This window comes from Diadema antillarum, unplaced genomic scaffold (assembly GCF_040938485.1).
Source record: "Diadema antillarum isolate AM-2024a unplaced genomic scaffold, OU_Dant_1.0 seq00000764_RagTag, whole genome shotgun sequence".
NCBI classification, from domain to species: Eukaryota; Metazoa; Echinodermata; class Echinoidea; order Diadematoida; family Diadematidae; genus Diadema; species Diadema antillarum.
In genome coordinates this window covers 293,519-542,500 of record NW_027271654.1, presented here as the reverse complement: position 1 = coordinate 542,500, position 248,982 = coordinate 293,519, and the positions used below count along the sequence as shown (strand labels likewise).

At 38.9% G+C, this 248,982-nt stretch overlaps 6 protein-coding genes and 2 pseudogenes across 6 annotated transcripts; 1 reads left to right on the top strand and 7 right to left on the bottom strand.

Annotated features, from left to right (window-relative positions):
* The window catches only part of LOC139738670 (long-chain-fatty-acid--CoA ligase 5-like), a 60,489-nt pseudogene extending 20,262 nt beyond the window's left edge, over positions 1 to 40,227 (bottom strand).
* LOC139738671 (tubulin alpha-1 chain-like) lies at positions 2,433 to 7,053 on the bottom strand. The gene is made up of 4 exons (XM_071649284.1): positions 6,792 to 7,053; positions 4,965 to 5,187; positions 4,270 to 4,418; positions 2,433 to 3,541 (listed from the first exon to the last, which is right to left on the bottom strand). The coding sequence occupies exons 1-4, from the start codon at positions 6,792 to 6,794 to the stop codon at positions 2,558 to 2,560; spliced, it is 1,359 nt and encodes a 452-aa protein (XP_071505385.1). The 5' UTR covers positions 6,795 to 7,053; the 3' UTR covers positions 2,433 to 2,557.
* Positions 9,188 to 13,011, bottom strand: LOC139738672 (tubulin alpha-1D chain-like; annotated as a pseudogene).
* On the bottom strand, positions 17,554 to 27,563 carry LOC139738673 (tubulin alpha-1 chain-like). The gene is made up of 4 exons (XM_071649285.1): positions 27,511 to 27,563; positions 21,125 to 21,347; positions 20,652 to 20,800; positions 17,554 to 18,883 (listed from the first exon to the last, which is right to left on the bottom strand). The coding sequence occupies exons 1-4, from the start codon at positions 27,511 to 27,513 to the stop codon at positions 17,903 to 17,905; spliced, it is 1,356 nt and encodes a 451-aa protein (XP_071505386.1). The 5' UTR covers positions 27,514 to 27,563; the 3' UTR covers positions 17,554 to 17,902.
* Positions 40,228 to 64,683: 24,456 nt separating the features above from the next.
* LOC139738684 (dual specificity protein phosphatase 2-like) lies at positions 64,684 to 69,433 on the top strand. Its single transcript, XM_071649315.1, has 2 exons — positions 64,684 to 64,732; positions 68,053 to 69,433. The coding sequence occupies exon 2, from the start codon at positions 68,086 to 68,088 to the stop codon at positions 69,277 to 69,279; it is 1,194 nt and encodes a 397-aa protein (XP_071505416.1). The 5' UTR covers positions 64,684 to 64,732; positions 68,053 to 68,085; the 3' UTR covers positions 69,280 to 69,433.
* A 9,781-nt stretch (positions 69,434 to 79,214) lies between these two features.
* LOC139738683 (nucleoside diphosphate kinase homolog 5-like) lies at positions 79,215 to 85,725 on the bottom strand. The gene is made up of 5 exons (XM_071649314.1): positions 85,579 to 85,725; positions 81,905 to 82,110; positions 80,961 to 81,061; positions 80,111 to 80,229; positions 79,215 to 79,491 (listed from the first exon to the last, which is right to left on the bottom strand). The coding sequence occupies exons 1-5, from the start codon at positions 85,723 to 85,725 to the stop codon at positions 79,411 to 79,413; spliced, it is 654 nt and encodes a 217-aa protein (XP_071505415.1). The 3' UTR covers positions 79,215 to 79,410.
* A 6,765-nt stretch (positions 85,726 to 92,490) lies between these two features.
* LOC139738669 (disks large homolog 5-like) lies at positions 92,491 to 196,935 on the bottom strand. The gene is given in 24 exon segments (XM_071649282.1): positions 92,491 to 94,975; positions 95,583 to 95,664; positions 95,666 to 95,687; positions 96,603 to 96,715; positions 97,175 to 97,302; positions 98,915 to 99,016; positions 99,577 to 99,615; positions 100,445 to 100,638; positions 102,430 to 102,646; positions 103,303 to 103,405; positions 104,055 to 104,241; positions 104,994 to 105,129; positions 106,323 to 106,425; positions 107,029 to 107,197; positions 107,689 to 107,803; positions 108,364 to 110,887; positions 111,625 to 111,795; positions 112,561 to 112,666; positions 113,276 to 113,403; positions 114,023 to 114,152; positions 116,338 to 116,543; positions 116,913 to 118,249; positions 152,757 to 152,807; positions 196,177 to 196,935. Coding segments are annotated over 24 exon segments (6,762 nt in total). The 5' UTR covers positions 196,469 to 196,935; the 3' UTR covers positions 92,491 to 94,868.
* LOC139738682 (uncharacterized) lies at positions 124,017 to 125,465 on the bottom strand. The gene has a single exon (XM_071649313.1). It carries the CDS (start codon positions 124,947 to 124,949, stop codon positions 124,017 to 124,019), a length of 933 nt encoding a protein of 310 aa, XP_071505414.1. The 5' UTR covers positions 124,950 to 125,465.
* Positions 196,936 to 248,982: the final 52,047 nt, after the last annotated feature.

Here is a 248,982-nt window from a genome sequence, read left to right as displayed (position 1 = left end):
TCAAATTAATCACTCTTGTTTGGTTGTTTGTTTGTTTGTTTGTTTGTTTTTAATGGCAACAGATTGAAAAATTGTTCTACATCGAAGTAAATAGACACCTTATTAATCAGTGCTTTAGTATTAGCCATGATACATATCATGGGCATACATACTCGGGCTGGCACCTCCCTGCTCGAACCAACGACCTCCCGATTTCTAGAAAGGCGTCCTATCTGCTACACTATACCGAGCTTCCGAACGATAGCCATTGATGGTTCTGATCCCTTACTTGTAGCAGGGGGTACTGTGTAATATCATTATTCAACGTAGTGATTCTAGCGCTGAGTGGTTTTCATTGCAACTGATTTGACAAACTGCAGTCCATTGACTAAAATAAACACCGACTGTTCAGTGTTTTACACAGTATTTCCTGTCCTTTTCCCCTCTACGTCTTTTGCCATTTCTTGTTTCGTTGATGTTGTTGTTGCTGTTGTGGTAATTTTACATGTTCTAAATTGTGCTTGAGATTTGCCTTGTTCTGTTTCTGGGAACCTGAACTACACAAACTTTGCTACGGTAATGGGTTCTACATCCTTTTGATTTTTTTTTTCCTCAACACCATTATCCCTTTACAAAATATTGAGCAGAATTTACCCCCGAAGCTGTCAAATTATGTTACATCATTTCATACTGAAAGTTTTGCATTCCATCTGCATTCCTTTACATTTTTCCTCCACTGAATGGTGTCTTTATTAAGGAAAATGAGCAATTTTGGAAATAAATTGAAGTCCACAGTCTTTCTCTATATCCAGGCGATCCCCTTACAAACATTGCTCATCATCTAAGAACGGTCAGTGCTGGCATGTTTCCGAAATAGAATGCGTTAAATCAGCGGACAAATAGTAGGCCTATACTCACCCTTTTAATGGCTAGAGGGGTCAAGCAGAATTCAATAAGGTTTCTTTAGAACGGGCGGTGTTATGGAGTTTTTACTTTTTCGTCAATTTGCTCTCCCGCCGTGCATCCACAAAACCAGCACGGTAACTTCGCAGTTCATTGCGTTTCACACTCACAAGACGAGGACGATTACAGACATTCACCAGTATAGATTTAAGCGCTCTTTTATTTTGCCTTGCTTCGATATCTCTACACTCTAATCACGCTGGTATAAGCCTTGCAATTTTGAGTGTGACATGCACATCGACCGCTGTAACCACAGCCTTTCTCAATGGCTTAAATACTTAATTATCTACATGATAAACATATCCAGATTCTTTATCAGTCGACTCTACAAGTCCAGTGTTTCCATCTAAATACTTGAATTTAACATTATGCCTAGTTTGCCATAACTCGCGCGCATGTGCGATAATAGGGAGCTTTAGATTTTGACGCGCGGACGTTTGAGCCGACGCTTGCGCTAGACGTTCTCTTCTCCCTGCGTCGTGTGGAAAAGTAGCTTTAGATTACGCTGGGACGCAACGTATAAAAAATAGAATCGCGCCCCCATATGATCAGTGCATGAAGTAGCTCTCTACGTCGCAAACTGTGCGGACGTGAAAATAGCCCAGTACGCGTAGTAAACAACTCAGGCGACGCAAGCTAAAAATAGATTGACTTTACGCGCGCTACTGCGCAAGCTCAGATCATGTTTTTTTCCTTTGAACGTCCGCGCGTCTAAAATCTAAAGCTCCCTATTAACACAGAAACGGCAGATCCGCGTAGGGAACAACTACGCTTTGTAATATGTTTATGATGTAATATATGCTGAAGCACGGGAAGACAGGAACGTTGTCCGTCAGAGTTTACAGCTCGCTATACACAGAGTCAGATAGGACGACTTGCCTTGTGTGACTTGCCGAGAAAGGAACGGCAAAGAGAATGCTTTTGTAATATTTTTTTTACGCTTACTTTTGATCTCTCTCTCCATCCCCATCCCCCCCCCCCCTCTCTCTCTCTCTCAAAAAAAAAAATATATATATATAAACACGCACGAACACATACACACACACACAAATATAAATAAATAAATATATATATATATATATATATATATATATATATATACATCCATTTGTCTATCTATCTCTTTCCATCCCGTCCACACACTTGTTACTTTACACACGGAAGGATGATGCTCTAACAAAGACAATTCCTCGAAAACAGTATCAATAATGTTGGGTCTTTGTTTTGACATAATGTTCGTTCATGTAATTTCACTATGGAAAATTAAAGTTTACGACAAAAATCTCATTTACCATCAGAAGTTTCTACTGGAAGGCCATTTCAGCTTAAAGGCTTCATGGATAATCCAAAACTCAATAACAGATTTGTTATCCGACGTGTTAGACAGACAGATGTTTGAAATATTGCGACATACTCATTCGGGTGTTCATCCATGGATAAGAATTGCTAGGAGTGAGAGTACACCCAAAGGTGGCACAATGTATAAGCCTACGCCATTATCAATGATATGGACAATGATGACAGGGGACATCACTAAAGCTGAATTGAAAGTCCGGAAATGAGAGCATATTCCCGACAAATTAGTGTATTTCTACATGAATCCATGGACTTCTCTTTAATACTCGTCTCCTTCTTCGTCTTCGCCCTCTGCGTCGACAGAGTCGACACCGACCTCCTCGTAGTCCTTCTCCAGAGCAGCCAGATCCTCACGAGCCTCGGAGAACTCTCCTTCCTCCATACCCTCTCCCACGTACCAGTGGACGAAGGCACGCTTGGCGTACATCAGGTCGAACTTGTGGTCAAGACGGGCCCAGGCCTCAGCGATGGCCGTAGTGTTGCTCAGCATGCACACGGCGCGCTGCACCTTGGCCAGATCGCCGCCGGGCACAACGGTTGGTGGCTGGTAGTTGATACCGACCTTGAAACCAGTTGGACACCAGTCGACGAACTGGATGGTGCGCTTTGTCTTGATGGTAGCGATGGCGGCGTTCACATCCTTGGGGACGACATCACCACGGAACAATAGGCAGCAGGCCATGTACTTGCCGTGACGAGGATCGCACTTCACCATTTGGTTGGCAGGCTCGAAGCAGGCGTTGGTGATCTCGGCAACGGTCAGCTGCTCATGGTAAGCCTTCTCGGCAGAAATGACGGGAGCGTAGGTGGCCATGGGGAAATGGATTCTTGGGTATGGCACCAAGTTGGTCTGGAACTCCGTCAGATCGACGTTTAGAGCTCCATCGAACCGAAGAGAAGCGGTGATTGACGAGACAATCTGGCCGATGAGACGGTTCAGGTTGGTGTACGTCGGACGTTCGATGTCGAGGTTACGACGGCAGATGTCGTAGATGGCCTCGTTGTCGACCATAAAGGCACAGTCAGAGTGCTCCAGGGTGGTATGGGTGGTCAAAACTGAGTTGTAAGGCTCGACCACCGCCGTTGACACCTGAGGGGCTGGGTAGATGGCGAACTCAAGCTTGGATTTCTTGCCGTAGTCAACAGAGAGTCGCTCCATGAGGAGAGAAGAAAACCCAGAGCCGGTGCCACCACCGAAGCTGTGAAAGAGAAGGAAGCCCTGGAGACCAGTACACTGGTCCGCCTGGGAAAAAAAGAGAGGAAAAGGTAGGAATACTGAGCTTTTTCTTCACTAGGAAAACAGGATTAACCTTAACACTATAACTCTAAAGTACAAAATATTTTCCTACTATATAATTTTGAACAACTTATTCAATTTTATCTACATTTATCCACTTCTACACTTGAACATTCGACCAATGGCGGACACAATCGCACAAAAACTCCCAGTCTCGTCTTTCTACCAAACCATGTTCACAATGCTTGCACAATGTACTCGCTGGTAAAGAGAGAAACAGCCATTAAGTGCAAGCGGTAGTGAAAGGGCTGTCATTACTTAAACTGAACTCATTTCACTTTGTTGTTGCAAGCCGACGTTTACCACAAGATAACGCGTTTGATAAAATGATAATTCTTTTTCTGCTTTCTAGAGGATAAAAAGGTACGAAAGGGTTGAGGGAGCAAATCACAAGGGTCCAGGCCTATTCAGCAAACCATATACCACGAAACATATCAGGGATATGTTGAAGTCTACACTTTCAGTCTTTTTGTTCCACCTTCATCTTCCTTGTCTGTTCTACTTATACAGTTGCACATGATCAAGATTATCATAATTTTAATCATTAATGACAGGAATACCTAAAATAATTTCATAATCATCGTAATCGTCTTCACAGTCATCTCCATCAATACCATATGTATAAGTATCATTGTAACATAATTTTCAGAATCTCAGATTGCTAGTATACCTACCAGCTTTCTGATGCGGTCTAGAACTTGGTCGATGAGTTCCTTGCCCACCGTGTAGTGGCCACGGGCGTAGTTGTTGGCGGCATCCTCTTTGCCAGTGATCAGCTGCTCGGGGTGGAACAGCTGACGGTAGGTCCCCGTTCGAACCTCATCTGAAAAAGAAAAGGAAACCCAAATGCATTTTGTATCATGAAAACATGAAACATAAATGTTTGTGTGATTTTCTGTGTTACTACCACTGCTGCCAGCTACTAGCATTCCCAATTCAGCCTCTACATCATTGCAACTGCAAGTACTATACTGCTATCCTACCATGACCAAACAATAAAATACTATTTCATAAACCCCCTATTCTCCTTCGTCTACTATCCTAGCATCTCTTAAACCAACAATCACTGTTCCCAGAAGGTTCTATGGTCTGAAGAACATTTCATAGTATACTATTAAATGTTCTTAAGACCACAAGCGTTGAACATGCACTTTAACGGGATTATGGTATCAATAAAGAGCAAGTTCCTATTTTCATTGAGGAAAATATTATAGACTTTGGTACTTTAAAAGACATATTCGGTACTTTCCTTTACAATCATGGGCTTTATCTGGCTTTTATATTCTTTAAAAATGAATACGAAAAAAATCTGCAAAATTTGTTTGCATGAACACTAACAGTCATCATCTCGAAAATTATTCGCACTCACCGACCACGGATGGTTCGAGGTCGACGAACACGGCACGTGGAACGTGCTTGCCTGCTCCAGTCTCGCTAAAGAAGGTGTTGAAGGAGTCGTCACCTCCTCCGATGGTCTTGTCAGAAGGCATCTGGCCATCGGGCTGGATGCCGTGCTCAAGGCAGTACAACTCCCAGCATGCATTGCCGATCTGGACACCGGCTTGACCGATGTGGACTGAGATACATTCACGCTATTCAAAGAAGAAAAAACAGTGACGATCAGTAATCTTGGAATTCCTATTCACCAGTCACAATCAATATGACAAAGCATAATCAAACTATCAATTTGAGTATAAATAGCAAATATATCATGGAACAATAGCTTTCAACCCTGCCCCCATCTACTGTGATAGTAAAAGAGATTGACGAGAGTGTGATGAAAGTGATATAGGTATGACAACAGTCTTTTGTACGATTAAAATCCCAGTAAAGATTCCTCAGAAAGGGTTATATCAAGGTACCAAAAAAACCCCCAAAAACCAAACATCCAAACTAGAATCGTTGTTGCTGCATGATCCACTTGTATCTATTTTCGAGATTTGTAATGTTTGCTGACTAAATATCTAACCACTGTTATAACTACTATTGTTCGTCCTTTTATTGTATTTATTTTTTGTTGATTTTTTGCTTTTCACGTATGTCAGTCTACATTTTCCTCTCATCATCTACACCTCCTTTCACTTTTCCTTTTCTCCACTTTTTTGAAAAAAAAAAACAAGAAATTCCCTATCTGTTGTCCCTTAACCCATACGAAATCAATCTGGTTCTTATCGGGTTAACGTTGTATTTCTGGTCAGTCCAACTCTTGTTTTCTGAGAAGGCTTCTCAGCCAAAGAAAGTACAGATAATGATAAAGACACTGCTCGAAAAGTCGATTTAGTAGAGTGATACCTTGACAGGACCGCACTCTTTCTATAGATAATTTACGTCTTACACCAGAAATCACCGGCGCTAAAGACAAGATATCTAGATCGTTCCAGTCCCCGGCCGAGATGAAAAGAGAATTGCTGAAATCGCACAGTCGTCTTAGTTATAACCCAATTATATATTTATATTTATATATATATATACATACACACATACATATATGTATATATATATATATATTATATATATATATATATATATATATATATATGTATATATAAAGGAAAGATAGCTACTGAAGAACAAGAACGAGGTTTTTAATGCCTGTTAATAGTGCACAATAAACGTCTCTTTCTTTGACTTGGTGACTTAAACATATTAAGATCCCCCTAAAATAACAAACAGTCAAGCAAACAAACGAACAGCGAAACAAAAAACAAGACACTATGAAATTCCAATCATTCATATTAGCCCGACATGTGTCGTGCATTCAACAATGGCGTGTGTATTGAACGCCACTTGACGAGAACTCGAATTATAAGTTTACTATTACAGTCTTTTATTGAGACTCTGAATGCTATTTACTTATGAGCACCCCCTTTAACCCACTTGCTTTAATTCGGTAATACAATAAGTTTTTTTTTCGCTGTATCACTCGTCGCCTGCTAGGCGGGGAGCCTTGCACACCATTGTTATATTATAGGCAAGTATTAGGAGCCATTGAGACTTTTGCTGGTAGGTACTATCATAGCCCAAAGGTTTTGTACAGGGGGCATGTCTATCGCACAGGGTTTTATACTGATGTGGAAATTCGACTAGAATCGTCCATAAAGACAAACAAACATTACGTTTCATCTAAAAACAATGAATTAAGTGCTGGCATATGCTTCCGGAATAGAATGTGTTAGTTCAATGAACATATACTTACCATTTTGATGGCTAGAGGGAAGAGCTAATACGACTGCAATGTCTTAAGGTGAACCAGCAGACGTCACTATGATTTTCGAGAACGGGCGCTGGCGCTTTTAAAAGAGCTTCGTCGATTTGCTCACTTGCCATGCACGCACTGCCACGCCCAGCGCGGAAAGTTGCGGTTCAGTGCGTTCAGAAAGCTGCCCACCAAGTGTGCGGATTGTTGTACACAGACAGTCAGATAGGGAGCTGTGTGTGACTTGCCCAGAGAGGTAGGGCAAAGAGGGGTTTGCATCACGGTTCAGAGCTCTCCACTGATTTTCTTTGAACACTGACTTTTTTAAAAGTACTGGATATCGTTAAGATTTAAAAGATTCTGTCTTGCTTTAGACATAATGGCTGCTGCAAAGTCGTTCGAGTGTGTTACTCAAGGAATCTTTTAAGTTCCCTAAATGAAAGGTATGCATAAAATTCGCATGCTGAAGTAAAGTGGTCGATTTATTCGCGAGATTCTCGACCTGACAACGCTAGCGTGTCCACTTTATTATGTTGTGTAAACTCGAGGCGAGAAAACCCTGTGTTGTCAGAGTAAACCATGAGAAATACCACACTCATGAATCACTACTTCATGCTCACATAGGCATAACTACAGGTATGCGCGTCAATGGACATGACAAGGCTTGAGACCATGGCGTGAAAGAAGAAAGCCCTTGGTTTATCGACGAAGGACTAACTGTAGCAGCAGAACGTTCCCTATCCAACTGCACACCTAGCAGGGCTGACACCTAGGCAAGTCTATGGGAGCTGATAGCAGAGAGGAGATGAATATTGTATGCCAGTGGATAAAATGTCAACAAAAGAACTCACTTCCCACGGAATATGGCTCTGCAGTTGCCATAGTTGATAAACAAAGCTGTAAAATGCATAGCACTGTGAAATCAGGAGTAGAAGAAAGAGTACAGGAGCATGAATACTTTTGTTAGACCAGCTCTGTGTAGGATTGTAAATATTGATGAATGTAGATAGAAGAAGGCAGTTACATATTTGGAGATTAATCAAAGCACATTTGAATATACTTAATATAAATGATACTACAGGCAGGGAGGTGGGATCCTGTCCCACCTCTTGCTGCGGGTGTACACATTCAGAAACCATCTTAAGGAGCCTGTTCAGCAGAATATGCCTTGGTGATGCTACTTTACATAGAGCGTATAAGCAATAGCAAAGCGACAAACAATTTAAAAGTAAGGGATCCACACCAATTTTTTGTTAACGTTGGCAGCAGTTAAGTTTGTGGCATCAGGAGGAAATCCACTGTATTCAGACAAATCCTGTACAACGCCCACCATTACTGACAGTTGAAAGATATTCGTTACACGCTAATGCTCTGATGCATTAGGGCTGGCAAAATCTGATTACACCAAATTCAAATACAAGGAAGCAAATACTTCATATCGATCACATCACATTCTCTCCCTTACTCTCCTTCTCTCTCTCTCTCTCTCTCTTCCTTTCTCACTCACTCACTCTATCTATCTATCCATCTATCTATCTATCTATCTATCCATCTATCTATCTATGTATTTATCCATCTATCTATCTATCTATACATCTATCTATCTATCCATCCATCTATCTATCTAGCTAGCTATCTATCTATCTATCTATCTATGTGGATCTACATAATCTCTTTCACCCCTCCTCCCCACACACAAACAAAAAACCAACAACTAAAAACAGGAAAGAATACACCATATACACGTACAATTCCTCACAAACAATTAATTGCATGTTGGGAATGTATTTGAGAGCATAATATCTATGCTGGTTCATGTCATAAAACGAAACAACACAGTTCTAGACGTAAATAATATTTATTCGTTTATTTGTTTGTTTGTTCGTTTGCTTACTTACTTGATTGTTTTGGGAGGTTCAATCAAAGACATTTAATACTACGCTATGGGTAGTCCTATCTAAAAATAAAAGAAAACTTAACGGTAATCTTAAACTCTATGCTCGCTCAGTCAGGTTAACTGCTTACATGTATTTGCAATGGTCTCCTCCATTATGATGATATGATAAAACGTATATTCGCGTATACATGAAATCATAAGTAATACCTTTCTTTTAATCATCTCATATTTCGATGTGGACGTTGTTGATTTGTCATGATAATTTCCACAACTCCCAAATCTAAAACTGAAACTGAAATAACAGATTTATTATCACAAGTCTCAGACAGACAGATGCTCGAAATATTGCCACATTTTCATTTTGATGCTCATCCATGGATAAGAACTGCTAGATATGAGAGTTCACACACAGTGGGTATTGTTACCCATATCCCTATCGATGATATCAGACAAGCGGTACGCTTACGTCGTGAAAGCTGAGTTTAAAGTCTTGTGAGCACTATAAATGAGCACGTATTCCCAACAGATCATTGTGGAGGAGACGCGGTGCCATCTTAATACTCGTCTCCTTCTTCGTCTTCGCCCTCTCCGTCGACCGAGTCGACACCGACCTCCTCGTAGTCCTTCTCCAGAGCAGCCAGGTCCTCACGAGCCTCAGTGAACTCCCCCTCCTCCATGCCTTCTCCCACGTACCAGTGGACGAAGGCACGCTTGGCGTACATCAGGTCGAACTTGTGGTCAAGACGAGCCCAGGCCTCAGCAACGGCGGTAGTGTTGCTCAGCATACACACGGCGCGCTGCACCTTGGCCAGATCGCCGCCGGGCACAACGGTTGGTGGCTGGTAGTTGATACCGACCTTGAAACCAGTTGGGCACCAGTCGACGAATTGGATGGTGCGCTTGGTCTTGATCATAGCGATAGCGGCGTTGACATCCTTGGGGACGACATCACCACGGTACAGCAGACAGCAGGCCATGTACTTGCCATGACGTGGGTCGCACTTCACCATCTGGTTGGAAGGCTCGAAGCAGGCGTTGGTGATCTCGGCAACGGACAACTGCTCATGGTGAGCCTTCTCGGCAGAGATGACTGGAGCGTAGGTGGCCATGGGGAAATGAATTCTTGGATATGGCACCAAGTTGGTCTGGAACTCTGTCAAATCGACGTTCAGAGCTCCATCGAACCGAAGAGAAGCGGTGATCGACGAAACAATCTGGCCGATGAGACGGTTCAGGTTGGAGTACGTCGGACGCTCGATGTCGAGGTTACGACGGCAGATGTCGTAGATGGCCTCGTTGTCGACCATGAAAGCACAGTCGGAATGCTCCAGAGTGGTATGAGTTGTTAAAATTGCATTGTAGGGCTCGACGACAGCTGTTGACACTTGAGGAGCCGGGTAGATGGCGAACTCGAGCTTGGACTTCTTGCCGTAGTCGACGGAGAGACGCTCCATAAGGAGAGAAGAAAACCCAGAGCCGGTGCCACCACCGAAGCTGTGGAAGATGAGGAAACCCTGGAGACCAGTACACTGGTCTGCCTGTAGTAAAGATTGAAAATTAAAAAAACATGACTAGCATAGTCAATCCGCGTCAACAGAATTGTCCTTGTAGCCTATCATTCCCCAATTTAATAAATTTTATTTGGACACCTTTGCCCTATGAACTTGTATATTCCACATATTTCATTAAATATTATCAAGATAGTGACTACGACCTTTGATCCCTAACGTCCGACAAAATAATGACATCACCTGAAAGAAAAAATCAGGATATCGATTTATACAGAAAAAAAAAAGTTTCTGTGATGGTTAAGTGAGTTTTGATCTATTTATTGACCTTCGAGAAATTTAGAGCAGAGTCAATTATTGAAAATTGCTCCTTCCAAACTATACTAACATCATTTTCAATTGCACGTTGCCACAATTTGAGTGAGAATTTTTATGGTTGATTGGTAACATGCATGAGACAGCTGAAGGAGCAAAGCTTGCTCCTGGGTTTGCCACCTTTTACCACCATGGACATCAAAATCATACTGCATTGTATTCCACCGGATATCTCACTTTATCTCTGTTATCAAACTCACAAACTATCAAAGTTTCACACAATTGTACACAACGGCAAATCTAAAAATTTTAATCGATTGTACACAAGTGTAGACATTGGCAACATTGGTGTTTGTTGTTGTTGTTCCTGTTGTTGTTGCCGATGATGTTGGCAGTGGTGGTAGTTATGGAGGTGGTGTTTTGAAATAGCTGACCTGGGAGGTTTTTTCAAAGTTAACGTCACGCGACGGAAAATTTGCAAATTCGGGAAGATATCAAGACCACGCCCACTTGAAGGCTATTCCTCAACAATTATATCCACAACATGTAAATGACAACGGCAGGGGACGGCTGTGTGATATAAGCAGGGAGGTGGAAGAGAGATCTTCCACCTCCCTGCTATAAGGTAGTCTGTCGACTGTGACGCGTGACAACCGGAAATTGAATAGACCGTTATTTGCAGATCGTCTATACATACGACTGGTTTTTGTTCTTTTACGGCGTCATATAGGTAGTGCGCTTATTTCTTTATAACTGAAGCAACAAGCTGCTTTTGTTCAGACTCATTCACTCAATTTCCCCTAAAAAGCTTTGCAATTTGATTCAAATTTTTGTTTTGGTTTTGTTCTTTTACTTTTCTTTAGAATAGCGACCAAACCAAAATCAAACACGAAATCTAAATCACAACCGAAGACTAATACCAAATGAATCAATAGATCAGAAAACAAACTGCATGATTGAACAGAGCAAACAAAACTGTGTTAGCTTCAGATTTGGTCAATACACATGTGACTGTACTTTAATTGTTTAGCATCTATTCTATTCTATCATGGTTCAGTGTTTAAATAATGCCCCCATCCCCAACCCATCCCACTCAGAATCAGTCTCTGTTAATGAGCAAGGGAGTGTGACACGGGGAAGCAAATAACAACAGATCCGACGCACCCCTGTATACAGAGACACACCAGCCGAAAAAAAACCACGAGATTTAGAGGACATTCACGTAAAATCACGTGTGATTAGATTATTCCTGTCTCCTACTAGTCGTCCCTTGATTGTTGAGTGGCTATTTCGCTAGCTCTATAGACAATTTGTGTTTGTTATTTCGGTTTTGTTTTGTTCTTTGTTCTTGCTGTTTCATGATAACGTCTTTTCCCAAATTCGTGATGCTCAGAGTGTTTCAGAACGTAATCATGTATCATCTCGATCTCAACCATCTAACCTGCACCCTCTGTGCACTCATTACACTCCTTTCTTGTGGAACATTCCAGCCCAACTGAGTACGGCGTACACATACATTCTACCTATACTAGAACTATATAAATGTTCAGCTTCCCTATACCGATATAATCACTTATACACCTGCCTTGAAAGGGGCGTTATGAATTACATGTCATACTTAAACAAACAGGGTATCGAATATAATCATGCAAAACTTGACCATTAACTACAATTATGGTCAAACGTTTTCAAAACATCTCATTGCCTACCAGCTTTCTGATGCGATCCAGCACATTGTCAATATGCTCCTTGCCCACTGTGTAGTGGCCACGGGCGTAGTTGTTGGCGGCATCCTCCTTGCCAGTGATCAGCTGCTCGGGGTGGAACAGCTGACGATAGGTCCCGGTTCGTACCTCATCTGGAGTACATCACAATTGCATGACGTTTTATAATACTTTTGGTGCTGATATATTTTCAAGAGACCTTTTTGCACAATTATTGTAAATACATGGATGGGACCAGGATAATCATAATATTTCTTCTCCTGTCAATATCATAAAGTACAGCTACAAAAATAATGATGATGATCTTATCCAAGACAACTAGGTTAGAGACATCAAATCGGTATAAATTGATAATGATAATGTGATTGTTACAATCACTAAGCTATCTAAGTCATCAGCACCATTTCATATTTCTATGATTGCAACATACTATATTCAATTAAATTGTCATACTAAGTAGTCATAAAAATGTAAACAAACGTTAAATGGATAGAAAATATCGGAGACAGATGTGACTGACCATCAAGACAAGAAGAGGAAAGAAATACGTAAATTTACCGATTACGGATGGTTCGAGGTCGACGAACACGGCACGTGGAACGTGCTTGCCTGCTCCAGTCTCGCTGAAGAAGGTGTTGAAGGAGTCGTCACCTCCTCCGATGGTCTTGTCAGAAGGCATCTGACCATCGGGCTGGATGCCGTGCTCAAGGCAGTACAACTCCCAGCATGCGTTGCCGATCTGGACACCGGCCTGACCAACATGGACTGAGATACATTCGCGCTGTAAAACGGAAAAGGATAAGAATCAGCTCCTGTATTCAGTAGTTATATATAGTTCAATATTGGTTATTTTTACAAAATTTGGTGATCTGATACTACTGTATATAGTATACTCTTGTCATTGTACTGTGCAATAGTCGCTTATGCCTTCGCATTTTTATCTTTGCCGAATTGGCAGTAGAGTACTTTAAAATACAGCTGATATAAAACAAGGCATTCCATTGCAGCACACTATGCAATTATCGTCATGCTCCTTTGCTCAGATCAACGGGGGAAGAAAGAGATAACGAAAAGGTATCCTACAGCACAACCATATTGATGCGAAACAATATCTATCCCGAAAACACGCTATTTACCGGCTATTATAGCTATCCATACTTGGGTCCATTTTTATATTTGACTGAGCGGAATTCAGTGCATGTTGATGGCCATGAAGAACGATACAATCAAATTGGTGCTTGTGCACCTCGACAAGCTTTTGGTGTGTGTGTTTTTCCCGCTCATATTATGCATTTCAAGCGAACAAAGAGGGGATTTTTAATTGTGCTTTTTCGTAGTTGTTTGTTCATTTCCCTTATTTTCACGCTTTATTTTTCTTTTCTTTCTTTCGTTGTTTCTCTCTCTCTCTCTCTTTCTCTCTCTCTCTTTTATGGGGGCGGTGGTTCTGAACAATACCGTGACGAGTTCTTCTTTTTTTCGGTTTGCATGCACTGAACTGGAGACGAAACGTACCGTTATGTATTGTCTTCTGAGGGTATACTAAAGTGAATATAATATTATGTGCATGGTTTCAACAATATTATGACGTGGCAGTATAACTGTGTTATGAAAGATGTCTACACTAATCGCTACATCATGATATGACTTATCCTCGCACTTTTTGTCTACTAATGATCCAACTACAAGATAGGCATTCGATCATGCAACAAAACGCAAACTACAAGGGCGTATTGCTTAAACAAGCTAACAAAAGTGAAATGGATAATTTCTAAAACATTACCTGATATGTCTTGCTTCTTCTTTTTTCCTTTTTGGTCGATATGTAAATCCTATATACTGGCAAATTTTACTTCCCATATCATAATCTTTCTTAAGGGGCCTACTATTATACATTCAGATCATACGCAATCTCAATCTCAACGAGACTGCCTCAATCTCAATCTCAACGAGACTATCATTCGGCAATGTGAAACTGCTTATTACGTTCTATCATATACATTCACCCAAACCTTGATTTAGGGGGAACTTCCACGAAATGTGGCCATTATATCCCTTTTAATGATCAACACACAGCCCACAGAATAGAAAGCTATCAAGAGTGTACAATATGCACTGTAAAACACGAGAAAGATCACTATTCTTACAGAGTGTACATTATCTGCGATGCAATTCACACATGGAATAGGATTAGAAAAAAAAACCAATGGAAATTGTCATCAAAATCGGACATAAAGTAATATTGTATGATTATGGAATTTCAAAGTTTCCAATGTTTTCCCACATTAGGTTTACCAGATCACAGTCCCATTTGGAACTGTAATGAACGCTTCACTAAATTTCCAATTTGATAAGAAATCGATAACAAGAGTATCCTCTGCATGAAATTATTGTAGACTTGTAATAAACCAGCGACGATGGATTCCAGGGGAAAAAGGGTTGTTATTGCTACATCTTAGAAATTCGACCATACACGATATTGTTTTGTGTACTAGCCATTGGGACAATATTGAAAAGTCATTACATCATCGCCTCTTTGCTTGTATTAGCAGAAAGCATAATATTATGAAACTTTAAACAATTTCATAATGTTATGATATGCCCGATATTGACGAAACTCCCTCTTTACCCGATTTAGCTCTATATCAATTTGAACATGGTATAATAATATTGTATCTTTACACTGACCACGAAGAAAATTGAGTGAATACTCACCATTTTGAAGGTTGAGAAAGAAAATAAAAGATAACCTGAATGTCGCAAGGTGAAAGCAGCTCACGTTGTCGTTACGATATTCGACAGCGTTGCTCTTGAACTTCTGTGGAAGTGCGCGATTTGCATTCCTGTTTTAGTGTGAAGGACTGTTCATAAATGGGTACCGGCGCGTAGCGAAGCCAATCCGTCAATCATTTATCAGTGTAATAAAAAACAAAAAACAAAAACAAATCAGTGTACAGCTGTATATCGTCATTCCGCATACCTAGTGAACAACCTGTGCCACGCCCATCACGGTTGAATATCTCACTGAGCACAAGTGATGTCTTCTGCCTGACAGCCAGCTAATTGTGTTTTGTTCTGAATTGTACAAAATATAAATTGAAATTCAATTCCATTTAATTCAGTTAAGGTGCACGAAAAGAGCCCAAATCGTCGAGTCTTTGCTATTGTTTGTTTATTTGCTTGTCTGCTTGTTTGTTTGTTTGTTTGTTTTTTCCTGTGGGTCGTTTGTTGTTGTTATTTCGCTTAATTAGGGTATTTCATCACATGATTATCGTGCACTATTACTGCCGAAAATAATGCTGGTATACTTTCAATACATTAATGGTATTTGTACGTCGTGGCTGTCATAAATTTTACTAGTGCCTCATTACAATGTACAACGAACATAGGAGCTCCATATGGACTGTAGATAGTCGCAAATCATGATGGCGATACATCAGACATGATCCTTAGCGGATGAACTGAGATCAGCTGAGATTTGCCACTAAGCACATCAAGCACGTCTTTTTGATACGCGCCCGGTTTAAGACAGTTGTGTTCAGTGACCGTTTGTTATTCTTCTGACACTCACAGTACACCACACTACATAAACGTTACGAATCAACTTAATGATCATAGGTCACATGTTGTCTCTAAACAGCTGATTTACAGATAACCTTTAGTGCTTATACATATATTACCGCATTAACTATAATGCCTAATGATATTTCGATTTTCTAAAGCCCGACACGGAATGTACCATGTTTGTGAATAGACAATACAGGTATATGAATCTCCAGGGTGTTGAGAATGCAAATAGGAGTCTATTTTAGTCAACTAAGAAAATGCAGATTTAGACGTAATAATCACGTGATGACCATCATAAGCACATAAAACTGGGAATACAGTATAATTACATGTACATGTATATATACACAGTAGTTCGTGTAAACACTGCTTTGCAGAAGAGACTGCCGAGTGTGTAGAATAGCGTTGAACAACGCCCTCTATGTTGTGACAAGCTGCAGGTGCGTTAGCGAGACAAATGATTGAAAAATAAATATCTTTTAATCCTGTTATTGACATTTTTATTACTCTACGAAGCCATGAATCAATGAAAATGTTCGTGTGTTTTTTTAAAGTTATTATTAATGTTTTTGTTTGTGTGTGTGTTGTCTGTTTGTTTTTTGTTGTTGTTGCTTTTTTTTTTTGTCGAGGAATTTTATGAAAACGTTGTGTGATTTTCTGATATTTTGATGATTTACTTTGCGTCGCCGCTAGGGAAAGCACCAAATTTCTGCACTCGTGCAAAAACGTAGTCTTTGGTTAGGCCTCATGGCTTAGGTTTCTATTTCACGCTTACGCCACTTATTATGAGGCTAGTTTGTCACGGAGAACTGCCAGGTAAGGAATGAACGTTCGACCAACTAGCGTCAGCCAACCTGTGGGGAGCGCATACACTGTAATTATCTCTCACGCTTTTAACCCTAGCCTAGTGTGCATTATTTTCTCCTTTTATGTATAATCATCTGTACATAATTATATTCCGCATTACTATTTATGAATTGTACTTCTTTCAAATTGTTTACTAATGTGAATTGACGAATGTATATTCGGACTATGTATCAGGCCTACTTTTGTTTGATGGAAATATTGGTCTCGAATAAGACGTAAGGTGCCTTACATAAACACACACCTGTAAGGCCACTGGGCCTTCACTTGAGGGCTGACAACGGGACCGACGAATCTTAAAAGTTTCCGTTGCATGTCGGACTACGCATGAAGGATACAGCGCCTTACCTGCAGGGGTACGACAGCTGTTCAAAGGCGAGTTCCACGAACTGTACGCTCACCATGCGGGTTAAATGTGCATTGTACGTGTAGGAAACGAAGCCGACAAGACTATTTGTCTGGATGTGCGTACATGTACTTAGTGTCATTGTATTTATTCATTATCTTATTCACGTTTTCTTTAAAAAAAAATACAGGGCAAGTCTCGTTCAAGCCAGAGGCCTGCATTTCAAGAGAGCCAGATACATTTTGCATATTATGTATAATTACATTTTACTCCACCAACTTTCATGCGGTCACTTTATAATGTACATACGGTATGTAAGCCTATGTATGTATATATATATATATATATATATATATATATATATATATGTACAATTGAAGAAACACACACATGCGCGTGCACACACACACATACACACACGGATACAAATCGCCTTAACCAGTTTTCTTCATTTACGAGTAACGTCATCATTTTCACCAAGGCACACTACATAACGGCTGTACCATGTACACAAACATCACGTTGATGAATTAAGGTACCCGATTTATTTGTTATTTGGCAGTTTCCCTGACAATCATAAAAACAGTGCACGAATAAGAAAAGCTTACATTTTCTCTGTCGTTTGGACAGTTCTTTTCTTAGTGGTATGGGGAATTGTTTTTCTTCACATAAATACATTGTCATGTAAAAATGAGTTGATTCATGGGAAAATAAGAAATGAGCATATTTCAGAGTGAAAGTGGCTCAGTCCATTGGTAGCTTATAAGCACGTTTGAAGAAACAGCGACTCCCATCATTTTGAACGGCGAAGAATTCAGGCTTTTGTGCGGACCTCCGTCTGTCGAGTATGGTAACACCATAAAAAACTCCACGGAGGCGAGCTGACATAAATTTTAGTACTCATCGTCTTCTCCCTCTCCCTCATCTTCTGCGGAGTCGACACCGACCTCTTCGTAGTCCTTCTCCAGAGCAGCCAGATCCTCACGAGCCTCGGAGAACTCTCCTTCCTCCATACCCTCTCCCACGTACCAGTGGACGAAGGCACGCTTGGCGTACATCAGGTCGAACTTGTGGTCAAGACGAGCCCAAGCCTCAGCGATGGCCGTAGTGTTACTCAGCATACACACGGCGCGCTGCACCTTGGCCAGATCGCCGCCGGGCACAACGGTTGGTGGCTGGTAGTTGATACCGACTTTGAAACCAGTTGGACACCAGTCGACGAACTGGATGGTGCGCTTGGTCTTGATGGTAGCGATGGCGGCGTTCACGTCCTTGGGGACGACGTCACCACGGAACAATAGGCAGCAGGCCATGTACTTGCCGTGACGAGGATCGCACTTCACCATTTGGTTGGCAGGCTCGAAGCAGGCGTTGGTTACCTCGGCAACGGTGAGCTGCTCATGGTAAGCCTTCTCGGCAGAAATGACTGGAGCGTAGGTGGCCAGGGGGAAATGGATTCTTGGGTATGGCACCAAGTTGGTCTGAAACTCCGTCAGATCTACGTTCAGAGCTCCGTCAAACCGAAGAGAAGCTGTGATCGACGAGACGATCTGACCGATGAGTCGATTCAGGTTGGTGTACGTGGGACGCTCGATGTCGAGGTTACGACGGCAAATGTCGTAGATGGCCTCGTTGTCGACCATAAAGGCGCAGTCGGAATGCTCCAGAGTGGTATGTGTGGTCAAGATAGCGTTGTAGGGCTCGACAACTGCAGTGGCAATCTGGGGAGCTGGGTAGATGGCGAACTCGAGCTTGGACTTCTTGCCGTAGTCGACGGAGAGACGCTCCATGAGGAGAGAAGAAAATCCTGAGCCGGTGCCACCACCGAAGCTGTGGAAGATGAGGAAACCCTGGAGACCAGTACATTGGTCCGCCTGGGTAAAGGGGAGCAAGAAATTAAGGGCACACGATCATTAGAATGCTTTACCAAAGTCGTTAAATATCACGTAATAATTATCACAAATTGGATAATTGCATGAAAAACTGATGCAAAACAACCATGTAAACATCCGATATGACGATGGATCGGGCTTTGCTTCTGACTTCGTTCTGTTTTGTTCGGCTTTTTTTGTGTGTGTGTGTTTTGTTTTAGGAGGTGTCTATATGAACAGAACTGAATCTCAGAGCGTAGAGCTTAAAGATAATAAAAAGTTTTGATACCTCAAAAGCTTCCCTGAATTTCCTTGTCTTGGTTTGTGTTTCAGGTTAAAGTACGTTGTCTGTGAGAATTACTCGCCCCAAAGTGCTCTCATGTCTTAGTAATCATGCAATAATGGTTTCGTACCAGAGCCGACGCTGACCAGCGTCGATAAATAATGTACGAAACCACTGACTGCGACCAGCAGCCCCATACGCATAGCGTAATGGGGCTTCGCATTGTAGCATTCAGGATCATGACAGAATTAGTATCGCGGGTAAATGTCAACTTAAAATCCAAAAATTTCTTCGATTTGAAGACTTACCAATTAAGTTGAAGTATTGAAAACAGGCTTCGAACAACGTTTGGTTCTGCCAATAGTCCCTTTCTGTTCGAATTGATGACTGAATGTGACTCGGTCGAGAGGACCTTGGGAGAGCTACATACACTGGATACCATGGCCAGCGCATGCGCACACAAACATCTTATCCGTTCATGGATTTGAAATTTGTGTGCATGTGATGTGTTCGCATGCACTGGCTGTAGTATTCAGTGTACTGTATGTAGCTCTCCTAGGGTCCTGTCGACCGAGTCACATTCAGTCATCAATTCGAACAGAAAGGGACTATAGGCAGAACCAAACGTTGCCCGAAGCCTGTTTTCAATACTTCAAGTTAATTGGTAAGTCTTGAAATTGAAGAATTTATGGGATTTTAAGTTGACATTTACCCTGCGATACTAAATCTGTCATGATCCTGAATGCTACAATGCGAAGCCCGATTACGCTATGCGTATGGGACTGCTGGTCGCTATGCGTATGGGGCTGCTGATCGCAGTTAATTGCATGATTACTAAAACATGAGAGCACTTTGGGGCGAGTAAGTCTCACAGTGTTAGTTATATGAAAGGTACTTTAACCTGAAACACAAACTAAGACAAGGAAATTCAAGGACACTTTTGAGGTACCAAAACTTTTTGTTATCTTTAAACGCTGAGCTTGGCAAAAAGTTGAACTGGGCTAAAGCATTGTCAAAATACTTATATCCACTGCCCGCTTATGTATTGGCAACAGTCACAGGCATGGGTGAGAAAACAACCCCGAGGGCCTACATTATTATTGGATCATTAACAATTTTTTGCAAAGAGCTATCCGCCAACTAGACGTTTGGAGTTTTGAGAAAGCTGATACAAGTGTATACAAATCAGGTTTTTTTTTTGTTTCGCACATCTGAACAGTCATCTCATCAACGTCCGTGTTGAGTTGGATGAAAATATCGGGAATTCGCGTTCAAGTGCTCCAACCAGCTTTATGTTTGTCAATTTCAAGTTTACGGTAGCTCAATGTTTTTCTCTTTTGTTTCATAGTCTCTTTATATGCAGATACCTATACACAATGTGTTTCTCATAGATGTTCTTATCTTCTCCCCAAGCAATCCCTATCGTTGGAAAATGTTCGCAGCCGTGAATTTTCAGAATCTCAGATTGCTAGTACAATGTATACCTACCAGCTTTCTGATACGGTCTAGAACTTGGTCGATGAGTTCCTTGCCCACTGTGTAGTGGCCACGGGCGTAGTTGTTGGCGGCATCCTCCTTGCCAGTGATCAGCTGCTCGGGGTGGAACAGCTGACGGTAGGTCCCGGTTCGAACCTCATCTGAATTACATAATATGAGGGGGAAATAAGGCTTACTTTCTGCGATGTCTGTATTCAATAATGATGGAGTGTAAGTGTTATACGTCAATAGAAAATGAGCATCGTCTTAAACATAATTGCGAGATACATAATTGCAATTTCGCCTTGACAGAAGTATACATGTACATGTAGCACCAAATTAATGAATTCATAATAAAGGAGATTCATGAATGTTTCTACAGCATTCAACATTTGTCGTTCAATATATCATTATTTTATTCATTAGAAGTGTTCTTCGTGTCTCAAAAACCTGCCCTAGATATAATAGGAATCAAATCCACTCACCGACCACGGTTGGTTCGAGGTCGACGAACACAGCACGTGGAACGTGCTTGCCTGCTCCAGTCTCGCTGAAGAAGGTGTTGAAGGAGTCGTCACCTCCTCCGATGGTCTTGTCAGAAGGCATCTGACCATCGGGCTGGATGCCGTGCTCAAGGCAGTACAACTCCCAGCATGCATTGCCGATCTGGACACCGGCCTGGCCAACGTGGACTGAGATACATTCACGCTGTGAAATAATCGAAAACGCAAGTGGTTGGCTTTGTACTGCGGTATTCAAATGGAAGTGAAATGACCGGAGCTTCCTTTCTTTTAAAGGACAAGTTCACCTTCATAAACATAAGGATTGAGAAAATGCAACAATATTAGTAGAACACATCAGTGAAAGTTTGAAGAAAATTGGACAATCGGTGCAAAAGTTATGATTTTTTTAAATTTTTGAGTTGGAACCGCTGGATGAGGAGACTACTACAGCTTGTGAGTCATATGCGTACAACAGTATAAAGAAAATATAAAAGAAAATTCAACATATTTTCACTTTTTTCGCATAATAAAAGAGCAATTGACTTGCCTCTTTCTAAAGGCAGGGGGAATGATATTACCCATAACATTTATCGGTAACGAGTCAGGGGAATGTGTACTTTTTTCAAAAGATGGAATTTTGTGAAATTCTCTTTATATTTTCCTTATATTGTTGTACGCATGTGACATCTAAGTTATTCACACACTGCAGTAGTCTTCTCATCCAGCGGGTACTGCACAAAAACTTCAAAAATTCATAACTTTTGAACGGATTGTCTGATTTTCCTCAAACTTTCAATGATGTGTTCTACTAATATTGCTACATTCTCTCAATCCTTATGTTTATGAAGGTGAACTTGTCCTTTAATAACGTATCCGACGTGTACCAGGATCACGGTATTATATTGATGAGTTTAGGTTGAAAGCATTATGGCATGTAATATCGTCTATGAGAATTGGTAGATATTCTCCACTTTGAACAATATATATGGATTTAAAGGAAATATCAGAGCTGTTATGAAATATCACGTTTACTTGACGGTTATGAAGCCAGTTATATTAACCCACCCCTCCCCCAAATAAATAATAATGATAAATTGAAATAAAACCTTTGCGCTCTAATTTTCACATGTGAAAAACACTTTTTTTTTTCTACATTCCCACTGTGGTTGCTCGCCAAAAACCGTCAGGGCTCCAACGCCACAAGGACTTAAAATGACCTTCAATATTTCTATCACATTAGGGATTGCCGACTGCGAATCTAAAAACAAGTTTTTAAGTCCCGCCATAGTTTTCTAGCCACACACACACACATACAAGCACACACATTGATTTGTTATGCCCTAGTTTCTTTCGACACGAAATGTTTCGAGGCGGAATCAAAGTGCCTCCTGAAGACGAAAGATAAGATTAGTTGGCCATGTGCCCAAAAGTATTACATCAATAGTCACGCGATGATATTGTACATTATGCTGGTACCACATGCAGAACAGAAATATTCGATACATTGCAGTTTTTCTTGAAAAACCTTTTGGTTTAACGGGAAACCTCTGGGAGCAAGAAGGAAAAGGGTCAATCCATGTCAAATCATCCAGTGCTTGTCACCCGACCCCCTCCGATTTTCTTTAAAATCGCACCAAATGTTCCCCAAAGTGTCTGACGGAAAATCCCAAAATATTTTGCCCCAAGGTCAATTGGTTGCTAAGATACAGCCTCACATAGCAACCGGTGCGCATTCAGAAAAATTAGTTAAAAGAAAATTAGGCATTTTTAATTGATTGTGGTGGCATGGATATTTATGCAAAAGCGTTCATTTTCTGGAAATTGAGAGAACTTTGTAGTCTTTGCAAGAAAAACTGACTGTGACGCGAAATTGACTTTTCGTTAACGTGCAAGAGGTCACCGAAAATGGTGTTAAATGTTAATTTCCAAAATTTTGATGCATATTTAGAGGCTAATATCTTCCACATTTCATCACCTTAGGTTCTAATATATGATGCTGTTGAAGGCTTTGACTTGCTCAGTAATTTTGAAAAAAATCGGCGCATTCGTGCCCACCGTTTTTACGGAGAGCGCCCTCAAAGTTGACAAAAATGAAAAATGTGCCAAATTCAAGGTCACGGATCACCCTTCGTCCCACCTAGGAATGGCACCAATTTTTGTGTATTGATAGACATTTACCTATATTATCTTGGGTTACCAAAGAAATTTTGCTCCCGAAATGTTGAATGGTAAATTTACCCTACCGAAAATGGTCGTAAATGGCCAAATTCCCATGTAATATCACATATTGGGTTTAGAGGACATTTCAAATGTCCAGGCTTTCAAGATAAAAAGGCCTAGCCCTGTGATATTTGCAGTAGGGATAGTCTGTTATACATATTTTAGTAATATACACCACAAAATACTTTCATTACATAATAATGACCTTGAAATTTAATCCAAATTTTGATAAAAACAATAAATTGCTCCATTTTCCTCATTGCACTGCATACAATATTATGTAATACGTGTTTTGTAACACTTTTCACAGAGCAATATTTCAAGAATTATGAAAGCTGACAGCCTACCACATTAAGGTTCTAAAGTATTTGTGCTCTTCTTTCAGATTTTGTGTCAATTTGATCATGAATGTTATACCCTTGACCTTGAAGTGCTTCTAAAAATAGCTGTAAATTTGTTACCTACAAACCTACACACATGACGGGTGTATTATGGCATGCTATACTTGTGATTCTTTCACAAACACAAAAGCTTTTTATGGTGTAAATGTATATACTGGAATTAATCTGTACATGCTTGCAAGATATGTTACAATTAATTACTTTGTTCTGACAATGACCCTCAATTTCAATCAAAAATGGGGACAGTAATATTGTGTGATTTTGTGTGCATTTCCTATGGAAAATAGTGCTTTGTGGTGAAACTCATAAAAACTTGACCATTTTTACTATCTATCACTTTGATTGATTAATTCTATTGTAGTTATGTTAGAAAAGTCGGCTGTGACAATATCCAATAAAAAATAACATGGTTATGATGTGGAAAATAGAAAAACAAAGAAATACATAAGAAATTCCAAAAACAAGAAAATACATAAGAATTGAAATGATTTTGGAAGTTTTCATAAGGTACAGAACAAATCCCCCGAAAAAGAAGACTCTCAGTCCTTTAAATGTGCGTTTCACAGGCTAGAATAAGAGTCTTATTATGTTGGGCGCAATGTCCATAATTATCAACTATTATTACGTACTTAATACAGACGCCTTTATGGAGAGGAATAGGCATTTCTCATGATTTTGAAGGTCATAAATCGAGGGTCATTATCATAATAAAATAATTGATTGTAACATATCTTGCAAGCATGTATAGATTAATTCCAGTATATACATTTACACCATAAAAAGCTTTTGTGTTTGTGAAAGAATCACAAGTATAGCATGCCATAATACACCTGTCATGTGTGTAGGTTTGTAGTTAACAAATTTATAGCTATTTTTAGAAGCACTTCAAGGTCAAGGGTATAACATTCATGATCAAATTGACACAAAATCTGAAAGAAGAGCACAAATACTTTAGAACCTTAATGTGGTAGGCTGTCAGCTTTCATAATTCTTGAAATATTGCTCTGTGAAAAGTGTTACAAAACACGTATTACATAATATTGTATGCAGTGCAATGAGGAAAATGGAGCAATTTATTGTTATCAAAATTTGGATTAAATTTCAAGGTCATCATTATGTAATGAAAGTATTTTGTGGTGTATATTACTAAAATATGTATAACAGACTATCCCTACTGCAAATATCACAGGGCTAGGCCTTTTTATCTTGAAAGCCTGGACATTTGAAATGTCCTCTAAACCCAATATGTGATATTACATGGGAATTTGGCCATTTACGACCATTTTCGGTAGGGTAAATTTACCATTCAACATTTCGGGAGCAAAATTTCTTTGGTAACCCAAGATAATATAGGTAAATGTCTATCAATACACAAAAATTGGTGCCATTCCTAGGTGGGACGAAGGGTGATCTGTGACCTTGAATTTGGCACATTTTTCATTTTTGTCAACTTTGAGGGCGCTCTCCGTAAAAACGGTGGGCATGAATGCGCCAATTTTTTTCAAAATTACTGAGCAAGTCAAAGCCCTCAACAGCATAATATATTAGAACCTAAGGTGATGAAATGTGGGAGATATTAGCCTCTAAATATGCATCAAAATTTTGGAAATTAACATTTAACGCCATTTTCGGTGACCTCGTGCACGTTAACGAAAAGTCAATTTTGCGTCACAGTCAGTTTTTCTTGCAAAGACTATAAAGTTCCCTCAATTTCCAGAAAATGAACGCTTTTGCATAAATATCCATGCCACCACAATCAATCAAAAATGCCTAATTTTCTTTTAACTAATTTTTCTGAATGCGCACCGGTTGCTATGTGAGGCTGTATCTTAGCAACCAATTGACCTTGGGGCAAAATATTTTGGGATTTTCCGTCAGACACTTTGGGGAACATTTGGTGCGATTTTAAAGAAAATCGGAGGGGGTCGGGTGACAACTTCTCTGAAAATTGGATGATTTGACGTGGATTGACCCAAAAAACAGATTTTGATATACTGCCCTAAGAGCCGAAACAGAAACTTGTCGTAGTGGCGGCCCGTGCGTGGCTACACACTTCCTCCTTAACAAACGCTTCATCAGTTTTCCCGCGTAATTTATCTTGTTCAGCGAGGTGCTATTAACACTTCTTACAACATGTAATAAACACACGTGTATTAAACATTAGACTTCACGGTTTATCCCCTATATGATCAATGTAATCATCTTCTATTAAAATCGCAAACGTTTTGCAGCACGACCGCTGCACAACTGTACCCAAAAGTATGTTCTCAGGGTTGAATTTCTCTATACTTTTCCCTTCCTTTCGCTTCTCCTCCTCCTCCTTTGTCTCCCGTAGCTCAAGCGCTCTACAGAGGCTGGCGAAATGCTCTCTTTTTTGGTACGGTTCCCACGGAAACAAGTCGACCCACCTTTGTCAAATTTCGCAGCCTCTTTGTCCACGAATTCAATGCATTCTCACAAATCCGTCTTTGTGCACCCACAGGCATCACTGCGCATGACTGCACATGACTGCTTCCGTTAGTTTCCGTATAATATTCGTATTAGTCTTTAGTAGGTGTTTTCATAACCTTTTTCATTTTTTTTTTGGGGGGGGGGGGTTGCTCTATGTTTGCTCTGTAAGCTGTGAATCTATTCATTATTACATGGCGTTTACTGAGCTGTGCTAGGATCTCTTGGCGGTATAAATAGGCGTCCCTGAATTCAGCTGACTATGGAGACAGAGCCGCTAGAACTCTCGATCTGGTAAGAAGGCAAATTTTAAATATTTTCCCCCATAGATCTATACATTGTGCACTTTGTGGCCAACACGTGAAACAACAATAAGAAAGTATGAACACAGTGGCACATGGACAGAATCTCCTCTCAAACTACTGACAAACTAAGAGAGAGAGAGAGAGAGAGAGAAAGGAATCGGTAAAATTTTGATGGGAGGTGACCCATGGCCATGGCCATGCATGGCCATGAAGGGGGCTTGACACTGCAGTGGACTGTCATCTACAAGCACTGTCATCTACAAAGGATACTAAAATCAGCTTTTCCTACTTAAATGTAACTGTCCGGAGAAATATTTTTTTGTACTTTTTTCCCCTTCATTCTATTTATCTATCTTTTTTTAAAATACTTTTACGGCTATCCTCCGTCTCGGAAGGGATTCAGTGAAGCCAGTCTCCGCGGAAATTATCCCGGCCCAGATGACCAGATACAGACCGACCTTTTGGTCAACCCACACGCCTGCTTTTTGTCAGCACACGTTTGAATGCCAGCTATTGTCCTTGCTCCTCCATTCTCTACCAGTGTCTACTCTGTGAGTATAAAAACGCAGACTACTGGCTGCACTGCTGCAATAGTAGTGACAATTTTTTTAATCATTTTTTTTTTTTTTTTTAGCAATGTCAATGACGAATGTCACTTCGTAACAGCGACTATGCCCACAAAACTTCCGTGGGTAGTCGTATATTCTACCCTGCGGTCCCAATATGAACGATTATAACTCTGTCACGTGGCTCTCTGTCGGTCTGGGCAGGGAGGTGACTCACCTCCCTGGTCTGGGTTCACAGCACAATACGATATCAAACGCAACCACTGCCAGACGATACGGCATTTAGGCCTACATCATGGGGAAATCTTCGACGAAAATCGATTTTTTTTTTTTTAATTATAAGTGCCCCCTACATATTTAAAGTAGGACAATGTGTGTTAATTAAGTTATCTACAAGAAGATCCTGAAAGCAAAATATTAATACTCACCATTTTGAAGATTGATGGAGAGAGCGATGACAACTGCAATGTCGCAAGGTGAGCTAGCAGACGTCGTTCTGATTTCTCCTTGCTCCGATCGGGCTTTTGTCAGACTCGACGATTTGCGCTCGCCCGCTCTTTTCACTGCTTAGTCTCATTTCCCAAACTTCTTTTGAACTATTCTTGCACGCGACCTTTTTGCATACATCGCTGATAAGCGTGATTCAAACTTTGTTTATCAATCTATTGTCTATATTTCTTAGGCATAGTAACCGATTTATTCAATCGAACATCTGGAATCAAGAATATTCTTGGTGCCATTTTAGAAAATGCACAAACGTAACGGAGCAAGACTATGATCTCTAATCAACTAACCACCTGCCGCCTGAAATTTGCATAACGTATGCCAGCTTGCGAGCGGGAAGTGAGATTTTTGAAATTTGCATGAATGCTTTTGTCATTGTCGAGGTAGTTTGACCGCTCTCAGACAGTAAATTGCAATTCCAGATGATCTACTACTAGTCTTTACATGAGCGATCGCCTTGACAATGACACAGTCTCTTCACATGTCCTCGTCTTGTCATGTCTCCTGGCTGTAAAATCTTCGCAGAATTGAATACAATATACGACTACACATTCTTGAACGTAAAGTCTTTATCATTTGCTTAAAAACATCCGTTGTAAACACCCAATTAATATGATAGTAATGTTCATTAAGGATTATGATATCACATTGACAAGGAAAGACAGAAAAAGTAGATTTTTTTCATATCAGCGAAAAACGAATTTGAAAAAGAGATATCAATTTGGAAAAAGACAGAGCGAGAGACTGAATAGCTTATGACGTAATCTTCGTTTTTCACTATCTTTGTCATCACTATTAAATACTATTTTCATTTCCTCATGACTCACAGCGTCATCGCGAGTGCTAACCAGAGTATAGAAGCGCAAGTGCTAACACAAAATAGCGCAATGCCTTGTAAGTTTGTATGGCTGGATGTATGCGTGAGGTAAAACGCAAAAGGAAACGTGTCGCTCGAGTAAACATATATAAGTATTAGAAAGTGTTTCTTAAAATCTTCGTATTGCTTTATAAGCATCGCAGCAGAAAAACAAATGTGTGAACCCGGTAGAAATTCCAAAAGGAACATGCTATTTGACCATCAAAACCAATAGGCCTGTAGATTACAATAGGGAAAGTGGTATATTGGTCCAATGGAATACCAACAGATAATTTCTTTCTGGCCCAATACAAATTCAATAGAAATCCAACAGACACCAATAGAAAGTCATATAGGTCCTATAGAATATCAATACACAAATCTTTGTTGGTCTAACAGAAATCCAACAGAAAGTTATATTGAAATCTAGTGGGAACATTAAAAAATATTGCAAGACTAAATGATTATATCTATACCTGCAGCGGCATGCTTATTGAATCAGTTAGTTCTTTGCTATACCTATAACTCCTGTATTGTACATAAACAAATCATATTTATTTCATATTTCGGACTGCGTTTTACGTATTTACTGCAAATATCATTATAATCTAAAATGCACAAAAAAATGAACAAAACCGAATGAACTTTAACTGTATGTGTGTGGACTACCTTTTTCGTCTGCATATTGTTATCTTTACTCTTATTTTTAATATCATTGTTATTATTGTTGTAATTATTATCATTATTATTGTTAATATTCTTATTATTATTATTATTATTATTATTATTATTATTATCATTATTATTATTATCATCATCATCATCATCATCATCACCATCACCACCACCACCACCACCACCACCACCATCATCATCATCATCATCATCATCATCATCATCATCATCATCGTTATTGGCATAGAAGCTGCATAAGTAATGCCGAGAAGGTATCACACACCCCGGCCCTTGGTAATGCAGGTAATTATAATGATTGAAATGAATACAATTAGCCTGAAATATTTTTCTTCTCCGTAGTTTACCAGCAATGTGACTTTGCATGTTTCATGCTACTCATTAAGTATTTACAGGAGCTCCGTTCATCGGGAGAGGTGATGGGAGAGCGCTATCTCCCCAGTTCTATCCCGCTGGAAATGGAAAATGTCTGTGTCGATAGACTAAAGGACAGAGTGGGCCAGATTGGGGCGTTGGCCCAATCGACAGAGTGAAATCTGGTGTGTGTGTCTCGTTATAAAGGGTGGTGGAAAGAGACGTCCACCTCCCTGCTTATCACGATACACACAATCATAAGTAGGTAGGGAGTGTACAGACTCTACCCATAGCCTCCACGTGGCATCATCACTTCTTTGTCCACTGTTATATTTCTACGTACCCTTTCAGTGGAAAACCAGCACATGCAAACTCAGCAGCAAGAGCGACGAATGAGTCACGGGCACTGACGGGCATAGCGTGGGAGTATCTACTGAATATTTTAAAATAAATTTAGACACAGTCATATGCAACTAAGCACAAGAACTACATATGCTTGATAAATGGCGAATTAGAAATATACATGTAGATGTATTCATCAATATGACAATATAATTTCCTACAAACTCACACATAATATATTTCATTCTCTCCCTCTCTCTCAACTAGTCTTTCTCTCGTTATAAATATAGGCATATATATTTTCAAGATTATATACCATGTATGTATATATTGTGTATATATTTTCATCTATATCGAACTACATTTTGACCAATCCATCCATCTATCCTTCTATTTATGATCCATATAGGCCTTACATATATGAATGTGTATATGCAAATTCAATTCAATGGATTTCAATTATTTTTCAACGTCACATAAAAATTCTTACAAACACAATGACAATAGTCAAAAATTAAATGTAATATAAACCAACCATTGTGAACATAAAGCGGGAAAAAAGATAAGCTAGTGAAATAAGCAAATGCATTGTCTTACAAAAATGCAGAATAAATGATAATAATGATATTGATAATAGTAACATGTACATATAGGCCTATATTATCTACTATGATTATCAAATATATAAGGGCCTACATACACACACTATATAGGAGGCCTATGCACATGTTGTGTGTATGTAAGTGTACTAAAGCACATAAATAGTGGAAATATAAGAAAAGCAACATCGATCAGGAACGAACGTAATAATGGCAAACTGTATACAAAGATCGCTTTAGACAGGTCAAGGAGACTCATCCTTGGACAGGTTCACCACAATGGTTCTTGTTCTCACTCGTTATTCTGCACAGGCCGGGTGCTATACATAATACACTGTACTACAAGCAGGGATGTGAGAAGAGAACCCCACCTCCCCGCTACAAGAAAGAACAGGTAGGGCCTACCTGTATAGTGGAAGGGAGGCGAGCTGTACATCTGAAATTATATGTATGATGTTAGTTTCGAAGAAACATGCTGGTAGTATTATCCAGTGTTGGTTCAAAATGGTGGTAGTGGCTATAATACCAATATTCAGTACTCGCGCGTTTATATTTTGATGGCATAGGACCTAATTTACCATTTGCATATGAACGTACAAAAACTGCTTCAAAATAGTTCTAAAATGTGAGTTAGGGATCTAGAAACAACCAATGTAAAGATTTGAATCTAATCCATGTTAAGTATTGTTAAATATACAAAAATGTGAACACTAGTTACAATAAACATGTTTCCGTCTATACAGCTATGGTTTACTGAGAAAAACAGTGATATCTCCTTATATTCTAGGCTTAATCATTGCAAAATGTTCATATGGTAAGCTGTTTTGTGATACAACTGACCTACATTATATGCATCAAAATAATGTGTGATATCTTGAACATTTTGTCACTGCTCCCATAGGTAAACAGATGCTAGTAGTTAATGTAACTGATGGTATCGAACAATCAGTACATTTGTACATGTATTGGAGTAACATAATTAAGCCTCCTATAATTTAGGATGACTACCTGCAAAGGCTTTAGACCTAGGCTATAGTAGTTTAGTGGTGATATAAAGCTACTAAAATAGTAGAGGTGATAGAAGCAGCTTCAAGTTATATTATTTGATAAAGTTCAAATGTGGAGAGGCAGTCGTTTAATGATTAAAGTGGTCATAAGAGTGAAAATTACAGTTACATCCATTGTACCATTACCACTGTCAGAAGGCACACCAACGAACCGTGGCGCCCAAAATCCAAAAGTCGCGTTATTCTATGGCCTGTGAATTATAAGCTTCTGTCAATTATAGTTTCATCATTCCCACCTTTGACCTTCAATTTGTTTTTGTTTCTTTTTTCTAGTCTCTCTTTTTCGGGGGGGGGGGAAGCATACGATTATGCGAAACATGGTTCGACTTCTATTATTCCAATTAGGGTGACTGCATGCACGGAGTGAACGAATGGCGCAGTGTTATTGTTTGTACCCGTGACTCAGTGAATGACGTCATCATTCTGCTCGTACCCATTTCTGTATGTTTATGTATGATTTACAACCCAGTGTACAGGGAGGTCTCAACTCCCTGATTTCACACAGCGAACCTCCGCTGCGCTCACAGTGGCTGCACTGATGATGGCAGCAGTTTCATCGTACTTCGCAGAGCAGGAGAGCATAGGATTAATCTATACATCACCTCAGAATGAACGATAGAACCATTTTATTCAATAAGAATACTTCCATTTCATCAGTTGGAAATGCATATTGTTTATAAACAAAGGCTGCTACACAAGATTATACTATAAAGTAACTAATTGCATTAGAAGAAACAATATAGGAGTGTCAATCCAGTCTTAGGCACTGACTGACCATTTCCGTGTATATGATTCAACAATTTGGTACCATTATTATGTGCAAAAACTGAGAGATAGCAATAAAGCGGCAGGATGAAATAAAAAATGGACTCATGCTTTACAGACAAAACGAATAAGTACATAAATGAGATTGTAAAACGAATTTTGAAATATAGAAGTTGGTGCTGTCTTCCATAAAAAAAAAATCGAAATGGTTGTTATAATTTTATGTTCTCATATAGGCTACCCCTGTGTATTATCACGGTGCCAAAATCGCTGCATGATTTAACAGTGCCCTTTAAAGGTCACGCCCCGTTATGGGCTCAACAGAGTTAAATTCCGTAATAAATCGCCACACCGTCATTGCCCAATTAACCCTTTCAGGCTCATCATTTCAAGTGTTACGAACATTTCCTATAGAAAGTCTGCTAGCAGCACTGGACCACGTCTACACGCTTTCCATCAATATTGCAGAATGGAAAAAAAAAAGTCGGGAGCCGTGTTATTCCGCGCGATCGAATTGACGTGTGTAATAATGTAATTGAACTCGTTCAAGTTCACTGCTGCATAATGCAGTGATGTGATGTGTGCTTCACAAGCAAGCCGCAGAGAAATCCCACTGCACTGGGCAGTATAGAAATTGCATAGCTAGAGTGAGATCTCTCCATAGAGATGTCTTTGCAGCTTTCCCACCTACCAGACTCAACGGTACCAGATGACGCTCGCTGCGGTGAAATTCGTGGATATTTATTTCTCCTGCTATCCGCGTGTTAGCCCCTGAAGTTAACTGCTACTTTATGTTCCCTCGCAATTATAGATTTTCCTGTTCCCCTACTTCAATACTAGAATTCAGCATTAGGTCACTCGTAATGAGTTATGTGATATAATATCTGGGCATTCGACAGTATGATATAAATCAGTTCAGTTCATTTTGTTTCATTCATTATAAAATACATAAAAATACAAAGGCATGTACATCTACAAACTTAAAGAATATGTTTCATGTGAATGGGGATCAACAAAAAGAACTTTAAAGTCTTATAACACGTTAACCCTGGTAGTACAAAATATTACATTAAGAAGGACACAAAACACAAACACAACCTATGATCATATACATGAAAGTAAATAACGTTACAAAAGTAACATAAAAAATCAGCAACGGGAAGAATACAACTCACAAGATGATCATTATATGCACGTTTGAACCATTAAGGAATGGAATATTTTTGAAGAACAAGCGGTGAACTATTTAAAAAAGATAGTGTATCTATACGCATTTGTTCGGACTAAAGGAAGGTAAAGTTCGTGTGCATGTGTGTATGTGTATGTGTGTTTGTGGTGCAGTTATTAATTGTGGTACTAAATGGTGAAGATTTTGAAAATTATAATGATAGTAATAACAGCAACAAGAGTACCAACAATACCAATCATCATCATCATCATCATCATCATCATCATTATCATCATCATCCTCATCATCATCATTATCATCATCGTAACAATAAGAAACAAATAATTTTCAGTGTAACACATGAGTCATGTGAGTCAAACATAAATTATGGACACCATTGACACATGGAGAGCTACACAATTACTTTTCCACTGATAACGTAGAACCTCCTTATACGTTTGGTATTAAGTGCCACGTACTGATGAGCGACAGCCAGAATGTTACCATCAAGACAGAGTACTCAAGTACACTGAGTGTTGTCGCCAGCTACGTTCACTAGCTGTACAGTCAACCTCTCTAACACTCAGTATGTGTAGGGAGGTAGGATCACCTCCCTGGTCTGTGACCTAGCTTGAAACTTCCACTCATTTATACTTCTTTATGCCGATGACCTGAGTCATTGCTTTGGGGGCACTGATTTGCTTCTCCGCGGGACACTCTCTAAACTTTCAGTCTCCACCACGAAATGGACTAAAGTTCAGTGAAATTCCTTTTCAAGAAACACTCTCCAGTGAGGTGGAACAGAGATGCCTTCCACCTTCCTGCTTTAACTGGCTCTCGGCGTTTTCAGCAAAGTATCATGATCGTGATGACACAAGTTGTTGAATTCGTCAGCTAGGCCTTCTTCTTTCGTTCTTGTTTTGTTTTTGCGATTTCTTCCATCCTTACCACATGGGATAGAAAAGACTTCGCTTTACTCATTCTCTCCTGTCTTTAACCCTGACCCTAGCAAACTCTTCCCGTGATGGAGCTAGAATATGACTATCTCCGTGGTGGAACACGAGATATATACTGTACATGACCCCTGTATTCTTTTGTTATAGGGCTCACACGGGTAAATATTTCCCCATAGAGACGTGTTTTAAAATTCAAAATTCAAAAAATTCTGTAAAATAGCTGAGAGAAATAAAATGTTTCATCTTCGGTAACCTGAAAAAGTGAGGTATACCCTTTCATCCATCAAATTTCCAAGGGGGGTTCTTCGGCTCAAACTCTGTCCAAGGGTTCGCAAGGCCAGACTACGAGTTCTTTTTACTAAAAAAAAATGAATAATCACATCTTTTCTGCACATGCATCCAATCACATATAGTTCCTTCAAATTCCATATTGAAAAGCTTTCATCTTCCAACCAAAATGCAGTTTGTAGAGGAATATCTGCAGCTATTCAGTTTCTGCCAAACTGCCTTTTCTGATTTTTTTCTTCATTTATTTTAGTATCTTTGGTACGATTTTGTGATGCGGTCTGGAATATTCCATTCAGGTGTGAGCCCTGTATGGATCTCTTCGCTGGGAACATACAGAGAAACGGACTCTCGTACCACCGCCCTCTATCGGCAATGTTATGAAAGCCTATCTGCGGTGGATGTAGTCAATTTCCGAACATTAGTCATTCATGACATCATCACCGCTAATATCACGAGTGCAGTCAATTTGTCATCATCACCACACCAGCATAATCATAATCATCATCAAAGTCATTATCAACAAAGTTAGCATTGATTTTGTAATATTTCACTTTGTAACAACTGCAAAGTACCAAAACACGAATCAGAATAGTGGAGTAAATGATTTTCGTCTAGGCGAGAAATGAGGTGAAATTACAATGCAAGAAAGACTCACTTTTGTTGACGATATATTTGCAAGATTCCCATCCGAGACTGTTGTACAGAGGGACGGACACCATGGAATACTGGACACAGGTAAGGTCACTTATTGTCCACTGTCGGGGTAAACAGTAGAGTGCAAATACAAAGTCAAGGGTTTTCGGGCCCAAGCAATCAGCTTTCCATAAAATGCAATACAATACAATACAATACAATACAATACAATACAATACAATACAATACAATACAATACAACACAATAAATACAATACAATATAATGCAATACAATATGATACGATACGATACAATACAATACATTACAATACAATACAATACAATACAATACACTACAATACAATACAATACAATACAATACAATACAATACAATACAATACAATACATACAATATCATATGAGTACTTGTATAGCGCTCTGACAATGACCGGAGTAATGTCTGTTACCTTCTTTAATATTCCATAGTTATGAATTCATAAACATTTCCGGAAATTCATATTGAAATTGAAATACTTATACACTGTACTACTCAAAGTCTGAATTCGTTTCATTATTAAATACGCCACTTTAAACTGTTTTCAAAACTTTGGAATTTGGCGGTGAACTAGTAAATACTGTACATGTACTTGCTATAGCAAGATTTGCGTATTTTCTCTCATTAAATCGCAAGCTTCTTCGTTGTTCAAAGATCAATATATGAATATTTTTCGATTAAATGAATTGGAAAATAAGATGGCTTTGCTTCTGATCGTTATTTAGGATTTCTATAGAAAAAAAAAAAACCGGTTTGCCCAGATTAAAGTAATGATTCATGTAGCATATAAACTTACCTCAGACGGTTTTCTGTGCGTATATATTGTCTTTGTATATCCAGTCTGTGAAGATTAAACTCTGATTGGCTGATGTCTGACTAATGTCTGATTTTCTGACTTAGTTTTGAGTGCAGCTTTTTATGCAACATATATAGCTCTGATGATCACATAAATCAAACTTATACATACCTCGGGTCTGTTTTGTGAGAAGATTCCAATGCAGGTGCTTCCGCCGGGCTTCTCACCCATAGCAATCAATCCCGAACCAAAGAGTCGACACCTCTCGTCAACCTTTTATTTTTTAGGGGAAAACAAAGCAACAAGATTGACATGAAAAAGATATTGCTTGTTATCAGGTGATGTATCATAAACATCCAGATGATCACAATAGTAACATCATAGTGATATGAAATCGAATTTCAATTCTCAATAGACAAACACGCAGCTCAAAATCACAAACTTGCCAGTTGTGCAGTGCAATTTTCAACCAGTGCACTCAATCAAGAATGAATGCCGATTATTTGACCTGTGATGTAACTCTATCGTCAACAGGTAGTTGTCTATAGTACGTCTAAATCATGTAATTACATACGTGTAGGTGCGTACATGTTAAGAAAGTAAAAATCTTTTAAGATTCGGTAGCGACAGAGACATCATTTATAGGTGAGTAATACGTCTATAACACGCACCTCGGAAAACGACATCCACTCGTAGCGGCCGTTTGGTCCAGTTCGGGCGCCGAGAAAGGGACCATCGTCTGCGATCAGATTCGAAGGAGGGAGAGTTATCTATAATTATGTTCAAACTTTTCTGTCGAATGTGCCCAAATTTCCCACACAAACATATGGACAGGTATATATTGATGTGGCACGCAGAGAGTTAACAGCAGTGCCATAATGCGCCCTAAGCTGTTAGTCATCAAACACAGTTTTTTTTTTGATGGATGATATGAGTCATGAGAATTTATCGATAATTTAAAAACTGAATTCACGAAAGTGTCATCCTGAGTGCAATCAATCCTGAGTGCAATTCTCCAATCGTGTAATACAATTGTACATTGTCCCATACGCTCTGTGAAGTACATAATCAGGGGCGGATCCAGGAATTCCGTAAAGAGGGAGCGCGTTTACAAAATTAGAGGGGGGCGCACGCACCCCTCCCCCATTTTTTTCTTTTTATTTTTTTTGTTTCAAAAAAAAATAAGGGGGGGGGGCATGCGCCGGTTGCGGTCCTCCCTGGATCCGCCCCTGATAATTACACAGATGGAGAGCAATGGTTAGATTTACCAGAATGACATTTCATCAAGTCGTCTTATTCGTTTTTGTTGTTCAAAAAGCAGTTGATGACGGACGATTCAGAGATTAAATAAGTCGAGAATTCAAAAGACACTTTATTTTCAAAATTTTGAAGTGTCAAAGTATTACAACCAAAACGAGGGGAACAGACTTTATTCGATATCTCTCTAGCCCAATAGTACGAGCACATAAATATCATTTTAATCATCAATTGTTACACTCGTTACAAACATGTTATCACAGTTGTCGTCACATGAAATAATAGGGAGCTTTAGATTTGCGACGCGGATGTTTAAGACGACGATTGCATAGGTCAGTCTCCTCTCTCCCTGCGTACTGTTGCAAAGTAGCATTAGATTACGCGAGGACGCTAAAAAGGTCAGTGCATCAAGTAGCTCTCTGCGTCGTGAATTTGAGCGGACGCAAAAGCCGCGCAAACTCAGACGAGACACCCGTTGCTAGAAAGGCAACTTGCAACTTGCAACTGATTGTCACTGGCCAATCAAAATCATTGTTGCATGCATGTCTTCTTAATAGGGCAGACCCTGAGCCAATCAGAATGGTTGTTTCAAAATTAGCAATTATTTGCAATTGATTGCAACTTTCTTGCAACGGGGCCCTGGTTGATTTTTATAAGCGAAATTAATGTGTGCATGCGCAGAACATTTTTCCTCTGAACATCCGCGTCGTGACAATCTAACTAAAGCTTCCTATAGCAAGCTTTAGATTTTAATGTTTATGACGCGCATCCTCCATGACTGGAAAATAGGAACAGGGGGACATTTCATGAAGCATTTTGGTCGGATATTTTTCTGACAAACTGTTACAAGCTATTGAAATCCTTGCATCTGATTGGCTGAGAGCCCAATTTGTCCGACAACTTGTCGGACAAAATGCTTCATGAAATGCCCCCCTGGTGTCTTGCGCATGTACAAAACGATTATTATCGTCGTTATAATTATTTTATCTTTTTGCCTAATAGCGGCTTCGTAGGATTAGCGTGGCAGATGTAGAGCTCGCTAATGACCCCTGTTGTGCATATCTTTAAACTTTCAAGCGTAATCAATGAATTCACAAGCATTATCATCGCTGTCATTGATGTTATTGACACTCCCGTATCATCGACAGATTCATATCGTCATTCTCATGCTCTGTGGCTTCTGACACGTGTTCTTACTTGAAACTCTCTGGCCTCTCTTAAAAGCCTCGTACACAGTGGTCGCGTCGCTGTAAAAACTGCCCCGACCTATAGCGTGATTCGTTGACGTAAGCACTCACTCGGATTCTTTCAGGCCCCTGTATATTGTAGCATTAATCATGAACAGTGCACTACAGTAAGAATACATTCAAAGTGGAAACGTAATATGCTGAAGAAAAAACAGCAACAACATTTAAACAACAAACGAAGATACAGACATGTTTATTGGTATTTAACTATTTGAACTGTCGTAAACTGTGCGGCCTTTCTCCGTCGCCGATGATACATGCTTCCACAACTGCTGTCCTATGCTTATACTTTCAAAAAAAAAAATTTCAAAATATAAGAGCACCTCAGAAGCTTGAACTATTTCCGCTTACAGGCGAACAGGCTCACCATCAATTTGAGAAATATGATATTTCTACAAGAGAATATATTATTTACCTATTTCAATTCAATTTCAATTCAAATGAATTTATTAGGAATTTTCTGCGTTGAATACATATTACAAATGAAATACAGTTATTTCTTTTTATTTTCAAGACAATACATGATCATGCAGTGTGTACATCCAAACATAATTGAGATATATGCGTATACAGATTGAAGAAAAGAGTTAGAAAACACGTCAACTGGGAACCACTCGGGATATGATGAATCAAATGATCTGACTGAATTATGGCGCATATTTTGGGAGTGTGAATGCAAAAGACTGTCGTCAAATAAGCATATAGCTTGAAGATACGACACCCTTAAAAGGGATGAAAAAAAAAGAAAATGGGCAAAACAAACATCATGTATACTTATCGAAAACAAAACAAAAGAAAAAAACAGAGTCATCCTGGAATCACATTGCGACAACAAAAATTGGATAGACACTTATTATGTACAAAGAATGAGGTGAGTGCTGGTGCAAACGAATGGCTGTTCGACATGACTGTTCGACAGCCATAAAATGGCTGTTCAACATAAAGTTAAACACTCGAGGATCACTGAAACATAAATGCGACTTTCATTTCCAAATATTCAAACACTGAGAGAATGTGTGATCAGTAGCTTGACAATACATCCAAACAACATTTCTTCAGCAAACCGGCATTCCAAACCCTTTGAGGAAGTGAATGAGAACTGAACGATATTTTATTTTCAAACACGACCATGTGATATTATGTTACAAGAATATACCATCATTTTGACGTTTGTGTTATCCATGTATATTGTTTGGAAATGACAATAAAAAGGGAAGGAATGAATGAATGAATGAACGACATAAAAACTGTAGACCCCCCCCCCCCTTCTCCATAGTTAAACAACACAAAAAGGAGAATCAAATTCAGCCGATGCTTGAACAGACAGCGATTCTCAATAACAAAATTAATGAGTAAAAACTTGTAATGCGCTAAGCAATATTACCGGTAAAAGTATGCTTTGCTGTCGGATGTCGACGCCCCTCCTGACGGTGTCCGGTTCGTAGTTGACCGCGGTCACGCCACTGGATGAGGACAAAGACGCTGCGAGTACCCGCAGCTTGGTGATACGGTCAGACACTGCTGCGGTAAACAGCTTACCACTTCTTACCGCGGTGAGCATTCTGGCCGATCTTGGCAGATCTTACGGTAGAAATTAAAATCTTCTCAGTGCTTGGACAAGCCGTTTCTCTGTGAAATAAGTGGAGAAATGGGTACAGGAATGTTAGATGGTATATAACATTATGTCATAAGGAAAGGAAATCTTGATTTGTTACGAGTAAAATCAAAGTGAGTTTATATAATTAACATTAATTTTTCGATTGTGATAAAGAAGGTATAATTATTTAATTGTACACTCAGCAAAAAAAGAAAGTAAACACTTTTTCAAGTTTATATTTCTCATAGAATATTTGGCTGAAAATTAATGTATTATATACCATATGAAAGGTAATTTAATTGGCTATCAACCTGGTAGGTCAACAAAAATTGAAACTTTACGCATGAGTGAACACCTTTGTTTTTCTCTTCCGGGGCACAAAAGTAAAAATTGCAAAACTGAATAAGTTGTCATTCATGCATATGTGCTTTTCCATAGAACATTAAGAACAAACAACAAATTTCATACAAAACGAAACATCAATTAAGTTGTAAAAATGAACCTATGATCTCTATATGATATCTTTAAAGCCCAAAAGATCAATGAAGGATAAAACTAATGGAGGAAAATAAAGAATTTTATGTCAAATCTAAATTCAAATGAAATAAGAGAAGTAATAATCAAGAAAAATGGTAGAAATTTGAGCTTTTTTTCAAATTAGGAAATCGTAAATAATGTTCGGTTCTTGAATTTGTCTCATTAATTCTTAAATTGCTAGATTAAAAGAAATAAATAAAGCAATTCTGTTTATGTAATCATCTTTATGCTCATAATTCCCTATGTCATTTGAAGTTTGACTTGAATTCTTATTTTCCCCCTTTAGTTTCCCATTTTGCTTTTCTTAGAGGTTATAAAGAAATAAAGAGAACGAAAACTTATTTTTGCTATTTCATTCATGCCTCTCATTGTCTTAAACTGCATGGTCTTTTGTTGTCAATGTTATCGTGAAGGCATTTGCAAATGAAAGAGAACATGTCAATTTTTGCAATTTTCACTTTTCTACCTTGGAGGACAAAACAAATGTGCTCACTCATGCGTAAAGTTTTCTTTTAAATTAACCTAATAGCTTAATAGCTAATTAAATAACCTTTAATATGGTATATAATACATTGATTTTCATCAAAATCTATGAAAAATATGAACTCAAGAAAGTGTTTACATTCTTTTTTTGCTAAGTGTATGTCTAAATACATGCGCAAACACGTTGAAAGAAGTCACACACAAACGCACACAGATATACAAAAATCTTTTGAAAGAAATCCTAAAGTAAGCATTGAACTTTCGAAGTAGGAGTAGGAAGACACACAGTCGACGCTTTTTAATGCTTTTGCTTCTCTGATGTAACTAAGGCATGTTTGCTCGGCAGATAACATTGCATGTTAGTTTAGCCGATAAAATAGCGTTTGGTCGACATTGAGATCTTTGGGCAAGTGTCAAGGACATTTTACTAAACATAACATGCATTATTTTTTTTTTTGTCTTTGTCTTTTTTTTTAATTTTCGTTCACCGGTGAATCTAATAAAATAATCTAACAGAGAAATTGGTGCCTCCATTGAATATCATTCAACAGGCATTGGCAGGGGTTTCCATAGTTTGACGAGATCAGGGAGGTGACCTCCCTGACGAGATATGTGTCGTGGGCGTCGGCGTAATCTTCTTGCGATTGCAACGCGATGTAATTCTTGGGGTTATAACGGAAATAAACAATACTAGTATCTTCCATAACCCGCGTTCATGCATAGTGATGGCACATGCTGAATTATTCTTCTCTATCTCTCTTGTATGCAACCGTTCCAATTGTATACTGGACTCCATTATCGTGCCGTGGTACAATAGCTATTCTATATGCTTCAATGTGCATCATTGTGCTCTCTCTCTCTCCCTCCCTCCCTCTCTCTCTCTCTCTCTCTCTTGTATGATGTCGTGTCCTTTGTGTGAATGTTTTTATGATACGTGCATGCGTATGTGTGTATGAATGTAGTGTATGCACATGTACGTATTAGTTATTTTGTGACGTCTCTTCCGGGTACAGACGGCTCAATTCATGCAGGGAGGTGTGAGTGAGAGCTCTCTCACACCTCCCTGATTCATGTGTCTGTATAGCTTGTATAACACTATAATTTTTGTCAGTGTCTTAATTTGTAAATTGTAATTTGCACTTTTTGTATTCGAAAATAGCTATTGTTTATCATCATAATCAATACATATAACCAAAAACATCTTAATGATGTTTTTGAGTTATATATGAATTAATTCCGGATGATATTTAGTATAAATCAATAACGTCTCAAGTGCTCACGTTATACAAGCCCTGTTTTCAGTGGGCCACTTTTTTTGTTTGTTTAATGAAATTGTATGTATATTTCATTATACTTCATGATATTTTATTATGTATTTTGTAAAAAAAAATCGCCTCGTCACTGTAAAGGCATGCTAACCTGGAAACATTAAACTGCACATTACTTGAATATGAAACCATTCTGAAGCAAATAATTCTCACACAACAATAGATATATAATATACTCTTAAATGAATCCCACAAGGATGGGAACAATCATCCTCCAGCTTTCCCACTGATTCCCACTTATCAGTTCCTAGCCATCCCTTAAAACTTATGCGAATAAATAAAACTCATAAGGAAATAGAAGAAAAATTCATCATTTCCTGCAACTGGCAAAAAAAAGAGAGTAATTGATGCATTATACATGACGAGTGGTATATGATGCTGATATGTGTAAACATGTATTATAACCATACGCTTTTGTCATCTTGGGAACGTAATGCCATCATGACAAATGGTGACAAGGGACTTACGTCGTATATGATGTCGCGTATCATTTCATACTGTACTAACCATTATCAACGGCGACGTACCCGAACTTTTTGCCATTGACCGTTTGTATGCTTATTCTGTTTGCTAATAGGGACACGTGATTGGCCAATGTAAACAGTGCAACTCGTTCGTTATTTCCTCTTGAAGTGTATGATAGGCCTACACTTACGATAACGCTACGGGACCTTGTTGTCCAGCGTGAAGGACGGCGAATCATTGACCATCGCTGTCAATGAGGTAAATAACTATGATGGCTGTATAGTATCGTTGACATATCTCATTGATAATCCTTTCCGAACATAGCACTGAAGTCCGACTACAACGCTATGTAAACAGATTATGTGGATTATCATGCATACTTAGATCATTATTATACATTCACAATCAAAACGTCAAAATAATGGAGCAGACCGCACACTGAAAGCCTACGCTTGAAATAATGATGGCGGCACACACATGGGGAAAGGAATCTTGAAGACAGGAATTGAGTATTGCAGACAGTGGAAACTTCGTAAATAGGCTTCCCTCCCTGCCCCCCCCCTCCCCGTTAATCCATCTACATGTATTCATTTATCTATATGTCACATAATGTACAGGATGGTGGCAATACTGACTGGAAACAAGGTACGGGGCGAACCTCGTATACTTGAACTATACTCCCATGCTATCCGTCTCCAACTTCCTCTCAAATTCCTCATGGCTATAATATTCTGTGACAGTGAAGCTTTGCTTCCATCAAAGTAAACCATGGAGTCTGAAGGTTTGTCGCGTTCATAAATTTCTGCAGAAGGGGAAGGGTAGACAATGATTGAATGTGTTAATTACCATGGGAGGAATCTGTCGTTATCTGCTAGTGCTAATATTGTATAAAATCATACCACACTTATATGCTTGCAGATGTGTGATAATCACCCTGATGATAATAGAGGAGCCCTATACTACAGGGGCATGATAACACACAACATTGCCCAGGAATTCGAACCCGCGCCGAACCGTACCAATCACGAACCTGTGCATTCGATTGAAAGGGAGATACGCTTTGACTGAGCTACCTTGCCGCCCTCGATGACTATGAAAACTACAATAATCATCACTGCAGATGGGTCTTAATAACGTAGAATTGGCCTAGGCCTATGTATAATTTCTTACCACTAGCAAATATCCTTTGAATGTGCCTTTCCACCCCTCCCCGACTCCCCCCCACCCCCCCAAAAAAAAATCAAGACAAAACAAAACAAAACAAATCGTGTTCCTATCTATATACTGTAGTTGCAATACTAGTATATTCAAATTCCCTTGGAGTGACAAATCAAGTATAGGATAAAGATGAAGTCACATTTATGGAAAGCGGGGAACGATGGAAATTGTTGCAGTGTAGTATAACTGTAACCCATGAAAGGAGGTACTTGCATAATATCTCCTTGAAATGACTAGAGAATCATAACGACGATACACACTGGCCGTCCCGTATAGACGAATGAGCTGTTTGAAGGTCACCTTGACACGTGTTGGTATGTTTGCGGGAATATGGGAGCCTTCGGTTTGAGATAATTATGTCACAGGTTCAATTCAGTGTAGGCCTACATGACACGCAGACAGGACAACACCAGCAAGGAGATGCGCATGATATCTTTTTAAACGGAAAGTCAGGATTATGCAAATATAAACACACGCGAGATATATTTGGAAGTACTCGAAGAGATTGTGTGCACTGAGATAATCTCAGTTTTTATTAGTAATACAAATCAAAAGACAGCTACATTCTTGTACACATTTTCGTGGGTGTGTTTAAAGAGGCAGACGGTGGCACATATCGCCATAAATAGCAATTCAAGTAGATCGACGTCTTATTTTTATAGGGCTAACTATTATCAAGAGCCCTCCGGAGATAAACGTTTATTTTTATGATCTCATCTCGTTTAGATAAGTGCTCAAAACTGACTGGCGGATACTTGAAATCGGATTCCTTATTGCGACTTATATTTCATTACTTGTTATCATTATCATTTTGTTCCTATTCTGGTCAAAGTTACAGTGCACTTCAATCACAAAGGGAAGCTGGGCTGTAGTGTATGCGTTGTTGAGGTTGCCCATAACATTATAGAATTTCCATGATATTTACACTATGGAGCATCACATGCTTTAGGCCTATACATAGATAATCATACTCTGCTGTTCAGATTTATTACAATCAAATGCAATGACAGCGCATTACGTTCTGAATATTTAAAGAAAACAAAGGTCCCAATATAAACGTGGATTGAGTGAAAGTAGCAATATTAGTATAATGCATAAGTGCAAAGTTTGAGGAAAATCGGACAATCCTTTCAAAAGTTATGAATTTTTAAAGTTTCCGTGCCGTACAGCTGGATAACGAGACTACCTCGCTTCATGACGTCATTATTGACAACAATATAAAGATATAAGGATAATTGAAAAGTACACATTCCTTCAAATTGTTACTAGTATTGGTTGAGGTGAAAATATTTAGCTTTCAACTTTTTGTGAGATACTTAGAAGCGACTTTATGAAACGTTAAAGAGCATACAATTCATAAGAGGAATTCAAATTGATTTGATGAAAATCGGTTCTGAGCTATGGCTGAGATATAAAAAAAACAAAGAAAAACAGAACAATCCTAATAAAAAATGAGTCCCACCTTTTATTATGATCGCTTTGTTTTGGATATACCAGCCATTTCAAAACCAATTTCCATCAAGAACTTTGAATTCCTCTTAGAATTACATGCTCTTTCGTATTTCATAATTACAAGTGTATGAGGTTTCTCATAATCATGGAATTATCATCTAGAACGTTGGAAACCTGAAGCTCCATCTCAACCAAAACTGTGTACCCATCCCTTTTATGGTACTTCCGCTTGCTTTCTAAAAGAGATGTCAGTTGCTCGCTTGTTATGCTAGAAAAGAGAAAATGTGTTAAATTTTCTTTTTTTTATTAATTGTTGACCAGAATGACGTCATCAAGTGTGTAGCCTCCTTTTATCCAGCGATGACGGCATAGAAACTTTACAAATTCATAACTTTTCATGATGTGTTCTACTAATATTACTGCTTTCATTCAATCAACTCATTAAGGGTTTATTATTAGGGTTTTGGTTTCGTTTCATTGCGTCTGTTGCTGCCTTAAACAAATTAAAATTATATGTTGATTAAGATTTACTGATATGCAACATCAGTTGTTGCTTGATAAGGCAAGTCTGCCTGATCAGGCATGTGCGCCATTTAAGTTTTCCTCTCACCTCCCTGACTATACCAATCAGCTAGTGCGGGCCACCTGCCTACATGATATTCACACTGTTGTCCGAAAATGATCAAATTCGAACACATTGATCCATCCATCAAGATTTAATGATTGCTTTTGATCAGCCGTGGTGATTTATCATACGATCATCGTCAGCAGCTAAGAACAGTTCCTTCGACTTGACAAGTAGGTTCAATCAGGTTCGAACCACAAGAAGGATATAGGCGAGCTACGTTTGCACTGCATGCATGCTACAACCAAAGCCATTTTGTGTTTAAAGGACAAGTCCACCTTCATATACATAAGGATTGAGGGAATGCAGCGATATTAGTAGAACACATCAGTGAAAGTTTGAGGAAAATTGGACAATCTGTTCAAAAGTTATGAATATTTTAAGTATCTGCGCAGTCACTGCTGGAAGAGAAGACTACTACAGTGTATGATGTCACATGCGTACAACTATATAAGGAAAATAAAAAGAGAATTTCACAAAATTCTACTTTTTGAATAAAGTGCACATTTCTTCGACTTGCTACTGACGTATGTTAAGGGTAACATTATTTCCCCTGCCTTCTGAAAGAGAGAAGTCAAGTGTTCTTTTGTTATGCGAGAAAAATGGAAATATGTTGAATTTTCTTTATTCTTTCTTTATATCGTTGTACTCATGTGACATCACAAGTTATAGTAGTCTTTTCATCCAGCCGTGACTGAGCAGAAACTTCAAAAATTCATAACTTTCGAACGGATTGTCCGATTTTGCTCAAACTCTCACTGATGTGTTCTAGTTCTACAATATTGCTGCATTCACTCAACCCACATGTCTATGAAGGTGAACTTGTCCTTTAACAAAAGGTTTCATAAGTACTTTGTATATGCACCACGAAGCGAAGCAGGCCTTCTGAACGAGCTCATTTATCAAAAGTTCGTGTGTAGACCTACTTCCATAATGTGACATATTTTTACTCCACGCTATACGCGCTATAGCTCCTATACTTTTATAGCTCTTATTTCGACTGACGCAGATTAAGATCCTTCAGTTTGTATGGCAGGTATCTGTATATTTGCATCGATATGTATAGGCCTACCGGCTTAGGTGGTGGTAACACCTGAATTGAAACTAAACCTTGTGACATCATACTAGACGGGTATAACTCAATAATAACAACTATTCATCGATTCATTCATCGATAACAATGACATGTCACATAATTATATAGCAAGCGTGTCATACAAAAGGATCATCGAAGCCACCCAGAGCCATGATATAGCGCACACTACGAATACCTTGTATGTGACTGATTTCACACGTAACTCCACCCTTTTCTTATTTAAAAACAAAGGAACAAACTCAAAACAATCGCTCTCACCAAGACTTTCCCCACCTGCTCGCGCCTTGCGGCTGCCAAACGGGCTCCTTATGGATTCACCTGGAAAATGGTGGATAAAATTTTAATACGCCAAACGTAGATTTTGCGTTGGCCGTATCCGTCTGCCTTGAACAACGTTCATCAGAGTTGAGACGAGTTAATACGCAGCATCTGTCTGTGTCTATCAATGGCGAATATTGATTTCAACTGCAAATTCTGGCGTGAGATGAAGACACGCGGAGTGGAGGGGATGTGACACTCTTCGAATTCAACTTCAAGACTGAGGTGTCTGGTGTTGGTATACGCTACACGAGTAGATGCAGCTGCAATAACCTCCTACCGAGCATAGCGGCGAAGGTCGTGTGGAGAATCCACGTGCGAGGTCGCTAAACATCAACAAACGAGCATGATACTCGTACACCAGCATTGCTTTGCGTATTATGTGTATGCCTGCATGTTCTATATAGGGATCGCGCTGCTCGCGGGCTGTTAGACGATCAGGAAGCGTCTGTCACCTCCCTGGTTGGGTCACACCTCCTTGATTCGGTGACTTGGTTGGATGGATGATAAGTCGAGCCCCTAGCAAAACCCCCATTTCCGAATAGTCTTTTTACTATACAGTTTGACCCACTTTCGTCTCTGGATAATATATTCAAATGCAGCTTCATAACAGGCATTCTTTGTCGATACAATGTATTTCTATCAATGTTTCTCTATTTTGGTGTGATATGGGCATTACTCTATTCATTACCCACTCATTTTGACTTCTTCGTGATTGGAGGCATATATACTGCACATCAAGTAAAGAAAAAAAGGCTAAGAACTAGAAACTAGAAACGTCTGATTTTGAGGATAGATTTCAAGTGTCAAAGAAAGTGTTACTGAGTAAACACGTGTGTAACCAAGGAGGTACTGGGCACCTCCTTGGTGTAACCTCGAATATTGTTCCATGTGATGCTAATGGTATTCCCTTCCCTGCTATGACAAATTATCTAAGTACTTAGCCGTGAGAGTTTCTCGTAAATATGGGCAGAGGCGATCCCAAAACGGTATACTGACTATTCAATGAGGGGCGCAGCTCCGACATGTCCGAAGTGAATTATCACTGACGGCACAGAAACTCGAAATTAAGAGTATACCTGTTCAACATTAGTGAACACAGGCTGACAGGAACGGAGAATTGACGCTAGAAATCGTGTGGTGGATGCGATATTGTGGGAGGATCTACAGGGACAGTATAAAGTAGGCCAGGGCGCAATGTCAGAATTGCTCTGTAATGCCACAATTATTGCTTTGTGACATTATTTTCACATAGCGACTGTGAAGAATCAGTGTGCGATGTCCTGACTTTTCATAAGCGAGGTCACTGTACGATAGCAGAGCGCTATGTATTGTGTCAGAATTGCTTTGTGACATTAATAAAGTGACACTGTCGACTTAAATGAAAACATCGAATCGTTCTTGAATGGCATGCAGAATTGTCGGGTTTTGGTGTAAAATGTAGACAGAAGCAGAAGGAATAAGAAAGGTGTGATCTAACCATGTAATAACAGGATTTCAGTGACAGGGGCCAATAAAAAACAAGAAAAATGGGAACGATTAGCCAAAAAGCCTCGCCGGAAGTATACGTACCACATGAGAGCTTACCGATCGTGGCTGCTACTGATGTTTCATATTTGATTACATCTCGATTACAACATCGATCGGGGTTATAGCGGTATCCACGACGCCCCCGCGAGAGTAAATTGCCTCCAGCGTGTATAACTACATGCAATTAATTCAGTACTTCTCCTTTGGACACAATTCGATCATGTAATTTTTACGTACTATGATAGCAGCCTCATAACATGCTAGTACCCACTACTGAAGCAGAGTGCAATGTCAGAATTGCTTTGTGACATAAATTCAAATCAATTCAAATTCATTTTCATTTGAATTGAACAATAAAATTTGAAAACACGCAAACAATGCATATAATTAGCTCCGTAATGTGCTAAAATAAATGTCGGTTGTTTGCTTTTACATTTGAAAATGATTAACGGTAAAACATTCGACTCCGTAAGGTGTTAAAATACTTGTAAATGTTGCATGATTGCTTTTACAATCAGAAATGAATAACGGTAACTTTCGGCTCTTTACAGTGCCAAAACAAATGCCGGGTGTTTACAAATGTCTGCAAATGCTCCCACTTTATCATTTCAAACGTAAGTTTTGACCACCTAAATAAGCATCAACTTTTATGATAATCTATAAGCCTATTTGCTAAATCTTAGAACTCAGAATAGCGGGAAGATGATTGGATTTTCTATTCATTTATTTTAGACATGGGTACCTGTATCACTTCAGTAATACTTGATATTTATTTTCTATGTTTAGTAGGACCGATTTAGTTTTTCTTATGTTTTTCTTGATTTTTTTCGGGCCACCAGATTTTCTACTTTCGAGCCACCCAAAAATGAAAATCAATGATTTTGGTGGCCCGATCGGGCCACCAAAAATAAAAGTTAGTGTAGAGCCCTGCATTATGTAAAGGTTTCAGCAAAATTCTCTTCCACCTCCGGTTTCAGCCGTCTCACAAGAGAATTTCACAAGCACGCCCTCTCCAGCATCGAAAATGCAGTGTGTAAAGATCAACCACAGCGTCCCTACCGCAACGCTCGGCTTGGTGGGAGCTTGTTAGCAACGCACCGGATCTCGGTCCCCGCCGCAGCGCGTCATGCAGGGGTACGGTGCCATAAAGCCAATGCCAGGGATCGGGATCCTGTATTGTATTACTAGATGTAACGTGGTGTGGTGTCGTTTCCGCGTACTTGATCTCTTGTACCAGAATTTTAGTAATGCTCCTGCAACTGTTCTCCTGCACCGAAGTCCATGCCATTCGACGTCTCTGTCCGTCACTGTGGCGAATTGTATGATACTGTGAGTGTTTGGATTCGTTCTTGCCTATTCTTGCGGCATGTTCTTGTTTATCCACCCACACCTTACAGAGTGACACATACAGCCTTCTTTGATTGCGTTTACCCGTAGTCGAGTCCCATATTCATCACATTGACGTTACAAGTGTACGTACTGGTAGTATGCAGTAGTATCATCTAGAAATTGGCCCCAAGGCCCCACAGGCTACAGTAAAACTGCAGTGTAGGTACAAATAGATTGAATAGACCTGCTAAGTAGTAGTTATACTAGTCAATATTCAGATCATATATATGGTAATGGCCTGATTGTATATATATAAATATATGATATATGATATGATAAATATATGTTCAGTATTCTATTTGTAATCTGTGTGTTGGTTGGATGATATCAATATTACGTTATACAACAGAATGTCAATACCAACAGTTTATTTAATGAACACACAAATTTTCGGGCACCCTACCATGCCATAGCCCATTGGTTAGTCAAGTGAATTTTATTCTGAGAGAACAATAACAGGTCATAGGTAAATGAACGATATACTACTGACACATTTGACACCAAGGATGCGCACTTAAATGCATACATGTAGATGCTGGGCATTGTAGCATCCAGCGTGCATCGTGGTGGCAGGGTTTACAGGTATGTCACATTACAAGGATAATGAGTATGCAACTCGGCTGGTAAGGAGCACACTTCTAATGCTGATGGACTGATTGCTATATGTATAAATATATATATATATATAAAATATGTGTGTGTGTGTGTATACACATGTATATATATGTATGTATGTATATATATATATATATAGTGAAAACTGAGCAAAGAAAATGGGTTTTCATCGGGATTCGAACCCGAGACCTCTGGATTACTAGACCGCTTTTCACTATTCATCATTTGTTTCTGTTCAGTTTTCCCTTTCTTTGTTTCAATATATATATATGTATATATATATGGGTGAAAACGTTGAACGATGTACAATTGGGCAAATCAGGGGTCAAAATTAAAACATGTGACTCATTGATATAGATACATCTCAGTGAAATGTCATTATTGTCAGCTTTCTTGTAAACCCAATTATACTGGGATATCTCCAAGGGTGTTGTTTTTATTCAAGGTTAAATAGAACTGTGACATAATGGCGAACGTCTCTGACTAAAATAAACATCGTTTTAGTGAAAATTCAAATGAAGGGTGAAAAAACATTCAAATGAAGATAGTTTAATCTTGTTCATACTTTCGAAGACTGTGTTAATTTGTTCCTAAAATATTGTTTGCCTCCTGTGAAGTTTACAATAAGCTAATACACATGGAAGTTAAAGACAAAGTGGAGTTTTTGTCATTTAAGCAGAGATTTTCATATTCTTATCTTCACTTTCATCTCATTTGAACAAAACATGTAGCAGGGGTCTCATTTGTTTAAATGTTAATGTTCAGTAGATACTAATAATGAATTAGTGCATTTCGTTTGATCAAATCACCATAAAAGCCCTATACAGACGCTGGAAGTAAGCCATGTTTTGATCAGAGACGTTCTGGTTTCACTCATAGACGTTCCTCAGACATAGGCAATACAAATGATGTCCTTTGATCCCTATTTAAGAGTTTTGTGAGCAAACAACATTTTCCTTTATTAAACACATGTCTTTTAATCTTTTGTCAACAATTCAGAATGGTAATTTCACCTTGAATTATTTTTCATACTAATTGATTATAACTACGAATCTCCAAATTGTAAGAGGAATTTCGATTTCTGCACCAAAAATCAACAACAAGCCTGTTCTTGATATATCATTCAGATCTTACAACACCTTTTAATGACAGACAACAAAATTACCTGAAAAATTTGCAATTTCAACTACTTTACCTAATTACTCATTTATATCAGAGACATTTGCTTTTCCATCAGGGACGTTTCGGCTGTAAGTTATCACTAAAATTAAACATCAAACTCCCTATTTTAAAAGATGCTCGCAACTGGACATTCCACATTCATTGAGAAATCATTTACCTAGGCCTAAATGTCGAGAATTGTTTTTGTTTATGATGACCACTACTTTGCATTTTACCTTCAGGTGTATATGCAGGTGTGCCCACACGCTATTAATTTTGTATATGTTTGCTTTCAATTGTAGTCCAAATCTATAACAAAGGTAAACACAAATTTATTGATACTAATTTAATTTGACCCCTTAGTCTAAAATATAATTGTATGAGTATAAGCCAGTTTGTATTTTCATTAGGGACCTTACCTGGGCCACTGTTATGATGTCGTCTCAGAAAGCTGTAATTAACCTTTGCTTATCCTAGAAGCATCAAATTTCGCTACGCTTTTTTTGATACTATGGCAGATATAAATTGTAAACAATGTAATGCACTTGCCACAACACCAAACTCAAAAGAATATCGACAGTATGGTATAGCAACTGTTTGTTGACGAAAAGTGAACTGAAAACCTCTTTCAAGAGGTTGACAATGATAACATAACGATATCACATTTTATCTGTCACATCGTTAGGGGATTATTAATCCTTCCTTCAACTCAAAGGCGATGCATTATAGTGTTCATAGTGGAAACTAGGTAAGGGACATTCTTAATAGACGTTTTCTTGTTTCATCACAGACGTTAGTATTTTTCCTTTTCTCCTGTATTTGGCTTACAAACCTCAAAAATATCACTAGAATATTTCACCTTACTTCCAAAGGAAAAAGCTTCATTCAAGGGGAAATTCAGCCCAAATGTATAAATTTATTCGCTGATAAGAAAGAAAATCATACGGGCTCCACAAAAATGAGAAGGTTGTGACATTTTGAAGTTTCGCTAGTTCTTCAGTAAACAGTTTTTGAATGGTCATTATGAATCTGCAAATGGCAAAATGAGCATGTCATCCCCTCACAACTTGCCATAACATTTGAACATAATATTTTGAAATTTCCAGTTTTTCATTCAAACATAATTATGCCCCAGGCTTAAATCCGGGTATATATGTAACTGAACACTATTCCGAAGGTATATAATCGACCACGAATAGCATTATGTTTCAGATTTCAATGCCAGAAACATTAAATTTTCGTTATTTTTTGTACACGATCAATGGAAAATGGAGAGGTTATGACATGGTTAGCTCACTCATTTGCATATTCTTATCCACTGTACAAAAACCTTATTGCAGAAATTGGCAAAAATTCAAAAAGGCAGTTAAGTAAGGGTGCAATTAAACATAATTAAGGGTTCAAGTGTGTCCTGCCATTGTTTCAAATTGGGTGCAAATTATTTGAACCTTTACTTCTTAGCGTATAAGCCTCAAATTTCACAGGCTCAAAAGCAAACGTAGTGACATGCATTAAAAACGGAGTCGGCATTATAACATTGAACTGAATTTCTCCTTCATTTGGTATTCAATGTCCTCAATCAGTGCATAGTATCGACTGTGTCGCTTGCGACACCTGAAACTGGGGTTGGGAAAGTCATTATTGTGTAAACAGATGGCACCTCCAATCAGATATCCGTCCGGTCTTGCCAGTACCACGGCCGTGGTCTGGAACTTGTAGGCTCCATGAACATGACTGAGACTAAAGATCCTAAACAGGATATTCGGAGTGTTTACAATCCATCCGGTCTTCCCATCTTGCTGTAAGAAAAAAAAAATAGAGTAAAAATGATATTAAAGTTAACTTACCATGCACTGGAGCAATGTACGCACAAAATGAACGTCTCTGATCAAAATTATAAAATCAACATTGTTTCTAGATTGCGCAAATTACCTAGAACAATGTATGTATACGAGGGCCATCTAGTGTGGAATAATGAAAGATCGATTCCCCATTGTAGTAGTTGAAATTATGTAAAACGTCCCGTATAACGTCTCTGACGTAAACATCTTTGCTTATCAGTATTTAATGGGTTTGATTTTTACAAGACATTAGCATTATATTTGGATTGAGGAACCTATGTGCTATGTCATCCCCTCACTACTTGCCATAACATTTGAACATAATATTTTGAAATTTCCAGTTTTTCATTCAAACATGATTATGCCCCAGGCTTAAATCCGGGTATATATGTAACTGAACACTATTCCGAAGGTATATAATCGACCACGAATAGCATTATGTTTCAGATTTCAATGCCAGAAACATTAAATTTTCGTTATTTTTTGTACACGATCAATGGAAAATGGAGAGGTTATGACATGGTTAGCTCACTCATTTGCATATTCTTATCCACTGTACAAAAACCTTATTTGCAGAAATTGGCAAAAATTCAAAAAGGCAGTTAAGTAAGGGTGCAATTAAACATAATTAAGGGTTCAAGTGTGTCCTGCCATTGTTTCAAATTGGGTGCAAATTATTTGAACCTTTACTTCTTAGCGTATAAGCCTCAAATTTCACAGGCTCAAAAGCAAACGTAGTGACGTGCATTAAAAACGGAGTCGGCATTATAACATTGAACTGAATTTCTCCTTCATTTGGTATTCAATGTCCTCAATCAGTGCATAGTATCGACTGTGTCGCTTGCGACACCTGAAACCGGGGTTGGGAAAGTCATTATTGTGTAAACAGATGGCACCTCCAATCAGATATCCGTCCGGTCTTGCCAGTACCACGGCCGTGGTCTGGAACTTGTAGGCTCCATGAACATGACTGAGACTAAAGATCCTAAACAGGATATTCGGAGTGTTTACAATCCATCCGGTCTTCCCATCTTGCTGTAAGAAAAAAAAAATAGAGTAAAAATGATATTAAAGTTAACTTACCATGCACTGGAGCAATGTACGCACAAAATGAACGTCTCTGATCAAAATTATAAAATCAACATTGTTTCTAGATTGCGCAAATTACCTAGAACAATGTATGTATACGAGGGCCATCTACTGTGGAATAATGAAAGATCAATTCCCAATTGTAGTAGTTGAAAATATGTAAAACGTCCCGTATAACGTCTCTGACGTAAACATCTTTGCTTATCAGTATTTAATGAGTTTGATTTTTACAAGACATTAGCATTAAAGTGTATATTTGGATTGAGGAACCTATGTGCTATGTCATCCCCTCACTACTTGCCATAACATTTGAACATGATATTTTGAAATTTCTAGTTTTTCATTCAAACATAATTATGCCCCAGGCTTAAATCCGGGTATATATGTAACTGAACACTATTCCGAAGGTAAAATCGACCACGAATAGCATTATGTTTCAGATTTCAATGCCAGAAACATTAAATTTTCGTTATTTTTTGTACACGATCAATGGAAAATGGAGAGGTTATGACATGGTTAGCTCACTCATTTGCATATTCTTATCCACTGTACAAAAACCTTATTTGCAGAAATTGGCAAAAATTCAAAAAGGCAGTTAAGTAAGGGTGCAATTAAACATAATTAAGGGTTCAAGTGTGTCCTGCCATTGTTTCAAATTGGGTGCAAATTATTTGAACCTTTACTTCTTAGCGTATAAGCCTCAAATTTCACAGGCTCAAAAGCAAACGTAGTGACGTGCATTAAAAACGGAGTCGGCATTATAACATTGAACTGAATTTCTCCTTCATTTGGTATTCAATGTCCTCAATCAGTGCATAGTATCGACTGTGTCGCTTGCGACACCTGAAACCGGGGTTGGGAAAGTCATTATTGTGTAAACAGATGGCACCTCCAATCAGATATCCGTCCGGTCTTGCCAGTACCACGGCCGTGGTCTGGAACTTGTAGGCTCCATGAACATGACTGAGACTAAAGATCCTAAACAGGATATTCGGAGTGTTTACAATCCATCCGGTCTTCCCATCTTGCTGTAAGAAAAAAAAAATAGAGTAAAAATGATATTAAAGTTAACTTACCATGCACTGGAGCAATGTACGCACAAAATGAACGTCTCTGATCAAAATTATAAAATCAACATTGTTTCTAGATTGCGCAAATTACCTAGAACAATGTATGTATACGAGGGCCATCTAGTGTGGAATAATGAAAGATCGATTCCCAATTGTAGTAGTTGAAATTATGTAAAACGTCCCGTATAACGTCTCTGACGTAAACATCTTTGCTTATCAGTATTTAATGGGTTTGATTTTTACAAGACATTAGCATTATATTTGGATTGAGGAACCTATGTGCTATGTCATCCCCTCACTACTTGCCATAACATTTGAACATAATATTTTGAAATTTCCAGTTTTTCATTCAAACATGATTATGCCCCAGGCTTAAATCCGGGTATATATGTAACTGAACACTATTCCGAAGGTATATAATCGACCACGAATAGCATTATGTTTCAGATTTCAATGCCAGAAACATTAAATTTTCGTTATTTTTTGTACACGATCAATGGAAAATGGAGAGGTTATGACATGGTTAGCTCACTCATTTGCATATTCTTATCCACTGTACAAAAACCTTATTTGCAGAAATTGGCAAAAATTCAAAAAGGCAGTTAAGTAAGGGTGCAATTAAACATAATTAAGGGTTCAAGTGTGTCCTGCCATTGTTTCAAATTGGGTGCAAATTATTTGAACCTTTACTTCTTAGCGTATAAGCCTCAAATTTCACAGGCTCAAAAGCAAACGTAGTGACATGCATTAAAAACGGAGTCGGCATTATAACATTGAACTGAATTTCTCCTTCATTTGGTATTCAATGTCCTCAATCAGTGCATAGTATCGACTGTGTCGCTTGCGACACCTGAAACCGGGGTTGGGAAAGTCATTATTGTGTAAACAGATGGCACCTCCAATCAGATATCCGTCTGGTCTTGCCAGTACCACGGCCGTGGTCTGGAACTTGTAGGCTCCATGAACATGACTGAGACTAAAGATCCTAAACAGGATATTCGGAGTGTTTACAATCCATCCGGTCTTCCCATCTTGCTGTAAGAAAAAAAAAAATAGAGTAAAAATGATATTAAAGTTAACTTACCATGCACTGGAGCAATGTACGCACAAAATGAACGTCTCTGATCAAAATTATAAAATCAACATTGTTTCTAGATTGCGCAAATTACCTAGAACAATGTATGTATACGAGGGCCATCTACTGTGGAATAATGAAAGATCGATTCCCAATTGTAGTAGTTGAAAATATGTAAAACGTCCCGTATAACGTCTCTGACGTAAACATCTTTGCTTATCAGTATTTAATGGGTTTGATTTTTACAAGACATTAGCATTAAAGTGTATATTTGGATTGAGGAACCTATGTGCTATGTCATCCCCTCACTACTTGCCATAACATTTGAACATGATATTTTGAAATTTCCAGTTTTTCATTCAAACATAATTATGCCCCAGGCTTAAATCCGGGTATATATGTAACTGAACACTATTCCGAAGGTAAAATCGACCACGAATAGCAATTATGTTTCAGATTTCAATGCCAGAAACATTAAATTTTCGTTATTTTTTGTACACGATCAATGGAAAATGGAGAGGTTATGACATGGTTAGCTCACTCATTTGCATATTCTTATCCACTGTACAAAAACCTTATTTGCAGAAATTGGCAAAAATTCAAAAAGGCAGTTAAGTAAGGGTGCAATTAAACATAATTAAGGGTTCAAGTGTGTCCTGCCATTGTTTCAAATTGGGTGCAAATTATTTGAACCTTTACTTCTTAGCGTATAAGCCTCAAATTTCACAGGCTCAAAAGCAAACGTAGTGACGTGCATTAAAAACGGAGTCGGCATTATAACATTGAACTGAATTTCTCCTTCATTTGGTATTCAATGTCCTCAATCAGTGCATAGTATCGACTGTGTCGCTTGCGACACCTGAAACCGGGGTTGGGAAAGTCATTATTGTGTAAACAGATGGCACCTCCAATCAGATATCCGTCCGGTCTTGCCAGTACCACGGCCGTGGTCTGGAACTTGTAGGCTCCATGAACATGACTGAGACTAAAGATCCTAAACAGGATATTCGGAGTGTTTACAATCCATCCGGTCTTCCCATCTTGCTGTAAGAAAAAAAAAATAGAGTAAAAATGATATTAAAGTTAACTTACCATGCACTGGAGCAATGTACGCACAAAATGAACGTCTCTGATCAAAATTATAAAATCAACATTGTTTCTAGATTGCGCAAATTACCTAGAACAATGTATGTATACGAGGGCCATCTACTGTGGAATAATGAAAGATCGACTCCCAATTGTAGTAGTTGAAAATATGTAAAACGTCCCGTATAACGTCTCTGACGTAAACATCTTTGCTTATCAGTATTTAATGGGTTTGATTTTTACAAAACATTTGCATTAAAGTGTATATTTGGATTGAGGAACCTATGTGCTATGTCATCCCCTCACTACTTGCCATAACATTTGAACATAATATTTTGAAATTTCCAGTTTTTCATTCAAACATAATTATGCCCCAGGCTTAAATCCGGGTATATATGTAACTGAACACTATTCCGAAGGTATATAATCGACCACGAATAGCATTATGTTTCAGATTTCAATGCCAGAAACATTAAATTTTCGTTATTTTTTGTACACGATCAATGGAAAATGGAGAGGTTATGACATGGTTAGCTCACTCATTTGCATATTCTTATCCACTGTACAAAAACCTTATTTGCAGAAATTGGCAAAAATTCAAAAAGGCAGTTAAGTAAGGGTGCAATTAAACATAATTAAGGGTTCAAGTGTGTCCTGCCATTGTTTCAAATTGGGTGCAAATTATTTGAACCTTTACTTCTTAGCGTATAAGCCTCAAATTTCACAGGCTCAAAAGCAAACGTAGTGACGTGCATTAAAAACGGAGTCGGCATTATAACATTGAACTGAATTTCTCCTTCATTTGGTATTCAATGTCCTCAATCAGTGCATAGTATCGACTGTGTCGCTTGCGACACCTGAAACCGGGGTTGGGAAAGTCATTATTGTGTAAACAGATGGCACCTCCAATCAGATATCCGTCCGGTCTTGCCAGTACCACGGCCGTGGTCTGGAACTTGTAGGCTCCATGAACATGACTGAGACTAAAGATCCTAAACAGGATATTCGGAGTGTTTACAATCCATCCGGTCTTCCCATCTTGCTGTAAGAAAAAAAAAATAGAGTAAAAATGATATTAAAGTTAACTTACCATGCACTGGAGCAATGTACGCACAAAATGAACGTCTCTGATCAAAATTATAAAATCAACATTGTTTCTAGATTGCGCAAATTTCCTAGAACAATGTATGTATACGAGGGCCATCTACTGTGGAATAATGAAAGATCGACTCCCAATTGTAGTTGTTGAAAATATGTAAAACGTCCCGTATAACGTCTCTGACGTAAACATCTTTGCTTATCAGTACTTAATGGGTTTGATTTTTACAAGATATTAGCATTATATTTGGATTGAGGAACCTATGTGCTTCACACGTAGGCACCAATTCGCCATGATGGGTCATTAATATTGGTTTGAGAACAGATCTTATTTGTTCAGAGAACGTCCCTGACCTAATCCTGTTTTTCTTACATTTCTGCTTCTCTCACAAAAAAATACGTAATTCAAAGTGACTATTTCATTATAATTATAGACTACTGACCTATTACTAGTCATAAAACACAGTTTCTGTCTAGGCAATGTGTTTAAACTTGCTCAATCAACAGAAAACCTTAAATTTGAAACTCTTCTACATATTTTCAACATCTTTCAGGAAGCTTCATTTTTCATAATATTATGACACGCCCGTGTAAACTTTGTTCTTCTTGTTCCTATAATACTAACCGCACCCATCCAGACCTAATTTTACTTTAATGTTCTCATAATTTGTAGAATGGATGTCTTTATTTCATGAAACAGTAATTATCAGAGACGTTTTTCATTTTGCTCAGAGACGTGCGGTCTTTGATCTTCATGTAGAATCTTACATATTTACTGTCCATCCTTCTTTAATTTATTTATAATCCAAAGGTTAAAATACATAATTTCACAGATGATACTAATTGGCAAATCTACGGAATGATAACTGTTATAAATCGACACAAACACCAGGAAAGTTTTTGTTATTACTCACATTTTCAGGATTTGTGGGCATTTCCGTTGTTGAATTATGCCGACTCGATTCCAAGATGGCGCGTCAGTGCGTACTATAAGCGCGCAAATAAAGTATCATGCAGTGTGTACGTGTCAGATGAGGGAATATCCCTTTAGAGATTTTCAATCAGAGACATTCGCTTTGATCAGAGACGTTTGCCAATTTGGATTTTCAACCAGAACTCGTTTTTATGGACAGTATGTTGCTCTTGTTGCCAATCATCATAATCGCCTGGCTCACACTGACGTACTGATCACCAGTTTTTATCTCAAGCATAATCAACTTTCATTAATGACACCATTAACCAATCGAACATCTCTGATGGTTATTCAGTATAATTTGCTTTAATGAGCCACCACGCGATTACTTTGTACAGCTCACTCACAAATTTTGATGGAATGGTAGTATGGATAATACGCTAAATAAATATGGCCTTACATGTTTTCATATTCATCCTGGAGTTTTTGCGTCAAGGAAAAGATAATTCATTCAGAGACGTTCTTTTTCAGACATGAGTGAATTCAAAAGTTCCTGATAAGATGAATAATAAACACGTTCATGGCAGAAGTACTTGATTAAATAGTTGGAGCATGTGGGCTTACTCACAAGAAAAAACAAAGCTGTAGAATTGGATAAGAACAAAAATTGAGACGTCTGATTCTGGGATTTTTTCATAAAATATGTATTTTTGTCAATTTGTTCAGCTTTAAGGCATTATTTTTTAAGGAAATGCGGTAACAACAATACAAAGTGTATATTTTCTGAAAGGCACAACCCTCCCCTACCAAATGATACATAAAACTATGAAAAACACCCACAGGTGACAATTTTACAAGGGTTTGAATATCGCAAAGCCCGAAAATGGCCAATTGTACATCGTTCAACGTTTTCATCCATATATATATATATATATATATATATACACACTTGGTGATTCTATCCTTCTATGAAGAGTGCTCGATATCCTCAAAGGAAGAGCTTTAGACAGAAGTATTGGAACAAGTTCACGCGGTTGACTGCAGGTTCATCCGTATTTATTGCAATAAATACGGATGAACCTGCAGTCAACCGCGTGAACTTGTTCCAATACTTCTATATATATATATATATATAGAGTGCAAGAAGGTTTCTCGACCATGTACAGAACCAGTGTAGCTCCTTCATTGTTTATTCAGTGCGAGAGTCATTTTATGTATCTCTTCACAGCCCTGATGAAGGTCTTAAAAAGACCGAAAGCTTGGAAATAAACTACATACCGGTACAAAGTACGTTGATCTAGCTACAATATGTACGTCCGTGAATGCCCTTATCTTCTGGCACTATATATTATATATGTATTTGATAGCAACATGACTATAAATAATTTTGTACAAAAAACATGCCATGTTAATAATCTTATTGTCACCTTTGTAGCATCAGCAAACACCACCCCGATATTTACAGTGTATGTGAAGATTATCAATTTTAACCAGAATGGAAGTTTATGTGTATAAACTTTGTAGGAATTTCCAAGGGAGTATGCTTCTCAAACAAATTTTACATCACAATTGTCCTTTGAATCAGAGTGGCATACAGCATATTCAGAAGAATTAGTACTACAGCTGTATGTGTTATATTATATAATGCCAAGGTGATTATAATGTATATAATGCATGATCCTTCCTTGATGTATTACACTGTAGTCCCACTAATGTGTTGAACTGATGTGTCTCTGTTTTTATGTTTATACTTTGTAAATCAGAGAAACATGAAGGTATAGATCTAGAGATTTATGAGTTGAATTGGCTCCAAAGTGACATCCATATGGCTGCACTGCATTTCTCATGCAGTGGCGGATCCAGAGGGGGCGCACCAGGCGCGCACCCACCCCCTCTTTATTTTTTGTTAAAACAAAAGAAATCAAAAGAAAAAAATTGGGGGGGGGGCGAGTGCACCCCCTTTAATTTTGTAAAGGCACCTCCCCTTCACGGAATTCCTGGATCCTCCCCTGTTATGTGTTAATGGGAAATCACTCGACAACACAGAGCCCAGAGAACATGTTGGCATACAGTATTTCAAAATTTTCAACATTATGCGCTGAACTTAGCATCATACCAGCAACGAGATTGCATCTAAGTGACATGGAAATGAAAAAGGATTAACCAAAAGAGACTTGACTTGGCAACAGACCTAGCGAAACAGCATCTATTATATCAGATGCATTGTCTATTTGAGAGACACCAAATGAAAAAGCATACTGCGTATTGCATTGTAGTGCTCATAGAATTGCCTGGCGAACACATGCATTTTAAATCGTGAGAAACAAACCAATATAGTTAGAAGTAAAAAAGTTTTGGTAGGACCTACAATTTGTACAATGTATTGTTTGTTTGTTTACAATTCATACCAGAGGACTTGAACAAACTGTCCAGAATCACGACCCTTGTTAGAAATCATCATCATCATCATCATTTATTACTGTAGCTGATTTAGATAAAGACAAAGAATTTTAAAAAATCCCCCACACTCCAGTTTTACTATTTGCAGGTTTTGAAACAGGCAGATATTTGATACCATCACACATACGCATGCACGTGTTGATTGGCAGGCCTCAGTCATTACCACCATATATTTAGTCAAGCATTACCAGTACATTGATGTTGTTGTTGTTGTTTTTTAAATATTCCTTTTGAGAATTGAAAATACTGTACTCATGTATTGTACATGTCAACTTACGCAAGACAATTAGCACAAGATTTCTACAGTTGGAACAAAAAAAAGAGGTCATGTCGACATTTGCAATTTTTCTACTTGTAAATGTTGACTTGCAACTGTACATGTATCCCCCCCCCAAAAAAAAAAAAAAAAAATCAAAAAATCTAATGAGTATATAACGTTTATAAGCATATCAATGAATACTTTTTGAATGTGTTGACTTTACATACTGTGGACTTTTGTATGCGAGGTTTACTCTATCATTGTTCAGGTTAGTCCATGAGCATCCATGCTACTAGGAGTCGGCACTATTCTTGTACCAGAGCCATTTATGCGATGTGTGCTGTCATTTCTGTTTTGATTGTGAAAGTTAATACTAATATGTCTTCTCTGCAAGATGAATGTAAGATTATGAAGTTTATAATAGGTGCATGGTTCATGAGCAGGTTGAAAAATAGCCTCTGATGTAAATTTTATTTTGCCAAGTGATGTATTTGGATGTGAAATCATTATTTTGTATGCGATAGACAAGCAAGCAAGTGTATTTGTCAAGCTGTGTATTTGCACCAGTTGACATTTTGTTACTATGATCAAAAGTTGACGTTGTAAAATATTGTCAGCCACATGAAAGAGTAAATGGTATAATTTCAAATATGAGAATCTGAAAGCTCAGTTGAATTCCAGTCATGTTTTGCATGTGAAGAGCCTGTCTGTAGATTTATATCCATATTTATGCACAAGGATAAATAGAAATGTGTAATTGTGACAGCCATGATACAGTGCACTCCCATGATAACAAACACAGTTAAAACAAAACTCTCGTTACAACAAAGTAAAAATTCAGACCCCAAAATTAACGCTTGTTTATCCTTTCTATACTTATTGTTGGGCTTTAAAGAAATTTCAATATAGCAAAAGAAAACTGCCAGTCCCGAGGACTTTGTTATAACAGGAGTTGCCTGCAGAATCATGTAATGTTCAAAGAGCTCATTGCATTCAAGTTTCAGTTGTAAGAGGGAACCCCATATCTTCCAATATTGCTTTTTGTCCATCTCTTCCACTTCATCTTTCCTCTGTAATTTTGTTTTACTGGCTAGTTTGTAGCCTTTGCATATCCACATGCACTTGCCATGTAATACAATATATCTCTCTTTTCCTTCATCCCTCTTTGCAATATCTCCGCAATATCGAGTTCTGCATCACATTTTTTTTTCAGGTGCTGTATACACTTTTCTGGATTTCTGTGTCACAAGTGAGTCACTCCCTACAGGGACAACAGACCAGAGGATCTTTGGAAGAGTCCATCGCCATGGCAACCACCACGCACTCTTGACAGGATTGCTTAGCAGCGCATAATAGTTACCTGGTATGATTGCTGTCAAAGAGCTTCACTGTGTGTACAAGTGATAAAGAGATTAATGTTGTCACTATCTGGGTTGAATTGCTTTCTAGTGAGTAGTGTGACTTGTAAGTGGCAGAGATAATTTTGGTGCCATATAATTCCCCGCTGGTTGCTACAGATACTGGGGCACAGGTGTGCTTCACGCAAAGGTGCATATAATTATGCTAATCGAGAATGGGTATAAGCAGGTACAAAATATGAGACATTTTCTGAGTACCAGTATGCGTTGTGTGTCTAAGGGTGCGTTTATCAACTTTCCCCAGTTTAAACGACTTTCGAAAGCCCTTTCCATAGCCCTTTCCATAGCCCTTTCCATAGCCCTTTTGAAAGCCCTTTCCATAGCCTTTTCGAAAGCCCTGTCCACTCCCTGTACTATTGATGTGCTGCTTGTTTTCGTCGGCTGCGTTTATCAACTTTCGATAACCCTTTCGATAGCCCTTTCCATAGCCCTTTCGAGAGCCCTTTCCAAAGCCCTGACTGCCTGTACTATTAATGTGCCGCTTGTTTTCTAAGAAGGGACGGCGAAAAGCAATTACCATCATAAAGACATATCTTCCTTTGAGAGTGACGAGTCATGATACAATGGCACATGAATCAATTGTCTTCCTATCTGTGAGGCAGCTCCAGTTTAGCACATACTTCAAATATTTCTGAGTGGCGGCATGAGACATGGGATCAAAGGGAATGAGACTGTTGTTACTCTATTTCTCAAACCTTGTTGGTGAAAGAAACACCTCCTTGTTCCAAGCATATGCGTGCATTACACACAGCTGTATGTATACACCTGTGTACACGTACTCGTGTGCACTTTACGTGGCGCGCGTCTTTTCAGAAACTGGAAACGCATGGTTGCGTAACCGCAGTAGGGCGACCTAAAGGGCTTTCAAAACAGCTTTGCGTTTATCAACTTCGAAAGGCTTTTACAAACAGGTTTCTGATAACCTGTTTAGGAAACCTGTTTGGATCGTCACAAATTTCGTGCTTTCGAAAAGGCTTTCCTAAAGGGCTTTCAAAACAGCTTTGCGTTTATCAACTCGTGAAAATTCCTTGAAAGCTGTTTGGATAACCTGTTTCTGCCGAGAAAGGAGAGTTGATAAACGCACCCTTTCGTAAAAGGCTTTCCTAAAGGGCTTTCAAAACAGCTTTGCGTTTATCAACTCATAAAAATTCCTTGAAAGCTGTTTGGATAACCTGTTTCTGCCGAGAAAAGGAGTTGATAAACACAGCCTAAGATAGCAGCAGCAAATAATTAGTTGCCCGGGCTACATTTGATTACTTGGGAATCAATTACTTGTGATCTAGGAGTGGTGGTTGAGTTATGGCAGCTTTTATGAGTCGTTGAAGCCTCGTTGTGTGAGTAAATGTTATTTTGTAGTTTTATTTTTGGGGTTTTTAATGCCTCCGCCACAAAGTGGTGCCGGAGGCATTATGTTTTTGGGTTGTCCGTCCATCTGTCCATCCGTCCGTAATCAATTTTGTGGACAGCATAACTAAAAAACTGTTTGAGGTATCCTAACGAAACTTGGCATGTATATTTATGGGGGGCAAAGTTGTGCCTGCGGGATTTTTCTTGAAACTTGATATATACATGTATATATTGCCCAACAGAATTTCTGTGGAAAGTTTCTTGCCAAAAGGTGAAAGGTCAAAGATCAAGTGAAAGTGCTAAATTTCACTTCTTCCTCCATATCAAGGTATCATCATGAAACTTGGTACTTATTTATGCATGTTCTACCTGACAGTGATTCTCTTGGGAACTTTAGGGTCATAAGGTCCAAGGTCAAGGGGCAAAGGCCAGGTTTAAATGCTAATATCTTACCACTTAATACTGAAATTACACTTTCTCTCCATATCTTGAAAATTACTCAATGCATAAACTTATGAAAGGGTCAAAAGTCAAGTGAAAATCCTAAAATCCCCAAATTCATGCACTCTTAGACAATTTAGCCATTCATCCAGTTAAACCTATTTCAAGGAAAGTGAACATTCAGCACATTTGTGACAAATCTGCCATTTTGATATTTTGCCAATTATGTGAAACTGTCACCACACATTGTCAAGACATTGAGACTTATTAGGAGAACCATGCATTATGGCGAAGGCATACCAGTCGCCATAGTGACATTTCTAGTTTTTTTTTTTTTTGAGCAACGTGACTAATCTTATATGGGTCTGTACCTTCAGCTTTGTGATCAGATTTGGTGCAGCATAGGGATAGAAATATGTATGTTTTTAAAATTACTTGCATTTTCTATTGCATAGATTGGTGCAAAAACTAGACATGGTATTAAAGTTGATAAAAAGAATTTGTGTAGGGTATCTTGACCCTTACTGTGCTTTGGAAACACGAAGCTCTTGGTCAGATCTGTCATTGTTTCTAGATTTTTTTTAATCAACCCATGGAAGTCACTATTTCTTTTAAAGGGACTGTACAGTACTGGTTGAGGTGGGGATTCATGTTTTGGACATTCTTAAGTGAGATAATGAGAAACCTCTTATGAAATATGAAAGAGCATGTAATTTTAAGAAGGATTCAACATTTATTTGATGAAAATTGGTTTTCAAATGGCTGAGATATCCAAAAAAGTGATAATGATAAAAGGCGACATGCCACAACTTTATTAGGATCTCTTTGTTTCACCTTGTTTTTGGATATCTCAGCCATTTCAAAACCGATTTTCATCAAATAAACTTTTGATACCCCTTAGAATCGCATGCTCTTTGACATCTCATAGAGTGGTTTCTGAATATCTCGCAAAACGTAAAAAGCTAAATCCTCACCTCGACCAGAACTGTACACACCCTTTAACATGATAAATTTAGCTTAGTTTACCACTAGTGAGTGATAAGAAATTTGATCTATATTTCCCAGTAAGTGCACAGACATCAACACTTTGAAGCTTTGTGCCGAGCATGCTGTTCTGCTTTCATGTTTGCCTGACAATTGTTATAAAGATGGACATGTAACAATATGTTTTGAAAACATAATGCTATTTTCACTATCAGCCCTCTTAAGCTGGTTTATTAATTTCTTTTATGATTACTAGTAATGGATCAATGTTGTAAGAGGATGAATATTTAATATGTGTTACTTCAAAACAGCTGAAATATAACTCTGAATTCTAGCCACTTGTGTTTCAATTCTGTCACCTTGCCTCAATCTCTCAAAACAAGATTTGACAACATAACTTTCCAATGACTAACACCTATCATTAATCCTGACTATGGATGGTGTGTTTTCATGTATAATTGTCACTTACAACCACTTTTTTTTTCCCCTGCAGGATATCGCTGTGGTGATTCTGTTTCCTCTCTTCATGGGTTGCATGCACAGTAGGCCCGGAGTCAGTGCAGGGGTCCATCCAGTGGACAGTATCCCAGTCAACAACAACAACAACTCTGTCAATCATCATCTCAAAGATGAGCCCATTCTAGAAAAACATTCTGCTCTCCCTGTGCAGAAAGAAGTCAACGGAAACCGGACAAACAATTCAGTTGAGTCTGTCTCAGATACTGCCATGGCAGAGAGTGGGAAGGCCCAAAGTGCAACTCCTCCTCAGAGGATTCTACCTGTGCTGGAGAAGGATGATGCAGGACATCTCATACAACAACCAGTTCCTTGCCCTGAGGAAGTTGAAGGCTTCATGTCGGTCCAGGAGGTGTACAACTCTATGAACGATGGGCAGCGGTCACCGTACCTGCACGACCCATGTTACATGCTCATCCTGGACTGTAGAGATAGGGAAGCTTTCAATGAGCTGCACATCACGACAGCTAGACACAGCAGTGCTGTAGACACCGAGTATGATTGCCTGTTGGCCCAGGGTAGACTGGAGAAGTTCATGATGGTTGTCGTGTACGACGATGCCAGCACCACGCAGAAAGTCGAGCCCGGGCTGGCTGACTTTGTTCAGAGGTTGAAGGGAGCGAACGTGGATGTGCAGATCCTGCGTGGTGGCTTCTGCAGTTTTCACAAACTATACCCCTTTCTGTGCAACAACCTCACCATTCGCTCAGAGCAAGATAGAATGCGGCTGTTCAAGTCCTATCCCTCCATGGTGCTGGATGGGGTCCTCTGTCAGGGAAACGTCAAGCACTCCTTGGATGAGGCCATTCTTAAGAACCTGGGCATCACACATGTCCTCAATGTCTCCACGGAATGCAAGAATGCTTTTCCCAAGAGCTTTGCGTACCTCCAAGTTGCCGTGGAGGATGAGACGTCGGCACAGCTGGAACCGAGACTCCAGAGCGCCACAAACTTTGTGGCCGAGGCTATCGCTGGTGGAGGTCGGGTCTTTGTGCACTGCGTCCAGGGGAAGAGTCGTAGCTCCACATGCACCATTGCCTTCCTGATGTCAAACATGGGATGGACACTGAAAGACTCTCACGACTACCTCAAGGATCGGCGCTCAATCGCAGCACCCAACAGAGGATTTCTTCTTCAGTTGTCAAAGTTTGAGAAAGCCATCTTTGGGAAGATTCTGTCATCAGTGGATGATCTGTATTTCTGATGTACGTTAGAATTACATGAGAATTAATACTGTAAAACTGGAAACATTCATGGCATGAAACTTTTGCATATTGGAGCTGACGGCCTTTTTTGGGGCATGAAATTTTTGTGATTTGCCCACTGACGAAAATTATGAGTATACCATGTGTGCTAGTAGTACAGAGATATGTTGAAATTTGCTTGCATTTTACTTTAAATCACAAATCTTGGCTTCTTGCAAAATTTGCAAAAGTTTCATTTACACAAATATTTCTGGTTTTACAGTACTGTATTGTATATATGGTATATTCAGTGGCACTTGTATTTTCATGCAATTCGCATGATTAGCAACTTACAAAACTATTGCCTCTCAAGAGAAAAATGCACTGTATGGGAATCCAAGGTGGAAAATGATGGGAGTTTTTATCTGGAAAGGAATGATTCTTAGCATTCTTTCACTCTTGTTCTTGATCACGTAAATGTGCTGTAAAATTTAGAATTGCTGTAGTCTTACCATCCATGAACAAATCCATGAAATAGGTAATAAGTTTACAACTCCATGTGTATTTGATATCAAGAATGAAGTGTATGTATACATACAGTAAGATGTGAAGAGCATGTATAGTTTTGATAAAAGATATCCCACATTTGAATACTCGGTATAGTCTCGTAAAGTTTCATATGTGAATGGAATGCAGCATCATGATAACTGTAAAGTCTTGATTGATAAGCTTGTGTTCTAATTTCTTGCTTTAATTTTCTGCAGTTAAAGATATGGCCTAATGTGGTACATGTGTATTGAGAGAAAGAAAAATGAAATTATAAGATTTTGATGAATATACACATACACATCTCAGTTGTGAGAAAGATATGGCATATGTTTTCACGATTAGCCAAGGCATATAATTGTCAGCTGTAGTGAGCTCTTTCTGCATGAAACTCACAATGATGTCTTCAGGTGAGAGTTACATGTACCCCCTGAAATAATTAGTTACAAAGACACTAAATGTGTCATGAATGTATGCATGCACTTCCTATTTTATGTGTATGAATGTGTGGGTCAGTTTCTGTATAAGTATAGCTATGCCTCCAAATGTGGATTTTGTACATATTTTGTACCAAAATCCACATTTGAAGGCATGATTGTCAGTGAAGATGGTAGCTATTCAGAACTGAAGATGCCAAGAGTACCTACATGAGTGCACTATGCAGAGGATTACAGAGAAAAGCATTTGAAATAGATATCCACATATAGTATGTAGAGATGTGGGCTGGTCACTGTGTGAATGAACTATACATAATATGAAAGTGTAAGTGGCCTAGATCTATATGTGTGCATGTTTGTGTATGTTTGTATGCGTGTGTACGTTCTTGTGTGTGTGTGTTTGTGTGTAAGTGCACTAGGCAATATACATGGCACCTTGTCCATTGTGGCATTTTTAGTGACAATTGCTGTGTTTTAATTCTTTTCTACTTAAAAATCAGGAAAGCCAAATTTGAAGTAAGTTTTAATTTTTCCCCTTTGGACAATACATTGCTGAAGCAAACTTTCATCATCTGTATGGGTTGTACCCTTTGCTGTGAATATGCTATTTTGCTATTCAATGGCTCAGGTGCTCTTTTATGCTTGAGGAGATACATATATCCTAGTGTGATTTATCCAGACATGATAAACCGTGTAGTTGACATTCACTGGATAGGAAAATTGTGTTGACTAATTATCAATCTTTAATGCATAAATCGACAAAACATAAATGTACGGATTATGCGATACCTCATCGTGAAAGTCATATAATGTCAGGGAAAGTTTTTTTTTTGTGTGTGTGTGTGTGTATTTGGCAGATCATGAATTGGTCAGATGCTAAAAGCCTTGAATTTATGTATAATTTACTATACTTCATTCCAAGGAAAATATTTCCAAAAAGAATTAAAGAATCCATAGACAACTGTACAGGTTACATTGCCAACGAAAGATTTGCACATTTTTTTTTTCTTTCTTTCATAATCTCCAACTTTATATGGGTAACAGGATGACACACAAATGTAGATGTGATTTAATTGCGCATCTTGAGTCATCTTTACCTGTGAGATGAACAGGTGTGTGGAAGTACAATGTAGGATGATATGAAATTGACTGCCAATGTGGTAAACTTTAAGGGTGTATTAATCTTTTAACTTTTTAACACTTGTCAGAGACCTGAAATGAAAACAAACGGAAAGTTCAGTCATGAATCCCACAGTATAGATGATCCATTAAAGTATTCACAGGTTTGAAATGTTAATACTACGTTATTACTATAGTAATCTATCAGCTATGTTAATCAGCTTTTGTACATCCTGAGCTGAACATGCGATCAATTTACTTCAACCATAAACTTTCTCCATGTCAACAATGTCAACTATAATTGTTGGTTTTGCTGACACAGTAATGAGAAACATGGAGAATACAAGAGTGATTCTAGGGGTCATTTCCCCTATGCTACAATTGACTACAGGTTTTCAGACAGCCACCTGACAGAGTAACACATGTCAAAGAGCGCTACTTGGGTACACACTCACATATTATACACACACACACACCTACAGTGCAAGTCGACACTTGAGAAGTTTTATCGGACTGTCTAAACTGCATTGCATGTCTCGACATGTTCTGATCCAAGCAAAAATATATGTTAACTTAATATGCAGTAAGTTGTCTTTTTGTCCCCGCCGAACGAGTTCGAGCAGGGGACTATGAAACGGGCTCCGTACGTGTGTGTGTCCGTGTGTCCGTCCGTCCGTCCGTCCGTCCGTCCGTCCGTGTGTCCGTGTGTCCGTGTGTGCGTCCGTGTGTGATCAAAATCTTCAATTTGCTACTTCTCTGTCATTTATGAGCGAATTTTGATTCTGTTTGCTTTATATGATAACACTACATGGGAGCTTTGAAACTTGTACACAGAATTTCAGTCATGACCTTTGACCTTGACCTTTGACCTATATTGTACATTTTGCTACAAAATGCTACTCCTTCGCCATTTCTAACCCGATTTCGATTCCGTTTGCTTTATGTGATGGCACTAGGTGAGGGCTTCAAAACTTCTACACAGAATTTTGACCTTTGACTTCTTTGACCTTTGACCTTGATTTTTGACCTGTATTGTACATTTTGCTACAAAATGCTACTCCTTCGCCATTTCTAACCCGATTTCGATTCCGTTTGCTTTATGTGATGGCACTAGGTGAGGGCTTCAAAACTTCTACACAGAATTTTGACCTTTGACCTTGTTTGACCTTTGACCTTGATTTTTTGACCTATATTGTACATTTTGCTACAAAATGCTACTCCTTCGCCATTTCTAACCCGATTTCGATTCCGTTTGCTTTATGTGATGGCACTAGGTGAGGGCTTCAACACTTCTACACAGAATTTTGACCTTTGACTTCTTTGACCTTTGACCTTGATTTTTGACCTGTATTGTACATTTTGCTACAAAATGCTACTCCTTCGCCATTTCTAACCCGATTTCGATTCCGTTTGCTTTATGTGATGGCACTAGGTGAGGGCTTCAAAACTTCTACACAGAATTTTGACCTTTGACTTCTTTGACCTTTGACCTTGATTTTTGACCTATATTGTACATTGGCTACAAAATGCTACTCCTTCGCCATTTCTAACCCGATTTCGATTCCGTTTGCTTTATGTGATGGCACTAGGTGAGGGCTTCAAAACTGCTACACAGAATGTTGACCTTTGACTTCTTTGACCTTTGACCTTGATCTTTTGACCTATATAGTACATTTTGATACTAAATGCTACTTCCGGCGGGGACATATTTTACGCACCGCGTAATTTCTACTTTTCCTTGTTTATTTTGTGAATGGACCATTAAATCGTATTGATGTTGGCAATTCATTAACTTATGAATGGCAAAGTACATGAAGAATTTTTAATCAAATGACATTAGGGAAACAAGATGCCTTGATCTCATTGACTTATGCTTGGTCAGTATGTGATCAAGATGTTTTAACATAACTTTTAGCTTTTTGTTGTGTAGTTTGTTTTCCATGCACATATTATTACCTGCATTTTGCTTTCTCTAGCCCATATTCTAAAGTATGATAAGTGCTTATGTGAAAAAGATAAGATTAGCCTTAACTGGTGTTTTTATGCCTCCGCCAAGAAGTGGTGCCGGAGGCATTATGTTTTCGGGTTGTCCGTCCGTCCGTCCGTCCGTCCGTCCGTCCGTCCGTCCTTCCGTCCGTCCGTCCTTCCGTCCGTCCGTAATGAATTTTGTGGACAAGGTAACTATCAAAACCTCTTGAGGTATCCTAGTGAAACTTGGCATGTATATGTATTAGGGGGTGAAGTTGTGCCTATCAACTTTTGGGTGCACGTGCTCAAGGTCAAAGGTCAAAAGGTCAAGGTCAAATACCTAAAATGTCACTATTTCCACCATATCTATTGAATGCCAGAAGAGATTTTCTTGAAACTTAGTGTATACATGTATTACCCAACTAAGATTCTCTGGTGAAAGTTTGGGTCATGAGGTCAAAGTTCAAAGGTCAAAAGGTCAAGTAAAAATATTAAAACTTCTTTGTTTTCTCCGTACCTTGGAAAATTGTTCAAGGTATCTTCATGGAACATAGTATATACATGTACTGACTGGAAGTGATTATCTAGAGAATGTAGGGTTCATGGGGTCAAAGGTCAGGGGGTCAAAGGTCAAGTGCAACACTTCAAAATTTTGCTATTTCCCTCATATTTATGCAATGCCAGCAGGGGTATTTTTTTTTTACACTTGGTGTATGCATGTGTAACCTAATAGAAATTCTCTGGAAAGTTTTTTTTTTCTTCTTTTTTTTTTGCCTCAAAGGTCAAAAGGTCAAAGATCAAGTGAAAGTGCTGAACTTTTTCCTCCATATCTCGGAAGTGGCTCATGTTATCTTGAAACTAAGTACATATTATGCATGTTCTACCTGAAAGTGATTATCTTATGAATTTTAGGGTCAAAGGCCAGATGAAAATGGTAACAATTTACTATTCAATTCAGAAATTGCACTTTTTCTCCATACCGGTACCTTGAAAATTACTCAATGCATAAATGTATGAATGGGTCAAAGTCAAGTTAAAGTCCTTAAATCCCCAAATACATGCTCTCCTATTCATCCAATTAAACCTCAGTCAAGGAAGGTGAACATCGAACACATTTGTGACAAACTTGTCATTTCAATATTTTGCCAATTTTGTGAAAATGTAATCACACATTGTCCACATGTACTATCTAGACCTATTGGGAAAATCATGCATTATGGCGGAGGCATACCAGTCGCCGAAGCGACATTTCTAGTTGTATTTGAAATCACCTACAATAAAATTACTGTCAGTTGTATCTTTCATTCCATCAGTTTGTGTTTTCCTACAACAAATGTCTTTCACAAATTTCAGTGCTATTTTAAGTTGGTGCAAAGGACTAGTAAACAGATTGTGCTAGTATTTTTGTTATATGATTAAGGTTGTCAATTTCTTCATTATTATCAAAGTGTATAGAGTAACTATGCATTGTTATGACATCAAGTGCATGTGAAAAATCAGTGTGTCTGTATAATGACTTCATAGTAGATATCACATTTGCAAATCAAGCTATGCTCACTTGTAATTATGTGATACATCTCCCACAGATTGTAGTGAATATAATTGTTTTTGTTCTTGTGCACATGTTTTTATGTAGCACAAGGGGGTGAATGGTAGGGAACATTTGTCAAGTGCTGTCAAGAAAATGGTGTCTCTAAAAGTCATGTCAGGAATGAAAGGAAATAGTATGAGAATTATACCAACCTCTAGTTGTGCTTTGATTGTTTTTTGCTTTCTGCTTCAGTATAATTGATTGAATCTGAGCAAAACGAAAATGCAGAATTGAGCATGATAATGTAGGAAGGTTACTTAATTTTAAGCTCGACAGGTGAATTTGTAATTGATTATGAAACTGAAGATTCAGAAAAAGGAAGACACAATAAACCCATTACCTTTCTTATTATTTCATTCATTTAAAGTCTAAAAATGGGTAAAAAGTAATTGCATTCATTCTATTTTAGTGCCTTAATGACTGTCTCAACATGGCGAATAGTTGTCAATAGTGTGAATTTAACACCTGTATATGTATCATGTGCACAAGGCTAATTGTAGGTGCGATGTACTCTGTAAGCTTAGAACCACCGAAATAATCACCATCTTCCTGCGCAGTTTATTATCTATTTGCAAAAGTTGAGGAATATTTCACTAAGAAATGCAAATAAATGTATTGTGAACTTTGTTCAGTCCGTTTACCTACCACTGATACAATAATATAGTATCTAACTTTGTAGACTGAATTACTTCCATGATACACATATGTGCAGTTTCCTTCACAAGTGATGTACATAGAAATGATAAATTGTACCCACAAGTTACTATTAAGTGTAGATACATATGAATTCTTAAATATGAAAACAAATTAATGTTGGTATCAAGGATAATGCTTAGTCAAATGTTTTGTGTGGATTGTGTAATAAAGATATCAAGTTGTGTAGTCAGGGAAACATACCCATCTTTCAATACTAAATGACATAACTTTTAAAAAGATGTCAATTCTACAGATTTTTCTTGCATAGTTAATTCCCATCTGTTTTGAAATTTAGTGTGCTAGCTGCAAGCCCCACAATATCCAGGAGGTTTGCTTTTCAAATCTTCACCCCTGATGACAGTTCAATCATGCAATTATGCATGTACTACACAATTCATCATGAAATCATGTGAAAGACAATCTTAGCCTGTGTGTCAGTGTATCAGTAATATTATCAATGCTACAACGTGAGGAAAATCATGAAAATACAGTGAGATCATACAGTAAGGATTTTTTAATGTGATGTTACATGCTCATTGTTTGTGGTAAAACATTTCAGTAATTGGATTTTATCAATCATGTGTTTACTGTACAGCCAGCAATTTTACTGTGTCTAGTGTACTTACATGTTTGCTGTATATGCATCAATAAGAATAATTCTAGCAAATCCATCAGTTATATTTTCATAGAGGAAGGGGGAGGAGATGTTGGGGTTCTTTGTGCATTCATGGTGTGTCTTTAGTTTCAATCCATGTCATTTGTTCTGTCTTTCCCAACCTTCTCTCTGTTGAACATGTATAATTATGTTATTAGTATGAACATTACCATTCCTGCCTCCATTTCTTTGGGCATGGTGTGATAGGCTTCACAACCGAGTATTTATACTTCTCTTTACAGTTCACTTATTTTTACAGTTCACTTCATGTTAGTTCTTGTGTATTGTCACCCAAACTTACAGTACAGGTGTGTTGTTTGTTTGTTTGTTTTTTTTAAATTCCAATACCATTTGACGTTACTGGTGACACAACATTTGCTCCTGCAACAATTGATCTGGTCTTATTTTTCCCCAAATTAAAAGGGTTGTGAAGGGGTTTTATGTTTAGTTTGATGTGAGGATTAGGATTAGAGTTAGGGTTATGTTTGTGCTTAGGTTTTATATTTTTCTCAGCATGGAACCAACTTTAGTATCTCTCCACCGTCCCATTTTGATATACACATTGTTAAACTTGGAGTCATCTACAGTATATTCAAATGCGCTTTACATTTTGATATCCTTATGAGAGTGTATGTGTTTATAAGAGTGCTTCATTGAATTAACATTAACGCACACTGAAATTGTGAGACAACTGTATTTAGTCAATAAATTTTACGCTAACAATTCACTCAAAAGTTTCTTGCTATATTTTTATCGGTATTAAAGAATCCCCCCCCCCCCAATCCTGAGAGAATAAGGCAGTTAAGTCATTAGCAGCATTTGTCTTATTTGAATGTCATGAACTGTATGCAGTGTTGCTAATAATTCTATGCCTTATTCCCTTGGAATGGAGGGGGTGTTAGTGGCCGTATATGGCAGGTGGCCACTATAGACGGGCTTGCCTGTATACTGTAAAAGTGGAAATTTTCGCGGTGTTGAAATTTTCGCGCATTTCGTGCTACCAGAAACTAGTGCGAAAAATAAAAGCATTCAAATATTTTTGCTTGCCATATGTTCCAGTAGTTGATATCTTGAATCTGTGGAATTAAAAACACGTGAAACTCTTCTTGTCCGGCTGAGCGCAAAAAATTAGTCGCGCGAAGATATCCACTTTTACGGTATTATTGTGTTTGGTATATAAACGTATAGCTATCTATCTATCTATCTATCTAGTCATTATCTGTGTTTGCGACAGGATTCTTATTTGCAGAAGGAGGAATTTCATTCATTGATAAAACAGCTAAAGAGCATTGAGTGTGCTTAGTCCCTTTTAGAACAAAAGCGGGAGTTACTCTCAAGTGTTATGGGTAGTGAGAGTACTCTCGCACCTAATTCAGCCTTTTCATCAACGAATGAAATGGCCCCTGCCACAAGTAGGCACACTGTTGCAAACAGGGATGATTATCCATCATGTGCAAATATTGATGTGTGAGGTTTTCAACTTGCATCCAAAATTCATTGTGAGATTGATATTATTACAATGGTATTGTAGAAATTCAACCTTTGTGCAAGTAATGTAGTTAAATATAGGATCAATTACAACACAGCAAAAAATATAACATTCTGAAAATTTAGATGTGGGCCTTTATTTACAATTCGACTATATACATACATACATGTGCCATTTATGTAACATGAAGATAAAAGAAGTTAGATACATGTACTTCATAATTTAGACAACACAATGCACTTTTGAAACAGACATTTCAATGGCCAGCAAAATGAACTTATTTACGTCGTAGGTTTCAGAATTAATTGTGCAATTAAGACTGAAAAAAAAATGGTAATTGAGATGAACTTCATATGAATTTTGAATGTCATGGCATGCCATGAAACTCTCACCATGGCGTTCAAATTCTCAAATACTTTATACACGTATGTCATGAATAAGACTTATAAAAACATGTAGTACAAACTGTATAAACTTCATGAATCATCAAAGACATGGCAAATTGAGTGCACATAAATGAAAGAATGAAGGGAAATCTCCTCTAAATCCTTTAGAGCCAGACAGAGAGAGTCAAACTAATACAAAATTTCTCTGAACAAGTATGTCATCTATTAGACCTGCATAACAAATGACTTGATATTCTGTGTTTCCAATATCTATATCAAAGCTGATTATGTAAAAGCCTGGAGGAGAAATTGAACGGCATGACAGCATATATGAAATTTCTGTGATTTTATTGTCTGTATCAAGGGACATATACACACACATACACTCTATAGCATAATGTTTCTATGGATCTTTGAATCTTCAGCAATAAAATAAATGCTGTCATTGGAGTACCAAACACTTCCATCAATTGAGAGGTGAGAAAGGGTGTTAGCTCTACAGATGTTCCACCGCATTACTTCCCTTCTGGCTCTTAACAGACACAGGTCACTGCTCAATATAAATACACCTCTCTGTCCATCAAAACGATTATATGACTTCACTGCAGGATTTACTAAGAATGTGTTGAGGAAATGGCTATTAAAAAAAAAAAAAAAAGTATAGTAAACCTCATGAAAGTTGTTATGTGTGAGACTGGTGAAAATTTGTCTACTTGATGTGAAACTCAACAAAATAATAAACAACAGACAAATTATGGACTTTTTCATTGTCAACTTGTGCAATGTCGACTTTCATGAGGGTTACTGTAATTTGATGAATACCAGTGTATTACTTTCTTTTGTACATAGGTCTTTCTTTCTGTCAATAAGCCACTGGGCTTTAAACAGTTTTGACCAACAGTGAGAACACTATACAGTTGTGTCTGAAATGTAGTACATTAATATTTTGCCTTCCCTTACGATAGAGTACCATGACATAATGATCAAGACACTCAAATATCTATGTGGGCAAATCATATTTAAGATATAGATATATATGTATACGTGTCCATCCAAAAAGGATTAAGTACAGCACCCAATCAGATCACTTCAGACTGGAAAACTTCTGAATATCTCTGCTTGCTCCACAACCTTGGTTTCATTCCTCAACTTGGCATTCCAGGGGGACACTGATGGATTAAACTGTCAAGGTCATGATGAGGTGGCAGTTAGCTCTGAAAAAGTCTCTGTCTCTAACAGCTGTACATCCTTGGTAAGAGAAAGTCTATGGCTCCTCAACAACATATGGCTCGTTAACAGTGGGTTTGTTAGGGTTGTTCACAAGCAGCCAGTCAGCCAGCCAGATCTGCACAGATAGTGACAACAGCAGTGCATACATTCCAGTGAGAATTCAGTCATGCATAGAAATGCGTCTTCCTGACAAGTTTGTGCAAACCCAGATAATCACCATACACATGCATTGCACAGTGGTAGCTACAGTTCTTATAAATACCCTCCTAATGTCAACAAAATCCACTGTCCATGGAAATTAACATCCACATAACAGTCATCTTATTTAACTGCATGACTCATTACTTGGCCATGCAATTACAGGTAGTGTTAACTTGCCAAGCATTTTTTTTTTTAAATTGCCATTAAATAACTTCTCTTTCCCATCCCCTTAACAGAAAGAAAACAAAGTACCAGTAGGGAGAAGATGATGAACAACAGAAATATATGTATACAGATATGTACATGGTAATTGCAAGTTGGATAAATAAAACAAAGCTTCCAGTGTCAAAATGCCACAAGAAGACCACCATGTTAACGCACATACGGCTTATTTTAATAGAAAGATTACATCATTATTCTACACTGATAGTGTCATCCACACTCATATACATGTAAAAAAAAGCACAGCCGAGGAATGCACTGGTCTGCATGGAACGCACAGAAAGGTTTTGAAAAGGATGGTGTTCACTTACCACTGGATCCTTGGGCTTCTTCTTGCAGAGTTCTGTGAGTCCCTTGAGTAGTGTTGGGTTCACCACCTTGGCCAGATAGTCTTTGGCCGCTTGACCAGCGGGTATGGGCTCAATCACACCTGAATAATATGATAAAGACGGGGTGTTATGGATGGAATTCGAGTCCAAACACTGTTAGTTACAATATCTTACATTCATACCTGTCCTGCACATTCATGTAAACTGACACGAGTACATTCCATATTTTACTCCCTTTTATGTTTTCACCTTCTTAACTTTCACAATTCCCTCCTCCATCCAATTTTAGATAGCTCCTTATAGTTCTTAAATCACTACTTACCTTTTTAGCCTGAGTATAAAACAAACAAACAAACAAACAAACAGCTTGCCATGATAATTGCTTGATGATTTCTGTTTGGTTGTCATGGTGTATATTTTACAGTTCTCCTTTCTCAGAAAATAGAAATAAATTCTCAAATTGAAAGCAGAAAGAACAAACTGCATGTGGTAGATATCAAAATGCTCAACTGTTTGCTTGAACTTGAAAATACAACAGAAAAACATCACATTTGCTGACTTCCATCATCATGTTTTACACTGAAAAGGAGAAACCAATCTATGAATGCTTATCCCAAATATTAGCATACTCAGAATATCATGGCGATTGCTGTGACAAGATACTATTTGCACTTACATGTATAGGATATCGTTAGTTCCATTTCTTCATGAGTTAGTGATTGCCTGAATTTATCAGTAATTGATTATCAACAAATAACCACTACCTAAAGACATTTCAATATCATTATCGCTTTAAGTGAATGCATTCAATTTAATTGGCTGCTATACTTACTGTCTGGAAACATGAATCGGATTTCCCTCTCTGCACTGTGGTAGCCATCACTGCCATGGACTGCATTTTGCTGGTCATCCACACCATACACCGCTCGGATACTGGAAATCATTGATTGAACAGAGTTGGACTACATTGTGTAACTTGTTCACACCTCCCTGCACACACACACACACACACACACACACACACACACACACACACACACACACACACACACACAAAGTACTGAAACTGCCAGTATGTCATAACCATGTACAACATTGTCAAAACTTGTACAGGGGTCATGGTAAGACAGACTTGTTGTGGATTCTCTTAAACAACCACTTCCCCCCCCCCCCCCCCCAAAAAAAAAAAAAAAAAAAAAAAAAGAAAGAATAGGGACACTTCGTGATAATTTCATATAGCTTGAGAACGAAACAAAACCTGATAACTCATCTATGCAAATTACTGAAACTTCTGATTCTTTGAGTAAATGCATTACAACAAAACAGCAAAGAGACTTGCAAATACACAAATCTTTGAACAAATTACTCATGCAATTATGATGGGATGTTGTACATACACTGTATATGTTACCATTATGACAAACAGATACTTATGTAAGTGATTAGATTACTAGTATTCTACTGTGATTTCTATTAAAGAGATTCTGCACCCATTCTCTGCAAGATCTAAAGTTCTCCACAGGAAAGAGCAATGAATTATGAATGAAGTCGAATTTATCATCTCATTATTATGGAATAGGCACTATCTACTTCTGCAAGATATTGTTATTACAACTATTCTTTTTCTCGTTTGACATCATATTTTGGTGGGGGCTAGTCTATTCTAATTAAAGGGTACCTATGAACATTTCTGGCTTACAGAATGCACAGACAAAGAAATAAAAAGCAAATCACACAAATAAACAAAAAAAAAACACAACAACTTTGAATACAGACCTGTCTGGATGTGTTTCTCTGGCCTTGATACTGTTTGTTGGTCCACATAGCTCCCTCCAGTACCCAATAGCATTCTCTCTGGCCAGGACCATTGTAATGATTGGACCACTGCTCATGTATGCCACCAGACTTGGGAAGAACATCTTTCCAAAGTGCTCAGCATAGAAATCACTCATCTGTTCTGGTGTTAAATGGACCCTCCTTTTCTGCAGATTGAAAGACCAATATTTCAAAGGTAAGACTCTGAGTAATGAGCGCAGTAATATATGAATGTTATAGGATGCACTGTTTCTGAGGGCAAACACCAAGACAGGCAATTGTAATACTATATAAACTCAACTCAACTCCAAAGTCTGGCAATGAGACATATTTTTCAAGTATCCGGGAGCTGAGAATCAAAGTGCACATGATTAATGGCACATTGAATGAAGTCTGTTGATAAACTCAGTCCCTAGAATGCACAGGCAGACAGACAGACAGACAGACACACACAGTGACACACAATTCCTGACTACGGGTCACTAGCTCCTGGTTACTGCTACTAGCACATGAAAGACACATAGACGGCTAACTTCAGTATGAGATTGTGCAAGCTACGTAGCTACAAATCTACAATCACGAATTACATAAATTTGTATTTAGAGTAAAACCACCAGTTTTCAGACACTTGAGCTTTTCTACAATATTTGTTCAACTCAAGTAATACATACAAAATTACATCTACAACGATGTATGTCGATATATCTACTGTAGTTATTGGTAAACTCGGTCTAGTGGGTAAACTCAGCCCCAGCGCACGCATTACAGCCAAGTTGTAGTGCGTGCGCTGGGGGCCGAGTTTACCCACAAGGCCGAGATTACCCATAACTACAATGTACGGTATATGTAGACTCTATATATACATTTCGTCGCTGGGGTGACAAGACCTCGTATCTAAAAAATGACACATGTTCAGGAGAGCAAAAAACATGGCGGCCAAAGCACTGTAGTGAATGGGAAAGCCTTTCCTTTGACATGTCATGGTGGCTTCATTTTTGGAGTAAGACAGTTGGGATTTGGCCAAGACATCACTTGACCCATTATTTGACCATTAAGCCGAAAATTTTTTTTTTGACATTTTTGAGATACGAGGTCTTGTCACCCCATCGACGATTTATAGATCTAGATTCATATAGTTTTCATACACTTAAGCTTTTCTGCGATATTCGTTCAACTCAAATCAATATATACAAAATTATATCTAAAACAATGTGTGTTGATATAGATCTACATTGTACTGTATATCAAATTACTTTCATCTAAATGTTGATTTTGTTACATACATCATAAAATTTCACAAAATCCCCCCAAATTATAACCTTGATAATCCAACAGAATCCGGACATGAGCTATGCACATTCAGTGTAAATGTGCGTACAAGGCTGCTGAAAATGTGCCGCGCCATTAAGGCATAGGGTCTACCCTGTTGGTGCAAGGTTGCATCGGGGATGTTGTGACGCGCGTTGGTGTCCAAATTCTGGCGAGTCGGCACTTGCATTCAACCCCTGTACATTTTTAGTCACTGCATCAGCACATAGAGATTTTGTTTTTCTTTTGTGTTTTTGAGGATACCACGGCATCATACTCTGAGCTTTCGATAAGTGAAAAAATCTTGCAACAGAATGGCATAATTCTCAATTTTTAGCGCTTTTTCGGTGACCCGATTCTTAATGTTGGCCTAAATTTGTGCGCGCTTTGGAAAAGTTGCGCTGATTTTGCATTTTGATGGCAAAAAAAATTCTGGATTTTATATGGATATTTGGAAGTGACTAGTAGAATTCTACGTTAGTAAATAGTAGTAGATTTAACGTTAGATGATAGATCTAACTCATAGGCCCAAATTCACGAAGGTGGTACAAATGAAACCATGGTTTAAACCATGGACAAAAACCATGGAGCGCCAGGTGTCGGACGGAATATTTTGTGATGAAATCAGTCATTTCGTCAATGAATTGATTATTTTGTAACAAAATGACAACATTTTGTAACTAAATAAACATTTCGCCCATGAAACACGTGTTTTAATGGGCGCTCTGCATCGGTTGATTAAAACTCGATTTTTGAAAAAAAAAACAGATAGGATTTTTTCTTCTTTTCATCATGGATAGTGGACATGTGTGTGTAACAAAAAATCACCGTGCAAAGTTGTGACAATTTATACGTCAGATGTGAGATGAATAGAAATGATTAGGGGGGCCTCATGAGGCGTTCCCCCCGGGCCTCATGAGGCATGGGGGCGGTCCTCATGAGGCGTGGGGGCGGTCCTCATGAGGCGGGGCAGTCCTCGTACGCGGGAGCGGTCCTCATGAGCGGGTTTCCCGGACTGAGAAGCACTATCCTGATGTGAACGACTAGAGTAAAATATCCCGTTTGCGGCAGTTTAAGCATTGTTAACGGTTTTTCCAACTTGTAAACAAATCAGGCAAATTATTTTCAGCCATTTCAGATATCATAGACAAGATTATTCATTAATGCAATTGTTTTTATAAAATAAATTTACCATTGACCAACGCAATTTTCATGATTTACCAGGGCAAAACCCGGCACAATTTTCGCCGATAAGGGCGATATGCGACGTAGTATTTCTGCTTGCGGCACGATGTACAATCCCTATGCAATACGCGCGTGCTCCGCGATCTTTAGCTGAACGCCTTCACATGTCTCGCGAACACTGCGTAAGCGCCAATTCCCATTGCGAAAGCACGTGAAAATAGCGGGCGCACATGCATTGGCCGCAAACAAGATCGCAATTCTGGTGGTGTAGTTGATGTCTTTCTCGTGTTTTTCTCATCTTTTTTCGATGGTAACATCCACTTTCCGAAAAAAATGGCGGCCCACATCGGCTCGCGAAAGTTCTATTTTACGTGAGGATATGTTTTCAAAATCCATGAACATCGAGAAAACGACAAAAAATCAAGTTTCTTGGACCATTGTTTCTTAACTGTTATGTTAAGAAGTACCGAAAATTTCATTTTGGATGCGATATGTTGTCATTTAGGTGAGAAAATTTCACTTACGTCAGAGATCGTGCCCAATTTATCGGTTGGTTTTTGTTGATTGCTAGTGAGTTAGTATATGTGTAGTGTGCATGTAACAGTGCAATGCAGTGTTTAGCGGTATATTACCGTGTGTGTTGTACCTGCCGCGAACGGCTGCACGGCCGCTTACGGACGCAGTTACTCTATGCAAGTAGAAATGTGAAATGATGTCATATGCATGCGTTAAGTGACAGTAGAATTTGCTGACTTGCGATAAGTGATATGATAAGTGTCCGGATTCTGGAGGCCGGCCGAAAACTGGGGGCTTTATTATAACGTATGGCCTACTCAATCTTAGAACATAAAACTAAAAGGCTCACAAACAATGGAGGGGTTGTTTTGATTGAGCGACAACATGAATAATTGAAAGTCAATGCTGATATCAGTGCTTTCCAATACTATACACGCACTAACAGAATTGGTTCAAATTCACACGAGTAGGCCCTAATAAAAAATAGACAAGTTATTAAGGATTTCCTGCAATATTGTCTCTACATTGGCCCTACTAGACCACTTTCTTGTTCTTAACACAAATGATTAACACGTTACCCAATGCATGGGACTGAAGGGGCAGCAGCTCTACGTGACGTTACAAACCTGTAATATTGTGAAGCCGGACTGTAGTATAATTTCTTCGATTTCTTCCGCTTTGTCGATTGCATCTGGCTTTACAATCGCAAGAGTTCTTTCTACATATATCTGTGGTGGTTCCATCATTCTGTTTTCGATGTCGTTCTGCGGCATTTTGCTGAACTTTTTCTGCTACAATCGGAGAGAATTGCTCAACACGTACGGGGAATGGTAATTATGATCTGTGGTAGTGTTGTTGCCAAGTAACACTTTGCCTAAGCCTGATAGGTATACCGCCCCTTACGGCTGACAGTAGCACAACATTACCTTGGGTGAGGGGATATTGCGCTCATCGCTCTATGTAGGCCTGTAACAATTAACTCGTCTTTTATCAACCACTTAGCAGAGAATGTGGACTTCTCTGTTTTAGAGCTGAATTTTATTCTGTATGCCTGGAGGAATTTCCTTTCCTTTTTTTCTAAATGAATTCTCTCTTATGTGGCACACATCAGCAGAAGAAAAACTACTTTCCGCTCTCCCTCTTTCTCTCCCCCTCCCTCTTTTTCTGCCCTTCGCCATTTTATCTCCAATCATCCAACAGGTGAATATTTTACACTGGGCAATACATGTCTTCAATAACAAAGAGAAATCTGCAGGGCAGCTCTGTTAGAAAACATTAATGATAGCCTCGAAGTCAGAGTTGCAAAAAACTACCTCTCGCGAAAATGTCTGTGACCTCCTCATTTGCAAAAATACATCTGCATGCGAAAACAATAGTTTTGACAGTGATGGATTGGCACTATGTAGAGAGACAGATAGACGCAGGGGGTAGATAGATAGATAGATAGATAGATAGATAGATAGATAGATAGATAGATAGATAGATAGATAGATAGATAGATAGATAGATAGATAGACAGACACACAGATAGATGGACTAACAGATAAATAGATAGATAGACAGATAGATATACTATTAGATACATAGACAGATGGATAGATAGACTAATAGATAGACAGATAGATGAACTCATAGAGAGACAGACAGATAGATAGATGGACTATTAAATAGATAGATATAATATAGAAAGATGGATAGATAGACACACTGATAGATGGTTAGATAGATAGATAGATAGATAGAAAGATAGATAGACTGATAGACAGGTGGATAGACAGATACTTTGATTTGCAAGTTGATTAATATATGCCAATTGGTAAATCGCTGTATCAAATTAATTAGTCAAAAGTGTTAATGAATGTGAATACCTACACATTACGGAAATACAGTTTATTCCAAAATCGGATAGCCAGGAGTTAACCAGGAGTACCACTTTAACATGAAAATATTTCAGCAATATTCTAAAGGCATGCTATATACAGCAATGACAGATTTCAGCAGAAATTCATGCAGAATAGGGAACATATATCATATTTCAAGGAAGAAAATTTGATACATTTAAAACCAAGTGTAGGCATCTAATGAAGGGGCTGAGTAATAACAAGAGACACAGGGGTCTCGAGCACACCTGAGTATTGCAAGTTGTTACCTTCTATGCATTCTTGCAGACTCTTCAAATAGAGTTTATAGAATTAACTTAGCTCTATCACTTCTGGTTCTAGAGAAGATTTTGAAAGATTCTTTTTTTCGGGGGGGGGGGGGGGGGGGGGTGGGTCACCCTGCGGGTCACCCTGGGGAGCATGCTGCCTATTAGTATTTGAACACACTGAGATTCTATTCCCCTTGGAATGCTACATGCTAAGTTTGGTGAAAATCCGTCATGTGTTTTGTTTGTTTGTTTTTCAAGATGAAAATGTAAAATTTAGGCCCCGATTTGGACCCCTCCCTTGGGTGCTTCCCCTCCCTCCTTGTAGAGGGGGGGGGGGGGGGGGGGGAGGAGGGAGAGCACACTAGATCTGCCATGAACAAACTTGAAACTACAGTCATCAATGTAGGCACCTATTTACCCATAGTATAAACAATGGATATGGTGCCCATTTGAACAAATAGAGATCCTTTCGCCCTAGGGATGCTACCTGCCAAGTTTGGTGAAAATCCATCATGGGTTTAACTTTTAAGAAGAAGATGAAAATGTAAAAATATTACACACGATGCACAATGCACGACGGACACCAGACAAGGAGCGATTGCAATACATGTAGCTCACTTGAACCTTTGGCTCAAGTGAGCTAAAAACTCTGCTTTCAATTCAGGTTGATCAAAATTAGAATTGGCAGTCACAACTCGCATAAAAACTTGTCTGCATCACAAGCATAGATGTTTGTTAGTGGCATCAATTGTTTTGGGGTTTTTTTTAATTCATGGTGTGGTGCACATGCCCATGTATTGAACGTATAGCACATGGATGACTCAATCCAGTGGACTCCCGTTATAACAAAGTTCTCGGGACCGGCAATCTTATTTTGTTTTATCAAAATTTTGCATAACCAAACAAATAAAAAAAAAAAAAAATAGACATAGAGCGGATGATGTTGTGGCTTGAATTTGTACTTTGTTGTAACCAGAATTTTGTTATAACCGTGTTCACTATAATGGGAGTGCACTGTATCTTCAATTTGGGACAGTTGCTTAATTGTGACACTGGTCCTAATCCCTAGTCATCCTGATTAAGTGATGACAACTGTATATTCCATGCAAAACGCACAGCAAATCATAAAACGCCATCGACTTGAAATAGTGTTTATTGTGCACAATATGCCAGGTGTATCTTACTACCGACTTTCTTTTGCTCTGTTTTGTGCAACTGAAGTGATGAGGAAGTAAATATCATGGAAGGACAGTTGATACTTTAAAACTGATGCTGCACTAACAACACACTAGGCATTCCACACACAAAGTGACAAGCATGAGCAGTTTAGTGCAACTGCATCATTAAAGGGATTGTATAGTAATGGTTGAGATGGGGTTTCACATTTCTGACTTTTTTTTTTTGCGAGATAATAAGAAACCTCGTATGAAATATGAAAGAGCATACAATTCTGAGAGGAATTTATAGTTTATTTGATAAAAATTGGTTTTGAAATGGCTGAGATATCTCAAAACAAAAAGGCCCTAATTAAAGGTTGTTAGGACCACTTTATTTCACTTATTTTACCATGGATATCTCAGTCAGTTCAAAACCAATTTTCATCGAATAAACTCTGAATTTCTCTTTTAAGGCCACCGCACACTATACGACTTTTGGTTGCACAACTGACCGACTTTGGATCTGAAATAAACAAGCATGTTTATTCTGAGGCTATTGTGATTTATTTCAGATCCAAAGTCAGTCAGTCATGCAAAAGTCATAGAGTATGCAGTGGACTTAAGAATTGCAAGGTCTTTCATACATGTATTTCATAAGTGGCATTTAATCATCTTGCACAAAGTTAAAATATGAACTCTCCATCTCAACCAAAACAATTATAGCATCCCTTTAAATGTGGAATACAGCTGCCCAAGCACATACACACCCAAGTAAATAGAGGGTTAAAACAGAAGATGACAACTATAAGAAAAATAAAACCACCTTTTTTTTCAGTCAGCATGATTTATTCGCAGCAAAAAACAAAAACAAAAACAAAAAACAATCATTCTTCAACTGCACACAGACCCTTTTTCTGCAAGAATTTCTAGCCTATACATATTAAATTTTGCACAGAAATGTACATATCTATAATTTAGTTCTCACTTTGAACAAGAGATAACATACTTTACACCCTTCTATTTGCAAACAATATAGGATGGAGCTTGGCAAATACAAAAAAAAAAAAACATTTCCGTTTTCTCATTCAACCATGCTATACTACTAGCTGGAAAAGCAACAATAAAAATGAAATTACTGAGGCAAACTACTACATGGTCATAATCTTTCAGCAAAGGAAATTTCTTTTGTCATGATATTCTTTATTTTTGACACATTTTAAAACAAATTTGTCTTTCCTGTGTGCTCTCATATATATTTCAAATATGGCTAACTTTTCTTTTCATGTCTTCCCTTTACACCCTACAAAAATGTCTACAAGCATTTAATAAGTGCCAAGAAAACAAAAGCAGAAAAGAAATCTTGTCATGAAAACATACACAAGTAACTAGACACACTACAGACAGTGCTCTTTGGTAGGTACAACATGATTTCATAAGGCAAGTTACGTATCTCGGGAAGAAAACATCATTTCTCTGGCAGTGGAAAAAAAAGAAGAAGAGAAGTATGTAAGGATGTAAATTAGGGATGCTTGCTTTTAGGTCCGAAGTAACACACATGCGCATATGTGTGCACGCACACACACACACATGCACAGACTCACGCACGCACACACACAAACACGCACACAAATAAGAGTACAGGTTCAAAGCACAAAAAACAGGAATTACATGCAAATGCATTAGCATCATGATGTGAACCTAAAGCCGAGTATTTCGTAAATCTGCCTTGCTATATTGTAAAGTTGTAAAAGATATGAAATGCACTGAAGAGAATTCAAATGTATCAGTGACACACGCAGTGATCCTGAACTTATGAATTTGAAAAAGCACATAATTGAAAGAGTATTTGCACCTTTATAGGGGACTTTTGAAGAAAAATGACACACATCAAAACTTGAATATTTTCACCTTTCTATATACATGATGTCATTTTGCAACGTTAATACGCCGTTTTTCAGAGAAATATATGCTCATGTCAGTCAAAAATCTACACGGAGCCAATGCATACTAAATATACAGATCAATACCCTATATCTGTCACTTACGTGTAACTTAATCATATTAAAGTAAATTTTTGTCTCATTATATACTGCATAAAAGCAGAAGAGGTCATGAAAATAGAGTCTCAGATCTAAGTTATGTATATATCTTCTCTTTACTTTCTCTTCTCTCTCAACTACAAAACCTTAAGGCAAGCATATCTTTAGTTAGGTTATGATACAATCAATAAATGTATTCATAACAACATTTGGATCTCAGTGCTAAATCAAGTTCTGTTTCGCAACAACGTACACCTCGAGAAATGACAGATCCTTTCTCACCTATTGACTTTCAGTCTATGGCACTTTACAGTTGTTTGTTCTTTCATTGTCAGCTAGACAGGTTAGTCTCTAGTCAAGCCAGAAAGAGTAATATTTGCTGTTGACACAGTGTGAGTCTTATCAAAGGCAACTGTCTACTGCTGAAGTAAATGTTGGTAAGTCTTGCACATTCCATCCTCTCAACTGGCCTTTTTATCATGCAGGAATAAAAATCCAAATAAAATGAGCTAGCTCAATAGAGGATGAACTGCATGAATTTTGATGCTTCTAACACATAAAAAAAAAACCAGATAAAGTGTGTTCCATAGGTTGCATATTAAAACCTCTGACTGAAAGAAGTACTTGACAACCACATAATTTTGAAAAGAGAGATATGGAAAATAAAGAGAAATCTATTACATCATAAAAAAATCTGAGTGCAGAAGGAAAACATATGCACCAAACACTTTATATGGTATGATTGTCTGTACTTAAACCTAATGCTTACACAAAACTTACATTTCAGTACATGGCTATAATGTATTGTATTGTATTGTATTGATGGCCCCCTTTTGTGTGCTTGGCCTTTTCACTTTTCATTCACACTGCTATATATGTGACCCTGCATAAAAAAAAAAGAAAAAAGTTGCACAGCATGATTTCATGCGAGGACTCAAAATAGGTGAAAAAGGTTAACCTAGGTCAATCCTGAGTTTTTCATATGTTCTGAAAGAGCGATTCTTCTTCTTCTTCATTATTCTTAAGTTTTGGATCACTAAAATGAATGGGAGACTGTGTTTCTATTAGTTTTTTTAGAACACATTTTCTATTTTAAATAGAATAGTGTGATTAAGGTGTGTCTTAGATGCCAATTTTCACTACTTAAATACACTCTTCATCTTATATTCTAATAACATCTGAAAGGATACTCCTACTGCTGTGACAGTTGTTTTTAGTCATGGATAGGATATGTTAATAGAGCACACCAAATTTTAGTTTAATACATTCATCCCTTCACTGTTATTGCTATGGAGTTTTACAACCTGTTTTTGTTCCATTTATTGCAACGAGCAATGCTTGGTAAAATTAAGCACTTGAATAGACCCAATAAACGTCATAGCCTCTTTTCTCAGTGCACACTTTTCCAGAATGTGTGCTTTCTTTCCAATATTACAATAGGTTTGATAGGAGAGTCTACTCGAATTGAGTTATACATCATTGTAAAGCTCTAAGTCTGCTCTTTCTGAATCTGCCCTGAACTAAAAATCCATGTCTGGCAACTTTGGGCTGGTTTTGTGATGCAGGGTCACAAATGATGTCAGTATAGCCTCATCAGCAGAAAGATCTCACGTGCAAATGAATGAGCTCGAAGGAAAACCAGAATAATTCAAAAGGCATATCCTTTTCAATTTTCAGACCAAACTCTGAAACGTGCCCATGGAAAATAAAAGAAGTATTTCCCAACAGAATCCAGTTCAGTCTTTAACTGGTAGACAATTAAGCAAGTCATCTAAGAATGTCTGAACATTTACTTTGTCTAAACATCACTACTTCTATATCATGCTTAGCCAGTTGAATGCTAGATCTCCTGTTAAAAAAAAAAATACATACATAAATAAAATTTTTTTAAAAATGCTTATCTATTCAATGAGTGCCTTGGAATGATTGATATCTTCCTGAAACTCTGGGAGCAGACAGACACATTTCAGATCGCTGTGATCAAAAGCTGTGATCAAAAGTATGAAGAGCTTCTTGTGGTCAGATTGCTCAATAACATAAAAACTCTCACTCTCTGGTTACTCTGAGGCAAACATCTCTTCCCCCCCCCCCCTCCCCACAAAAAAAAAAAAATAAATTCATTGATTTAAAAAAACTAAATAAAATGAATATATAAGAAATAAATAAAAATTGTAAGAACAAAAAGTGGCAAGTAAATAGCTATTCTTTCACTAAAATATCACAAGGTATCTCAAAAGGCTAGGAGAAAAATGACACGAAAAACATTACAACTACAAATTTAGATGGAAGTACAAACTTTCACTCCTCATTACTTGCAAAAACTTGCAATAATTCTGAATACACTAACACTGTGTGAAGCTGAATACAATTCACTGACTTTATGTGTATTGATATCTTCTGAATACTAGGGAAATCTCTTACATATTGAAGTTTAGATGGCAATGTGAATGTCTGAATACCATACTGAGAGGCAGAAGTGCCATCTTTGGACTGATCTTGCACTTAAAATATGAAAACTTAAGACAAAGCATACCTGAATACATGTCAGCATGACTTTTACTTCATGGTTTACCGTCATTAATTACAACATGGGTTTTATGACTACCAGAATACAAGCCATTATGAAAGCCCAACTGATGGTGATGTTGTGTCATCTCAACTGCAAATATCCTAAACCCTTGATTATATCAGCCATGGATATGAATCTGACAGGACAATTTGATGCATCACTTTGATACAGGTTCCTTGAGTCATTCTAACCTTTTGGAATCATCTGTAGTAATGCAAGTACAGAAAAGGTTACATGCTTTGAAAACCTTCTATTCCCAGAATAATAAGATACTCAGCAAACTAGTGGAGTGTATCACAATACATTTTTTCTTTTTTTTTTTCACAGCAGATATGTCGCTAAGTGTCCTTAAACCATGTGGTTACAATTTTTTTAAACTCCTAAACGATTATGGCAATCACGATATCTTCAATAATCTTGTGAATGGAAAAAAAGTGGTTCAAAAATGTTGGCAGTATTCCATAACCATAGCAACAATCAGAGGTTTACACTTTTCATTACACAACGGCTGTATAATATAGCGACATGATGATTTGAGAGAACTTACTAAGACTACATCATAGCTTCTCTGGTGGCCGAAAAATGTATTGTACATTCAAATCAAGGGTAAAGGTTAAAGGTAGTCATCCATCGCAGGAAGTGGTTTCTTGCATACTCCTCTGCATCTCTGTGCCATGGCTTACAATGATGGTAGGTGACTATGGATCGTGATGCTTGTTTATTGGGGGTGACATGGAAACAAAAAGACACGCTTATCGCACACGAACACAAACAACTAACTCTAGCTCCCGTAGTGATCGATTGCATGATAAATGGTCTTGTGTCGCGATACTATGCAACGTTGTAGGAACCCAGTATCTAAGTGGGTTTGAAACATATGTCATCTGCAGTTCATTCCACTCTAAATACTTCCCACATATCACAATGAAATAATGATGACAGCAAATAATTCATGAATCTGTGCAATAAATTAAGAAATCTATTCATTCAAATAATTACCATTCTTCTTTTGCTTTTTTCTTTTCTTTTCTTTCCATTTTTTTTTTTACAAAGGAGTGATTATATCACATCTTGTGTATTAAAAATATCATGATTCCATGCACTCTCAGACATATTGTTGCTTAGCTACACTCAAAAGTGCCTACACTCAAAAGTGCATACACACACACACACACACACACACACACACACACACATACACTCAAATTCAAACACACATCAATTTTCCTGGGTTACAGAAAAACCATGATTGCCACTGAATTTATCTTGTGTAAGTTCATGCTACTGTCACTTTCTTGTGAAGACACGTTCTAGAAAATAAACGACAAGATTTACAACAATGTTCTTTTACATGTGAGAGAGGCAAATGTAAACTTTGCAAGTTTACGCTACAATGACGAACACAAGTGGCCAGTCTTGGACTGCAGTTCTTTCACACATGGGATGAAAAGAGGAGGCTTAGTTGCTCTCCTCCTAACTACAAGTGAGAGATGAAAAGTTCTTTAATAGCTGTCCTGTGCTTGGAGATCACAAGGTACCACCAGGATCTCTCCCTTTCTCTTTCGATGTCTGTGCAACGGACGTGATCGGTTTCAGGCAAGTGTTTTCTTCCAAGCAAACGTCCTTGAGTGTATATGGCAGAGTTATTCATTGTCTACGTCGGCAATGACTGAATAGAATTAATGATATCCTGGGTATGTCCATCTGATCATCCCCAGGCTGCATGCTGGCTTGGAAAACATCAGCAACTCGTCACCAAATGATAAAAAGATATGCCAAAAACAACGAGACCCTGCATTGCTGCTGGGCAGGTGGTCAGAGGGTGATCGTTTCCAGTGTCTAAGAATAGTTCACACAAATTGCACTAAAGTGCTACAGTCTCCACATGATCAGAAACCGAATCATCATGCTCCTGTCCGGAGCGTAAACGCACTGGGCACACAGCACAGGGTGGTCATCGGTCAGTCAGGACTGGCTGATGGAATGACCGCTGCTACCAGGGCTACAGCATCTGACTGGATGGGATCCAGATTGGTCTTCGCTGCTCAATGTCAATAGTCTTCTTGACGTGGTTGGAGATGCTGGCCAGGTTTCCCCCATGAATGATTTCTGCAGAGACAAGTCAACCACATATCACATTTAGTCATGACGCTATTGTCAATGCCTTCCATAAATAATAACTGACTCAACATCAAATTAATTTAGCACAGTTTTCTTTTCTTTTCTTTAACACACTTCAATACTGCTTCTGAAACCAATGACATAATAAGGCATTCTGCTGATTTTGCATGGACCACATTCGTCACCCCTTTCATTCATAATCGTACATTGCACAAAATACCATAAAGTGATACAAATAAAAATAAACCCATGAAAATAGAAAATTATAAACAAGAAAACAAAAAAAAGCACGATTTTAGCAGCATTATATTGTAGACAATTGGACTGCCAATCAAATGTAAGAAGTGTAGATATCTAGAACTATTTGAAGTATGAATACTTTGGAATTACATTTTACTCAAAGTTCATCATTTTTTCAAAATTGTCTTCAGCCATATAAGCCACAAAAATATAAGAACCACAGTTTCTTCTGACATATCTCAGTGCACAGACTTTTCAGCAATTTCTTTTTCTTTTATTTTTTGGGTAATGGGGGGGGGGGGGGGGGGGGGGGGGGAGAGGGAGGGGGACTACAGCTGGGTGACCGTGGGCTCACCTGTGAAGATTGACTTGTATTCCTGCTCAATCTTGCTGGCCATCTCAAACATCTCCTTGGCCTGTTTGTGGGTGACACGCTCACCGAAGGAAGTGAGGATCTTCTCTGCTCCCTGAGGACCAATTCAATTCAATTCAATTCAATTCAATTCAATTCAATTCAATTCAATTCAATTCAATTCAAAGCATTCCAACAATATAAACTGAGCACAGAGAGAATAAGCATACTAAAAAAGGCACAAAACCAAAATGATGAAAGTTACTGACAATATCAAAGGAACGTGGAGAGAACGGAACATACTAAACAGACAAACATACCATTTGATCAAAGGTTGTTGTGTTTTTTTTCCCTATCCATTAATTAATTTTTTTCTGTTCCTATAAATATGAATGGAATTCAACTTGCTGGTCATTCATGCAGCTTTATTCTTTTTTTCTGGCCGACATGATTTGAAAGCAGATTGCATACAAGAATGCATGAATTAAACAGATTGCATACAAGAATGCATGAATTAAACAGATTGCATACAAGAATGCATGAATTAAACAGATTGCATACAAGAATGCATGAATTAAACAGATTGCATATGAGAATGCCTGACACACAACTACTGTAGATGCGATACATAATCAAAATCTAAGGCACTCCAAAAAAATGATCAGAAAACCATTTATGACACTCCCTCCAAATCTGTTATTATTCACACAACAACAAAATAAACATTTAAAAACAAACAAACGAACGACCCCGGTAATTTCTCTTCTCTGCAAATTTTATACACGTACATATGTACTCCTATCCCCTAGAATGTCACACTTCTGTTTCTGTATCTCATATAAAACATTGCATGACCACACATTTCAAATTTCCCGTAACATCACACGCAAGCAATATGTGAATGGGAAAACTTGAGAGAAGGAGAACGAAACAACAGCTAAAGTACACATAAACAAATGAAACTACTTGTAAGAAACAACAAAATGCCAATGTCAGCCCCCAAAACAAAAAAGTATAACTTACTTGATGCTCTTGATGGACTTAAACTTGACAAAAATGACAATGGGGTGGAGCTGAAGGCTCTTCAGTCTCTCGGCTACGGCCGGGTTGACATTGTCCATCATACAGTGACATCCCTACAGGAAAGGCATGTACAGAGATAGGATTATACCGAGGCTAATAAAGCTGGAATGCAGAAGAGTTGGAAGAGTTGCCTGGTCAGGTACTTGATTCCCCGTGTACAAGTTATTGGTACACTCATCAATTCCAACACAGATAAAAACAATGTTTACACCATCATAATCATCAATCTGTGACAGATGCTGTGATGGAACTGTTGGTGCTTTATCTCCCTCTTTCTACTGAAAAAAAAAAAAATGATTATGAAATGATTCCTGTAATACATAATGCTTTCAATGCACCAAAACAAATACAAAACACAATGTTGAATCATGATGAATTCTTGCTATTTTTCACCTAAAGTAGCATCTGCACTTGGAAAATGATGGCAAGTTATTCTCAGTCTCTTGCAGCTGTCTCCTTCCAAAGTCCTTGTACAAGAGAGAGTAGTGCTTAAAGAAAGAAGCAACACTCACCTTCTTGCAGATGTCCTTGATTGTGGCTGTGTAGATGACCTCAAACATGTTTTCCTTGCGCTGGAAGTCGACAATCAACCCACTCTCGATGTCTTTCTCAAGCAGTTGGTGGGGCGACTGGTCCATTTCTGATCACAAAGTAAATACACAGGTAATTGTTAATTTTATGACCAACAGATAACAAATGTACCCTAACCGGATTAGTAGTGTAAATGAAAGACAACACAATCTACAATGTTTAAGAAAAATGCATGAAGGGAGCATAGTTTGAATTCTACATGCAGGTGTAGAACATGAGGTGAGGCAAAAATTTCTCCTTTCCGCATGGTTTGATATGATTCAAAGTTTATAAAGACACTCTCCCTCATTACTTCACAAGGAAAGATACAAGCATTGATTTAAAAAAAGGTGAAACTTGAGCAATTAACTTGATAAAACATTTCTTTTTTCCGTAGCTAGCCACTGACATATTTTCCTGCTAGAGACCATGTGTGATAGCCATAAATAATGCACCTCAATGCTGCACAAAACGAAAATTGATACGTTCAAATCTACATTAATGCAGTTTGCAGAGCCACACTGTAGAGTTTGATTTGATAACTGGAATTCGTTAGCAGTCTTTATACCTACAATGTTGGAGAAAGGCCTAGTATGTCATAGATATTGGTATCATGATTAATCCTGTATTAGAATGAATAGTGTTGACAGGCCAGCCCTTGAATGAAGTTTACTGCAACTTATTCAGTCTTTCTAATTCACACGCTCATAGCAGGAAAGCATGCATACAATATCCTTGAGTTCTCTGACATGAAAGATAGGGTTCTTGCGTCAAATTTAGACAGTATAAAGATTGGAAAGACAGCCGTTGTTTGTGCTCCTTTTTGCGTGACTGCAAACACTGTAAGCCAGCCCTCTTTCAGGGACTCACAAGGGGTGTGACACGACCTCTACCAAGTTTGCTTCATTCAACTGAGTGCACAATGAAATCTCATGCACAGGTTTTGGCTAAAAACAAGGAAATTACACAGAGCGAGTCCAAGGTGTTGCGGGGAAAAAAGGACTCTGAAGAATATATATATATATACATTTTTTTAACAAACCATTTCTTTTGCTTCCACAAATTGATTGCTGTAAGTACAAAGCTGAGAAAGTAGAATGCATTTACACATGACATTTCTAAAACCTGATTAATGCAAGCTTTTTTTTAAAGGAAGACTAGATTGTCATTTGACTGCTACTGCCCATGTATTCATACATGAAACCATAATTTACAGATTATCAAAGGGACCTTCATAACTTCTGTATGACTTCTTTAGATATAACAACATCACCTTATTTGACACAATTCATCATGTCATATATGACATCATAGCAAGAAAGAACATGTTGGTAATTTCTGATACCAAACATGTATTGTCCTGGATAAAAGACATGACACTTGGAGTATGTGACCATGCCACGCATTAGGAGGTGCACATAATAGAAGTCACAGAATACCCATTACCAAAATGCAATGTTGCACGCAGGTCCAATATCTCCTAACTTTCCTAACGACATCAAGAATGACTTGGAGCCGACAGCCTTTTTCGTGGCATGAAATTTTCACGAATTGCCACTGGCGTTCAATGCACATAGTATAAACAAGAAATTTCGCATGCATTTTAATTTCGCGAACCTTGGCGCTCGCGAAATTCGCGAAATTAAAATGCATGCGAACATTCCTCGTTTTACAGTACTCACTGGAGTGGACCCGGGTGTAGAGATTTGGCGACTCGTCCATGATCTTCAGCGAAACTTTCTCCACCAACGGTCCAAGAAGTATAACTGGCCGCTTGATGTGCACTGGTAGGTGGTAAAACAGAAAGCGCTATGTTTAGAATGATCTATGCCAAAGGTTGTCACTTCCTAAACTGGCAACACAAATGCTACATTCAATGCATGCTACCAGCAGTCTTGAAATCTACCTAAAAACCACTAAGAAAACTTTGCCTGCAAAGATTCAGCGGAATATTGACATTGAAGGCATGAATCTTCTCTTTGTAAACCTGTCACTGTATTACATCACATGTGTCTATAAGCGTAGTCATGTCTTGGAATGGGCTTTACCAAGCTGTACTAAGCTGTACTAGACTTGCATAATTTCCTGTTTCATTTGTATGACAGCTTTGCTTGAGAGGAAGAATTCCAGACTAAAGAATAATTCAAGAAATATGCAAATGTATGCAGCACTACGACTGCAGATGTTTCTCCGTGACAGCTTAATTTCCATGAAGAAATATGGTGCTCGTACATTCATGGAAAGTCAATATCTGTATACTGGTTACAGCATCAGTGATATTTTTATTCCCATAGTGCATATTTACAAACATTCCAATCATACAGTGATATGAACATTGACTTACTGTCTAGCCGCTCCACACGTTGATAGGTCATGATGGTTTCTGCCGTGATGAAAAGTGAACACAATGAGAAGTTTATTACTTCTTTGTTTCAACACTGCATATTTCTAAGATATCGTTTTTACACTGCATTCTGGTGACATACGCATTCACATTGATAATTTTACACTTTTAACTTTCACTAATCAAACAAAAGAGGTAGGAAAAAGTGGGGGGGGGGGGTGTGGTCGGAATAAGACAGAGGTAGAGGAAGGGGAAGGAAGAAGTAGGGGTTGGACAAGAGAGTAGGTGAGGCAAGGGGAGGTGGGATGATACATCAGTTCGAAGTTCCACTATGTGCAGGGGGTAGAAAATGCTCATTAATGGTAGCAGACATGACCAGATTTTAAATTCACAGTGACAAGCATATTATGTCATGATTATTCATGATGAAATCCATACAACTGGCACTTGCCAGGACGACCACCTGACAGCAACGAAGTGCTTATTAAAGCCTAGCACTTGACAATATCAATAGAAAAGGTTTGTTAATTGCATTCAATGTAAAACCCTGAAATGGATGCTTCCCCATGTGTAAATTGACGGGCCATTCTAGTCACCTGGTCTACACAGGTTCATTCTTTCTTTGAATATGAACTGTTACCTCGAGAACCATAATGTCACTTTGAGGAGTTAAGTGCCTAGCCAACTGAGAAAAAAGAAAGGTCCTTTGTTCAAATGTGCACACGAGCCAATTACGAACTGGCTTGCAGGGATAGAAGTAGGTGTTGGACAGGGGTTCATGCCAGGGAAGGACAGAGGGAAGGAGTAAGGGTGAAGTGGGGTCGGAGTAAGGCTAAGGGTAGAGCCAAGTGAAGGCTGGGGACCTTACCCTCTAGGATAGGCACATTGCTCATGGACCCCTCGCTGAGCTCCCGGCTGTCCTTGGAGTTGTTGTGCTGGTGCTTGGGCTTCTTGCGCTTGAGGAAGCTGCGGCGGGCGCTGCCAGAGATCCGGCCGTACTTCAGCTCCTCCTCCTGGTTGCTCTCGGAGCGCAGACGCCGCGTCATCATCTCACGTTGCATGCTGGAATGAACAAAATAACAAAACAAACCATGATGAATACAGTCTTATGGATCAAGGACAGCTCTCAAAAATATGTTAGTCCTATGATTTCAGACAGCATTGTTTGGTAAAATCACGTCAAAGCAACCACCACAATTTCTTTTCCCCCATTATCTTTCCAAATGTATAAATATCTAACTAAAGAATATTCATTCCTTACACTACAATTCCAGTGAGGCCAGTAGACATATTTCCACGCTGTTCCACTATGATACAAAGAGGAGCATACCAGTCTCACTGGCAATACTAAATCACTCCATATCAGAAAGCTATCATGTTGGAGCAGGACAGTACAGCAAGAACACAGGACTACAGCATTTCCCACTGAGACAACACTTTCGTAGTCTCCTCTGAATTCTCACCAGCAAGTCTGAGTAGAAGCATCTTAATTGAGCTCTTATTTAACTAGCTGAGCAACGTTAAATTCAATCGCTATACAGCAATACCAGTTTGTACACTCTTCGTGCAAAAGAAGAAGAAAAAAACCTTTCAACTTCAGTGTTCCACCCTCAACTTTCCCAATCAATGTGCTCACTCCCTCCCACACAAGCCATATGTGCTACTCAAAAGGGATTTTAAAAAAAAAATAGGGGGGGGGGATGGAGATCGATGTGCTTATTTGCGTAGGGGCATCACACTGAAAAAGGCCATTGTGTGAAAATAATGAGTGAGATGGAAGCATAAAGGGTAAATCCAAATAGAGTCAGGTGAATAACAATGCAATCAGTCATAGAGGGAAGAATGAATCAATCAGTGTGACATTGTGCACTCAGGTACTTGACTAATTTAGGGAAGAGCCAGCATTGTTTTGGTTTGGGGTTTTTAACACACAAAAGTGCACAAGAGCCTACTCTCCTTATACAGTGATCAAGATGACACAGGCAATTAGGAATGGTAGATTTTGCCATGATCTAAATTACTGAATTTGCAGAAGTGTGATACATGCCAAAGAAATTTCTGGCTCAAATAACTTGAAAAAGAAAACACTTGTGTTGGTGGAATATATTACTTTTTATCTGAATATTCAGTTTTAGTAGTCCTTGCCTGATGACAGTATTTCAATGTTTGTTTTTCTTGTCTTTTGCACTCTTTGGGAAAAATAGACCCACAATTCGTCCACCACAGTCAGCCCGAACAAAACATGAAACTCAAGCTGTCAAATTACCTGAGAGCTACAGCTTGAGGGGTTCACGGGCTGCTATAAATGGACAATGACATTTTGATTCTGAGTGGCTTGCCAGTTTCATCATTGACAATGCGATACATGATGAACAAGCTTTGTACGACAGTTTCAACATAGGAGCTGTATGTTGACTCAGATTTTCAGTGTGAAGCTACATCTCATGTCAAGTTTAAGTTCTTTGGATTCTTACAAAAAGACTCTTGTTTTGTTTGTTTTATTAACCAAACAGGCAGTAATCATTCAGGTGACTGTAACTAGAAACTGTCTATATTAATATACATGGTATACAGAATATGCACATAACATTAATAACTCAAGAAAATAGTTAAGAATCTTCAAAGTACAACAAATCAAGGAAAATATCTTTACAATTCATACTTATTTTCATTATGCATGAATCTAAAAACCAAGAGTCAAAATTCAATTTTTCCTTCTCCAACACACATTTATCAAAGCAAAAGATGAATTGTAATGTTATATTCCTGCCATATCACACAAAATCGCATCCACCAACCAAAAAACTAAAATGCAGCCGTGTCTTAGTGTGAGCAAACGTAAAGGACACTTACGCCGATTTGCTGGGAATCTGGCAACACTTCTTCTTGTGCCCCTCCTGGTCGATGAGCCAGACATTGTACGTGCCAATCACACCCTTGTACATGGTGTCATCCACCAGCATGATATCGTCCCGCTTGAAGCTGAAGTGGCCATCCTTGTCACTCGGATTGTCAATGAGGGCCTTGATAAAAAGCTTGTCGGGGTGGCGGCTTTGAATCCTGTTGAACTCTGCATTGCATGTCAAGGAGATTTGCAATGGATGAGGTTAAGTTTCCGCACCGTCAGAGGTTTCAAATATCAACATTTACACTGTTCCAGTGTAAGAAGAAAAGGTCATGTTAATAATAATAGTAATTATAATAACAATAATACCTGAAACATGCTGTGGACAGGTTTCGTCCAGGACAAGAGACCCATGGGCATGGCACCAAGCTAAGCAGAATTCACTCTGCCTCAAGCAAAATATCAAAAAATCTGAAGATTTGGGAATTGCTGTAGGTCCCTCTGGCAACACCCTCCTAATGTTGGGGTATTTGGCCCTGCCATAGGGGCCCTGGGGGGCACCCCTGCCATTTGTACAAACTATGATTCCCCTTGATGATTCTTGCTTTGTATGGTCAAAATCCAGCAAGAATTTGTCCTTCCCAAAAAGAATAGTCTGTTTACTGCTACTCCTGTAACATAAGAACTGTCACGACATGGCAACCTAAATCACAGAAAAGGGTATCGCTGGTAGACGGACATCAGTATTTACATAAAATGACAAATAGCATGTAGGTATCTGACAGATATTACAATTATTTTGTTTGTGTACTTGTCTTTTTCAGGTGTGCCTGTGGCAGCACCTCCAAGTTATCCTTGCTTGCTATGAAAGCATCATGTACCTCCAATGTTGTACTGCACCAGGATCGAGATTTCCTCTGCCGGTTTCTGTAGCTCCATGGTTGCCTGCTCTGCAGTGGCATTCCTCAGGTTCACTCCATTGTACTGCAGTAGACAAGGCGGGACCAGATGTAAGCACACACCAAATGATATCGGAATATCAGTCAACACAGGACATTCATAGTTTAAAACAGAACAGATCACCTAGATGCATTTTAAGGTTTTCATGATAAATCAACTTTCCACAAAAATTTACTGCTTGTGCGACAATGGGGGTAGGGAAGAAAGGTTCTTGATTCAAGTCTCTGAAGCAGCAGTGCTTGTGTCCCTTGGTAAGGGACTTTATAAAATGGGTTCGAGAATGTAGCCAATCAGAAGTGCTGAAATTAGTCTTTGTGCGCTTTTGATTTTCTTGCTGACATGTTCAGCTGTGCAAAAAGAGTGCAACAAAGAAGTATAACAGCATGGTGTGTTATCCTATAGGATATTACATAGAAAGCCTAACTGCACGGTCACTGACTTCACAATGTCTACACCAGCAGTGCACACTCAATCCGTTGTTATAAGCATGTCACACAGTACTATACGCGCTCTCAATCTTGTAAACAACTTCTAGATCGGGCCGCCTGCCGGCCTTGTGCATGAGCGTCATGCCTTACTTTAGTGTACGAAGTGTATGCATTTTACATATGTGACACATTTACACAAGTATGCAGGATGGAGGTGAAAGAAGAGAAGGGAATAGGAGTCCTACCTCAAGGATTTGGTCCCCCACCCTGAGACCATCCGGCTTGTTGGCGATGCTTATGTCTCCAATCTCAGAGACAAAGATCCCAACGGCATTTCCGCCGTAGATACGCAGGCCCAGGCTCGCACCGGACTTCTTCAGGAACACAAACCTGGGCTTGCCTGCCTCTAGGTAAGAGTCCGCTGATAGCATGCTGGTAGGATAGAGTGGAGAACAGAATTCACGTGATGATTGGTTCTGGAACAGAACTTGGAAGATGATTGGTTTCGGCAAAGGAAAACCATGTGCCATGTCATCTTCTGTCACATACCTTCTGGGCTAGCTCCCCTAAAACAAACCCAAACTGCTGTGACTCAAATTAAGAAAAAGACTGTCGAAGATGGCAAACTGAGCTAGGTTATAATGTTCAAAGAGGTGCAACACTGTGGTCACAACTGGGTGCATGCAGGGGCCAGTGATATATTGCCCTGTGTTACATCCACTGCATCACGTGATGTATCATTGCAGACCATCAACGTGGTAAAAGATTTCACAACTTTTATCCTTTTCTGGAGTTGGTACAAATTTCGAGGTGAAAATAGTTGTGGTATATCTTTACAGAGGTGTATCTGTCATAAAGGATAAACAAAGTCCTTGCCTGGCTGTACCCCTTAATGTTCTGTTAGCTAATTTCATCACTGATTTTATCCAAACTCCTTTACTTTCTTGTTTTCAAGCAAGCAAATTTGGCATGAATCTGTTTTACTCTTGCATGATTTTAACACAATGTGATTTCCAAAATACCTGAGACACCTGAAAATCATGACAAATACCAGTCTTGGCTTCTGTCAGGCATGTAGTTTCTCTCACTCACTCTCTCTCTCTGCACTTCACTTATCATTCACACAGAACCAGAGGAGATTTAACTTGGAAGAAAACTGGGGAAACTTAATATGTATTATGTACCTCTGGGTGCGACTGGCCCGGGGGGTGGGCGGAGTTATGGTGGGTGTGGGTGAGTTGGTCCTGGTACTGGTCTGAGATGCAATTGGGGTAGACTGTGTGCTGGAGCACATGGAGTCACGTTGACGATCACCAATTTCTGCAACGAAATCAGTAAAATACATGTTTTTTTCACATCCATAAAACTAGGTGGATGACAAGCAAATACTTTAGTCCTACCTGTACTATTGATTATCATCCCATCCCCACCCCCCTCACAAAAAAAAAAGATAAATAAAAATAAACACATAAATCAAATAAAGAATTGAAAGAAACAGCATCAGAATTATTGAATATGAACCTTTGTGTGTCTAGCACTAAGCTTAACTTGATAAGCTTTTTCACCAGCAATCCATCGTCAAACAAGACTTGACATAGTTTAGCTCACTCTGGTGTAGCAATGTGCCTCAGTATAACATCCTGGGGCCCATTTCATCAAACTTGTTATCAGTGACAACTGCCACATTTCTATGACAAATTTGCTCTCAGCCAATCAGATGCAAGGATTTCAGTAGCTTGTCACATCTATGACAACTTGTCACTGATGACAAATTTAATGAAACGGGCCCCAGGTCACAATAGAGATTAGGAGGCTAAAGTCATCTCTATTCATGGACAATCCGTTTCAAGATATCTGTGCCATATGGCAAACAGAGCACAGGAAAGGTGAAAGCAGATTTTGGTGCCTCAGATTAATGCATAATTTACCATTTGCAGATGAAACAAAAACCTTGCATTAGTGCTTTAAAATAGTTCTAAAATGTGAGTGAGGGACAGAAACAACCGCTGTAAAAATTCGAATCCGTATAATCGATGTTAAGTATTGTTAAATACACAAAATGTGAACAATAGTTATAATAAAAATGTTTTCAGACTAATGCATCAACAGTTATGGTTTATTGAGATATATCTCCTTATATTCAAGGTTTTATTGCCAAAAAAAAAAATTATATGGGAGGATGTTTTGTGATACAACAGACCTACACATATCCATTAAAAGTGACATCTTGAACATTTCTTAAATCACTGCTCCCAAAGGTAAACAGGACCTTTAAGGTCACTAGGGGGCTGTTTCATTACAACATCATCACATAAAAGTCTTTACATAAATCTTGGACTGTCCTAAGTCACTCATATGTAGCTAAGTGTATGAGAGACTTTCAAATCCATTTCATGAAGTCTCTCACAAGGGTGTCTTATGAGTGAGAAGTCTCTCATAAGACTTTCATGTAAACAGACCCCTGGATGCTGGCCATTTTGTGGCAGTTCACTGCTGGCGCCTTTCACACTCACTGTTTCTGTTGTACTGCGCCATGATACTGATGCTGTTGCCAGGACGAGTCAGTATCTGCACAGCCAACTCGTAAGTAGCTCGACGTAAGTTGATTCCATTGAACTGTATTGGCATGAGAAAAATAGATGGTTATTTATCATCACATATGTGGGCTGCCGTGTAAGGTATCCCAAGTCACATGGAACTTGAAAGATGTCAGACTGGAACGATTGAGACATAAATGGAGGGTGTGTCTCTCTCTCTCAAACAACAATGTATTTGATTGTTAACTTTTTTTCTGTGCATAGCTACCCACATCAATTTTACAAAATAAACAGTTTACCCTATCAACACACAGCAGACACTGTATTACACCCATAACATGAGCTAGCATTGTAGAATGTTATCACTTTTGTCACATGGATTGTGCTGATACCACAACATTAGCTTTTGCCTCAACAGATAATAGATCTGATCCTATTCATCATGGCCCAAAATGTTCTGCAAATAAAGGCTACTATCTTCAAAGCAACAATTTGCACAAATTTTCATTTCGTCAGACCAACAACCAATAACAGCAGTAACTACACCAATGAATAAACACGTATTTGAACGTCAGCAGTCTGGTACATTGGGCTGTATTAGAGAAAGAGAAGGAGGAAGAGACAATACACGAAAGATTGAAGGGAGGAAGGTCAAACGGAATGTTGGTGGGGGTTATCTCACCTCCAGTATCTGGTCTCCGTACTGCAGCCCGCTGCGTGCAGCTAGGCTATTCTCAGTGACAGTATTGACAAAGATCCCACCGCGCGGTCCCTCCTTGATAGTGAATCCCAACGTCTCCAGTGTCTCCACCGTCTTCTCAATCACAATGTGTCGAGGATCATTGCGCCCCCTACAGGTGATTCCAAGAACAGGGCAACATGTGACTTTGATTGCAAAAAACGACATGGGAACTAGACACTTTTCATTTCTGCCACTTTCCTTCAGAGCAAGTACAATACTTTACACTGTCGGCTTAACGAGATCTGCGATGATGACATCCTCAATACTGAATTTCAATTGATTTTATTTCCAACAGAAATCTAATGAAGAATTTCATGTCACTTAGGTGCAACAAGAATCCACATGACATCATAGTTTTAGCAGAATAGGAAAAAAACAATGATGTTGAAGGCAGAGGCAAGGTCCTTCATAACAAAATGTTAAAGGTAATGAGTACATTGATAACTCACGACTAGCATCGCAGTATAAATACCGTATCATTGACCTGGGCCCCATCTCATTAAACAAGCTTGCCAATTGTCAAATATAATAGATGCAGCCATCACTGAAAAACTTCAGTGCCCACAAGTGATTGGATGAGAAGAGCTTGAGAAGCTGTACCTGTTAGGGGGACCAATGGTGATAATGGGTTCCAGGGAGCCACTGGACTGATACTGTGAGTCATCCTGGAGACTGGAGGACGTGGGACTGCTGTTCCCAGAGTTGCTCAGGGAAGCTGTGTCAAGGAGTCAAAGTGAGTCAAGTAAGTGATACCATTGAATTCTAATGACAACCAAAATTTGATGCAATGTTTACTTTCACTTTATTATGCATATAAAAACAAACAAAAGCAAAACAAACAGAATGCTTATTGGGAGTTGTACTGGAAAAAAATTGAGCATTATACAATCCTGGAGGTAATAACTTAGATAGATAGATGGATAGACAGATAGATAGATAGATAGAAAGATAGATGACGTATTGATAAATTGATAGGTAAATAGACAGATGGACAGACAGACAGTTATACAGATAGACAAATAGAATGATGAATAGATAGATGGTCAGCAGCAAGACTGATAAATGATTAGATCAATAATGACTTTCACATTACCTTCTAGCCATATAATAATACTTCTGATGACTTTACTGCAATATCTATCAACAAGAAAAATTCAACGAATCAGATAAATCAGTGACAAATTGTGCATTCATTACAGCTGAAGTACATAAACACTAAGAGAGTAAAAGGGGATCACAAGGAAGCTCCAGAAAAAATTTTTGAATTGAACTTACTAATGTCAGAGGAGCTAGACGGCCCAGGGCTTGGTCGACATGGGTAACCTGGAAGATGTATCCTGTCAAACTTGTTTGGCAGAGACATATACCCAGAAGACCTGTGTTGGATGGTGTACGCATCCAGGTGCAGATCAGAGTTTGTGCTCAGACTTGAGCTCTGGTGCTGTGGTCGGTACTCCGGCAGTGATGTTTGTGATGGGGCCTTTTCTGGGTAGATGTGCTGGACGGGGAAGTTAAGGTGGTCGGGTGACACCCGAGACAGCTTGTAACTTGAAGAAATGTAGCTGGGAACGATATTGTTTGGCTGGACAATTATCTGGGCAGGAGTGGGCTTTGACTGCTGATACCAGGAGTACTGCCAGCCATTAATCATGCTTGGGGTGCTTGGCTCAGAACCACCAGGCATTGGGAAAGGGGGAACGGTATTGACGGGAGTTGCGTGGAAAGTCTGGAGGGAGTCCTGGGCTCGTCTGGGGAATAATGTGGCGGGCAAGGAAGCCTGGAGCTGCCCTTCCCTAGTAGGCACTATTGCACTTTCACAGCTCAGTGTGTTGTTCACTGGAGGCACAGCTGAAACCGATACCGGCTTGAAGGCAGGGGCTGTGATGTCGTGGAATTCAACGTTGGTTATGGAGAGATGCTTGCTGTTCCTGTCACGCCGAGAGTAATCTGTAAAGCCCGACTCCATGCTCGCTGCTCCTTCCGTCATGTTTGACGTGTCCGGTATGCTGCTCTGAGAATTCATCAGAGGGCTAAGAGGTGTAACTGTGACAGTCGTGCTCTGAGCTGGCAATGATACATGTGATCCTTGGGTCCTGATACCAGTCCCTGCGGAGGGGGGAGACTGCCACCGACATTCTGAACCAGAGGACGACTCTGATAATGAAGGGTGGTGCCGCTGTGATGCCTTGAAAGATGACACACGTTCTGGAGGTTTCGGTTTGGCAATCTCTGGCTCATCAACGAAAGGGGGGTCTGGCCAAGAGTCCTTGTTTGGGAGTGGATTTCGTTTGCGCCTCTTGTGACCTTCTTTCAAAGCATCTGGTGGAACTCGAGTGGGCCAAGTACTGTGGTCAGGAAAGGGACTGCTGTGCTTCTGGCTCTTTGTAGGCACTGTTTTGTTATCAGAAAAATCCTGCAAGAGGTTGTCATTAGTGTCACAATTCGCATCCCATTCCCCAGAGAAATCAGTGTTGCAGTGGGGCTTAGCGGACTGCCAATCCCTCCCGCTACTGTTAGACAGGCTGCGGTAATGATGCGGCGACTTCTGCTGCTGTGAGCTGCTGTCAAAGGATCTGTGGGGACCGTGGGGGGACGATGGGTGAGCTTCCCTGTACGAAAAGTCCTGTGATCTGGGCCTCACTTGTTGCACATTCCCATTAACATGATTTGGCGCTTTCAGCGCTACACTAGGTACACTTCTATTGTTGCACTCATCCCAATTTGATTGGCTTGACTTGTTACTTTGTCCTTGATGGGGCATGGGTGACGAATATGGTGGTCTGTTTTGAGGACCCATCCTGTAAACATGCCCAGGATGCCGTGGGTTCATGCCCCGCATAACATCCCTGCTACGGAGACTCTCGCGCCGAGGATCATTTCTGGTAAATTGCCCTGAAGGGAGATTTTGAAAATCCTCTATTGATAGCGGCACATCTCTCTGGGAGTGACCATGAGTATCACCATTGGTGAGAGGGTAGGCATCACTACCACCATCATTAGAGTGCATGCTGAGCCGGTGGGCATCTTCTCTTGACAGGGATACCCTGGAGGCGTCGCTGCCATGACTGGATTTGGCACCAGGGTAGACATCATCAAATGCTTGCCTCTCATTCATGGTGTCATGACTATGGAAGCTCCGGCGCTGTGGCAATGGCTTGGCATTCATAACAGACAGCATCTTGTGCTCGTACTCATACTGGCTATTAGACTTTCTTGGCTGGTGCGGGGACTTCACAGACAATTCTTGATTATCGTGTACCACGTAGGACCTCCGGCTGCTGCGGTGCTGTGAGTCCTCCCGTTTCAGGGAATTCTGAGAATACTCTGTCCCATTGACCCCCCTCGTCTCACGATTGGTATCATGCATGTGGATCGGTTCTCTGACAGAGTTCTGCCTTGACAGGGCCACAGGGGTGTGCTCTCCACTGACGGCAGAGCAGCTCTCTCGGCTGCTCTCCCGCGAGTGTCCACTCCCCTGATGCTGCAGGTAATCCTCTCGCTGCGCACTTTGTATTTTCTCAGTCTGAGCGCTGGTGTGCTTGCTGCTTGGATGAGGGTTCCCGTTCTGATCTGCAGTCTGGCCCAGCATCTCCATTGGCAATGGGAACATGGGAGTGGTCAGGCTGGACTTGGAGGATGATGTCTCCTGGCTCTTAATGGACTCCACAGTGGGACTGGTGCTGGATGACGTTGGCATCCCAGTTATCCTGATGATACTCAGCATCACAGACTCACAGCTTGACGACAACATCTTCTCCACCTCTGGCACAGACTTATCTTCTACCAGGTTGCCGTCAACCTGTGGAAAAGAAATACAAAATGTGTTTTACCCTAATAATCCATTCAATGCCACACTTTGAATTCAAGTGACCCAATAATACAATGAAATTAAGCTTTTAAAACAAAACATTGCAATCACTTTAACTGTATATAATCCACTCTTACATTTTTCAGGAAATCTATAGTTTGAACAAAAACATCAGCTAGTTTTCCTAATTTTTATGCTTGCTAAGCCCCATCCCTGAAAAAAGAAAAAGAAAAAGAAAAATAAATTGTGGGCATGGTTTGAGACATATGATTTCATGGTTGGAGGACATGCTTACTTTGGGCCATACAGTTGTGTAGTCAAGTCATAAATACGGGATGATAATTCACGTTTGTATTACATTTACATTTTCAGATGTCGTATTGAGAGTCAAAGTCATAGAATAATTAACTTTGTATCAATCTGGCAAAGATTGCACAAATATTGTCCTTTTGTGAAGTCAGTATGAATCACTGAGATCACAGTAGCTGTGATATCATGTTCATGAGTGGTGTATCGGTCATATAGTAAACACAAAGTACTTGCCTGGTGGTATCTCTTAAAACCAGCATTTTGTCCCCCCAAAAACCTGAAATTCATAAAATTGTTCTCAAGCATCAACTTGTTTGACTTCATATACTCTGGCAGCAGGAATGGAAAATGAATGTTCATATTCACTTGCGTAGAGTATTCTCAGCAAGAATGGAAAATGAATGTTGACATCCACTTACGTAGAGTATTCTATCTCCTGGAAGAAGGCTTCCCTCACTGGCAGCAGCAGAGCCAGGAACTATCCTGCTGATGAAGATACCCGTGTCAAGCACGAGACCATGCTCCTTGCCTCCGTAGAACAACTTGACTGGATGATGGCGAATCCCAGAGGGGCGTCGCCGCTTGACAACCTAAAGAGAAAGCAAAAAGGGGGTGGAGGGGACACTTTTTCTCAGTTGGAGACACCATAAACTGTTTTTGCAGGCCTTCAGACTTAGCAATATCTACTTTAAAGTTGTGATTAATTTTGGTTCATAATGTCAACCTTATCAGGGCCCTGTTTCATAAAGCTGTTCATAAAGTTACGAATGACTTACGAGCGACTGGTAATCAGTTCTTGTGCTGAATTATTGAAATAAGTATTGATGTGCTGTATAAGTATAGCACATCAGAACTGATCACCAGTCGCTCGTAAGTTGTTCGTAACTTTACGAATAGCTTTATGAAACACCCCCCAGTTCTGTTTGTGAATGACAGCTATTGTTCACAAATGCTGACTTAGCATAGGAAACAAGATGTGTGGGAGTATGATTTTTAGAATAATTGTGCTAAAAACGTCACTGTTCTCTTATTTGGTATCGCTCCCCTTTCACAGCTCAAACAAAAATGTCCTTCCATGGGAAAATAAAGAGAAATGGGCAAGCATGTCAAATGGTCTACTACCACAAGATCATGCTTACCTAATATCTCTGCAGTTTGACCATTCAGTTGTTCACTACATAAAATTATATCATCACATGACCATGCTTTGTGAACCATCCTTACCATGTCAATATGATGATATACTTTTATGTAGCAAACAGCTGAATGGTAAAGATGAGGATGTTTAGGAGGGTAAGAGGCAAAGGGAAGGGGATGGGGGGTAGGAGCCAAGACAGAAAGGTCAGAGTCTGTACCATGTTCAGAACTCCTCTGCTGTTCTTCACAGCCTGCGCAGCGATATTGCAGTCACCCCCGTTGGTCAGATCGACATCGTTGACTCGCACAACACAGTCATTCACCCTGCAGATGGCAGAAATTCACGAAACAGACAAAACTTTCAACTACGTATCAGCCATTTATGCTACGAAATGAATCAAATATGAGCCACAAATTATTCTGCTTGCCGTGGTTTTTCAAGCAATTGTGTTAATTACAGTCTTCGAATTCATTTATGGCAATTACTGATGTGCAAAGAAAGCACTTAACAAACTTCATACACTCTTCTTGGGAAATAGTACATTTGATAATACCGTATCAATGCCTTGAAAAGTCTTTGAATGCTCTGCAACTAAGGGGTCTGTAATAAAATGATGGGAGTAATCATTTCATTGTTTACATTCTGAGGGAGAATACATTCATGCTCTTGAGCTGCCTAGCAAAAACTAGAATCTGTTTTGGAGGAAATTCTATGAAATACACATTTAAATACATTCCAGGCTTTATTCATTAATCACACAGCTGCATAAACTGCCAAACAATCACTCTTTGAGCATTTAGTTCCTCAGGCATTAGAAATACTGACCATCATTTGTCATCTAGGACAAAGGGTGACTTACAGGAAAGTCTCATAGTACATACTCTGCATGAACCGTTTGTGAGAAGTTGAATAGACAGTAAAGTAGAACTGACCTCAGACGGCCATCGGCCACACTACCCTTGTCCACCTTGGTGACCACCACGGAGCAGTCGTCAGGAAACTGGTGGTCCTTGTTGCAGTTGCCCATGTCAAAGCCGAGCATGGACATGTCACCGTCATCCTGGCAGGTGAGGTTGGGGTAGAGCATGGATGTATTATAATCATCACATAACATTAAAGACACTCATATTCTGACAAGAGGGTATTATTGCGTCTATTATTGAACTGCAGCACTAATATTGACCAATATTCTTGTTTGATCTCTCTCCCCTTCTCTCTCTTTCTTCTCTTTCTCTCTCTCTCTCTCTCTCTCTCTCTATTATTTATCTACCAATTTATCTTTTTCTCTATCTTATACATCTTTGTCATATACACAAGCTAAAATACAAACATTCAAACATGTACCGAAGTCTGAAGTTCCATGATCTTCTAAGGAAGGTAGAGGAAGAGTATGGTTAGTAAAAGAGAAAGAATACTTAGAAAGAAGGAGATGGGGAAGAGGATACACAGGATACAAGAAAATATGGAAAGGAGCAAAAGAAACTCATATTAATACTACACCAAAAAAGTCACAATATGAAAATGGAAGGGAGACAGATAGGACTAAAGTCAAGAATGAAGATGGTAGGAGCAGGAAGGAGAGTTTAACTCTGTTGCTGCCATTGGCAACTTTGCTGTATACAATGTCAATGCCATTTTAAAAGAGAGCGGCCCTCAGCGGGTTAACATAAAGTACGTACCATGACTGTTCCCAGCTCGACGCGCTCCATCTGCCACTCCTGAGAATCAGCGTCGATGGCCGAGTCCCTGCTATGGGCGATCAGCTGACGCATTCTGGCCCCTTCTTCTTCCTGCTGCATCACATTTTGCCTGCAATTTTCAAAGGGCAAAATCACCACAAAAATATAAAAATATATCACAAGTTTAGATTTTCTCATCCCCATCCACCTTCCCCTCTCTTGCTTCTACTTATAAGGTCCTTAAAATTGTTCTCTGATACTGTAAACATGGAAATATTTGCAGTACATCAATTTTCTCATATTTCACGCTTTTTTTGGCTAGCACACATTCTATAATAACCTGTGAAAGTATCTTCACAATTTTCTCTACACATTTTGAACAGGTTGAATGATGTACTTTGTCGGTGGTGCCTCCCTGGTACGAGCATGTGTGTGTGTACATGTGTCCTAGAACTATTAGTAGTTTCCATTTGAGCGCATGTGCGTATGCAGTTATTTCAGAGAAGGCTGTAGATTCAAATGGATCGGCAGTGCACCACAAATTAAAAAACCTGTGAATATATCTTTCAGCTGTAAAGTGCAAAAAATCAATCATGCGAAAATATCGACATTTACAGTAGATTGATCTTGTGCAACCATTTTTGGCCTGATGACAATGAGTACAAATACTGTAAAACGCATAATGTTTGTGTGCATTTCAATTTTGCGAATTTCGTGAGAGCCAAGATTCGCAAAATTAAAATGCACGCAAAAGTTCTTGTCTACACTATATGCACTGAATGTTGAGGCAACTCGCAAAAAATGTCATGCCGCAAAAGAGGTCGTTGGCTCCAATTCGCGAAAATTTCATGCCATGAAAACTTTGTGTTTTACAGTATGACAACATGGAAGTAGAGGAGGTACCTACTTGCTGATAGTACAGGATGTCAATAGACAAAATCTTCTCTACAAGAAATACACTGTGTCTTGACCCTACAGAGTTCAGTGGACTCACAACCATGGTTTGTGTGTGTGTGTGTGTGTGTGTGTGCCTGTGAAGCTGAGTGAAAGAGAAGTTTTCTTACTCAGCAAATCTGACAGTTATTAAGAACATTATTGGCATCATGATAAACAAACATGACTTCTGTGTGTGTGTGTGTGTGTGTGTGTCTGTGTGTGTGTGTGCGGCAGAATCATTGCACAAGTAATAAATTTTCTTTCCCTTTCTCTTTTGGGAAAAAAAATAGAATACTGGTTACTGTTATCATGTTGAACAAAAAATTTCTGTGACATGGCACATTGAAGTTTTGTGAGCTACATTGCAATAAAACAAAAATCAAGCTACTAAATATAAACGCAATAAAAACTGTCCATCCTTGCATCTAATTCAGACAGGAAAGAGAATTATATCTTGGAGGCAAATGTCTGTAGGAAGAGCACTGTCATAAATGTTAATTTAGCATGGTGGCTGCATTTACCAGGTACCGGCACTGCAGGAAATGAACTCCTTTCATATACTAACAAGGTGCATATGATAACCAGTTTTTAAGCGCATCTGATGTGATGCACCCTGACAACACATCCAAGGCTGCATTAAATGTCAATTAACACAGCTGACTTGCAGCCAGGCCAGTGTGTGGCAGCACTGACGATCAGTCAATATCACGGCCAACGCCATCATTAATTGAGCACAAACCACACCACCACGGAAGACGCAATGTTACAAGCTTTTCTGTCCATGACACAAACAAGCATGCAGGCCTCTGAAACTTGACCCACAGAGGACGGGCTGATTTTGCTGCAACACACATTTCCCATAGACCCTTGGCCGAATATATTCAGGACTCGTCCTGACGGGCCTACTGCACTTTACCAGCACAATGCCTCTACACCTCACCTCAAAGTCCGTACTTGAAAATAAAGAATAATGGACGAAAAACTATTACCCTAGCATGCACAACTGAACACCATTCTTCCCCTCCTTTTTTAACTCCAGAGTATTACATTTCCAAAGTGGTGTGGATTGATTTAAGACTGAGATAGTTGTCCACTGTCTGCAAGCAGAAATAATTCAAAGCAGTCTAGTACTTAAAACATAAATATTTCCATAATTGCGTGAATCATGCTGTAAACAAAACAAAAAATCACATCAATCTTTTTTAAAGGTGTGAATGGTCTACAATACTTGGATGATTGTCTTATCAATGAATGAAAAATGTGGTAACAATTGCAGATTGCAAACTACTCATCTTATCAAGCAAGACCTACTTAATGCGAAAACACAGGACAAACTTGTTTTATTGCATCAAAGTTCTCTTACACAATGGCCGACTTACATGACTTGGTTCAGTTCTTTGGTGACTTCGTTCTTTTTCCTCTCCACATCATCTGTCTTCCGCAATGCTTCGGCATAATCGCTAACGGCACGGTCACGCTCTCGTCGTAACTTATCGCAGAGGGTGCGTATACTCTCTCGCTCCTGAACAATCTTGTTCCTTTCACTGAAGGCCCGGTCACGCAAAATCTTTGCATCTTCTTTTTGCTGCAATACAGGGGGTAAAAAAGAAGAGCAGTTAGAATATTAAGTTGGAACAATGCTGCTTAAATTCTTAGAAACAGAATTTCAATTCAAAATACTTCATTAATTCTCACCTTATTCTCATGAATAACAGGCGCTTTCATCCACACACGTATATGTTGACTCCATGGGAAATAAATTCCAATGAGAATTCTAATGATAAAGTCTCTCCCATTTTACATAGGGTTATTGGTAAACCAATATATGACAGGATCATGACTCTTAACCCGTTGAGGATGGGCTGATTTTGCTACAACACACATTTCCCATAAACACCTGCCGGAGTATACTCGGGGACTCGGTCCTCAACGGGTTAATGGTTAAATATCTCACCTTGATAGCTTCCTTGTAATCCCTCTGCAGGGTGTCCACTGTACGTCTCAAGGCCTCCACCTCCTTGCTGACCTCCTTACACTCATTGTGGGTCATCTCCTGCTGTTGCATGGCCTTGTAGTTCTCCTGCACCTTCTCTTCCAGTTGGTCCAGGGCCTGCTTACGCTCCCGCCGCGCAACTGCGACTTGCTGTTCGTATTTTTGGAGCTCCTGGAGGATTCTCTCCCGCTCTTTCTTTGCCATCATGGTGTTGTTGATCAGTTCCCGGTAGCGCTCGGAGTACTCACTGATTTGCTTCACTGCTTGGTCATGGCTTTGCCCAGTTTCAAGGAGCTTCTGATGTAAGCGATTGTTCTCAGCTTGAAGGCTGTTCAGTCTCTCTTCTGCCTTCTTTCTCTTGGTGATCTCCATTTGAACCTCGTCCTGCACTTTTTCATTCTCCTTGAGGACTTCAGCACGTTCGCTCATGACTAGACGGTGCTCCCTCACTGCTAGGTCACGTTCTTCCTGGGCCTTTTTCAGAAGTTTGACATCATGAAGTGCCTTGAAGCGTTGTTGCCTGAATTCATCATGCTCCCTTCTGCACTTGTCAAACTCCCTCTTGGTAGAGGTATACTGCTGGCGCAGCAAGTCATACTCCTTGAGGATTGACTCTCGGTCACTTCTCAAACTGTCAATCTGGTGCTGCATGTCCTCCTGCAGTCTGTCCATCTTGTTCATGCTTGTTCCATGGGTACCTTTCAACTCGGCATAAAGCTTCTGCATTGCATCATAGTCCCGCTTCAGTGTTTCATATCGGTCCATGGCCTTGTCATACATCCGTTTCACATCTGGCTGTCCCATCATGCCAACTACCTCGCGGCTCTGTGCTCTCAGGTCGTTGAGCTCCTTGATGTCATTATCGTGCATCTGCCTGATGTCGTTCATCTCCAGCTGCACCTGGTTGCGTTCAGCCATGAGTTGCCTGTATTCCTGCTGCAGAGTCTGGAGCTCGTTCCGCAGCTGGTCCCCGTTGCTGGTAGCCGCTTGGTACTGCTTGCAATAGTAATCTGCCTCCTTCCGTGCCTGGTCGCATTCCTTGGTCAGTTTTTCCAGCTTGAGCATCGCCTTGTGGCAGTTCTCCTGCAGCGTCTCATAGTCCCGGTGGGGAATCCCCCTATCAGACCGCTCCAAGGAGCGGTCGGATGGCATGCTCATCCTCTTGGGGATTCTGTATGGCTCGTCGATATCACTATCCAGGCTGCTCTGCTTAGATGCCCCTGTCTCCCCCGGCCTCCTGCCCACTGAGGCAGGGATGTTCCTGTTCATGGGTGGAGGAGGTATCATCATCCTGGGGCCTGTAAGGAAAGAGAAACAAAGTCATAAAAATGTATTTCGTTACCAGAATGTCATGCCTTTTCAGCAAACAAATTCACTGGAGAATTCAATTGACACATGCTACAACTAGAGAAGCACTCTGAGAGCGCAGACCTCCGCCAAGCATGCAGCTCATTTCCATTACTGATCTTGTTCTTCCATATATATATCAGTGATTTCCACCCATACGTACTATAGCATGCTGAAAGTGTTTATAATACTAGTAGTGTGCTGAAAGTCTCCCGATTTCCTAATATAGAAGCCTTTGTTACGTCATAAACCCTCAGCTGCACAGTGCGCCTCATCCCAGCAGAAACTAGAGCACGCACTTTAGTGCGCGCATGCAAGCCTCAAATACATGCACCCTGAACTCCCAAGTTCACTGACCCTCCCTGCCAAAATATCAAAAATCCTTCATAAATTCCCCCAAAATTCTCGGATCACTACCAAAAGTTAATCGTTTGTTACTCGTGTCATTCTCAACCTTCCCTGCAAGTTTCATCCTAATCCGTTGTCTACTTTTTGAGTTATTTTGCGCAAAGACAAACGAACGAATGAACGTACAAACGAACGAACGAACGAACAAACCAACGGTAACGAAAACATAACCTCCTCCCTTGGCGGAGGTAATGATTAGAAAACTTCACATTATTTAGAATTCTGAAGTGCTTTGGCTTTTCCTTTAATATCAAAATGACACTTTCTCATTTGGTTATACCTTGCTCAAACCTATCAAAATATCATTCTATTTCTTGTGAGGTGGGGGGGGGGGGGGGAGGAGGGGTGAAGGAAGAGGGGAAAGAAATGCTAAGGTAGAATCTGAAATACAATAATCTTGTTCACTGCCTGATCCTATTCAAATTTTGATGTACTCAACTGAATGCAATTTTCATCAATCAAAGAATTTGTAAGAAAAACAGACAGACAAATGAGAAAAAAAAATGGCAAAACCAGTTTCATTGTGACCTTGCATGATTGAGACAAAAATGGTTGAATTTGTTAGTTTTGCTTTGGATATAGTTTTCCCTTTTTTTGTGGGGGGGGGGGGGAGGGTGGCTTCCCACTCCAGAGCACTCCTCATGATGAAACATGGCACATTGACAGTGATAGCTTTTCCAAATGCTGGCCCGAGTTTGGGCAAACCTGCCACATCTTGTATCAGATCTCCCGATCCCTAATTGCCATCTCCTGCCTTGCTACGTGAGCACAATATCAAGTGACAGTTGAACTGGTTACCACACATCACAAGCTAGCACGCCATGTCTCATTATGTATTCATGATCGCAGTAGTGGCTATTCGATCAAATAGACTTGCAGCAGATGCAATGCGAATCTCCAGCTTCACATTCAATTTATGTGGGGGGGGGGGGGGGTTTCGAAAGAAAGTAATTATATCCTAAGCATTTGCCTGCTTCTGTCTACAGTGAGTGTTCAGTATATAATCTTGAACATTTGATTGAAATCAATAAAAAAGAAACTCTCTGCAGCACATTCATTTCATGTTCCCTTCCCATGTTTACAATGTGATGAATTCATATATCATACTCTATGTTGGACACAAATACACAAATATGAAAAAACAAAAGTCTATGATTATACTGACTTGTCATACTGTGTATGGGAAAATGTATAATGACATCAGCTCCTACACTCAATAAAATTCTGTTTTAATCCAATTGTGGTGCTTGAGACCCTTATATTAATCATCTTGACGAGCCTCACACTTAAGGACTCGGAGAACGCACAAATATCCCCTGTGTCTGTTCACTCTTTTTCCCACATCATGCAAGACCAGCAAGTATGTGTTGCAAGATGGTTTTACTTGTAATGCATAACATCCCCAGTGGCTGTGCACGCACATCACATTAAAACATACTCAGCTTTGCATCATCTATGACAATATATTGGCTACCATTTTCCTTGAATTTAATACGTTGTGTTATGAGGAAATTGAAAATGAGGAATAGGTAAGATCATATACCAATAAATCAATATATGCAGAGTGACTGCATGCAGAGAGCACAGTAATTAAAACTGTCTCTGCACATCTAATTAGTTGGAGCTGTTTAATGGGTAACCACACAACATATAATGTGGTATATTTGCTGTCATAGTGCTACTGCTCTGCGCATACATGATTGATTCTCTTGCACGCACCCTCACCCTTTCCCTAGCAATCTCTCCCTCTCTCTTTCTCTCTTTCTCTCTATAACTCTGTACATATATTTCACTATGTATGTATGTATATATATATATATATATATATATATCCTCATCTTTCTCTCTCTCCCTCCATTTATCTACCTCAAAATTTCTCAATCTAGCCTTATCTCTCTCTATATATCTATTATCCCTTTCCCTATTTTTTTTTCCACACACATACGTGAGTGTATGGGTAATATAATGTATCACGAACAAATCCCACCTTCCCAGGTCTGAATCAAACAGGAGTGGCTCACATAAGCCAGGTGTAATTGTGCTATGGCCACTGACATCCCCGATGATTATCCGAATCCTGTTAACTCCCAACTGGGGGTTGCTCGTGCTAATGAATGACCTTCTAACTGATAGTAGCTTCATCGTCATCCTCCATTCGTTGTCGTTTTATTTTGTTATGGCAAAAAGAGGAAATGAGATTGAGTTTTACCAAACCCATGAATAAATGACATCCAAACCTGTGACTCTATGTGGATAAAAGACATGTGAACTATTACTAATATGTGTGTTGTATTGGACAGTGGTGATACCTACAATTGACTTGTGGCTGGCATAGGTTCAACAGCTCTTGACATCTGCGAGTTTACATTTTTCGATACTTGACTGACATGACACTAAAAAACAAAGAGAGACATATTCAAATTTTGCACAAGAAGCTGATATTTCTAAATATAGTATCAATACATAAATTTGAAGTATGATAGGGTTGCCACTTCAGTTAATTGAGCATGGATACATATAATAGATACAGATATGAATAAAGTAATGTCTAAAGTTCCTTGTGTCATGTACCTCTGTATCTACAACACAATACCACTGCAATTAAATAAAGAATAAGTACTACAAATCATTGCACTGTTGCTCATTTCCACATGAAGCAATGTTATAAAGAGCTTTCATTTTTCTGCACCAGGAATGTCACTGTGTGACAGACACAGCACACTAAAAGACTCCATCATTACTATTATTATTATTAATGACAAATCTAGTATCATTAGGTACTCCAAATTTACAGTACCTGTATCCTGGGGAACAACTCAAGATTTTGTCAAAAAGTAATACTGCTTGCAATGTCTGAATTATTTGAACAAAGCAGAGCAACAGAGGCGGATAGAAAGTCCGACAAATTGACATTCAGCCCATGTATGCAATATACTGGCTGTCTGCTAGTTTGTATGTAAAACTCATACTGCTGGCTGCACTAATCTGTTCAGGGCTAATCAAGCACATCATAAGGCTGACTGCGTGTGATAAGAATATTCATTATGAATTCAAGGCACCACAAATAAAAGATAAGAATCTGGTTTCTGTGAGGCAATACAGAGAGACAGAGAATATAACCTACATTTGTGGAATCTTTGCAATCACTTCATCCTCAGTTAAACAGTGGTTTGTTGTAGTAATTCAACTGCATACTTGCCAACCCTAAAATTCAGTAGATGGGAATAGGCTTAAACTATGGCCAAAAAAAAAAAAAAAAAAATATGAATGTTCACCCATCTTCAGTACGTCATTATCAGCAGAGGGTGTTGAAAAAAATAGGAACACAAAGTTGAATGAAGCTTTTTTTTACCTAAAAAAACAGAAAAGTTCCTATCAAATGGATACAGTTGACAGGCATGCAATTGTGATTTATAAGAAAGTTATCCATGTATTCCATAGAAACTTGGAGGCATACCGAAAAAGACACTGCCCTGCCCGGCTAAGTTCTGGATAATGTCAACATTGACGGCACTCTGCTGCATTTCATACAATGCAAAATCTTCTCCACTCAACAAAATCAAGTTGGAAATCATTTCCCTCTTTTCCAATTTTGGCAAGTCCTCTGTCTTCATTTGTTTTCTCTCTGTTAGACTAAGCCAAAAGCCAATAACTGATCCAATCAAGACAAATGATCTAAGCAGCATAGATATTATCAAGCCTTGAGGCTCTACAAAATCCCTACTTCCATTTGAGCCAGCAGCTGGTGACTGGTTTCTTCTTCCTCTCCAGCCAACTAGTCTACAGACCATGAACTTTATAAACAAACATTAACCCTCACAGTGCCACATCCTAATATCTTAAATAAACATACTGAAAATAAAAACATAAAATATTGTATTGCATATTTTTGTGGAAGATATATAATACTTCTAATAGGAACTACAGAAAGTGATGGTTTTCCTTTTTCAAAGTAGCCAAGTATGCTGACAGACCGAATATGATTTGAGAATGCTGATCGACAAAAGAGGAAAAATTAATATAACATTACGAAACTAGAAATGTCGCTACAGCGACTGGTTATACCCCCGCCAAACAACATTTCATAAGCTTTGGTCAAAACAACATTTCATAAGCTTTGGTCAAAAAACTGAGGAAGTAGTTAAATCCGCAAGATCTTTCCTTGATCTTCTGCCATTAATATGCCGTTACCATGGCAACGTACTTTCGGGTACTGTCGAAAAATGCGTCTTGCACATCTACAACCAAAGGCACACATCTGTACCAAGTTTCATGGAAATTGGGCAAAAACTGAGGAAGTAGTTTGCAACACAAAATTTTCCATAATTTTGGCTCATAATATGTGAGCTGTTACCATGGCAACATACTTTTTGTCACTGTCAAGAAATGTGTCATGCTGACCTATATATATCCTAAGACAAACATTCAATATGAATTCCATGAGAATTGGAAGAACACTGATGAAGCAGTTTTGCCATGAAGCATTTTGCCCTATATTTTACCAATAACATGCCGCTACCATGGCAACGCACTTTTTGCCACTGCGGAAATATGTGTCTTGCACATTAACATATTCAGATGAACATCTGTACCTAATTTCATAAAAATTGATCAAAAACTGTGGGAGGAGTTCGCGACGCAAGATTTGTACCCATTTTTGCCCATAATATGCCGTTACCATGGCAACGTACTTTTGAGTACTGTCAAAAAATACGTCTTGCACATCTACAACCCAAGGCACACATCTGTGCCAAGTTTTATGGGAATCGGTTGAAAACTGAGGAAGTAGTTCGCGACGCAAGATTTGCAACGGACCGACCGCCCGACCGCCCGCCCGCCCGCCCGCCCACCCGCCCGACCGACCGCCCGACCGTCCGCTGATTCCTATATACCCCCTTCAAACTTCGTTTGGCGGGGGTATAATAACCAATGGGCTGAGACTATGACCTGGCTCACTGAGCAGGCTGGTATTACAAGAAGTTAACAAATGATGTTATATCAACTTAAACAATTGAAACTACTTAATACCTCCATGTAAAAAAGATTACCTTTCACTGTCTCAAACCAAAGGTATGTAACAGTCTCAATACAAGGCACATCCAATTCTTATCAGATATGAGGGAAACTGAAGCTTTGACTCATACAAATTTGCCATCAAAGGAAAATGGCAATAGCTATATAAGAGAGAGAAGAAAAATGACTGCTTGCAAAGTGTCAAGGAAAACTAATTCCCTGACACTTGTAAATGTCTTGTGGGAGATCTAGTGAGAGACCACAAAATACAGACATAACCAGATGACAGTGTGGTAACTAATACCTACTTGGAACTTTCCCATCCTGTCCAGCCATCTCCAGGAAGTAGAAGGGCTGATTGCGACGAAGACAGAGTTTCATGAAGTTGAGTCGCTTTCTCTGACAGAGGGATGCGAGGGGCTGTGACCCACAAGAATACAACAGGGATGCCGCACCAGCATTGAAGTTCTCGTCAAATTTCCATCTCTCTAAAACGATGGAAGGGTTTGCCTCGCTGTCAAAGCTTGCAGTACCATTGACGCATATTTCAGCCTTGTTAGCATTGTCTGGGAGAGGCTGATTGTCAATGGCTGTATGACATTGATCAGAAAGCAAGTTTTTATTGGTGGTGTTGATGTCACTGTTACAGTAATTATTTTGTAGCCATCTTGTCACAGAAAGGGCCCCAGTGGGGTGGAATGCACTGGTTCCATTCTGTCTAAAGTCAGCATGGTACTCCAGGTGTTCTAATTTCTTTTTAATGACAGCAGCATCGTTACATAACGACTGTTCAAAGTTTGAGAACTGATGTGTATTGGAAAGTGGGCTGGTGTTGTTGGACTGGGCTGCAAATTGATGCTTGCTGCACTCACTCACACTGCTCTCCACACCACAGCCCCTGTCGGAAAGCCGTCGAACCGTCGACTGCTTCGCTTCCAGATGGAAATCGCCAATGCTGTGAAACACCAACTCAGCATCGCTTTCCTCGCCGACAGAAGACCTCTCCAGCCGCTGGCGACCCCTGCTTTCATGCAGGCGCCATGTGCCCATGAGCGGGATGCGCTTGCTGGGGTTGTGCTGCACCACTCCAAAATTTGGGGCAATGACGGAGTGCCCAATCCCGTCCTGAGGAGAGCTGTCCCCACTCGTGGACACCTGGTCAGAATCGGAGTCCAGCATATCTGAACGTCGCTTGAGGACAAAAGCACTCTTACATGCACTTTGGGCCATCACAATGACCTGACTAATTCTCCTTGAATTTGCCGCTACAAATTGAATACAACCATATTTAGACGCACACCATTCACATCATTAGTAAGGATGCACCGGCAATCTTCACAGTTTCTTGATTTTGGCTGCAGAGTGCACTTCATTAACTCATCAGCTGTCACAATACGCTTCTGCAAACTACGACCGCTAAATGGCGCATCCCTCAGGCTATCAGCACGTCGCGGTTGATTTCCAACAAACACTGACACATGTCTCAAATGGCCACATTATTAGCTCCCTCTCGGACAATACTCGCATCTGTGTTTCTCATCCCTGCGTCAGTGCGACGGGGTACAAGCACTCTTGAATCCCCAGATAACCACTTTTATCAGTCAAGGTGGATAAAGAGTCAATTTACAGCAAGATTGCTTTTGTTCCACAAATAGAACACATCACTTCTTTCCAATCCAACTCCCGTCTGTTCAATCAGAAAAGAGGACACTAAATTGAAGGCAGGAGATATTGCCTCATTTTTCTTTCCCTCACTTACTTGACAGTTAGATCTCTGTTTGTAACTGTAATTGTCACTTTACCAATTCCTGCAGAGGTGATGATCAAAGCGGGATAGAAAAACACATGACCTTCTTCTATAATGCTGATGGCATTGTCCATTTTTCCCACGTATAAAGGGCTGCAAATAGATTTCTTTTATTGGTTTTATTATTGCTGTTTACAAACCGCCTCTACATCTCTTCCTAAACCTGCTGTCTCCCCAGTCGTGAAGGGCAATCAATTCTCGAGAAGGCAGTCGTCACACTTTAACACCACATGACTGATGTCACTGGCAATACTCCTCTGCACCATCCATGGGTTTCCTCCAACATCTCGAGAAAGGAGAAAAACATTCAGCGACAGAGCAGTCTCTGCTCGTTCCGAATTTTGTCTGCGCCCTTGAAGGAAATTCATTTCACACATGCCTGCATCCTGGAATTACACTACGCTGCAGTGGCTCCGCTCTGAAGCATCAACTTATTGCCTCCTCGAGTGAAAAATTACATCCAGAAAAGAACATGGATATCTTCATATAAAAGGTATATTGCGATCCAAAGGCACTTCTTTGCATTAAACTGTGTTATTACTTGTATCCTAAATGCATTCCAAGAACAAGACAAACGGTGACAAAAAGTAATTTGGATAGGTTCTCGTAAGCAAAAATATATCAACACTGCATATGCATTGTGCTTTCCTGGAGGTGTTACTGTTCTTATTGATATCTCCTATGTACTACACTCAATTCCTCCTTAGACTGCACATATGCATTATTTCTCAACACTGATGATGCATATGAAATGACAATGATGATGTTTACAGATGGGACAAAAATGGCCTTCTGCTTCGCTTCCTGAAAAGAAAAACTAAAAATTCCATGCTGTTTCTCTCTACAGGTGCATAGCGATTACTGCTGCTCATTCCAGTGTGGTGGTGACTTTTCCTTCCTCTCAATCTGGAGTAATTAGTCCCTCGGACCACAATTGGTACGCTCCTCTGGGCGAGATTCTGTGTGGAAGATTGCAAAATGCAATCACCGGCCACCAGCAGAGAAATATGAAGCTCCTATCATTGTCAGCTCGCTGATGAGAATTTCATCAGAGGGGGGTCTCTCCTGCGTCTCTCCCGCTCGCATCTCGACGTCAGAGAATCACCGAGCTTCGAAATGATGCCTGGTAGGATGCTCTATGCAGCTCAGAGCTCAACTCTCCCTCTCTCCTCCGTGTGTCTATGTGATGAGTTTGGCACTGAGGCCGACCTGCCCGTTTCTGACTGCTAGTGCACACCTTTCTCTGATTTCATCTCCCTCATCGTTGTGACATAATCATCATATATCATCCTCTCGGCGACTCCTATACTTCCCTTCCTTCGGCGTCCTTCTGTCATGCACTCTCAAATGCTGCCGCATCAACGTCCACATTCATTCCTCCGCGACAAAAGCCTCTCAACTCTGCGCAAACGGGGGGTAAAAAAAAAAGTCGAGATGTTGTTTGATCTCTCCCTCGTGACGAGTGCTGGTGCAGCTGAGTGGCTATGATGAGGTAACATGTGGAATTTTGCATGCCGCCCACCTCTCGACGTGGTTGTCGGGCAAAAATACTTGCATAACATTTTAGGTGCCTTCATACGAAAACGGTCAATACAAAACGATCATGGACAGGTGGCCACTCCTCTGGAAGGTGTGCCAGGAAAACATGCAGAGACTTGTTTTACTGAACAGACAACAGCACAAACAAGACAAATACAAACAAACTTCTTACAAGTTACTTCACTCATTGTCTGTTCATGGCAGATATTTGACACAGCGAGTGACTGAGACACACAAAACTGCTATGTACTTGGGAGGCCATAACTCACTATCACATGGAAAGGTGTGATAATATTCATTTCACTAGATTGCCACAAAACCTGCATAAAATTGACCATCCCAAAAAAATAAAAGACAAAAAAAAAAAAACCTCAGATTCTCATTACTCGGAAATTCAGAAGGAAAATAAGAACATGCGAATATGTTTGCTTGCTTAACTTTCCAGTAGTTGATGTCTTAATTCCGCGGAATTAAAAAAACATGCAAGACTAATCTTACCCAGCCGACCGATAAAAATTACTAACACGAAAATATCCACTTTTACAGTACACAAGATGTACACTTGCTCTCTTTGTACATCCCTGCTCTTTCAGTCTAAACTCTAAAGCTATGAGTTATTCTTTTTTCCTGGTAAGGTTTGTAAGTCTATTTTATGAATCAACTCATTAAACAATGACACAAAGTAAAAGAAGACAAGATATATTTACCCCATATTGGCATATCTGTCTTTATATGTCTCTGAATAAAAGAGAAAGTGTAAAAACCAGTCCACCTCTGTACTCGCAGTGAAAAAAGACTAAGTGTTGCTTGTGACAGAGAACTATCACTCAGATAACACGCCATGCTAATCACTTCCAATGTGGCCACAGTTGTGGGTGGAGCTGGGATATTTCACCCCTCAATCCACTAATATCTGGGACAATCATAGATTTATACTCACGAGGGCACACAATCATAGCTGCCATCAGAAGCAAGTTCCCCAATGAAAAAAACAACAATGAAAGCTGACTCACATTAACAACGATAAAGATTAGGGTGGAAACGTTAAGATTTATTGAGATCTAGTCAGTGACACTGACTGTCACCAGGGACGGAAAAGATTCAACACTGACCAGAAAAGTTATTTCAGAGATTATCCCTCACAAGAGCTGGAGTGAATCATGCAGTGTTCTTGGTTTATACTCCCATGATAGAGGGGAACAAAAATACGAAGTGGCTGGCGGCGGAGGCTGGTCTCCCACACCAAAAGGGCTGTCGTCGCCGTCGTCGCATTAATCTTGGCAAGGCTATTTTGGGAAAACTTGAGGACAGACGATTCCATGAAAAGAGGCCACTAAATTGCTGCAATGATCGTCACTGTTTAGATCGGATTGACTTTATTTTTGACGATTGCAGAGCTAATCTTGGTGTCATTCAGCAAATCAACTCAAAGGCAAACAAATGTAATCTGCCTTGTTATGACAGTAAAGGCCTCATCAGAAATGTTGTCATTGTCGAAAGCAGAATTCTAAAGAGAGAGAGAGCTTGAGCTTGGAAGTGGAATATGACTCTGCAAAATCGCCTCATTAATTTCTAGCTGATCACAAATTGACACATTTATCTTTATCACATACATATTCATACAGCACCATAGAAAACACTTTTGTTGTTGTTGCCCCCATTTGTTTGATTGCTGCATATTGTGCCACTACAAATGATTCTCAGTATAGTCACTCCACTCCAGTACAACCTTGCCCATGTTAAGCTGCATCTTTTCATCACCTTCTCAACCCATTGAAGACTAGTCCCGAGCACTGTATACTCAGGCAAGTGTCTATGGGAAATGCGTGTAGCAGCAAAATCAGCCTGTCCTCAATGGGTTAAGGAGTGTACTGTAAAACGAGAAATGTTCGCGTGCATTTTAATTTCGCGAATTTCGCGAGCGCCAAGATTCGCGAAATTAAAATGCACGCGAAGTGTCTTATCTACACTATATGCATTGAACGCAAGAGGCAATTCGCGAAAATTTCTTGCCACGAAAAAGGCCGTCGGCTCCAATTCGCGAAAATTTTGTGCCGCGAATATATCATGTTTTACAGTATACACATCAACAGAAGAGATTGACTTCAGATCCCAACAGTTATACTGCTCAGAAATTTGATTCATAAAGGCTTACATTTCATACCTGTATAATGTATGTGTAAATGGGTCAAACTCATGTCTATGAGAAGTCTAGCCAAGTCGACATCTAATGCTGATGGTACACTGTGAGAATGACTCCTTAACAGTACAGACAAGACTTCATGATCACATATAAGCTTTGTGGTCTTTAAAACCTCTCACTTGTCCTTTTCATTTATAGTGTCAACATCCATTTTTTTTTTGTCCTGTCAGCAGTTAATCATGTTAAGTACTTTACCACTTTTCCAGCTCTTTTTTTTGGTTGTTGTTGTTGAAGATTAAACTGAATAAGAAATGGGGATATAGGGGGTTGTGTCTCAATGAACCAAGGGGCTTCGGCTTGCTATCAAGATATTGCTCGCCGGGTTATTAAAAATCACCCTAAAAATTGACCTACTGAGGAGGTCGTGGCAAAAAGCTTTTTAGATGGAAATGAGGCGTCTATTGTGGTTTCAAATTCCAGTCAGTACCCGCAGAAGACGGGAACTGCACCACAAGGGAGCTTTCCGCTCTCTGGGCCCAGTGAAATGGCTTGTATTCTAGAATCTCAAGTCACGCCATCATATTTCAAGACAACAAGTTTCTCTCACTATTTTTTTTTTTTTTTTTTTGGGGGGGGGGGGCAAAAATGAAGAAGCATCACTGCAAAATGAGCATGAATTCCTACACCAACTGGGAGTTCCCCTAGGTCTAGTATTTCACTTAATGAATATCGTAACCATGCTTAGTCATATTCTTTTTTTTTTCTTCTTCTTCTTCTTCTTCCTAGGGTAAATTCAGTTATAGACCAGGGTGGACATGCACGAGTATACACAAACGCATACTGGCTATCTTTTCATTTTACTGTTGTATATGTTACACTATTCACTTGCTTTGACCGAATTACTCGTTTTATTTGATTACTCCTCAAATTTGAAAGAACTGGTCAGATTCTCCTTACGTGTCCTCCATCCAATCCCATTTCTTGCTTGTTTTCTTCACCATTCTTCATCCCATCCATCCATCCATCCATCTCTCTCTCTATCTCTTTCATCATCGGTGAATTACACCATGAGTGAAGAGCGAGAAATGAATGAAGGGATGAGCTACAAGATACCCCATAGGGGAAGAATTTAGATTCCAACGCCCAAGTTTAGCGGCTTCTTCTTTTTTTCTTTCTTTTTTTTTAGGCAAGAGGCAAACGAAAGGCATATCAGCATACTGGATAAGAGGCAAGTGGAATCATGCCTTCACTACGACACACTTAACTGAATCAGGCAGGCACCTGTAATAGCAGCACTGATTTCTTATTCAATTTATGTGCCCCTGGGTTGAACAGTGTGTGAAAGCCAAGCTCAGTTACACCATATAGGATTTCTTCTCCTGTATATCTACCAAGAATTCATAGGTTTTTTTTTCCTAATCCGGTGGCGAGTGATCAAATACATCCAAAATAGATACAGGAGAGACAGCAAGAGCGCATCATTGACTTTGTACACATGAAACTTCACCCATTCTTTTCTCAGGTAGTGGGCAAGCCATGATGCAAATTCCAAAGATCCATTGCAGTGAACTGGCAGTTTTTCAAGGCATAAAACTGATTCTTTTCTTTGTATGCTCATCCAGATTTGTTCTTGTTGCAAAATGCATAATACATCTGATATGTCAAAACAACTACACTGTCTGGGAGTAAACACAGCACACAAACTTGCAGTCACATTCTCTTCCTTTTTTCCACACTAATCTCTCATCTGTCATTTCATCTTAGTGATAAACTATCCACAATATCTAACTAGATGATTTCCGAAAATGCTCTGGGAAATTCCTAACAGAGATTTCCTAACAGGAAATGGACAGTCTAAGCACTAAACATTTGGGATTTCTTACAGTCAATTCTGCCTTCTCCATAATTTTTTTTTCTTCCACTTCACCACTTCCAAACTTTCTCGCCCTCTCTCTTCCAACTCCTGTATCTGTACATTTTATTTTTACCCTCTCTCCCTCTCATACACTTTCCCTCTGCCCACATGCTCCATCACTGATTACTGCTTGTTTCCTACAATTTGTCTCGCATTCACTCTATTTGTAACACTCCCTGTTTACAAGGTGGTGAAGTGCCTTTCTCACTGGACGATTGATCCTTTGCATTTTCTCTCTTTCCTCTTTCTACCATCCATACACCACTTTCCTCTGATATTTGTGTCCATTCATCACCCTCTTTTTTTTTCTTTTTTTTTCTTTTTTTTTGGGGGGGGTCCTCCCTCCTATTTCCTTTCTTGTATCAATCTATACTGTCAATACAATATCCCTACATTATATCGTCCTACAAAATTATCTGGTATTATGGCATCATCTTAGTCCTTTTGCTATCCTGGAGTTTATGGCCATTTGGGGGATTATAAATTACATGGATTAACAGTATGTCGGAAGTTCTATGATTATCATATTCTTCCTGGACAACTTACAGAGAAGAAAAGGATACTCCCCAGTCCCCTAGACAAAATGCAGCCTCTTTTCATTTTCTTTTTGAAGAAGAATTGTGGCAGCTAATGGAGGAGAATATGTCAACTGGGAGTCTAGAATACAGACTATCATCTTCCCCCCCCCCCCCCATTCCCCATACCCAAAGTATGATCCATGCCCAATTACTGCAAAGCAAAATTCTTAACAAGCTTTCATCTTGAACCATTAGGATATTGCTTCAAATGCCAAGTGGGGATAAGCTCGGTCAGAGGAGAGAGAGAACAAAAACACTTTCAATATTCTCTTTTTAATCCCTCTTAATTCAATCTTCATAATCACTCTCTCTCCATCTCTGCTCAGAGTTCGCTTGCCCCTCCATATCGCAGTTCCTCCGAGAGTTGTGGTGGGGTGATCATGAACAGAATCAATCACAATCTACTTATCCCTTGGCTGACAACTGCAACCCTTTGAGATTCTACTGTAGGAAAAATAGTGAGTGTACAATCAATACACAAGCAATCCTTTCCTCGGGGGAAAACAAAAGAGTAGTTAGATGTTTTCAGTCTCCAATTCTGGGTGGGAGGCAAGAAATGACCTCTACCTTCCAATTTGTAAACAGTTTGACTCATTCCTAATTACTGTATACACCGAATATTTTCTGAGGTTTTTATTTTCGCGAATTTCGCGAGTTGGGCGCTTTTCGTGAATTTAAAGACACGCAAAAATATCAACTCTGATCCTCACGTGAAACTAATATGCATGCATACATTCTCCCTTTAGTCCTGTAGTCTATAATCACAAATCTAACCACTCTCGAAATTGTGGGGAAGTCCTGATTTGCAAAAAAAAAAAAAAAAACTAGAAATGTCGCTATGGCGACTGGTATGCCTCCGCCATAATGCATGATTCTCCTAATAGGTCTATAGTACATGTGGACAATGTGTGATTACATTTTCACAAAATTGGCAAAATATTAAAATTACATGTTTGTCACAAATGTATCGAATGTTTACCTTCCTTGACCTATGTTTAATTGGATGAATAGGAGAGCATGTACTTTAACTTCGACTTTGACCCTTTCATAAGTTCACGCACTTTAGTAATTTTCAAGGTATGGCGCAAGAAAAGGTGCAATTTCTGTATTGAACAGTAAATTGTTATCATTTTCATCTGGTCTTTGATTCATAAGAGAATCACTGTCAGGCAGAACATACATAAATATGTACTAAGTTTAAAGATTACTTGAGCCGCTTCCGAGATATGGAGAAAGTAGTAAGTTCAGCACTTTCACTTGATCTTTGACCTTTTGACCTTTGACCTTCTTGGCAAAAAGAAAAATCCCAGAGAATCTCTAGTGGGTAATATACATGCATACATTAAGTAAAAAAAAAAATAATCCTGCTGGCATTGCATAAATATAAGGAAAATAGTAAAATTTCGAAGTATTGCCCTTGACCTTTGACCCCTGACCTTTGACCCCACGAACCCCCAATTCCCTAGCTAACTACTGCCAGTCAGTACATGCATGTATACTTTGTTCCATAAAGATACTTTGAACAATTTCCAAGATACAGAGAAAAAAGTGAAATTTTAACATTTTACTTGACCTTTTGACCTTTGACCTTTTGACCTCATGACCCCAAACTTTCACCAAAGAATCTTAATTGGGTAATACATGTATACACTAAGTTTCAAGAAAATATCTTCAGGCAATGCATAGATATGGGGGAAATAGTGCAATTTTAAGCATTTGACCTTGACCTTTTGACCTTTAACCTTGAGCATGTGCACCCAAAAGTTGATAGGCACAACTTCACCCCCTAGTACACATACATGCCAAGTTTCATTAGGATACCTCAAAAGGTTTTGATAGTTACCCTGTCCACAAAATTCATTACGGACGGACGGAAGGACGGACGGACGGAAGGACGGACGGACGGACAACCCGAAAACATAATGCCTCCGGCACCACTTCGTGGCGGAGGCATAAAAAAGACTTGCTAAATATATGGCGTATAGGGTAGATGATAAGCTATTAGCATATTACCCATAGCTTAACTTTTTTTTTTTTGCTTGTCAGTCATTTAAAATGTGGAAAATGCACACACCGATTCACTGATGGAAGGGTATTGAATCTTGACTGGGAATATCATCTCAAACATTCAACCTGTTCAGGACAGGAGAAGTTGTTGTAAATGGACATTTGTATAAAAAACAAAATTCAAAAATATTCAAAGGGCTTCATGTCTTCAAAGAAGAATAACTTAATTACTTTGCAATAACATATTCACAAAAGATGGCAAAATATTAAGAATTCTGGTGTACTGCAATCCATTTTAAAGGTGAATGACACGTAAATATCATTATGGGATAAGCTCAAGACTTCAGGCATGAGAAGAAAGATTATTACATTAGCATCCAACTACAAATGCCCGAGGACATGTCAAAAGCAGCCTCACACTGTTATGAATATGTGGGACTGAAACGACATCTCAAATTTGCTCCTCCCAAGACAGGCAAAAAAACAACAACCCCAGAACATGAATTTTAATGCCTTATAAATGTAATGTCATACTACGAAGCAGAATTCATTATATTCAGCTCCTACTAGCCATACATTTCCTCGAAATCAAAGCATACATTGGAGATAAAAGGGCACTTCAAGCCCCTCAGGAGGCAGAGGAACCCTGCGCTTGTATTCTGTGTGCGCCAGCCACATACATACATACATCCATCAACTGGTGTAGAATTTCACGCACGCAGCAGAACACTGGTGGCATGTATTAATCTCACAGCTCATATTCTCTGCCACTGGCATTGAATCACATTTTCTGTATCCCACAAAAGTGAGCCAAGTACACTCACTTTCTTTTTTTTTCAAAGCAGTATAAACAGTTATCATATGTTTTGTCTTCTTGATTTTTGTTATTGCTGTTACTGTATGATTGAAAAGAGCATTTGAGCAAAGAAAGAAGTAAAATATATACCAATTGCCTAATCAGATTTTCTAGATTTTTTTCGAAAAATAATCTTAGGAACTCACATTTGTTGATAACTCTAAAGTTGATTCCCTCATTTTCATTTTGTTTTCATTATTTTACTGCAATCCTGTACTTGTTTTGCAACATAGTGGAAGAACCATGGATGAGAAAAAACTTACTCTGCCACCTACGCAATCTCATCACTCGGAGCCTTATAATCAATAGCCCAATTACGATTACACCGCGAACCCCTCCGGCCAGTAAACACATCTTGGTGCCCTTCTTCCACACAGCTTTCCATGTCAGTATACTTGGCTTTAGCATCCATGCCAGCTTTCTATCATGATCCTAGCAGAACTAGCATCGTACACACAAACACACACAGAGCAGTGAGCATCAGGGGGGGCATTTCATGAAGCGTTTTGTCTGACAAATTTGCTCTCAGCCAATCAGATGCAAGGATTTCAGTAGCTTAAAACACTATGCCAGAACAAATTATCAGGCAAAAGGCTTCATGAAATGCCCCTCCCCCAGAACTCTTAATATTGTACTATTTTGTGTGTGTGTTTGTGTTTGTGTGTGTGTGTGTGTGTGTGTGTGTGTGTGTGTGTGTGTGTGTATAACAGGAACATTACTGAAATCTACTTCAAGATGACCAATGAAATATCTGGAAATTTGTTACATCATCACTCTTCCATTCACCACTGGTGTCGGTATTGGTAATAGTAATGTGTTGTCAGAATGGAAGACTGTGAAACATCGCGCGTAAAATATTATGGGGTAAAATGACAAGTGTCTAGACGGCAGACTCTTGGCTTGGGGCAACAGACTGTTAGGTGGAAATTATCACAACTCTCCCATCTTCATTTCAGCCTTGATGCATGAATCTTTCATTCGGAAGGAAGTAAAATGCATCATGTAAGGCATGGAAACATCAATGAAAGGACAGCCAAACACCATTCTAACAGTGACAAAGATGAAACGAGGCAAAAAGCAGGTGCAGATAACATTGTATATCGCATTAGCTGTGTGTATGTGCGTGTGTGGTTTATCATGATCAGAAAATTCAACACTATAGCTTACGTGTTTTAGACATATGATGTATAATGTACACCTTGGGCTGATAGCACACACACACTTTTGTTCTCTGACATGAATGCGCATTCGATGAATAAATAATGATCTGGACAGCTGTAATTAGTGCAAAGGAACTAAATCTACACTTACATCGGAAGAATGTGTTCATCACACGGCAACACTATCACCATCTGCCTCCCTTTAGTTTATGTAATATGCATCAGAATCCCTAAACTAGCCTTCCTTCTTTTTTTTTAGTGGGGAGGAGGGAAGAATACATATAACAGATCAGGGAGGTGTGACTTTTTCCGATCTCCCAGAACACACAGTAATTGGTACATTTATAACTGACTCCATACTATGACTCCAATCAGTATTTGTGGCTTTCTGGTAATTTAAAAATCTTAGAAATCACTTTTTCACTTTGAGGCAGCTACGGTATGCTTTCAGCATCAACAGAAAAACAAAGAGAATTCAAGGAAATTTTTCCAAGTCTTGTCTTCAATCTATGGAATGTACTGAATTTGCAATTTGACACCGGCTATTCATTTGCAAACTGGCCTCAAGCAGATGAAAAGTGTCATAGATACTAAGATGGCTAGCCAGCAGGAAATGGCCATGGCGCAACATGGTGAAAAGAAAGAGGCCCAACGGGCTTGTATGTTTAAATAATGCATTACCCCAACAGTCCCAAGATGCATATGATACCTTAACGCCACAAACTCATCATGAACAAGGTACCACGGACCGAGGCATTCCAATTACCAACAAATGCTACACGGGACAAGCAATTGCAGGTGAGGATCAATACCAAGCGTAATGTAAACACAGTTCTGTTGGACAGTGAGGTATATGGGTTACACAGTGACACAGCCAACAGAAGTACTGCATTGATTGGGTGTGTAATGGCCATAGAATCCAGTAGACAACCATACAGCGACCTTCATTGGTAGCTAAACCAGGGTTGCACACTAAGCTATTTTTTTGTACTGGTCTTACCTGTCTGTTGGACCAGCAGGTACCCAGTTTTTCCATTTTTTACTGATCTAATCTTGAAAAAGTTACGGTCTGACAGTGATTTTTACTGGTCAGGGACCGTCCTACCACTGCCAGTGTGCAACATTGGCTACATCATCAGCATTGATGATAAAATGTCATTGTAAAAAGAAGGAAATAAAGTTTGGTGACTGTATAAAAAAAGCAGTATTTTTCTTCACATAATTGTTTACATTTGCATAAATGCTTAAAAACCTTCAAAAATCCTTCACAAAACAAAAGACATTTCTATTGTCCCATCTAGCATGCTCACTTGTTTGAGGAAATCTAAATCTTAGTATCATCCTCCAATAAACTATGAACAGCTTGTCAGATATAACACTCTGGCAGCCTTGTTTCACATCAAGATAAGATAACCTTATGCCTCTAAGGAAAGAGCAAATTATTCTGTCTTGCCAATTTCATTCCTTATTTTATCACACAAAGTTTCCTGGATAAAGTAAAGAAAGCTCGAGACAGATCTATCGCTGGCTGAAAAAGCATTAGCTCATTTAACTACATCATTGGTATACTATAGCCTTTTTTATGCTGCTTCTGTAATCAAAGTATTGTGGACAAGTCGAAAACTGAGAGAACTGCATTTCATAGCTATTAAACTTAGATGTATTTGAGGGCAAATGAGTTTACTTTTACAGTCAGGCCATTGAATTACTGATCAATGCTGACATTCTTGGTTATACGAAGGAGTCCAAATTATAGATCTGTTTAGTTTGGGTGCTGTTAGACACTGGTCATGGAACCCGAAATAGAAAGTAACATTACTTGCTGAAAGGAATTCTTGGCTACTGTGTTTGCATGACATCGATAGTAATACATTACTCATGATAAAAATATGACAGGTAGATTGAGATCACCACTTTTCTCAGATTAAAAATTGCCTTCTACAGGATGCTGTGAGTAAGCACCAACAGTCAAAATGATTTCGATGAGAAACCTCAGAAGTCACTTACCTTTTCCACACAGGTATCACAAGGCACAATGAAGGAATTGTCCATTAACTTTCCTTTCCAACAAATTCTCATGTCATTCCACATTGACACAGATAATAATTGTGGTCTTGCAATGCAAGCAACAGCAAACAATATGAATGTGAAGAAACAAGCATTCACAGTGAACACACACAAGACATGGTACACATTAACACATGAAGGCACCTATCAATTTCCAAATCGAATGTTACCTCTGCCATGCTCTGGTCCTTTTAATATACAGAAGGAAAAAAAAACACAGTTTGGAGCTGTTGCACCAGCACTGACAGGCACGGGCAAAGAGCGAGACGAGAAAAACCTGGGAGATTCTGGAGCACCATTAGAGACTCTGATCTACTGAGGACAGAAAGTCATCAAGCCAGCGGGGTGAAATATTAATGAAACGCTGGCTGTCGAGAATTAACCCCACATTGTCTTTAGGAAGAAGCTGGATGTTGCTGTCGACGGCAACCGTCTCCACTGAATCCTCCTGCATTTTTCATTCACGCGCTGGAGTGGTATGTCTACTGAAGCATATCCTGGTATCCTGGAAGTTGTGTATACGCTTTCGAGGGGGACGGAGGTCTAGCTGCCTCAATTAGGTATTCATTTATTCGCGACGTCAGGGATGAGGGGGGATCAATACACGGAGCAACCCTCTGCAACCATAGCCAGACCCCGAGGGGTGGAGCCTTCATGAATGATTCATAGTGACGCAATAAAACCTCATGCATATTCATGACGAGTGTTCACACTGCCCTCAATGCAGGCATTATGTTGCTGATGGTCTGGAGGTACATACACCGTGGGGGAGGTGTGGATAAAATCATGTATTTATCTGTGAATTTGTGTATGTGTGCATAGTGTGTCTGCGTGTTTGTGTGTGCATTACTAGAGTCATCTCACACACACACACACACACACACACACAAGCACACACTAGATTATCATCATGGCTGCCACATTACCTGCTCAATGAATTCAATGCATAGTAACAGTTCTACAGTACTTTCTACCAGAGAGCACAAAGCTCACATCTGTCTCTATTGCATGCATGTCTAGCTATATGCATATCTAAACGGCATTTATCATTAATAAAAATGCCACTTATGCTCAGCATTTTGATTCAAGATTTATACTTATCCATTTATCTTCCAATATGACCCCCTTGCTGCAATGCGCAGTGAGTTTGGCTCACACATACAATGGAGCCAGAGGCAAAATAAAACCACTCTCATCTCCCCCCCCCCCCATACCAAACCCCTTCCCATGGTATTCTGCCCAGGACAGCATCGCGTAGCGTCGGCACCCATTTGACAATGATTGGTGGTGAGTGGCGATAACCCAGCCCCACTCTCTCCCGAGTAACCCTATCCTCTCCCCACCATGAGTCATCCTAAAAACACAATACATCCCCCCCCCCTGAAAAAAAAATAGAAGAGAGAGAGTAGTATGCTTGATATCCGAATACTCACATTTATCTTCTCTCTCCCTCATCACCACCACCCTTCAGTCTCGACCAGAAAATGATTAATCTCTTCTTTATATTTCAATAAATCTTACTTGGCCGAAGCCATTCCTTGTGTGCATGTATTGCAATGTTATCATCTTTTAACAGCTAGCTTCTGGCTTTTTAAAAGAAGCCCTCTGGTGGCGCTCTCTTGGCACCTGAACCCAAGTGCGTCACTTTGCACGGCCACGAGGATGCATGGAAAATTAATGCTGGTGATATCTGCGTCAGGGGAAATTATGCTACATACCCTGAATAAACAGCACCGTCTCTGCTCCCCCCAAAACTCCCCTACAGGGGCCCTGTGCATTGTATTCGGTGAGCATGCACTGCTCTGCACACTAAACCAGCAGAAGCCAAGAGGTAGACAAATACAGAATGCTTATTCGAATCCGGACAGGCGAGAGTCTCGTCCAATTTGTACATACTTCACCATGCACATAATTTCATGATTTCGTCTGTGTTTACACTACTCATCCCGCGGTACGCCCAAGAAAGCTTATTTGCCAAGGTGCCTGTGTGACACGAGTGGCAATTTGCTGAATTAAAATGTGCAAAACATTTCTGATTTCTACTGAAGACGGGAGATGCCATCCCTTTGGTAACCGCCCTCCAATAATCATTCTGGTATGAAATGTGACTCATCTAATATTTCCACTAGGCTGAAGTGAAAATCATCACAAAGTGGAATGGCCTCCCTTTGTAATTAGTTTGTGAAAGCTGTCCAAAATATATCAGCATACAACTGACATGTTTAGAATTCAGGTATAAGTCATCTACCCACAAGTCACATGATAAGCCATCTTACTTTGGAATCATTAAGAAGAACCACATTTCAAGTCACTTTAATCAGATCTACATTGTATCCAAACCTACAATGGCCATCAAGGAAGCTGAAATTCAATTTCTTCTCAATCATTCGACGAGCTGAGTTTTCATTTATATCAAACAGCGGTATAATCGGGGCAACACCCAAACTCAATGTGGGTCTCTCACATTATTGCCATTAGGAGGATAAATATGCCATAGTTCTTGATTCAATCAATTGAGTCCACTGAAATCCTTTTCTGAAACAAATCAAAACAAATCAGTGGAGTGGTATTTCTGATAACTCCGCACTTTTAAGTTATTACATGCATTAAAGCCACATCATCTTTGAAAAAGTAAATCACTAGCGATTTGCTCTGAAATTGAGACAAAAAAAAAAAAGACTCTTAAGGAGACACAATCAGGAAAACCTCAAGTAGCTGAGCATTGTTCAAGCCACTGCGAAAGTTTTTCCATTGATTTCATTACCATTATGCCCTCCACAAAACGTACTTGGTATAATCCAATTAGCCACCAATCAATGTCTCTACCCTACAGCGACTGGAATGGCTAGGGACCAAACTAATATGTGCTCATTAATAATGATGGTGAAAGGGCATGCTACAATGGGGAGGGGGGGGGGGGTAGTATTGATATTGTGCTAGATTGACCAACTATGCATTCTTCCATAGAGATTTGTAGCTCACTGACCGAAACATGTGTACCAGAGTGGAATGGCCAGGGGAAATCTTGGTTAGATTCGAACACATTTTCTGTCAGGCTGCCTATAAACATTTTCTTGTATATAAAGTCAAAAGTTGGAAGGCTTAATTTCTTTCTCGATGAATTGATATGTGAAAGGAATCCTATAAAAATGATACCTTGCTTATGAAAGCAACTTTGTGAAAAATGATTTCTTAGATAAAGGCAGTATCATATGGCATAATAATGACATACAATAAGAAACAACTTGAGATTCCACCAAAACTTGGTCAAATTAAAAATAAGACTATGCACAATGTGGAAAGTACCTAGAAGACAGTGATTATGACAGAAGTAATCTGTATGCAAAAGGTCATTACATTGTATATCAAACATCCTACCAAATGTAGTCACAAATTATCATTATTTTTGCAAAATATCTACCCTTTAACTGGACTTCTCACTTGGCTAGTCTTTCCACACAGCAAAAATTTGCTGGATGTAAATTCACGATTAAGGCAGTTGACGAAAGAATCCTCTCCTGATTTCATACCAGCCACTAAAAGAAACTTGACAAGTTACAGATACAGGGAAATACTGCCACAAATTACAGCCTCACAAATTCTCTCTCGAAAAAATATCCACCACATTGGAAGTAGAGCTTTCCATCTTACTTTAATCTCTCACTCTCTCACTGGGGAAATTAGGATTGTTTGGTATTGTAGAGTGATGCATTATGACGACAATCACACAAAGGTTTCTCACAGTTGCATTTTCATATTGCAATCTGTCGCCACTGTCCCCATAGTTCAATGCCCCCCCCCCCCAAATCAGTATACAGTATCCTTGGTAACAGCCAAGCAAAATATTATCACACCTACATCCAACATCAAGATCACACTAACTATCCATAAGCAATATGAGTGTCTCTATTGATGTCACTTGGAGGAGGATGCTATTTCACCCCAGCCCCCAACAACACCCTGCATCCGTATCCAATGGCAACCGCATCCCACGACAGGGTCGCGCACTCTTACACCTCTCTGTCATCATATCGTCCTAAATGGAACATTAGTGCACAGCGATGACTCATCCAGTTTTCATAACTGGGTGGATTAAAGAAGCAAAAGCTCTCCCCACGAACTAATAAGATTGTGCTTCCCTGATGGTCCTTAAGTAATTTGTTTTCTTTTTTGAAGGAGATGCTGAACTGACTCAAAACATAGAATATGCAAATCAGAAATGGAAGAGCTCTCTTAATGCACTCAAGTTTTTATTTCATTGTATAGTAGTTGCCTGAGAGCTGACGTCAAATGAAATCAGAGTATAACAATCTACTTGAGGTAAAAGTCCTCAAAACAGAAGGGCCAGACAGGCTTACTACGGGAGACGTCTAGTCACATGACCAAAGAGGATACTTATGGAGCCATTTGAAATGATACACTAATATGTACAAAAGGTCAAATCTTGCGATATTTTTTTGTTTTGTCTGATGTGATAGCATGAATTTCTCTGCTCTCATGCTCACTATATCCCTGTTCTCACTTCCAATAACTTTTAGTCTTTGTGACAAATCCAACTTAAATCTTCCTCACTAGAGAAAAACTTGAAGATGTCCACAACCATGACGTATGCATCTACACAATAGGTAACATATATTGTTCCTCCTGACATCTTAAGCTAACTAAGTAAAAAACAACAACCGGTATTTTTCTTACTCCTTTCGACTTTAGAAGCCATCTTGGGCAGTGAAAAAAGATGCTGCCAGTGATTAACTGCCATCTTTGATGCTAAATTCACAGCACGCCATGGCAAGAATTGAATCATTAGCAATTTGGATGGTGACTCACTGGCCTGCTGGTAAGAAGCTCAAGACTATTGCCTTGCGAGTGGAGCCAGACAAAGATCCAACCATCCCATGGTTAATAGTCTTTAACATTAATCTCCCCAAAGTGTCTTCTTCTGGCCACTCTATCTCAGGGATAAATACAGCCCCAGATGGATGTCATGTGTCGTTTATAGGCAAACAACTTCTTTCTTGTTGTTCTTTTCTTTTTCCTCCCTGTCTTCTTTTTCTCTTTCTTCTCATTCTTTCTCTCCACCTTCTTTATAATCTTTTCCTTTATCATCACTATTTTTATCTTTCACTTTTTCTCTTCCTTCTTTTAGTGTATTCTACTTCCTTGCAATAACAGCAAAGAACAATAACATATTCTTTATCAATAGTGACACCATTTCACGTAAATATTTGAGATACACTAAGACAACAAACAAGACCAAATTTAAATAAATCACACTTAATCAAGTTTAATCTGAAGCTATCTAATTATCTGAATCTGATTACATTGAATAACTTTTCACGACAATAAAAAAAGGAAAAATAAGCGATACCAAAGCATTCCCAGCACTTAGAATTAAAAAAAAAAAAAAAAAACCAGGCAAGTTCTTTTGATGAATTACACTGACAAAATATGCGACAATGTGTTAACAACGCATGAATATCATTTTTGCAGACTCCGGTAGGAAGTCGTGCATCGGTATCACATTCCCAAATGATGGGCCACTCTATATCATGTCCCTGTTCTACCAGACACTGTCACTATTGTCTGCATTGGAAGGGAGAGAAAACTGCTTTCTCCATCAACCCAGCACACAACGATGACATCATCCTCACCTTCAAGCTGCGACTGATGTTTTCAGACGCGCATGCTATGAATTAAAAGCGGGTCTCTCCAATCTATTAAGCATCAATCCGTCGGGAGAGTTTTTTTGTCTTGAGGTGTACTCTCCACACTAATAATGGATAGCCACGGGAAGATCTGCAGGCATTTTTAACACCCGTTAAACCCCAGGGAAATGAAGAAACCACCAATGATAACCACAGCAAATCAATTATGTATCTCTCAGCATCTTAAGGGTTAACATCTCTTTAGCTTTCTCTCTAATTCTTCCTCTTTTCTTTTCTTTATATTTTTTTCTCTTCCTCTCCTACTCCTTCAGTGCAACATCCTATTTTATTATATCTTCATATTTCTAATTTTCTAAACTTACTGAGCTTATATGTCACTCAATCTTCTATTACTTTCCTCTGACAATAACATTTTAACTAAACATCTTATCACATCGTTCAAATGATTTTGTTCCTATTTTCTTTGTCACTAGAAAGTAATTTCACAGGTGAATTATGTTCAGGGTTTCTAAGATTGCAAAGACAAGATTCTAGCACTAACATTTGCCTAGTGCAAACTGTACGGAAGCATAGATTTTTTTTTCCAGAGTGTATCCATGATGAAAGGTTGGCAATCATGAGGTGCATGCAACAGAATCTGATTATGTTTGACAATCAGGGATTCAAACAACCTGGCTTCTCTGATTCACTTTCAGTTATCCAGGATGGAGGTTTTGGTTTTGTTTTGTTTTCTGACAGCATATGGTGTCTTAAAATCCCTTCTTTATCTCCTTTCAACAATACATACAGCACAGGCATGAACTGAATAAACCTATTCAAGTGTTGCACATGATGGACACAAAAACAGTCAGCAATTGATATCATATCATGCAAAAAGTTCAAAACTACTACAACTGGCATTCACTTATTAGAAACAAATCCTTTGGCATCAAGGAACCAACAAAGTTTTGGCAGCAGAAGCATATTGTAACACCCTGAGGACAGCACTGCTTGAAATGACACATTACCACAAATCACTACCTAACATACATGTACCACCATTTAACCCTTAATAACTGAAGATTCTGTACATAATGGCCTATTTTCCCCCAGAAGGTACAGCAACATCACTCACATTTCGACAACTTTCCAAGTTATGTACAATAGCTCACTGCATGGTTAATTTTGTCTATATATAAGTTATGTTTATTTGAAAGCCTATCAAGAGTTTACCAAGAGAATGGTGTGTCACATAAGTAATTCTGACATACTTTTGTTGACCTTTGATCTCTTTAAAACTATGCAATTATATGGACTTTATGAAAACAATTAAAATGGTAAAGCATAAAACTATAAAAAAGCAAATTGGTGGTTTTGGGCATTTTAAGGAGTAATAAGACGGGTAGTTTTGGGCGGTTCAGTTACCAATGGGTTTTCAAGCATGAGCCAATGACTAGTGTAATCACATTACCGATGACATGGGTTTTCATGCCATATTTGCTTATACCATGCCTAATGGGGAGGGGGGGGGAATGCCTTTGAGATTGTTCAGAGCTCAATAAACATTGCTTCACCATCCTCCTCTGGTGAATTTCAGCACAAAGAGCTAAAAGAGGAACCATTATGTATGAATTCTTGGAATCAGGAGAAATAGAATAGCATGACAAAACAGAATACAAAAATAGTCATGTTGCCATGTAGATTGTCAATGCAGAGTCGCACAATAAAATGCCTTTATGACATCACTGACATATGTTTGCTCAAAGGTGAAGGAGTAAAAGCACACAATGCATATGATTGCACTTCAACATGCTAGCAAGCACGGATGGTATATTTTCTGTCCACAGGGGGAAAAAAAGAAGACGGCACAACATATCTCGTAATATTCTATACTGTCAATGATGGAATGGCAGAGAAGTCTCGCAGCTTGATAATGGATAAATCAGGTGTACATTTAAATAACATCCAAGGATAACACTGCAGACATACTGAAAGCACCACATTTCATGGTGGGCTTTATCTTATCAAATTTCACAGGTAAAGACTGATATTCAAAGCATTAACAACATACCAAAATACCATCTCCCACAAGACAAATTTATATAATCTCAAAGATAGGAAATTGCTAATTTTGCTTCTCAAAAAGGGTTTAACACCTATGTCTCATGTTTTTTTCACTGTAGCCCTAATTTGCAAATTTAGCCATTCCCACAGTGGCCTTACACATGCTAATTCAAACAATCATTATGTTGGTGAAATATATGGCAGAAATACGACATTTTTATTATCATTTTGAAGGAGCCACAACCTCCATCACTACAAAAGAAAAATAACTTTGGATAGAAATGCATGCTTAAGAGACAGCTTTTCCACAGGCCTTGATTTAAAAGTAATGTTAGTCTAGTCGTCTGCAAATACACGTGTAGCCTGTGTTTTTCAAACTTAAATTTCGATGTTGAAAACACCACGGGAGATCCAAAATTTTTAGGAAATAAATTCTTTAATAGCAGCTAGGGATTCATATTTAGTGACACTGGTGATATTTCAGTGTCATCTTCAGCCTGAAGAGAAAAAAAAAGCACATATAAAACCTCATCCAGTCACCATCTGTCAGTCAGAAATGATATGCATGATTTCATAAATCAATGAGACTCAACACAAATATATCTCCACAGAGATAAGACAAATTGGACCTGTCAGGCACATCAAATGAAGACCAATAAAAAACCAAAAAAAAAAAACCTCTGGAGAAAATGGGAAAATACCCCCCCCCCCCCCCCCCCATGGTGGTATGAGTCACACAAAATAATTCCATCTTGTCTAGTTCTCATGAGATATGAATATTGGAGCGGCCCGCAGAGCAACGCCGAGTGTGAACCAACGGGATCAATTGCATCTTCAAGAAAGAGGAGTGTGGGCATGGGCCCGAGAAAAATGGATGCGGATCGGGTTACCAGGGGCGACGCTACCATGGGGACCGATCGCAGGAAGGAGAAACTTTGTCTACCAACAATCTACCACATTTTTTTTTAAAGATAATAATTCAATATCACAAATAGCTCTGGCATGACGACTTGGATTCCACCTTTCTTTAGTTTTGAATACATCTGTGTATGTGTATGAGTGAGTGTGTGTGTATGTGTGTGCACAACAAAGGCTGAACAATGCTATGACTCACTGATTCTAGTCTTAACAAAAAACAAAACAAAAAAACTCTTGTGAGTTGGAAACTTTCAAGTTTTCAGGGAATATTGCAATTATTCCTGTTATATATTGTCATGTGTGATCTCATACAATTTGATTAAATACTGTTTCACCAATAAATTAAAAGCTAGTTAAGATGATCATGCTAATTCACAATAGAAACATTATATCAGATGGAAAATGTTTAAGTTTTTAAAAAATGTAATGCACTAGACAACAATGCCTTCTTCATGATATTGCCAGATTCAGAAAGATTTTGATGGTCTGTCTGTAAATTTCATTTTTGGCTAATATTGGATGAAAATACTGTCCAAACTCTGCTGGTCCCTGACCCGAAGTTCTGTCTATCACAGAAACATACATCAAAATAATCCTTGCTCTGTCAGAAAATGCCAGAAAAAAATAATACTGCTGTTTGCTTTTAAATCAGACTCTTAATTATCACTGGAGAGGAGATAAGCATAGATGGATTTTTACAATAATCTTCTTTGGAAGACAAACTTCTATTTGCATCTTGTTCAGCAAACTTTTCACGAGAGAGTTTAAATAGATGACACTGTATGCATACTCCATAAACATCTTTTGAACAAAAAGCCAATAAAAAGGTTTACAAAGTCTTTTAAACAAAAAAGGTGGAAAAATGATTCAGTTGGTGAGAAAATCAAGGAGTACTGCACCACTAATCATGCACTTGAAGCAAACAAAGAGGTCAAGGTTCATAGATACCACAACAACGCAAATAAACAAAAAGGAGAGCTGTAAAACTTCTATGATCACAATGACAACAAAGAAAACAAAAACTATTCTTAAATTTTAAGAATTGAAAAGATGACCCCGTCCCTCTGAGAAACATCTCCTCCCAAAACTCAAACAGTAGTTCAATTAGTAGGGCAAATAATCATGTTAATGATGCTTCCATTTCTTTACCATATAACATTCATTATCTCATACTTGGTACACACATAATGTGCTTTGATGACATTCTGAATCATTCTCAGAGAGATTATTATGGTATAGTTAAAACTCTAATGTCCATCAATCTAATCCAAGGCCCCACCTTAATTAGCAATCCCATTAAACAGACAAGGCCACAATTTAGGGGGGAAAAGAAAACCAAATGAAATAATCATCACCAAACCAGCAGCTTGAGCAAATTGCAGGCAACATGTCTCACAATGGAACACTGCCCTCTTCAGTTCATTGTTGGATAACTTTTGTGAGTGTGTCCTTATCACTGTACTACAGGAATTATACCCTGACGTGTGTCTGTCAAACATTCCGAAATAATATACTGTAGATGCCACATATTTTGCGATTATGATATTTTCGTGAATCAGGAGTTACAAGACAACTGTTTGGGTGGTTGAATTTGCTATCAGGAATGATAGCGAATTGCATGCAATCGGCATACAGGCACACATGTGCATATAGTAGGCTAGTCATCTGTGTTTAGCTGCTGCCTGCTCATGTTGCACATACATACATCAATCCATACTTAGTACAACGTAACAGGGAGGCAATATTTTCATGGTTTGTTTAATTTACAATTTTTCTTGACTCGCAAACTTAAATAATGAAATAACCCCCCCAAAAAAAAAAAAATAATAATAAATAAATAAAAAATAATAATAAATTAAAAATTCAGTGCTTCAGACAAAATACAGTGCAGCTCTACTAATGGTAAGGAGGAAATGTGCAAAATTAACCTCAAAACAGGTAAAATCTTCCAGTAATTCAACGTTGGCAATCAAAGTGGACTATTTTTCTCACCTCTTTGTCTAGTTTGCTAAAAAGTCTTTCACACTGCATGACTGCTTAGTAATTGGTACTGTCTTTGATTCAGTTAACCATGACCTCTGCATTCTGTGATATTATGGTGGCACACTAAAACTCGGAAAAGAAGGTCTTTGTTTGAGAAGTATCAAAGTACCGATGTATACAAAGGGTGTTTTCCACCTAGCATTGGCAGACACATCTGGTTGAGCTGCCCTGTGAACGTGACGGTCTGCTTCACAGCACACACACACACACACACACCCCAATGGCTGCAACCAAGCAAAAAATTTACAGAACAACAGCACCCTCTCTTGTCAAAGAGAGGTACAGCCCATATTCATGGCTGAGCAGAGCTAGAGCCCTGTTTTCTGTATTGTGACAGCATTTCACAGCCAGACATTTCCCTTCTCTTTGCCAAGAAAAACAGTGACAATTGCCAAGCCAGGAATGAAGTTGTCAAAAGCAGAGGTTACAGCATATTCATTGACATGAAAGTTGTGCAGATGCATGATACAGCAATGACTCAATACGGATACCTAAAGCCTGATTCTCCAGATCCATTACTAAAGCTAAACAAGACGGTCTCTCTCCTGAGCATCATGTGTTGTTCCACACAAATGTTGTTCATCAGTTCTAAATGCTGATATACATTGTATAAGCACAACTAATAACAGAAAGTCATAAAGCTATCTAGGTTTGTATTTGTCCTGATGCATGTATAGGTAAGGTTTGATCATATTATCCATCAATTCAAACTCTGTTCACAGAAGTCAAAGGCACCTTGGCTACAACTTCACATTGAATAACAGTGATATCCTGGGTCTTGAGATGACAGCTACAATGTAACCTCACAGAACCAGCACAGCATAGATCTCAAGGCAACAAGCATCACTTGTTTTCAGATAAGAACCGCACATGTGAGAAATGTATCATGTTTTTAAAGAACAGTCAACATCGTGCACCTTGACGATTGGCCTTATTGTACCTGACGAAGCTCAGCAGTAGCGAGCGAAACGTCATACACCTTACTACGATTTTCTTCGCCAGACAAGTGATTAATTTGGTCCCCAATCGTCATAGTATTCACAGTGATGGTCAACATCTTCACAAGAATTGTGCACCTTGCTCTATAAATCAACTTCCAGTGACAGAAGAGGATCACATCCTAATTTCCAACTTGAATATTGTAACTAGATCCTGATGCTACTAGTGATCATAATTATTTATCAATCAACACTGGACACAAAATGGGGGAAAAACTGCAAACTTGTCTCGATACTTCAACAGCGATACAATGCACTTTCTGATTTAACTGCTCATATTCCTAAATAAGGATCATTCCAACATTTTTCAGGACTCCACACTTCACATTGCTAAGCAAAAGCATTGATGTTACATGATAGCACAAAGAACATGTCGACTGCAGTCAGGGATCATCTGTCTTGAGAAACTGAACTCTTGGTCTAGCTTGGCTGTTCCCTTACTGCACTGTGGAATATCTGCTAATGCAAAGATCATGTAAAGAGGACTACTGGAGGGGGTGGGGGGGGGGGGACCAGAAAGAGCTCTGAAATGTTGCTGCTTCCGTGCGAGGGAGGGCCCCTGCACTCCATTTGGAGGCAGCTAGCAGGCGGCGATACGTCCCTCGCACAAAGAAAGGATTCATGGGACGCTTCCCACTCCTTTTCACGCCAGCGGTCTGGATCATCAACCAAATCTCCTCTCCTAATGCATGTACTGTGTGGGCAGTCACTTGTAGAGCAGTGCTGGTGTTGACTTAAGGGTACATTCGCCACCCCACCCCCTTTCAAAATTACTTTAACACATTAGCATGTGCAGGTTATGCTTACTTGATGTTGAAATGACTTACAACTGTCGTATGAGTATATGTAGCATGTATGTTTATTACACTCTTATCTCCTATTTCAGTAAAGAAGTATAACTAGCTTCTCTTCATGAATGCCTCACAAATCAATACCACACCTTAATCATTTCATACTTTTGGTACGACATGTCTATTACAACTTTATTATAGACATTTCACCTTCAAGAAGGTGACCAGCTTAATCATACATAACTTGAAGTTTAGTAGGAGACTTTAATTAGGTTTACATGATGTTCTTATATTACTCTGCAAAGATTAACTGAAAGTTTTAAAGCTCATAGTTTAGACCAGACACACTCAAAAGTTATCAACCTAAAAGATTACTAGACAATTAGAACTACAACATTTCTTAGGATTTACATTATATCCACAAGCTGTAGGGGACCCCCACTTGTAGTTCAGCCTCATGTGGTCACAATAATCAATAAATTTGAAAATTAGCGTGACCAGGTTATCGTTAGCACGGTGTGCAGTACTTCTGGTTCTGTAGTTTATTTATCAGGTGGGATTTTCCTCAAAAGTTTAATCTTATAGATGAGGTGTCGTGTGGACAAGCGTCTTAAGTTACGTTCAGACGAGAAGCCTTAACCTCGAGGTTAGGAAACCTCGAGGTTAGAGCTTGTAGTTAGGGACCGTGAAGACGCACTCGTAGTTAGCTAACCTCGAGGTTAGCTCGGATGTTATGAACCACGAGAAATCTTATGGTTAGCGCTCTAACCACGAGCCGCGGGGGTCCCCACTCGTAGTTAAGCACCGTGTGGACACAAAAATCAACGCACTCAAAGGGGCAGGAATTTAACCTCGAGGTTTTGTAACCTCGAGGTTACGATACGTCGTGTGTCCACACGTCGAAGTTAGGGGGCAAGAGCTTAACCTCGAGGTTAGGGCTTGTAGTCTGAACATAACTTGAGTTTTAAAGTACAAGCTAATCATCGAAGACACTTCCAAGATAACAAACGTCATGTGAACCTTTCTTTTAAGATGGAAATAGAATTCGTCACTAATTGTCGTCTCTTCATGAAATCCTTATGGCAATTCGTCACGCCTGTAGTTCCTACACGATACATTTTTTTTGGTGTGTGTGTATGTGTGAAATATTTTCCCTCATCATGAGATGTGTCAAATGAATTTGTAAGCCCCTTTCTACTCCTTCCCATCTACAGCTCCCTGTGAGTTGTTTCTCTTGATCCGTCCCTACTCGGGTTACGCAGAGGAAATCATTAAGTTCTTGGCAGAACCTAAATTTAGAAACAGAAAGTAGCGTTCTCTCACTTTGAGGCATACCCTCCTTGGAAGGTCTGCATTAGACGTGTAATTCCAGATGGGCATCCGACAGGAGTGCGAACTCTGATTGCTTTGTTGGCTCAAAATATCTATATTTTGTTCCTTCTCACTTCTCTACCTCCCCCTTCCGCTGGAAGAGAATAATCCCAGGTCATGTTCTCCAGGTAGTGATGCACATCTGCTGCTGAGATTCATTTACTGTATATCTAAGCTCTTATTTTCACAAGAATTTAATTTTCACGAATATCGCGAATCACTGTTGGACCACGAATTTAACAACACATAAAAATGTCGCCCACGCACTGGTGCAATAGTGCACTTACGACAGCTTCTGTGTCAATTCACGAAAACAACATCTTGCGAAAATGTCCATGACCTCCTCACTTTTGTAAATATCTGTGCGTGAAAATAACAGGTTGTACAGTAGTTCTCTCTAAGATATGTGTTCCTGATTGATTTTGTATGATAAAAATTTAGTTTTATTTTCTCTGTGCTTTAGAACAAACCTTAAATACATGTCTGTGCACATATTGGCATCGAAGCAGACTTTAGGTGCCGAGATCTGGAGTGAAATTATTTTTACTGAAATGTTGTACTAATGAATGTATGTGAATGAGAATGGTTGATTCCGATGATGATAATTGATAGCAGTAGTATCAATGATTGTTTGTTGAGAGCAAACAATCATAATCACTCACAAAAGATCAGGGATTTATCGCCCCTCATTTATCTTTTCTTCTCCTTTAATTTATCTTGTCTTTTGCTCATCTGCACACAAAGGAGACTTTACCCTGTGTCTGAGCGTTTGTTGACATTTTCATGCTCACATTTTATGCTGCATGTTGTGTTTTTGCCTCACTGCACCAAGTGTCTCGACCTTCTCAGTTTGACTCACAGCTGCCAGTTTGCACATCATTTGCATTACAATGCCAACAAACTCTGGGAGTTTTTTTTTTTTTTTCTTTCTTTTTAAATGACAACCATGACATCGCTTTGCCTGACCACCATGACTCAGTCCCACACACAGGTGTTCATGTGTGCAAATTACATAAGGAATTAAAAGATGCTTATGCAGCTATCATGTGAACTATAAATGAATCTCAGCACATGCACAAAAGGAAGAGGGTGGAGATGGAAGAAGGGAGGAGTAAGATAAGGGATGTATCCTTACCATGTTCTTCTAGGTCTGATTCTGATGTTGACACTGTAGACCGAGATGAACCTGTGTTTGAATGATACAGACAAAAGAAACAAAGATAGAGACTCGTTATTGCAATGGTAAAATAAACCATTTGAATATATCTTTGATGTAATTGCATGAGCAACTGACAAATGAAGATATTTCACATTTTTGAATGATGGGGTAGACAGATAAACGCGGCCCACCCCCAGAATAGTGTTCTCACCACGTTTGCAATCACCATTCCAAAAGCGTTTTGAAACTTGATTATCTCTCTCTACAAAGTTAGATAAACGCAGCCTTTAATAGACTCAGACACTGACGCTGCAAGTTAAAAATATGGTACATTTTGTCAATTTTGATTTCACTTTCTCTCATATCGTGCCATAGGATCCTTCATTAACTGGCAGGTTAGTAATACAAATGTAGTCCATCCCAAGTGAGTTACATCCATTCATGATATATATTTATAATTGTATAGATAGAAATAAAATAATAATCTCTAATCATTACCATTTATTTTTAATATTACAACTATTTCATCACCTGAAACTAAATATCAAAATCTCTCATGGGATGACTTTGTAGATAATATCATTATTTGATGTTGTTATTCCATATCAATATTAAATGGAAGGACAAGGCTTAGTAACATGTCTACAATAAGTTTTCTTAGATTTATATAGCAAATTCACAACTGGCAGCAAGCAATTGTGATGGAGATCAAAACTGTATGCCTGAGAAATTGATGGTATATCATCTTTCAACATAAATGTCTCTGGATATATCGTCTTCACCCCTATGAAGTACTAGAACATGATTGCACAAACTGGAGGGGGCGCCATTCAACTAAACATACCCCATGCAGCAGACAATGGTTTCCAACTGTCCTTTGACCTCTAAGAGACTACAACATGCGAGGTCATGATGAATCACCTACATGTATGTTCCAATGTTTGCTCTGGTGCAGGACCGTGTGATATCCCTCCGATGGAGGGTGGCAAATCTAATCCAATGCAAGAAAGAAGTGAGCAGGCAACCACTGCTCTCATTTGTCAGCCCATTCTTAACCCCAATACATAAAAATTTTAAAGTGAAGATTGAGCTTATGAGTTTTTGTGGCTGAGAAAGAAAAAAACAAAGCATCTCACTTGACACAAGGAGCCATAAAATTGAGGACCATTTTTGTAATTGATATTATTTCTTTCTTCTTCTTTTTTGGTGGGGGGGGGGGGGGGGGCAAATGTGGAAATGTAATTTTAGTTATCATTTTCCCATCTCTGTAGAACTGTAGTCAGTCACTTCAAAATAGACTTCGGATTACTGCTGTAACTAGACATCTTTTGGTATCTGTATGCTGAAAGACACATCTTACCAAGTGAACACCAGACAATATTTACAGGGCACGTCAGTATGCTAACAAATATGGTGTAACATACAAGTGTCAATTTGCAGTCAATCATGTAGGCAGTCCCTTTGTATGAGATTTGACTCTCTTTGCCTCACTCCTTGCTCTTGACCCTGAACAAATGTTTTGTAATTAATTTACACTAGCATCACAAGGTAAAGTCAAACCATAATCAACTTCTGTCATCCTGTATCTGATCAAATATAAATATATCAGGCAAGCTGATGGCAGTATCTTCATAATCAAATGTTACTAATATGTATCTACAGCAGCGTGCTGTTCATCACGTACTGTAATCTAATCTACCCCCCAAAATAACTGTAACTCCAAAACTACAATTCAATCATCCAAATCACCCAAAACTTTGCATCCATTCTCGACATCAACAAAACAAAATAACATTGCAGACATCACAGAACTTCAGCTTGTGGAACTTTAAAGCACATAAGATGTGCATATAAAAATAGATATTGAATGAATGATTTCAAATCACCAAAGTTATCATCAAGGAATAAGAGTAGAAATTACCTCACAGTAGCTCTTTGTCTCATACTGGAGATGACTATGTTTCGTTGAATCACTCCATAAAAATTCTTATTCAATCACAAGGCACATATCCACCTCACCAAAGATCCATGACATAGTACACTGAGGGAATTTGGCTGTTGATGCTAAACCATACTGCAGCAAGCTTCATTGTCCAATACTGCATATGAACCCGCTCCTAGCTCCCCAGCATAGCTTACTGCAATAAGCTCGGTTAGTCCAACACTGCATATGAATCTGCCTCTAGCTTCTCAGTATAGCTGCTCTATCAACTACCCACTCACATACTCCCCTATAAGCTCTTTTTTTTTTCTTGTAATCACATTTATTACATTTAATTACCCTTCAAAGATAAGCCTTCTGAGCGCATAAATATAGGGTGAAGCGTAACCTGCTTAATAACAACATCAATCTCTAAATCGACTGACACAACCCAAAACCCTATGTAATCCAAGTTAGATCTTTCTGAGCTTCTAATAATCTTTTAATCCTGTGGAAATCCAAGCTTCTCCAAGCTCCTACAAAAAAAAAAAAAAAAAAGGTTAAAAAAAATGCAATCTGAGCATATCTCTCGCATACACAGTCAGATAGCTTGCACATTTACACCCTATGCACTGACTCTTTGATGACAACATCACATTGGATTATACATGTCTTTTATCACTGGGTCAAACCTCTGGTTAAAGAGAAAAGTGTCTCTTTGCAGAAGGGGTAAAAACTGTGAGTCATATCTTTAAATGCCAGGCAAAGCAGCAAGGATGAATGTCGTCTATGAGGATATGAAAAGGGTTTGAAAATAGAGACTACACGGGTGGCCTACACATCTCTCCCTAGATCCACGTCTCCCTGTCACATGGTTTTTCAGCCCGGGCCTGACGAGGCTCTGAGTAATATCTCTGCCAACCATGAACTGATGAAGTTTCAGGCAATTAAGCATCGCTTCCTCAATCTTGCTGGTGCGTCACCTCTGCAGACGGCTGTTACAGACGACGCGCATCCCCGCAAGTGATGCCAAGACGTGAGGCCCGCTAGTGCTAACTGGAGTGCAGAAGTCCACAATCCTACGACAACTGGCAAATAATGGACATCCCACAAACAGTTGTTCCACTTTACAGCCATCTCCAAAATGTCAATCATCTCTCAATTTCTGTGCATGTGGAATGCATGTTTTCACAGAATCTTTACGAGTTTTGAAAGTACATCCCTGTACCTAAGTTCTGACTCACTTCAGACGAAAGCAATTTCAAAATGTATATTCGTCATGATAAATGCCTACTTTAAAAATGCTCTGAAAAACATGATGGACCAGAAAGAGGAAAAATATGAATTTGTGTTTTGCATTGCAAATCTTCATCCAGCTTTGCATGCTGAGTTTAGAGATCACCTTGAAAGATTTTTCTTCTCATCACTGTTTGTTGTTGTTTGTTTTTCTTCTTGTTACATTGGAGAAACTTTTTGCACACATGTTAGATAGAGGTCAAGGAAATCTGCTCCAGAAAACCTACATCCACTAGTTTTAGAAGTAAGAAGTATGTTGAAGATTACTGTGGAACATTAATGAAGACACACATGACATACAATACCCTTGGAATAAAGGGGACTACATAGTGAATCATCCTCCAAGGTATTGAGCTACAGACATCTCACTAAAACCATGACATGATTTGACATTGTATGTGCTACAAACTGTGCAGTTTGAAAAGTTTTATGTTCCACAAAATGATGATATTTTTCACAATGAAATGTGTGTCTGTGTAGAAAAAATATATCAGATAGAAAGAGAAGAGAGATATTGAAAAATTGATAGACAGATAAATAGATAGATAGGTTTGTAGATACAAAGATAAATATTGGGAGAGGTGGTTATACGTTAGGCTTTTTGTTTTTTGCTCTTTACAGCAAAGCTGGCCCATTTTTATGGTGTCAGATGCTTTGAAAGTACTGTTTTGCCATAACAGGAATGCAGCATAAGTTTCAGTGTTCATGATCGAAACATTCTGAACTCACAGGTAGATTTACCTTGAAGCACAAGTGTCATAAGTATCAGGCTATTTTCATTTCAGTTGACCCCTTCCACTACCATCACCTTTGCATGGGCTAAGACTCTCCTGCCCTCTTAATGACCCGCCCAATCTATTAAACCCTTTCACAAAGTGGTGTCAATGTCCGACTCCTTTTCGTGAGCTTTTCCTCTTGGCTCTTGCAACTGCACCCAGATGGGTTGGGACATCCCTCCTATTCTTTAGTCTCTTTGGGGGAGCTTTTCAATTATAGAGGGGGAATGGAAGGGTAATAATGGCGCACCCATTGTGCGGCGACGGCATTGTCGCCCAGACACCAAGAGATGATCAAAGGATGGCTGAAGCTCTGGCTGTTAGCCGATCAGAACTTAATAGCAAAATGCCGGTGCGCAGGCACAGGGGTGACCTTGCCTTAAAGGGACAATGCCTGCTGGATAGGTGCCGGACAGGGTGTTTGCTTACACGGAAGATCAATGCATCGATTACCCTGTCCTTCAAAGGGACCGAGCCACATTAGTCTGGGGGGAAACACCTTCAGCTGGGTGCATGCTGAATAAACCATTTGTGTTGGGAGGAAATGTATCCCCACCACATTCTGTTGTCTATTCTTTGAGCGGTAAATGTCACCAATATATGGTTTCATCAGTGTATTATGATCCAGTTGGATAATACAAACACCAGATCATGGAGTATGCATTCCTGAAAGAAATGACAAATATAATCTATTGAATTTCAACTACAAATGTATTCAGGATCCCCCCTTTTTTTTAAATAGGAAAGCATATCTTATGGAATGGGGACTTTTGAAAATAAGGATGCTGTAAAATGGCTGTTTTAAATCCTGTTTTTAAATAGTTTTGGTTGAGACCTAATTTTAGGTTTCTAACATTTTTTGGTGAGATAATGAGAAACCTCTTCTGAAATATGAAAGTGCATGTAATTCTGAGGAATCCAACATTTATTTGATGAAAATTGGTTTTGAAATGGCTGAGATATCCAAAAAAGAGTGATTCTAATAAAGTGTGGGACCCATACTTTATTATGATCGCTTTGTCTTACTTTGTTTTTGGATGTTTCAGTCATTCCGAACCCGATTTTCATCAAATAAACTTTGAATTCCTCTTAAAATGGTATGCTCTGTACTATATCATAAGTGTTTTCTTGGTATCTCGCAAAAAGTTAAAAGCCCAATTCTCATCTCCACCAATACTGTACCATCCCTTTAAGACTGATTTTTATCCTGGGCATTATTTACTGCTTTCACTTTTAACCTAGTGCCATGAGCTATTCATGAATGTTTGTATGAATGGCCACTATTCAATTAAAATATCGACCATTCTCTTCACCTGCCTGGTGTCGTAAGCTATTCATGAATGTATGTATGAATGGCCACTATTCAATTAAAATATTGACCATTTTCTTTATGTTAGTCACAATTAACATATGTTAATACATCAGAATGTAGGACAAAATAATTAATGAAGGAAATATAATACAAATAGTTTAATAGCCCATCGAATGAAATGGCAGCTCATACATACATGACCCACAATAGAAATAATTGCCAAGTAAAGTCAGACGCTGTTGAACTTTTAAAAAGCTTGGTGTCACACCATGATTTCAAGTCCCAATACAACATGAAGGTATCCTCATGTTAACCTTATAAAGCCCGGGGGGGGGGGGGGGGCACATTGTGCCCCCTACCAGATTTTCATTTGCCACTCCTTAACCCTTTATCCAATTTCAACCAAGTTTGGTGACTTTTCCTAAAATCTTATTGCGAACATTTTGATATATAATTTAGCTATATTTAGTATTGCTGGTTACCATGGCAACAATAAAATGACAACCATGTCAGTCAGATTTTGCATATTTTTCTGTTCCGATTTCAATTAACAATTTTATAGTGTATGAAATGGGCGTTTCATGGCTGAAATTTGATGAAGAAGCAAAATGTGAAGTAACTATGGCACCGAAATGTTTTTCCTATTATTTCCTTTGTTTTTATGTGACAAAGACATAAAACAATTGATACAAGAGAGATTACTGAAAACAACAGTATTTTCCAAAGATTGCCCTTCTAAATGTAATTTTGTGTCATTTTGATTCCTTCACCCAAGTTATGTCTGTAATATAATTTGTTTATCATTTTATCAATCTGCAAACTTAAAATTGCAATATAATGGAAATATGAAATGTGATAACTATACACGTACCTATCCCAAACAATGCATCGCAGGTCTAATGTATTTCTTTATATTGTTATAAATAATTTCAACCATAACAAATACGGTAATGAGATTCGACTTGTACTTCATTTGTGGCAAATATGAAAATGATTGATCTATAATAAGACATACATACTGGAGATAAAGAAATTATACAGAAAAAACATGTTTTTAGCATATTTCCTATGTATTTCTTTATATGTTGGTAAATAGCGCCCTCTATGGGTGACCTTGAAAAAATTTAAATAAGCGGTCATGTAGTGAGTTGCTCTACCCATGTGCCAAATATGACAATGATACATCAAACAATAACAGTAAAAGTTATATGGGGGGGGGGGGCACAATGTGCCCCCCTTGGGCCTGGGAAGGGTCAAATTAGCTTGGGCTTTATAGGGTTAAGCGGACTGTCATTCATCATATACACCATGCTGGATAAACAGTTTCTCACATCCCATTTCTCCATACATGTAGGCTGTTTTCATACTAATCAAGAAACGTTACTGGAATGCTGAATTACAATTACGTATGCAATTATTATTAATTTGAATTATCATCCGTACACATGAGCAAGAAAGGCTTCATGAATTCTGTGGTTTTTAATTTCAGAGCAAGGAGGGGAGGTGCGGCTTCTTTCTGAGTTCCCATTAATCACTCTTGAGTGATAAGTAGTTTGTACTTTGACTGCACTGCGAGCATTTGAGGAGCACGTTTTTTTTTTTCATGGAAGTAGTTGAAAGGTCACCATAAGCTCCACCCCAAAAACACAATTTTGAGGTGAATTCCTACACACAAGCGTTTTGTTCTATAAATCTGGCCAATCATGATTGGAAGACACCTCCGGACAGTCATTTGAAACATGACTGGAATTTTGATTCCAATCATCCTCCACGATTCCAGTTTGCATTCACACAGCAAAAATTGTGTCATTTGAATCATGATTCCAGTGATGCATCATTACCATCCTGTTTCAAATTATGTACACTCAGTATGTGTGAAAGCACTCATAGTTACCCAGCCTACCTCCTGATATTTACTGTAAACAGTTCAGCTAGCTCCCATACCCTCACAATATTTTCAGAATCACCCAATCAGTGGAGACTACCTGAAGCTTTAGGGGTACAGTCACGACCACCTGCTTGCAGTAAGTAAGCATTACTGCACAAGTTGCCTAAAATATGACAGCTGACTGCAACAGAAAAGTTTTCTCTTTTTCCACAAAGAATGACCAGCCTCAGAGGGTAATCAGAATTGAGTGACTGCATGAGTCTGGTGACCACTATGTGGTCAATAACACAGGCTTCTTGATTGTACTTTACCTTCATCTGTACATGCTACACCACACAGATTTCATTTTACACTGAAAACTATATCTAATTTCATTCACTATATAGGTCTGTACCAAGAAATCTCTGTTCAATCTGATGTGGGCCTTTCAAAGAAGAATACCATGAAGAGTGATTTTGACAGGAATGGTCTTTGTGCACATATAGACCATTTTCCCCCTACATCTTTTTGAGTCGACATTTTCTTTAGTCAACATTTCCACTGACTAGAATTAATGTCTATATAATCCATTTGTAAGGTTTCCACAATAAAGGAAGCATTTGGATCTAATATTGATTGATACTAATGGCCATGGAGAGGTTCTTGCAAGTCTGCTACCCATATAACCAAGGATATTTAGTCTCCAGTGAAGTCCCTTTTTCTTTTTCTTTTTGGCAAACCTAATACATGTATAGCATGACTGCCACCAGTGTCTGCAGTAGCTTGACACACAGTCATGTATTCTTGCTTTTGCCGAGACAAATCAAATCAAAATGCTCGGCATTAAAGGAAGGAACACAGAGTTTGGTCAAATTGTATCTTTGAATTTACTTTGCACTGAAAGGAAGTAAAATCTCAAACCTAGAAAAATTACTTAATGCAAATATATACTACATTCTATTACAGAATTGGCTAGATTTGTTTTCATTGCTCATATACTTGTACATTACCTGCTGGAAGGCATGTTCACATCAAAATCTTCAACACAATAACTTATCCAAAATCAATCATTAGCAGACATTTCCTATCAAATCTGTTCAGTACATGGTTACAAAATCAAAGAAATTTCAAAAGTCATTGTACAGTGCATGCATGGCTCACTCAAATACTAGCAAGTAGCATTTGCAATTTTAGAATCCATGTTTTGACTTGCTCAGCAGTTGGTAAAAGGTCCTGAAAAAAAAATCAACAAGCCTTCGAGAGAGACTAGATGTGGACTAGGGGTAAAAGGGCAATGTCCTTAGAGGGAGAGACATACACAATGGCTGTGAGGCAAGAAGAATAGACATGGAATAATACCCTGGCATAGGCTATGTCCACATCAAGCCTATTTCTGCAATTGATGTGGCATAAAAGACCACAGGTTTCCTGTGATAGGGTCTGGGAAAGCCATGCTCTGGGTAGGATTAGTGCACAGGAAAATCCTACAAGAAAACACACACGTGGTACTCCAGTGATTGTGCTAAATATATATAGGCCTATCATATAAACATTCACGAATACTGACTTCCGTTCCTCTGCCACACAGTGTGAAGATGACCTTTAAGTTACAGAAAGACTTCATCTAGCAGACAAACTGTGGTAGAATGTGGCAGACATACGTAAATTGACTGTAAAACTAGAAACATTTGCAGCATGAAACTTTGCGTATTGGAGCCGAAGGCCTTCTTCGCAGCATGACATTTTTGCGAAGCATTGACTGGCATTCAACGCTATGAGTAGAAAACATTTTCACATGCATTTTATATTGCACTTTCACAAATCCTGGCTTCTCGCAAAATTCACAAAAGTTTCCTGCACGCAAATATTTCTAGTTTTACTGTAATGTGCAATGAAAATCTTTGCCCAAAGAAACTCTAAGGAATAGGGAAGGGGGACAAAAAGGGGTCTTCTCTCATTCTCAATGCAAGAACATTTCTGATCATCTTCTTCTGTTAAAATCATATGCCATGAGAAGATTGCATAGACAGTGCTCATCGAACAAGTCCAATTACCAATTGGATTCACATCTTCAACTCCACCCCCTTCTCCCTCTTTCCCACTCAGTGCACTCTAACCCGTCTCTCAGCCAAGAAACAGACCCTCCCGACATCATGTCAACTCCACTGAATAGAAGACCAGCACTGAGCCATGGGAAGTGATGAATTGATGAATTCACATCACCTGCAGAGTTAATGGCATCTCACCTTTTTCATCTTTCTCATCAAACTTCCACCTCACAGCCAACCCCTCCCCCACATCCATCCCTCTCATCCCAACTTTAAAATGTCAGTTTCTACACATACACTGCAGGTTCCAATGAGCCATGGCACTGTGGTCGTCGAATCCCTCTAACACGTACACACTTTTCAGTGTGTCCGTCGTCATAGAAGGCATACATGTTCAAACAATTCCCACGTGCACAACACACTATTGGCAGGATCTTCTACACCCGCACACTGACACAGTTTATTCAGTTTTCATTGTTATTCCCTGCCCTGCTAACTTCTGGGTTTCCCACGCACAATCCAGCACACATAACCAGGATCTACAAACACAAATGAGACTTGACAACAGAGATGAAGCGACAGGGGAGAAAACAAGAATAACAGGAACAAAGGGAAGAAGAGGAGAAAAACAAGAAAGAAGCAATACTTGATAGGGCGTCATCACAGGACATCAAAGGACATCACATTGATCACTAAATTTGGGCACCTAATGACTGAACAGTGTCTAACACATGATCCTGTGTTTCATTTGTCCACAACGGCACACATGATAGAATGACAAAGTGACTTTCCATATGCCCTTCTCCGTGTATATTGAGAGAAGTATAAATAGTTTGTAACAGAGATTCTGTCAAAAGGGTGTGTGTTTATCAACTTACTTCTGGTGCAGAATTAAGGTTTCCTAACAACTTTCAGGGAGTTGGGGGCAGTTGATAAATAACGCAAAGCAATTTTAATGATGGGGATAGAAACGTGTTTCTGAAATGCCCCCCCCCCCAAAAAAAAAAAGAAGAAGTAAAAGTAAAATGTAAAAGGCTGCCAACAAAGTCATGAGACTTTCCCTCCCCAATACCAACTTTGGCTCAAACTTGCTGGAAATGATGGCCAAAAAAAAAAAAAAAAATTAATAAAAAATAATGGTACAGAGACTGTAAAACCAAAAATTGTCATGTGCGTGAAATACCCATTCAAACAGTGGGCGGGTTGCAGATTATCCTCAACAGCGGTTTCTTGTCCGTTTATCCTGCGCAGACTGGTTTTGCCCTAGGCAGGCCCGACTGGTTCTGTTCCCATGGTAACCAAGTTTCCCTCTAAAAAATGGCACATGCTTCTGAATTTCTTACATAACTGCAAGTGTGATTGAGCATGAAAGTGTGCAAGTTGTGCGGCCTTTATCAGCAGTGGTTGGTCACGATGGCTGGTTTGTTTACGTTACCAAATTCAAGATACTGTAAGAGTACATTTGAATGTCAATGAAAATAAAAATCAATATCATAAGCATTTTGTATCAAATGATAGCTTTGGTGATGAATGTATGTCAGAGAGACTGCTAACAAATAACTATTACATGAATCACATGGACCACCCACATCTCAGTTTACAGAAAACTAATTGAAGACCAGTTATAATGGTATGAACACTGTTACAAATGCACAGGATATGCATTCCCAACACTATCACGGAATGGAGAATAAAAAAAATTAACATAGAAGGGCTTGCCTATTCTTTGTCTTTGCACCCCATGTTGCTCATGTAAGACGCAAAAATGAGACATTGTGATATTCTTTGTTTCCACAAACTTGACGCATCGTATGCAAGTGACTACAAGGTCATTTGTAGCATCTTGATAATCTAATTTCTTTACTTTTATATTATAATAAGCAACTGAATAAAATATTCCTATAAATTTATATAAATTCTATTACAGGCATTTCCATTCATTTCACTTGATACAACAGAAAAGCGTAAGAAGTAGGAACATAGATTGTTGCATGTCACATAAATCTATCTTTTGCATCTTCCTTTTGCTCATACACATATCGTATGGCCATTTCAAGCTCCCCTCATTCACGTTTCAAATCACGAGGTCCAACATTGAGATAGTGACTCATTATTTAATTAGTAAAACAAATGTAAATATCAGTCAAACTAGGACAAGTACTTTGCAGACAGGCGCAGGCCTGACCAATTTCGCACGCCAGAAAGCGGCCATGCCATCAACTCTCTTCATTTTAGGACCCTCTTATCGCCTCTTTACCAATACCCCATTTCAAATGAAAAAGAATTAAAGCAAATACATTATGACCAGATTTTTTTCTGATCTGCTTGCCTATACCACATCAATCAGAAACTACACTTCACTGCCAGCACAGAATATGGATCACATATCTCAAATGCAAATCATGTTTTTAATCATTATGCACATTCATATCAGTGCTCTGTTTCAAACCATTATAGAAAGAGTTGTACTCGGCAGTATTTCATACATGAAAATTATTGTCAGGGTTTCTCTACATGGCTGGCTGAATGTATACAAAGGCAGTCATGATCAACTTTTTTTTTTTCTGTCTTTTTCACTACCCCCTGAATCCAGTAGTTGCATGAAACAAGTTTACATTCATTATCTGGTCTCATGCTGTTATGTTTTTTTTTCCTTTGAAACCACAATAGTTTTCCTCAAGGAGATACTATCATTCTACCATATGTTCTAAAATCATACAGCTGTTCAAGTACGTAGTTCATTCAAATGTTTCAAAGTGGGTTCAATGAGCCAGAGAGTTATACCAACATTGGCGATCATGACATCATGAATAAATCTACAAAAATTTGGCCACATGATAGGTCATGCCAATGAACAAATGCAATGAAATTCATCCACCGTTGTTCTTTCCTGTGAAACTTGAATGTAAGAATCAAACTTTCTCACAAAATCAACTATTGTACGGAAATTGGAGTCTCAATGATGAGATCGTGTTGCTCCTTAAATTGGGTTGAATGAGTATCAAATTCCAAAATGGTACATAATCACTGCATATCTGAAAGTCAAAGATTCTCATGGGTTATCAGTACCTAACGCTGAAGTCAAAACATCATGTGTATATATCTGCACATGTGTATGTTGCACAGTGCCCACATCATCAATGAGAACCAGAAGGGCACTGCCGTGTTCAAAGATTTGAGCTTGAATAAAAATGAAACAATCCATTTTCAAGAAATATAAAAGTTTATTTAATCAAGAGTGGGTGGATTTAGAAGCATTGTTCAAAATATAGGATAAAACAGTACACTTGTGGTTTTAGTTTAACAATTTACTGAAAATAGAAATAATTCAAAATTGACACAATAATGTAGAGGAGATAAAGTTGTGCAACATGATACCAATAACTCATAAGTGCCAATAAATGCCTGACACTTTGTTTTCTTGTGTTTTGCTTGTTTTATTTGTTTCTCTGTTATTACTTGTATTGTTTTGCTATTGCTGAATAAATAATAATATAATAATGATAAATAAAAATAATAATAATAATGATAATAATACCCCCAAAATTGTGATAAAGGCCTTCTAGTTCTCAGCAGACAATGTGCAAGTTTCTCTGAGCAACCTATCGATCCCCTCACTGTTTCTAACATATTTTCCACCATACTTTTGATTGATTCCCACTAAAATAAAACACAACACAAATCCCTAAATTTTTGCTTCAAGGCCTTTAGTGGACGTCAACATTCACTGCTTTCTCGCAATATTCGGTTGGACAAAACTTCACTAAAATGACACTCGGTCATCTTTGACCGTGACTGTACCACAACATAGGAAGTTCTTAACCAGAGGAAGACCCTCAGCCAGGTGAGGGACTGGGATCTCAGGAGAGGGATTGGGATTACCAGGGAGGAGGGAAGAAGACCGCCCCTTTCAAGCAATGGGGTTCACTCCATCAATACAAGCAATTGATTCTTATCACTCAACATGGGGGAGAAGTCTGACAACACCAATTATGGGTATGAATATATTATGTATACGTATATAATTGTATGTATCTTGTATGTATGTTTGTATTTGAGTAATATATTTTTCATTGTTTATATGTCACCACTCTGAAAATCAAATTTTGGTCTCAACGAATGAATAGACACACACAAAACAAACAAAAAAAACTCACATCATCATCTTATCACGGTGGGCCAACCTGGCAATATCCTTATCAAACCTTTACTCATAAATACCCACCCATGATTACATCCTTCATTCATGGAAACGTAATTGAATGACAATTTATACACAGCTCAAAGCTTATCCCTGAGCTCTCAGCTTTTTGATGAATAGAAAAAAGAAAATACCCGTTTTCGTTCCCTTTGGCTTTACAACAATCACTCCAAGTACATTAATTTGATAGACTCATAGTATCGAATGGGGAAGGGTAAATCCTGCCTACTGCAAAATCACGATCAATATTCTATAGAAAATTTATATTTATAAGGAAACAAGATGAAAAAAAAAAAATGGGGGGAAAAAGTGGTCACTCTCAATGAGGGCATTGTACATTTTATATCCCATGACTTGTGATCTACATGAAAAAATTTGAATGTACTAAACACTGGACTGGACAAAAAAAAATGACTCTACACAATAAGATCTATTGAATTTCTGAGATGGCCTATGGTCCTAGATGATGACAAGAGTCGATGGAAGGCATATCTCTGTTGTTGTCCTTCAATTCAAGTTTCTCACTTCCATTTTCCATGATATATTGAAATGAAAACCCCTCAGAGGCGTATATACACAACAACTATTCTAGTAGTTGTTGTTTTCTTCTCAAGTATATACATATGATTTTATAGTAACTCTTCTTCTGTGACCCCTAATTTTTTTATGAGCTAAATTTTAGAAGGCAAAAAGGAAATATTACATCCAGTCAAGCTCCCTCTTTGAGATGTCTAAGAATATATATACTTTTTTTATTTTGATTTTTCATCTTTCCATCTTTCCATCTTCATCTGCTATTTCTTTGGATAACTATGCATTACTCTTGAACTAGGAATAAACTGACCATGACTATGAAAGTAAATTGATTATTGTCTTATGCATACTTAAAGGGATCGTGCAGTTTTGGTTGAGACCTAATTTCAGGTTTCTAACATTTTTTTGGTGAGATAATGAGAAACCTCTTATGAAATATGAAAGAGCATGTAATTCTATGAGGAATTCAACGTTTATTTGATGAAAATTGGTTTTGAAATGGCTGAGATATCCAAAAAAGAGCGATTCTAATCAAGTGTGGGACCCACAATTTATTACGATCTCTTTGTTTTACTTTGTTTTTGGATGTTTCAGTCATTCCAAACCCGATTTTCATCAAATAAACTTTGAACTCCTCTAATAATGGTATGCTCTGTACTTTATCACGAGTGTTTTCTTGGTATCTCGCAAAAAGTTAAAAGCCCAATTCTCATCTCCACCAATACTGTACCATCCCTTTAAAGGACATGTTCACCTAAATATACATAAGGATTGAGGGAATGCAGCAATATCAGAAGAACACATCAGTGAAAGTTTGAGGAAAATCAACCAATTCAAAAGTTATGAATTTTGTGAAGACTGCTACAGCTTGTGATGCGACATGTGTAGAACAATATAAAGAAAATCAAACATGTTTTCACTTTTCTTGCATAATAAAAAAGCACTTGACTTGTCTGTTTCAAAAGGCTGGGAGAATAATATTTCCTATAACATACATCAGTAACAAGTACAGGGAATGTGCACTTTTTTAAAAATGAAAATTTGTGGAAATCTTTTCATATTTTCCCTATATCGTTCTATGTATGTGACATCGCAAACTGCATAGTCTTCTCACCCAGCAGTGACTGCACAGAAACTTTAAAAATTCACAACTTTTGAACTGACTGTCCATTTTCATCAAACTTTCACTGATGTGTTTTGCTGATATTCCCACATTAACTCAATTAACATGTATATTAAGGTGAACATGTCCTTTACCTAGCAGACTTACTAGATGTTATGCTAGCTAGCATGATTTTTTTTTTCCATTTGAAATCATCACTGTGAGTAAAGATAAATTCCTGGGCATTCACATAAAACTAAAAGAGCACAAAACATTTTGATATTCCACTGCATAAGTCACAGGTATTAGATCAATCATTTAGTATCTATTCTGGTGCTCTTAACCATAAATGCTATTTTTTAACACCCCCTCAAAATATTAAGTGAAAATAAGTGAAATGAAAAAAGAAAACTTTACAGATAAGAACGACAAACTAGGTTTCCCAAAGTTCCCCAAGCACACAATGACAACCATGGGGTCTGGTCAATGGAGACTAGCCATTTGTAAGTCTTGCATGGAGGTGACCTTGTACATTGGTTGTGTACCATGGTGATGGCTATGGATCGGATCTGTGGCTCCTAGCTAGCCAAGGTTCGCCTGCTGCACAAGTCTTTGTCGTTCACTGCACCACAGTGAACTTGGCTTGCAGGCACAAAGTAGAAAGAATACTGTGTGTATATAGAGCACAGAGAAGAGAAAGAGAAACTAAGACAAACAAAGAGAGAGACAGAAAGACAGACAGAGAGAGAGAGAGAAAGAAAGAGAGAAGGAACTGTCCCACATAGAGGGAATATACCCAGTAACATATCAACCAGTCCCTACCCCCACCGGCCAGGGCAGTATAATGGTTCTTGGAGCCCAGAGTACTGTACACCGATCATGGCTCACTCTGTAGGGGACCATGTAAGGGGGAGACCCAGTGTCTAGCCAATGCGACTTTTTCTTGTGATCAGAGTTGTGTGACATTTTCACCTCAAAATCCAGAACAAAGACCAAATTTGATCAATGTCCCCAAACACCTGGTTGACAAAATGATGCTCTACTTCTAAAAACAGAAACTCAAGTTAAAAAAATATTATCAATTAATAATTATTCCACATATTAACATAGTTATCTCACAAAAACAACTAACTGTATATACACTGCACATAATATAGAAGATCACAAGCAATGATATTCATGCTTTGAAAAATGTGCCACCGACAAAAATTCTAAAATATGCCCAATTTTCTGTTCTACCATTAGGCTACTTTTCTCATTTGACTTTGTTTTGCATGTAAGTAACAAAGTAAAAAAAAGTTAACAGAACTAGCACATTTCTACTACTAGAGACAAACAGCAGAAAACACGCCTTGGAAAACAGAAGTACTGTTGCAGTAAATTTGGCAATTATAAAGTGATTGACAAAGAAGGGCGTAATGGTACACTTTTTATCTGGTCCCACTGGACGAAGATTTCCAGTGATCACATGATGACTAATGGACACCCATTTAGCTGACACCCATGACATCTGTGTACACTCTTTTTGTTTTGCATGCTGCCACCACTGGCAGTGTTGTTGTTGTCTTGGCGTCACTGGGGCGATTACAATGGGGGGTCAGGATTTTCTTTGACGGTCACACCTTGGGAGTCAACCAAGTCCCATAATGGGCATCAAACTGCCCCTAATAAGGGGTAAAATACAAGTAGAACATGTTTCAGTGAGGCCCACCACCAGGAGAGATTATACGGCAGACATCCAACTGAGTTTTCTGACACAAAGTCTTGTACTTTGTTAGAAAGTCAAAGGAGTCTCGATACAGAACGATGAGTCAACGTTGATATAGTAATTCAGGGACATTCATTTAACTGCTCCAGTTGCATTGATAGAGTAAATTTGCCAGGTGCACAGTGTAATGTCTGACATTAATTTCATGTGACTTTTAGACATTGTAGCACAGTAAAAACTAAACAAGCAAACATTCATGATGAAACACACAAGGCCCCTATGCAAAATTCTAACAATTAACTTACCGACAAGGTACAATCTTTTTTTTTTAATGTTCTTCCCCTTTCCATCATTTGGCAATTAAAAATCACATACTGTGCCAATTTTCGCCTCCATTTTAGCATACATGACACCCATAATGAAATAAAAGACAATTCCACTGACAGCTTTCATCAATATAAACACTTTCACCTTTTTCCCCAAGTGACACACGGAAAACTATACAAAAATAACTTCCTGCAGAGAGTCATTAAATCACCAATTCAAGGAATTTCGTTACGCAGAGGCACTGCACATGAACAGAGCCGCATTACAAAATTTGGTCTGATCATATCAGTCATGAGTCAGCCTTGCTTTAATCATCTTCCATATCCCTGGATGTCAACACACACAGAAAGAAGACCAAGAAAAAAAAAATACAGCTAGGCACCTGTTGTACAACCATGTCATAATCTCATGATCCTCTCCTGTAATCACAGCGCTGCCAAAATATGACGCATATTACTAGATTATTAAGAGAAGTCGGTTGCATATGCTCCTCTCCTAGACATCTTCCTCCACAGAAAATACCAGATGCACAGGAATTTGTTAGTTTTCAAACATAAAATCTGACTAGATCCTACACTCTCTACACATATTTATAAATGCCATGGCAATCAGTATTGCATTGAAGCACATGACAGTAAAATGGCATGACACAGAATGTTACGAAAATGGTCATAAACTCTGAAAATGTTTGGCTTGCAAATGTTCTAAATGACATTGGAGTTCCCAATATTTTAAGTGAACATTATAAAATCACTCAGTAATAATTTTGATAAACATACATTCAAGCTTTGTAATGTACAAACACTACTTTACTCCAAGCATTATGTTTTTGATCCGCTGATTTCTTTATATGTCAAACATTACTTAGTTAAAATATCTGAAATTTGTTTGAAATTTTGTTCAGTGCACTTGCATATGTGGTCACAACCAATATCACCTCTTTGTTTGTTTGATTATGCTCTTTAAACACAATCAACTTCGACATGTTCAACTGTTTATTGTTCAGAATCTCTACCTGTAGACTTTACACAATTTTACCCTAATCAATAGATATGGCCATATTTAAATTTTGGGAACTCTGACATTAAATGTTGAACCTAGATTCTCGACAGAATGGATTCTCTCGATTCCGAGTCCCTTTAGCACAGCAAAGGCTTCTGAGTGGGTCTGCTAAGCACCGTCAACTTATATCAAATCGAGCACAGCTCCATGCTAAATTGAAGATATTTGTTTCTCTTGTTCAAGGTAATCCCTCTATAACACATTTATCTTCACATTTTCCCAGAAAACTTGGAAGGTGACTTTAGAATGTTCATACCATCAATGAATGCATAAGATGACAGATTGTACATTGTAGAAGAAATCACATGCACTCAATGTACAGTTGATAAAGGGATATTTCAATGGCTACCTACATGTATAACTCATAATCTCCATCAAACTTATTCTGCCATGCTGGTAATATCTTGTATTATGAGAGCTCAATTTCTACATGTGTACCACTCCTAGTCCCCAAATTACCCCAAGATGAAATTGGAAACAATTATATCAGGAGAGACAATCAAAGCATTTTCTTTGAAACAGTGCACTTCCTGCCCTGTGCACAGAGTTAACAACAGTATTCTTGGTATCAAATGTCATCATCTATCACACGGAGAAGTACAAGTCACCCATCACACGGAGAAGTACAAGTCACCCGTCTTCTTTTCTCTGAGTAGTAATGTTACCATCTCTCTGGGTCATTCCCCCCCCCCCCCCAAGTCACATGCTCTCAATATTTTGCCTACAGCTGTACAGTGAGTATTATGCTACAGTGTATCAATTCAGTCATATATCTACATGTATATCATTTAGGATACTGGTAACACAACATACAGTATGCCTAGAGAATACCAAGAAAGGGAAGACTTTCTCATCTCTCCTTCCCATGAACAGACACAGTAGGATCTCAGATTCAACCATTGCTTAAGAGCCATACATGAATGTTTCACCAGAAAGTATCAATAGGAAATAACAGATTCTTATCTCTGGAACTTCTGTCTCTACACTGTCTCAGCTGTAATTAGTGTAATAATCGCATGCTTTTAGAGCTTATTGAAGCGCAGTCAAGTTGCTTTTGCTCACCTGAACGAGTTCTCAGCACACTCTGCTTGACAACGCTCAACCGCATCCTCCCCGCCATCTTCCCTGATGGAAGAAGAACAGTCGCAATGCGGACGCTGTCTTCCTTTCAACCCTGCCACTGTCACCTGATACACGCCATGTCATGTGACTAAATCATTGTGTCGTGTGGGCTAATTAGGTATCACACTTTCACCCTCCCGTCAAAGCGGGGACGACTCCAGCCGCGGTTGAGTCACAATAACCCCTGTTCCCACATTGACAGGCCCGTCGAGGAGCCCTATTTATAGTGTCGATTCTGAAATTTACAAAACTTTGCCTTTCCACCTTCAGCTGTCCATGTGGTGTTGTGAGGAAGTGAAGCTCACCCTGGGAGCACAAGCTGTGCATTTCTTGGCACGGCTAACAGAACGGCTACCCCGGGGATCGCCGCGAAAGCCATGTCAGGAGTGATTGCTTCAGAAGCCTGGTTAGTGAGGTGTCTTTCCAGATGAATGTAGTCTCGGAGATTTAATCCAACCTACGCAAAGGCTGGAACAGTTGTTAAGGTTACTCTGGCACGCTATACATCAACTAACTTTTATCCTTTACCCCAACATGAATTGCTCATACCATGTGACCTTTGCCAGATCTGATCCAGGCAGCATCATTCTTATATGTCTTACAGCATCCAGTACTGATCAGTTTCTTTTCTTTCTTTCTTTTTTCCATTCATTTCCTCCCTGGTTTGACAATGTAGCATTCAAATGAAGAAATCATTCTTCTCTGTATTCCTTCAATATATTTTTGGTCCTGCTTAGAAACACAACAATTTAATTTGGATATGCCAAATACATACAAGAAATCAATATAAATTTATAGTCATACAAGATACAAATTGCAATGACCTTGATATTCTGTTCAAGTAGCTAAGAAGTAACATATAATTGAACTGAGTTGAATTAATTGAGTCCCTTTTGATAAATGTTTGCATAAAAATACTTACATTTTTACTACATGTTTCCAGACTCTCCTCAAGGAGGAACTTTCTAACTACAATGACCTAACCATTTTCATCAACCCCTGTATCCTCTCCTGTTCCATCCCAGTCCCACCCCTTCATCTAGCCATCTCCTTCAGGAGATTACCACATTAACAAGTACACATGGCTGGTAGACAAATTCACTGCCAATGATACTTTGGCATCCTAACAGCAACAACGTACTCCTGTAATGCATCCAGGTGACTGGTAGCTACAGGAGGCAGTCTATTCGATTTCACATCCTATCCAACTTATCCAGGACAGCTAGTCTCTGTTTCAGATACCACAAATTCTCTACATGTGGTATCTCGCTATTAGTCTCTGAACAAGGGTGGAGAAGTTCAAGAAAAAAATGTATAATACAGACAATCTGTACAGACATCATGCTACATACTTTCCCGGAATGTCTTACAGCACCCAAATACCTGGTACACCGAATCCTCAACTCTAGATTCAAAACAGCATCCCGCATACACTGGAAGTCATAGACACTGGTGTAAGTCTTTTCTCTGTCGAGAGTGTCATATTATCAGGTCACTGCACATGATCTGTGTTTATATGGAAATGAATATTACTCTGCACTCCTCCCCTGCTTCAGGGAAGCTGAGTTCAATCAGGCGGCTAGGGTTACACCGTGCTTGAATGCAAAATTACAGTGTAAATTACACTATTTCAAGCACTGGCAAGCCCGACACTTCAAACCAGTTTCAAGTACAAGGTTAACTGAATAACGCTTACTAATTTCCCGGCCAGGTTCTCTCCTGCCAAGAGAAATCAGATCAACTCTGTCTGGGTGTTGCCGTCAGTCCTCTCCCTGACACTTTGTTCTGTCTGCCTACTTCAGCAGTAAACTGGAACTGTCAACTTTCTATTCAATACCTTCTGAAAGATTGCATAAATATCTTTCATGGTATCTAAATCAATTTTGAATAAAACTCACCACCACGAAATCAAGCAGCCTACACATTTGGAAGGGGACACAATGAAGGGGGGAAATCACTCCTTTATGCAATATCATTTTAAAACTTCAAAATGTAAAATTTCCCTGTATACCATCATAAGCACCCCCAACTTTTTTTCTCTTTCACATTATAAGTGCAAGCATGTAGACATTTAAAACACACAGTCAATAAATAAATGTATGAAAACTTGATTGAAAATATACAGATTACAATTCTTCCAACTGGGTTTCTTCTGCCTTATCATACTCCATGACTCAGCAAAACTGAAGTTGAAAGAAGGTTACTGCTTTTGAGTCCTTGCCTGTGCCATCTGAAATAATGCTATTGATCGAGTACAGATGATTCACTATGCACATTTACACTGAATACACAAAATGTCCGAAAATTTATGGGGATGTTACATTTTGGGTTTACCTTCTGGGTTGGGCCACAACATTCACACATATCCAGAGAGCAGAAGAACATGAAAATTAGTAATTTTGTGCATACACATATAGAATTAGAAATACACTTATAGTATACGGATGCAGACTATAGGTCAAGAATATCCACAACTTTTCATTTTGCTATTCAGTAATATTAGAAAAGGATATATGTTTATATGGAATGACCATTGTTAATTTTTGTTGTTCAAGATGTTACTTCTAAAGGTAATAAAAAGATGCAGCACATTTTATTTTGATGGTGTGACAATGATTTTCTCTATCTTCACTAGATTGTGTTCCAGCTGGTAACATGGGTAGACATGCTACATGGATATAAGCATCCACACGTTCAATTTCAGCATCCTCCAAGATCCAGAGACATCACCTACATGTAAATCAAACTTCCAAAGCTAGCTGAAAAAGCTTACTCGAAGGTAAAAATACAAGGGTGCTCCACAGCACATTGAGATCATTATGTCTTGGAAAAGGCACATCAATTTTGCATGGCTGCAAATGAGCAGTCTGCGCACAGCTGCCATGATGGAAACACTCAATGTCCATCATTATCCCACCATGAGGTTCACCCCGGCAACGGCTCGTTTCCTGGTGTTAAGTGCGACATCAACTTGAGGGAGACAGTAGGAAGAAGCGGCGGAAGATGCCTCGACAGTTTTCTCCCGGAACGAATCTCATCATCCCACACCAGGGACAAATCCTGGAAACTGAATTATCTGCCTTAAAATGAGCCAAGACACACTGGTGTATTGGTGAGACATACAGATGGTGATGCAAAACTATGCTCCTACAATACTGCACAGAGTCATGTCACCAAGTATTCTCGGTTCAATATTAATCAAAAATTTAAGTTTTTGACTGATTTCTGCTTTTAATATGTTAGGACATAATTGTCTCTATGTTATCTCCTGATAGCTATAGCTGTAGGCCTAAGTGAATGGTCCCATTCATAGTATCCCAATACCTTGTGGGAACTGTAAAGCCCACATTTTGAGAACTTTGAGATCGTATTGCATGGTAACAGGCTGCAGTTGTATAAACTACATATAACTTTCTCATATTCAACTATGATCGTAGAAAAAAAGAAAACAATAAAATGGTATCAATAGTATCTTGCACAAAATAATTTCAAACATTTTGATATCCAACATTCATAGTTTAAACTACAGTATATTGTTTAGCTAGTTTGCTAATTCTTCACCATAGAATATTGCGGCAGAATTTTTATTGTTAACATTGTGTCATAATAGACAGTTTTGGTAAACGCCTGATTGTATGGTATACATTACTTTATGTCATCTGCTTGCAATTTGGAGGGTTTCCAATGCTGAATGTACCATTCTCATTTATTTTGAAAGACTCCAGATTGACAAGAACTTCATGCTTTAATGAAGACTGATGTTTTATAACAGTTTGACATGAAAATAGCTGGGGAAAAAAAAATCTTTAAAGAACATTGCAGCAGCATTGAAAAAATAAGAAGTTGGAAATGTGCCCATTGCCACCCTACAGTCCTTGGTGGTTTGGTTACCACCAAGCAGAATCTTTAATCCGAGCAGGTGACGTGGCAACCCAATCTCCCCCGACTTAAAAATCAGTTCTATAACAACAAGAAAAACATTGCTTGCCCGCTGCACTTGGCACACTTTTCTCTGGCAGGTCTGTGATATGCCAGACTATTGATCACTTCCATTAGGGCAAATATCCAATAACAGATGCATGTCCACTCATTTCAGAGCCAAGCCATAGAGTGGTAATAAAAACCGGGCGTGCAGCTTGCTTACAGTCACTAGACATAGGAAATATTTGTTGGTACCAAAAAAGACAGATATAATATGAATAAATTGTGTTTGCTTGGGAGGGGGAGGGCAGAGGGGGAGGGAAGAGGAGATGGGGACAGGAGTAAGAAGGGAAAGATATCTGGTGCTCTAAATGCAAAACAAAAATTACCGGTTTCCTCCTGCACTGGGCTCAGCTGTATCTGACAGGTTCCCGATAAGCGGCAAAACTGTTCCGTCCTCATGGAACAAACACATGTCACAGATGGGATACTTCTCATTATTACGTCTTCATACAACTAGAAGTGTATAATGGCAAATGTCATACTGAAGAACTTGGAAGATTGGTACTAGGGTATTACACGGCTGACAACATAAACTAACATATTGTTCTCTGATTTTGTGGTTGATTTGTTGTTGTTGACTTTGGGCACACCCTTGCATGAAAGGAGGTTTCATCATATTGGGTATGCAAGCAGCAATCCCTGCTACAGCTTCCAGCAGTGTTCTGAGAGTAGTAATTGTTTTGGTTACACTACATTAATTTGATGGCGACTTGGTTAATTGAAGAGGATTTAGAAGTTTGATCCTACAATCAAAATGTGGCTTAATGGATGCACTATATCTTTCCAACACATATCAGTTTAACAGGATTTTAACAACAGGATTTCATAATGATGTTATGATAATTCTTGAAAAAGAGATGGTTCTTTAATGTACATCAGTCACAGGAAATGTTGCATTGTTTTGGGGTTTTTTTAATCACATACCACTATTCAATTCTTGGTATCTTGAGGTGAGGTAAATCTGGTAGGCCTCTAGGCTTATATATAATGGGTCTGATTGTAATTTGTAACCCTGTAGCAGGATTTGACAGACAAAATTCTAATTTTAATGTCAGAGTAGTACTAAAGCATTACAGTCAGCAATGGTGCATTTATGGCAGAAGTCCGTGAAATTGATTAAATCGTACCTGCGCACTGAAGTAAGCAGCCCAAAACTGTTCTGCTCAAGACAGACCGAGTGGGAGAGAGGATGGGCAAAATGGACATGGCCCACACAATGCCAAAGTGCATTTGCAGCAATATGTCCTTGCTCTCAGACACACAGTCTACACATGGACGCCAATATCAATGATGCATACATCTATCGGGCAACGGCTATGGTAACCCTTCTGGTCAAAAACTCGACTTTTCCATGATTGCCCCTACTGCAATAATACTCTGTCTTCTCCCTGTGATGACACTCTCGATTTTCTCAGTGCTGGTTTTCCTTTGGATGCACAGATACTGTATACATACGCCATATATTTAGTGAGTCTAATTTTTTTGTGAATTAGGACTTTCAGACAATTCGCGAATGGTTAAAATTTGCGATTGTGGAGTACAGCGCAGAATGGAGAAATTATGTATGCATGAACTTCACATTCATGTCAGGATCAGAGTAATATTTTCGATTGTTTTTGAATTCGCAAACAGCAACCGACTTGAGAAAATAAAAACCTCACAAAAAATTTGGCATAGGCCTACAAAAGTGTATACAATAACAATAGGAACAAAGTCTCCTGGCATTTTGTGAAAGGCATCATGGGTGAGAGGACAAAAGAGTAAGTACGCTATGGGCGTGTTCAAAATGGTTTGTGGATATATTATGCTCCCTTAACAAGCTGATAGTATGCAGTTTTTGCAACACAATTTCTATAAATGGGTAACATGTTTCACCTTATTGCACATTAACAAAAAATATATGACTCATCATGTCAAGTTCATATATATCAGAAAGCTGGAGCTTTGATCACTTGAAAAATAGTGAGAGACTGTCAGATCTCACAGATTCTCAGCTGTTTTGTTGCATAAGTACACAGAGCAAATGAGTAGGATCAACGGGCAACAGACAACCTTGGTGTACATACAAGAATAAGTGAGCTTTGACCCCTACAAATGCCCCAGGCTTCAAAGTTCAGTGATTGCTGATGGTCAACAGCAAAACACCTGCATCGTGTTCGATAATATCTGAATGTACAGCAACACTTGCCATGCCCATGTCATATGACCACTGCGCTTACAGCATGTGTCATACCTTCTAACACTGAGAACAGGTGAACTTCTGCCAAGGGTGTGACTCATGCACTTGCAGGGTCTACCTATCAAAGCCAGAATCACATTTGAATAATATATTGGTTGCATTATATCTATCCTTCCTTCTTCATGTTGTTGTTGTAGTTGTTGTTGTTGTTGTTGTTGTTGTTGTTGTTGTTTTTGGGGGGTGGAGATGTTTTGATCCACTTCTCTTGGCTCATCCACAATCACACATACAAAAAAGGTAGACACCATCACCACATATAAGGTTGTAAGGCTCTACTGCTCTCTTCCTACTTACTGTAAAAAAAAAAATCAGACATTTTTGGGTGCATTTTAATTTTGCGATAACCAAAATTAGCAAAATTAAAATGCACGCAAAACTTCTTGGTACACCAGATGCACTGAATGCCGGTAGCAATTCAAGAAAATTTCATGCCGCGAAAAAAGGCTATCGGCTCCAATTTGCAAAAATTTCATGCGATTTATAATATCTTGCTATACAGTACACCTGGGAACTGTAAATCACTCACCAAACATTTTATTGTGGCCATGCAACGCACCCATCACTGAGCACTTTCTCTACTGTAGAATGAGGAATGTTCGCATGCATTTTAATTTCACGAATTTCGCGAGAGCTAAGATTCACGAAATTAAAATGTACACGAAAGTTCTTGTCTACACTATATACATCAAATGGCAGTGACAATTTGCGAAAATTTCATGCCGCTAAAAGAGGCTGTCGGCTCCAATTCGCAAAAATTTCATGCCGAGGAAATATCTTGCTCTACAGTACCTGGGAACTGCAAATCACTCACCAAGCACATGTATCTGTGCGACACATCCGATGAGCATTTTATGTACCTCCACCATAAATGATTTGGGCAAATTTGATCTCATTCCTTAAACCATGTCATTTGATTCTTATTCTTCCCTCCCCCTTCCCCCCCCCCCCAAAAAAAAATGCTTCTGCTTATATAATAATTCCAATTCAAAATGGTAAATCAAGATTTCATAAATCCAGTCCTGTCCCTCCTGCTCACAAACAAACAAACAAACAAACAACAAAAAAGCTATGGGACCCTGATCCAGATATCAACTGGTTGAGGCCAACAGTTGACATAAAATCCCCTCATTACCTACAAATAGGTTGACCCTCCTCCCCATAGGCTTGGTGCACTGGAGAGATCAAGTGCTAAGGCCACCAGCAGTCATGAAAAAATCAGTAAAGGTCATTGCAATAATATGAAAACACTCTCAATCAACACGTCCACTCCATCGCCTGATAGGGCACTATCCCCACAGCTCCTTCCTTGTGTCGCTAGGGCACGTAACCAGTTCAAAGATAACACTTGATCATATTTCCCTCTCTCGCATTAAGTCATTTGATACTTCATCAGATCTGGCCTTCCCATAAACTCTACCTGAAGATACTCTGTGACAGATTAGGATACGGATTCGGCATGGCCGTGAAGTGGGGCTGCCCTGTTCTACATTCTACTTGCTTTACAGTATGGATTCTGATGTGCATGTATATCCTCACTAATCGCTTCAAACATACTGAGCCACTGCACCACAACAACTTCCAGGTACTAGCACTTTTCAATAAATGCTGCAGTAATGAAAGTAATATTCATTTTTCCTACTTTGCATTTGGAATCAAATTACACACCCTTTCCACCTGACACACTCCCTCCTATGTAGAAGGCCCTCAGAAGAAGACTGAAAGATGAAATATATTATATGAAATGTATAAACATACAATTGCTTCACTTGTTCATAACTTGTGTAGTCCACAACATCATATTTCATGTGACAACATTATTTTACTAATCATTTCTGCTAGCTCACCACAAATGTTGATTACAAACTATACAGTTAAAATCTTATTCTTATGCAGAAACTTCTGAGTGGCATCAGAGTGTATGTTAACAAAACTACAGCACTTATCCATCTCTCCCACCCCCCCCCCCCCAAAAAAAAAAAAAACAGAAACAAATTTTCTTTGCCTCCACTGAAAAATCTTATCTGGAGAACCGGGACAAAGTTCTCAATGTCAAAGTCTAGATCAGATTCTATGTGTCTGCGTCCCCTGAGGAGACTTACAATGCATTTCTGAATAAAAGCAATTACGTGTAATGCAAAGGGCAAACACAATCATGTTGAATGTCACTTCAAAGAAAGGGGGAAAAAATGCATCTACAGCGAATTAGACCAGGACTGTTGCAGTCCTCAGGTGACGTAGTCAGGTAAAGCTGTGTCTCTTCCTATGGCCAGCCAAGTTTCCACCTCACTAAAAGAAATCTCCAGATGTTGGTGAAGTCATTACTTTTCAACTGATATTTGAACCAGAAACACCTAGAACAATAAGCATGTTCTATTTATTGGCACCACATGAGTTGCCGAAGACTTCAAAAGGCTTTACGTGAAGAGAACAGAGTGTTGTATACCTAGAATGTTTGATTGCATACTTTAGTAAGCTCTATTAGTATAACTAGCATATCTGCTGCATACAATGCTAATAACATTGGAAAGTATTGAAGTATGTATCCAGAGACAGGTCACGAAGGAGTAGTCTTTGTTAGGTAGGAATCGTGATCAGCTGAAGCATTTACTTGACCCTAATTGATCATTCAAATAAAAGTAGTATTGCTTTGCTCATTTTGATGCACTATTCCCAAACAAAAATACTGAAATACCCAATTATGCAGACAACATTGACAGAACATTTCATATCCTAAAAGATGGACAAAAATGCCCTGCATTCTAATAAATGTGAGTTAGTTGTCACCAACTGTTTTCTCTCCTGTATTGTATAGTTTGCAGCAATTCATCACTCTTTGAAAGACAAAAAGAGAAAGTATGTACGACTTCGTGAAATGCAATGCAGTCTACACTTGCACATGTTTCAATATAAATTCATATATTTGATGATAAATTCTGCTTCATAAGTACAACCCTTCCACATGTACAGGTGCAACTAATATTTTCCTCGTATACCTCATGAATTCTTGATAAGTCCAGACAGGAAAAAACAGTTTTCTTCCACAGCATGACAGCCATTAAAGCAGCAGTTTGTGAATATTTTCCCCAGGCTGGCTGGCCTGGAAGCACTTTACCATCCATTACCGCTCTCTCAAAAGTGTGCTGACAATCAATCGTCTCTGCCATTTGAACTTCGCTCTCCAGATACACTCATACAGTTGTATAAAAATGTATTGAGGGCTCATGTCATTAAAGTTTTCATTTTCAATAGATTAGAAAAAAAAAAAAAAACTTGCCCCACACCCTCTTCTTGGTTTCCCTACACCATGCTGTGTGCTGAATACTCAAGAGGCCAATCCATTAGTCGGCATCGTTGTCGTTGTTTTCCCAACAACTTCAGCTAGATTCGCCAAGCCCCAATCCTGAAACTTTTCCAATAATATGCAAACACCTGCTCGGAGGGAGAAAATTTATCAATGAAACTATTGAACTTATCACAGTGAACATTGCACCAACACACAACACTGTTGACATTGCCTGCACATGAACGTGCAGGGACAGAATCTAGAGACCTAGCATAGAGCGCAGCGCGCAGCAAGATTGTGCTGCGACAAAACGCTCCAGACGTGTGCACTTGCGTGCAACACACTTGCACGTAAACAAATGTGGGGAAGGACAAACTAATGCTTTGTCTGTTACTCTGCCCTCCTTGAGCAGCCTTGAGTACAAAATGAAGAATTAGGGAGTATGCAAACAATCCTAATTTGTTCTTTGGTTGCCAGCTCCCCTTTTCCCTTTCGCATTTATGTTTACATTGACATACACACACTGCACATGATAACATACAGAGATAATGGACAATATCTACATTTTCCCTCTTTGTCACAACTGCTATCATCTTCCAACTTTATCACAGAACAATCAGATATAAGTGAAGCCATCAAAAGTTGTCTCATTTGTGTTTTGCTCCTGTTTTATTTCCGTATCTCTGAAATACAGAATAGCATATAAAATAGGATATCCTGGGGACTGGACTTGTTTATGTCACCAAATGCTTCAATAATTTTCCCTTTGCGTGTAATTTACAATGGGCATATTCATAATTTGACATTACATTGCCATGCCATCATTCATATTATAAAAATGTTACATACAATGAACTACTTTTACAGTGGTTGTTTCTATTCCAAACTCACATTTTAGAATTTTACGAAGTGCATTAATGCTAGGGTTTTGTTTCATCTGCAAATGGTAAATTATGCCTTTAAAATCATGAAGAATTATCTCTATCTTCAAACTACTATAGTTTTGTAGATTTTTCTCAGCAATCATTACGTGCTGGAAAAAGAGATATCAAGTTAAGTTCTGAAAATGCATTTCTATTGTGCAGTGACAATGTTTTAGTCATGATGAAAAAGGAAAAATTAGATGTGGTTACCCCTCAGATGTTTTACCGTGTCTGCTGCAGTGTACTCAGCATTAATAAAAGTGCACAAGTGAACACCAAAAATATGACCCTGCTTGACCTCCATGTGCTGCTCGTGGGTGTGCAAAATCACATCATTCATTTACATGTAGCGTACGGCCAGCGTATGGACCTGACTAGTGACGAAATGTTGACATTTATTTGCGATAGGGAGAATTTGGTAAAACACCGAACAGGAGATGGTGTTGGGAGCCTGGCTACATGTAACAAAGCCTTGGCACTCCCAATGGAAAATATTATTCCTGAGCAAAGGCAGTTAAAATGACACTCAGCTAATATAAACACTGTAAGGGGAGGAAGTTGGAAGTTTTATTCAGAATATAAGATGCACTTCTTTTCCCATGAGACTTTTGTCACGTTTTCCAGTAGGGCATATTGCGAACAGCTGCCCTCACTGACAAGTCTTCTCAATTTTGCGACAACAGACTATGTCAGCTTGATATGATATACATGTACCGTGCTCATTAATGTTTCTTTGAGACTATGTTTCAAATTCTTGTGTCACATACTGTATATCGAAGACTGGCTGTGAATTTAGCTTACCGTGAGCTTTATGTTGTCTCTACACCTATCATGCCTTCCACAAGTATGCTTTTACGGCGTACCAAGGAGTACGCACATAAAGGAAAAAGACATATTTTGGGGGTGTTTTTTTGAACGAAAGTGATATCTACCTGTCTCAACCAGCAACCATCAGGCCAGCTTCCCTGATTGTCATGAAAAGATTTATCACAGTGATCTTCTTTTTGTGAACAGATACATTTTGGCAACGGTTTGTCTTTCTTTTCTTTTTTTTTCTTTTTTTTTTTTGCAAACCTCAGTGGAGGAGTAAAAAATAAAGTTTTGCTAACTTTACAATTCACAAAGTTCTCCCAACCCAATCATCATAAACTTTTTATGAACGCCCACACAGCAAACACAACCACACAAATAGGTATAGTTAATCATACGTGCGCAAAAGGAACTGAGATACACTCCACTTTAATACACCACTCCACAGGGAATACCATAAGAGTTGGTGTGGCACTCACTGGAACATTCATTTCTAACCACCCCCCCCCCCAAATAAAAAAAAGTCATATGTCTTAGAGTTTTGTAAGTCACAGTATCGTTGGCACATCTTAAGTCTTGAAGGAAACATAATTGTCATAAAAAATGAAGAAAAAAATAAGAATATCTTACAGGAGAAACTAAAAAAAAAATGCATCCAATATCAAGAGTCATATGACCACAAAAAGTTTGTCGACATCCATATTGAATGCTATGTCACATGGTGTACTCACCTTGAAGTGGTAAGAGCTTTCTCTATCTTCCTCATTGTTTGAAAATGTTCAAGCTTTGGAAACTTGCTGCTTCTGTTTCATAACATCCATACAATATGGATCTCTAATGGTAAAAAGTTTCCTTTCAAATATATATAATAAAACATGCTGAAAACGGATGTGGTGTGCTACACAGTGAATGAATTGTTTACATAGCCACTAAGTCAAAGTAGATGATGTACAAACAGCCCAGTGAGCTACTCAAAGAGCTCCAGATTGCTTGGTAACCACAGGAAATAGAAAACTGCTTGACTTGCTGCTCATTAATTTCTTAAAGTTTTTCACTGCATGAATACTTCCATGACATTCTTACTGTCAATGTAGTATAGTACATTGAATAAACTTCTCATGGGAAAAAAAAGAAGATTTGTACAGTACATGGTAATTGTCATGCTAACACTCGTATCTCATTTAATAAATCTTTGCCAGAGTTATAACTGTTGAAGAAAGGTAAATTTAATACTGTAACAGCCTTCCCATGATTCTTTTATACTACACTGCCATGTGACTTCTAGAGGTCAGACAGAGTAAAGTAACAAGTCTGATATAAGTTAGGTTCACACGCTGTTCCTAAACTTTAAGTTTAGGTAGAAAACTTGACTTTCGATGATTAGCTTGTAGTTTAGCACCGTGTGGACGCACTCAAAAGTTAGCAGTCTTAAAGTTTAGTCGATGATTAGAACCACGTGACATCTTAGGGTTTACGCTCTATCCACGAGCCACGGGAGGTCCCAACTCATAGTTTTGTTCCGTGTGGACGCAATAATCAACGAGCTTGTGAGTTAGCATGAACCTCGCTTCTCGTTTGCATCCGGGTCATTTTTACCAATCATAACACTCTGCACTTCATTAAGTACATGTAGCTCATGTACTGGAGGCAGTAAAAAAATTCAAGCTTCTGCTTCTTCAGATCACCAGTCATTGGTACACTTTTAAAGTTTCCTAAATGTTATTATTATTATTATTATTATTATTATTATTATTATTATTATTATTATTGTCATTATTATTATCATTATTATTATTATTATTATTATTATTATTATTATTATTATTATTATTATTATTATTATTATTATTATTATTATTATTATTATTATTATTATATCATTGTCATTTTGGGCTACACTGACATCACACCAGCATGAATACAACTTCTAATCAAATTACCTTCCCTCTGCACCCTTAATATCTTACTCTAAACTAATAGTTCGGGTGATTTTTAGAAATCTATGACTCACCTAGTAACTTTAATGTGAACACACCTAATCTTTTTTTTTTTTTTGTCCTTACCAATACTACCCTGCAAAACAGAATTAACTACTATTTAGTGTATAAAGGCTGACTCACCACTTATACATATTGGGAAACTTGCTTTTGTCCCAGACCTACAATGAAAACCGGATGAGGGGTTCCGCTAGGAGGTGGAGACAATAACCTTTGGCCCAAACATCACAATATGTCAAAGTCTCCTGACTACAATTTCATACCTATCATTCTGAATGATAAGAGACACCGCAAGATGAACAGGTTTCCACATGTAATAGGCTTATATTCTATGTCATTGAAACATTTGTTAGTATTCTATGATGTATGGACTTTGACATAATTATGAAGAGATCTCGTGCATGTGTTCTGTTCTGTTAATGTCTACAATGACCAACACATAGCATTTTGCTTGACTGATAGGGCTACATGAAAGGACATGGATGTGATAGCAATGAGTGCACTGAATGTAGAACACATATCAAACTTGCTCTCTGGAAGGAAAATTCCAGACCTCTTTAAAGTATGAATAAAAAGAAAGAGTACCTAAAAATTCTATTCGTACAACAGTGCAAATCTGATCAAAATTTCATAAAGATTAGGAGAGTTGAGAAGTTGTGAAGTTTTGCTAATTTTTGCAAAACAGTTCTTGAACAGTTGGCACGATAGAATGCAAAAATAACTGAGCTATGATGTCATCATCTCGCAATTTTCTATTGATTGCGTAAAAAAAATGACATAAATCCAATTTTTCTGCTATAGAAGTGTAAAACATCTTATTCCTAGCTGAATAACAACAAAATAATGATCAATCAAGTATATACATTCTTGAGATTGGGCATTATTGTTTGAACCAAAAAAAAAGAAGCAAATTTCAATATTTTGTTTACAAACTACAAGGAAAGTTGTGGGGCAGTGATATCAGCACCTCACTCATTTGCATACTCATATTCATATTGACTGTTCATGAACTTTCACCTGAGTGTACATGAAGGAATGGAAGCATTCTGGTGCTGACTTTCGTCCTCCTGCTATTACGCTCAAAGTGGGTCAGGTCTAGCTCTTCAGACTGCTGGCCTCATTTTTGCATAGCATACTTCTAGGGTGTGGCTGCAGAGAAAAATGAGCTTTTGATGCTCCAGCCCTTGAACCTTGCATCTTGGGGTCAGGTCAAGCTTTTTGAACCCTTTGATTCTTCTCACACAAATATGACTGTCCCAGAGATAAACAGTACAGCCTTAAATGTTGTTTTTTTTTGTACACTGTCTATCTCATGTATTAGCAGTTTTGTGTGTCACGCCCAAATTGCAGTGAATTATGGTTTCACCTGTAAACATGTTTCCCTCATAGATCCACCTGTGGCATAGGTCTTTTGGACATCTAGGCCCCATTTCCTATTAAAGGATGATAAGATAGCAACTCTTGCTAGAATAGCAACTTCCCCTAGCAACAGCCAATCAGAAGGTGGATTCTTGTCGTTACCATGGCAATTGCCATTCCAGCAAGAGTTGCTATCACAGCAACATTTTATGAAATACAGCCCAGATGTATTTAAACATGTTGATAATATTGATGCTTCAACAGACCACATCCTTTCTTTCTCTTCTTTTCGTTAGACAAAAATCATTTGTCATACCAGATGTCATACCATATGTCATATCAGATGATATGCAAATATTTCAAAATGAGATAAGTTATTGTATATTTTGTAATAGCTCACCATTACCTTGTCGACTGCTCATTATCTTGATTCTGACTTTTACAATGAAGCAATCTACTCAGTTTGGTCTACTTCATAACTGTACTAAATAGTACAGTGCAAAGAGCTTTATGTACACTTATCAATTGATAAGTAAAACAGGCATGTAAGCCAAGATACAATGTATTTAGTAAGTTTCCACTCTCTTGAACCAGCTACATAGTTCATGTTTAGAAGTAGTTTTTTTTTTTTTTCTGATTCTAAATACACTAGAAATGACTTTGCGAGAAACTCCGCCACCATTCTTTCTTACACTGAAAACATTCCGGATTTCACTGATTCATAGGGAACTGATGTGAAAAGGTGTCAAGTGTTACAAAGCAATGGAATTGTGTGACAAAAAAAGTTTACTTGCAAATACTAGACGAGAAGTAATTATGTACTGCCTACTCCACAATCCATCCTGACTGAAGTTTGCTATCAAACATCCATGCATGTGGATACAATGTAACACCAGTTCCTGCTATGTCAGGCAAATCATGCAATGACAACAATACCAAAAAAAAAAAAAAAAAAATAGCATAGTTTTTTATGGCTGATAAAGGCAAGGTTTCAGGAGATTCACCAGTCACCTACTGTTATTGGATACTGAAGACAAGGCTGATACACATCACAAAGCCTGTCTGTAAACTTATACCCTGGAACTTGATGACAGCAACATCCCATAGAAATGATCACGTACAGCAAGATTCACTTTTTTGTGTGTGCTCCTAACGTTGATAAATTTGTTGTTGCTTTTACAATAATTTCTCACCTTTTTTAAACTACAATCTAAATGCATATACAGACATCCTCTTTTTCCTGACAGAGTACCTTTATAACAAAACTACATTTTCATAAAGAAACAGGGACATTTGTTGTTTAAGAAATTGATGGAAGAGGTCCAAAGACAACAGAGCAAGAGAGTGCGTCACTTCGGAAGTGGAATTTACCGCGCACCAATTGACTCTCTCATCACCAATAAACCTATCTAATGGGATAACCTCCATGGCACATCTGAGATCCAAAGTGGAAGCTGATAAAAATGCTCACAAATGTTCAAGCCCCCGTTCCACTATCACGATTTGGACCCCGATCTGTCCCGATCTAGCAGATCGGGAGAGAGCGGCAAAAGCGTACGGGGATCGGAAGCATCGTAGCAGCAGCGTGTGGAGGTCGGGGTTGGAGCGGGCAGTTTTTCAGATCGGGAAGAAATTTTGAACCGGTTCAAAATTTCTTCCCGATCTCCCCGATCAAAATTGACATATTTTTAATCGTACGGCAAGCGGGGAGAGCGTAGTGACAGCGTAAACGCAGCGGGGAGAGCGTAATGACGGCATAAACGCAGCGGGATGAGCGTAACAAGGTCTTTCTGAGCGTAGTAACATCGGCACAAGAACGGGAAGTAATTTTAGCTATAATTTTCGAAGAAGAAGAAGAGATGAAGAAAAAGAAGAGAAGAAAGCAGCGAAGCAGCTACCCAAAAGGCGAAGAAAGAGAGACTGCACGTGATGCTGAAAGAGGAGGAAGAGGACATAGCAGAATTTTGAAGAATATGAAATCATCTACAACTGGAGGAAGACGGACTATAAAAGCAAGGACATCAAGAAAAATCCTTTGAAAAATCAGCACGTCTTTGTTTATACAATGCATTGCTGCAAAAGAACCGTGAGTTGAGGAGGCTCTTCAAGTTCAAGTTCAAGTTGATTTATTTCACTTCCAACAAACAAATAATAAAAAATACAAAGAAAAGCTCATATACACAGACGTCATGAAATCAGTACTACAATGCGATGAACAGAATAACATTGTAAAAGAGATGCAGGCAAATTATCAACAGAGATACAAATAACAGTTACGTCACTGTGGTAAATGCATACAAAATATTGCTGGAAATGGAGGGGACTGCTAAAAAGCAGAGCTTGTAGTATTAGAATGCAGTCCCCTCATAGAGAAAAATATATAATTGCAAAAAACAACAACAACAAATTTCCCTAAGCGGTAGCAAAAAAAAAAAAAAAAAAGACAGACAGAGTAATACACACATACATGCACACATACGGACGCACATTAACAAACACATGGCGGCTCTCTTGTAAAGAAAAAATTGATGAGAGGATAGAAAGATATAGTAGTGAAGAAGGTAGTAAGTCCGAGGTGGACAAGGGGGGGGGGGGGGGGGGAGGGGAGAGGAGAGGAGAGGGAAATGGTGGGTCATAACCTGGACACTGGAGGCACAGAAGCACGGGCTCGCTGATGAAGAAAGAGTAGTGAGAATAACGAAGCAACAACAACTTTGAAAATCAAAAGTAAAAAAAAAAAAGAATGAATCTTCGAAGTCCACAGTATATTTCTTCGGTTCTGCATGCTAATAAGTTGACTGACTGCTGACCCACAGTCGAATCGGGGTACATCGGGGCACATCGGGCACTTTTCAGCTCTCTGAACGGGGGTAACAGCGTGATAAGATCGTATAGATCGTTCAGAGCGTAGATACAGCGTGCATTGATCGGATAACATCGGCAACATCACACTAACAGCGTAGCTACATCGTTTTAAAGCGTACCGGCAGCGGCAGAGATCGCAATGTCTAATTCCCGATCATCGTAGTAAGAGCGTAGCAAGCACTTGGTAGTCGTAACTGCAGCGTACTCAGAGCGTTCTATCATCGTACTGTGTCCAGATCGGCTCAGGTTTTACCCGATCCTTCCCGACCTGAGAAAATTGTCAAATCGTAGCGAGAACGGCATAGTGGAACGGGGGCTTCACTTTCAAAGCAATATTTGTTGTTTTTATTTTCCAGGGGAACAGGATACAAGAGGAATGACATTGACATAACTATTTACAATCAGTAGACATATATGTGTTCTTGAGAACAAGCAAATGTCTCTCCCCTTGGAAAATTATTTATGAAGTTGTTTAAACATGCAATTTGCAGTCATACACTGTTGCAAACATTTTCTTTTATTGACTGTTTGTGTGTTTTTGTTTGTATAGTCTATGGTCACAAATGCAAAATTAATTGTACTTCATATCATTTTCACTGAAAAAAAAAAATAAAAGATACCATTACTGGGTGAGACTTTTGCTACTGGAATATAACTTTTTTTCTTCCTTGAGCACAGAAAATGAAATGTGATAATTCACAATGTGCAATTTTCAAACACTGAAAAAGCTTAGAACTATCAACATAATGGTTGATGAACAATGAAGGTCTCTGTAAGAATCAATAACAAACCAACCCAAGACTTTCTTAAGCATCTTGCAATACGTCAGGCAAGCCACACACTACAACTGACAACTACATGCACGCAAACCGGATGTACAAAAGAGCTGTCACTGTTGCGGCTTACTTACTTCAAATTCAACTACATTACAGAAAGGATTTCATACCAGAGAATCTTAAACGATATGAACAGTATCCTGCCTACATTTCTAGAAATGAACAAGACTTGATCAGGCCTCAAATTACCCAGGAAGCAAAAGGCAATTTGCCGCAATGCCCTATCTACTTGCCGCAATGCCTTTCTCAAAATTACCATGCTTACTGCAACTTTTCCCTTGCTGCCCTTAAAAAATGTTGAGAGAGAGTGCCCCTAAAACCAAAAATTGCCTGTCCCTAAAACTGGCGAAATTCGAGGCCTGCTTGATGCTAGGTATACTGTATCACTAAAATCCATTACCCCTGTTATGGTGTATTTAATCTGACATCACATGTGAAAAAAAGTGTGTATGCCTAATGGTATTGTTATATTGCCATACTTGTTTATGTATAGTGTAGATGAGCTCTTTATCAATAGTCACTATTCACACACTTACTGCACTAATATCTTCTCCTCATTATTCATATCGCAACTGGGGAAGGTATAGAATGGTATCTATCATTCTACTGAACATATCACAACAGAGTACAATACAAGTGCTCGTGTATCATGACATTCCGCAGAACAATAATAGAAGCTCCCTTGTCCGAGTATAAGGGCAAAGGCATATATACGGCCTGACCCAAAGGCAAGATAATTGCACAACATACACATGGTACAGGTATCACATCTGATCTCCTAGTTATATTGTGTATGTCCATTACGGAAGGGGAAAGATTGCACAGTGTGACCACAGACCAGACCAGAGCTGGCGGTCCTGTGAACAGGCTCACAACAGCATGTCAAGATCAATCACATCTCCCAGAGTCATCTTGCGGTCAGAGCGTGTCATTAGCATGGCGGGTTCTCAGGGGTTTGGTGAGGGGCACGGCCAGCTTTTCCCTTTTAATAGCACCATCCTCATGCTTCAACAACTGGAGTTAAAGTGCAACTGAGATGGGGAGATACACCACAGTGCTACGGAACTGAACTTGTGCACAGATATGCTTACCTATTCCTCTAGCCCTCTCTGTTTACCGGTACTTCAGTTTCGATGACATGAATAACATGCAGCACTATCCTTGAGAATGTACACTAAAGGTTATGACAAACTCGGTCACTACTTAAAATAATACTGGAGGGCCACTGGCTGAAAAGCACAAGCTTTGGAATGGTACACACTCCAACCAACACCAAACACCATGTATGGGACTATGAATGTCTTGCAAAGTTTGTCTTTTCTAGATCAAGTCAAAGGAAATGCATGTTCATAATGGTACTTTCCTTGACAAGTTCACAACAGTTTTTAAAGCCACCTGGGTTAATATTTAGCATAAAGCTAGTTGTTGTTCCCTTTCTTTTAATAGTATTTAGCCTAACAGATCTATACCCTGCTCAGGTTGTAAGACAGTATTTGTACATTGTACAGTTAATAAATCAGTCTCAGTTATGAAAAAAATAATTATGATAAATAATCTGAGACAAGTGTCAAAATATTGTCAAATGCAACAGAATAAGAAAAAAGTATGAGAGTTTGGAGGATGGCAGGATTTAATAATCTACGTCTATGCAGGAAATATAATGAAATCATTTTTTGCAAATAGTTCCTTACTTCGATCATTATAATCTATTCACTCAGTCATAGAAAAAAAGAAGAAGTAAAAGGCCAATTGCAAGACCCTGATGGTTTATTTGGCAGTCCTTATGTCAATGAGTAAAATAAACAGAAAAGAAAAGGTACAAAACTGTGTCAACCAAGTTTTTAAAGCCCGCAAATTACTGTATCAGTGACAAGTTATCACCCGTACTTCCTCCATCAAGCTCAAATAAACTTGATATGTTTCTCTTTTCTGCTTCTTCACAATCGTCCTCTTGAATGAAAATACTGCAAAGCTAAAAATACAATGACAAAATTGAATCTGCATCTCTGAGGGAAAGAAGGAATCAAGAGACAGGTCAACAATGAGTTGCAAAAACTGGTGATCTGCCAAGAACACATATTTTTGCTGTTTGATTTAAATAGGTGTTGATATAGTATATATGATCCCAGGACAGGACCACAATCATCTTGAGAGGCTATTTCCTCCACTTTGATCCGGGCTTCCTGTAAGGCTTGCTGCTGATCAGCGATAGCCATTTTGTCAGGACACAAACACTGCTGCCTGTTTATAAACAAAGGACAAAAATAGACTGAGCATGATGTCCATCTCACGGATATTCCCTACAGCCTTTCCCTTATGATCTTCAAACCCCGTTACCCAACCCACCCCCCCCCCCTCCACTTCACTCAAAAACTTTTTGGAACAGAAACACAGTCTTCTACACTTAGCTGAACTGTCTTGTTAGTCTGCTTCAGGAAGTTTGAACTATGAATGGTCGTGTACTTCTTGCCAAGCAAGTTTAGGGAAGTCTGCAGCTTTTGCAGTATGATAAACATTAACATAATTGTTTGTATAGCATACTGGACTGTAATATCAGAAGAGAGTTACACAAAACTATCAGTATGCAAATCAGTGGTCAGTGGTCAGAGGAACTTATTCAGAGGAAGTACAGTCACATCTTGTGATAATGTAAAAGTGGATATTTTCACACGACTAATTTTTCGTGCTCGGCCGGGTAAGAAGAGTTTTGCATGTTTTTAATTCCGCAGAATCAAGACATTAACGACTGGAACATATGGCACGCAAAAATATTTGCGTGCTTTTGTTTTCGCACTAGCTTCTGGTTGCGCGAAATGCGCGAAAATTTCAACACCACGAAAATTTCCACTTTTTCAGTAAATGGTTTCGAGAAAGACCAATGAATTTCAGCAAAGAGAGTAAGGAACCATGCTTGCCTAAAACAGTCAGATCATTAGCATAAAATCTCACTTCAAATTACCACATCATGGATTTGTTTTAAGTTGATTCATATACTCATACCACTTGTTCAATCCTTTGGCTTTATCAGAAACTTGCAAAGCTGGTACTGGTAAGGTCACTTTGCACAATCTTCCTTAGATGGTTAACCATGAATTATTTTTTCCAGAATTTAAACCAGGATCAACTCCTGCTTCTAAAATACATGCCAAGGAAGCTTCTTCATGAGGAACCGTCAAAAATGTTTTCCTAGGATTAAGCAATGTACACGGCAACTACAATAGTTGTAATTCAACTGTCACAGATTTGTTGCTCAATCTTTAAGATACATCTGAACAGCAAACTAATGATCTGGTACATCTCTCACTCTGAACACCTGGTAACTTCAAGTTCAATCGTCGAATTACTCGAAAATAGTGGCAGTCTATACTTACTTGAATTCCTATGATTTCAATTCCAGGGTTAGACTGCCAGTGCCATATCATTTTGCATGAAAACTACCTCTCTTTATGCCTCATAATACCTGGTCAAACTTTCATAAAATCCGCAGGGGACCTAAATATTGGATAGCTCATTGCCAGTTTTCACGAGATCCATATCATGTATTGAGTAAGCGGCCATCTTTTATGCTAGTTATATGAGCAATACACCACAACAGCTGATAACATACACCTGTCCACTATCACGCAACTTTTAAATAAAACTGCACCTCTTGGACACACTTCACACTGCTTTATTATGAATTTCACAAGCACAAAACTGTACATTAATCTTGAAATCTGCATTTTCAAAAAGGTAACAAAATTCATGCTTTCTCTCAATCCATCTGGTTCAAAGCTTCTGCAAATATCTATCAAGGTATTTCCTACCCTAAATTAATCAAATCAGTTAGAAACAGAAGTTGGCCATTCCACATACAGACTAGCTTAACATAATAGCTTTCCCCTTGTCAAGGAAGTATTTTGTTTCATGATGCAAGCTTGAGGTAGCATGGGAGTTCATACTTGCATCTATATTCAAAATGACATTTATAAAGGAGATTTACACCTACCTGGCAAAATTTAAGAAAAGTGATTGTCCCACCTAACCAAGTGCTTCCTTTGCTTTAATTAATATTTCCCCAAACTCAATATGAGATTGTTACTAGCATGTTTTTTTTTTCCTTCTTTCACATCCTTCATTTCTCAATCACCATGACTTGTAACCGTAAAATCTACATCAACCTCTAGGAGAAAAAAAAATTATCTCGAAATGCCACAATTTGTGACTGCTTTATGGTTTCAGACCATTTTGACCTTCTACAGAGAATTAAAAATGTATATGAACATAATTTGTACCATTCAACAGACAGCTGTCCACTGTACCATGACACTGGACTGATCAATAACATTATGTCCATTAAACAATCCTGTTGAGGACGAGTCCCGAGTATACTAAGGGAAGAATCTATAGGAAATGCATGTTGCAGTGCTCAATATCAGCCCATCCTTAACAGGTTATGGGAACAAACGATTTGTAGTTAAACACTCCTCTGGTGTTTCCTTGTGTAACTTCATGGTCATTGCCGTCCTTAGAAATATCTCAGTTTCTTTCATTTAATTTCATGTTTTAACGATAAAATAGCTCATAAATTAAAGACTTCAAAAACTTCATATGTCAACGATAAAATGATACATAAAAAAGGAAAGACTTCCATATGTACCCCCCACTATTATAATACACCTACGTAGCGTGTGTACATTGTTGTATGAGATTCCTATGAAGTCCGCATTTCCCTAGGACACCGAGATCAATGTTACCCTAACTCTAACCCTAACCCTCACCCTAGTCCTAAACTGAGTAAACTCTAATCCTAATCCCAAAGCCAGCTAAACTTATTCATGTTACCTTTGATACATGTACATGACACATAGTGGGGGGTACACATGGAAGTCTTGCCATAAAAAAATTACCTGTTGCATGAAAACAAGTTGCTACAAAGCTGACATAATTCTCGTTGTGACTACATGCGCTGCATCGCCATACATGTTGACTGTTTTCACATTCGCTAAAAAATGTGGATTCACAATACACATTGTATAGTACTTTCAACTTCAATTTCATACACAGTACCTGTCAGAAAAATATGAATATAGTCACTGATTAACCTACCAAAGTACACACTTCACACTGTAAATCAATCATCATCAGCAACACTCAATATCTTGAAAGGCCTCTTCTCCAAAATAGAAAGTTCTTTAAAATTCACCTGTGAGGGCTTCCACCTCCCTGAATTTACTTGGCATCGGATAATTTTTGAAATGCATGAAAAGCAGACTTATTCATATTTCTGTGCAGGTACTTCATTGAGACCCCTCTTAAATAGAATTAACATTTTGGTAATGCGAATGATAAATTATGTAACATATCATTTGCAATCAGCAAATGGTTTTTGTCTTTTGGGCTATCTTCAACTCCTTTTTTTTTTTTTTCCCAGTGTTTGTAGCTTTAACGTATAATACATTTGCTATCCCCTTTTGAGCTTCCTTGAATCTTGACAAGATAATCCCTGAAACGGCTCTATTTGAACTAAACTGGGATGGGATGGGATGCGACAGTAGGTGATGGTACAGTCAATATTTTATAGCATATTTACAGTAAAAATAGTGTTATTACTGTTAACGATGTGCACACTAAAAATGCTTCCATCATATAATCATACTGATAGCTACATTCATGGAAAGATTTATGGGATTCCTTCTAAATTTCAGTCTTCATTTTGCACTATTCATAGGTGATGACAGCACCCAGCTCTCTTAATCATTAGACATTACACAAGTCACTTTTTTTTTTCAATTTTCATTCAATGTAAGACATCTTTCATCCATACACTTTACAAAATGTTTACCTGTCGTTTCACGATCACGGCCTATGCACATGACAGTCAGCAGATGGGGATAAGTTTTCTCCAATGCAAGGCACAAGTAAGTGAAGGCATTCTTTCCCTTTCCAGGCAGTATCTCAAGCAGTCTCAGAACCCTGGCTTCTGAAGAAGGCAACAACTTTATTTCTGTAGTCTCTGCTAGCGTGATGATTTCATTCAGCATGGGGAACAGGCGTTCCACTGCTACCGACTTGGCGAACGTCTCCCTATGCCGCCGCAACAGGGCAACATGTTTTTCATCCATGGTGGAGTCCATTTGTGCTGTCCACGTTTTCACTCAATTAGACTGTCATCGCAGAGGATATACAGCTGACGGTCTCCAATGAATGGTGGCGAGAAATGGTTTAAGTAATGGAAATAAACACCTCTCATCAAAACAGCTGATCGCGCGGCGGCCATTTTGGAAGCCAACACCGACCGACACACAGACTGAGCTGGTGATAACGGAAGACTGGCCGAACAGTATCGCTATGCCGCCGCGGAGAGCGCCAATGCATGGACACTGGTATCAATACCCACATCAGAAAATAGAGACAAACATACGGACTTTATTCAAATCCATTCAATCGGAAAGCACTACATGCTACCTGAAATTTAACTGTTCACTTCTCCTGGCTGTCAGTCCCCTTCCATGACTGAAGTTTTTACACCTAGAGCGCTCCGTGATGAAATTAATCCGTAAAGTACAAGTTCTCTTACTCCACTTTGGCTCGCCTACCAGTCACTTCTACCACCACAGTTTACACGGGTTGAGAGCGCGGATGTCAAGCAAGCATGATGTCATCGTCATTATAAAAAGAGCGCAGGGGGATCACTGACGGATCTCTATGTAAGCTTCTTGTCTCGCCCCGCCTTCGTGTACAACTCTGGTTCGAGCTTCTTGTAGTATAGGGTCCTCAAAGTTAGGTTCACCTGAAAATAAGGAATAAATTGTGTTCTTTATACGAAAGTTTTTGTTTTTCTTTGATTTTTCTGCAAGAAAACTTACACCAAAGTTTGAAATTTGATTAGCAGATTTAACAAGATTTATAAGCTCCGTTTCGCCACCTAGTTGTACGCAGCTCTGAGTGAGACAGAATTAAGAATTTGCTCATTATTTTGTCTTGTTTACTGATCTAATTCTATATTTTTCTTTCACTGATTAGTCACCGCAATATAGAAAGCCTATCATTCAACACTAATCTACTCAGAAAGTGTTCAAACTTGAGTTATAGCAATCTATCATGCATAAAGGGACCCCGCACTGTTGTCTTTTTTTTTTCACCTTGTACTCAGTCTTTGAAACACTGAAGCCATTTTCTGAAACGTCTAAAGAATCTCCCTCTACTGGTACTAGGTTATCTTGACCCTAATAAATAAATAAGTAATTAATTAGATAAATAAATGAGAAATGAAATGAAAAAGATAGCCCAGTATTTTACGATAGAATGATTATAATCATGAGTTAGTATATGGTCACGCGATAAGAAATAAAAACTTAATGTAAGCAACGTCTTGAGGGGAATAGATTGTACACTAATTCATCATTGTAATGCAATATCATAAATTATCTCCTTGGGAGCGATAACAGATAACGGGGGGGGGGGGGTGGGGGTCTTCTATCTTCGTGGTCCTCCGTCGCCAGATAACATCTGTCTGATAGAGAAGCGAGACACTGAAAAAACTGCTCTTTAATATGATATTCTTTCTCTGTCATTCGTTTGGGCGAACAAGCCTAAATGTCCGTCGACGTATAATACTAAGAGTTCGCGTTGTAATACCAGTATCCACACAGTCGAGATACAGGCCTCCGGGGCGGATCCAGGAATTTCGTAAAGGGGAGAGACCTTTACAAAACTGAATGGGGGCGCACGAGCCCCCCCCCCCCCCCATTTTTTTTTTTTTAAATTTATGTTATTTTAGGCAAAGATAAGGAGGGGCGCGCGCCCGGTGCGCCCCCCTCTGGATCCGCTACTGGGCCTACGTGGAAAATGGATTTCGTTTCAATCACGGAGGCCTGTCTGCCATTGTCGCTGCTTTTTGTCGAGGCATGGGTATAGTAGATGGCGCTATTCATCGCAGGCTATCAATGACAATCGGATGTAAATTCAAAGAAGGCAAACTTTGTGATGTCAACGAAATACTCACTCGTATGCACACACAAACACTACAAACTTACAAACATACATAGTAGACAGACGCACACACACAGACGCAAACACATACAAACACACACACAAGCACACACACAGACTTTCGTTTGGAAGTCAACTAATGAGAATTTTGTATAGTCCCTGATTACTGCATGATATATATTTGTGTGTGTGTGTGTGGGGGGGGGGGGGGGGGGGGGGGGGGGGGGGGGGGGGGGTAAGTGCTCTTGCTAAAGTCAATTATCACCCTCCTCCCACCCCCCCCCCCCCGCGCGCTTGGATGGGTATAATATCGCTTGGTTGTTGTTGGTTTTTTATTCAGGATGATGGGGGGGGGGGCTGCATTAACCCCTTTTCTGCGGCCTCTGTGCTTGTGTGTGTGTGTATGTGTGTGTGTGTGTGTGTGTGTGTGTGTGTGTGTGTGTGTGTGTGTGTGTGTGTGTGGAGGGGGGGGGGGGTGGGGAGGGGGAGTAGTTACTGATCATGGCACAATAATCGTTACAACAATAATGACTCAAAACCCTATTCATCATTGCATTCAGTTCAAATAGCCTAAACATTGTTTAAAATCTATAAATCTAAGAAAGAATAATGAATGTTCAAAACACTATTGAGACATAATTATCACTTACCAAACAAACAGACTGAATGTCGATCAATGCCATAAAAATTTGCAACCAACACCAATACGTGAATGATGATTGATGAATGATGATCATGATGAAGGAAATGTGACGTATTAAAGAAAACACAACAACATTAAAACGGTTTTGTGTTGTTCTTAATAACGCCTATGATAGGGAGCAAACTCAGATTTTTAAATGAATAGACAAGTGACAAAAAGTGAAGCGGGTAAAGAACGCCGAACTCACAATGGTATAATCTTCACTAAATAAGACTTAAATATTTTATGCTTAATTTCGGGTGTAGTCATCTGACCAACCAATTATGATATCTCATATTGGTTGGTTTGAACACGAACGAAGCAATATTGACATACTTTTTTTTAGTTGCTGGTTTACAACATTTTGGGATATAATAGGCCCCTCACCCCTGAAGTAATGAAATGATATCATCACTAATTCAATTCAAGTTAAGTCAAACTGTGTTTTCATGTTTTGACAGAATACTTGAAGCAATAATTAAAATTGGAAGTGCAATTGAATAATAAAAAACAAAAATAGCATTTTCCATGTCTATGATACTATTGAATCGACGGGACAGGTAAGAAAATCATACTTCTCTTTGATTTCTATTAATATACAAATAAACTTTGCCTTGAGAGTTTATGCTTAAAACTATGGGCAGAGGTGACTCCAAAAGAACTCTTCACTGAGGGGCGCAGCCCCGAAATTAATAGATTAATTTAGAGGCACCAATGCATAAAAATAGTTTTTCCAGGAAATCGAAATTAGGCAAAACATGTTTGTATCATATTTTGGATTAAAGATTCGAACAAATGAAAGGGGAAATGGAAAAGAATGCGAGGTGAGAAGTAGTGTGGTGGATGCGATGTAGTGAAGGGACCCTACACTTTTAAGAAGCATAGCAGCGCATGGTGTCACGTCAGAACTGCTTTGCAATGTTACATTACTGAGTATCTGAATAATACATAAAACGACCCAAGTTCATGGGAGGTCATTTCGAGTAAACTAGAAAAAAAACACCACTCCATATCTTTTATATTTGTCCAATAACATTTAATTTAACTATGATGGGAAGGCCCATTAATACAAATTAATACATTACAATAGCATCATAACTAACATATGAATGTAAGAATGACCCTAGTCCTGGGCCCCGTTTTATCAAAAGATATAATCGATTGTAAATTCCCTTACCACACAGGCTGCCATAGACTTATGATAGAAATCAACCCTATATTCAACTAGAAAAGCACTCTGAGAGCACAGACATCCGCCAAGCAGCTATAGTACTTTCTACCAATGATGTTGCTAGTGATTTCGACCCATGCGTATCATGCGTTCTGAAAATCGCCCGATTTCCAAATATAGAAGCCTTTGTTACGTCATAAGCCCTCAGCTGCGCAGCGCGCCTCGCCCTAGCTGATTTTTTTTTCTAGCAGAAACTAGAGCATGAGCACGCACTTCGGTGCGCGTATGAAACCTAAAAGATACGCAGCTTGAACTCCTAAGTTCATTGACACTACCTGCCGAAATATCGGAAATCTTTCATAAAATCCGCGAAAATTTCCAGATCAATACCAAAATTTGATCATCTGTTCCTTGTGCCATTCCCAATCTTTCTTGCAAGTTTCATTTAAATCCGTGCACAACTTTTTGAGTTATTTTACAAACGGCCAACCTCCTCCCTTGGCGGAGGTAATTATAACTCTTCATGGAACAGGGCCCTGGACTTGGGTCATTCTTACATTCATACAAGATTTCATTCATTCATTTTAAGCACTTCCGGTGGTCATTGGGGCTTATCATTTGTAATACAAGATAAGTCCGTGTATAAGCAACAATTTCCCATGATAAGCCGAATTTGGCCAAAAATTGGACTTGGGTCGTTTTTATATTCAGGTCTTCATTGTTTTGTTCGAAAATGTTACAGTTCATAGAGTGAAGGTACGAAGTCGTGCGCAATGTCAGAAGTGCTTTTTCGTGTTTGTGATGTCACAATTGTTTTGTTCGAAACATTTCACAGAATGGCGATAAACGCAGTGCGCAATGTGAGAATTGCTCTTTGACGTCACGATTGTTTTGTTAGAAATATTATTTTCACAAAGTGACGGTAGACGCAGAGCGCAATGTCAGAATTGCTTTGTGACGTCACAATTGTTTTAGAAATTTTACATTTCACACAGTGACGGTAGACGCAGAGCGGGATGTCAGAATTGCTTTGTGACGTCACAATTGTTTTGCTAGAAATTGTTACATTTCACAGAGTGACGGTATTGTAGACGAAGAGCGCAATGTCAGAATTGCTTTGTGATGTCACAATTGTTTTGTTCGAAACATTTCACAGAATGGCGGTAGACGCAGTGCGCAATGTGAGAATTGCTTTGTGACGTCACAACTGTTTTGATAGAAATATTATTACAAGATCATGTACACCTTACACAAAATGACGGTAGACGCAGAGCGCAATGTCAGAATTGCTTTGTGACGTCACAATTATTTTGTTAGAAATTGTTACATTTCACAGAGTGACGGTACAAAGCTAGCTGCGCACAATTTCAGAATTGCTTCGTGACATTATTTTGCAAATAGTGTACTACACAGTATTTGCAAAATGCCGTCATAGAAATGACGTCATTTTGCTAGTACTCAATGAAGTGTCAAACATGCCAACATTCTGACATAGCTGAAAATACCTATAATCACATGAAGCTCTTTCAACCAATCACGAGAGGATATATATATATATATATATATATATATATAATATTATATTCTTTTTTTTAATAAGAAATATGATTAGGAATAATGTGGACATTGACGGTTTGGCGGCAGTCCAGCTTGGACATTAGCATTACACTTTCGATGAAGACGGTACGAGCGGAGAAAATGAGTATACATTATAGTCCTACAGGGTATATAGTCAAGTGTTTGTAAGTTCGCAGATTAGACAGACTGGCGTATATTACTTGACGAGAGTGTAAGACTGTAAGAATGGTGTAAGAATGAAACTGAGTAAGTCAATTCGAGGACCTATCTCACTGGAGAGGCGTCGTCGCTGCGACTGCCGCGACTCCTGCGACTCGAGAGATCAAGAAAAAAAGAAAAATGGTCTGCCCTCTTAGTCTCACCAAGAAGGCGACTGCGAGGGCGATGTCCGAGACGTCTCCTGAAACAACGTGACAAATTATTCACACAGTAGTCGCCGCGACGTCTTCGTCGGTAGCGACAATTCTGTTTTTTGATAATGTTGTCTTCTCGGTTGCGGAGACGTATCCGCAGCGTCTCCACAACATTCCCCGCAACATTTTTGCTGAGACGTTGCTGACAAAATTAGTCTCCGCCATGGCCAGCGAAACCGGGTAGGTGGGGGGGGGGGGGGGGGGGGGGGGGATGGTCCCCACACTTTTTGTGCACCATACAAAGGAATGCATAAGGTGTCATCACTTGGGCCCCCACTTTTTTTTTTAACCCGGAAGTACGTAAGTGGCACTAAAAAGAAATAGACAGAGATGAAGTGTAATCGCGGTAAGGTTATGTTTTTCCGCTGAAGACCTTTTTTTTTTAGTTGGAAGGGGAGAGATAAGCTGAGGACCTTTTTTTTTTTTGCCTGTTAGCTCATCAAACCCGGAAGTGCCCCCCCCCCACACACACACTTTTGAAAACGCTCCGCTGGCCCTGTCCGCGACGTGGCCTCTATAACTGATAGAGCAACTGACGGAGACGTCTCCGAGACCAGTTGGAGAAAAAACAAAAACAAAACCCGAACATGTTCGATTATCCCGCGACTCCATAACATGTCTCCGCAACCAGAATCATATTATGAGACTCGAGTGGCCGCCATCGTCACCTTCTTAGGTATCCGGGAGCAATGAGATGTCCAGCAAGAGCATACTTGAGTTGTCGTCATTTTGTGATGTATGACATATTTTGCATGAGATGTCATGGATATCATAGTGAAGAGGTGACTGACGAAACAATATCAGTACGCCTTTTTCGCCAACAAGCGAACACTTTTCAAAATGGTTTGCAATCCAAACAGCTTCGAGTACCCTACAGGTATAAGAATCCGAATGACATCAAGTTTTTAATATATATTTCATTTATTTTGCCCCATTTAGACCTAAATCATCAAAAAAATTAATAATTGCAAATATTTTTGGAAACAATAAGCCTGAAATGGAAAAAAGAGGAAAAAATAGCTCATGCAAACGTGACATCTAGCAACCAACGAAGAAGATAACTGCTTGGTTTGCTTGTAGGAGTGATTTTCGCGTCACGGGGATCGAAACTCGTAAGACGGCGAGCATAGCGACGTCGAACTACCAGGAATAGCGCCATCTTTTGTTTCCCAGTCCCTATCGCAAATCGATAACTGTGGCTCTTTCGGAGGGGGGGGGGGGGGGGTCCAAAAAGGGAGTGTAAACATATTGTATTATTGCGAGTAGATGAAAGCGAGATCAGCCTCATGTAAATGAGAAAGAAGCTGTTTCAGGTTGAAAATGCTTTTTATGGAATAATATCAACCATCAATGGGTAGTTGGGATGCGATGGGGGAAACCCGAATTCTGCACTCAACTGATTTACCTTGTAGGTGTGCTATACAGAAGCTTACAGAAGGGATACTAGGTTTGACAAAACATAAGTAATGAAGGTCTAGGAAAAACAGACTACGCAGCGTCATCTCGGGCTTCGGCGCGCTCCTACCGAAATTCAACCGCACTGGATGGATGGGCGACTTTCGATGTCCTCGATACCAACCTGTACCTGCGGAGTTCAGCAAAAAACATCTAATTCTGAGCATCAAAGGGCAATCTGTTTGGTGAAGATCTGAAAACAGAGTTGGAGACGCCAACGAATTTTCCATCGGATAGTCATTTAAAATGGATGCTAACGCTAATCAGGTGAGTGCAGTAAAACACGAGTCGAGAGAGATGCATCAAGTGCCGAGCCCATACAACAGCAACTTGGTGCCGTAACGCTTAAGTAAACATCCCCGGAGCAGCCCGCGTACGTGCACAGCGTGTCGTTGGATAGTCGGCAGAGTCGGTCTCCGACACGACTCTCCTGAGTCTGAGATATGTATGGTCTATTAACGTTTATAGTATACTCTTTTTACGACAGTAGGGTATCTGTCGTTGTTTTGATACGTGCTAACAATCGTATCTGTTCGGTTCATGATTGCTAAGTAATATATTCTGTGAATTTCAGATCAAAGTGTACTTTCTCTTGATGCCTGCTAGGTTGTTGACCATCCTCACACCAGTGACACTGACAGTGTGACTGATGATGTAGTTCCTAGGCCTAGTTAAAAACTAGTGTAGATCAATTTCTATCCACTCTTGTATAGCAGGTGTCCGACACATCGACACTGTTCATTGAAACTGACACCCCTCTAGGCTCTATTTGTATTTATAGCATTGCCCGTAAAGAAACAAACTTTCACACTTTCAAAGTGTCATCAAATTCATGCACGAGACTACACGCAGCGGTTTTGCATTTTTCACTGGGGATTTGATGATGTCAAAATATTACTGAAAAACCCCAATAATAAACAAGTCCCCTGGTCTTCTAGCGTTTGGTCGGCATACGTTTCTATGGGAACCAGTGGGCAGGCATTTTGCCTCGAGAGAGGCAGCAGTTTCTTGTGCACACATGGGCACTCCGCCCTGAACAGCGCAGGTCACCGGAAGTGTGTGCCGTGTTCACACCGGGAACTTTAAGAGTCCCCGTATCTGTGGTAAACACTGCACAACCTCCAGAGGTTGTGCTAAAACTCATGCCGGACTGTCCAGCTGGGCTGTCTAGCACAACATTCACACCAGACTCGTGCTTTGTGCTTTGTGCCGTGACAATTAAAGGGAACGCTAAGCCAAAGAGCAATGTGGATTGAGTGAAAGCAACAACATTAGTAGAACACATCAGTGAAAGTTTGAGGAAAATCGGACAATCCATGCAAAAGTTATGAATGTTTATAGTTTTGGTGTTGGAACCGCTGGATGAGGAGACTACTAGAGGTTACTAGTATGAGTGGACAACAATACAAAGAAAACAGGAAATTCCACAAAAATTCACTTTTCTAGCATTATGAAAGAGCACGTGACTAACCGCTTTCAGAAAGCAGGGGGAATGATTGCTACCCTTAACATATGTCATTATCAAGTTGATGGAAAATATAATTTTCATGAAAAATGAATTTTGGTGAAATTTTCTTTATATTTTCTTTATATTGTTGTCCACTCATACGTCATAACCTCTAGTAGTCTCCTCATCCAGTGGTTCCAACACCAAAATTTTGAAAATTCCTAACGTTTGCATCGATTGTTCGATTTTCTTTGAACTTTCACTGATGTGTTCTACTAATGTTGCTGCTTTCACTCAATCCATATTGCTCTTTGGGTTTGCCTTCCCTTTAAGAGTCCCCATCGTCTGTGAACATGGCACAACTTTTTTGGAAGACTCTTAAACAGAGTATGAGAAGGAGACACAGACCTGAGTGGGTATGACAGTGAAAAAAGGACTTATCCATAGAAACAGATAATCAAAAGGTGTTATCGTATATGATAAATTCTGATTGGCTGAGCATTTAATATTGCCATTTAAATTTGTTGCAGACACTTATGTAAAGTTTTGAATTGATAGCACGGTGCTTTTGGGCCTTAGATTTGAGTGAAACCTTTAAAGGACAAGTTCACCTTCATAGACATGTGGGTCGAGTGTTGCTGTACAGTATGGGACCCCTTCACTCAACGTAACATCTCCAAGATTTAAGCAGTACAAAATAGAGCAGCCAGATTCATCTGTAATGATTACAAGTGGCAATCTTCCGTCTCCGGAATGATAAAGGATCTCAAACTTCATCCACTCCCAGAACGACGCAAGCTTTTAAGGCTATCAACATTTCATAAAATAAAGCACAGCAATATTGATCTAAATCTCGAGGATTATATCAGTCCTGCTCAAGCACCGAGAGGTATGACAACCCGAAGTTATCATCCGGACAATTACTCTACTTTACGCGGTTCCTCAACTGCTCTTGCCAACTCCTTCTTCCATAGAACAGCGAAGGATTGGAATAATCTGCCGAGTAACATAAAGCAGATTCATAAATTTGACACATTCAAAGAAGCGCTCCAGCGTCACCTCCGTTGTGATTAGCTGCACATCACACACCACAGTGCTGAGTGATACTCTATCCAGAGTTTTTCAGCGTATTCATCCAGATCCAGATCCAGATCCAGAGTGAATGCAGCAATATTAGTATAACACATCAGTGAGAGTTTGAGCAAAATCGGACAATCTGTTAAAAAGTTATGAATTTTTGAAGTTTCTGCTCAGTCACGGCTGGATGAAAAGACTACTATAGCTTGTGATGTCACATGAGTACAACGATATAAAGAAAGAATAAAGAAAATTCAACATATTTCCATTTTTCTCGCATAACAAAAGAACACTCAACTTCTCTCTTTCAGAAGGCAGGGGGAATAATATTACCCTTAACATACGTCAGTAGCAAGTCGAAGAAATGTGCACTTTATTAAAAAAGTAAAGTTTCGTGAAATTCTCTTTTTATTTTCCTTATATAGTTGTACGCATGTGACATCATGCACTGTAGTAGTCTTCTCTTCCAGCAGTGACTGCGCAGATACTTAAAATATTCATAACTTTTGAACGAATTGTCCAATTCTCCTCAGACTTTCAATGATGTGTTCTACTAATATTGCTGCATTCTCTCAATCCTTATGTATATGAAGGTGGACTTGTCCTTTAACCCTGAGATAATCTCAATTGCAGCATCTTCTTATACCCTTTCACATGCATCCCCCAATGCTCAAGATGGAGTAGTGCGTAGAATTCAATAAGAATTTCATACACAAACTCTAAAAGTAATCCACACTTTTTTGTTTCTGAGGGCTTGTAAAAAAAGCATGGAAAAGATGGATAATCGTCATGGTAACTGCACATGGCTCTTCAATGATGCCTGCAGGAAATAGCTGAACTTTTGACTGCACCTTTGAAATGATCTGCATTATTCATGAATCATGTTCACATACTCCCAAGTCTGGTCGCGAGGCAGATATTACAAAATATGTGGACATTAGCAATATCTTAGATTATAATTGTGAGATATTCCTTTGCAAGCCTTTGTTTGGCATTTGTAACCACAGACGACATTGTTGCTTTTTGATACTACTCATCGGTAATAATTTTCAATATTTCTATCATCATTGTACAAATATTGAATGAATTTTCTCTTTCAGTCCATGTGGAATCTGTTGAACATATATGTCGTGATATCTTCAATCTTCCTAAATGCTGTTTTGTGTGGCCATTTTTGAACTTGTATACCATAAACTGCTGGGGTTTTGCTTTATGATATACCAGCTGACAAGCAGTACTAAATCATATTATATGCAATAGCTTCATAGAATAACATGTCACACTCACAAGAGTGTCCCATGGTCCTGTGAAATTTGCTGGAGGAAAAGACAAGGAATAAGTTGCAGAAAAAAACACCAACTAAAATAAAACATGAAAACAACTAGAATAAAAAATGTGAGAAACCTATTCAATTGTAAAATGAAAAAACAACAACAATGGCAACAAAATAGCAGAGGTCTGAGATTCATTTTGCCAGCAGTTTGATTCTCCTGAGTGTGACTAAAGAGAAGTTTTCGTAAATAGCATGATACCTGATAAGCACAGACTGGTATTTTATCACATTAGGTGGTGCTTTGTGTCACTCTTTGTCTCAACTCAGCAGCGTGTATAAATTTTAATTACAACCATTTTTAGGTCTCAGTATATAGATTATTCAGAGGCTTTCAAGACTCTCCCACACTTCTCATACTGCAATTATGTTTAGGTCATCCAGAAGAAAAGAAAAAACATAAAATTGGGGGAAAATAGGGAAAAAGTCACAAATCCTCATGCATTTCCAAAAGGTTCTGTCCTGAGATGGGGGGGGGGGGGGGGGGGGAGGGCATACCACTGACCTTTTAGGCTTTATACCCTTTCCCCCTTCCCTTCTCCTCTTCTCCCCCTCCCCTCTCCTGCAGCCCTCCCACCCTGAAAAATGTTCCATGGCCCCTGATTCACAAGTGTGTAATGAGAAATGACTTACACATATTCAGTTACTTTGCTTGGAGTTAGAGAGAAATACCTCACAAATTATCTTTCATGTACAATGTACAGTGAGTGAATATGAATTGCTCTTTTATGTAGTATTCAGTCGTAACAGTTCATTCAATTTGCTTGAACTACTATTTGATGACACTAGATAAACAACAGCTTTGAAGCACGTCAGGCAGGTAAAATCTGAAGCCGATGAGATGAAGATTTTTGCATAGTTTTGTAGCAGTCTATTGCCAATATCTGGCGAAGAGTTACACTAGTTGAGATAGAAAGGCATGAATTTGTGTAATTTTGAGTGTAGCGATCCAACACCGAGATGATATTTGCCTTGACATCGAATAAGAGCTGGCTTGACTACGGAAAATGTCAAATGTGCATCGTGATCGACTGAAGCGCAGCAATTCTAGGGCCCTGCCCAGCCCAAAATAGCCATGTCTCTGGCCATGCTTGACATTCTGCCTGGAAAAAAGCTCACAGGGACACATTTTGCACGGAGCCATGGTCTTGTTGTCTTTATGTCTCTGTGACGAGAGTAATGAAATAGTATAACAATCCTACAAATGGGTCCAAATGACATTACAATTGTATTTAAATGTGTAACATGCAGAAGAAGATTGTGCAAAATGTAAATACTTGTACATCTTGAGAGATCTGGTCTGGTATGTATGTGTACGCCTTGTACGTAGGCTTGGATGTATTTTAGTTTTTATTTTTCTTCTGCCATTTTGTTCTAGTGCAGAACAATTCTTTGAATAGAGTAAAGCAAGTCACATGTCATATCTTGTGACTTTGATTAATATTACGTCACTAATCTTTGTGTTCAAGCGGTCATTGTCTGCTTGTCAAATAAATAAATTTGTGGCTGTTCCATACACTTTCTTCATTGCATTTTGTCATCATTCACAATATGGATTTTCAACACTGGGCTTGTCCAAATGAGAAATTGTTTCATTCAATCCACAGCTCAATGTGATACCTACACCCATATTTAAGCAGGGTGCCAAATTCATAATTTAACAAATAACAAAAGGGCAACCAAAGCGTATGTTTGCCAAGCAGAAGTTTACAAAAGTGACACCAAAGGTTGTGTGAATAGAAACTATGATATCAAAACTGTGCTTCGCAGCAAAAGCGAAAGATATGCATGATCTGTAGCAGTCAGATCAAGTGCATCTGAGTATAATACGAGAATCTGACTTTGTAGTATTTGTGTGTATTTGTGTGTGTGCATCCTTTTGTAAATGTTACTTCATTTTGTAATTAGACCCAGTATTTCAAAATTTATCTTAGCAGTCAACAGCAAGTATATATTGCCTCTTAGCATGTAGCGTTGATCACCGAATATATTTTCCAAAAATATAAAATGTAAATACACTGGAACCCTATAGATGTAGTATATGCATCCTGTTTTGGGGGTTATGAAACAAGGGGAATCAAAGACTGTAAGCTTAATCTTGAAAGTGGTAATCATTTTATTGTTGCAGACTGTCATCCAATATATGTAAAACAGTTTTGACATTGAGGATTGCTGAGTGTACATATATTACACTGCTCCTACTGTTAGTGTCAGTGTGAGGGTCAGTGCCCCTGCAGAGTAATCTTATTACTAGTAAAGCAGGGGACATGTTATTTGGTAGCATTCATATAAGGACGAGGGTCACAGGATGGGACTTCATGTCCAACTCAAACTCTTGCTGCTTCTTCTTTAAAATATTTGAAATCCCAGGTTCATTGCACTTATTTTTTATGCAAACTGAGGACAAGGCTAAAGCTCTGTCTTCCCAAGTAGTTGCAAATGATAAAGCAATCCAGAGGAATTAATCAGTGAACCGATTAAACCAATGAACTTAATTTGATTGAATTAGGAGTCTGTGGCCACCATGCTTTATTAGTCGTTCTTACTCTAAGAAAAAAAAAAAGAGAAAGAAGTGCCAAACTAACTTGTGACCTGATTGTGATGCACCGTGTACATGGTTTGGTATAATGATTAATATTATGTATCTAGAGCGTATAGATGAGGAATGGATTTCACATTATATGTGACCTAATAAAGTGAATCACTATCATTTCTATAATCCAGTGTATCAGAACTGTTCAGTAAAGATGGCCTGCTTAGAATTGTTGTTCAAATATCTTGAGACAAGACTCACATAGCCTTCTCTCCCAATAAGAAAAGACTCAAATATCTTCCTCTCCCAATAAGAAAGATATCAAACTAAGGAAGATACAACCAAGCTACTTTCTCTAAACCCATTAGTCTTAAGATTCACCAGGGTAAGGTACATTGCATTCAGCCTTTGCCATTACTGATAGTACTTAGCTTACACAGATCACTAAATTTTGGAAATTGGCTCCCCTGTTTATGTTATTTACAGTCTCCTCGCATGAGATTTTGTAGGAGCAATCTACCAGTTAATGGTCCGTATCTGAGGGTATGTCTGGAGTAGGAAACAAATTGTGTAATGTGTTCGCACTGCTAGGTATTCATGTATTTTGAAACTCCTTTGTTTTTGTTCTTTGTTCTTTATAAAAATGAAAACACTGCCCATGTGGCAGACGGTCGTAAAGAGTTCTCTGATCTGGTGAGAACGATACTGGTCATTTTTTAATCTGCTGACTCTGAGCACATTGTAATTACTTGCAGGATCGGAGAATGGCAAACCTGGTTTCCTTTGACCTGCAGTGGGTTAACTGAAGAAGCAGTTGTTTGTTGTTGACACCTTTCAAGCTCTGTATTGACAGCTTGTGATGGGACATTCATAGACACCCTGGCATAACTTGTTAGGGAGAGGCATCATTTTGACATAAACAGGGGTGGGCTTGAGATTGAAGTGACTAATATTCAAGTATCAAACTTATGCGGGCCTGATGAATTCAATGTATTCATAACTCTGTCCTGTTATCCACAGGCTGAAATGAGCAACTTGCACAATGAATTGTGGGAACAAGTTGCCCCAAACCCATTTATCTGGTTGAGTTGTGTCATCTACAAGTTGTATCAGAAACATTGTATTGATGCACAAGGAATGTCTATGATCCATATCAGGAATAGTTTAATGAAGCGTGCAACTGTCATTTTGCTGTTGCAGTCATCATTTCAGTTTATATTTGTGACATGAATTTTGTACGGTCCTCTCATTTTTTTTTCGTGGCTAAAAGTAGGAGCATAAATGAATATGCATATGTGGGACTATACTGATGTGTATGATACATTGTATTAACCCATATGCTCTGAAAGACTGATTGACTGAGGTTAAAAGTCATGGTTGTATGCCAGTTGTGCAGCCTGTATCTACAATGAACATAATAACCTTCATTTTGTGTGTTGTACCTAATATATTCCTTACTTTAAGACAATTTCATGAGTGCGTTGATTCACAATGCGGAGAATGAGAAAGACAGAATGAGAAACTCTGTTCACTTTGTCAAGAGGCAAAGTTAACAGTTCCTACCTCTGGGACAACATATGCAGAATCTTCAATGGGAGGCAATATTTTGGCATGCTGTAAAATTTCATGAACAAGAGTTGACCTAGGAATCTGTTCATATGAAACCACTGTGAAATATATGCCATATAATACATTATGCCTTCATTATACCATGTACCACAAAACACTTATGGTAGTATTTAATACATACACTGTGTGTCAGTGCTATAATGGTCCCATTTAGGCTGGAACAAGCGAGAGAGGGTGGGGGAGAGATATTTGTGGTGGTTCTATATATTCTTCAGGGTTGGGTAGTGGGCCTATTCATGAGGGGAAATGATCCTTGAACCCAGCTACATTTGTTCCCATGTGAAAGGAGTGACAGGCAGTATTGTCAGAAGGGTGTGTGCCTGAATAGCGTTACCTGGAGAAGATGCTTCCCCTCTGCACAAATTGTCATCTAAATGTTGGTGATAGTCTGTATTCCAAAAGGGAGTGTAAACCCTCTGTAATACTCGGTAGCCTGCTGCAAACTTCAAACAAGTTTGAACAATGGTGTACATGTATACTGTATGTTAGTGCTCTTGTGCTATTTTTGGGGTGCTCAGTATGCACATTAAACGCTTAGACTGGGTTGGTCCCTCTCTCCTGATTGGCAATCTTTTTCATATGGATCTTCTTCAGTTTCCACCATTTTGCTGACATGAAATTTGTGTCTCTAGATCTCATAGACTACATTTTAATGAGGCCCATTTGGGAAGGCTATGTCCACACTTCATTTAGTCCCCAGTGGTGTGTGTCTTATGATAATAAGCACACACTTCCAATGAGAGCTATACAAACCTGGTTGAATTTATAATCAGATAAATCTTTTAGACAGGTAGTTTTCAGTATCTGTGCACATCAGTGATATACACATGTTTGTACGTTGTGCTTTTATTCTTTATAAATTTTGTGTTTAGTTTTACATGATGAAAAGGCTTTGAAATCAAGAACGCTGATATAGAAAATAAAGGTCGCTGTTTGTAATGCGTCTTCAAGTTATCCAAAAAGATTGAAACCTCCCACAGACCCCCTACAAAATACCCTATACTTTACCCTGCACAGAAGGAATATCAATGGGTATGAAACTCTGCCCATATGTTGAATTAAAAAAATCTTTATCTGATATTTTCAAATGTTGAGCTAAACTCACATTCTTAAGTACCTAAAACAAGACTGCATGTTTGGAAACACGCCCCCAAATCTTTGTGAAAATAATTGTCTACTTCGTTATTGTAACAGATTCTGTGTATTCTTTAAAAACGATGGAGAAAAGGATGTGTATAAAAGTATTGTAAATAAAATGTAATTGCACCATACAGTGTTTGCCAAGTTATACATGTATTTAATGGTATTGAGAATACATACAACCTTGTAGTCTAAAAGAAACTTATGAGTTAACCTCACTTTTAAAAAAGAATGCCCATGTGCTATAGTGGAGCTGCTCCGCACCAAATGTGTGGCTGCTATGTGGCTGCATTGTACATTCTGTGCAGTGAATACTGGATATTGATTATGCCGGCGTTGATAATGCCTCGTGGCCCATACCTTTGTGTGCCTCCCCTGCAATATTTATCTACACAGAGGATCTTTATTTGATTGTGCTACCAGTATGCAATAGTAGTTGATTTTAGAGAATTAATCAATCTCCTTGTACAAAATATGATTTTATTTTGTCTATGCTCTCATGTTCTGAGCTGTGTAATATTAATGCAGGCCAGTGCAGAACCATACTGTGATATAAAAGAGGCTTATAGGTTAACACCATACTGGTTTTCAGAAGTGATCAATATTCTTCGAGAATCTACTAGAGGGAGTTGTATAACCTAACTGTAGGAGAGCTATATTCATAGTACACGTACTTTAGGTCTTGCTCCTGTATACACTTAGTAAAATTTTAACTGACTTGACAGGGTATTGTAAAGCAAGGTTTTTTGTGGAATTAAATTTTCGCGGCATGAAATATTTGTAAATTGGAGCTGACAGCCTTTCTTGCAGCATAAAATTTTCATGAATTGCCACTGGCATTCAGTGCCTATAGTCTAGACAAGAACTTTCGCGTGCATTTTACTTTTCACGAATTTCGGCTCTTGCAAAACTTGTGTAATTAAAATACATGAGAACTTGTTTCTTGTTTTACAGTATTAGCTGTCATTGGCCTAAAAGAATGGAGATGGAAGATTTTCCCTTCTGCTCTGGAGTTTACAACATTGTTCTTGTGTGTTATTTCAACATAGTTTTATGAGATCATGCATAGAAGATTAAAATACATTATATAAACATGACATTAACCAGGGCTCGACACTAACGGTGGCCCGGTGGCCCGGGGCCACCAAAAACGCACGTCGGGCCACCAAAATTTCAGAAATGAAGAACGTGGTGGCCTGATCGGGCTACCAAAAAAGTCGGATGTTTGCCTTTGAGCCACCAGAAATAAAAGTTAGTGTGGAGCCCTGCATTAACAGTACCGGTAAGTGCATTCACATTTCAGTTACCATGTTATTAAAATTTGTTAGTACCTAGGGAATAATTTTCAAACTCAAATTTGATTAGCAATTTCAGCTGATGAAAATATCTTCAATGATATCCTGTACACTTCTATGTCAGAAAACTGCTACACAAAAGTTAGTTTGTGTAGCAGTGGTGTAAAAATGCATAGCAAATTTGCGACGCGATACCAGGAAAATTATTCCCTGGTACCACTCTCATTGGTGATATATCGTGTAGTGGATCCCGTAAAACCATTGTTGAACATCGTTGGAGTAGAAAATGGTATGCATTTTTCTTTTCTTTTTGATTGCCAAATTTACAGGATGATTTTGTGACTTGTATCTGGTATGGTGACTCTTTCTTTTTTTCTTTTAAAGTCAACTGAGACAAGTCTTGGTATACACGATGTACATGTTTACCAGATAGGATTATGTACAGTGTAGAGTGAGCATGCCAGGTTGTTCATATGACCTCCTCGTTGTGCCAAAAGAAATATAACCTTCACAGTCTGGGAAGAAGAATAGACAGTACATGTCGCCCTATGGGGAAGGACATTGACACAATAAGCAGAGTGTGGAGTGGAACAAGATTGTGATTGCTCTAGGTTTTTATTCAGTATCAAAGGGCTAGAAACCATGTATAGTACATTGTATGTATAAGGAGTATTTTCCCTCCCTCTCAACATCAATGTAGTTCTTATAAAGGAACTCTATAACCCATGTTTCCTTTTTAAAATGGCGTTATTCGACATCTGTCTATTCATAGTTGATGCGTTCTGTTTTGACAAAGAGCTACTGGCAGGTTGTGTATAGAGTACCTAGGGTACAGGGGGTGTACATACAAGTCACACTCAAATAATGTTCTCATGGGGAAGTTTGAACAAATGGGATTGGAGAAGACTGCTCCTCCTACATTCTTGTTACTATATCGCAAAACATGTCATACTGTAAAATGAGGAATGTTTGCTTGCATTTTAATTTCGCAAATTTTGCAAGAGCTGAGTTTCTCGAAATTAAAATGCACGCTAAAGATCTTGTCTACACTATATGCATTGAATGTTAGAGGCAGCTCACTAAAATTTCATGCAGCAAATAAGGCCATCGGCTCCCATTTGCGAAAATCTCATGCCGTGAAAATATCTTGTTTTATAGTACAGTTGAACCTCTCTTATCCGGCCACCCTTTATCTGGATCTCTCTATTATACGGACGCAATCTCGCCATGATTTTTAAAAAAATAATTACGGGAGGAAAGGGGGATTCCCAACTCCTTGAGAACTCCTACACAAACACACATAATGAATTACATATTACTTCCAACATGATGATCGAATTTTGAAGCGTAGTTTCGTCGACTCGTACTGTTTATTATCAAGTTCTACTTGATACATTTCTTAATAATTATTTAGGTAAATCATCCCAAGAATTTATAAAAGAAAATGATTTCATTCTTGCAAACACGAACCTCTATTTTGGGGCCTGTTACTGAGTGTAACAATGAAAAGGTTGCGGTATACACATTACTACATGTGGTGCTACAATGGGCTACATCAGTATTATTGTGTATGTACATGTATAAAGCATTGAGTCTCCCGTATCCAGCCAAATCCCTTATCCGGATGAGCCCCGGTCCCGACTTGTCCGGATACGAGAGGTTCAACTGTATTTGGCACCATAATCTCAGATATATCTGGCTAAAATGCATTGTTGATGTTATGAAATCCTCCATGACTTTGTATGAGGAGCTTTCCTCTGTATGGTATAAGGCCTAGTGGGTGTATGAAATGCCAGGAATTGAAACAGATTTTGTGCAGGAAAGTAGATCTGCTATAAAATCCAACTTGACCAACAATCCCATTACAATTCCAGTGATGTAAATAGAACTGTTTTACTGACACATTCTCACATGTTTGGGATCAAACTGGCCCTTGCATCCCAAAAGTCTTCTCAAGTTTTATGACCCAAGGAGGCTGTCATGCTAGCTTGTTGTCCAATGAAGCAAGTACAGCAAGTATTACATAATAATCCCTTTGTCATCTCCCAGAGGGTTGTTTGCCAAAGGTTTGTTATAAAGGTGTTAAGTCAACAATCCGGATTGTAATTAGGCAAACAAGTTATCATTTGGTTCAAATGGTCTGCCACAGAGCTAGACAGCATCAAACTAGATATTTCTTTTGAGGTGTGCGGTTCAGCCATTGTCTGTGTGGAAGTTTGGTCTAGGATTAGTACTGAAGGGAATTTCTGCGCTAGGAACAGATCGTGACCGCATGAGTAAAGGGTATGTGTTGAATGCACTTTTCATTATAAATCATACAAAGTATTCGCTCATTTTGTTGCTAGTTGTAGACTTGGATGCAATGCAAGTTCCCAGTGATCCTGTCTTTAGACATTCAAATAGCTGTTGACCAGAATAAAGTCTTTGATATTCGCTGAAAGTTTTGTACATTTTAAAGAACTGGAATAACAAGTAGGTACTTGTTCAAAGAGTACAGAGACTCCAACTCTCCCGTTTTCGACGGGAGATCTCCCGCCGAAAGCCCATTTTTGCAAAATCTCCCGTTCTCCCGCTTGAGATTAAATTTCTCCCACCCTGGCTCTGTGTCTCCCGCTTGAAATGATTTTTTACTTAATATCATTATATGTTGAAAAATAAGCCTGAGATAAACACGAGAGAGCATCTAACTGTTAGAATCCTAACATTAGAGCACACATCGAATTGGAGTCTCCCGTTTGCTAGGGGTTTAAGGCGGGAGAATCTCCCGATCAGAAGGTGCTTGGGGTTGGAGTCTCTGAGAGTAGAGATGCACTATTGTGATGTATTAAGTACATTTCACATTTGGTGGTCTGCTATTTTGATAGCATGGCGCATAAAAAAAGAAAAATCATTACTGTTGCACTGATTCTGGACTTACTCTATTAGCCAGAATAAACATTGAATGCACTATGTTGGACACATTGCACAGTTCTATAGTAGAATCAATATGTCACGACCTGGGGAAAAGTACTCAATAGATTACAGGCCTCCCATAGGGCTGGTGTTTCATTTGCTGTGCTGTGCTATGTACATACATGTATGCACTTCTTGATAAATCTTTAAGACTGCACCCCCCCCCCCCTATGTTGAATGCCTATTAGTCAGTAGTCTTGCAGGGAATGAATGTTCTTTATCATCTATTGAAAATTCCCTTTTGTTGCACCCAGTGAAGGACAGGGAAGATCCTCTCCTTCAAGCTGCAAGATCTATTATCAGGTGTAGGCCTTCCTTCAGAGTGTGATCAGCAGGTGCATGATTTTACATTGATGTTTTGTCCCTGAGCACAGTGAGGTCTGTTACTTGCCCTTTGACTACTGTGTTTGGTGTCCTCGCCAAAGGATGGTTTATCCAAGAAGAGGGAGTCAATATGAACGAAAGTGGTGAAACAAAAGCTGATCCTTGCATGCTCAATGTTAGAGTGAGAAAAAGTGGATCGAAGAACATTACAGTGTATACCAGTGTAACCTGCATTGGTACTTGATATGAGCAGTTACTTTGAGATTTTGTCTGATAGCTTCCTCAGGAAATCATGTGGTTGCATGAGGAGAAAGGGACTTTGCATGGGTAATGTTCCATAAGTAGTATGAAGCACATGTTATGTGTACTACAAAGAAGCCGTCATAAACGTAACAAATGTAAAGCTGTCATTTGAAGTGATGTTTGGAGCTATTGATATGGTATGGTATGGTATTAGAGAGCCTGGACTATTTTGCAGATGAGGATACTGAGCCACCTACAATGAGAAGAGTATGACCTCGGTACCTATATCATGTGGTCAAAGAACAAACCAAAGATTTACTTGAATATCACATATTATAAAGGAGAGCTAACCATAAATAGATTTTTTTTTTAAAATAAATTGAAAAGTCTGGATCAACCCTGGCAGATTACTGCTCAATTTGAAATGTTTTTGCATGAATGAATTTTGTTACAAATACATATATATGAAAAAAGTATTAAAAAAAATTATTGAAGTTTTTGTTGTGCTGGGCTAATTTCATTGAACTTTGCTGTTTTTTTTTTTCATATTACTGATTAAGGATTTATGCACATTATTGAAATTGTCCAAAAGATTAATGCAGCATCATATCTGTAATATTTCACATTTACTACAGTGAAGATCTCTTGAAAGGGATAATGTTTTAGTTTGCATATCAGTATCACCTAGTGTGGTGAATGAAGTAGAGGATGTCCATATTAGTTATCATGCTATTAAACATGATTATGACTTTAGTGTGTAGAGCTCTACTTTTCAGAATGTTTCCATTTTTTTTTTTTTTTGGTGTCTTTCTGTGCTCTCAGTTCCAAACGTGATCATGAGTTTTGTTATATTGCACAAAGGCTTATTCTTCAGACTTGGTGTGTGTGATGGAATGCAGTTTCTTTAATAGAGTTATGGATTTATTTCCTTCAAATAATGATTTGACGGTCTTGGAACCTTATTTATGGTGACATTTAGGGACACTTGCTCTGAATTATCCAAAGTCTGGTTGTTCATCCATATCACTTTAATTTTTTTTTTTCTGTTAAAAGGAATAAGTTTACATCCAAGATATTAGAAAAACTGGTATGCTGGGTGAGTAGTTGAGCTTTTGCTGTATAATCAGCTGCTGAGTATTCTGATGCGCTGCAGAATTGATGTCCTTTACACCCCAGAGATTATGTCAATATTGTCAACAATCTGTATTTACCAATGGTTATTTTGTAGGATAGGACTCATTAACTTTGCTTTTTCGTCATCATTTCACCCACTGCTTACTTTGCCCTACAAAATCTGTGATGTCTTGAGTAAACAGCTTGTATTGACCCAGTGGTTGGGAAGGTCATTTGATTTAGAAGGGAACTAGGAATAGACTAAGCTATTGTGCGACTCCTGATTATGCGTACGTTGTCTTGCTCTGCGTGGGTTAAAATGCATGAATGACAATAATTCTGTACCGGTACCAAACATATTGCTACAGTTCTGAAGAGCATGAAACATCTAGTCTACCACGTGGCACAAGGTCATATAATACTGAGAAAGTAAAGGACATGAAATATTCCACTGTAGATGTTGCAGGAAGAGCAACACTACATTTAAGCCAGACTCTCTGAAGTTTATAAGTGTTCTCCTTATTGCATAGTAGTGATGCAAACAGAGAGTTTTTTTTTCATTATTCTGATTGTTTTTCACAGCAAGTTATCCCCATTTTGCATCTTGGGGGGGGGGGGGGGGGCTCAAACTGAAAGTAATCGTTGTAAATGGTGGTACTGTAGAACAGTAGGTCCTATGTTTAATCTTCACTGTATTACACACATGAAGTTTGTGGTATTCAACATGAAAGATATATATTTTTGAGACTGCTGGAAGAACCCTGGAATATTCAGAGGAGATAAAATTGTTCATAAATCTACAATTGTATTTGTGATGTTTCTACTTTCCATTGTTGAGTAGGAATGCAGGTTAACTTTCAGGTAAACTCCCTTTTAATATTTCATTCCAATGACAGTGACCACATCCGAAATTCAAGGATATTTTGAATGGAGCTGATAAAAACAAACAAGCAAGCAAACAAACAAACAAACAAACATTCCCTCAGCTACTGTGCAAAAAGAAATCCCTGGCAGACTTGCATTTCTTCTCATTGTACATGCAAACTGGATCACAGGGTCTCCCTGCACAGGAACCAATTGGTCGCTAACAGGATTGGTTTCCAATTCCCTCGACAATCTCGTAGGATTGATAACTTCCTGGAGGTGGGGAAGTGTGAACAGCTTCCTGGTATGAAACTGAGACATCCTGGAGTTTCACAGGTTGAGAGTCTGCGTAAGTACAGGGTTTCACAGGTTGTGAGTTGGCCTGGGAGGAGGGTTATTGGTCTCCATGGTCCCATTGGCAGGTTGTTTTACCAGAGATGCAACCTTCGTGTTGTTATTTGATGAGGCTATACAATGCTGTCATGATGGGGCTATAAAACGCTTACATTAGAATGACGGAGATTATCTCTCAACGTCAATGCAGTAGATGATAAGTGTTGGATTCCGGTGAGAAACATTCCTGTCATACACAATTGGTAGTGCAGAATCTCAAAAGGCAGAAATATTGCCTTCGGCAGATCTAGTGATGAAAAGGAAACTTGAAAATAAAAATGATAAAAGTATAACATATAGCAGATGCCAAAATAACTATATTGTGTGCATGCTTATTTCAAGTACAGAATTTTAAAATTCATCTCAATGTTTGAATCATTTAGGGTTATTTGTCAAAAAGGGCTGCATGAACAGATTAATGACAAGTGTGCATATCTCGGACATATGTAAAACATTATAGGCCTACCTAGAAGTCTAATATTAATATGTATTGAAGGCTTGCAGTTTTTACAGGAAATACATGTGTACATGTACATGTCTGTTTTCAGGTGCACGGAAAGAAGATAGAGCTAGATACGTCTTGCACTTCCTATAAGTTGAACTCTGGCAACACCATTTGAAAAAAGCAAACAAACAAACAACAAACAATGATTCAAATGCCATCAATACCATGTTAGGTACACTGTCCAAGATAATAGTAAAATACGATAACTTCTGTGTAACACAAGATATATTGTAATACTATAGGAAGCGGTTTCAATGTTCAGAGTCCAGTTTGATGCGGATATTTGAAGAGTGTGTCCGTGAAGGAAGGGCAAGGCAGCTGCCTAGATGAGATTGAGAGCATCTATTTGCACATCTTTCTGCTGTATCCTGCATATCTGTGTCAACCTATCTGTGCTGCAAGAACTATTAGGACCATGCTCCATGGGAATTGATGTTTATTCATTAAATCAAACCAAATACATGTAATGAAGATTTGCCAGGCTAATTCTCTTCCCTCTTCAGTGTGCATGTACATTGTATAAATGCTTTGAATCAGTACTGGCTGGGTGTTATTTCACCTGGAATCCTGCTACAGACACTCATGTAGCTGCAAATGTTGAATCCTATGAAGAGATTGAAAGCTTTGAATATGTTATACATTTCTTCTATCTGTCTTTTCATATCTTTATCTATTGATCTTTCACGTATCCGTCTATTCATCTCAATCTCTGTCGATGTGTGTATGTGTGTGTTTGAAAATTCATTGTGCACTGCTATTGCAGTTTGTACATATGTTCTTTTCAATCGTACCATGGTCGTTATTGTCCTATCTCCACACATCTTAGTAGTCATGGCATAATGGTATCAAAGTACATGTTTCCATTTGGTGAGTGTACTCTCAGTCTGTTGCTGTGCAGTATGGTGTCACCAAAGTAGCAATTAAATGTCTCTGGAAAAAAAAAGAAGAACAAGGGATTAAATTCACTGAGTTTGCAGAGAAGCTCATGATAGTATAGTGTTAATGTCGACGTGTGCAAGCAACAGCTAAGATACTATAAATATCAACATTTTCACATTATTATTATCTTTTTTTGAGGAGGGGGGTGGGCGTATAGCGGCTCAAAAACATATTTGCAGGTTCCTGAATTCGCACAGCACGATCGCGTTATTCTCGTATGCTTTAATCCATTCAAAGCAAAGTCGTGCTGCCTGAAACATTAAAATGTATGGCTTGCACAGAAACTACAAGTACCTGGTACTGAACACACACATGCACTCAAATTAATACTACTAGAGCACATGCATATGCACACACACACACAAACACACCTGTACCAGGGAGGCACCACTGACGAAGCCTATGATTCAAACCCTTCAATATGTACAACAGAGAAAATTGTGAAGATATTTTCACGGTTTCTAGAATTCGCGCTAGCAAAAATAGTGGGAAATATTCTAAAATTGATGTACCACAAAAATTTCTGCATTTACAGTACTATGTAAAATTCATTGGCTAAACTCTTTCAAACTGGACATGGCATATGCCCTCATATGAGGATTGTGTGTTGTAGAGGAATGTTGTGAAAGATATTTTATAATTAGAAGGAGAATATATTCAATGCTCGAAAGAGAAGTCTGTGCTGTCCTGAAAGAAAACAACTAGATGCAGTGAAACTTCATGTGAAATAGAGACATAATTTCTAGCATATGCAAGGCATCAGGTATAGGGCATTAATAATGTGTTGTTTTTTTTCAATGTGAATTTGTGAAATTATTAGTTTATTGTAAACAATCTTGAAAATCGACCTAAGATTGAGGATGAGCAGATTTTCCTTTAGCATGTATTTTCCATCTAGACATTTGCCAAGTATGCTCAGAACTGAAAACACACGATATTCAGCTCCCTTTTCCGAAGATAAAGAAAAAAAAAATAGAAGTAGATTAACATCACACTAAAACACTTTTGCAGTGTGTTTAACCCTTTGAACCCCGCATTATTTGAGATGGTCGTGACCCTCACCCTGCATTATTTGCACATATTGAGCATATTTTGCTAAATGACTGAATACAATTGGTAATACATAGAAAAATACAACAAAAACAAATAACCACAGGTCTGTGAAGTGTGGTTATGATTACTCCAATTTTATTTGAGCTGCAATAATAGCTCAGTATGACAATAATGATTATAATCATAATGATAATCAACAATAGTAATGTTAGCTATAAAACAATAACATCACTCCCTGACTGTGCCACGCCCCCTTGACTCCGACGATCACCAACATGATCACCTCCAGCTCCAGCTCTAACGGCATCCCAGCTGCTATTTCCCCCGCTGGTACCCGGCTAAGATTGTACATCACCTTGTGCAGCATCTAGCTCATCATCTGTGTCCGTTTCATCTTCAAAATCACTGCTTTGACTATAATATGACTTGTCAATAGCTTCCTTATAATCACCAGATGATTCACCTAAGATTATCGCACGAGCCTCCACTGCAGAATAGCATCTTTTTGCCATTTTTATAGCTCAAAACTTGCAAATCCAAACCGTAATCAATGAAAGTATAGACCGAAGAATCTCTCCACATCGTTGTCGTGAGATGGCGTCGTATTTAGGGGGTCACCTGACAGTTAAAACTCAAGTTATCGAAGTCACATGATTTCTGGCTGGTATACCGGCCTTTAGGGTATTTGCACGTTCTGCGCGCGGCCGGTTTTCCGGCCTTTCGGGTTCAAAGGGTTAAAAAAAAAAAAAGAATTAGAGTGTCAGTAGATACAAAGTCAGCTGCAGCTGACCAGCCTGTCATGGATGGGGAAATGTGCATTTTGTTTCTGTTATGGTGCTATGCAAAATATGGGGGGGGGGGGGGGAGGGTGGACAAAATATGGGTGTGGCAGGCTCTGAAAACATTGCTGTGTATAGATTAATACATGCTGCATACATTCTCTGTACTTATCATGGAGGGGGTATAGTTTGCATCTTTATACAGGATTGGTTGTCTTCTCTCCACTCAAGGCCTATAGTGCCCTACCAGGCAGGGTGAAGGTTAGCAGTGCACCTGCTGAAAATGGCAGTGATGTGGCAGCTGACCTTGACTTACCAGTGCACCCTTCTGAACCAAGGGGGGTTGCAGAAGTCCGTCCTAGAGTCCTCAGGGACATCGCAATGGGGTAAGGTTACTTGATGGAGGATGACACAAGAAGGGATGATAATATGTAGCCTTGTCTCAAGGCACTACCTCTCTTCCCAAAATGAATGCTTAGCATTTCTGCTACTCTCTATATCAATATGTAGAACAAATTCAGGCAATTAAGTGTGGGATTTCATTAGGGGATCATGATTTATGCTCTTAAACTATAAAGGATTTTTTTTTGTTCCTCATAACTCAGCTAATACAGAAAGAAATTTCAGAAAATGGCAGCATTTTTTTTTTCTTTTGGATCACAAATTTGTAAGAAAGATATCTTGTAAAAAACAAAATTTTTACAGGCATGAAATGTTTGCAAATTTTGCAAGGAGCCAAGATTTGCAAAATTGAAATGCATGCAAAAGTTCTTGTCTATACTCTATGCATTGAATGCTAGTGGCAATTCGTGAAAATTTTATGCTGTGGAAAAGGCTTTCGGCTCCAATTCGCAAAATTTTCATGCCATGAAAATTTTGGTGTTACGGTAAACTTGATTGTGAAATTAAATGACCTCTGCCCACAATAAATTTTCATTTGCTAGGCTACAACAGATTTTCTAGAAAACCCAGCCAGTCTGGAGAAAGATATTACTGCTGTACACACTTCGTGTCTCGTTCCATTGCCTCTGAGTAGCCAACTGCATGAAAAGGCTGTCATCGGTAATCAGCATAGCGATGTATGTAATACATCTGCATATTCATCACACATTGCTGATCCTTCTTATGTTTCAGAGGTGTAAAAAGGGGTATCGATACGTCCAGGCTTCAGTGTGCATGTGTAATTGGGCAGTATATGTTTGTAGGACCTAGTGCTGCAGCTCATCGGGACGGGAATTATCCTTTCCACCATTGACAAGATCCAGAGGGGGATAAAAATCCTTGGTTTCCATCCATTGGACATCACAGGCACTGCAGGTAAATATGTGATATTGTTCATTTTCATAATGGAAAGAAATGTGTTCAATAAGAGTGTAGATGGTACCATCAAATCATACTGCAGTGTGCTGCAAGAATGCTACAAGGTGAGCCCCAGTCCCATCTTTATGTGGAATATTCGATTCGTTGTATATTTCCTAAGACTAATGTTGAGCTCTGAATTCCAAACATGAACAGGTTTAATGTATTGAGCGAATGCTCTATATATCTGAACATTGTGTGAACATGGCATGACTGAATGAGTGCCTATCGTTGGGAATTCTCTGTAGAATCACACATAAATGTAAACATTTCGTCGAGCTTGCAGTAGGGTCTGTATGCTGGTTGTGTGCTGCATGCAAATGAATGAGGTGATCTTACGCACCCATGTGCAACACGCGGAGGCCAAGCGGGGTCACACTGTCAGTACTTACTTTTGCACTTCCGGTAATGTAGAGCTACTAGGTGCGGGGAGAGTGTATGCAGTAATGGCATCTATTTTTTTCATTTTGTCATGACTAAAACATTGTCACTTTACTATAGAAATTAATTTAATTATTACCTGATATTTCTTTTTCCAACATGTAATAGCTGCTGAGAAAATCTAAAAGACTATGGTAATTTGAAGATAGAGATATTGCTCCATGTTTTTCATGTATGATCAAATGGAGCTTGCATTTTGAACACATTGCTGTGGAAATTAATTAGCACTGCAGCTTTCTTAGTTTTTACAGGTATTTGCAATAGGGGGAATTGTTCCCACTTATGCCACGGGAACAGAGGATTTTCACTATTCTAGGAGACATAGATGTCAACATGAAGCATACACTGTTTATGTGAGGTGAAGAAGGTCAGAAACTATTTTGCTGTCATCTCGACTGTCGATAAATCTGTCCAACCGGGAACGGACAAGAGTTATTTATGACAGATTAGCATGAGAACGGATGTACTTTGATGTGAACTTGGAACATCAGTCACATTTGGGCGTAAAGTCTTGATATCACACAATAATCCACTGTCAATTGATTATGCACTCCAGACATCTTTGCATGTGGCTGATTTCACAGTTGCACTGCTTTGCTTCTGTTTTACATGATTATTCATTTCATATTTGAATATATAAAATGTGCACAGACAGGCATGTTTGTATGATGAGCATGTAGTAAGTTATCCACAACCTGTTTCATGAAAAACTCAATCTCCTGTAATGCATATCTCTTGCAAATCTCTGAATAAATGGTTTCATAAATGTCATTTATAGCAAAAAAAAAAAGGAGAAATGTTATCATTTGCAAAATGTCAATGGAACAGCTTTGCATTATGTAGTAAAGTTTGAACTCACAGTCCAGGGGCCCGTTTCATAAAACTTGTCATCAGTGACAAGTTGTCATAGATGTGACAAGCTACTGAAATCCTTGCATCTGTGGTTGAGTGAAAATTTGTCATAGAAATGTGGCAGTTGTCACTGATAACAAGTTTTATGAAACGGGCCCCAGGTTCTAAATTTTGTGCCTAAATTGATCTGTGAAGGAGAGTTCATGTTCCACATGATAGCTTTGTAAGGCTCTTACAATGAAGATACCCTGGTTTACTGGCAGAGTACAATATTGTTCTTCTTTTCTTTTTTTCTCTCCATTTCATTGAGAACCACAAGAGGGAGCTTCCTGTGGAGATTCCTTTTGTTCAAACCTAGTCATGTCCAATCTAGAGGGTTGTTAAGTCCTTTATACTCCACTGATCATCCCTATTGTCTCTAGTCATGTGACGTTGAACCAGACGGTTAATGTGGGGGGGGGGGGGGGGGGGTAGTAGGGAGGACTGTTCTTCACTGGAGCTTCTTATGCTGATCCTGCACTGAAAATGCCCATTCAGCCATGAAAAGATACTATACCCATCCCCTTGTCTGCCTTGGAGTGGGCTAATATGCTTGTTTAGTGGGTAGATTGAATATCAATAGCACAAAAACTACATGAGTGCTGTGTTGTCAGTCAGTGTCTTCTGTGGGGTGTATTGTTTTCCCCTTTTTACAATGATGGCACAACAGTAGCTATGCACTTGACAATGGAACAAGGCACATGGAGGTAGGCGGTTCTCATTTGGAAACACCATCAATTCCTTTATCCTGCACTTATGATGTCATTTACACAGTTAGGTCACATCTCACTGGCTCTCAGGAATACCATCTTGAAATGCTATTGATATCATGCATACACATATTTCTGACAAGACTGGAAGAAAGTAATGAGATTTCAACCAAGAGAATGCAAAATAGTCATTTCACATAACAGGGGAATACGAAATTATTGGTGCTCAAGGCAGCTATATCACGTAGACTTTTAGACTGAAATTATGTTATTAGCTGACATATGATTACACATATGTATGTCACCTGAGATGTGTATAATGTAATATGTGATGAAATAGCATGAACTCATGTAACATATGAGTTGTGAATGGATAGCTTTAGCCTGTTAAACCACAACAAACATAGTATGCCAGTGATGGAGAAATAAAAAAAAAAAGAAGATGAGGAAATCATTGCTATCATACCTTGTGCATTTCCTTCATGTGAAACAAAAGAAAATGTGACAGGTACATCATCTAGTATCAACCCAGTCAGTAAGATAGTATCGATATGATATATAACTCTTCTTATTCTTCCAAATTCAAGTATTGTTTGCAGAGGTAGTATTGTTTGCAAATGATGCTGCTCTATGCAGCTGAAACATCACATCATTCTGGTTGGAAAAAAAAAAATGCTATACACAGTGGGTCTGAATGAGGATATGTATTGTACAATAATGTGTGACTGCGAGTATCAATGCAGGGAGGTGGGAAAATGTGTGTATATGTGCATTTATATATATTTGTGTGTATAATGTATGTGTATGAGTGTGTGTATGTGTGTGTGTGTGTATGTGTGTGTGTGTGTATGTCTGTATATGTGTGAAAGAGAATCACATGTTGCTATGTATGAGTGAAAAGATCGGTGCTGTATTGGCAGAACTACTGTACCTCAGGAGGAGGAGGAGGTGCTCGCTGATATCAACCTGAATTCTGGATGGGGGGTGAGTCATCCAATTCACTTGAGGAGTGGGCAATAACATTAGCGTCCCTTTGTTTTGCATAATTATGACGCTTCCTTTACCTTGATATGTACGTGTGTGTGTATGTGTGTGTGTGTGTGGGGGGGGGGGGGGGTCATTGGGGAGGGGAGAAAAAGAGAGGGTTAGATGCACATTAAATAAAGCCCATGGCGTGGGATGCAGATATTGTGTGGTGATCGAGTTTTGAAGTGCCAGACCTTGTGGTATATTTGTATTCACTTTTTTTTTCTTTACTTGGGGGCAGATGTGCGTACCAGCAGACCCAACAATAGCAAATATCTTATCAATCACATCAGGGAATAGTATTTAGAGTGCTGAAATATTGGGTTTGATACTTGTGCATTGAAACAAACTATGCTTCCCACAGATTTTCTGTGAAGTGGGTGAGGATGTGTGTAGGAGATCAAAATGAAATGCAATAGGGCGCCAAGAATTTTTATTTAAAAAATCTCCTCCTGCATGGTTGAACAAGCTTAACTTTGTTCAGAATGATTGATTATGCAGATATTCACATCTGCTCTGATTATCTGGACTAGCAAAATTATGATATGATACAAAACTTGCTGAGGACTACATGAGAAGATCCTGAATGTTACAAAGTACCAGCATAAACAAGAATATGTGGGACTGCTGCTCTTGTTGTGTCGGTCTTAAAAATGTAATATGAGTACAATTTTCATGTGTAGACCTTATTTGACACATGATATATTGTTAGATATTTTGTTATTTAAGATTTAAAAAAAAATCAATGATATTTTTAGTACTATACTCTGAATTTAAGCCTCCTCTAAAGCTTTATTCACCCTTTGGCTGCCCCGAAGTTTCTGTGTGTTTGGATATGTGTGTATGTGTGTGTGTGTCATTGTGCATGAAAACGTGTTTCTTTGCCTTATTCTTATCTGTCAAGTATTGCTCTACTCTATTCAATTCTCCAATACTGATGTGAAATACATTGTATCCGAGTGAACAGAAATTGACACTGCAAGAAACATCTTCATACTACAGATTTGGGCTCTGCCAGACACACATGCATTCCATTCATTTATCAATACCACATACTTGCTTCTTGGACAAGATTATAGAGGTAATCAAGATCAAACAGTAAATTACACTGCAATCATACAACATAGGGCCTATATCAGTTTGAGTGATGATACATCAGTTTGAAAGTGTATCATGTACTTGATTCACATCGAATCAGTCGGAACCAAATTGGCTGTAGAAGGCAAAGTTGTGTGCTCATCACATGCAGTGTATATATGTACAATTGTACTAAGCAAATTAACCCTTTGAGGACTAACATGCTGAAAGATGCCAGTGACTTGTCATGCAAAAGGGGATGACAAATTGAAGGGAAAGGGGATTCAAGCTGTGTGGAGGTAAGGTCAGGAATTCTTCCATAGAGTATGGATGGGGCTGGGTCTCTTTCCTCAGCTATACCCATGTAATGTTGTTGCCAAGCAAGCAGATAAATATTTAGAACACTCTTGTCTTCCTGGAGGGAAGAAGCAGTGTGCTGGCTCTCTCTCCTTCAAGCATACTTCAAATGTCATGCAGAATGACTACGCCATATCTTAGAAATGCTCGTACAATCTGCACGGCATTCCCGACACTGGTTCTTGTCGAATGCTGAGGTGCCTTTATAGCAGAAATGGAAAATAGCGTGATGCATGTAGTCTCCATCACGTCAAAGCAGGTGTATATTATACTTTGTTGTCAGTAATGAGTGTGAATACGTATCTACAATGTATATTATTGTGTTATTTGTAAATAACATACTTTGAATTGTTATGTTGTATGTTTCTGTCCAGTAATCGGATGGAGAACATGGATGAGGTATTGTGCTTGGTGCATCAATAAACACTAAGTAGATTGGCCCAAAATAAAACAGAAGTACAATATGAAAAAATACCTGCAGACAATAGACCTATAGATTTTAGTTTATGAAATCCCCACTTGAGTGAATGATTATATCTCAGCTAAAAAGATATTGAAAATTCATGTCAGTAGAACACAGACAAATGATTGCCTTAACCTTTCCTGCACATGATGCTATTTCATGTTAATTGTCAAATGAATATGGCTACAAAAAAAACAAACAAAACTTCAGAACATATGCTGGTAATTTCAATATATTATGATGGGTGTCAAACTTCAGTAATTAATATATATTTTTCACAGTGACCGTGGGACATGAAGTTTGATTTCATCTTTTCGTGTAGGTGTCGGTGTAAGTAAAGGTGTTGTTTGCTGTCGGATGCCAATTTGGTGGTGGGGACTCACGCAATATTGTCATCGATCCGCATGATATTTTAATAGACAAGGGCAAGCTACACGCATACTGCCTGTAGTGCGAACAGAGCATTGGTAATGACATTCCGAGTAGGTCACCGTTGCAGTGTTTTAGCCAATAGGTTGGCCTCGGTCGAAGATGCTATGGTGTGTTAGACTCTTGTAGCGCTATATATACATTGTAGATTCAAACTTGTGACGCAGTATCTGCAAGACTGTAGCAATGTTCATCTCACAAACAAATCTGTACCACATCACTTTCAAACTTCTTTGTACTTATACATTCTGACTCATTCAGGTAGGAATTTAAAAAAGAAACCACATCAGAAACCCTAGTAAACAAATGTTGTTCCTATCTTTGACCAGATTTAATTTGAACGTCAGCTAAAATATTAAAAAAAATAAAAGAAATGAAAATGCAACCAATGGTAAAAAGGGTGATGCTCTTGTATAGTTGGTTCTTATACAGTGTTAAATATTTCAAGTTTTACTCTCAGGTTGGTTGAGACTATGTTGAATGTATCTGTAAAGTGCCTTCTTACATGTACATTGGACACCATTCTTTGAGCCATTGCTGAGTGCTGCAGTATTAGAACTACATATCAATTGAACTGTAATCAGGGCATCTTGGATGGGCGTTAGACCATGGAGGTGTTGGTCACAGACAATGTTTCTCACACATGCTCTAGTTTCTGCAGATCTAATTCAGAATCAAAGATACAGCCAAGAAAGCAGAGGCAGAAGAAAAAGTACATGAGAAGAAGAACAAGACAATAAGAAAAAAGAACTTTGAATCTAATAAAGTAATGAAATGATTAGATTCTGCTCCAGTTCAAAGAATTTTAGGCAGAATCTGAATATAGGGTTAGGGCTGGATGGTGACGGTTGTTACGCCATGCCAGAATCTGATATGTACGCTGACGAGATTTGCAATCAATACTGGAATGAGATGCTGCAGGCTTGCTTCATGCTTGGTCCGCCACCGGGACGGTTGTATTCTCGTCTTCATTTTGCAGTCGTCCTCAGATTTCTATTTCAGCAGTGCCAGCATCGATTGTGGGGATTTTGAATGCAGTGTGCACAAGCCTGAAGGTTTCCTCCGATTGTGATTGATGAGCAGCCTTTGGAATGTGCTTTTCAAGTGCACAGAGTTCAAGGCTAGACGGTATTTTGGTACTCACATATTTCATCATAAAAGTGTACAGGCGTGCGAAAAATGAGTTTGTAGAAATGTTGTGAGGCCATGTATTCGTAAACATGATGCTTGCAATAGTGATGAATTGGATGTCCGGATTAATATTTTTGGTAATTATGCAGAGAATACAAAACATTCACATACAGATTTTTTCTTATAGGCATAACATATTCCTCCAAAGTAATTCTGAAAGTCCAAATATTGAGATGTTGTGAAATTGTAAAGCAGTTGAACTATATATATTTTTTTGGGCTGTAAGTTGTTTTGATTTTTTTTTTTGTAGGTTTTTAGGTAAAATGTGTAATTGCCAGCCCAGTTGTTGTACATGACTGTATACCTATTACAACCCCCCCCCCCCCCCCCCCCGTCATATTCAGGCACATGATCTTAACCATAAGTTAATTGTGAAAGAAATAAGCCAGTTGTGAGATTATATTTGAGCAATTATCAAACCCTGCCACAGTATTGGAAATGGATAGGGTACGAAATCCTCAATGTCAGTGCCTTCTTGCTAACGACCTTTTAGAATAGTCTCTTCAGGTCTTATTTCATTGTTTGCTACCTGTTTTTTCATCCTGTTAGTATTCTGCATCATACTCAAATACTGCAAACATCCATGCATCTTATTATCTCTCTTGAGTCAGGCCATTTTTCAACTGTTTGTTTTTATTTTTTGTGGCACTTCTAATTTCTTTACTGACCTTCCCACGCAATCTGGGTCTGTTTTCCAATTTGGGCGAGAGTGACATAGTTGGAAAAAAAGGCCAATGTCCAGTGAGTTGCGGTAAACAGCCTTCGGTTGGCATGGAGAGCGATTTTTGATGACCAAATGGTGTGAGAAAAACGAATGAGAGGAGGCATTCAACCCAAGTGATGGCGTAGCCTGCGATCCCATGCAACATTCATGAGGAGGCCCCAATCACATGGAGAATATAACACGGTTCTCTGAGTGGCTGCAACCGTGATAGCAATACTCTCTGTGGGAGAGGGCCACCATGCAGTGATGTGAACGAGATAGAATTAATATAGTGCCAGTTCAGGGGAGAAGAATTCACCAACAACTAGTGTGCTCAATATACGCCAGATTTTTTGTGTGAATAAGATATAGTAGGCCTATATGAATTGCAAAAGTAATGTTTGAGAGCACACTTTCTACAAATAGCAATGAGAAGGCAATGTAACTTCTCAAAAATCTGCCATTTCAGTTGAAATTTTACTTGGGGTTTTTAATCACCCCAATATAAATGTTGACTTCATCAGGCAAAGGTTAAGTCCATTATTTGAAGTAGGTATCATGTTGTATTGGCCACTTGACTTTCCAATTTAGGCAACAATGAACAAATACACGTGTACCTCTTTGGGTATCCCCACTACAATTTTAATTCAAATATGACTTGCTACTGTGTATTAGGTCTTTTCAGTGAACGAGTTCAGCATTTGCATTCAAAATCATGAATGTTTCCTGTTCACACGGTGTCAGACTATTTATGTACCATTATTAACATGCACATCTATAGATGAAGGGCATATTGCATTGTTCAGCTGTTTGTGAGTGAGATAGACCTACAAGAAACCTCAGACAGCTTTTGTGCTTGTTATTGGAGTCCTTTGTGATTGAAATTTGTAGGGTATTTGAATGACTGAGTGCGTGATGTTACAATGCAATTGAATAGGCCTATATTGAAACTTAATCAATGATCTTATCTTTATGATCTCAGTGAGACAAAATTGTCATTACTTTTCATATTATGTTGCTTTTATCCAGTTTGTGCTTGTTCTGATTGTGGCTAGACATCTTGCTACTATTGAAATCGAAAGAGCTGAAAAATTATCAGTGATTGATATCATGTTCTATGTTATCCCATTGTCCTCTGAGCTGACATAATAGTAATAATAATAAGGTCTTCTTTAAATCCAGGGTAGCCTCTTCAGTGTTGCAACTGCTCTACCAGAGGGCCCTGCCATTATTATTACCCTAGCGTTGCCAGGTACCCATTTATACACCTGGGTCGAGAGGGACATTGTTGGTGAAAACATCTTGTTCAAGTACGTAAGCACTGAGCGGGGATTGAACTTGGGTCCTCCGATTGGGAGTCGGGAGTTTTATCCACTATACCACAGTGCCCCCATGAACAGACATGCTGTTGTCTGATAGGGTTTGCATTGAGATTGGGAAAAATAAGTGTACGTTTCAAGCCATTGATGAATCCTTATGTGAGATCGCCATGTGCATGTATTGATTCTGTAGAATTGGGCCAATCCGCCCTTTCCACCCTCAGAATGTAGAACGCGTCTCACCAGAATCTCTGGAGGAGAGGCAGAGAATGCCACCTACGTGATGTGCATGCACACAGGGCTGGCTTTTCTTCCACTAGTCTAATCCCATCGTGCCTCGGTTCGATGAAAGTCTAGTTAATAATGTCACCGTGGTTACCCAGCAGGGGGTCTCCCAATTGTTATTCGGTGCTGCTGATAGGCATTGTGAATCTCACAGGTAGAAGTCCAAGTATAGCTATCAGGACCCATTATCTGACTTACCCCCCAACCCCCTCCCCCAACAACAAAATACTATAATTCTGTGATTTGAAATAAAAGAAAATAAGTTTTCAAAAAAGTTTATTGCATTTTGTTTAAACATGCAATCATGAAATTGTTTCGCCTGTCTATTTTGCTTAGGGATACTTGTTATCTTGGTTTTAAGATGAGAATCCATTTTATCCAGGAGAAGGTTACTGTATGTCTAAATCAGGGAAACAATGACTGTCTGTGTAACAGTGCAATTATGCTTATCTACAGTATGTAGTTCAGGGGGTGTTTCATCAACGTTTGTCGGCACTGACAACTTGAATCACCATAGTAACAGTCAGTGACCAGAGCATCTCAGCCAATCAAAACCAAGGATTTTGCTGAAATTGGTCAGCGCCGACAGTTGTCAGCGCCGACAAACGTTGATGAAACACCCCCCTGATCTCTGCATGAAATTTTATGTGCAGTCTTCTCCTTAATGGCATAGCATCTTCTGCATAGTTTAGAACATTTGCAATGCCTTTGCCAAAGAGACTATTTCAGGGTAAAGTTTTGGACCATCAGTAGATGCACTTGTATTATTGCTGCTCTCTTGCTGATATGACCAAGAGCGCATAATTTTCATGTCTCTGTTCACAAGTTTTATGACCGCCTTCTTAGTCTCATTCTTAGAATGTAGTGTGCTTTATTCTACCTAGGTCAAAGTCTGTAAAAAAGCCAGTTATTGCACTTTAATCTGAGACCTAATTAGGTTCTGGATCACGTTCAGTGTCCCTTGGCCCTGTCTGGCTACTCCGCCCTGGGATAGACTTTTGTTAGCTGAAAAGGTACAATTAATTTTGTGGTTCAGGAAGAATGATCTTCGGGTCTCAAAGTGACGTTTACTTTGTAAACAATCACTCTGCGATATCGTGCCAAAGAAATATTCCTCGTATCAAGTTGTGACTAACAACGTTCATTTCTCCTCTGCAATAACAGAAAGTGTTTGTTCTACTTTACAGACATGCTACTTGTGTCCATGGAACAATCAGAAACATAGCTGATCAAAAATCAGTCACTCACAGAATTGAAGAAAAACAACATAAATCCTTGGGATTTGTAGTACAAGCAAATTGCACTTTTATAGGATCATTCCGTGCATCGAGTATATCATTGAACTTGTCCGGCAAGTCAAATCCAGCATAAAATGAGGCTGAGCTTTTAAGAATTAAAAGAAGAGAATCCCCCCCCCCCCCCCCCTCCAAAAAAAAAAAAAAAAAAAAAAGAAAAAAAAAAGAAAGAAAGAAAGAAAAAATAAAATAAAAATAAAAAATAAAAAATAAAAAATCACACGGTATTGAACCACATACTTCAAAATCTAGAACTAAACTAGTAAAATCTGCAAAAAGTTGTATTAAGTGGTTTAGGGGAATATCAACTACTTGAGAATATAAGCATCACATTTCTGCATTTGTCCATTGTCAAAATGCAATACAATATTCAGAGTACAATATAAAATACACATTTTTTATCACTTTTGTGTTTATCTTTGCTTTGTTAAGTCATCCATGTGCAATGCTATTCTTAAACTTGCTCTTACCTGGTTCTTGACTTCTTAGAAGATCAGGTGTATCCTGTAGGCATAGTTGAGTGAGGCCTCCAGACAAGCCCATGTTTATTGTATTGTTTCTCATACATACTCTTGTTGAGTTATGGTGGGCAATGGAAAAATGCGAATTAGATAGTGTTGCATTAAACTGAAGACAAGAGAACTATTTGTCGTACTGTCCATAATGAGAGAAGTTACCATCAAGATGAAGACATAAGATTTTTTTATTTTTATGAATTGGTTATCCTAACATACAAAAAGCAATATCATAGCATACCTAGTTTTGTTTGAGGGTAATTAAGAAGCCCCAAGCAATTATAAAGGATATGGCCTTTCACATATATATGTCATGAAATCAGAAGACATCATGAAGAAACCTAAACAAATCTCACAGCAGAGCAGAGCAAAGGGTATTTCAGGATTTCATGAATGGGTTAGACTATAACGTTTTTTTTTTTCCACGCGTTGTGTGCACAGGAAAAAAAAAAAACCTCCTCCGGAGTAACTTTTAGATGTGAGTGGGAGCCGTTTGGCCTAGAAGCGTGTGGTACGTTGCCGTGATGACATTTTTGCTAAGCCCCTGCAGTCTTCTCTCTTGTCAGCTCACGAGCTCCCTCCTCCAGTCTCATCCTCCAGTGGGGCTGAATAATGAATGCATCTCCTGGCTCTCCTGTGTTGCATATGAATGTGTTCCTAGAAGTCATTGTGAGAGAGGGTGAAAAATTGAGGGCTCGAGTGTAAGGATGGTCCCATTTTGATGGTAGATGACCTACCATATGATGCTAACTCTGTGCATTTCCATGTGTCTCAGCGGGTTCACTGTTGAAAATGCGAAAACAAAAGTTAGGAAGCACTCTACATAACAAGCAAACAAACAAAACCACATACGGAGCAGAATTATTTCTGGATGGAACAAATTGGTTTAGCTTTGACCGTAGATGCGTTTTGGATGAAGTGCCTTTTGTCATTGGAATGTACTATTTAAGTGTGAGATATACATATATAGAACTTGCTATTGATTATTATGGGAAATTGTGTGTTGGTGTGTGTCATTAGAAGACAGGGTAATTATGTAGATTATTTTTGTTGTTGATATAGTTCATTAGCATTTGGATGAATTGATGACACTTCTGAATCAACTCTTTTTTTGGTATATTCTGGATATTTTTAAATCATTTGCAGAACATATATCACTATCACTCAAAGTAATGTACTTGGGTGATTGTTCCCATGTCAATTATCTATCATAATTGAATTGTGGAGATTTCTTCAAAGTTTCATATCTCAGTGTCAGCATTTTATGACAGTTTGGTTGTCGGGACCAGCTTTATGAAAATTGATGGTTGCCATAGAAACACCAAGATATGTATGGGAACATATGGGTCATTCCATGGGGTTGGGCCTGCTCTAGATTTTCATGTTGTGCAGGGAATAAAAGTCATATTCTGAAAATTTTATCAAATAATTGCTTGTGGTTTGTGGTTATTCTTGGAGAGAGATGTGTGAAGAATTATTTGATGAATAAAAAACAAGCCTGTGTACAAATTTATTTTGTCTGTGACTGTTTCATTGTTGATGTCTCATGGTTTTTTTGTGGTACCAGTTGTGACAAAAATATATGCCATTTTCATGGCAATGTAATACAGAAATACACAACCTTTCAGCATTATGCCTATCATAATTAAGAGAGGCAAGGCGACTTCTACAAAGACTATAAGGCACATAAACATGTGTCACAAAATAAGAACACCAGAGCATCTTGAAGCAACCTCATACCGATGTTACAAACGAAGTCCGCGGCGATTTTTGTTGTAACATCGGTATTGCATGGTTTTACATACACTTATAATCATAATATGATCAGAAACTTGATTTCTATAAATAGACTCATATTTTAGGAGTATTATTGTCCAAAAATTAGCATCAAAAAGCTCCAAATAAAAGAGAAAACACAGAACATATTACCGTACTTCCGTCCGAAGTCCGGCCTCTTCGTGTAACATCGGATAAGAAAGTCGCGCTCGCGACAAAAAGAAGAGCTACTAACTTCAGCAATCGTATTTACGTCACTGGCAGTACTTCCCCAACGGCGGGAAGACCACTTACAGCCCGTTCACACCTACCTGGACGGCGCAAGACCCGTTTTTCTGCTGTAGTCCGTGTTACATCGGTACGTGAATTTCGATGTTTCCGATCGGGAATTTCAATGTTTCCGATGTCAATCAGTAAGCTTGTACGCTATTTTACGAAGTAAATAACTTTTGTCACATTTTGTAAACTGTATTGGAGGAAAAAAACGATATTAAAACCACTAAACTGGCCAAATATACGGTGGACGATGATGCTGTTAACACGCTGTAGTCCCACATACTGAGATATTTGTTACTTGTTCATGTTCGTAATTGTGATCGCCAAATTTCCCCTTTTATGCCCGTCTCTGCAAAAGGAGCATGTGTTCCTCTCTTAGAAAACCGTACAAAAGTATGTCCAGTGTATCTTCACGGCAATATAACATTATTTTACCTCCCGATTCTTGTGAATTTTGGACCTTACTTATGTCATTCGTATCTACCAAGTAGATGTGCTGAACGTTAGTACGGTACTATGAAGTTGGAATACGTAAACGTCCAGACTGCGTCTGAGCTAAAGAAAGAGTTTGCCCAATTTTGTTGTTGATATTTTGGAAATTAAGAGCTGTTAGATTCTTTCTCTTGAACAGATTTACAATGTCACTGTTTTCCTTTCAAGATTTCACTGACCTGTTAATAGTGTTAGATGGCTTTACGGTGCTCTGATGAAGCAGTACATGGGTTCACTGTTTCCATTCCACGTTCACCCACTGTAAAGTCTCAAAGCTAAAATGCCAGTTTCGTATTCATTTTGGGTAGGTAATTGGTAGGAAATAGTTCCATGTGTACCGCAATCAAAATTGGCATAATATTGGTCTATCCTATCCTAAAAAGAGGGCAAAAAATTTGAATTTGATGGGGATTGAGTACCGTAAAAAAAAAAGGGGGGGGCCTAGTATTTTGTTTGAGGTCTATTTGGAATAGGACCGTAACCGTAAACCTAACCCTATCCCTAACCCTAGCCATGACACTGGGGGCAGCGCCCTGCCCTTGGCCTTGCTAGCTTACATAGATGTGAAAAAAAAATTAGCGTAGAATATGAAAATGATTTTTTACATGCTATATTATTATTAATATTAAAAAAATTAACATTACTGCTGTACATCATTTTAAGCGTAACCCATTTTTTTTTTTTTTTTTTTTTTTTTGGTGGATGGTACACATGGAACTGTAGCCAACTGGTATGACAAGAGGTAGAAAGGTAAGCAAAATTGTCCAAATTATTTAATTCCATTCATATACACAGATACATCAACAGGAATATAAAGAGTACACAGACACACATTTTCTGTTAATTCTTTCATTTTATTTCTCTTCACACCTTTTGTCCAGTTTGTCGATGAATCTGCCATGGATCCTCCTCTGCCGCCGCTACGTGATTAAACTATGTGAAAGAGTGAAAAGGGCACAGCCACAGCACTCCACAAACAGAGAGAGGAAGCTGACAAAGCAACACTATTAAAGAAGAGCGAACATAACAAACTAGACAAAAAGAAAACTGCACGGAGGGAAAATGGACATTGTAGAAAAGAGCAGAAATTAACTTCAAACAAAGAACATGGAGAAGACAAGAAAACTTGTATGATTTCTCTTTATTAGTTTTCATAGTTGAGTTGACAGTTGATGAAGTTGTTAGTCAGAGTATATAAGGTCAAATTGTGTAAGGCTTGACATCATTCTTCTTCTTATTATTAAGTCTACCTTCTTTCATACCAGAGTTACAAAGAATTGAAGTCTGTGTAACATAGGTGTTGTTCCAAAGGTATACAGCAGGTATAATTCCAAAGAACTGTTACATTAGTGTTATTCATGGGAACATACATAAAGTCTATGTGTGTAGGTTTTAACATCTGACACCACAACAAAGGAAATCAGTTGATATGTCGTAGTGTACCTATGTTACGAAGACATACTGTCCGTGTAACATAGGTAGTATACTGTGGACAAGGTTGTAGTACGAAAACCCCTGATGATAACAATAAAATCATGTTTTCACTTGAATGTCCATACAACTCACTTGCCTCGACTGCAGTTTTTTAAAGAATATTGTTATTGTGTCACTCTTGAGGAAAAAGTTAAACCTTTGGTTAAACTTGTAAATGGTTTGTAGAAAAAACATGTTAATAAAAGTGTCTTGCAGTTGATATCAGAATGGACAATCTTACTAATAATGATCTCGTGTGCCTGTCAGATAACATGTTGATGTGTTATGGTGGAAAAAAACTGGGATATGTTCATTGTTATCATTTCAGAACACAAAATTATTGAGGATGTCACAAAATGAAGTCCATGTAACGTAGGTATTTGTCATACCTGTTTACCCATGCTGACTGAAAGTGTGCGAAGTAATAAACAGATTTCTAGTGGAATAAGTTGAAGAATGGGAGTAACAAATCAGGGGGAAAAAGAAAATTTCAATTTACCCAACTTGAATTTTCAACTTGTATGTCACAATTTCAGTCCCAACCCCATGGAATTACCCATATATTATCTAGGTAAAGCATAGCATTTCTGGTTTAAAACCTACTATTAATGCCTTAGATATCTACCTTTTGAATAATTTATGTTATTTCCTTCTTCATAAAAAAGTGCATTAACATATGCTGCATGCATACAACTTGTACTATGCACAAAGTGAACTGAAGGGATGATTGAATGCAATATTGTAGAATATGACAAGTGCATTTGTTTTGAAGTATCAGTAAAGTCAGTACGCATTGTGAAAAAAAAATATCCCTTCTCCCTCGACCGTGACATGTACGTGTAAATACTGCCCACCTGCTCACATTAGCTTCCAGGAGGGAAAAAGAAGAGAATAACAAATCAGGATACAGTGGTGTCAGGAATCTGTTTGACTGGAATCCCACGTGGACATCCAGACCGCCCCCTTTGCTCCTACCACCTTTCCCACCCTCTGTACACACAGACACTCATGCACTCTTTACCCCCTGTAACTTTGATTGATGACGTTGTCATGGTCTGTCTGAAATTCTTTGATTTACCCTCTTCTGCCCCTTGTTTACATGCTGCCCCAAAACAGGACTACTGGATTGTACAAAAGCCAGCCTCAGGAATTATCTTCTTTTTTTTTTTTAAAACTGTTCCACCCTCTTTCAAATCCACCTCAGCTCAGGGGTACAAATAATATCCCACTGAAGCTTCAGGTATATTTATAGTGAAAAAGTTGGTTCCAATGGTATGATACTGTAGGAGGAAGTTTAGTGCATGACACTGCTCTCAGAAGATAATGTTTGACATGATAGCAACAAGAAACCATGCACTCGATAAAGACTCGTGTTGCAATGCTCTGAGGCTGAGCGGCTTTGGAGGAATATTGAGTGGACACTGCAGCTTACTTTTGAAAGCTGGCAAATAATAGTAATCATCTATATTTCACTTGAGTTTGAACCGTTATGATTTATTACTGGTCGTAATGTTGTCCATCTGAGCTTTGGGTATAGAGGCATAAATTCATCACATTATGAACTACAAAGTCACATATGTTTCACATTCAATGCTCGAAAATTGGCAACAATAAATAGGATAAGTGAGAATAGGGATTTTAAATAGGGTTAAGGCATTTTAGAGAAACCCACAAGAATAGATGAGACCTACAATATGTACATAGCTGGGCATCAGGGTTGAAGAAGATCTCACTTAAGTTAACATCTGTCTTGTTCGAAACTGATAATACTACCTGTAATGTACATGTACTGTACAATTCAACTCTATTCGTAGTGGGCGGTGGGCATGCGATCAGCGTGACAGTAATCAGATCCAGCCAAATCCATGTCAATGGTGTCCGATGTCTGAAGACGCCCATAATTGAAAGGCGAGATGTATGTCAGTTGGGAGGCGCTGGTACCTACCAGCCGATCTGTCCACACCTGCACACGCACTGGTGTCTGCCGATCAACCTGGTTGAGTTCACACCGGGACCTTACATCACCTCCCATCTTGTTGCATCTCTGTAGGACCTTTCAAGACTCAACGCCACAGCAAGGGGTTAGGGCATGATGCTTAGAGCTGCCTGACAATTTTTGATGGACACGCCCCCTTCCACAGTTAGGACACATGATGTTGACGTTGAGGAGTAGAGACATCAGCTCTTTAATGGGAAGTGCATACTTGGGGCAACTGGACTTTATGCGGGTACCAGGAATGATGCATAACAACAGCAATCTCTGCAATCATTGCACAGCTTGACTGATTACACTGCCATCGTAATTTGCAGCAGTAGTGTCAGTCGCATGCTCGATGTCAAAAATATGAAAGGATCATAAATCTTTATTTTGTGCGTATAATTTTTGGATACAGACATTACTGAGAAGTAACGTTCTTCAGATAACAATTTGAGTAGGAAAAGAGTTTTTCATGCTCCACAGACAGACACTAGAAGAGAATATCACGCTGTTATTTGCAGTGAAAGTCAGATAGGGTATAATTTGCATTTGTAAAAACAAATCCCAAAACAATGGAAAATATGGTTTAAACATTATCTTGCAACACAGGCACGAGGAAAAGTGTTAATGGTTAAAGTAAAGCATATTTATAAGCATGTCACTGTTTTAAAGCTAGTTCTCATGTTAAAACCTATCCACCTCTTCTTCATGTCGACAATCCTACTGTACAAAAAAAGTAACAACAAATTTGTTAATGTGTGGTTGAGCCAGATTCAGAAATGATACGTACAACATTCTGAACACAAAGACATTTAGGGAAATTGCTCTGTCATTAAGCTTTGTCATTAATCTGTATTAGATGTCGCAATTTGTTGATCATTGAGAGCGATGTATCTTGTTTTTGTTTGAGAGATTTTGTCGCATAATGACGATGATAACAATTAGAGAATGATGTCTGCTGTCGCACACAGGGATAACATGCACCCCTGTGATTAGTCCAAATAATCGCGCATGCATCAGTCTAGGCAATCTCTAATCTTCTAAGGTCCTCATGTACTGAATTAAGCCAGGTAAACAAATACAAAGTTGTTAACCCCATTTTGAAGTAGAGTCTGCAGAATTATGATGATAGGAAATAGGCAGTTACTAAAGTATGCTGTTGTGTAATGGGTCAATTATAGAACCAAAGCACACACACTAGCCTAAACCCAAAAAGGGGTGGGGAAGGGGGGGGGGTATGAGGGAGACTGGGACTGGTCTTTGTTGTTGATAAGGTTATCTCATTGAGTATCACACAATTGAGTAATTGTTGTTGACCGTGGTTCAGGGGGTCTCCTTATTTGAGAGGGGATTTCAAATGGGAAGGGATTACAATAGCAGGTGACCTCAGAAGTGAGGTCAGTTGAGGTCAAACCAGCAAAGTTGCTGGTGAAGCCATGGGGCCTGTTATAGGCAAATCACCTCTCTCAGACTGAGGAAGGGAAGTTGTGAATACGTTGACCTGGGAAAGTTGAATTAGGTGATCCGAGTATCCTCTCGGATCACCTATTGTATCTGTACTGAATCTTTCTTCTTTATTTCTTTCTCCTCAAATGTTGTGCAGCGGTTAACTCAAAAAGTCATTCACCTATCACTTTTAAACTTACACCATATATGTATCACGTCATAAGGACGACAGATCTAATGTATCATTGTGATCAAACAACCATGACGTCACTATGACGTCATTATCTGAAATCACGTTCACATTCGTATCTCATTAATGGAATGGAATTTCTCAATGAAATTTACATATCATATAGTTCAAGTCAAGTTCTATCGATATATTTCATGAAATTTGATCACGACCCTGGTAAACGAGCGCGTACGCGCGCGTTGAAATTTTAACGTGCTCCAATCGAGCTCAAAATTGTTTTGCATACGTTTCAGGTCATTTGGAGTATTTCAGAAAAAATCGACGGACGCGTACGCGCGCGCGCATATACGCGCGCAAAGCTCATATGCGACAAAAATATCCCGTTTTTTCACACAGATCGCATGTCTGAAGTGTCAAGGAATATTTCTACCAAGTTTCAAGTCAATCCGACTCAATATGACATCATACGGGCTCGTCAAAGTTGAAATTCCGCGCGCGCGTTAATGGTGATATACAGTGCAACTATGCCCAAAAACCGCCATTTTTAAATCCGATTTTACTCGTCAGGATGGACGGTGACCCCCCATTTTCTTTACATATTTTGAAAGCTGATGAGTTGTACATGTCATTTAATGGGGTGGCAATGCTGGCAAAATGATTAAAAGATATCAAATTTCTTAATAAAGTAAAAAAAGTAAATTTTCAAAATGACGTCATCAAATTTCAAGTTTATTCAAGCGTTTCTCATTAATACTTTGTCAATTTTCACCCAAATTTCAGTATGTTGTAGCTTATTTAATGTTCTTTCAAACATAAATGTACAAAAATTTAATTGGATGACAGCATCACCTCGTAAAAATGGATTGAATGTAATCTTATCAAATTTGACCAGTTTACGTGTTATCTCTATGGGAGTGCAGTTTTTCTGGAAATGAAATTTGACACGACTATCTTTCTCGAGCACTAGCTCACTTACCCTTCGGTGAATTTCTCCCAGATTTTAATATGTTGTAGCTGAGACTTTACGCTATCGTGAGTGTGCCCATCATTTCTTCATACGATGTCGGGATCACGTCAAAACGTTTGGTTGAAATTCAAGCTTATTTTCGATGTATTGAGATATTTCTTTCTTTCTGCAACTTTCTTTGCAATAACTCAAGAAAAACAGGCCCTATCACCCCCATCTTTGGCACACGTTTAGTTCATGTCACGTTAATTATTTCATAAAATAACAACTACTTGAGCAGACACCATCTTCGGTATGTAAATTAGGGTCAAAGGTCATAAATGTTTCATCCTGTATCTTGGTGAATACATGTCCTATCTTTCCCATATTTTGCACACGCAAAAACCATGTTACAAGGATCATTTCACAAAATAACCACTTTTTGCTCAGATGCCATCTTGTCTGTGCAAAGTGGGGGCAAAGGTCATATGTACATCTTTCTGTATCTTCGCTATGACGTGTTATCTCTATGGGAGAGAATTTTTCTAGATGTGAAAATTGATGTGATTGTCTTTATCGAGCCCTAGCTCACTTAACCTTCGGTGAATTTCTCCCAGATTTTAATATGTTGTAGCTGAGACTTTAGGTTATCGTTATGTGCCCTCCAGTTTTTCATACAATGTCGGCATCATGTAAAAAACTTGGTGGAAATGAAAGCTTATCTTCGATGTATTTTCATATTTCTTTCTTTCTGCAACTTTCTTTGCAATAACTCAAGAAAAACAGGCCCTATCACCCCCATCTTTGGCACACGTTTAATTCATGTCACGTACATTATTTCATAAAATAACAATTACTTGATCGGACACCATCTTGGGTATGTAAATTAGGGTCAGGGGTCATAAATGTTTCATCCTGTATCTTGGTGAATACCTGTCCTATCTTTCCCATATTTTGCACACGCAAAGACCATATTACAAGGATCATTTCACAAAATAATCACTTTTTGCTCAGATGCCATCTTGTCTCTGCAAAGTGGGGGCAAAGGTCATGTGTACATCTTTCTGTATCTTCGCTATGACGTGTTATCTCTATGGGAGAGAATTTTTCTAGATGTGAAAATTGACGTGATTGTCTTTATCGAGCCCTAGCTCACTTAACCTTCGGTGAATTTCTCCCAGATTTTGATATGTTGTAGCTGAGACTTTGGGCTATCGTCATGTGCCCTCCACTTTTTCATATGACGTCGGCATCACGTCAAAAAACTTGGTGGAAATGAAAGCTTATCTTCGATGTATTTTCATATTTCTTTCTTTCTGCAACTGTCTTTGCAATAACTCAAGAAAAAACAGGCCCTATCACCCCCATCTTTGGCACATGTTTAGTTCATGTCACGTACATTATTTCATAAAATAACTATTTGATCTGACAACATCTTGGGTATGCAAATTAGGGTCAAAGGTCATACATTTTTTATCTAGTATCTTGGTGAATACCTGTCCTATCTTTCCCATATTTTGCACACGTATAGACGATGTCGCAAGAATCATTTCACAAAATAACCACTTTTTCCTCAGATGCCATCTTGGGAGTGTAAAGGTGGGTCAAAGGTCATGTGTATTTGTTGCTGTATCTTCGTTATCTAGTGTATACAGAATTTGGTACCAAAGATGGCAGATATGACTTCCTTTTCTAAATGAGAATCCAAACATCACACGGCCAATGTCTCTAAACACAGATGAAACCTGTATGGTCATCAGGATTCGAATCATTGATTAAAAAAAAAATCGGATCACCTTAATTTGTCAGTAATGACAAATTACAATCTCTAGTTCAATTTTGTTGTTGTTGGGTGCTTTATCCTATAACTGTCGAGAGATTTTGTATTGAAAAATAAACAAAACATGGATATCAAAACCAATTGATATTTCACTTGTAATTATGAAAGCCACAGCACCCTACATGGTATCATTTAGGGGGTGTCTGGTTTCGTGAACCAGTTTTGTTTATTTTGCTCTACTAAGACAATGATGTTTAAAAATGTCTCTGAAGACACACTATGCATCGTGTGTAAAAGTTTGAACAAAATTATGGCTTCCGTGTCTAACACTAACATCATCATGCATCTCTGTTTAGTACTGATGTGATTCCAGTGGCTTACAAGAAACGGTTACGTAGGCATGCTGTTACTTTACAGAATTGTTGAATATGCAGAAGTGTCTGTCTACTCACTAAGTTGGAAAAAGTGAAACGACCACAAAACTGCCAAAGTATGATTACATTGCACTCCCATTATAATGAACACAGTTATAACAAAATCCGGTTACAACGAAGTAAAGATTCCGGCCGCAACATTATCCGCTCTACGTTTTTTTATTGTTTATTTGTTCGGTTGCAATGAAGTTTCGATATAATGAAAGAAAACTGCGGGTCCCGAGGACTTCCTTGTAATGGGAGTCCACTGTAGCACCCTGAAGAGAAGGTGGTATAGATATTTCCCATGTCTCTCACGCTTGATGGGGTCTGGAGTGAGTAGACTATCATGACTGCATCCCTGTTATCAAGGGCGTGTGCCTTTCAATTGCTCAGGCAGCTGAGGACCCCCCCACCCCTTCCCTTTCACTCCTGTCTCCCTGCCATGCGATTTGCAGAGGCTTGGCTTTCAATGCTTGGCTTCCAATTCTGTGGCGGCAGCTGCAGACCATGCATTTTTCCTCTCTTTTATGTAAGGCAGGGATCGGATTTGGTGTCACTCTCTTCTCCTGGGGATGTGCCGGAGACACCTCATGTTGTACGTAGCATGTGAAGCAGGCAGGATTGTTACATCGATGTCTAGCACTGGCTGGAAATGAAGTCATAATGAGCAAGGAGATTTGCATACATGTCTGTGCATAGTAGAACTCTGTGCAAAATCCTTTAGTGAATAGATGCCATTTTTTTTTGCATTCATTTTACTTGGTAACTGCATTTCTGATTTAGTACAAGCTTGGCAGTAAATGCATCGAATATTTCAGTCTCATTGATGACTATTTGCCATAATATGTGCAATCAACATCATTCATTTATACACTATAATTATGCATGCATGTGTACATATTTTGGGGCAATTTTATTTTCATAAGTGTGTATTTACCATACACAAGTCAGCTGTAGGAATATGTTATGGAATATGTTGTACAAGAGCATCTCGTACTTGTTTTGTTTTTTAACTCATGCACTGAATTTGTCCTTGGAAGGATGGTAATTTTGAATAAATGTGCTTAAAAATATAGAACAGATCAGTGAGAAGTTGAGCTGATTTTCATGAAAGGAGAAAGTTTTGACCAATAACTGATCAGGAGATCCTCTAACATATCTCCTTCAGTAGGAAAGTCTGTCACTTCCATATATTCGACTGTGATGTATTTCTAGAATAGTATTCTTGGCTTGTGATTTTGTATTTCATGAGGCGCATCAATGATTTTATCTCATTGTAGTATTAAAGCAACCAGAACAGAAAATGAGTTTCTGTTTGCAACCTCCCCCCCCCAAAAAAAAAAAAATATATATATTTGTATATTATATTTGTTTTGTAAAGTAATAAAGGAGAACTATGGGTAGACATTTGATGTCATTTCAAATGATCCAGCTAATTATCAGTTACTGTAAAAGTGGATATTTTTGCATGAGGAATTTTTTATATGCGATCTGCCAGGTAAGATGAATTTTGTGTGTTTTTAATTCCACGGAATTGAGACATTACATAGTGGGACATACAACAAGCCAAAAAAACCCCGAAGGTTTTCAATTTCACACTAGTTTCTGGTTGTGCAAAATGTGTGGACATTTTTACCTGTACAGCATACTTCAAGTATACTATTTTTTTAGTAATATTAGTTGATTGATAGCATTTTAACAAGTCACAGAGTATTCCCTAGCGGTTCTTTTTGTTTGAGTGAAATTACTTCAGTATTAATTTTTACTGACTTCCTGTGACATTACTCAGTATATTATCTGTAAGAGTTGAGTTCAATTCTTCCAAGGATATTTTGGGTTTTCACCCAGGCACTTAGCTTACCTTGCAAGGCTTTTTCTCAACTTTCAGTAATCCCTCCAATCTTTGCAAGCTCACTCAGGCATAGTGATGTGCTTCAGTGCAACAGGGAGGCCATGGTGATACAATGGGGATAACATAGAGGGATTAGATAATCTCTATTCACTGGCAATCAAGTTTATAGACACCTGAGCTAGTCTGTGAAGAAAATACTCCAGCATGCATGCCTACTTGTGAACAAAGCACAGGAACATTTTAAAGATTTATGGAGTTATCACACAGGATACAAGAGCTGACTCTATGTTCGCCATATAATGTGAGACAGAATTGTATTATTCAAATTCATGAAATTCTTCCGTCGAGATGTTTTCATTGTAACTGATTGACAAATTGCCCTACATCGACGTAAATAAGAACCGACGGAAGAATTTCATGATATAACAAAGCAGTACCCGCTGCATGCTATAAGGATTAGAACCAACACTTGCTGTCGGGCGAAAGCTCGGTGGTCTAGTGGAGATGAGATGACGCCTGTCTGGTGATCAGGAGGTCATAGGTTCGAATCCTGCTCGAGTATATATGCCCATGATTTTTTATCATGGCTACTACTAAAAACACTGATCAATTCAGTGCTTATTTACGTCAATGTAGGGCAATTTGTCAATCAGTTACAAAGAATTGTATTAGTTCTGAATTTTGTCATATCAATTCAGGGGTTACTCAGCTGTTTTAAATCTCATATGTGTGTTGTGTTTGCATAAATTTGAGTTTGTATAAATATCCTGTGTCTACTTGACAGTTTATTCCTGAAGCTAACTATATGTAGTTAACCACACACTGAATTAGAAAAAAGGAAATGAACAGAAATACTATTGCAGAGTTGGCAGTGGTTGAAATATCCATGGGCAAGAGGCAAGTGATACTTTCATCACTGTCTGTACATGTTTTACACATAGAGGGCGCCAGTCATGTTTTTGGGCCCTGGCTTACTCTGTGGGCTGAACATGTGTGGAACAAACATGTCAGGATGTTGATCCCAGCGTGTGATAGAGATGGCTCGCTGTGTGTCA

What these genes read in the sequence shown, in the direction of transcription:
- LOC139738671 (XM_071649284.1), bottom strand. An exon ending in CCTCGAACCATCCGTGGTCG is followed by an intron (nt 4,419 to 4,964) that starts GTGAGTGCGAAT and finishes TTTCTTTTTCAG; the next exon opens with ATGAGGTTCGAACGGGGACC. An exon ending in TAGACCGCATCAGAAAGCTG is followed by an intron (nt 3,542 to 4,269) that starts GTAGGTATACTA and finishes TTTTTTTCCCAG; the next exon opens with GCGGACCAGTGTACTGGTCT.
- LOC139738673 (XM_071649285.1), bottom strand. An exon ending in CCTCGAACCAACCGTGGTCG is followed by an intron (nt 20,801 to 21,124) that starts GTGAGTGGATTT and finishes TATGTAATTCAG; the next exon opens with ATGAGGTTCGAACCGGGACC. An exon ending in TAGACCGTATCAGAAAGCTG is followed by an intron (nt 18,884 to 20,651) that starts GTAGGTATACAT and finishes CCCTTTACCCAG; the next exon opens with GCGGACCAATGTACTGGTCT.
- LOC139738684 (XM_071649315.1), top strand. Translation starts at nt 68,086, where the DNA reads ATGGGTTGCATGCACAGTAGGCCCGGAGTCAGTGCAGGGGTCCATCCA.
- LOC139738683 (XM_071649314.1), bottom strand. Translation starts at nt 85,725, where the DNA reads ATGCCGCAGAACGACATCGAAAACAGAATGATGGAACCACCACAGATA. An exon ending in CCGGCTTCACAATATTACAG is followed by an intron (nt 82,111 to 85,578) that starts GTTTGTAACGTC and finishes TTCAATCTGCAG; the next exon opens with AAAAGGAGGGTCCATTTAAC. An exon ending in AGAGAAACACATCCAGACAG is followed by an intron (nt 81,062 to 81,904) that starts GTCTGTATTCAA and finishes AATGATTTCCAG; the next exon opens with TATCCGAGCGGTGTATGGTG.
- LOC139738682 (XM_071649313.1), bottom strand. Translation starts at nt 124,949, where the DNA reads ATGGCCCAAAGTGCATGTAAGAGTGCTTTTGTCCTCAAGCGACGTTCA.